Below are 288,358 nucleotides of genomic sequence, written 5' to 3'. Positions count from 1 at the left end.
TTGGGAAAATCACTTATTCTCTCTTCTCCCCTCGTTCCATTTAAACTCTACCCAGCTTCAGTGGTTGCACACATCTTCTACATTCCTCATGCATGTCTAAATTACCTTCTCTCCATTGCTCTCATTTCTTGTACCCTCCCCAGTCTTTTTCTTTTCTCTTTATCTCTTTCGTCTTTTTCTCACTTCATTTCAGTCTTTTACCCACTCTCTCTCTTGAATTTTCTCTCTCTCCTCCCTACATTCCTGTCCTTTTCTCCCTACCCACATCTCCCTTTTCCCCTTCCCCTGTTTTACTCCTCTCTCTTGGACTCCTTCCTTTCAACTCTCTTAGACGCCTTCTCAAAACACTCCCCCCCTCATCCCTTTCTTGGGCTGCATTTTTCCTAGTGTATTTTTAGCTTCAATGCCATCCTGAGGATGTGAACAATATTCCTGAGTCATGGTTTTGCAAGGAAGCAGAGGTAGACGGCTCCCTTTACATCTTAAGATCTCTTATCAACCCTTAGCCAGGCCTGCAGGGGAGAGAATTTTATCTAAAAGTTCTTTTGTATTTACTTTTCTGTTCCCTTTTCCCTCACCCTCCCCACCCCCCTCAACTTCTCTCCATCAGCTGCAGTTCTGGGCCCTTCATTCAGAAAAGCCAGCTGGTCTTGCTACTCCCAGAAAAGTGACTTATGTTTAACATGCTCACATCCACGTCACATCATCACCAGAGTCAACTTCAGGAAAAGGAATAGGACTGAATCCAGCCTGTGACTCCTGTGTGAGTGAAACCACTTGATGAATAGAGCTTTAGGCTGGGAGGAAGCCAGAGGATGGATCTCTAATTCCACTGCCCCTAACTAGCTGCATGACCTTGAAAAAGTCACTCTCTGGGTTTCAATTTACCTATCTGTAAAAGTGAATTCTAAAGACCTTCCAATTCTTAAGTTCATAGGATCAAAGACTAAGACTGGGAAGCAATGTTTTAGGCCATCTAACCCTTCATTTGACAGATGAGGAAATCAAGGACCAGTGAAGTGACTTGCTTAGGGTCATAAAGGTGACAAAGCTGGGATTTGTACCCTCTGCAGTGCTCTGATTTCTAATCAGCACTTCCTCCTTCATGACTGGCACAGCAATCTGAAGATACCTAGCCAGAATTAGTAATTCAGGGGCCTTGGGTGCTTAGGAATCTGTGGGTCATTTAATGATATGCCCAGTAAATAATGGAATACTTTATATTAATAAAAAAAATTATATAATTTACAACAACTCAGTGATATAATGCATATATAATAAAACGTTTTTTGCATACTGGGAAACTGAAGCTCATAAAGGTTGACTAATTTAAACTAGCTTTTTTTGTTCAATTTTGTTTTATTTGTAGTTCCAAATTCTCTCCTGCCCACCTCCCTTTTCCCAGCCTTTGAGAAAGAAAAACAAAACCCTTTACAAATATGTAATCAAGTGAAACTAATTCCCATATTAGCCATGTTCTAAAATGTATACATATGCATACATATGTGTGTGTATATACATGCATGTGCATATGTGTATATATAGGTTTTTGCATATGTGTGTATATATACATATGTATCTATGTGTGTGTGTGTGTGTGTGTATGTAATTTTAATCTACATTCTGAGGCCATCATTTCTAACTAGAGATGGATAGTATGTTCCACCATGAGTTCTCTGGAGCTATAGTTGGTTCTTGTGTTGATCAGAGTTCCAAAGTCTTTTGAAGCTGTTATTTTCATAATTTTTATCAAGTACTTACTATGTTAAAGTGCACTGGACTAGGAATCTCAAGACTTTATTTAAATTTTGTCTTTGTCAATTCCTAGCTATGAGATATTGGTTAGGCAAATCACTTCACCTCTCTGGGGGTTGTTGTATTCCAAATGAAATAATGTATCTAAGATGTTCTGAAAACTTCAGTGCTTTTTTGAATGGCAGGTGATAATATAAATTCTAGCATGACATAAGCAAGAATGCTGGGTCTTGGAAACCAGGGAATCTCCCTTCTTAAAGTCCAGACCCCTGAGTCCCCACACTCCATCTTAGCATCACACTACAGCCAGATGGCACTGAATCAGAAAATTACGGAATCATAGGGTTAAAAATGAGATCAGAAGTGATGCAGTCTAAGTTGTACCTGAGAAAAACATAATTTCTACAACATTCTCAACAACAAATCATCCAGCCTGAAAACCTTTGGTAATGGGGAATCTACAAGTTTCAAAAGTAACCAATTCCATTTTTGTTAGGAAAGATTTTCTTGTATCCAGCCTAAATTTATCCATTTGCCACCTCCCCATTCTGTTGCTTCCCCTCTGGGTCTAAGAAAACCAAATCTAATCTCTCTTCTATATGACAGACCTTCAAATATTTTCAGTCAGTGGAGATATGCCTAAGTCTTCAATTCACATGAAAATCCTTAGTTCCTTCAACCAATACCATGTGGTATGGTCTTTAATACCTGCTTTGATTGGCTTCCTCTGGATGTGCTCCAACTGGTTTATGTCCTTCCTAAGATGTGGCACCCAGAACCAAACATAATGTTCCAAATGTTATCTGATCAGAGCAAAGTTGCTTGACTTTAAGATGCTCTGGAATCTCCCAAAGGAAAATATGAAAAGGAGTATAAATCATGAAGACTATGTTGTGGGTGTAAGGGTAAGGAAGAAAGTCAAGGCCTAAAACAAATGTAGTCTGGTCTGTTCCAATGGACATGACATATATTCCAAAGGCTCCTGAGAGAATGGATGGTGCTGCTGACCTTGGAGCAGTTTCTGGGACCTGAATTATCCCTGTCGGATATTAGTCACTCTATAAAATATCCGAGCCAGATTCTCAGGATGTGGGATACTATAGAAGGTTTCCCATAGGATTCCATAGCCTGAGAACTATTATTGTTCTTAACTCAGCTATAGGTTTATGTTGCACCAAATGTGATTTTACTTTAAAAATGTGATTTCAGTGACTGTCCCAAGTCAGTTTTGGTTATTTGCTCGGTATCTTGGTCCCAGAGAAACTGGAGCCTCTGCATTAATCATAACAACTCCTAGCTATTACAGCCAAGAGGCTAAGAGGCTTGCTGAAGGTCACAAAGCAAAGTGAAGGGTTGTTGGGGTTTTTTTTTTAATCTTTCCCCTGAGCCCCTAGGACAAACTATGAGCTGAAATTCCCTTGGCCTAAGTTATCAATGCTATAAATCCCAACCCAATTACGGCATAGTGGTCATGCCATACAGTTCTCCAATAACTCCTGAAGTTGATATGGATATAGATGTGCTTTTGAGGGAGAGGGAATGAAGAATGGAAGATGTTGAAAAGTCTTTCAAAATAATATATGTTGCTATATCAATGAAGGGGGGAAAGGTCAAAGAGAAAGAAGGAAGAAGAGAAATAATCCTTAGTTCATTCATTCATTCACTCAACACTGAGCACTTGTTCTTTCTATAAAGTTTCATCTAGGGGTCCTAAGTCAGAAGTCAAGAAGAGCTGAAAGAAGTAATATAGACAGTTGAGATAAAGCAAAGGAAAATGTCCAGATGGATTTAGCTAGACTCATCTTGCCAAGTCTTAAACTCACTTTTTGAACTCTAATGAAACCCAAACCCCTGGGTATTGGGGCTGGTTTGTACTGGCATAATGTGATTTCCTGTTTTTGAAGAAAAGAGGTGGGTAGAGGCACAGAGACATGTTCTGGGCATCAGTCAGCTTTGACAAAACAGTTCTCTCTTGACTTCAGCATAAATGAATCAGAAACAGGAGGATAGAATTATTCTCCAAACACATGAAGGACTGAAAAAATGGGGTGGGGCAGAGGCTTTTTTTTTTAAAGCAAGGTGGGGCAATTACTTGGGAAGGGGTTTTGAAGGGTCTCAGAACAGAGACTTGTAGCATAATGGAAATGAAATCTTTTTTATGAGCTCCCAGGATGGCCAGATTTGGTCACCTTTCCTAAATCTAGATGCAGCCAATAACTTTGCATTGAAACTTTGATGTTTATAAGAACAGAGGGGCACCCAGGACCTGCTGATACTTGCATACAGCTCAATGTCTACTTATCACCAATTTAACTGAAGCTATTAAAGGACAAGACCAAACAGGTGTTTGGTTGTTGCTGGTTACCAGGTACTGCAAGGCCAGGGTGTGCTTTGGGCCAGCAAAACACATGAGGGAGGAGACTGCAATTTCCGAAAAAGAGCCCATTGGATCCTGCATTCATGATCCCGGCTAGACGGTAAATTCCTTGAGGGAAGGGACTATGCCTTATACTTTTTTGTATCTCTTACAACACTTAAGAAGGACACTAATGTGTTCAACATATATTTAGTTCCTGAGATTATGTCACCAGTTCAGAAGAGAATAAGCAAAATGCAGAGAAAAAATAGGGTATGCTGGATAACTGGTAGGGACTAGGAAATCTTTGTCAGCTCCACATGACCCAAGTCACTAATTCCCCTATAAGGAATCTTCTAATACTTTTAGTCCGCAGCATAATACCTGCAGTTTACATTCAATCCCATCCCCTGAGACTCCATTTTTCCCTAACAACTCCATGGGAATTACTTCCCTTTCAGCCTAGAATCCTGCTTTTCCTTGTCATCTCCACATCATCATTTCTACACAATTTTTCTACCCTACCCCAAATATTTTCAATAGTTCAGTTTTTTTTTCAATCTCATTTCCCTCTCAAATTCACAGTACCCAGGGATTCGAAACCCTAGATTTAAATTGATGGATAAATCATTCAATATCTGCTCACTCCTAGCACTTGCAGATGGAAGGAGCCTTGGAAATTACAAGATCAGAGATCTAGAAATCCAACAGATTAGGAAATTGAGGCCCAAAGAAATGCATGACTTGCCCAAGGCCTTAAGGTAGTAACAGAGCCAAGTTTTGAATCTATTTGAATTCAGTTTAAATTCAGATTGCCTGAATACCAAAGTAGTTAGGATTTTTTGCTAGTTGCCTTTCTTCATTTTCTCTGGGAAATCAATCAATCAGCAAGGATTTATTAAGCATCTACTTATGTGCCAGACACTGTTAGGCCCCAAAGATTTTACAATTTATAAGGCAAGAGAAAAACCACCATCCCCCCACCCCCCTCTACAGATGGGGAAATTGAGGCCCAGAGGGCCTCATGCCTGTCATGAGTCATGCCTGATTTCACTATTATTATGCACTCTGAGTGTAAAAATAGCCAAGAAGCAAGAATTATTATTTCAACTAGAGAAAAATAGGTATAGTGAGTGGCCTTCTAAAGTCCCATTTTCTAACACATTCTAATCAAATTCTTTATCCCAGGTCAGGTGTCTTCCTTTCCCTCCCCCTCTTCTCTCTCTTTCTCTCTCTCCTTGCCTGCCCCTCCACCCTAGTTGAATTCATTTCCTTGAAAAAACACATATACATTGGTAGAAGGGCTAGGGGAAAACCAGTATCTCTATAAAAGGCTCTTATCCTGCATCCTTATCAGCAACACTTGATATTAGCCCAGGCTTTAGAAGAACCTGATCTTCATAACAACCACCCTAATACTTAGATTACCACCAGCATTCCTATATTATAGATAAGGAAATTGAGGCCCAAGAAGCCAAAAGCCTAGTCCAAGGTTACACAGTGTTAAAGTACACGAGCAAACTAGCATTAGAATTCAGGTTTCTCCCATGTTCATCTTCTGTTCTGCCCAATGAAATAGAGGGTCTTCTTTCCCTAGGCTTACTTGATCCAAATAACACATGTATAACCTATTCATCACCTATATATGTAATCCTTTGTATGAGAGTAATTCCCTGGTAAGGGTAATTCTCCCTCTTTTCAGTTGCCATGTGCCTTAAGTCAGAGACTCCCTTGGAATGTGGAACCTTTTCAAAATCAAGTTTTTAGGACTAACCCAAAGTATATTTTCTAGCCAGAATTTCTGGTTGAAAACCCCCTCCAAAATGGAACAGTAACTGCTGCATAGCAGGATTGCCATTGCATGCAATATTTGTAAAAAAAAAATAATAATAATAACTAAGAAACAAGAATTGGAATTTCAACTGGAATATACATATATATATATATATATATATATATATATATAACACACACATATATATATAAATTATATCTATATGTACATATTCAAAGACATATAGAAAGAGACAGAGAGAGCTATAGATAGATAAAGATGTGTAGAAAACCCTATAAGAAAAGAATAGTCTATAACTAAAGTCTGAGTTTTAGATGCCACCAACTTCCTCGCTGTTCACTTTCAGTTTTGAAGTTTTTATCCCTCTTCTTCTCCCTCTGTCCTATTCTGTACAGTAATCACTGTGCCCCATCTCCTGTCTCCTGCAGTCTAAATCCCAGGGAGAAAAGTGGAGCAATCCCAACAAAGGGGCCACAAAAACCAAAGGGAATATTTATTTTAAGTAGACTGACGTCTTTAGGAAGGGGAAAAACATACCAAGGTCTGAATGAGGAACCATGACATTCACATAGCTCAGCCATTGTGTAGAGAGAAACATTCCTCAAGACTGTGTTTGTCCAAGAAATCAGTCAATTTACGGTTCCCGAGTCAAAACACTCGAGGACTGGAAGCTGGAGTTTCCTGGGCTGAACCCAGTTACTAAATAAAATACAAAGGAAAGAGCAATTAGATGCCATTAATTGTTGCTAATAGCCTAGTGGTTGGCTGCCAAGGCTCTAATCCAACAGATTCAACAGCAGGGATGAAATCATTCTATGCTAAGGCTTGCCAGGGCCCCTCCCCCAGGTCTTTAGCTCCTTCTCCTCTGCCTGGCTCTCCTGGTTTTCTTGGTTGGCTGCTACTCTAAGCTTTCTACCAGACCCACAGAACCTCAGGGCCTTTGGGTGCAAAGGAGATTTGGAAAGCCTAATTGATCAGCTAGACCAACTCTATAACATTGGTTTTCTTCCCAGGAGGTCAAAAGATGCCATGCTCTGGGGCAATGAAAATCATAATGACTAGTTCAAATTATATGCATTTAGGCTAATGGCATTACTTAGCACTGGAGTCATCTTCTCTGTTGCATTGGAAAGCATGGAGAGAGAAAGTCATTACCAAAGCTCTGTCTGAAGTGTGTGTCTGCATAGTATGCCTGGTCCCTAATTCACTCACTCTTTCTCTGAGAGAGACTATTTCATAGATGGGAACACCTTATAATACAGCTAGAGCTGGAAGGGACCTCTCTCATACAGATGAGGAAACTAAGGCCCTGGACAGAGAGGTTAAGTGGCTTCCCAAGGTCACATGGCGGTAAATTGCAGAGCTGGGATTTGAACCTAGGTTCTCTGACACTAGAACCAGCATGGCACCATGTTGCCAAAAGAATGTTAGAGAGACAGTTGATTCCAGTTCTAACATTCTCTGATATTCAATTATGGAAGAAATTACAGAATCTCAAAGTGGGAAGGGACCTCACAAGTTAACTAGTCCAACCCATACCCAACCATGAGTCTTACCAAATACCTAACAAAAGTCACCTAGATTCTGCTTAAAGCCCTCCAGTGGTGAGGAAGTTCCTTCTTTTCTTTCTTTCTTTTTTTTAACACATACCGTTTCCCTTATATCAGGCTGAAATTGGCTGACTTGTAATTTTTAGTCATTGCTCCTGGTTCTGACCTCCAGAATAATAGAAACAACAGAACAAAGCTAACCCTTCTTCTACATGACAATCTTTCAAATATGTAAAGACAGCCATCATCCCCTTCCCATTCCCACTCCCCAAGAAGGACATCACTTCTCTAGGCCAAATATTCCCTATTCGTCAACCACCCTCACATGGCTATATGGATAGTGACTGGGAGAAATGAGAGTTTTGAGTTTAGCTTACAAAAACTCCAGTTGTACCCAAAGTCAATCCAAGTTTCTTTCTAATGAAACAGGTAGGAGGTTCAGTGGATAGAGTGATGGGCCTGGGATTAGGAAGACCCAAGTTCAAATTTGGCCTTAGACACTTACTAGCTTGTCTGACTCTGGGGGAGTTATTTCACCTCTGTTTGCCTCATCTGTAAAATGGGGATAATAATAGCACCTACTTTCCAAGGTTATTAAGAAGTTCAAATAAGACTATAACTGTAAGGCACTTAGCACAGTTTCTGGCACATAGTAAGCACTCAATAAGAGTTGTTATTATTATTATTATTGTTATTATTACAGCATGAGTACTGCCCAAGTAAATAAATCAGCCCATTTTAGACGAATCCCAACGTGTTTGGGTTACCCAGTTACTCTGAAGATGTCTCAGTTGTCTTTCATTTGATAACAACCCAAATGAGACCCTTGACTTTTCAGAGAAGTATAGTTTCTTTGAAGCTGGGATCACTGTTTACTTGAGGTAGGAGAAACAAAGGGATTCTGATTCACCGACACTTAGCTATGGATTTACCAATACAATCTACACATTTTGTTTGTTCAGAGCTACTTAGAGTATTCTTAGAAACAGAAAGTTATCTTCTCAAAGCCTGAACCCTGAGGTTCATTTCAAACGAGCACTCATAACAACAGCAAAATGCAGAGGAAGGTGTGACATTTCTTCTTAAAGGTGAGGAACAAAAACATTTTATAAACAAATAGCAACTGAAAGAAAAGAAGGGAAAAAAATTCAACTGAGGCCTGCAAACCATTACCCATATTTTTGGTTTATTAAAAAAAGAAACAAAAGGAGCTGACGTTTCAATGTGTAAAAGGAAAATGAAAACTCTGAGTTCCATCTTTAGTACCCAGTCTTCTACAGTGCAGCCGAGTGGATACAGAAAAAAACGGACTTTGGAGTCCAGCTCTGCAGCTCCCTAGCAGCATGGCTTGGGCAAGCTACCCTTTCTTTAAACCTCAATGTCCTTCTCTGTAAAATGAGGTACTATTTAGTTCATGGTGGTACCACAGGCTCGTGGGAATAAAAGCACTTTATAAAGTAGTATATAAATGCAAGCTATCATTATTTTGTTACCTCCTGAGACCAGAATTATTTTCTGTTGCAAAATCAATCCTGCTGTGCTAAAAGTAGGTGCTTAATAAATGTTCATTGAGTAAATTGGTTGCTTGATGGTCCTCAATATGAGTAAACACTTAACTGAGTGCCTACATTTCAGAGTAGGAATAGAAGCTAGGATATGACCAATCCACAAGCATTTATTAACTGACTTCTTTGTGTCAAGCACTGTGCTAAGCACAGGTCACTACCCTCAAGGAGCTGACATTCTGTTGGAGAGGGTAACCATGTTCACAGATAAGAAAACACATGATATATACAAAATAAATACAGACTGACAGTGGGGGGGGGCAGACTAGTAATTGGGAGAACTTGTTAAGGAAGAAAGCTGCTAATAAACTTAATCACACTATCATGCTAGAGACTGGAGTATAAATATCTCCTCAAGAATATTTGCCTTAAAAAAAAAAAAGGACTAACTATAAGGCAGCTATGTGGTACAGTGGACAGAGTGCCAGCCCTGAAGTCAGGGGGACCTGAGTTCAAATCCAGCCTCAGACACTTAGTAGCTATATGACCCTGGGCAAGACATTTCATCCTGCTTGACTTTGTTTCCTCATCTGTAAAATGAGCTGGAGAAGGAAACGATAAACCACTCCAGTATCTTTGCCAAGAAAACCCCAAATGAGGACAGGGAGAGTCAGACGCGACTGAAACAGCTTAACAAACTATAGAGAGTGTGGTTAGTTAAAAGAAGTAAACCCTTGATTGTGGGATTTTAGGCATTAGTAAAAAAGATGTTTGGCCACAGAAGAGCTATCTCTTTGCTCTCTAGAAGCAGGAGGTAGAAATTGATTATTCCTCCTTTTAGAAGCTAGTTGCCAAACAGAAAGTTAAGACCTGGATTGCTAAGGCAGCTTGATGTAGTAGAAACAGGGATGAAGTTGGTGGCAGAATTTGTTTTTCAAATCCTGGCTCCACTATTTAATACCTGTGTAACCTTGGGCAGTTCACTTAACCTCTTAGGGGCCTCAGTTTCCTCATCTATTAAATGAGTAACTTGAACTAGCTGTCTTCTAAGTTCTTTCGCAGCTCTAATTTATAATATCATGAAGGATGTAGTTGCTGAGATCACAGTAGTCATCATCAGGCACTCCAAGGAACTGTTGTAAAGCCTTCAGCAGTGGAGTGGGGAGCTAGGAAGAAAGCCTAGGTAGCCACAGAACCAGAGTGCAGCTTCGTGCCAACTGTTGGGTGTTCTCTTGATCCAAGAAGAGCTATGTTGAAGAGTTCATTGGGTTTTTTGTTGTTGCTTTTTGCAGGGTGGGGCAAGGTGACCAAGTACCTTCCACATCCAAAAGATATACAGTTTGGTTTGCATCCTCAGGCATACTGAGACAGAATAGAGCCAATTATTTTCCACTATTCACAGAATAACAGCTAATTGCCTCCACCCCACCCACCCACCTGGTACCTCTGCCCCCACAATGACAAAGCTTCAAAGTACTTGAACAGTTTCAAGTCACTGAATTTAGGGACCCATTTTACATCCACAGCCACAGAAAGGCTGAGTCCTCTGGCACTTAGAGTGGATGGGGATGGCATCATCCAGCACCTGACCAGCAACAGTTTAGGACAGGAAGTGACAAGAAATCCTGCCCGACGTTTGGAAAGGATAAAAGGAAATGGGCACCACCCACCTTGACTGATCTGGACAACTTGGTTTTCAAGTTGAAAGCTTCCAGGGACACTGCCCAGTTTGGGACTTTGGATTTGGCAGGAGAGTGAAGGAAAAATTGGACCCAAATATTTTCCAGGAGTTATATTCTCTCTCTGACGTGTGTGAATCCCATTAGTATATTAACCAGAGTTAAACGTTTGTTTTGTTCTGTCCTGGGGATAGTCAATACTTTGGGCTAAAACTGCCTTCTCTAGAGATATTAAGTCTGTAGATTCAGATATATCTTGTGAGTTGTTTTTAAAACAGCTTTGTGGCTTGCCCTTAAAGTACATTCGGCAAGGTGGGTCTGAGGAGGAGTTGCAATGAGCCTTGAAAGGTTTGACTCTGGCAGAGAAAAGATTGCGTTTTTGGAGAGCTGTTTTGTCACATAGAGCAAGGTTTTCAAAATTTGAATTTCAGGGCTAGAGGTTTCTCTTTTTTACTTCTCAGTACTTTTCTCCTCCTCCTGCCCACTCCCATACACATGCGCACACACACACACACACACACACACACACACACACACACACACGCGCGCGCGCCTACTCACACAAGCGGGCAGATAACTTGCTTGTAATTTTAAATTGTGCCTTATTTGGTTAGTGGAATATTGACGAATATGGCTCAATAATGCCCCCTAAAGGTTATAACTTAACAAAGCAAGGTAAGAGGGCTACAGCCAAAGCCCTCTGCTGAGCTAATCAGTGCTGAAGCTGAAGGGTTGAATCAATAAAGAACAAAAATGGGCCTTGCACTCATCTACCTTTTTTACTTCCTTCATTTGTTTGTTCATTCCCTCCTTCCTTCCTTAACTCCTGTTTTTCCTTCTTTTTTCTCTTTCTTTCTCTCTTCATTTGTCTTTCCCTCCCTCCCTCACTCTGTCCCTCCCTCCTGCCTTCATTTTTTTCCTTTCTGTTTCTTTCTTTGTCTCTCTGTTCCTTCCTCCCTTCTTCACTTCATACTTTCCTGCCTCCATCCTTCCCTTCCTTCTTCTTTCTTTTATTTCTTTTTCTCTGTCTCTCCCTCCCTTCCTCCTTTCTTCCTTTTATTTCTCCCTCCTTCTTGCCTCTTTCCCTCCCTCCCTCCTTCTTTCCTGCATTCCTCTTTCTCTATCTCTATTTCTGTCTTTATCTCTGTGTTCTTCCCTCCTTCCTTCTCTCCTGTTTTTCTTTCTTTTTCTCTTCATTTCTTTCTTCCTCCCTTCCTTCCTCACTCTGTCCTTCTCTCCTTCATTTCTTTTCCTTTCTCTATTTCCCTGTCTCTTAGTCTCTCTGTCCCTTCTTCCCTTCCTCCTTTATTCCCTTTCTCTCTCCCTCCTTCCTCCCTCCTTTCCTTCCTACCTTCTTTGCTTCCTTCCCTCCTTTCTTTCTCCCCTTTCCTCCCTCTCTCCCTCCCTCCTTTCCTTCCTTCCTTCTTTCCTTCCTGTTTCTCTGTTTCTCTTTGTCTCTCTCTGTTCCTCCTTCCTTCCTTCTTTCTTTTCTTAATTTCTTCCTTCCTTCTTTCCTTTCCTTCTTTCTTTTCTTTCACAATCATTAACGCATCCTTGGCAAAGACAAGCTAACCTGCTTCCTCTGGTTTCCATTTATTTTGTTGGTCACTAGGGATTTGCTTCCAGCAACTGCTTCAGGCTGAGACCAGACCCTGAAGCATCAGGGTGTCAAGATATTCCCACTTCTTCTCTTCTTTGTATGTTCTTAGAGAATCTTCTAAGAGCACAAATAACTAACCAAGATGACTTGACGTTTTTTATTGGGGGGGTCCACATCTGTGATTTCATCTGAGAGGTAGAGGTGGGTAACTCCCAGTGAAGAGCCCACCTCTGTTAATGCATCCAGCTTCATCTCTGCAATTTAGGAGAGAATTGCTTTGTTCCTGACAGGGCAAATGAATTGGCCCAGGTCCTACAGCCAATACATACCACAGGCAGGACTTGGACCCAGGTCTTATTGATTCTGAAGCCAGATCTTCCATCACACTACCTCTTGCCATGTCTTTGCTAGACTATATTACTAAGATTCATTTATTTCAAAGCCTTCCAAAAACTCAGAGCTGGAAGGTACCTCAGAAAGAGCACTGAGATCAGTGAACCTAGACTCATATCCTGTTGATTACCTGTGTTATCTTAGCCAAGGCATTTAAAAAAGAATACTTTGTATCTTAACAAGATACTTTGACTAGAGACAAATAATAAAGTATACCTAAAGCCAAAGTATTAAATGACTACTTGACATAACCCAGAAGTTCCTAAATGAGGCACCTAAAATAGCTTGAGTTTCTTTCACTACTGGTATTGTATGGCCTGCATTACCAAAATCCACTTTGATTATAGATATCTTAATCATTGTATCAGAGGTATACTTTTGTGAAACAGATTTGAGGCTATTCTCACTTCTCTGGTTTGTTTACTCCATATAATTTGGGACATTCAGTGTGGGAATGGTCTAGGCATGAAGATGTAATCACTAGTTTCCCCTACAAGCACATAGCTTCACAAGGCTAAAAAACAAGAGTAGATTTAGAATTTAAGAGAAATAAGTAGGGCACATATCAGAGCTTACAGAAAACAACAATACCCATCAGGGAGCAGCTCTCCCCTCAGAGGCTTGTGTAACCTCAGTTATTTATGGTTCTAGGTAGAACTCCAGTAGGGGACACATCAGATCGTTGGTGCTTTTGCTGTTATACAACTCACACTTCCAGCAGTAACCATCAGGTGATATCAAATGTCTTCCCTGTGATGGAGGTTGGGGGAGGGGGTGTTCCCAATCTCTCTGTCTTCTCAACTGCCAGTAGATGGCACTAAACTTCCCCTTTCTCAGGGAATCTAATAAGCTTATAGATCCTTCTTAGAGATTATGTAGGTTAATGTCTTTATGTTACAGAGAAGGAAAGTGAGGCCCAGAGAAAGGAAGTGAAATTATCTGAATCCACTTCCTAAAACATCTAGCGGAGAAAGAAACATAGACACTTGTAGGACAAGGAGAGAAATATTTTTTTTCCCCTCTGTTACATATATTATAGGTGACTACCCACAGAGTAAATGCCCCTGGGAAACATCTATCTGCCATGCTAGAAGGATGGTCTCATACTTCTCACCATAACTTCTCTTTTTACAATGGCCTTATGCCAAAAGTATAATCCCTATTTCCTAACCTGATTCAAGAAAATAGTTGCCTAAGACCCCAAATTAATCAATACTTACACTTCTTCTCCCTTTTTTACATTGTAGGGACTCCAAGACATCTTAGATCCAAGGTAATGAAGGCAACAAAGCTTTCTTTTCCTCTCCTACTCCTATCCCACATCACTACAGGTTTCTCCCCTCAGAATGGAAACTCCTGCCTCATTCCATTGACTTTATTTCCAAAAGACTTGCTGAGAAGACCCTATTGGGAAGTTCTTGACTTACATGATAATACCATAATATAAACAGATTGTGGTAATTCCTGGGACTCACAAAGTTTAGGAGAACATAAGGATGCTCTTGTCTCGTTCCCCGACTAGTTTTTCCTTATACTCTCAAAACAGAGTGTGCTCTCACCCAGAGGATCACTGAGCTGAAAAGTAGAATCTATTGGACTGACGAAGTTATGAACTAGCCAAAATTTTCACCAATCACTCCTATAACTCTTCATCCAACCTCTTTCTAAATATTTGCATCAGTACTGCTTCTTCAGAGCCCAGAATCACATGTAACTACTGAGACTCATTAATCTAGTCAACCAGCAACTGGGCCCCTTTTCGTAACACTAATATCATGCTTCCATGAGCACTTCCTGAGCACCACTACAGACTGGTTCCCATAATCTCCAACCACAGGACTCCTCTTTTTCATTAAGAGAACAGCTTAATCAATAGCAGCCCTTCTTCATCTCCTTATCAGAAGTTAAACAGGTACAATATATCATGAAGGTTCATGGTAGAATCCTCAAAGCTGTACCTGATCAGAAAGTCCAGCTCTCCTGCTCTTTTTATCCCTTGAAGACAGGGGAATGGGTGGTAATGGGGAGTACATTCAAGTGGAGCTTGTGTTTGCAGCCATTGGCAGGAGGAGGGAGCTGCAGTGATATTAATAGTCAGCTCCCACTGCTGCTACTACATTTGATCACGCCCTTTCAGTTCATGCAAGTGCCCCTGAGCCCCTGAACCAGTGGCCCTGTGGATGGCCCTCCAGAGCAAAGGAAGAGGAGGATTGGGGTCAGTGGTGCCAGCATTACTGTTGAGAGTCTAGCTCTGAAGTCATGCTCAGGGTAGAGTAATTCAAACATAGGACCTGTGGTCAGAAAACCTTGGGCTGGAATACCACTACTAACACTATCTCCATAGCTACTTACTATTATTGGTACTACTAGTGTTACCAGCATTTTTATATAGCACTTCAAGGTTTGCAAAGTGCTTTACATATGTTAATTCACTCAATTTTTATCACAACCTTGGGAAGTAGGGGCTATTATTATCCCCATTTTACTGATGAGGAAACTGAAGCTGAGAGATGTAACTGCCTCAGCCCAGAGTCACCCAGCTAGTAAGTGTATAAGGTAGGATTTGAACTTAGGTCTAAGGCAGGATCTGAATTCAGGTGTTCCTGACTCTAAGTCCAGGGCTCTATTGACTGTGACACTTTGCTTCCTGGATTTGTGACACCAAGCAAACCTCCTTGGGCTTCAGTTTTGCAGTCTCCTGTGTAAAACAAATGCGATAATGCATGTACTACCTACCTCACAGAATTACAAAGAATGCACTTTTCAAGCAGTAAATGCCAATGGGAAAGTGAGTTACTGTAGCCAGTACGTTCTGGGCTCTCCCTCCCAGAATGAGGTTGCTAATCTACCCCCTCTGGCTTTCAGAGTACCTTGAAGATTTGGGGGTGGAAATGGAAACTCTTTTCTCTACTGCCATGGACTCGAGCCCCATCAGTTTTGTCCTCCTTCCCTTTAGGTGCCAGTGACTAGTAACCCAGTTCCATTTAATCTCTTAACATAATTAATTTTTACAAAGGGAAATTTACTTCAAAAATATAGCAAGAACATAAAAACATTCCCCCTTGTAATCTAAGATGTATACTTCCCCCTACACTGCCTTGGTCTTTAAAGAGAATAGGCTTAAAAGTTTTCAGTTCCCTTCCTAACACAACATTTTGTCCTACCAAGTTCATGGAACACAACTGCCAGATGACTCCTTATCTCACTTTCAGATGGCCTGGATCCAGAAGGCACCCCCAAAAGTCACTCTTTGTTCCATGGGGTATTGATGCTGACTGGCTACAAAACCCAGCCTGGATTCCAACTTCCAGATTTCCATATCCTTGGAAGCTTGCTCTCCTGACTTTTCCAAATTCAAAAGGTTAAAGCCCTTCATTTAACACAGAAGAATAAACAATAAAGCAAAAGAACTGAGCCCCATTTTTACAGGGCACATGTCAGCCTTGGAGAGAAGACTCAATGCTTCTCCTCTTCAAGAATTCCCTCTCATCAGATGCCATCAACAAAGGAGTCAATGCATCAGAAAGAAATCCACTGAGCAAAAATGGTGAAAGCTAATGGCCCAAAAGCCATAGGTTTCTAGGCCTTTTAAAATTTTTCACAGGCATTCAAAGAACCTCTTTGCTATATGGTTAGCCGATCAGCCAGAACCAGCTACAGAATATCTACATATACTCCATAGTCTCTCCAAGACCTTTTCACTCCATGCTATCACAGCTCTCCAGGAAAAGGCTGCCCAGTGTCCTACTGGTGGAGAGATGCCATCTAAAACACTCTCTATGTGCTCTAGATCTCCATTATACATTGCCTTTTTTATTCTCACTTCTCCACTCCCATACCTTGATTTCCCCTCTGTGTGAAGTCAAATCAAAATGTTTACTTCCTACATCTCCATAAAAGCTATTATGGGAATAAATGATGTTTATTCAAGGCTTTGAGTTTCCAGAAATGCCTATGTGACAGTCTTTCCTTTGAGGTTAGAAGAACAACCAAAATAATTTAAGGTTTAGGAATTTGTTCCAAGGTAAAAAAGTTAAAGAAGGTGGATTTATGTGACACTAGAAAGAGAAAGCTGGGAGGAGACTTAACAGTGTTCAAGTTTATGAAGATTATGTCCTATTATGTAAGAAAAAGACAATTTTGGACAAACTACAGTAAGAAAGGTGATGTGTTAGGAAGAATTTCCTGGGTGTAAATCCTGTAAGAAATAATGACAAGTTATATTTATATTCATGTTTTATATTTATATATTATATAATATGTATTTACTATTATATTTATATATTTTATATTTATATATATTTATAAAACACTTTGTAAGTGGAAAGCATTATATAATTATTACATATCACATACAAAGTGTTTTATATAAATTGTTTAGAAAACTGGATTTGAAGTCAGAAGAATAGAGGTCCACTCTTCTGTTACCTAAAATCAATTGTGACCCCAAGAAAAGGATTTTTCCCTCCCCCCTACTCCACTCCATCCTCCACTCAGCTACCAAGGTGATTTTTTTTTTAGTGAGGCAATTGGGGTTAAGTGACTTGCCCAGAGTCACACAGCTAATAAGTGTTTTGTGTCTGAGGGTGGTTTTGAACTCAGGTTCTCCTGAATTCAGGGCTAGTGCTCTGTCCACTGTGCCACCTAGCTGCCCCCGAGGTGATTTTTCTAAAGTATAGGTCTGACCATGTTACATTCTACTTTCTTCCCCTCCCATATCCCTTTGCCCAATGAGTTCTATTGTTATTCAGTCATTTCTGACTCTTCATGACCCCTTTGGGTTGGTTGGGGGTTTTTTTGGCAAAGATACTGGAGGTGTTTGCCATTTCCTTCAGCAGCTCTTTTACAGATGAGGAACTGAGGCAAATAGGGTTAAGCGACTTCCCCAGGGTAATACATCTAGTAAATGTCTGACACCAGATTTTAACTCAGCAAGATGAGTCTTCCTGATTCTAAATCCAGTGCCACCTAGCTGTCCCAATGAGCTCCAGTGGGTCCCCATCTCCTCTAGGGTGAAATATAAAGTCCTCTGGCATCTAAATCTCTTTATAACCTAACCTTTTTCCTACCCTTCCTTTCCTACCTACCTTTCTCACCCTTTATTCCTTTTCACATGCTCCATGAACCTTCTACACTGGCTCATTTACAGCTTCTCAAACATAACGTTCCATTTCCCACCTCCATGACTTTGCAAGGACTGTCCACTATGCCTGTTTTTCTGTTTCCTCACCTCTGCCTCTCAATTCCTCCCACTCTCCCTATCCTCCTCTTCAGATTACTTTGGTTGGGGTGGGGGTGAGGGTAGGGAAAGTATTAGGCAATGAGAGCCCAGTACTAATGGGCTCTGCAAATCTTCCCCACTCCCCACCCCCACCATGGATGTTGGAGAATTCTGTAATTCTGTAACTGTTTTCAATGCACTATGTGTTGAAAAGATACTTTTGTTTCTCAGCTGAGCAGATGAATACAAAGGGTACCAATTCGCTAAAGCAAGCACCTCTTTCACTCTCTTTCGACTGGATGTCTTGAAGTAAAGAAGCCAGAATTGCTGCAGTCCTCCAGGTAAGGAGAGAGCCCACTGTCTCCACCGAGGTCAACACGAGTCCATGAACACATATTCTGCTGCTGCTTATACCTCTATTATGTCGATACTTTCCTGCCTTAGTGATGATGGGTTAAGCTGGAGAAAGTTAAGCCGCACCCTTGTGAAAGGTTGAAATCACACCCAGCTCTGGCTCAGCAGCCAATCAAAAGTCTATCTCTTTTCCATGTGGTTAGCACCCAGGAAATAGTTACAGAGTGTGTGCATGGTCTGAGTCCCTGTGGAGGGGGAAGGGGGAAGTTGCATCAGACAGCCCTGCTGCATATGCTCAGAAGGACTGGGCTTTGATTGGCCAGCATCCTCCTCCAACTCCCCACCCCTTTCCATGTACTCTGTATGTGTCTTATATGTGCCCATTTACTTATTTATTCTATCCCCTATTAGACTGTATGTTGATTGAGGGAAAAGACTGGGTTTTTCTGCCTTTTGTGTGTGTGTGTGTGTGTGTGTGTGTGTGTGTGTGTATCTCCAGGGTCTAGAACAGTGCCTTGCATATAGTAAGTCCTTAATAAGTGCTAGAAGCAACTAGGTGGCTAAGTGGATAGAGCACTGACTGGGCCCGGAATCAGGAAGACCTGAATTCAACATGACCTCAGACATTTACTAGCTGGGTGACCCTGGGCAAGTCATTTAACCTCTGATTGTTTTAATCCACTGGAGAAGGAAATAACTAATCACTCCAGTATATTTGCCAAGAAAACCCCGTGGACAAGTCCACTGGGTCATGAAGAGTCAGACATGGCTGATTAACTGAACACAGCAACAACAATACATCCTTATTAACTAACTGATGTACTGATTTCACCTTTCTTGGCTTCAGTTTCCTGTAAAATAAGGAAGCTGGACTAAATTATCTCTAAGTTCCCTTTTAGTGCTAACATTTCTGTAATAGTATTATTCCACTTGGAATCTCCTTCCCTAAAGTTTTTGTTTTGTTGAGATTGTTTTAAATAAAAAGGTAGGGGTTGTGTTTCTGGGGTGGCTTGATATAAACCTCCCTAACAAGGAGGCCATGATAAACATTTCGGTGAAAAGTTATTCCGAAGGTTGAAAACTATCAAGGGGTAGTCCAGCTCACCAGCAAATGCTGAATTTGTAAAATGCAAATGTCTTATAAAGTCAGTCTATGGCTTGCGGGAGGGATGGACTTAGCTTGTAACAGTAACCAGTGTCCTGCACCTAGGGAGACCCCTTCTGTCCAAATACTAGAGCTGCACATAGGCACGATCTGAAAAGAGTAAGATAATCAAAGCAGAGAAACCCAAGTCGGGAGAAATTCTTTTCTTTTCTTTTTTTAATTTGCTAGGCAATGGGGTTAAGTGACTTGCCCAGAGTCACACAGCTAGTAAGTGTCAAGGGAGAAATTCTTAATGAGACTGTCAATATGAATTCCAAGTCATCATCAGTTGTTATCACATCATGGCACAGCCCTACGTATCTGATGTACCTCTGGGCCTCAGTCTTTATTGGTTCTGGGGCAGAGAGACAGAGACAGAAGGGGAGAGAGACAGAGGGATAGAGAGAAGAAGAAAGTAGATGAAAGAGAGTCACAGATAAAAGAGAGACAGAGAAATTGGTGGGGGTGGGGGGGAATCTCAAAATAACTTTCAAGCATTGAGGGAAAACAGGGATCTTTCTGAGAATGGGTTGCCCATTGTTGAAATGATAAGCACATAATAGATTACCAGCCTGGAAATAAGGGACTGAGATTCCCTGAAGCTGTAACTCTGGTCCAGAGACTTCCTCCTTTAGCCTCAGTTTTCCCATCTTCAAATTGGGAATAATGACACTTATCTTCTACAAACAATGTGCTAGTTAATAACAATGACAGAGAGGTTGTTTTAGTGGTGGAATAGAACAACAGTACTATCTTAACTGTAATATTCACTTCTAATTTAAAGCTCTTTGATATCATTAGGGATGGATAAGTGATGCCCTTCAGTTAGGCCTGCCACAACAATACTACAGGCTTTTCCCAGTAAAGAAAGAATTGGGAGGGACTAAAATAGCAAAAGTTGTAGAGAAAACACACACATACACACACACTCCCCCCACAAGTTCCCCTCCCACACCACCTCTTTCAAGTGAAGAAGATCGGGAAGGAACACTTCTTATGCCCGGCTTAGATAGACTTTTGTATAGAAAAGGGGAAGCAGGATAGGTGAGAGATGACAAGTGTTTAAATGCCCCAAACTTTGGCCTTTTGGGATTTCTTTTTAAATATCAGGGGGCAAGGGCAGGGAGGAGGGAGAATCAGTGTCTGAGTAGAATTCAGGTAAAACATAAAAGCTGTCATATCATTCTACTTAGTTGGATCTTAGTCAGAATTGAGACTAAAATAGACAAAGTAAGCAGCTATAGAAGACAAAAACAGAATAGAGAGGGCCATAGTCAGGGGCATATGGACCTGGGATCTCATTGAAGTGGCCGCTTCCTCCAATAGTGGAAAGAGCCCTGGAATTGGAGTCTAAGGACAGGGATTGATGTTCTGGCTCTGCTACCTTCTACCCTTGTGACCTTGAGTAAGTCTCTTCCTCTTTCTGGGACTCAGTTTCCTCATGTGCAAAATGAAGGGATTGGATTAGGTGGCCTCTTAGATAGTTTCTGGCTTGGAATCTATAATCCTATGATCCCTTTGCTACAGATGGAAACGCTTCTCAATTGAAATGGTTCTTGTCCATGTTTTCACAAAAATTCCTCAGAATAGTTTCTATTCAACTTTCTGGAGGACCTTTTCTGGAATTCTTAAGCTAAGTGTCACAGTAGATAGCATGCTGGGGCCTGGAGTCAAGAAGACCTGAGTTCAAATCTGAACTCAGAAACTTGCTAGCTGTGTGACCCTAAGCAAGTCACTTAACCTCTGTCTACCTCAGTTTCCTCAACTATAAAATAGAGATAATGTCTACCTCTCAGGGTTATTATGAGGACCAAATGAGATAATAATTGCATTGTGCTTAGCACAGCACCTGGTAGGTGTTTAATTAATGCCTGTTTCCCAAATTGAAGATGGGTTAGAACTTATCCCGTGGACCATGCGTGGAACTGAGCTAAACCTACCCTGGCCACTTCTGGGGACAACGTAAAGGCTTGAGATAATGTAACAATTCCTTGGTCCCTGTGCTGTCGGCAGGATGAAGGGTCTGCCTCAAAGATGACTACTGAGCCAGAAAGAAATTCCCACTTAATAGAATATAAATGTAAAAACAACTTCCACTCTCCCTTTCTTCCATTCCCCTTGATGTGTGTCTTGGAACTCTCTCTGGGACTTCCTACAGAGGGACCAGTGGCACCTATATCAATGGCAACTGCTTGTGTAGGGCGTCAAGCCCACGCCAGGTAGGAGAGCCTGAGACTGGATCTCAAGGCTCTGGCTGCCTCTTCTGCTTTGTTCCTTTCCTTGAGTGCAGTGACTGAGCTGCAATACTGAGATAAACAGTTCTGGCCTTTGATGGATTTGTGAGGTCAGGAGCTCCTGGGGCCCTCTGTCAGAGCTTAATAAAAAGAGAAGTTTTCTGTAACTACCTTCTGTTTTTTGTTCTTTCAAGTTTATTATTTTTTTAATATTATTTTCCTCCTTTTAAAATTTTGTGTTCTAAATTTTCTCCCTTCCTCTCACCCACTGAGAATTCAAGCGGTATATCAAGCAAACACGTGAAATCATGCAAAATATGTTTTTATATTAGCCGTATTTTAAAAAGCAAGAAAAATGAACAAAGTGAGAAAATTATACTTCAATTTACACTCAGAATTCATCAGCTTTTTCTCTGGAAGCTGATAGCATTTTTTTTCATCATGAGTCCTTTGGAATTGTCTTGTGTCATTGTATTGCTCAGAACAGCCAAGCCTTTCACAGTTAATCACCATTACAACATTGCCTTCACTGTGCACAAGGATCTCCTACTTCTTCTCACTTCACTTTGCATTGGTTCATATAGGTCTTGCCATGTTTTTTCTGAAACTATCCCCTCGTCTTTTCTTATAGCATCACATTACTCCATCAAAATCACATGCCGCAATTGTTGTCATTCCCCAATTGATGAGCATCCCCTCATTTTCTAATTCTTTGTCATCACAAAAAGCACTGTCATGAATATTTTTGTACATATAGGTCCTTTTCCTTTTTCTTAGATCTCTTTGGAGTACAGACATAGTGATGGTATTGCTAGATTCAACGGGCATGCACAGTTTTATAGCCCCTTTGGCACAGTTCCAAATTGCCCTGTAGAATGGTTGGACTAGCTCACTACTTGACCAACAGTTCATTAGTGTATCTATTTTTCTCTCATTCCCTCCAGCATATGCTATTTCTGATAGATGTGAGGTGGTACCTCAGAGTTGTTTCAGTTTGCATTTCTCTAATCAATAGTTATTTAGAGCATATTTATATGACTACAGACAGCTTTGATTTCTTCTGAAAACTGTCTGTTAATATCCTTGACTATTTGTCAATTGGGGAATGGCTCTCATTTTTACAAATTTGACTCAGTTCTATACCCAGTATATTGTTGAAAAACCCAGTATTATCAGAAAAACTTGCTGTAAAACTTTTTGTTACTACTACATTATCTAGTTTTTTGTTGTTTTAGTTGTGTTTGTTCAGTTGTGTCCAACTCCCCATGACCCCATTTGGGGTTTTCTTGGCAGATATATTAGAGTGGTTTGCCATTTCCTTCTCCAGCTCATTTTACAGATAAGGAAACTGAGGCAAACAGGGTTAAGTGACTTGCCCAGGGTCACACAGCTAGTACGTGTCTGAGGCTGGATTTGAACTGAGAAAGAGGAGTCTTCCTGAGTCCAGGCCTGATGCTCCATGTGTATGGTATATTTTTTTTAGCAAAATGTAGTTTCCCTGCTTGTCCCTTTTAATTAGATCTATTTTTGCTTTTGCTTTGTCTGAGATCATGATTGCTACCCCTGCCTTTTTTTTAGTTCAGCTGAAGCATGTTAAATTCTACTCTAGCCTTTTATTTTAACTCTGTCTTTCTGTTTCAAGTGTGTCTTCAACATATTGCTAAATTCTTGTTTCTAATCCATTCCACTATCGACTTCCATTTTATGGGTGAACTCATTCCATTCATAATCATAGGCATGATCACTGTGTATTTCCCTCCACCCCATTTTCTTCTGTTTCTTCTCACTTTCTTTTTCTCCTGTCCCTCCTCAAAAGTCTATTTTGCTTCTAAAAAGTATTTCCCTTATTCTGACCTCCCTTTTACCATCTGCCCCTTCCCCTTATCCCTATCTCCTCCAATTCCTCTCTTGGGAAAGATAGATTTCTATATACAACCGAGTGTGTGTGTGTGTGTGTGTGTGTGTGCATTTATATATACACACATCTGTGTATGTACATACGTATGTATGTATGTATGCATGTATCTTCTTCCCTCTTTGAATCAATTCTAATGAGAGTGGGGTACAAGCATCATCGACTATTCTGCCCCATTTTCCCCTTCACTGTAAAAGCTCTTTCCTGCATTCCTCTTTTATGTGAGAACATTTTTCTCATTCTGCCTTTCCCTTCTCCCTTCTCCCTTCTCCCAGTGCATCTCTCTTTCTCACCCCTTTATTTTTTGAAGAAGAGCATTGCAACATAATCAACTCACACACATGCCCTCTGTCTATGGAAACTCCTTTTAACTGCCCAAATAATGATCAAGTTCTTAGGAGTTATATGTGTCATCTTCCCACATAAGAAGGTAAACAGTTTAACTTTATTCAGTCCCTTACGATTACTCTCTCATGTTTGCCTTTTTATGCTTCTCTTGAGTATTGTGTTTGAATGTCAAATTTTCTATTCAGCTCTGGTCTTCTCATCAGTAATGCTTTAAAGCCCTCTGTTTCATTAAATATCCATTTTCCCCTGAAGGATTACACTCAGTTTTTCTGGGTAGCTAATTCCTGGGTGCACTCCTAGCTCCTTTGCTTACAGAATATCATATTCCAAGCTCTCTCCTCTTTTAATGTGGAAGTCACTAAATCTTGTACAATCCTTACCATGGCTCTGGGATATTTGAATTGTTTCTTTCTGGCTGCTTGCAATATTTTCTCCTTGAGCTGGGAGATCTGTAATTTGACTGCAATATTCCTGGGAGATTTTGTTTTGGGATCTTTTTCAGGAAAAATTGGTGGATTCTTTAAATTTCTATTTTACCATTTGGATCTAAGATATTGGAGCAATTTTCCTTTATAAATTCTTGAAATATGATGGCTAGGTTCACTGTGTTTATCACGGCTCACTAATTCTTAAGGTTATCTCTCCTTGATCTATTTTCCAGGCCAAATATCTTTCAGATGAAATGTTTCAGATTTTATTGTACTTTAAAAATTATTTAGAAAAAATTATTTTGACTTTGTTTTATTGTTTCTTGATGTGTTGTGGAGCATTAGCTTCCAATTGCCCAATTCTAATTTTTAATGAATTATTTTCTAGTGAGCTTTTGTACCTCCTTTTCCATTTGGCCAATTACACTTTTTGAGTTGTTTGACAAACAAGAGATAGAAAGCAAAGTTACCTGTAAAATGAGTAATTTCAATTACATTAAATTAAAAAGATTTTGTACAAATAAAATAAATATAGCCAAGGTCAGAAGAAAAGCAAAAAATTGGGGGGAAATGTATAGATAATTTCTCAGATAAAGATCTCATATCTTAAATATATAAAGAACTTTGTCAAATCTATAAGAATACCAGTCATTCCCCAAATGATGGCCAAATGATATGAACATGCAATTTTCAGAAGAATAACTCAATACTATCTATAGTCACATGAAAATGCTTTATATCATTATTGATTAGATATGTGAAAATTAAAATAACTGAGGTACCACATCATACCTATCATATTGGCTAATATGACAGAAAAGTAAAATGATAAATGTTGAAGGGGATGTGAGAAAACAGCTATTGCACTATTGGTGGAGTTGTAAATTGACCCATGATCTAGTTCTAGAGAACAATTTGGAACTATGCTCAAAGAGCTATCAAACTGTGCATGTCCTTTGAACCCAGCAACACCATGTACAAAAATATGTATAATAGCTCTTTTTGTGGCAGCAAAGAATTGGAAATTAAGGGGACCCCCATCAATTGAGGAATGGCTGAAAAAGTTGTAGTATATGAATGCAATGGAATACTATTCTTCTATAAGAAATGATGAGCAAGTAGATCTCAGAAAAACCTGGAAAGACTTAGATGATCTGATACTGAGTGAAGTGAGCAGAACCAGGAGAACATTCTACATGGTTACAGCATTATTGTACAATGAACAACTGTGAATGACTTAGCTATTCTGAGCAATTCAATGATCCAAGACAATTCCGAAAGGCTTGTGGTGAAAAATGCTATCAGCCTCCAGAGGTAGAAATGAAGGAGTCTCAATGTAGATCAAAGCATACTTTTTTTAAACTTTTTTTTTGGGGGGGGGTCTGTTTGGTTTTGCAACATGGATAATAGTGAAATATGTTTTGCATGACTTCACATTTATAATCTATTTCAAAGAGCTTGCCTTTACAAAGAGGGGGAAGAGGAGTAAAGGAAGGAGAGAATTTGGCACTCAATGTCAGCTGTACTCAGTGCCAGCAAAGGGTCCCCTGTAATTTTTTTTCTGACCAGTTGTATAAACCCCTTACCATCTCTGGGCTGAGAGCTCTTGAAGCTGCTGCTGCCACTATGTACATGTGTTCCAGTAGAGGCTTCCACCTCTGTGTCATAGACCTCTCTTGCTAACCTCCTAAGTTTTCTAAGCTGGAAAAATACCTTACTCAGACATTTTGTTGACTCTGCCACTACAAAGTTTGACTTGAGGTGTTATTTTAAAGTTGTTTGGAGGGAATGTTGAAAGAGTTCAGCTAAGTTGCTACTTCTAATCAGCCATTTTGGCTCTTGTAACTACACTCTTATGAGAAAAATTGATCAGAGATAGGAGGATAAGCTCAAGTCATGGCCTGCTTTGCCAGAGGAAGTGGACCATGAGAGAATTATTTGGACAGTGCAGAGCAGAGGTGAAGGTGAAATGTTTATTACATTACTACTACAAAATAGTTCATGATTCGATGTTTTAAGTATTAGCCACCTGGGAAAATATAATAGGAGTTGTGAGTTATTATTTTATGCTCTGTGTCTTTGTCAGTGAGTATTTATAAGTCTCTTGTGTTTTATGTATTTGTTTTGTGCAGAGGAAATAGCTGTCCTATGCTTGAACTACAGCGTGCATAGAGTAACTTTCTACTCCTTCTGGGGGAGACATGAGCCAAACTCAGACTTTCTCAAATGATTATTTCCCTCAGCTCCAGGATGGCAATAAAGAGCCAGACTCAACCAAAAGGAGATTATTCTCTCTCTAGAGGCCATGCTTTTGCAGGGCTGAAATTGACACCAGCCTGAGTCTGGATCTGAGAAAACATCCCCAGCCCCTGGACCAGCATAAGTCTATTGTTACACAGGGATGTCCTTATAAGATGAAAGCCATTCATCCACTGTCTTTTACTTTTATTAGATAGCTGGTTCATCTTCTTTTCTAGATATCCAGGGTTTCCCAAAAGCCTTAGTACCATTTTAAGCAAAATTTTGGACAGTATGTATGTATATACATGCATATATGTGTGTGTGTGTATATATATATATATATATATATATATATATATATATGTGTATGTATATGTATATATATGTATATGTATATATGTATATATATACACACATACATATGTATGTATGTATGTACATACATATATACATATATATGTATGTATGTCTACGTGTGTGTATGTATATATGTATATATATGTATATGTATATATGTGTATATATATATACACACATACATATGTATGTATGTATGTACATGCATATATACATATATATGTATGTATGTCTACGTGTGTGTATGTATATATGTATACACACATACATAAAAACAGGATGTCTATATATCTTTGTGTATATACATGTGTGTATATATGTATATGTATATATGTATATATATACACACATACATATGTATGTATGTATGTATGTACATGCATATATACATATATATGTATGTATGTCTACGTGTGTGTATGTATATATGTATATATGTATATGTATATATGTATATATGTACACACATACATATGTATGTATGTATGTACATGCATATATACATATATATGTATGTATGTCTACGTGTGTATGTATATATGTATACACACACATACATAAAAACAGGATGTCTATATATCTTTGTGTATATACATGTGTGTATATATCATAAACTATATGTAATGCTGTCCCTCCTCCACTCCTCCTCCTAACCTCCTTGGCTGCCTTTCCATCCCAACTAAAATTCCATCTTTTACTGGAAACCTTCTCTAAATCCTCTTAATTCTAGCCCCTTCCCTCCATTAATTAATCCCTATTTATCTTGTACATAGCTGACTTTTTACATATTTGTTTACCTTTTATCTCGCCCATTAGATTGTGAGCTTCTTAAGAACAAGCATTGGATTTCTAAATTGCACACACACCTATATATGCATACATATGTGTGCACACATGTGAGTGTATGTGTGACATGGCATACATTTGTACACATGTGTCCATACTATATGCAACATATATTTGTGTGCACTTTTTAATTATACACACATTTATGTTAATATAGACATGCATGTGTATATATGCATATACATGTATGCATTGTGGTATGAATATACACATGCATGCATATACATAGGGTACCCAAAGGTCTTTATATGTATATATTTATATTTTTATATATGAACATACATTTTATGTATATATATATACACACATATATATACACACACACATACATATATATTATATGTGTCACGTAAAGGAACATTTTTTCAATTCTAAAATTTTCACTCTCTCTGGCATAGAGATAGATAAGTCAAGGTATATAGTTTTAATTAAGATGCCAAGCCTGCACTGGAAAATAACCCACCTTCATGGGTTCACTTCAATGTAAGAAAGCAGGCTTTCTTCAGACTTCCCTTGGTCTATTGAATGCCACCCAATCCAAATGAAGAGTTCATACACGGTTCTGTAAATTACCCTACATTGAACAGAGAAAGAAAAAAAAAAAAGCTGCTGGGTTTGGCCCCATATAGCGAGTAAAAAGGTATTCTCTGGCTTTGAATTTGTTGCTTAGCCTTTACTAATGGAGCAATTTATTTCTAATATTCACCTACACAAGTGTTGATCTCTATCTTCAGGGGCTTATCCTTGTTGGATATCAGATAATTAAGGAGGCAAATGCCATCTTAAAGGTGAACCACCAATTTAGTGCTGACTGCAAGCCACTGTTACTGGCAAAAACGCAAGTAAAAGAAAATGTTTATTCCTCCCTGTCAAATAATGAATAGCATTTCCATCCACAGACTTCTACAAGAATTTGCAAGGGGAGATCCTGAATCAAAGTGTGCTGTATTCACAAATAAACTGCCATATTCTAACTTATTAATAAAGGAGGAGAAAAGGAAGAAAAAAAATATTATTCCCTTTTGTTCTTTCCTATAACAAGATATTCATGGGGAGAGGGAGGAGTTAAATCTGTCAAAATGACTATCTAGTGCTAAATATAGAAAAAAGAAGAAGCTGGAAGAGGAAGAGGCACTTAAATGGTCCCAGCAATGGCAGCATGGTGAAGTACAGATGTGAAAACGGTTGTTTCTCCCCTCCCCCACCCCCAAAGATGAAATCCATTTGGAGTCTACAGACTTCAAGTCAACATCGAATTAGTGCCTACTATGTGCATAGCAACATGATAGACTTTGGCCAAAAGGAAAGGAGAGCCAGAAGGAGATTATTTTCACCTAAAGGAGTGAGGGAAGGCTTGATGAAGGAGGTAGACTCTCAGTTGAGCACTGAAGGAAGGAGGAAGGGACATCAATAGATAGAGATGAAGAAGAGATCTATTCCAGGCTTGGGAGGTGAGGTGAACCAAAGCAGAGTGAGTATGGGAGGCTTGAGCAACTAGTACGTGCTCTGAAAGTATCATGGAAACACATACATCTAAAATTCAATGTTGCCTCTGAACATCTAAAAATCAAAAGCCATCCAGCTTTGAGTATTACATTTAAATCAACAGAAAACAGTTATTAAGTACCTATCACATAGGGCATCTAGGTGGCACATTGAATAGAGGGCTGGGCCTGCAGTCAGGAAAACTCATCTTCCTGAGTTCAAATCTGCCCTGACATTTGCAAGCTGTGTGACCCCGAGCAAGTCACTTAACCCTATTTGCCTCAGTTTTCTCATCCGTAAAATGAGCTGATGAAGGAAATGGGAAACCACTTCAGTATCTTTACCAAGAAAACTTCTAACAAGGTCACGTAGTAGTAGGATACAACTGAATAGACTGAACTACAGCAGCAACAACACCACCTATGTGCCAATTACGAATAGGTGCCTAAGGACCTCTTATGAATCACTGGCTTATGAAGCAAGTTTCCAGAGGGACTTCAGTTAGACCAGGTTTGGAAACTTCATTGCAAATCAAATACACCTTTATCATGCTTTCCTTCCATTCTCTTTAGCAAATAAAGTAATGCACTATCCGATTTCAAAAAGTATATCGCATCCACACCAAGGGGATTATGAGAATTCATTGAATTCCTTCACTACATTTTTGAAAGGGAAGGTGAGGGAAAGCAGAATAAAAGGACCCTTCATTGATATTGAAATTCAATAATTCATTGAATCATAAAGGCACAAATAAAAGAAAAGCTTAAATATATTATGCAGACCATTCTTTCTTATAAAGGAAAAAAAAACAAGTACTTAAGTGCTTTAGCAATCTAGGTAGATGTTCAAACTCTGGAATCTTTTCTAATATCAAGGAACTAATTTAACTGTAATGAAGCACTGAAGAAGATTATTTCAAATCATCAATATATTCTTTTTAGACAAAATTTACTAGTCTAATAAATCATTTATTGGATTGTTGGGCAACAAAGATCAAACTGGATTTTTTATGTTAAATATAAGCAAATTATTTGGCCTTATTATTCAACTCTACCCTTAACATTGCCCACTAAGAACCAGTGAGTCAAACACCCCATTATTTCAGTATTAACTGAACAAGGAAGAGTTTCTGCAAAAGAAAATTTTATGAGTTTCATTCCCACAAAAGCCTGGCAGTGAATTGGCATCACCAAATCTTCATAAATTCCTACTGGCTAGGATTTTTTTAAATGCATGAAACTAAAGACTGCCAATCCAGCCACAATGACAGGTAAGCACAATGGGGAGCATGAGTGAGCAAGTATCCTTTAGAAAAACAAATTCACTAGATTTGTGCCCATGTGACATTTAGTTTAAATTGAGCAGGTGTGAATCTTGCTTATTAGGAAATGGGGCCTTCACATTTTTTCAAATAGTATAAAGAGTGTTCACTTTTTTTTTCAAATTCCACAAACTGCTGGCAAATGTTACTGAACACATTACAGATGTTTCTTAAAGGTCACTCAAAAGTACACTGGTCTTCTAAAGCAAGTACATTTTAAGCGCTGTTCTGTTATTCACAAATAACAGAAGTGTTTAAAGTGTTAAATGATATCGTTGAAACTATGTCAACAAATCCAGAAACAATTAATGTAGCCCCCCAAAAAGTTTTCTCCATTGGATAGATTTTCTAATCTTTGCATATTCTGGTAACCTGGAATTAAATTCTGAACCATATTGATAGCATTAACTAAGCGATGCAATTCAAGAATGTGACAGTCTCAAAAGCCTCAAAAATGTTAGTTTGACTGAAGGGCAGGTTAAAAGCATTCCATTAAAGTATAGCTAATGAATCTCTAAACTATGCTTTTAAAAGTTGAAGGATTAGAAATTCCCACAAATTTTCCATCAAAAAGAAGAATTTAAATACACAGCCAAGCAATTAAGTCTAGTTTTATCTATAAAATATAATTTTAGTATACAGACAAAATTTTTAAATTTTATCAATCAAACATTTATTGAGGACTTACTATGTGCCAAGGACTATACTAGGTGCTGGGGATGGAAATACAAGAATGAAAAAATCCTTGCCTTCAGAGAGCTTCCATTCTACCTGGGAAAATAATATATCCACATATAAGTAAATATAAAATTATGAGGTAGGGAGGTCCCAGGTACTGGGGTTGGAGGAAGGTTAGCAAAGGCTTCATGTAGAAGGTAGCCCTTGACCCTTGTGAGCTCTAAAGGAATCTAGGAATTCTAAGAGGTGGAAGTGAGGAGAGACTACATGTCTATACGAAGACACACAGAGAGGAAATGGTATATCATACCTGAAGAATAGCAGGTAGACAATTGTGGTTGAACTACTAAAATACATTAAAGGGATTAATATGAAATGTTTTTTAAAAGTAGGTTAGGGTCAGATTATGAAGGCCTTTAAATGCAAAAAAAAAAAGTTTATATTTTATCCAAAGATAAATAAAGAGCTACTTGAACTTTTGAACTGAGGAGTGACATGGTCAGACCTAAACTTTGAGAATGTCCCTTTGGAAGCTTTATGGAGGATAGATTGGAGAGGAGACAGATTGAGAAAGGGGCATCAAAAAGGGGAGGTGATGAAGACTTGGGCTAAGATTCTGGCCATGACAGGAAACAAGGGGAGAAATAGGAGAGATGATGGGCATATGAAATCAACAAGATCTGATAATTGATTGAATATGTGGGGTGATGGAAAATGAGGAGTTGAGGATGACTCTGAAGGTTTGAACCTGAGTGACCGGAAGGATGGTTGTCCCCTTGACAGACAGAGGGAAGTTAGGAAAGGGGATGGATTAAGAAAATAAAGATAATGGGTTCCATTATGGACATGACGTGCAAACAAGACATCCAGTCTGAAATGTTTAGTAGGTGATATATGACCAAAGTTCAAGAAAGAGAGTAGGAATGGATACATAGATCTGAGTGGCCCCTGCAGGAAAAGATAATTAAAGTCATGAGACCTGATGAGGTCACCAAACACAAGTGTACAGAATGACAAAAAGAGTGTACAGGACAAAGCCTTATGGTGAACCCTTTGTTAGAGGCAGTCATGGATGATAATCTAGCAAAGAAGATTGAGGAATGCCCAGAAAGGTAAAAGGAAACCCAAGAGGGAGGAGTATCACAAGTATCCAGAAAGGAGAAAGTATGCAGGAGAGATGATAGTTAAAAGTGACAAAAGATTCAGAGAGGTCAAGAAGAATAGGAACTGAGACAAGGTTGCTTACTGGATTTAGCAACAAAGTGACCAATAGTAACTTTAGAGATAGCAGTTTGCATTGAGTAGTGGGGTCAAGAGTTGCAATGCAAATGAGTTAAGAGTGAATGAGAAGAGAGGAAGTCAATGCAATGAGTATACACATTTTTTTAAAATGGCTGTAAAAGTGAAGAGAAACAGAATGGTAGTGTAAGGGAATGATGTCAATGGTACAAGTAGAGGGGGCTGGTCGTGGCAAGATGAAGGGTCACTTCTTTATCAAATACTGGAATAAAGTAAGAAAAAAATCATAACTGCTAAACTGGAAAGGTGATGGTCAGTTAGATCAATCAGCCAATTAACATTAATTAAGCACCTACATTGTACCAGGCATTGTGCTAAGTCCTAAGGATACAAAGTATGGTAAAAGACAGTTCCTGCCCTCAGGAAGCTCACAATCTAATGGGGGAGACAACATGCAAACAAATATATACAAACAAGCTGAATACTCTTAGGTGGTACAGTGGATAAAGTGTTGGAGCTGGAGTCAGGAAGACCTGAGGTTTTTAACCAGGTCTCAGACTCTTAACAGCTTTGTGACCCTGGGCAAGTCACTTAACCTCCGTTGGCCTCAGTTTCCTTAACTATAAAAGAGATAGTAATAACACCTCCTTCCCAGAGTTGTTGTGTGAATTGAATGAGATGATATTTATAAAGCACTTAACACAGTGCCTGATACATAGTAGATGCTATATAACTGGTAGCTACCATCATCATCATCATCATCATTAGGATAGATAAGAAATAATCAACAGAGAGAAGACACTAGAATGAAGACAATTTGGGAAAGGCTTCCTATAGAATGTAGGATTTAGCTGGGATTTAAAGGAATCCAGGAGGAAGAGATAAGGAGAGAGACCATTCCAGACATAGGGAGCAGCCAGTGAAAATTCTTGGAGCAGAGAGATGAAGTGTCTTAGTCGTGAAGCAGCCAGGAGAGCAGAATCAATGAATACTAAAGGGGGCGGGAAGGAGATATAAGTTACAATAAAACTGGAAAGGAGTGGGTAGGGAAAATAAGCGTAGGAAAAGAATCCTCAGTCAAAGAGGAAGGATACTCTGAAAGAAGCAGCTTGATTGAAGATTATTGAGTGCATTATTGATAGTGAATATTGAGTGCAGTCCCTGACCACAAAGGAATTCTATCAACCCTTACATTTAGCCTTAACAGATCTATTCCTGAATAGCATATCCAAAGATGTCTAGAGTTTATTTACCCTAATTTTCAGGATTCAGTTCCCTTTGTCTTCCTCATTATAAAAATGCACAGCCCCTAACAATGGTGGGCCACATAGATCTAGCAGCTTGGAAATAAACTTTCCTCAATGTACTGTCTACATATGTGGCTTTGTTTCCCTACATCAGGCCAAAGCAGGGACATGAGTGGGCAATGAAATGGACTCATTCATCTTATACTTTTATATGAAATTCTGAACTTTACTAACACAAGAAGTACAATTGACAATTCAGTAAAAAACAGAGATGAAATTTTCGTGCTTTAATGAGCATAAAGTAATTGATTATATAATATAATTTGTTGTATCATATTCAGTGGAAATATACATAGATTTGGTCATCGATCTTGTACCATAGACAATATTAATTATTTTCAATTTTTTATGATTTATTCAAGTTCATTTCACATATTTGGTAGTTGATCTTGTATCATAGATAATATTAATTATTTTAAATTTTTTTGTAATTTGCTCAAGTTCATTTCACATAATGCAATAGTAGCTGACAAGGGAGAGAGAGAGAGAGAGAGAGAGAGAGAGAGAGAGAGAGAGAGAGAGAGAGAGAGAGAGAGAGAGAAAAGAAGGAAGGAAGGGAGGAAGGAAGGAAGGAAGGAAGGAAGGAAGGGTGGGAGAGAGGAAAGGAGGGAGGAGGGAGAGAGGAAGGGAAGGGAGGGAGGGAAGAAGTGAGGAGGGAGAGAGGGAGGAAGGAAGTACGGGAGAGAAGGAGGAAGGGAGGGAGGAAGAGATGGGGAGGGAAGGATGGAAGGAAAAGGATAATGTTGTTACTCTTTTGATTTTAACTTTGATATAGTCTTATACCACTTGGCAAAGACTTTTTTAAATTGTTGCTGATAATTTCAAGCGAGAAAATACAATTTCTGTCCTATACATGAAGACTTCACCTTTAAAAATAATTACAAAGTATTATGATCCTTGTTGTATTTCACAACTGAACTGTTTGTCTTTATTTTAAATTCAGCTAATTCCATATCTGAAAGTGTAGAATCAGAATCTTCATAGGGAATCCATCCAAGGAGTTCTTTATGGTCTTTTAATATCTAATAGATACCAGTAAAACAGTGTTTCATAAGTTGCCATGAAGATCACTGGCTCTGGCATCAAAGAACCCAGTTTTAAATCCCATCCCAGACATTTAACCACCCATGTGACCTTAACCTTCCTTGCCTTGTTTCTTCTCTGCAAAATGAGGAAACTGGACTGGATGACCTCTGAGCTTCCTTCTAGCCCTCCAGCTAGAGCTATGATCCTATGAACCTGCACTCCTTAAAGAGGGCGAAAACTCACACCACTTTAGGGTCATTTATAAACATTAATATAATTGTTGATACTCTAAAAGTGAGATCTTTGTCTAAAAATCAAATAAGTTGGTAGACTACATTGACACCCACATTCTTACTCTAAATGAAGCTGAAAGACTTGAAGAATCAATCAACAAAGAAATAATCCCTACTTACAAGAAGCTTACATGCTAATGGAGGTGATTACATCCTTTGATGATGAGGAAGTTGTAATGAAGAGGGACAGCTTGTGGATTCTCTAGGAGAGGTGAACAAAATTTTCATCATATACTTAAAGGCTGAACAAAAATATCATTTTAAGACAAACAGTCATTTCATCTTTCAGTGTTCATGATAAATATGTGCAGGAATACTAACTTGAATATAATTATAATTTATGTACCAAGATTTGTTGGTAGAGGATAAAGGAAAAAACACAACTCTATGAAGAATCTGACAAAATCCTCCAAACCAAGTTAATCCATAGTTTTATACCAGGTGAACATGGGCACAATAATAAAAAAAATGCATTGAAATATGATTCAAGATTAAGAAATGAAAAGGATCAAAGGCTTGTAGACTACCTAGGATTTCCTCAACTGTATATCAGGAATCCTTTCTTCAATAAGAGACTCAGTAGGCAATGGACATGGCAAGCACAGAACTAAATTACAGAATGGGAAACTGACTATAAATCAACATGCAGGAAACAATTGATTGAAGACTAGGCAGTCACTTCCAAGTCTGTCGTCTGTGTATGACAAAACCATAGACTTATTAGAGCAAACATATAAAATGAACATTAATATCAAATAGGAAGAAAAAAATGAGAATGACTCCAAAAAATAATTAATTTCCAGTGTTAGAGACACCTTAGTCCCTGGAATGGTTTCTTCTTTGGAATTCCTCAAGTATTATTCTCTCTCTCTCCTCTCTCTCTCTCTCTCTCTCTCTCTCTCTCTCTCTCTCTCTCTCTCTGTCTATATATGTGTATATGCATATGTATGTATGTATAGATAGATAGATAGATAGATAGATAGATAGATAGATAGATAGATCTTCCCTCCCCCTTGAAGAATGCATAGACATTCTGTAACTGACTGTAGTTTGACAACAACATGGCTAATGACAGCTTCTTGGTTGACTGTATAGCCAGAATATTGTTTTTTGGAGGTGGGGAAAGGGATGGTTAGACAAGCTCTAGCCAGCCAAAGCCTTGGCCATTCTCTTTGGCTAATCTCTCTTAGCTTGACTCCTCTCCTGGCCTTAGACCTTCTCCCTTTTGAGGCTGACATGTGGCCCTGTTCAAATGGACCTCAGTATTTTTGCTTCACTGTATTTTCTTTTCCATTTTAAGTGAAGGAGATTAATTTGGAGGTTTCAACCTTGTTTCAAAAGGACAGAAGTGTGTACCTCTGAAAGCATATTTTTACGTGTAATTGGAATAAAATATAAAACAGAATCCTTGCAGACAGCATATTGACTTAGAAAACTACATATTAACATTATCTAGGTTACATTGTATTTTTATTTTGTTAAATATTTCCCAATTACATTTTAATGGTACACTTAGAAGTATTGCTGGCTTCCAAGGTTTTTAGACACCTCTGCCCAATAGGAGAGGGCAAATAAAGTTGTTGTACAAAGGTTTTCCATTTTATTAGTTTGATGCCACTAAAACAAAATAATAAATAAATAACCATGCTAAACGGGAATGAGAAGGTTAGAGAGCTTCTGCATGTCTTCTGAAGAGTGATCTCCTGTCTGCACTGAAAGGCCTTCCCACCCAACCAAGGCTGCCAGAGGCAGCTCTGGAATCCCACTCTTTCGCAGCCAAGAGTAATAAGAGTTTCTGACTAGAAACATGTTTGCCTTTTCTCCCTCCTCCTCTCTAGATTCCAGTTGCCAGTCCAATTCTTTCCTACTTACTACCCCCTTACTCTGCAGGTAGCTGAACCTTCAAGAGGAGCAGGGGCAAGTAAGCCCTACTGGCACAAACCCAGGAGAAGTGTGTGGCCCAGAACACAGTTCACATAAACCACATGTGAGCCAGTGAAAGACCATCCAGTGGGCAGCTGTTTGTAAATGGAAAAATAATCCATGATTTCTTAGGAAAAAGGGAGCTGCTAAGAATAGACCATACTCAATATAATCTCAGCTTCTTCTGGTGATCCTTCCCCAATTTATGCAGTGAAAAGCTTAAGTGTTTTCTTTTTTAACCCCCTCAGTTTAAAAAAAAGAAGTATCCTAAATGTGGGTAAACGTTGTATCTGAAAGTAAATGAGGCTCTGGCAGATTTGATTACTATAAGGAAAAGAGGAATATGCCACCAAAAATTTTTTTTAAATGAACAAAACTGTGAATCCCAAGTTATTGGATATGGTTTGGATTAATCATATTAATCAAGTGTGGGATCATGAAATTACTAGATAGAGAGCCATCCCTGGACCGTGAAAACCTGGATGCAACTCCTGTCTTTAGCATATACTAGCTTTCTGACCCAAGGCTTTTTATTTAAGCTTTCAGTGATACAGACAATCTTGAAGAACAGAAATCAAAAGAGAAGATGCTGGCCTGCAGTGATAGGGAAATTTTGTCATCTGAAATTTCTCTGTACCAATGAAACCAAAGATCTAGGTCCCATCCCTATTAATCAAGTTACTAGAATAATCACCAGGTCTTTATTCACTTTTTGACATATTAGACACTGTCTTAGTTTTAGAATTAGAGACCCTATTCATTTAAACCAACTATTCAGAAAAACTCTAGGATTGCCCTCAACAGAATCCAGTGGATACCCAGTACCTACACCAATGAGAGCACCAGACCTTTTAGCTTTTTAAAGTTCATCAGGTGTCAACTATTCATTGAGAGGGGGAGGAAGAGGAATAAACTTGATCCTTTCCCACATACACACTCCCCCAAAGACAATCCTCTCTCAGAAGCCCTTCAAGTCAAGTCAAGTTATTGTATTAAGCAAAGAAAGACATAACACCATCCTTGACCTCAAGGAGTTCAAAATCAAATGAGGGAAGCAGCATGTAAGCAGTTGTGTACAAACAAGCTTTACACAGGATAAACTGAAGATAATCTCAGAGGGAAGGCACTAGAAGTGAGGGGGATCACTAAAGGTTTCTTGAAGAAGGGGGGACTTCAGCTGAGACTTGGAGGAAGGCAGGGAAGTTAGGAGGCAGAAACAAGAGTGGAGAGAACTCCAGACATAGGGAACAATCAGTGAATATGCACAGAGCTGAAGATGGAACATCAGTATGGAGGTCAGTGTCACTGGATCTTAGAGTATGTAGAGGAGAGAGAAGTGTAAGAAGACTGGAAGGTAAAAACAGGTCAATTTTTGAAGAGCTTTAAAAGCCAAACAGAATTTTATATCTGATCCTGGAATTAATAAGGAGTCACTGGAGCTTACTGAATGGGTAGGGGGAATAGGGACAAATATTTTGCAATTTATAGTCCTAGAGAGTTGCCTAGGCCCCAAAAGATAAGACATACAGTCAGTATGTATCAGAGGTGATATCTGAACCCCAGTCCAGCAGCAGTAGATAATGCCTGACCATAACCCAACACTAGGCAACCCAGGGGACCCAGAGACCCTATTAAGAGCAGAAAAGAAGCCAAATTAGTGCCCAGAAAGCTTGAACAAGCATCCATTACCAGCTAATTCCTGCAGAAGCTTGAACCAGTCTTAGCCAACAAACTCAGAGACAAGGAGGGTATAACTATACCATCTAGAAGTCTGGAAGAAGATTTAGAGCTAAACACACTTCCCAATCTACTGAGAGTGGGGAGGTGAATACTGAGAATGAAGAAGAGAAGAGAATGAAGAAATACTATAAAATAAGAGAAGTCTGTGGATCAAACAAAGAAGAATAGAGTAACTCTAAAACAAGGCTAAGTAGAAATAGGTGTGGAAGCATGTACCTGTAATCCCTGCTACCTGGAGAAGCTGAGGCTGGTGGATGCCTTAAGCTCAGGTGGTCTGACTTGCATTAGGGCTAAAGCAGATCAGGTGTCTGAACTAAGTCCAGCAACAATATGGCGGGCACCTAGGAGTTAGGGTCTCCCAGGGAGAGGCAAATTGGTCCAGATTGAAAACAGAGTCAGTCAGTAAACATTTATTAAGTGCCTACTAGGTGCCAGGCACTATGCTAAGCACTAAGACAAAGAAAAGTCAGACAGTCCCTTCTCTCATGGAGCTCACTCTCCTATGAGAGACACAACATGCAAACAACCATATATAAACTGGCAGGATAAATTGGAAATAATTAACAGAGAGAAAGCACTAGAATTAAGGGGACTTGGTAAAGGTTTCCTGTAGAAGGCTGGATTTTAGCTGAGACTTGAAGGAAATCAGGGAAGCAGAAGGCAGAGATCAGGAAGAAGAGAATTCCAGGAGCAGGGGACTCTGAGTTAGGAAGTGTGCCTTGTTCAAGGAAGAGCAAAGAGGCTGCTATCACTGGATCACAGATTATTGGGAGGCGGGGTGATATGTAAGAAGACTCCATCAATGTTGATTGATTGATTGAAGACTGGAAAGGGGGGAGATGCTAAGTTATGAAGGATTTAACCACCAAATAAAAGATTTCCTATTTAATCCTGGAAGTGATAAGGAGTCACAGGAGTTTCTTGAGCAGGGGGAATAATATGGACGGACCTGTGCTTTAGGAAGATCACTTTGAGAGCTGAGTGGAAGATAGACTGCAGTAAAGAGAGAATTGTATCAGGGTGACCAGCCAAAAGGCATAAAATGATGAGGGCCTGCACCAGGGTGGTGGCAATGTCAGAAGAGAGAAGGAGGCATATTTAAGAGATGTTATGAAGGTAAAAGCAACAGGCCCTGGCAATAGATTGAATTGGGGTGGGGAGGAAATGGGGTGAGAGTGAGAAGTAGAGGATTAGACTTGCGTTGTAAGCCTTGGTGGCTAGGAGGAGCAGGTCAAAAGCTTCCATGCTAAGTATTGGGATCATGCTTCTATACTTCGAGCCTAGGCAAGATAGGGAACTAATCTTTAAAAATGAAAAAAAAAAGCCCAAGCAGAGCCTCAGAGAAAAGAATAATCTGGACTACAAGAATACTTGGAAGAAGTGAAATAAGAGATAAAAAATAGAATAGATAAAGAGGAGAAAATGGTGAGGAGAATTAATATCTTAGAAAAGAGGGTGGTAAACCTTACCTAAGAAATGAAATCCATGAAAATGAGAATGGAGTAAACAAAAAAGAGTGATCGATGAGACAAGAAATAATAAAACAAAATCAAAAGATTGAGGAAAAAACAAGTAAATATAAGTTATCTATTATCAAAACATGTGACCTAGAAAACTGGCCAAGGAGAGATGGCTAAGAATTATCAGAATACCTGAAAATCATGGAGCCCCCCCAAAAAAGGCATGAACACTATATTTCAATAAATCATAAATAAAAACTACCCAATTAAAAGCAAAGTAGAATATTGAAAATCAAAGAAGAGACTAATAAAATTGAAATTCTTCACCCTCAAATCTATTGAATAAATCCCAAAAGTAACAGTTGTTTAAAAAGAAAACTAATAAAATAGAAATTACATAGACTGATTTTTAAAAAGAGAGACTAGAAAACCAAGTTATTCATGTCAAAGATGAAAAAAATCATGATTTAAGAAGAAATAAAGGAAAATATTAGAAATTATTTTACCTAATTATATGTCAACATAATAAATAACTTAGATAAAATTGGTGAGTACTTACAAAAAATTAGCCAGATTGACAGAAGCAATTTAATATCCAATATCAGAAAAATGAATTAAACAAGCCTTAGGTGCACTCTTGAAAGGGAGAAAGAAACTCCCGCACCTAATGGATTTATAAGTGAATTCTATCAATTATTTAAGAACTACTCATTCAAATATTACATAAAATGTTCTCAAAAATAGAAAAAAGAGACCCTTTTAAACTCTTCTCATGATACAAATATGTTCTTGATACCTAAACCAGAGAAAGACAAAACAGAGAAAGAAAACTACGGACCAATATTACTAATATGCATTGTGGTAAAAAGTATTAAATAAAATGATAAACAACATGTTAAAAAGATTAAACACTATGATTAGGTTAGATTTATGCCAAGAATACAAAGCTAGTTTAATATAATGGAAACATTAAAGTAATAAACCATATTAATAACAAAAAACCAACATGATTATATCAACAAATGTTGAAAAGGCTTTTGGAAAAATCTAACACCTATTTCCATTTAAAAAAAACTCATTAAAAATATAGGAATAAAAGAACTTTTCCTTAATCTGGTAAGTAGTATCTAAAACCAAAATATAACATTATATATCATGGAGAAAGCTTAAAGACCTTTCCAAAAAATCAAAGATAAAGCAACAATGCCCATCATCACTACTATTGTTAAATGCAATTCTAGAAATACTAGCTACAAGAAGAAAAGAAAAAGATATTGAAGAGTTAGATATACACAAAGAAGAAATGAAACTATATTTTTTGTAGATGATATGATGTTCTCTCTGGAAAATCCTGAGGAGAAAACTAAAACATTGACTGAAACAATTAGAAATTCAGCAAAGTTGCAGGTTATAAAATAGTCACAAAAATCATTAGAATTTCTGTAAATTACCAACAATGAAAGAGATAGAAAAATTCCATTCAAAAGAATGACAGAATGTATAAAATGTGTTTGATCCCATATGCCAAGATACAAGAAGTATATGAAAGTAACTACAAAACACTTTACAAAACTATAGGCCTAAATAATTGGAGAAATATCAATTGCTCATAATTAGGCTGTACCAATGTAAGAAAAAAGACAATTCTAATCTGAATTAGTTTATCTATTCAATAATATACCAATCAAACCACCAAATGATTGCTTTAAAGAACTAGAAAAGGCATGATGAAATTCATCTGGAAGAATTTTTTGGAAAGTCAAGAATCTCAAGAAAAATAAGGGAAAAAGTGGGAAATCAGGGGTATCAAATCTCAAACAATACTACAAAGCAGTAATCATCAAAATTATCTGATGCTTTTTAAAAAAATAAAAAGGTTGGCCTGTGGAACATATTAAGAAACATAGTAGACCTTAGATGCTAAAAAAATATGAAAACTAAAAAGCAGACCGGCAGAAAACAGTTTAGAATAACATCTCACACCATATACCGACATAAGGTCCAAATGTACACATGGCTTAGACATAAAGAATGAGATCATAAACCAATTAGAGGAGCAAAGAAGAAATTTCCTTTTGGATCTATGAATAGGGAAAGACTTTGTGACCAAATAAGAGACAGAAAGGATCATAGAAGAAGAAGAAAAAAGATGGATAATTTTGATTGCAAGAAAATTTTTGACAAAAAACAAAAGCATTCCAGCTTAAATAAGAAGGGGAATAGGGAAGTAGAAAAAAATCTTTGCAGCAAGTTTATATGAAAATGGTTTCATATTCAAAATATATAAGAAACTAATTCAAATTTGTAAGAATAACAATGATTTCCAACAGAAAAATTGTCAAAGGGTATAAATGAGTAGTGTCAAAGGAAGAAATCCAAGCTATTAACAATCTTACAGAAAAAAATGCTCAAAATCACTAATAAGTAAAGAAATGCAAATTAAAGCAACTCTGAGATTATACTTCATGCTTACCAGATCAGCAAAGATGCTAAAAAAAAAAATGACAAATGTTGGAGGTGCTGTGAAAACAAGCACACAAATACACTTGATGAAGGTGTGAATTAGTCTAGCAATTCTGGAAAACAAGTTGAAACTATATCCAAAAAACTACAGAACTGTGTATACATTTTGATCTAAACTGTTTAGATCAAAATGTATACACAGTTCTGTAGCATATCTCCAAAGATATAAAAGAAAAAGGAAAAATACCTATCCAGACCAAAATACTTACATCAGATTTTTTTTAATAGCAAAGAACTGAAAATGAAAGAAATAACCATCCATTAGGGAATGGGTGAACAATTTATGGCATATGAATATAATAGAATATTATTAGGGAATAAGAAATGACAAAAGGTATGGTTTCAGAGAAACTTGAGAAGACATATCAACTGATGCAGACAGAATTGAACAGAACCTAAAGAACACTTTGTACAATAACAGTGTTATAAAAAAAAAACAACTATGATTCCAGAGAACTATGAAAAATGCAACCCCACTCAACAGAGAAGTGATGAATTCAAGGTATAGAATAACACATAATTTCAGACACAGCCAATGTGGGGATTTATTTTACTTGACTATACATATCATATAGTCTGTGTAAGCTCTGAAGATATTTATCCCAACTCCCACCTCCAGGAACTGATGAATTGGATCTCCAGAGTTAGTCTACATCTCCCCCTCAGGATTTTATGGATACCATTGAGGGATCAAGGGTCAATAGTCATATCAACAAATGTTTGTGTGTGTGTGTTGTGTGTGTGTGTGTGTGTGAGCGCACACGTGTGTGTGGAGAGAGAGAGGGAGGGGAAGAGAGAGAGAGAGAGAAGAGGTGGAGGGGGAGGAGGGAGAGGGAGAGGGAAAGTGCCTTTTATGTGCAGGTACTGTACTAAGGTCTGGGATACAAATACAAAAAAAAAAAATAACAGTCCCTACCCACAAGGAGCTTACAATCTAATGGGGGATGACAACATATAAAAGGAAGCTAAAAAGGGGTTGAGGGAGGTACCTTACACAGACGCATTGTGAAGAAGTCAAAGTCCCAGAGAAGTGCAGACAAGTGACAAAGAGGTATCAGGAGTTATTCTCTGATGTCATCAGCTTGAACTCCTAGTAGTGAGCTTCTCCCAGATGATCAGTTGAGAATCATTTAGTCAACCATATTTAAGCCACTTTCAGAGAGAAGTATTTGTTTAGGTGATATAATGAGAATAGTTAATACAAAATATCCTTCCAGATGTCAGACATACTTTCCCATAAGTGCTTATTGAGTCCAAGGGAAAGTGGATTCAAATTTAGAAAGTACATGTGGCAAAGACGTACCTCATAACTCCTGGATGCTGGACATTCTTTTTTCCCATTTGTGAGGTACTCAAGAAGTTACCGTTAGGCATGAGGTAAGTTCTTTACTGGACTCCTTATGGAGCTATTAATCTATATTCAACCTATCCTTGTTTCCCACTACTTAACGGTATTTTTGTATGATTTGGGGATGTTACTAAGACATCAATGGGAAGATGGTTAGTATAGCATTTTCCAGACCCTTGGAAGTTCACAAGGTCTTCCCCCAGCCAAAGGAGAAGAGGGAAGAAACTTAGCCAAGGCCTAAGCCAAAGCTTCTCTTTCTGGCTTCTCTGGCCTCTGCAGATAGTTCCTCCTCAAGGCTTTTACTTGAAAGCTACATTTATTTCAACTCCTCAAATGACTGTGGTTCTCTAATTTGACAATATGTAGACATTACATTGGGGTGGGGCCAAGTTTCCGGAGCCTATCTGCACTTGATTTCTATGCAATCTCACAACAGTACACAGGACTTTTCACATTTAGCATAAAGCCTATGATTGGTTGATCATTTGGCATCTTGTCATTTACTTTGAGTGGAGTAGAGTAACTTGATTAAGTAAATATGAATCAACCCAATGCTTACATTTGTTAACAAGGCCTATTTTTCTGTTTTTTATTCCAAGGAGAAGGTGGAAGGGCAAGGAAAGATAGGGGTGGGGAAAGGGGAAAGGAAAACAGAGGGAAAAGCCATGGAGAGACCTTTTACACAATGCATAGAAGTGAATAGAAGGGAGTTCAGAAAGAAGCACAGACAATCAGGACAGCTTTGAAAGGTGTCTATAGAGGTCAAACTTATTATATGCATAAAAAGAAAAGCAAATTGTACATAATAGAGATCTGCAGTATTGTATAGACTCCTCTTTTTCTGTTCTACTATACATGCATGTGGAAATGTTTATTTGGGGCTTGTTAATTTCAGAACAAAAATTTTAAATATAAATAAATAAATAAAACCACAGGCTAGCATTATTCTCAATGGAGAAACAGTAGAAGCTGCTCCCTCTTCTGGTCCTCACCAGTAACCTGCTGGGGAAAGCCTCTTCTTGTCTGCTCTCAAGCTCGTAAAGCAGTGATAAGCTCTTTCTGCTCACAGCCACTCTCAACAGAGTGCTGAGAATGTGTTGTGCTTTTCGGTGACATGCAGTTGCCTTAAAGTGAGGAACTTCCAAGCTTCTCAGATCTGAAAATAGCAGGTGATGCTCTGTCCAATCCAGGAAGAAGGAAGAAGAAAAAGAAGACACATATTACAAAGTCTATCTTTCCCCCTCCATTTCTCCCTCTCAAACCTAGGAGGGCAGTAGAGGACAACCCAGGCACCCCTGAGAAGCTTCCCCTCTTTTTTTTTTAGGCACTTGGGGTTAAGTGATTTACCCAAAGTCACACAGCTAGTAAGTGTCAAGTGTTTGGTCTGAGGCTGGATTTGAACTCAGGTCCTCTTGACCTCAGGGCCGGTGCTCTATCCACTGCATCACCTCGCTGCCCAAAGCTTCCCCTCTTAAAATATAGGTTTTTATGAACCCAGATATCTCTTTATGCAGTAGCAGCACTCATCTTTTTACCTAATCAGCTTCCAGTTGTTACTCCAGTCTTTCTCCAGCAAATCGGTTAATATATGCCTATTTCCCAATCATCAAGTTTCTAGCAGAGCAGCTGAAAAGCCATTTATTTCAGTGGGAAGCCTCTATGTCTTCTATTCCCAGCTTTTTGTGGCTATGCTCAGCCTATTCTCTACCAGGCATCATTTCTTCCTCTCAAAGTTTTCCTCACCTGCTGGGTTACTAATCCCTTCTGATGCCTCAAATCAGTCTCCTGATGGTCAGTGATTCCTCTTTACCTTATGAGGTAAGACCTAAGAAATCAGTTTTTCTGTTAGTTATGAACCCAACAGGTCTTGTAGAGTTTTCTCATAGTCACCAAAGAGTAACTTGACTTCTACTTTTGTCAGTTGTAAGTTTTAAAACTCTACAAAAACAGTCACACTCAGAGGACTTGATGGACTACAATGCCTTGCAGCTAGCTGTTATTACTTCAGTCATTGCTCTGCCTTCAAACAATTCTTTTCAGTGTATTCCTTTGAGGGGTATCCACTTCTCAGGACAATCTGTGTCTGTCTTCAAAATTTTATCTGAGAGAATTGGTTTCTTCACATGATGTTTATTAGATTTCCTTACAAAGATTTCTTTTTCTGTCCCTTTCAGCAATCAAATTGTTCCAATATGAAAGGTTATATATATAATTATATGTATTATTACATATACAATTATATGTATCTAGTTATTTACATGTTGTATCTCCCAATAAAATATAAGTTCCTTAAGGCAAGGACTTGTATTTGCCTCTCTTTGTATTACTAATGCATAGCACAGTGCCTGGTATGCAATAATACATTACTAAAATGTCTGTCATTACTCCTCCTTAGTAAGAGAAAGGAAGGAAGGACTTCCAATGGTTTGAGTAGGGTGAACTTAAGGGAAATTGTGGATAAGAGCCTCTCTAGACAAATAGGCATAGAAGGGTTTCAATCTATATCATTAGACGGGGCATCCCAAATAGTGAGATTACATATCCATTTGAGTTGGATATTTGAGTTAGCTTTTAGTTGTCTTTATCAAACACTCTGATGGTTTTTCAAATGTCCTTTCTATAAACAGACTTCTTATGGCAAAATCTTATTGAGTCTACCTTCTCAACCTTTATCACATCTACCTTCTTCTTTCCACTTGCATATGCTTTACCCTGTCTCAGAGACTCATTAGCTCTTACCTAGACTATTACAATAGTTTTCTAATGGTCTGCATACTTCCAATTTCTCACTTTTCCAATTTATTATCTACCTAATTGCCAAATTGATACTCCTAAACTCAGATCTGACTAGGTCACTCTGCTACTCAAAAATCTTTAGTCACTGACTAATGGATTGCATATTAAGAGCTGGAAGGTATCTTAAAGGTCATCCAGACCAATGCTTTCAATGCTAGCAAGACGCAGGCTTGGTAGGCCCATGTCCTAACAAGTTGGAAAGATTTCCAACATGGGCCATTATTATATCATATGTGGCTTTTCTGATGACTAGCCTATCTGTGTTCACAAATGCTCATCCCTAGATAGTGATGAAAGGAAAACCATTACCAACAATGAAATGACCTCTACTTGCAATGAGTTTACATTCTAATGGGAGAGACAAGAAGCACATGTAAAAACAAATGCAACATGAATATGTTGCAAACAATTGGCAAAATGTGTTTGAAAGAAACATTTGAATACTTGAAGTATCTGTGATTTGAGTGGGGTAGGTAATCTTTCCACCAAGGCAGATCAAAACCCCTTTCTGACTCAGAAAATGGTCTTTGAGAATTGCTGTTGCCTAAAATGTCATCACCCTTAAGTTGTTTGGCTAAGCTTTCTCACTTTAGTCTGGCCCTTAGCAGATATCCAGTTATTGATTGAATGAGCATTTAGTAGACCCCACCTATGTGTTTCAGGAAGGGGTGGTGATGGTGGTAATGGTGGTAGGAAAAAACCTGTACACTGATAAGGAAAAGCAAAATACAGTCAAAGCAAAACTGGGAGGGAGAGCTCTTGATACTGGATATGAGTTTGAGAAAAGTGGATCAAGAGAGGCTTCAAGGAGGAGGTGATCATTCAGCTGAGCCTTGACAGAAGCTAGGGATTTTAGGAGGCAGAGACAAAAAAGGAGTGTACTATAGGCATGTGGGACAACCTGTGCAAAGGCAAGGAGTCAGAAGACAGGAGACATTGTCACATATAGGGATCAGCAAGTAGACAGGTTTGGCCCTTTCCTCTCAGCCTGTCTTTCATCTATTCTGTCTATATCTTATATGTATCTAGTTATGTACATGTTGTGTCTCCCAATAAAATATAAGTTCCTTAAGGCAAGGACTTGTATTTGCCTCTCTTTGTAGTATCAATGCATAGCACAGTGTCTGGTATGCAATAAATATTTAATTAAATGCATATTAATTGACTTACTGACAGAAGGATTGTAATATGTAACAAGCTGGGAAAGACCCATATTCAGAGCCTTTCCAGCTTGGTAGGACCTGCGAGAGCTATTTTATGGGTATAACCTTAAGGAAACTAGAATCTTTTTGCGCCTCAGGAAGGAAGGCTTTGGAATAGGGCTTCAGTCAAAATATTAAACTCCACATCTCCTAAAAACAGCATCTCAGCCCTTGTATGGGAATTTATCTTTACCTGATCTGCTTAGTGATGGAAGTCTACCCCTATCCTAACTCCTAAAAGGATGACATGTCTAGTGTTTCATTGTTTAAAATTTCGCAAGCTACTTTGACAGTCCAGTGTCTAGACTCTAGTGACAGCTGGATAAGTCAAAGAAAAGTACTTTAGCTTTGGAATCCTTATTTCCACCTAGCCAAAGCCCCTAGTCCTGGCCCTTTGCAGAACTCCTACCTCTGCAGCACAAAGCAGGAAATCTCTGACTGCAAGCAGTTTCTCTGAGCTGAAATCTTGCCACACACAGACCCTTTTGCAACTACAGTAGACAGGAGTTACCAGGGACCTGTCACTTTGAGTTTCCTGATGTGTATTGACCAGTGTCACAATCTACATGGTGTCTAAAGGCAGTTTGTTCTGCCAATCATAACAGCATGAGAAGGAAAAAAAAAGGTGGGGGTGCATGAGAACAAAGAGCAACACCTAGTCTATACAGGGTTGGCAAATGAAATTAAGAAAAGCAAACTACTGAGTGAATTGGACCTGTTAAATGCTAGTAACCAGCCAGGAAAGAAAAGACATGTATGCATGTCACCTATGGAAAGACAATTTCCTGGCTACTTACTGTTGTTCAGAAAAAAATCATCTGTGTAAGGTTTTCTTTGCAGATCAAAAAACTCTCTCTCTCTCTCTCTCTCTCTCTCACACACACACACACACACACACACACACACACACACACACACACCCCAAACATTTTTTAAGCACATGTTATGTTCCAAGTGCTGTGCATTTACCACAAAAATACAAAGAAAAGGGAGATAGCATTTAAAATGTTATATGTACAAGATATATACGATATAAATAGAAAGCTATCACACAGCTGTTAATAGTGCAGAGGGAGAAGGGGGAAGAGATGGGAAAACCTGCCTGGAGAAGATGGAATTTGAACTAGGTCTTGAAGGAAACCAAGGAAGCCAGGAGTCAGAGGTGAAGTGTTGCACAATTGAGAAATGGAGTGTCATGTAAGGAATAGCAAGTATGTCAATATAGCAGGATCTTAGAGTGTGTGGAAAGATAGGAAGTGGCCAGGTTGTATAGGGCTTTAAATTTAAAACAGAGGATTTTTTATTTGATCCTGTAGATAACAAGGGCCCATTGGAGTCTATTGGGGGGGGTGACATGGGTATACTTGTGCTTTAGGAAGCTCACTCAGGCAGTGGAGTGGGAAATGGATTGGAATAGGGAGAGGCTTGAGGCAAGGAGATCAATCACAAAGATTTTATAATTCTACAGTCAAGAGGTGATGAAAGCCTGCACCAGGGAGGCAGCTCTGTGAGCAGAGAGAAGAGGGAATATATGAGAGATGTTGTGAAGGTAGAAACAACAAAATTTGGCAATAGATTGGATATGTGGAGTGGATTCAAGAGAGGAGTTGGGGATGACATTGAACTTGCAAGCCTCGGTGACTGGGATGATACTGGTGCACTTGGCAGTAATGATAGTGGTGAAACTAATAGCTACCATTTACACATACTTTAAGGTTTGAAAAGTACTTTACAAATATTTTATCCTCAAAATAACTCTAGGAGGTAGGTGCTGTTTTAATCCCCATTTTAAAGCTTCAGAAACTGAGGCAGGCAGAGGTTAAGTGACCTGCCCAAGGTCACATAGCTACTAAGTGTTTGGGTCAGGATTTGAACTTGGGCAGGATATCCACTGGGCCCTTTAGCTACCCTGGATAGGGAAGTTCAGAAGAGGGGAGGGAGCTTTGTTTTATATATGTTGAGTTTCTGATGGAAGTGGGACATTCAGGTCAAGATACTAAAGAGACAGTTGGTGATGAGAGATTAGAGCTGAGGAGAAACGTTGAAGCTGGATTGATATTGATCTGAGAATCAGCTGCCTAGAGATGGTAAATGAACCCATGGGAAGTGATGAAATCACCAAGCAAAATAGTGCCAAGAGAGAAGGAAAGAGGACCCAGGACAGACCCTGAGAAGACACCACAAATGGTGAGTGGGTGTGACCTGATGGAAGATCCAGCAAAGAAGACTGAGAAGGAACAGAGAAGTCAGAGAACTATCGTGAAGAGTAAGCCATGAAAACTAAGGGTGGTTGGGAGGATGTCAGTGTGTATGTTGAAGACCCATAGAATGAGAAAAAGAAATTGGGGTGGAAAGACTACGAGCCAGGCTCTCAACTCATGGAGAAAGGGAGAAGAACATCCTAGAGGGTGAGTAGATAATGGCTATAAGAATCTTAATTGGATGATAAATGTGGATTAAATGAACCTCAAAGGAAAAGAGGCTACTAGATGATGGTGATAGAGAAAGGATCTGGAAATAGTGATGGGAAGAAAGGAGACATTTGAGAGAGCAAATGGAAGGAGCCAGTGAATCTGGAGTTGGGCATTGAGGAAGAGGTAGAATTGATGGAGAGGAGAGTAAGGGACATCACAGTATATGGGAGTTGGGTAAGTATATCAACAGTTAGGGGTTTAGAATCACTAGAATGAGGAGAGTAGGAGGTGGTGAAAGTATGCTAACCATAGAAGAATGAGTCCAGGTGGAGCATCAGTAGCTGGAGAGGAAGGCAGGTGATTAGACTCTTTAAGGACCTTCTTTGAGGTCCAACCTGATGTCAAGCAGAGATGTGTTCTGTGAGTCTTCGAAGGAGCAGACAACACTATGGCATAGAGAATTCATTCAGGAGCCTAAAACTGGCATTTTGAGGTGAAAGAGTCTCTAGAATACTGCCATAGACCTTGGCATAAATTGGGATATCTGGATAAGCTAAGTCTCTCTCCCTCTCCCTTCCTTTCCTTCCTTCACTCCCTTTCTTCTCTCTGTCTCTGTCTGCCTATCCATGTATCACTGAAAATTTTTATATTTACCTTATAGTCATTTCCAGCTATACACCTCCCAACCCATCCAGTAAATCTTCCTTTGAAGCAAAGGAAAAAAAATGGTTAAGCAAAAATAACCAATGCAATTCCTACTCCTGGCATATCAAACCAGCTCCCATACTCATGATTCTCTGTCTAACAAGGGAATGACATGCATTTACTCACCTGTCCTCCATGATAATACTTATACAATGCTTGGTTTCATTTTACTGTTCTTTTTGTTTATACTGTTGTAGCTATTGTATATATTCTTTTCCTGATTGTGCTTACTTCACTCTGCAACAATTCATACGTAAGAGTGGAGAGTGATAGGGTCAATCAATCAATCAATCACCCCCACTGACTTAAAGTAACTAACAACATACTCTAGCTCTGTTACATTTATCAGGCAAGAACATCCATATTGAATAAATTAATCAATCAAAGACATTAAACTAATATACTCCTAGTCATACTAAGGGGATCTTCTATAAAATATCAAGCTAGTTCAGAACAAATTATTATTTTAGTGTCTGGCAGGTTAGAGCAGCCCCAGTGAACTTCAGAGGGATTTGGACTTCTCATCAGTGTCTTAGCAGTATTCCTGAAATAACTGACTGGTGGAGATGAATGCGTCAGGAATTGAGGGCAAACTAGACACACTGAGGAAAGGCAGTTTCAGAATTCCAGAAATCCAGAAGAAAGCTGCAACATGCTTCCTAATGGGAACTTCATGAGGGTCCCACAAATATGAGAAAAGGATTTCCAGCAGAAGAACTTCCCCTTTGCCACATATGTTCTATAAGCTTGAGCCCACTTTACCTGAGCTCTGTATGTACCAGTAGGAGAAAGTATGTAACTTTTGGAGGGATGTCTGATGCCATTTTTTCTCATCACCTTAGCAAATATCCCTTCCTAAAAACTAATTAAGTCTTGCTAACTAATCAACATCCACTGATAATCATTGCAGGAGAACACACAGTGAAAACTTGTAAGTTGTAGCAGTAAGAAATCACCCACAATACTTCAGGGTCTGCTAGAATCCTAAAGGGAGAAGTGGCAGCTGCCCTCTAGTGACCAGATCTGCTAGTGCAAGTAGGGTTTAGGAGTGTCAGCCCAAAGCATGTACTACACATCCAAGACTTTCCATGTTTCTCTGAATTTATCATGGTGCCCTTTTTGTATGATGCCATGATATTCCATTGTATTCACATAGTGCAATGTATTCACCTATTCTTCAATCAACAGGCACCCATTTTCTTTCTAGGGCTTTCATACCTAGCTTGGCTTTTTAGCTATCTATTTTAGTTGAGGTAAAGTGCAGTAGAATTGGCAATTATAAAATTAGTTTAACTGAATATATTACAAATCTATACAATTCCAGTTCCAAAATGTGTACTTGGGGAAACTGAATAATGCACTATTATCATTCCTTTTGATTTAATTGACAAAATAATTGCTAATCTTTCTCCTTCTGTTTGGTATCTAAAACTTGTCATAGATTGCCCCCTTCATACCTTTGCAGGCTTCTTACTCCCCTCCACACACTCTATCATCCAATTACACTAGTCCACTTGTGTTCCTCCAACACAACACCTCATCTATTGTGTCCAAGCCTTTGCACTGGCTGCTCTTCATGCCTGGAGAGCTCTGCTCCCTCATTTATGAGACCTAGTTTCCTTGTCTTCCTTCAAGACTCAGATCAAATCCTATCTTATGCAAGATGCCTCTCCTGGTTTTGGCCTCTTCACCAGGTGTTAGTGGCTTCCCCTCTCAGATTGCCTTCCAATCTAGGTTGGTAGGTCTATTCATTTACATGTAGAATGTAAGCTTCTTGAGGATGTTTTTTACTTTATAACCACAGCACTTGGCTCAGTGCCTGGAATATAATAAGCCCTTGATAAAAGTTTGTTGACCACTTGACTTACATAGTCTGAATTATAAAAGCATAGAATCACAATATCTGAGACAGGAAACCTCAGCAGCCATCTAGTGTGATTCATATTCAGAAAGAATACCCTCAGGGCAACTAGGTGGTACTGGATAGAGCAATGACCCTGGAGTCTGGAAGACTTGAGTTCAAATCCAACCTCAGACACCTATTAATTGTGTGACCCTGGGCAAGTCACTTAACCCCGATTCCCCCTTCTCCCCCCCCAAAAAGGTACCCTGTATAGCATACCAAATAAGTGGTTTCCAGCTTCTGCTTGGAAACCTCCAAGGAAGGGAACCCCACTATCTCTCCCTTTCCACTTTTGTTCATCAGAATGATACCGTAGGAATCCATCATAATATCTTAGGATCCTTTGAGCTCTCCAAAAGGAAGATGCTCTCTCAAACTCTCTCCAACAAATCAAATTTGGTTTAAGAAATGCTAAATGTACTAGTGGGAAAGCATTTCACAGACTTTTGGGGGAATGTGTGCCAACTGGGCACATATATTTGGGAGGATTCAGTGACTACTGTGTGCAGATCACCATGTTACATGGTGGAGGAGATAGAAAACTTAAATAAGATGTGATTTCTGCTTTCTGCGAGGAAACAGTGAACATATCCCAACTCAATAAGAGTATATATGAGAAAATTAACTTGAGTTCTTCTCAATTTCTCATAGATTGAGGGTTCTTAAACTGGAGCCCATGAGCTTTTTTTTTTTTTAGGCAGTTGGGGTTAAGTGACTTGCCCAGGGTCACACAGCTAGTAAGTGTCAAGTGTTTGGTCTGAGGCCAGATTTGAATTCAGGTCTTTCTGACTTCAGGGCCTGTGCTCTATCCACTGCACCACCTAGCTGCCCCATCCCACAAGCTTATTTAAAACAATTGTTAGTAGTATTTCAACATAATTAGTTTCCTTTGTAGCCCTATTTATTTTATCTATGCATTTAAAAAATATTATTTTGAGTAGGCATCACGGGCACACACACACACACACACACACACACACACACACACACACACACCCTACTTAGAATTTCAAGGACTCTCCATTTCCTGGTTCTATGTAATGCTGGGACTATGCCACTAGCTGGTTAATCAACAATTAGCTTCACCTTTTATAAGTTGGATGGTAGTGTTTCATCAAGTGAGTCCTGAAAGGATTCATGAATAAAAAGAGAATGTGAATGTAATTCCTGGATACACAAGGAGAGTTTGGGAAAGGAAGTCATTTACAATAGCTCACACCAAAAGAACTGAGACTTTTGCCACTGGGTCTATTTTGAAGGGGTTGTCAGACACAGTTTGCATTGTCCCCTTTGAAAGTGACAATGTTACTTAATCTGAATGTAATAATGACTAACATTGTTATAGTGATTTAGACGTGGAGGAGACCCACAAACCCCAAAGTTCCTTGTGTCTTTGCCTTTTTAAAATACATGAGATGGAAACCAAATATACATAACTCATTGCCTTTCCTTGAAATAACCTCTCCTTCTCTTCCAGTGATGTCAGATTTCAAAGAAAAAGGGAGGCCCTTGAGAATGGAAAATTTGAAGATTAACAGAGGAAGAAGGCTAAAGAAAGGAAATGGATAGGAACAGAAAAAGCAGAAGACACATATTCCCTCCCTCTCTATCCTCTATCTGCAAATGACTTCCATTAATTGGTGTTGAAATGATTCTTCAACTTCCTTAGAGAGTTGCAAAAATTATTTAAGAAAATCAGTTTCTTAAAGAAATCCATTGTTGGTATTATCTTGATTCCCTGGGTTCACAGAGGAGTTTTTCTTGCCTCACTCAACTCTTAATTTTGGGGGGCACCATAGTAAGAGGCTGGCTTCTAGTCTTCAAGGGGGGATCAATATTGCTCTCTTAAGAGCCCCAAGAGCAAATGACTGGACAGATTAGGGCAGATTAGACAGATAACAACTCAGAACCTTTTACAAGCACATTTTTCACTCGACACTCAAATTCCCTTCTGTCCCACACAGTCTCACACAGTCCAACGACTGGATAGCATTACTGCAATATTCTCGAGCCAGCTGAGTGCATGGAACTGTGCAAAGCCAGATGTTCTTGTAACCCTGTTTTACTGAGTTATTTATATCCATATAATATTTGACATTTCCTGTGCTGTTAAAGGGTTTTGGGCCCTTGACGCATTTTTAAGAGGACAGCACCAGTGTTTCATTTGTGATCTTTGATGCCTCTGAAGCAGGAACGGACAGTGTAGATCATAGCTACAGTCAACAGATGCCTAAACTGCAAAAACCTGTCTCATTTCAGGGCCTTTCATCTTACGTGATCCTCAAGTGCAGAATAATAATGCCATGGTCATTGTTTAGACCAAGCACATGAATAAATCTAGCCATGTAAACACACACTGGTCCATGAACTTAAAAGAACTCATAGGAATGGTAAGGAAGGATTTCAGGAATATTAAAAACTGAATGTACATCATAACATTTACTAAGTGCATTTGCTTCATGAAATAATGATGATAGCTCACATTACATATCACTTAAAAGTCTGCAAAGCATTTTTCTCACAAATAAGTCAAAGAGGTACTGCAAGTATTATTTTCTTCATTTTACAGATAAGGAAACTGTTAGCAAAGTTAAGTGTCTGCTCATGATTCCACAACTATTAAATACCTGCCTGAGGCAATACTCAAACCTAAATCTCCCAACTCCAAGGTCAAAACTTTATCCATTTCACTGCACTGGATATAAAAGCTCTTTGCAGACCTTAAAGCACTATATAAATGTCATCTATGAAATACATAATCTCTCTGACTTTGATAAATATGGAAAGGGCTAGTCAAATTTTTGCCAGCTGGGCAAAGATTTCTGACTGAGTTAAACTCCTGACAACGGAAACTTTATAGACCTGCTGTTGGCTGCCTGATCTTAAGGTGCAGTGACTCTTCAAATGTGAATGAAATATGGTACTTGAAGGCATTCACTTTTTTTTTTTGCTTTGATTGTTGTGAGGGTTCATTCATAAGAGAATTATTTTTTCAGGTTTTCTGAACTAAGAGGCAGCATGACATAGTGGAAAAGAAACATTACATTTGGGGGCCCTGGATGGGTGATTGAATATTGGCTCTGCTACTCACTAGCAGTGATCAGGGGTGAGTCATTCAACCTCTTAGAGTTGTGATTTCCTCATCTGTTAAATGAAGATGATAACATTTGTGCCACCAACTTCACAAGGTTAATGTGAGGAAAATGCCCTAAAACCCTTGGAGTCTTGCATAAATGTGAATTAATATCATTTATTGAATCAATATCCTGAAAAGTGTTAATAGCTGCAACATGCGTTCAAATTTCAGCATTCATGAAATGTTTTCTTTTCCTGTGGGATCATGAATAAGTGGCTTCATCCCTCTAGAGGTTCACCTTTCTCATCTGTAAAAGTCAAATATGACCCCAAGGCATTGCTCCCCCTCCCACACTATGTGATCCAGCCAAACTGGCCTTGTCTCTGGTCCTCACATACCATACTCCATCTCCCCTCTCCTTGCCTTTCTACTAGCTGTCCCCCATGCTTTAAATGTATTTCCTCCTTATTTCTGCCTTTCTTCCTTTAAGATGCATCCCAAGTACCATCTTGTTTTTATTGTTTGGTCATTTTCAGCTGTGTCCAGCTCTTTGTGACCACTTTTGAGGTTTTTCTTGGCAAATATACTGGAGTGGTTTGCCATTTCCTTCTCCAGCTCATTTTACAGATGAAGAAACTGAGGTAAACAGGGTTATGTGACTTGCCCAGGGTCACAGAGCTAGTACACATCTGAGGTCAGATATGAACTCAGGTCTTCTTGACTCCAGGCTAGACACTACCTAGCAGCCCCAAACTATCTTGTTTTTAACTTATTTACATGAATTCGCATTTATTCACTTTATATTTATGTTGAATATACTTACATACATATACTTGTCTTCCCCCTTGGAATGTAAGCTCCTTCCAAGTAATAATTTTTCATTCTTTGTACTCATAACCCTGGCCTTAGCACGGTTCCTTAAACATATTAGGTGCTTATCAGCTGACTGGTTGATTGATTCCTAAGTTCTCCTCCAGCTTAAATTCCATGACCTTTCATCAGTTGATGAGGTAACTAGGTGGTATGGAGTTCAAATCTTGCCTTAGATATGCTTAACTTCTTTGAGGGTCAGTCTCTTCATCTGTAAAATGGGGATAATCATAGCACCTACCTCCTAGGGTTGCTGTGAGGAAAAAATAAGATAATATTTGTAAATCACTTTGCAACCTAAAAGCAGTATATAAATACTAGCTATTATCATTCACCTTAACACATGGCAAAAGAAAGGCGGCCTGAGATTAAAAAAGACAGTTCTAATATACCCTGTATGTCTTATCAGGAAAATAAAGGACCATTACGAGGAGATAGAAGTTCTTTAAATATGTGTTTGGTAATAATGGAGGGAACTTAAGCAAATCCTTCAATTGAATGTCTCTACCTTGCTAATGGGCAGGGTAGGAGGCTGTACCTCCTTAGACAATGTTGCAAGGCATTTTTGTTCCAATTGGCCAACAATCCTTATTAATAATCCTACACACTTCATTACAAGAAAACAAAATGCCACAGCCTTGAGGATACACATCTAACCATAACCAACCCTGCCCCTGTCCAATTCTCTGTAGCAACAGCCAAATCCCTTGTAAATCCTCTAAGCCATGATAAGTTCCTGGTCTTCAAATACAAGGTCAAGTCCCCTTGGAATAGATGGGTCAAAACCTTCTTCTACAAAGGATAGAATTTTCTCATTTGTAACCCCAGCTAGATTCTTCCCTTAACTTTTCAAGGGCTGCTCCAAAGGAGTAATTGCAGTGTCTTAAAGGCTCCTTGACCATATCAAGAAAGTTCTTGCTACAACCACCACGGTCTGGATAATTAATAATGGTTTCATTTTGGACTTGAGTCCTTCCAAAAGCCTAGTTTTCTATTCAAATATTCCCCAACTTGCCCTTCACATGTTATCCTTTTCACATAAAAAAAAAAAGATTCCCTAGAGTTTATTTTCTTTCTTCCCCAAATTCCCCAAAGTTTCGGTTGGCTTTCTCCCTCACTCAGTGTCCCCTAGGCTAGTTCAGAGTAGGGAGGAGAAGAGTGTAGGGGAAGGGGGAAAATAGGGAGCCTGCAGCTCATAAGGAAAGTTGTCACAACCTTTCAGGGATTCATTTACAGGAAATGAGTTTCCAAGTCCTTAGGGTGGAAACAACGACTGTTGAAACAGTTAGGTAAGGCTGTGAGTGGCTATAGTTTTGGAGATGGAGTCAAGACAATTTGAGTTTAAACCTGTCCTGATACTTATTAGCTGTGTGACCCTGGGCATGTCATTTAACCTCTCAACCTCAGTTTATAAAATAGGGATAAAAACAGCACCTATCTCACAGAGCTGTGAGGTAACAACTCTGATAGACAACATATAAGATAACAAACTTTAAAGCACTATATAAATATTTACTATTATTATTGTTGGGGCAGCTAGGTATTGCAGTGGATAGGATACTGGGCCTGGAGTCAGGAAGACCTGAGTTCAAATCTGGCCTCAGACACTAGCTGTGTGATCCTGGGCAAGTCACTTAACCCTGTTTGCTTCTGTTTCCCCATCCATAAAATGAGCTGGAGATGGAAATACCAAACCACTCCAGTATCTCTGCCAAGAAAATCCTAGATGGGACCACGAGGAGTTGAATACTATTGAAATGACTGAATAATAACAACAATTGTTATTGTTGTTGAGGGAATGGGTAGAATGCTATTCAGAACCATGCCCTCTAGTGTTGAACCATAATAAGCAACTGCTTTTGGGGTGGAAGGTGGTAAGAAGGCATATGAGTTTTTCAATCTTTTCAATATTTTTATTTTTGATGAGACAAGGACTGAAAGAAACTTCCTCCTGAAAATCCAGTTCATGGTGCCTAGATATCCTATTGTTCAGCTGATTTTAGTATGGCACTCATGAGGTGATATTGGATTGTCCTATGTGAAGATTATTTTTACACAAAGAAACTATTTATTTCATATGTACAGACTGCTCTACAACCCAGGCATTTCACAAGGGCAACTGAGGGAATCAACACAAATACCACAGTTCAACCAAGCACTATTACTGGGAAAGTAACTCATACCTAACTGTGGGATTGATAACATCATATCTGCATATTAAATACTCTGAAGTTTTATTCTAAAGGGTCTCTCTTCTTGACCCAAATGAAAGAGGAAGATAATGATATTTATACAAGTTGCTATAGAATCCACTGCAAATTTCAGCTCTTGAACATATATGATACCTCATAAGCACACAGAGGACCAATACCTCAAAAATCATAGAATCTCAGAGTTGGAAAGGCCCTGCTCTTTCCAATTTCAGTCCAAAGGACTAAAGAAGCTCTGTAGTCCAACAAGAAGGCCCTGTACAAAATTCTGATAGGTAGTCATCAAGCCTCCATCTGAAGACCTCTATCATGAAGAATAATCCTCCTCCCAAGAAAGGATCACAAGATCCTAGATTGAAAACTGAACTGCCTTAAAGTGGTTCCAGTCCAATCCGCTCATTTTATGGATAAGGAACCTGAGGCCCAGAGTGGGTGAATGACTTTTCCAAAAACACAAATAATGGAAGACTCAGTATTAGAATCCAGATCCTCTGTCTGCAAATCCATCATTCTTTCCATGACACCATCCCCATTCACACATTTGGACAGCTCTAATTATTAGGAAATTGTTCCTTAAATCAAACCAACATTTGCTTCTACGGAATTTCCATCCAATTCTTCAAAGTTATGGTCCCTGGGAATAGGCCAAAATTTTTTATTTGATGACTTTTTGTGTCATCCTCTTCTACATGACAACCTTTCAAATATTTGATACGTGTTTTTTCCCCCACTCGGAACAATCATCCCCAGCTCCTCATAAGGTATGGCTTTGAGTCCTTTCATCATTCTCATTACACTCAAGTTTGTCTATGTCCTACCCAAAGCATTGTTCCTAAATTTGGTGTTAAGGACTAAATATAATTTCCAAAAAGTGGCTTAACATAGCTGAATATAAAGAGTCACTTAACCTCTCTCAGCTTCAGTTTCCTCAACTGTAAAATAGGCTTAGGGTAGCTAGGTATTATTATAGCTATTATTATTTCTTCCCAAACTTCTCTATTACTATTGAGATCACCACCATCCTTCAAGTCACCCACATTTGCAACCTCAATGTCGTCTTTAATACAACATAGCAGAACCATTATAGATTATAAATTATATTGTAGATGCTATATTTATTACTGCAGCATAAAACAACATTAGCTTCATTGGTTTTCCAGTCACAATGTTGATTTATATGGAGATTGTGGTTGTCTCCAGAATGCTAATGAATCTGTGATCTCATCAACATATCTACTAATGAAGCCGATGACAGCCCATCCACAACTGTCCATCCTTTATGATTCACATCCATATGTTTCTGTAGATCTGTGATAGTGGAGAAGTCTACCATGTGTTCTGGAGGTTTTCTTCTCATTTTTTTGGCATTGCATGGGTATGAATGACATATGCAGGGTGCCCATTGGTTATCTCTTTGTGACATTGCTAACTTGTCCTTTTTTTTCCATTCATACAATTCTCTAATGACATCCTTTCTGCTACTCTTCCTGACCTGACATTGAACGATTCCAACAAACATTTATTAACATATACAATATGCAAGCATTGTGCTAAGCACAAGAATACAATAGCAAAAAAAATGATGAAAACCAGACAGCCCTTCAAAAAGCTTGTGTCCCAGATCCACTAAAAGCCCCAAATATATTTCACAATGGTTGTTTTCTAGTCATGTCTCCTCATCTTTTGATTCTGTAACTGAATTTTTTTCCTTCAATAATTTGACTTAAAGTAATCATCCTTTTTAGGATCCTTCTCCTCTCTTTTTCATCCAAATAGCTAGAAAAGGTCATTTCTATTTGCTTTTTCTCCTCTCTTTTCTCAGTCCTTTGCAATCTGGCTTCCAACTTCATCCCTCAACTGAAACTGTGCTCTCTAAAGTTGTCATTTATCTCTTGATTGCCAGATCTGATGGTCTTTTCTCAGTCCTCTGATTTCCTGACCCCACTGCAGCATTTCACACTGTCAATGACTCTCCTGTGCAATACTCTCTCCTCTTTGGGTTTTCATGACCTTGTTCTCTCTTGGTTTTCTCATTGTCTACCCACTCTTTTCCCAGTCTTCTGCTAGATTATCATCCACATCATAGCCCCTAACTGTGAATACATCCCCAGAGCTCTATCCTGGGCCCTCTTCTTTTATCTCTCCACACTTTCTCACATGGTGATGTCTATAGCTCCCATGGATTTAATTATCATCCCTGTGTTGAGGACTCCCAGATCTGATTCTCCATATCTAGTCTCCCAGTCTTCAGATGTACATTACCAACTCATCATGTGGGCTTTTCAAATTGGGTGTCCAAAGGATCTCATAGTCAGCGTGTCCAAAAATAGAATTCATTATTTCCATCTTTTTTTAGGCAGGTAGGCAGGAGGTACAGTGGATAAGCACTGGACCTGGAATCAGGAAGATCTGCATGCAGATCCTGCCTCAGACACTTACTAGCTGTGTGACTCTGGACAAGTCACTTAATTTCTCTCAGCTTCAGTTTTCTCATCTGTAAAATGGGCTTAGGACAGCTAGGTGGAGCAATGGATAGAGTACTGGGTTTGAAGTCAGAAAGACTCATCTTTATGAGTTCAAATCTGGACTCAGATACTTATTAGCTGTGTGACTCTGGGCAAGCCACTTAGCCCTGTTTGCCTCGGTTTCCTCATCTGTAAAATGAGCTGGAGAAGGAAATGGCAAATCACTCCAGTATCTTTGCCTAAAAAAAAAACACCCAAAAGTGGTCATGAAGAGTTAGATACAACTGAAAAAATGACTGAACAACAACAATAAAATGGGAATAGCAATAACACCTATCTCCTAGGGTTGTTGTAAGGATAAAACGAGATATTTGTAAAGAACTTTGCAAAATTAAAAGTGCTATATAAATGCTGCCTATTATTATTTCTTCCCAAACTTCTCTATTATTGAGATCACCACCATCCTTCAAGTTACCCACATTTGCAACCTCAGTGTCATCCTTAAATCCTCACTCTCTCTTTCCACCTTCCCAATTATCCAGATCTCCTTACTAAACCTCACTTCACATATCCAATCAGTTGTCAAATACTGCCATTTTTACCACCACCGGGTATCTCAAACATACCCCTTTCTGTCCCCTCACACAAACATTAGTCTAGTTCAGGCCTTCATCTTCTCTCTCTTGGACTATTCTAATTGCTCTCTCATTCATTTCTTGGATTCAATTCTCTCTCTTTTTCATTCCATCCTCCACACAGATACCAAAGAGTTTTCTCTAAATCAAAGTTCTGACCATGCTATTTATCTTTTCGATAAACTCTGGTTGGCCTCTATGAACTCTATCAGGCTACTCCTCCAAATTAGCACTTAAAGTTAATTTGAAGCCCCGAAAAATCTGGTCCTAGCCTGCCTTTCCAGCCTGATTACCCATCAATCCTTATACACACTATTGTACATTCAAATCTGGCCTTCTTACTGTTCTTCATACACAGCACTCCATTTCCAATTTCCTTGGAAAGCTCCCAATGCCTAGAATATACTCCTCATCCTTTTCTCTACTTCTTGGAATCCTTCAAAAACAAGTTTGCACATCCACTTTCTACAATGCCCATGAAGACATTTCTGATATCCCACCACCATCACCACATATAATCCATCTTGTGTCTGTCTTGCAGAAACCTATTTGGACACATGATTTCTCTCTCAATAAGATGTAAAGTCCCAGGAACTGCTTAACTTTCATTTTTTTATTCCCAGTGCTTAGCACAGTGACTGTCACATATTGAGTATTTACTAAATGCTTATTGATTGCCTAAGTGACCCATCGTTCTAGTCTGCTGAGATCTCTCTGGGTCCCAGTTTGACTGGCTGTTATGTGAGAAGCATTATGCTTGGAGCTCAGGGTACAGATATAAAATAAAACATTCCTTCCCCTCAAGTAATTTATATTCTCCTGAAGGAAGTATAACATGTCTACCAAAAAATAAGTATTAGAGAAAACATGAGGAAGAACGTACCAACAATTGTGAGAGGTGGGGAGATGAAGATGGGTGTCACCTGCTAATACTTCCAAATTTCATTATCATCTGCAAACTTGATCATTATCATTTCCCTTGCCCCCGCCATCACCACACACAACTTCACAGGCAGAGAATTGGAGACATAGGGAAATTAATAGATTTGCATGATGCCAGTAGCAAGATTCTGCCATTTGTTCTTCTAGACCCATGCTATACTGTTGGCATTTGAATGAGGCCAACATTCCTTTTATCTCTCATCTTTTGCTCTTCTAATATGCTTCCGCTCTTTGCAATATAGGTGCCACCCCCAGTTTAGGTACTCCCTTCACCACTGAAGATTAACAACCTTTCCATGACTAAGTACAATGAAGCAGGGTCCAGAGCCCCTGGAAGGGTCTTAACATGACCCTAAGGACTGTATGATAAACAAATTGGAGGGTGGGAAGATGTATCTAATCGCATCTTCCGTAAATAGCTAGTCACCAAGAAAACCGTCTTATCCTGAAATACTCCCCAACTCTTTCCTTTTCTTCCTCTGCACAAACTCCCAACATTCCCCTTCTAAGCTGGGAGTAGATAGTTCTGGGTAATTACAGACTAACCCCAACCAAGCATCCACAGCAACAGCTACACAAAGACCTTTGGGAAAATCCTCCTTCCTCCTAGCATACCCACCTTTGCCCTGAAGATCACCTTGTGGCTACAACAGCTGACCCTCAGTGAACACTGAGTAAAAACTATGCCTGCACTTTTAAAATTTTGGATGAGATGGAATGAACACAAGATGAACAATCATCAATGCATGCAATAGATCACAGATCCCATTACATTATCTTTTCTTCCATTTCCACCCCACTTCCATACCTCCCAATTACTATCAAAGGCACCACCATTCATCCAGGCACCCAGGTTCATAACCTGTGTCATTCACTCCTCACCCTTGTTCACCCTTGGTAAACCTTGACATTTCTAACTTCAATTCTCTCCCGTTTGTCTCCTTGCCTCTGCTCAGAAAGCCACCATACTAGTTCAGTCCCTCATCACTTATTGTCTGGTCCATTGTATCAGTATCTTAATTGGTGTCCCTGTCTAAAGTCTCTCCCTGCTCCAACACATATCTCACATGGTTACCACAGTGATTTTCCTAAAGCACAAATCTGACCATGTCTCTCTCCTACTCATTAAACTCTAGTGACTCCCTACTGGTTCTAGGATCAAATATTATTTTCTATTTTTCTCTCCCTTTTTCATTTTTCTGTAAGTTTTATACAGTACATAATTCTTAGTATGGTAGTGATGTGTGTAGGATCAAATATCATTTCATGTTTTTCTCACCCATTTTCATTTTTCTGTAGGTTTTTATAATATATATAATTCTTAATATGATAGTGATGTATATACTTTGGTAAAGTATATATACATATAGGCAAATGCTCTAAAACTGAAGTGATAAAGGTGCATGATCAGCAGTGTTTAGAGATCGCTGCCTTAGTAGACAGCTTTCATGAATGGTTTTAAGGAAGGGAAAAGTCATCATCTGGAAGTCATCTTCTGGTAACTAGCCTCCTTGACACACAGTCTGTCACCAAATCTACAATCAAAAGCTTTCCACCTTGGGGCAATGTCCAGAGCTCATGTTTCTCCAGCATTACCTCCAAAACCCAGGTCACATTCACACCATGTTGAGGCATGGGAAGAGGACTTTAGTGAGGGTGTTGCCAGTGTAATATCCAGAAAAGCTTAGAAACAAGCATCCATTTGCCAGATGTTTCTAACATCTGGGGAAGCCAATAAAAACTACCCTCTGCCAGTACTGCCTCCTTTTCAATGCCAAAGTATAGGGCGGGGGGTGGGGGAGGGAAGTGTTACGAAACTTCTGACTTTTGCCTTTTGTTGTGGCTAAGGCCTGACTTTGGGACACCTATATCTATGTACCTCCCAGTTCAATGTTATCTGTCAGGTGGATGGTAAAATTATAAATCAGGCTTGGAAGTAGTAAAATTAATCAATCAGCCACAAAATATTTTTAATTCTTAGCCCTTCTTCTCTACTCCACCCCACTTTCCCCACAGGGTGTATGATAATTGATATAACTCAGTCAACACAAACTTCCCACTCCAGTCAAATGAGTAAAAAAATGGCAGTTATTTGCAAAGAAATAGTTTTGTGTATCCTCTAGGACTAGGGGCAGCTAGGTGGCTCAGTGGATAGAGTGCCAGGCCTGGAGTCAGGAAGACTCATCTTTCTGGGTTCAAATCTGCCCTTAGACTCTCACTAGTGGTGTGACCCAGGGCAAGTCACTTAACTCTGTTCGCCTCAGTTCCCCATCTATAAAATGAGCTAGAGAATGAAATGGCAAACCACCCTAGTACTTTTGCCAAGAAAAGCCCAAATAGGGTCACAAAGAGTCAAACACTACTGAAACAACAGAACAACAACAACAACAAAATCCTCCAAGATCTGAGAGGTGGAAGTCCTAGATCAGACTATGTCTCCAACATTGCTTTCAGCTCTGGGCACTACATTTTAGAAAGATCATTGATAGGTTGCAGAGCATCCAGAAGAGAGAAACCAGGATGGTAAGAGGCTTCAAGTTCATGCCATGTGAAGATCATTTGAATGAACTGGACATGGTAGCTGTCTGTAAATATTTGAAAGGCTGTCATGTGGAAAAGAAATTAGACCTGTTCTGTTTAATCTCAAAGGACAGAACTAGGGTCAATGAGTAGAAAATGCAATAAAACGAATTTTGCCTTTCTATAGGAAAATATTTCCTAACATTTAGAATCATGCCCAAATTTACCTCCTTGAGGGACAGTAGGCGCTAGAGATCTTTAAATGAAGTCTGAATGACTACTTATTTGATAGTATGCTGTATACTATAAAATGTTAGAGTTAGAAGGGCCCTTAACAGCCATCAAGTTCAACCCATTTCCAGAAGGGATCCCCACTGTAACTTACTAAACAAATGGTTATCTAGCCTCTGCTTGAAGCCCAGCACTTCCCAGGCAGTTCATTGGACATCTCCTATGGGAATCTAGTTTCTTAGCCTAAGAGCAGTAGACAGATTGCATACTGTGAGGGCAATCAGACTCTGATAAATATAGCTTAACCTAGTACAAAATTGGTGCCTTGTGAAATTTTTTGTAGCCCTAAAGGTCTGGTTTCACAGATTTGTGAAAAGAGTACACTCTCCACTCACACAGCTCTTGAGTTCTTTATGCCTTAGTCAACAATCTATAAGGGCTTCTGTAGCTGAGGAAAACTCACCATTCAGGACTGGTCATTCTCTTTGTTTTGTCACTTAAAGTATGTAGAATGAACTTGTCAAATGTAGATGGAGCCACGTTCTCTTGAACTGTTCTCCACAATATAGAAGGAGGTGAGACCTCAGTTCTTAGAGATAAAGCAAGCAGAAGACCCCAGAGTAGACTATGGAGGAGGAGCCAGAATGGGCTTGGGCATTTGATGGCTACTCCTACTATGCCCAAGTAGGGTCAAAGCTGTTAGTCAAGCTTCTGGGGATGTACCATTTCAATGACAGCTAGGTAGTCCTTAGACATCCATTCTGTCACCAGGTCCATACTCAATTGCCTTTTTATTGTAAGGCCATAGGATTTAGAACTGCAAAGGATCTTAAGGATCCTCCAGGCTAACTTTCTCAATTTACAGATTAAAAAAAAATCAAAATCCAGCCAAGAATTAAATATCCAAAGTCAGGCAATAAATAGCAGAGCCAAGATTTGAACTCAGGATCTCTGACTATTGGGGCAGCTAGGTGATGCAGTAGATAGAGCACTGGGCCTGGAGTCAGGAAGACATCTTCCTGAGTTCAAATCTGGCCTCAGACACTAACTGTATGACCCTGAGCAAGTCACTTAACTCTATTTGCCTCAATTTTCTTATATGTAAAATAAGCTGGAGAAGGAAACGGCAAACCACTCTAGCATCTTTACAAAGAAAACCCCAAATGGGGTCCCAAAGAGTCAGACACAACTGAAAAACAACTCAACAACAAATCTCTGATTATAAATAGAGTTAGCAATTTTGCCACTATTCCACAGCTTGTATAACCCTGGACAAGAAGTCGGGTTTTCCTCTACATCACAGACTTAAATGAAGAAGTATAAATTAGTCAATGAACAAGCATTTATTAAGCAGCTACTAAGTGACAGGTGCTGTTGCTAAATACAAAGGATCTAATGAAAGATAAAAACACAGTCCCTGATCTCAAAAAGCTCACAGTCTAAAGGGGGAGACAAGATGCAAACAACTATTTATATATGAGTCATATATAGAATGAATTGTGGATAATCTTAGAGGTAAAGCACTAAGATTAAGGAGGACTAGAAAAGGCTTCTTGCAGAAACCAGGACTTTAGCTGAGATTTGAAGGAATCCAGAGAGGGCAAGAGATGTAGATGAGGAGGAAGAGTTCTAACCATGAAAGATAAACAGGGAAAATGCTTGTAGTCAAGAGGAGTGTCTTATTCAAAGAATAACAAAAAGACCAGTCTCACCGAATATCAGAGTTTGTGGAAGAGTAAGGTACAAGAAGACAAGAAAGTAGGGATGGGCAAGGTTATAAAAGGCCTTAAAAGCCAGAGGATTTTATATTTGATCCCAAGGGTATAGGAGAGCCACTGGAGATTATTGAATAGAGGATGACATGGTGTTCCAAAGAAGATCAGTCTGACAATTAAGTAAAAAGATGGATTGGTATGGGGAGAGATTTAAAGTAGAGAGATAAACCAAAAGACTATTTCAATAGTGAAGATGTTAGATAAAGACCTGTACCAGTGTCAGAGAAGAAAAGGAGGTATATACAAGAAATGTAATGAAGGTAGAAATGACAGGACCTGACAATAGGTTAGACATGGAGGATAAGAGTAAGGAGGCAAGGATAACACCTAGATTGTGAACTTGAGTGAATGGGAAGATGGTGGCACCCTTGACGATAATAGGGAAGTTAGGAAGAGTTTGGGTTTAGGGGAAGATGAGTTCAGTTTGGGACTTGTTGAGTTTCAGATGCCTACAGAACATCCAATTCAAGATATCCAATAGTTAGAAATGCAAAACTACAGAAAGCTTAGGGATGGTAAAATAAATCTGAGAATCATCTGCATAGAGATGATAATTGAATCTATAACTGATATGATCGCCACACAAAATAGTATAGCAGGATAAGAAAAGAGGGCACAAGACAGAGCCCTGTAGGACACACACAGTAAGTAGTAGCAACAGATGGAGATCTAGCAAAGGATCCTGAGGAGTGGTCCAACAGGTAGAACAGGAGAACTATGAGAGAGCAATCTCACAAAAACCTAGAGAGAAAAGAGTATCAAGGAGAAAAGTGGCAACGGCTGCAGAAAATTCGAGAATGAAGATTAAGCAAAGGGTATTAGATCTGACAATTCTGCAGGGTTAAGGGAAAAAAAGAGGAAACAAAGTGGACACTATGGTAGACAGCCTTCTCAAGGAATTTAGACATGAAAGAGAAGAGAGACATAAGGTTACTAGGGGAGATAGGGAGTTCAAGTGAAGACTTTTTTAGGATGGAGTAACATGAAAAGTTTTATAGGCAGTAGAAAAGCAGCCAACAGACAGAGATTGAATATTAATTAAATAGTGGGGATAATAGAAGGATGTCATGGGAAGGAATGGGATCACTTATGCATGTAACAGAGTTTGCCTTGGTAAGGAGAATAGCTATGTATTCAATCTCACATGAAAGAAAGTCAGAGTTCTTGAACATGGATGTATAACACTTATAAGTAATGGCAAGATAAAGGGTATGTATGATCACCTCTGCGTGTAGCTGTGTTGAAGAACTGGGAACTTGGGAGTGTTTGAGGGAGTGTCAATATGTATGTTGAAATCCCCTATCATGAAAATTAGGTAAGAGAGAAAGACTGATCCAGATATCGAATTGGTTGAGGAAGGAAGGAGAGTGTCCTGGAGACACTCAGCCTATAGACATCAGTAACTAGAATCTTGATTGGGTGATAAGTATGGATTAAATGACCTGGAAATGCCAATGAGGAACAAGAAATATTCCAACTCCTTCCCTAACCTTAACCAGTGAGTCCAGGGGCATGAGTAAAGTGCAACTCCAGCTCAAAAGAGTGGTCAGGGAAGCTGTATCAAATCTCAATGAGTACAAGAAGACAAAGGGAACAAGAAAGTAAAAGGTTTAACGTGAAAGCTAGTTTGTCACCTACAGAGCAGTTGTTCCAGAGAGCACAGAGGATGAGATGAGTGACTTTAGTAAGGGGTGATAAGCAAGTGTTGTTTGAGAGAGTGGGAACAAGGGAGCATCGAGTGGAGAAAAGAGAATAGGGTTTGAACAATGACAGCTGGGGGTTGAGAATCTTTAAGATGGGGAAAGTATGATGGGATGGAAGTGTGTTGTTCACTGAATGAGCCCAAGTAAGTTATCATCATCTATGTGGGTTTGGCCTCACGGGGAGTTGTCTGTGAGTGTCAGACCGTTATGTGTGGTTGGAAGAGGGAAGAGGGGAAGAAGTGGAGCATACCGAGGTAGGGGCCAGGCAACCATTGTTTTACAAAATTAGACATACGTGAGTTTGCCTTCTAGATCCCTTACACTAAGTAGAAACTAGGTATCTAAGACTTAGACCCTTCTCAGATAGGTCCTTGTGACAAGATCCTATATGTTGACTCTTGCTGTCTTGGAAGTGATCTGAGATTGGAGGGAATTGGCAGTTGGAACCAAATGGTCTTTCTTTATGGAGGAGGTGGGATTTTAGAGGAATTTTGAGGTGAGGCAAGGAAGAGTCAGAGATGTGATGTGAGGGAATGTTCTAAAGAAATGATAGGAATAAAAGATACAGATGAAGGGGTTGGAGAAAAACTATGTCTCAAGTTCTTGGAAATATGAATGAGGTAGCGGTTGAATTCCAGACTTCCCACTAACTGCCTTGTCTTCTTTCCTATAATTTGATTTGTTACAAGTCACAAAAACCAGTTCTGTTGCTCCAGCTTATTATTTACCACATAGCAGAGGAGGGTTTGCCCCTCAGCTTTTTAGGGTCACTGATTCTTCCCAGCAGTATCATAAATCCTTAGGAAGTTCAATTGTTAAATTTAATTTTCATTTCCAGCTTTCAGAACTCTTGATGCTGAGGAGCCTTGAACAAATACTCATATAACCTCAAAACTTCTCTTGACAACACAAATGATAAGAATCATTCCTCAGGGATCTGAATAAATTATGATCAGGAGAGTGGATTTCTGCTAAGTGTGGGGATAGCCCTCAGTCATCTGTTGAAAATTGAATCTGTTTATATTTGGAAGAAAATAGAGGGAATCTACAAGGTTCAGGGACAATGCATCCTTAAGACTCTAGAGTTCCTTACAGGGATAGGGGATAGGGACAGCATCCATGCAGTGTATAGAGCACTAGACATAGAATCAGATTTTTTTCCCCATAGTAGGAGGACATTTATTTTTCTAACAAATAATGCAGTCCTGGTATTTTCACCACGCATCAGCTATGCTGCAGAAAGAGCAATTGTATTACACCTTAATTCTTCTGGGTCACATTCCATGAACTTCTTGCAAACTTCTATGGCATCCTCCAACAAAGTATTTTCATTAGTTTTCCCATGGTTAATTGGAAATGATTTGCATCCATCTAATTCATATAGATGCCCATCTACATGAACTAATGCAATAAAATGCAGGTCTACTTTTTCACCTATGCTCAGTCTGACCTGTGTGGGCACTCAATTCTTGAGTAACTCAAATAGTTTAATATTTTTGTAAGTATCTGGCTCTTTCTTCAGGTTAAGTGATTTGCCTAGGGTTACCCAATTAGTATATGTCAGAGGCATAATTTGAACTCAGGTCCTCCTGATTCTAGGGCTAATGTTCTATCCACTGCTCAAAATTCATTTGCTTATCTGTAAAATGGGGATAATAAAGCATCTATATCCCAGAGTTGTTGCAAGAATCAAATGAGATAATATTTGTAAGGTACTTCATAAATCTTAAAGTGCTATATGAATGCTAGGTATTATTGTAATAATAACCCTCTTGATGTTTTAATTGATATACTATTTCATCAGCATGGTGATTCCATCTTATGGTGCAGATCACATCCTCCAACATCTCCTTGCTCATGTTTCTCCATAAATTCCTCCACACTGGATCTATTCAACTTCCTGGAAGACTTCCTTTTTTTCTCCCAATGTCTCAAGATTACCAGTATACTTCCCCCCCACCCCCACTGCCTCCAGCTATCAATTTGTAGTCTCCCAAGAAGATGGAATGGAAAGAATAATAGTAGATTTATAGTCAGGAGATAAGTTTGAATGCCAATTCTGACATTTAATGTGTGAGGATGGGTGCTCTGGTGACAAAGACACCTACTACTGGGCAATCTTCTCCAGTGATGGGAGATTGAGTTTTGTCATGAAAGATCAGACTAGAGCTCAGAGGCCAAATCTATAGGGTATATCATTATCACATGGGGAGGTTGTCCTAATGCCAGCATTCTCTTAGGTCAGGTTCAATGTTGGGATGAAATGGGGCTCTGGTGAACCATTGAATAGTTAACACTAGGTATCCCTCTCAAACACACCATCTTTGGGGAGCCAGGATTACAATGCAACACACTCATGGAAGACAGAAGGGAAAACTCAGAATCACCGTTGACAAATCACTGAAAGCACCTCATTCTAGGGCCTTCTCTCTGCTGATTATCTCCAATTTATCTTGTCTATCTATGTTGTTTGTATGTAGTTCTTAATGTATTGTTTCCCCTATTAGATTGAGTTCCTTGAGGGCAGGGACTGTCTTTTCTCTTTCTTTATATCCCCAGCATTTGGCAAAGTGCCTGGTACATAGAAGGTACTTAATAAATGTTCACTGATTGACTAAAAGCTTCTCAAAGACTCACTTATTGTTCAATTCAATACAGATTTATAAGCATCTGCTACATTTTAGGCATTGTGCTGAATTCATTGTGCTGAGACACAAAGACAAAAAAGAAAAAAAAAAGAAACTATCTTACCTCAAGGAACTCACATTCTACCCTAGGAAACTATATATACATATACATATACGTATACATATACATATACATATACACATGGATAAGTAAATTTTGTGTGTGGGTCCATCCCTTATAAGCTCTGGGGATCTTCTTTCCTACTCATGCTGACAAAGATTAGTCCTATCTCCCATAGCAAAGTTTCCCTCTAAATGTTATAGGAGTACCTACTGAGTAGTCAGGAATGATTCTCTAATGCTATTGACTCAAGGCCTCATTCTATTATATTCTCTCCAGTATTAATTAACAGTGATTAGCACCTCAGTGTCATTTAAACAGCTGACATCAGTTAGCTTTTACTGTGAAAATATAGCAAGAACAAATGCTACAAAGCATTTTTCCCCAATCAATCAATAAACATGTAATAAGTACCTATTAGGCAGCTAGATGACACAGTGGATATATAGTGTATGACCTAGAGTCAGGAAGACCTGATTTCAAATCCAGCCTCAGACACTTACTAGTTGCATGACTCTGGGCAAGTCACTTTATTCTGCCTCAGTTTCTTCATCTGTAAAATGAGCTGGAGAAGGAAATGGCAAACCATTCTATTATCCTTGCCAAAAAACAAAAAGGTTATGTAGAGTCAGACCATACTGAAAAACTACTAAACAAGAAGTGCCAGGCACTGTGCTAAGCATGAAATATACAAAAGAGGCAATAGATAATCCTGGCCCTAAAGGAGCTTACCATCTACTTACATGTTGAAGACAACATGCAAATGAGTATACACAAAATAAGCCCTATAGAGGACAAATGGGAACTAATTAAAAGAGGGAAAGCACTGGTATTAACAGTGGAGACTTCCTGTAGAAGGTGGAATTTTAGTTGGGACTTAAAGGAAGTCAAGGAGGTCAGTAGGCTGAATGGAAGAGCAAGAGATTTCCAGGCGTAGAGGACAGCCAGAGAAAATGCCCAGGGTAAAGGGATGGAATATCTTTTTCATGGAAGAGCCAAGAGGCCAGTGTCACTGTATCAAAAAGTACTCATTGGGGAGTAAGATGTAAGAAGACTGAAAAGATAGGAGGGGGCTGGATTATGAAGGATTTTCAGTGCCAGAGTATTTTGAATTTGCTCCTGGAGGCAATAGGAAGCCAATAGAGTTTATCAAGTAGGGGATTTGATATGAACAGACATGTGTTTTAGAAGCTGCATGGAGAATGAATTTGGAGTAGGGAGAGACTTGAGGAAAACAGGCCCACCAAAGGATTACTGCAATAAACAAAGAATGGGGTGATGAGAAACTGCACCAAAGTGGTGACAGTGTCAAAGCAGAGAAGGAGAAATATTTAAGAGATGTTGCAAAGGTAAAATTGGTAGACATTGGCAACAACTTTGATTGGGTGGGGAGTGAGAGATATTAAAGAATTCAGGATGATTCCTAGGTTATAAGGCTGAGGGCCTGGGAGGATAGTATTGCCCTCTACAGTAAATGGGAAGAGGCAGAGGGTTTAAGGGGAAGAAAAATGAGTTCTACTTTAGACATACTGAGTTTAAGATTCAAGATGGCTGAAAGACAGTTGGAGATGTGAAATTGGAGCCCAGCAGAGAGACTAGGGCAGGAAAAGTAGATTAGGAATCATCAACATAGAGAAGGTAATTAAGTCCAGGGGATGTGACCACCAAATGAAGTACTGGAGAAGGAGAAGAGAAGAGATTCCTGGACAGAATCCTAAGGGGATACCTACAGTTAAAAGGTAGGATCTGGAGGAAGATCCAGCAAAGGAGAAGGAGCAGGAGGTTACATAGGTAAAAGGAAAATCAGGAGAGTGTCATGTCCCAAAAATCTAGAAAGAAGGGAATATCAAGGAGGAAAGAGTTATCAGCAGTGTCAAAGGCTGCAGAAAGGTCAAGGAGAATGAAGATGGAGAAAAAGCCACTGGATTTTACAACTAAGAAATCATTAGTAACTTTGAAGAGAGCAGTGTCAGTGGAATGATACAGTTGGAAGACAGATTGTAACTAGTTAATAAGAAAGTTAGAGGAGAGAAAATGGAGGCATCTATATTATAGATGGCCTTTTCAAGGAGTTTAGCTACAAAGGGCCGAAGAGATATAGGATAATAGTTATTGAGGATAAAAGAATCAAATGAGAGTTTTATCAGGAAAAGGGAGATATAAGCATGTTTGTAGGTAGTAGGAAATGAGCTAGTAGAGAGGGAGAGATCAAAAATAAATGAAAGAACAGGGTTAACAGAAGGGGCAATCAATTGGAGGAGACTGGATGGAAGGAGATCACTTGAACAAGTAGAGGGGTTAGCCTTGGTAAGGAGGAGATAGTGGTAGAAAGCATCTTCATCATATGAAGCAGGGGTGAAAGAGGAGATAATGGTAAAAAGCAGCTGAGTGATAGGAGATGAGGAAGAGGGAATAAGAGAGGGTGGAGAATGACCTCAATTTTTCCTGTAAAAATGTGGCCAGGTTCTCAGCTAAGAGAATGGGGGAAGGAGAACCATGGGAGGTTTGAGGAGGGCCCAGTCGAGGTTATGTAACATAAATTTGTAATAGACCCTCTCAGAATGGTTGCATGATTTTCTCCACATTTGTTCAGCAAACTGAGTAAGTGAAAAGGCAGTGAATGGTGGAAGTGATCCAAGGCTTAAGGTTTAGCTGGGCATAATTGGTAATATGATAAGGGGGTTGGGATTCAAGAGAGGAAGATAGTGTAGAATTGAATTGGTTCACCAAGGAGTCAAAGAGGAGAATGGCTATTACAGGGAGATGGACTGGGAGAGAATTTCAGGGTGAAGGGATTACAGGTCACAATGCAGAGTAAGAATATGGTTATGTAAAAGAAGGCAGAGAGAGAGAGAGGTGAAAAACCAGTAGATTGTGGTTGGCTAAGGGGATTTCAGAATTCTTGAACATAGAAGTGGTGTATTTATGGGTGATGGCAACATCATGCATATAACTGTCTTTGTGTGTGATTGAGGCAGCGTGGAGGGTTAGCTCATGGATGTGAGCAAGTTGAGGAGCTGAGTGGCAAGGTTATTTGAGGGAGAATCAATATGCTTGTTGAAGTCCTCTAGCATAAAGGCAGGAGCCAAAGAGGAGAGAAAAAATTGTAAGTCAAGTATGGAACTTATGGAGGAAGGAAGGGGAGTGACATGGGGGTCTGTAGACACTAGCTACCATGATCGCAATTGGATGGTAGATATGAATAGCATGAACCCCAAAGAAAGAGAGGTTACTGAGTAATGGAGGAAAGGGAAGAGTCTAGAAGTGAAAATAAGGAGCTAGAAGTACTCCAACTCCCCTGCCTCAACTAATTAGCCAAGGAGAATGAGTGAAGGTGCAGTAAGTACAGGAAGCAGGAAAGGATGGCTGTGTCATCAGGAAAAATTCAGGTTTCAGTAAAAGCTAATAGATGGTTGGAGTGGGAGAGGAAAAGATTTAAGATAAAGAGGAGTTTATTGCCTATGAAACAGGCATTCCAAAGGGCACAGTGGAAGGGGGAGAGGAGTTAGAATGAAACTCTGGAGTGGGAGGGGGATTAATGTCACATTTTCCCAACAATCACCTTATTCCCTCAGAAAAGTGAGCTCACACTTAGAGCATTTGCCCCACCAAATTCATTTCTGGATGCAACATATCCAGTAGAGGAGTTCAAGCCTCAGCTACCACTGGACAAAGTGAAACATGTTGTTCTTCGAAGTCTTGGCTGCTGCTTAATCCATGTTCAGCTTCTGGCAAATCCCAGTGTGGACTCTAGCTCTCAGACTTCTGGCACTCTCTATTCCCACCTTTTGAATCTCACCAGTTAATAGTGATTTACAATGCTCCTTCACCCAGAGGTATGAAAATAATGGACATAAGAGAGACAGAAACAACAGCAGGGACATGCACTCATGTTCAGGATAAAGACTCAAAGCCTCTTTTATCAAGAAGATCTTGCAGTAGACCCTGCCTCTGAATCAGGAAGCAGTGCCTTTCCTTCAAGGGTCATGGGAACCTGAAAGCTTGATGATAGAGGCTCACCAAGTCTTCCACATGGGTTGGAAGCAAGCAGAGCACACTACGAATTCTCTCAGTCCTGAGCTCTATGTTCTAAGTATGGAGCTCTGATTAACAGACTCTGTTACATACACAAATAAATTCAAGTATTTTTGTCTGGGAAGAGAGGACAGCCCTAAATTGAAGGATCAGGAAAAGCCTTATGTAAGAGGTAGCATCTGAACCAAAATTTTAAGGGAGCTGCGGATTGTGAGTCAGAGTTCACTCTTTGCAAAATCACAGAAGCAGATGTATCACTAGCTGGACCAATATGGCTGAAACACTCGAGTACAAGGGAGAATAAAGTGAAACTGGAGTAAGAGATTGGAGCCAATTTGTGAAGGGCTTCAAACACTCAACAGAGGAGTCTGTAATTTATGCTAAAGGTAATAGAAACCACTGAAGTTTCTTGAATAGGTGAAGGGCAAGGAAAGCATAAAGAAGGGGAACAGAGTTGACTTTAGTAATGTCCATTTGGACATCATGTGAAGGATGGGTTGGAGAGGAAGGAATCAGGAGGCCATTGCAATAGTCTAAGCAAGAGGTAGTAAAGATCTTACCTAGAGTCATGGTCATGTGACTAGAGAAAAGTGAATGGAGGCAAGAAAGGCTTTGGAAATAGAATTAAAAAGATTTAGCAAGTGATTGGCTGATTGAATAGGGAGGTATGAAGGTGAATGATGGGTTCAGGATGACTCCAACCTTGTGAAGCTGAGTGTTTGGGAAGGTGGTAGGAACTTCAACTGACACAGGGCACTTAGGAAGAACTGAAAGGGGGCCAGTTCAGGGGGATGATAATTAGTTCTAGTTTAGACACATTGAGTTTGGAATGCATTTGGGACATCAGATGAAGATGTCCAGCAGGCAACTGATGATGTTTGACAAGTTTTCATCAGTGGAATGAGGCCTAAATATGTATGTTTTGGAGTCATCTGCAAGGAAATAATAGTTGAACCCACTGGAGTTTATTAGATCAGGAAGACAGCTTTCACAAGAGTTAGGTTGGCTTGACTAATGTTTGCCATCACTTAATGAAACCCAAAATTAAATTATCTTCCTGCTCATGCCCTACTAAGCATGGATGCTTAGAGTCAGTGGATAGAGTGTGAGCCTCAGAGTCAGGAAGATCTGAGTTCAAATTCTGTCTCATTTACTTTCTAGCTATAGTACTCTGGACAAGTCATTTAACCTCTGTCTGCCTCAGTGTCCTCGTCTATAAAATGGTAATAATAACAGATAATAGTAGAACCTACCTCCCAGGTAAGGTTCACATGAATTAACATATGTAAAGCAATTTACAAATCTTAAAATCTTATATAAATTCTAGCTGTTAGCTAATATGGATCTGGGTAAATTCTCTGATGATCAGGTCCTGAGAATAGCCCCCATTAAACCCTTCTACCCTTTAATTGCTGCTAACCATGGGCAAACTACTTAGCTTCCCTGTGTTGCTGTTTCTTCATCTGTAAACTCAGGCTAAAATATGTACACTGATATCCTCACAGTACAGTTGTTCAAAAAAAAAAGATTAGAAAACTCTAAAGCAAATATAAATCATCATCATCATCCTGGTTACATGACTGCCTTACCTCTTTTTCCCATCATATATGTTCTTAATGGTATCTTTGGTGACATTTCTTGCATTCAACTTATCATTGGTTAACAAGCTACAGTCTATTTTTGTCCACCAGTTGTCTTTCCATTACTCATTGAGTTACTTATGATGTTAATTCTGCCAAGATCACTCTGTTCCCTAATTCAAAGCCCTAACATGTTAATAAGAGACTATTGCTGTTAAATAGCTAGATGTTTACATTATTTTTAAACCATCGAGAGTACTGTATATTTTGCCAAATACAATTCAGTTTAGTCTCTTCCTCCTACTTAATTCTGGACTCAGCTAATTGATGGCCCCTGCCTCAGGAACATCTTCAATTCCTCATAGGGAAATATCTCTTCTATCTTCTCCCCTTCCCCAACCCCCAGAATCTTCTCCAGGGCAAGTCAGGCACTCTTGCCTCCTAACTTGGTTCCCATGTCTCCTCTTGATCCTGCTTGCTGTGAAATGGAATCCCTGAGCCCTCATGAAACACATCACCATATGCCGAGAGGATGAACCCCGAGGGAGTTGTCAATCTAGTATTGTCCCTCACTCAAAAGACCCTTTTTTAACCACTGTACTGTGTCTGGACTCACTTCCCTTATCCTTGTCCCATCCCACTGATTCTATATCCCTGGTTGCCAATGTACAACCCCACCCTGCCATCCTCAGCTCACTGCTCCCTTACCTCAACCCTACCCCTCTTCCAATGTCCCTCTCCAGATCTACTCATTCCTTCCATTGTGCCCTCAAAATGACTGCTCCACAATGAACAAATTTTCTTGCATCTTTTTCACTTCTTCCATCTTCTGGCCCTCACCCTTGTCATTATTCTCAGAAATGGCTTCATTTTCTCTCAAACCCCTCCTCAACTCACTGGTCAAGATAAAGGAGCTGGAATACTCCTTGCTCCCCATTGTCACTTCCAGACTCTCCTACCACCATCACTCAGCAACCTTTACTTGTCTGAGGTTCCCCTCCAAATTTATCACCTGATACAGATCTTGGCAGCTTTTACCTGTTGATCCCTTTTTTCTTTCACCAGTCTTTCTCTTCTCTACATTTTCTTGCCCTTCTACAAGGGAACTTTGACATACATTGAATGTATCCTCTAATACCCATCTTCCCAGTTCCTTGATCTGGCCTACTTTTCCAATCCATGTTAGTTACACATAGAGATGGCCATACCCTTGACCTTGCTATCAGACACAAGTGTTCTACTTCCTTATTCATAAACTTCAAAAATCTTTTATCTGATCACAATCTTTTATCATTCCATCTTTCCCTTTGTGTTATGACTCTGAGCCCTGCTGCTCATTCTCAATGTGACCTCTATTTTCTCTGACACTCTTCTGACAACACCCCTCCTTCTCTGTGCCTTTACAACAGCTGTCCACCATTCCTCAAGTGCTTTGCCCCTTCACCTCTTCCTATTAGTTTCACTGGCTTCCTTCAACACTTAGTTCAACAGAATCACAAGAACACCATATACAATAACAACAATATTGTTTTATGAACAACTTTGAGGGAATAAGTTATTTTGTCTATTGTAAACACCCAAATTAACTATAAAAGACGTAGGAAGAAAGCACTATCAGCATCCAGAGAAAGAATTGATAGACAGAAGTATGTATAGAATAATTTTACATATATATTTATTTATGTCTAGTGGTAGCCATCTCTAGGGCAGGGGAGAGGAGAGAAAAGAAGGGGAAAAAAAGAAATTTACATGATAATTTTGCTGCAGATTTGAAAGGAATGGAAAGTTATGCCTAGTAGATTTGCATTTTCATGTGTAATCATCTTTTTATTGTACTATGTTATAGACATGCTTGTTTTGTTCCATGAAATAAATAAAGTAAAATTAAAATAATTTAAAAAGTCAGCTCAAATCTCATCTTCTCCAGCAGGTCCATCACAGTTCCCCCTACTGCTAGTGCAGCCCCCTCCTATATCACCTTCTACCTACTTTGGATATTTCTCATATTGTACCTAGGTATTTTTCATGTTGTATGGCCCATTATAACATAAGCTCCCTGAGGTCAAGAATCCTTCTTGCCTTTCTTCAGATGCCCAGCAGTTAGCACAATTCTTGGGCCGTTGTGAGTGCTTAATAAATGCTTGTTAGCTGACTGATTGTTCATCTGTAGTTCCCATCCAAAACATTCATCTGACAGGTTGCCCTCCAAGTATATGCAGTGGTCTGGGCTACAAGTATTTTTCATCCAATTTTTTTTTCCTACATAGATGGTTATCTCAGTCCCATATTGATTTAAATTTCACTGAGAAGGCTTTGTAACAGTCTTGGGTTTCTTCCTAGTAATGTTTTGATATTGTTGGAATATGAAGGGAATCCATTAGGTTAGTCTTAACATAGCACATATTCCATGAGATGAGGGATGGTCCTTGGACACTAACCTTCACCAAAGTATATAAGAGACTACAAGGCCATTTGAAGCAACGGTCTTCCTCGAAGATCCATCTATGGGGCAGCTAGGTGGTAGAGTGGATAAAGTACCGGAGATGGAGTCAGAAAGACTTGAGGTCAAATCTTGCCTCAGATACTTACTAGATGTGTGACCTTGGGCAAGTCACTTAACCCTGTTTGCCTCGGTTTCTACATATGTAAAATGAGCTGGAGAAGGAAATGGCAAACCACTTCAGTATCTCTGCCAAGGAAACCCCAAAAGGTTCTTTCTATGAAGAGTCCAACATGACTAAAAACAACTAAACAACAACAAATTCAGAGTTAGTATTTACCACTTCTGTTGCCTCTTTTTAGCACTGTGCCTACATGCCTTGCATTAAAAGGTAAGTTGTGCAAACTAACAATAGAAGAGTAAAGAATAGGAGCTGACTGGCCATATTATTTTTAAAAAATTATCTACTGTCCAATATTCATAGCTTTTGCCTACATTTACCAAAATTTCTTGCCAACTCCCTTCCAGCTATAACCAGTTCCTTTTCCTGCGATTGCTAAGCTAAGAGCTAAACAATTCAACGCAATATAACAATTATACTTTCATTTTGGCCTAGGCACTTTATATGAACTATGAGTAAGCAAAGGTCCAAAGCTCAAAGTACTCAGGAGAAGACAAAATAACCAAAGTAAATTAAAAGCATGAAACAGCTAGATGGCATAGCAGATAGAGCACTGGGCCTGGAAGGAGGAAACCTGACTTCACATTTAGGCTCAGATACTTAGGAACTGTATAACTCTGGGCAAGTCATTTGACCTCTCTCTGCCTCAGTTTCCTCACCTATACAACAAAGGTAAAATAGAACCTACCTCACATGGTTGTTGTGAGGAGAAAAAGCGGTAATATTTATGAAATGCTGCTATTTATATTGTATTGTCTGTCATTTAGAGACCTCCAAATCAGCCTCCAATCTACCTTTCCAAGTTTTTGTCCATTTCTCTCCACTCACTCTGTGTTCCAATCTAGCTGGTCTCATTTCTTTTCCCCCTACACACATTCCACCTCCTGTCTTCATGCTTTTGCCACAGGCTGACCCTCTTCCAGGAATGTACTTGCTCCTCTCTACCGACTCACAGAATTCTAACTTCCTTCAAGTTTAAATCCTCCTTGAGATTTCCTGGTTTTGCCCCTCCCCCTTCCTTCAAGGGACTTTGTATTCACCTTTTATATTTTCGGTACTTATTTGTTGTTGTTGTTCTTTAGTCATTTTCAGTTGTGTCTGACACTTTGTGACCCCATTTGGGGTATTCTTGGCAAAGATGCTGGGGTGGTTTGCCATTTCCTTCTCCAGTGCTTTTCACAGATGAGGAAACTGAGGCAAAGTTAAATGAATTGCCCAGGGTCACACACCTAGTAAGTGTCTGAGGCTGTATTTAAACTCATGAAGATGAGTCTTTCTGATTCTAAGCCCTGTGCTGTATTCATTGTGCCACCTTGCTGCCCTTACTTATTTATTCCCCCTCAATATATCACAAACTCTCTGAGGGCAAGAATTGTTTGTTGTTTTTGTATCATCAGTGTCTGGCAAATAGTAGACACTTAATAAGTGCTTAGTGAATTGAAAAATGAATGAATAATATTATGAGTGCTGTAGCTATAGAAATTCATCTACAAACACCAATTCACAATACAGTAGGACTCAGTATAAACAAAAGAAGCAGAATTTACATTTGATTCTTCCACCAGGTTTTCTTAACCTGGGGTCCATAAATTTGAGTATTTTAAAAATATTTTGATGACTGCATTTCAACATAATTTGGTTTCCTTTGTAATCATATGTATTCTATTTTATGCATTTAAAAATTATTCTGAGAAGGGGTCCATAGGAATCACTAGACTGCCATGACTGTGAGTTCCTTCATTAAATTGTAAATGCTTCAAGAGCAGAAACTGGGTTTTTTTTTCTTTTGTTTGTTTTTGTTTCATTTTTTGTCCTTCTTTGTATTCCTAGCACTTAGCACAGTACCTGAGACATAGGAGGCACTTAATAAATGTGTGTTTACAGACGACCAACAGACAAAAACAAGGTGGACCCTGATCTGGGCCTGCTCCCAGATTTCTTTTAGGCCCTGAGCGATGGGACCCAGTTTTTGGAGCTGTGCTGACATGCTGGGTGTTATTGGTCTCTTCCTGTCCAGCAGGGTAGCCCCTCCCCCTCCACATGTGTTCCTGAAGTTATCCTAGCACACAAGCCTTCTGTTTCTGTTTATTTGTCTTGCATTGTGTCGTTTTATTAACCAAAACTTGAAAAGGAAGCTTTCTTGTGTTGTATTGCCATTTGGCAGAAGACTAGAGGTTACAGTAGCAAGCGGAGCCTAAACATTTTTTAAAACCCTGATGAAAGTTCCTTCCAGAAAGAAAAACTGTATCCAATTCCCCGTCTCCTGTTGAACCTTTAAAGGGCTTCCCACACCTTAACCTTTACATACCAGGACTCTAGCCAACAAAAATGAAAGACGTAAATTTTTGCACCAAAAAAAAAAAGCAGAGGGCACAGACAGGACTGTGTCAACAGGGTATTTTTAGCCAGTAGTGAATTTTTAGAATCAAATTTAAGGCAAAGTTGTCTCCACCTGAACCTAAGGACAGCGTTGTTGAACTTCACTTGGCCTATTGCCGTTTTCACCTCATTTTTAGGATTGAGAACCACCTCCATTTGAAAGATCAGGAAAATTAGGATACTGAAAAGAGAAAGCTACTTACTTAAACCTACCCAGTGATTAAAAAGTATGACGAGATATAAAGCTCAGGGGCTTGGATTCCTAAAATCATCAATCATTCCAGTGGATCTGTGATCTCCCAGACTCGACTGCTCCCTGAAAAGATGCAAAGATTGCAATGCAGACATCACTCCCTATCCTGTGTGACTTTGGTCTGTGCTGTGCCAGAAGTTGACCATAATGGGCTCTATTGGACATGCTGAGGGCCTTCTTTGCTTTGTCTTGATACCAAGAGGATGCCAGTGGAGCTTCTTGTCATGTGACCATTCCTGGTAACCCCTTTTAATTCCCTTTTCTGGGGCTAAAGTCTTGACTTCCCACATTCCTTATCATTGTATCTATGTTAGCAACAGGCCTCTATCAGGCATCGACTCTCAACTCTCCATCATGGAGTAACGTCCCTCATTTTCTGACTCAGAGGTTTATAACCAGATACTAAAGTGAAGAGAGGCTCTTTTGAGGGGGCCAAGATCTCTATTGCTTTATGCTAAACTGATTGATATGCAGATAGAGCCTGTGAGTTCAGTGGGGTTGTGGGTGAGTAACATATTTTGTCTGGGATTCAGTTATCTCTTGCCCCTTGTGACAGGAGGGGGAAGATGAAAGCAACTGCTTAATTTTCCCTCTATTTCCCTTACCAGTCACGGGTGGGTAATTCCCAACGATCAGACTTTGGCAGTTAGAGACAGGAAATGGAATCAGAGGAGAGGGACTCCCGAATCCAACCACCATGTAGAACCCATTTACGTCACGTTCTTCCAACCTCAAAGGCCCACAAGTCCTGTTTGCACCTGGACAAATCTTCCAGGACCTAAATTGTCTGTAAAATGAGGACATTTACTAGATTATTTCTATGGTCCAGTAGTGCTAACTGTATGATCTAATGTGCGTTTGTTTCCCTGTGTTTGCTCTAAACTTGTCTACATGCACGTTGACTGATATTAACCAGCTTAGGTGAGAGGAATAATAATAACTAACATTTATAAAGTACTTACGATGTGCCAGGCCCTGTGATAAATGTATTATTATAATTACAATTATTGTCTCACTTGATCCTCAAAGAAACACTGGGAGGCCCTGAGGCAAACAGAAGTTGAGTGACTTCTCCAGGGACACACAGCTAGTAGGTGTTTGAGGCAAGATTTGAAATCAGGTTTTTCTCAATTCCAGGCTCAAGGCTCTATCTGCTGCACCACATAGCTGAGAGTGAGAACACTATTCTACGGGGTTGTTGAAGGAGATGACATTATATTTGCTGTCACTTTGGGTTTGAAGACATTCTTCCTATGTTTGCTTCTTCCCTTACAATAGTTGAGATGAATATGTATGCTATCTGGCAAACAGTAATACTTCAGTGGTTGCTGTGATTTGGACTTAAATACTGTGAACATTTCTTACTCACATTTGTTCAAAGACTCTTGAGGAGACTGAATTCAATTTTGCGCCTATCATGTAGCAGACACTACTAGGTACTAGTGTTGCAAAGATAAAAACAAAACATCTCCTGCCCAGAAGAAGCTTATAATCTACTGAGATATTCAGAAGAAGAGCAGTCAAGGTCCCATTTTACTAGGATAGGTAGTGTGACATTATGGATAGAGGATCATACTTGGAGTCAGAAGACGCATGTTTGAAGCCTGTCTCTGAAACTTGTTGTCTATGTTACTCTGGATAAGGTACTTATCTCTGGGTCTTAATTTCCTTGTCTGCAAAATGGGCAGAATAATGCCTGTAGTACTTATTTCATCAGGTTGTTGTGAGCTTCAAATGAATTAAAATATAAAGTTTTAACTTCTGTACAGATAAAATTAATGCATGTAGAATAAGAAGGGAAGTAGTAGAATGGAGGGGGAATCCTCTACATCAAATTGTCTCATAAAGATTTGGTATACAAACTATGTAAACAATGTACAGATTTATATGTAAATATATGTATGCATATACATATATAATATGTGTGTGAGAGAGATTAATAATTATGCTCCAATAGATAAGAGGTCAAAGGATATGGACAAACTTCTCAAAAGAAGAACTGCAAAGTATACATAACCACATAAAAGAATGCTCCAAATAACTCATAATACAAAAAATGCAAATCAAAATAACTTTGAGGTTTCACTTCACACTTTGAAAATTGACAAAGGTGACAAAAAATGGCAATAGTCAATGTTGTAAGAGTTGTGGAATAATAGAGACACTAATACATGCTTGGTGGAGCTGTGAAATAATACAACCATTTTGGAAAGCACTTTGGAAATAGGCAAATAAAGTGACTAAAATGTTTATACCCTTCGAACCAGAGATTCCATTACTGGACTTATACCCCAAGGAAGCCATCTATAAGAAGGAAGTCTCCATATATACCAAAATCTTTATAGCAATATCACTTTTTTTGTGATAGTAAAGAATTGGAAACAAAGTAGAAACTCATCATTTGGGAAAGTGCCTGAAACAAATTGTGGTACATAAATGTAGTGATACATAAATGTATTACTGTGCTAAAAGAAATGTTGTGTGTGATGGATACAAAGAATCGTAGAAAGTCTTACATGAATTGATGTGCAGCAGAGAAAACAGAGATAAGAAAAAAACATATATACACAGTAAATATAACAATGGAAATGGAAATGATCATGTGCACAAAAAGTCAAAAGCGAATGTAACAAAATTGAAAGATCAAAGATGACTTGAATAAAGACATATTAGAAGACAATCCCAACCCACCCCTTCATGGAGATGGAAGGTCTCGGGTGTTGCACACTGAGCATGTTTTCAGACCTTTCAATGCATTCTTGTTATACTGACTTTTAGCTTCTTTTTTTTTTTTGCCTTTAATAATAGTATTTGTCATAAGGAATGGTTCTCTGGAAGGGAGAGGGGAAAAATACTGAGGTTAACTATGATGATATAAAAACAGAAGACATCAACAAAAGATTATTTTAAAATACGTAGCTTTATATAAATGGCATCACTAACTACCTATTGGACATTTAAAACTGTATGTTCTGGAGACATCTCAAATTCAATATATCCACAATTGAACGTATTATCTTTCTCACCTAACCCTTCCCTCTACCATTTCCCCCTATTTCTTTTTTTTTTCAGGCAATTGGGGTTAAGTGACTTGCCCAGGGTCACACAGCTAGTAAGTTTCAAGTGTTTGGTCTGAGGCTGAATTTGAACTCTGGTCCTCCTGACTTCAGGGCCAGTGCTCTATCCACTGCTCCACCTAGTTGCCCCCATTTTCCCCTATTTCTGCCAAGTATTTCTATGACTCTGTCTTAGTCATATCATTGTTAGGATATTGCATTCATTTATGGGTGCTGCATTTCAAAAAGCATATGACAAGCTGGAGCAGGTCTACTGAAGGGCCAACACATTTGTGGAAGGATTTGAAATTTTTCATGTAAATGTTGGTTGATAAGACTAAGGGAATTTACTGTAGGGAAAACTTAAGAAGGGGAAGACATGAAAGCTATCTTTAAATATCTGGAGGGTTGTCATGAATAGTACTACCAGCAGCAATTGCTGGCCAAACTGTCACCAGTTGCCAAATGGGCATAGGAGTCCTGGGAATGGACCTGCTTTCCAGCTCAATCCTCACAGGAGCTATGCAGGGAAGCAGATCCCATGGGGAAGAGGCCAATCATCCCCACCAATTGTCAATCACACACAGATTGAGGCAAGCCAACCTAGCTAAAGCAGCCCGTACTCTGAAGAGGAGACAGAACACAGCAAGTGTCAGGAAAGTCAAACCACCACCACCTTGAACACCACCTCCCTCAGACTCTGATGGAGATAACCCAGAACCCTGAATGCAGGAGCCTGGAGAACAACAACACTTCCAGCTAAATGCCGGAAGCCCTCATCCAGGGAAGTAACACTTGTACAGATGCAGACCGGCAATTCCTCCTGCAGGTGCTACAGCCATAGCTACTGAAGACCCAGAAGGAAAAAAAAAGAAGATCTTACCACCAAAGTCCTTGGCACTGTCAAACCATTTACCAGAAACTGATATGGTTGTATTGATTGAAATGATATTAAATAAGAAACACTACTATCTGTTATGCTGCTGCACCCTAAAAGACCATGGGACCTTTCCATCTGACTTGCTGCTCAAACCTTCCATATGTGTTCTCTCCTTGTTTAGAACAAGAGCTCTTTGAGATTGGGAACTATCTAACTTTTCTATTTGTATCACCAGAACTTAGCATAATGCTTTGTTTCTTCCTTATATGAGAATCTGGAATTTCTAAAGCTTTCAAAAATATTTCATTCATTCATTCATTCATAAAGATAGATCTGATAAATTTTCCTTGTGTGAAAAAGGCAGATTAAATATGTTGAATATATAGGAAGACAGATGTTGGCTCACAGAAACAGAATCATATAGAATGTCAGAATTGAAAGAGAGCTCAGAAACAGTCTAGTCCAACCTACGCCTGAACCCAAAATGTAACCTTTGATTCAAAACAAGGTCTGGCCTCACATGTCCCAGGTTCAATACAGGGGGCGTCTCTCTTTGGCTCTCCTCCTACCCACAGTTTCTCCTGCGAACAACAGAATTTGGTTCAACTTCCCTCCCCTATTCCCCACACAAGAGACTTCTCCCTTCTCCAGACTTCTTTACCTCCTCTCCAGCAGTCTGGAAGTTGCTTCTACCCTGAAGTCTGCCCTCCTGAGTGGTGAGTCCCTGTCCCAAACCCCAATTTTTCAGGAGGAGCTCAGGGATGTGCTTAGCACAGTGCCCAGCACATAGTAAGTACTTAACAAATTCTTCATCAATCTCTCTTTTAAAAGGAACGGGATATTCAGCTCTCAGTGAAACACTCAGGTTAATGATACATGAAGTATAAGTTAAGTTTGTTTCTTGAACAGAAAATGCAAAGGGCTCATACCTCAGACTACAATTAGTTAAAACAAATACCTTTCCTTCTAGTGGATTTATGCCTTCCTGAGTGCCCTGGGGTCATAGAGAATTATAAAAGTGCCCTGAGAGTTCATGACATTGCCCTTTCATTGTTCTCCTTCTTGCCTATCCACACCTCAGTTTCCTTTTGCTGCATCAGCATCTGTGTCACATTCTCCTACCTGCAGGTGTTCTTCAAGGCTGTCTTGAGCCCCCTTCTCTCTGTTCTATTTATTCTCTTTCTTGGTGATCTCATCAGCCCCCCATGGATTTAATTATCTCCTTTATACAGAGGACTCACAGACCTATATATCCAGACCTACCCTTTCTCCTGAGTTTCAATCCTGCATCACCAACTACCTATTGGACATTTCAAATTTGACGTCCCAGGAACATATGAAACTCAATACCTCCAAAATTGAACTCATTATCTTTTCACTTCAAACCCTTCCCTATAAACTTCCATATTGTGGTCTAAGGTAGGGGTGGGGAACCTGTGGCCTCAAGGCCATATGCGGCCTTCTAGGTGCTTGGGTGTGGCTTTTCAACTGAGTTCAAGTTTTACAGAACAAATCCTTTTATTAAGGGGATTTGTTCTGTGAAGTTTGGATTCAGTCAAAGGGCCACACTTGAGGCCTAGAGGGCCACAAGTGGCCTTGAGGCCTCAGGTTCCCCACCCCTGGTCTATCTAGGGCATCACCATCCCTCCAAGCTCTCAGGTCTTAACTTGGCATTACCTTCAATTCTTCAGTCTCTCTCATCCCATATATTCAATCACTTGTCAAATCTTAACATTTGTACCTCCACAATATCTTTCAAATCTGACTCCTCTCTATTCACATGGTTGTCACTTCTCTCATCTCCATTCAACTATTGTAATGGCTTCCTAATTGGTCTCCCCCTGCTTCAAATCTCCTTCCAATCTAATCCATCCACAATGCTGCCAAAATGATTTTCCTTAGGCATAAATTTAACCATTCCACTCCCCTACTCAATACACTCCAGCAGTTTCTTATTGCCTCTAGGATCAAATATGAACTCCTGTCTGACTGTTAATGCTTTTCTCAATTTGGCAGCTACCTATCTTTCCAGACTCATTATACCTTATTCCCCTTCCCTCATTCTATAGTCCAGTCAAGCTAGACTTTTCTCAGCTACTCGCATATAGCACTCAATCATTCACCTCCATGGTTTTACAAAGGCTGTTCTTCATGCCTGGAATGTACTCCCTCCTCACCTCAACCTCATAGATTCAATAACTCTTTTAAGATGCAGCTCAAAGAGTACCACTTTTACACAGTAACTTTCCTGTGTCCCCCAATTACTCATATCCTTCTTCAGCCTCACTAATTACCTTATATTGAACTATCTTTCACTCTATATGCATCAATTTGTTCTGTATATCCTTGTATATATACATTTTGTCTCCCCCAATGGACAGGTAAATTCTTCTACTGTAGGGATTAATTCCATGTTTTTGTCGTGTATTCCCAGAGCCTAGTACATAGAAGGTATCAAAATGCTAATCGATTGACTGAGTGAGTGGAGCACGCCCAACTTCATATGAGGAAAGAATCTAGAGTCGTTAAGAAGCAAAACAACTCCCTCATGTAGACACCTGCCTCCTGGAGATGTCTAAAGTCTGCCTAACATAGAATAATCTTGGATAGCATGCTCTGCAAGAGGAAAGTAATTGGGGTTGCTAGAAAATCCCCACATTGTAGCCTCTGCCTCCCAAGGGCTTATAGGGTCACTCTAAATGTATAGCACCAACCTATAATTAACTCAGAACCACCAAGGAGAGAAAGAATTAGGGGTTGATAGTAGTCGATCCACAAATATTTACTAGACTTCTACTATATGTCAGACACTATGTTAGATGTCGGGGTCAAAAGTACAAAGAACGAACTGACGAGCCTATATTAAGCCTATATTCTAATATTCAATAAGCCTATATTCTAAGAAGAGAAAAGACAAATACATATGATATATTGTACATATGTACAACAAATACAAAGTTAATTAACATGTACACATAAATACACAAAGTAGTTAAATGCAAGGTATTAATGAGAGAGAGGATACCAGCAGCAAGAAAGGCGTCAGGCAGATCACATCTAAGCTGCATCTTAAAGGAAAAGAGGGATTCTGTGAGGTGGGGTAAGGAGGGAATGCATTCCAGGCATAGGGGATAGCCAATGCAAATTCGAGGAGATGGGACAGGGAGTGATATGAGTTAGGAAGAGAGAGAAGGCTAGTTGGCCTGGATCACACAGTGTGAGAGGAGGAGTAATACCCAACTAGGCTGGAAAAGTGGGCTGGGCCAGGTTACATTGGGTTTTTAAACTAAATGAGAGTTTACATTTAATTCTAAAGCTAATAAGTCTCTAGAGTTGAGATGGAGGCAGGTATCTAGATGGCTAATTCAAATCCAGCCTCAGGCACTTGCTAGCTGTGTAAACCCTAGGCAAGTCACTTAACCTCTGTTTGCCTTAATCCACTGGAGAAGGAAATGGAAAACTACTCCAGTCTCTCTCTGTTGTTTTTTTTAAATTTACTTATTTTATTTTTTTGTAAGGCAATCTAGGTTAAGTGACTTGCCCAGGATCACATAGCTAGTAAATGTCAAGTGTCTGAGGCTATACTTGAACTCAGGTCCTCCTGACTCTAGGGACAGTGCTCTATCCACTGTGCCACCTAGCTGTCCCCACCACTCCAGTATCTTTGCCAAGAAAATGGATGCTATTGGTGTCACAAAAAGTCGAATATGACTGAACAATGACGAGTCGGGTGAGCAGGTTGGTCACATGGTCACCAGGAGTTCAGATATAAAGAATTGTATAACCATTGTAGATGTCTGAAACAGAATGAGTTGCCTCAAAGGGGAATGAGTTCTTTGTCATTAAAGGTGCCCAAGTAGAGTCTGAGTGTTAAGAGAATACTTGTGTTTTAGGTCAAAGTGGGAGAAGATAAACTCTAAGGCCTCTTCTAATTCTGAGACCCTATGACAAGACTATTACTTTTCAGGGACAGTAATACAGGCTGTTTAATAACCAAAAACTTTTTTAACTCCCAACATGGAAGACAGATACAGTTAGTAATCTATCTATAATTAGATATGTAACATATATAAAGGGAGAGAGGAATAAAAATTTAAGCATCTATTATGTGCTGGGCACTTTACAAATATCATCTCATTTGATCCTAATGACAACACTTCAAGGGAGATGTTATTATGATCTCCATTATATAATTGAGGTAACTGAAGCAGACAGGTTAAATAACTTGACCAGATTGACACAGCTAGTAAGTGTCTGAGGCCAGATTTGAACTCAGGTCTTCCTGACTTCAGACCCAGGACTCTCCACTAGCAGCACCATCTCAAATACTTCTCAGACTTTTACTCTTTAGTGTTTCTAATAAACAGAGCCTGATTTGTTTTTAGTTTGTTTCTGTTTTTTACAATTCAATAAACATTTGTGGAATGCCTACTATATTTATTGACTCTTTCAGTGACTTCATAGAGCTCTGATTTCTCCCTCATGGGTAGTTGGTCACAATTAGTATCAGAATAGGCACCTTCAGAAGGAACACAGAGAAACAAAATGGGTAGTTTGGGCACTGGAAGCTTTTCAAGACTTCAAACATCCCTGAGAAATGGATAAATAAATATTGGTATAATTAGGTACATTTGAGTTAGTGAATTAAATTACCGCAGTTATTCCTATGATACTTCTGAATTTCTTCAAGTTTGAGATGTATACAGTTCAATGTACTGGAAAAGGACTAGCTTGTCAGTCAGCCTACCTGGCTTTGAATTCTCTTTCTGTTACTTACTAGTTCTGTGAGCTTGAGGCATGTCAATGACTCTCTCGAGGACTCGGTTTCTTCCTTTGTAAAATGAGGGGGCTGGACTAAATGACCACTAGTTATCCCTTCTAGGTCTGAATCTTTGAACCTTAAGCATACTTCAATCTTTCCTCTGTGCAAACAAATATTTTGCATTTTGAAAATGTGAATATTTATTAAATGTTATTTTATTAGCTTTAGTAACAACTAGTAGTGACTTATAGGGAAAATATTAAATATTTAATCAGTAAATATTATTGAGGGTTCTTTTTGTTCAGTACCATCCAGCTCTTTATTATTATTATTATTTTGGGCTCTTTCCTTTTTAAAATAGGAGACTTTTGGATTGAAAATGAAATTAAAACCTTGAGTACAAATTAGGCTCTCTTTCTCTCTGCACATATATGTATGTATGTGTGTGTATGTATGTATGTATGTATGTTATATATTTATATTACCTATATAATATATATAACTAAATACTTTTTAACCCACAACATGGAAGATAGATAGATATAGATATACAAACATATAATTATATATGTAATATATAGGGGGAAAGGGGAATAATATAGAGAATAAATAAGAAATAAAAGAGGTAAGGCACTAGAATTAAGAAGGGTTGGGAAAGTCTTCCTATAGAAGGTGTGATTTTAGTTGGGACTTACAGGAAGAGAGAAAGAGAGAGAGAGAGAGAGAGAGAGAGAGAGAGAGAGAGAGAGAGAGAGAGAGAGAGAGAGACCAGCAGTCAGAGGACAGGAGGAAAAACATTCCTAGCAAGAAGAAGGATAGCCAAAGAAAATGCCCAGAGCCAAATGAGGTAGTGTCCTGTCTGTGGAACAGTCAGGAGGCCAGTGTCACTGGATGGAAAAGAACATGTCAAGAAGAAAGGTTTAAGAAGACTGGAAAGGTAGGAGGGGGCTAGGTTACGAAGAACATAATGCCAAACAGAGCTTTTTGTATTTCATCACTGAGGCTATAGAGAGGAGTCATTGGAGTTTGTTGAGTGGAGGATGGGGAGTTGACCTGTGCTTTAGGAAAATCACTTTAGTGGCTTAATAGAGAATGAATTGGAGTAGGGAGAGACTTGAGGCAGGTAGATCCACCATCAGGCTATTGCTATTGTGAGGTGATGAGGGCCTGCACCAAGGTGGTGGCAGTGTCAGAGAAGAGAAGGAGGCATATTTGAGAATTGTTGCAAAGGTGGAATCAACAGGCCTTGGCATCAGCTTGGTTATGGCAGTGTGAGAGACAGTAAGGAATCCAAGATGATTCCCAGGTTGTAAACCTGGGAGACTGGAAAAATGGTGGTGCTGTCTACAATAACAGGGAAGATAGGAGGTGGGGAAGGTTTGAAGGGAGAAAGATATTGAATTCCATTTTTGAAATGTTGAGTTTAAGATGTCTACTGGACATCTAGTTTGAGATGTCTGAAAGGCAGTTGGAAATGTAAGATCAGAGGTCAGTAGAGAGGTTAGAACTGGATAGATCTGACAATCGTTGGCATAGAGATGTTAATTAAACCAATGGGAGATGATGTGAAGTAATTATACAGAGAGGAGATCTGGATGAGGATTCAGAAAAGGAGACTGAGAAGGAGCAGTCAGATGGGTAGAAAGAGAACCAGGACAGAGTGGTATCCCAAGAAAACTTGAGAGAAGAGTATTAAGGAGAAGATGTTAATCAACATTGTCAAAGTTTGCAGAGAAATCAAGAAGAATAAGAATTGAGGAAAAGGCATTTTATTTGGCAATTAAGAGGCCATTAGTAATTTTGGAGAAAGTAATTTCAGTAGAACGATGAGGTTGGAAGTCAGAGTGTAAGAGGTTGAGAAGTGGGTGAGAAGAGAAAAAGTGGAAGCACCTACTATAGTTGGCCTTCTTGAGGAGTTTAACCACTAAAGACAGAAGAGATGTAAGACAATAATTAGTGGGCATGAAAGGATCAAGTGATAGTAATTTTGAGGATGAAGAAAATGTGAGCATGTGTGTAGGAAGTAGTGAAGGAGCCAGACATCCAGACAGAGAAAGAGTGAAGATAAATGATAGAGTGAAGATGGCAGATAAGATAATCTGTTGGAGGAGGTGGAATGGAATAGGATTTCATGACCAGGTAGAAGAATTGGACTTGTTAAGGAGCATGTCATTTCTTTATGTGACACTGGAGGAGGAGATAGTGGTAGAAGCATCTGAGTGATAGGAGATGAAGAAAGGGGATAAGAGAGATCATGCAGAATGGCCTCATTTTTTTTTCTATAAAATATGAGGCAAGGTTCTCAGTTGAGAGGATGGGAGGAAGTGATGGGAAGTCTGAGGAAGTATGAAAAGGTTTGAAGAGTGTGGAGAATGGAACATTGAGTTGATAAGGGAAGTGTAGAAAGATTGCCTAGCAGCAATGAGGACACAGTTGACATTGTGTAACACAAACATGTAGTGGACTCAATCTGAACAGTTGTATGATTTTCTTTATCTTCATTCAGCAACATGTGTATACCAGTGAAGCAGCTGGATAGTGGGAATCATCCAAGGCTTAGGCTTGTCTGGGCAAATTGGTAATATGATAAGGGGGGATATGGATTCAAGACAGCATAGGGTAGAGTTGAAATGGTTCACCAAGCAGTCAAGATGGGGAGAAGAGGAGAGAATGGCTACTACAGGGGGAGAATTGAGGGGTCAAGGAGGTAAAGGTCATGGTGTGGATGAAGAGTAGGGTTCTACATAGCAGAGCAGAGGGAGAGGTGAAAAGCCAATAGATTATGATTGGATAAGGGGATTTCAGAATTCTTGAACATGGAAGTGGTACATTTGTATGTGATAGGAAGATTAAGGGTATGACTGTCTTTGTATGTGAAATGTAAGTTGAGTTGTTGAGTGGTTAGGGTGTTCGAGAAAGAATCAACAAATATGTTGAAACCTCTTGGATAGTTGGGGAGGAAAGACAAATTATGAGCTAAAAAGAATGGGAGTGACCTGGACATCTGTAAACAACAGCAACCAGGATTTTGATTGAGTAATAGATATAAATTGCATGAACCTCAAGGGAGGAGAGATTACTGAATGATGGAGGAAGCAAGGAGTATTCTAATTCAACTTACTTGACCAGTGATCCAAGAAGAATGAGTGAAAAGGCAGTAAGTTCCAGAAAAAGCAGCTAAAGAGACCATGACATCAGGGAGCAGTCAGGTGTCAATGATTGCTAGAAGATAGAAAGAGTGATACAGGAAGATTTAGGAGGGTTGAGGGATGGGGAATGGGATTTGGAATGACCCACAAGAGTTTAGAATCACTGAGATATGTAAGGCAAGACACAAGCAGAGCACAAGATGGAGGGAGTAGCACTTCTACCTCCTTCTGTGTATGTTGGACTTTCATATTGTGCTGTATCATTTCCTACCTAATCTTCAGCCTTTGGAGGGAAAAAGAATAGTGAAGTGGGGCCTCCCATCTGACTATTGCCTTTCATCTTGTGCTATGCTTGTCTCTCACCTTATATACAACCTCCTCTGGGAAGAAGAATGGGTCTCTCCACTCAGTGACAAACATTCTCATACTTGGTCATACCTTACATATCTCAGTGATTCTGAATCCCTGTGGGTCATTCCAAATCCCATTCCCCATCCCTCAAAATCTAGTTCTAATTCCCATCTCTTTCAAATTTCTGACTATTGGACAAAGTCCCAACCACCCACCCCTTCCACTGTGCCCTCTGGAATGCCTGTTCCATAACCAACAAATATTCCTTCCTCTTAAATCTTCCTTTTCCACTCTTTCTATCTTCTAGCAATAGCACTGGTCTCCAACATCAGGGTCCTCCTTTACATTTCCTCTATCTATCCAAAGGTAACCTAGTATAGAGGTGAGAGCTCTCAATCTGTTGACAGGAAGACCTGCATAGGAATCCTTCCTCTGATATTTACTAGCTCTTGGATTATAGGGAAATTACTTCATTACTCTTGAGACCAAATTTCCTCAATTGTGAAATGGGGAAAATTATGTCTGGAATATCTACCTCGCAGATATAGACGTTCTCTACAAGTCACATGAAATAACCCATATAATGCTATTGATATAATTAAAATAATAGTTGCTGGTTTCAACATGCGCATACATAGTACCCCAATATTCCTAGTACAGCTTTCACTCTAATAGCTTAAAACTGCTCTAAGACTTTTGAGCCACCTTATACACAATACATACACAAACACATACACAAAAGTGTATGGGGGGATTGTATACACATCTGTGTGTGTCTGTGTGTATATCACTATTTCACAGGGTTGTTATTATTGGGATTAGAATGCTATGGATATATATGCTCTTACATTAACCTGTTTGAATCAAACTAGACATATAAAAGTATAGTCTAGATCCAGGAAGTCTTCTGGGCTGCAAGTGGGAACCAATAAAGGAATTACTGCCATATAGGAACCCCAGGTTAGGTGAGGAAGGCTGGGTCAGGGCTGAGCAAGGACCACTGTCTCCACCCACAGGTCTGGCTGTAGGCCCTCCCTATTTGTGGTGTCCTTTCTGGCTGCTTTGTTCTCCCAAATGGCTTTGATTAATCTTGTGTTCAGCTGCAGAGGATCAGGCCCACCCTATGAGAGAAGCATGGAGCCAGAGAGAATGGTACCTGGGATCTGGAGGACTCTGTCTCAAGAATCAATGACATTTAAAGATGTGGCTGTGAAATTCACCCAGGAAGAGTGGAGCCTCTTGGACCCTTCTCAGATAGCACTGTACAAGGATGTCATGCTGGAGAATTCAAAGAATATGCTTTTTGGGGGACTTCCAGTTCCCAAAGCATATGCAGTCCCCTTGTTGGACCAAGAGGAAGGAGATGAATTCTGCAACAAAAAGAACTAAGGAACTCCTTTCTAAGCTCTATTTGTGACCTTCTCTATCATGCCCTGCCAGTTCTCCCCATCCCCTTTGCCTTACAGGTCCCTTTTATGTGCTATCCTCTTCCCCTAGAACATAAGCTCCTTGAGGGCAGGGCTTGTCTTGCAGCTTCTGTTTGTGTTACCAACACTCCAAATAGTGTCTAGAAGATGGTAAGACTTAATAAATACTTGTTGATTTGACTTAGCTTGATAACAGTTCAGATTTACACACAAGCTGAATTATGTGATGAGTATTTCTTTTACAAAAAAACTTCATTTTCAGAAAGAATTACCATGGAATTCCTTTAAGTGTCAAGTTCCACCTAAAACATTTAAATGTAGCAATTTATGAATATTCAGTTTTCACAGAACGTTTTAGGAATATAGCAGTTACACTAAGTGAGGTATAGCTCTACATCTATTAATCAATCTATCAATATTTATTAAGTCCTTAATATGTGCCAAGCACCAGGGATACAAAAAGAGGCAAAAGACAATCCTTACCCCCAAGGAACATATGACCTAATGAATGTTTATGAATGTACACAATCTAATGAATGTGTATATAATGTATATAAAGGTGTACTTTTATATACATATATTGAGGGATAGGTGTTAACTATATAAGTCTCCTTTGTTGTATGAAGGGATACTCTTATGACATATTTCTGAAAATATAATCCCAAACATTATCATTCCTCCACTGTTCTACACAAATATGTGCCCAATTTTGAAGGTAGATTCACTTCAACTTTAAAAAAATGATCTTGGTGTATGAAGTTCCTACTTCCTGTCTCTGAAAAGGAACTGAAGAGGACTAACAAGGGGGTGGGGCAAGGGAGAGAGAAGTAGGGCCCTACAGTCCCCGAGGACCCCAGTGTGCCCTCTATTCCTATCCCTTCTAGGGCAGGCAGGAAATACCAGTCTCCTCTCAGGAAAGCCTGTTGTGATGAGATTTCCCGATTTACTTTCTCAATGCAAAGAATTCAGATAAAATACGAGATAAGCACCCAAGATGTTCACTGCTTATCATCACACAGTTGGGCCTGGGGCATCACCATGTCCATCACTGCTATTTATTCCAGAGATGCAGATTCAAAGTCACTCTGGGACTGAATTGAGAGCAAAAGAAACAATTAAAAATATAATTTGATCATCCTACTGGGAAACAAGTCTCTCCCCTAGGGTTGTCGTGAACAGATGGATGATACAGCCTTTGATCCACTAGTTTTGCTATATTCTCTCAAAGAAACCATTCCAAACAACTTGTGGCAATTCTACCATGGTGGGTTTCCATTGCTTAGGAAAAGTTGGCCTCCCCAGCTAGCAGATAAGGATAATGATAAAAACAACTGACATTAATATAGAATGTTATGTGCGCTATATGATTTAACTCTCACAACAGAAATGGAAAGTGGATGCTGTTACCCCAGTTTCATGAATAAATAAACTGAAGTTCAGAGAGATTACCTCGGTTACCCCTCACTAGAATTCTTTAAGCAAAGGCTTGAAGACTCCTCGTTGGTTATATCCCAAGAGGTTATTCTTCTTCCCATGAGGGTTGAACTATGTAGCAGCTGAGGTCCTTTCCAATTCAGAAATTCTGTATTGATTCTATGTGATTTACCCAGGGTCACTTAGCCAATAAGTATTAGAGACAGGATTCCAGCTCAAGTCTTTCTAACTCCAGATTCATGGCTATAGAGAGATAGAAACTTTAATTGCTTCATCTCCCAGTTCATTATAACACTGCTAGGTGGAACAGTAGGTCAAGCGGGGCTTGGAATCAGGAAGACTTAAGTTCAAATCTGGCCTTAAACACTTACTAATTGAATGATCCTGGCCTTATCACTTAGCTTCTCAAAGCCTCAGTTTCCTCATCTGTAAAATGAGGATAATATTGGCATACCTCTCAGAATCATTGTAAGGACAGAAAGACATAAAATTTTTTAAGTGTTTTGTACTTCATTAATATTTTTTATTTATTAATAGCTATTTATAAATGACTTTATTGTTAATAATAACTGGCATTTATATGGCATCTATTATCTGCCAGGGACTGTGCCAAGTGCTTTACCTGTATTATCTCATTGGATCCTCACAACAACTCTAGGAGGTGTTATTATTATTCCCATTTTATAGATGAGGAAACTGAGGTTGAAAGTGATTAAAACACGCCGACGGTGATATAACTAGCAAGCGTCTGAGGCTAGATTTGTACTCAGATCTTCCTAACTACAGACCCGGTGCTCTATCAATTGTAACACTTAGATAACCCAATATAAATATCATATTATTACTATTTCTTTCCTCTTTATCATGTTTTCACCTCTCCTTCAAAATTGGTATGCCCTTCTCCTACTTAGCTTAGGGAATTTTACAATCAAAATCTTTCTTCCCTCTCAAGAATGTGAGATGCTAGGAAAATAAAAAGTGATTTCTCCATAGAGAAAGGCTGAGAATTCTTGAAGTAAAGAAATGGCCAGAGGACATAGAGGGATGGTGCTGGATTTCACAGAATCACAGACTCAAGGAACCCCTGAAGTCATCCAGTTCCACTCCTGCTTAACTATAAATCTCTGATACAACATTATAACAAGGAATCATCCTTGTTATACTTACAGATCACAGACTGATGGGAACCACTGTCTCCCAAGGCAAGCCCCTTCCACTTTGGGCAGCTCTAATTTTGAGGAAATTGTTCCCTATTTTAAACCTGAGTCAATCTCTTTGCAATTTTCACCCATCACTCCTGTTTCTACCCTTGGGGAAAAAGAACACTGAGCAAGTTTATCCCTCTTCCTTAAGACAGCTCTCTGATTATTTGAACATCTATCAAGTTTCGTGTTTTTTTTCCCTTTCAGGCTAAACATCTTTAGTTCCTTTAAGTGGTCCTTGAATGGTGTGCACTTCAGTCAACATAAAGCCTTAAACATGGCCCCTAAAACTGAAAACAATACTCAACATATAGTCTGATCTTTGGAGAGTCAGCAGGACCATCGTTTCCCTTGTTTTTTGGATGCTACCCCTCTATCTTGCCTAAGATCTTGTTAGTCATCTTTTGACAGCATGTTGATCATAATCAGATCCCCCAACTTTTCCCCCATGAGTTGTTGTCTAGTCAGGCTTCCCACAACTACATAAAACCAAAAAAAAAATAATACTTTACATTAATATGTTTGTAAAATTTGATCTTAATAAAATATGATCTCAAGATTATGGAAGTATGATAAGTATTTCCTCAGCATGGAAATGGTTGGACATTCTTTCAGTAAAGAATGGTAGGAGAGGAAGGCAGCTCATTTAATTAGGCCAGAATTGGACTTGAACAATATGAAACCAGGCAAGTACATTTTATCTATACATGTTAATTCATATTTGGGGGGAGTGGTAGGAAGAGGGGGTTCCCCAGTCCCAAAACTGTAACTAACAACTTTAATGCCTAGGGGAAAATTGCACCAAAAACATTCCTAAATCATCTAGCAGTAGGTGATGAACACCGTGGCAGGGCAGAGACAATGTGGAACTGACTTAGGGTGACAAGGAAGGTCAGGGGATACAGGTAAGTAATAACCAGGTCATAGTTCTTTTTTTTTTGTCTAGGTGCTGAATGCAGTCATTCCTAAATTGCTGTAGGCATGCAAGTGCTATTTGTTGTTCAGTCATTTCAGTTATGTGTGATTCTTTGTGACCCCATTTAGGGTTTTCTTGGCAAAGATACTGGAGTAGTTTGCCATTTCCTTCTCCGGCTCATTTTATAGATGGAGAAACTGAGGCAGACAGGGTTAAGTGACTTGCCCAGGGTCACACAGCTCCAAAGTATCTGAGGCTAGATTTGACTCCAGGCCCAGCGTTCTATCCACTGTGCCACCTAGTTGCCCACAAGTGCTATTAGCAGCTCTGCATTTCTGTGCCTTACAGGACAGCTCCAGTTACCCTAACCCATTTATGGCTCAGCAGACCCTTAATGAGATCCATGAAGAATTACCCTAGTAACTTTATATCTGTTAACTCCATCCTGCCCCACCCTTTCCAGTTAATATGAGGATCCCACAGATGTGTGTGCAGAAAGCTATTGCCCAGAGAACCAGGGCACACAATAACAGAAAAACATAATTGTGAAATGTATTTGTGAATAATAAAACACATCTCCCAAACATCATCCCAGGTACATACACTCTTTCTCATATGGCAGGGAAGACAGCGATCTCACATTCAAACGTGTTTTATTCAATTGCCCTTCACAGTTCTGCTCTCTAGTGAATGAAAGAGACAGAGAGAGGCACCAATTTAAATAACTGGAAGATGCTTGAGTCCACGGGTCTGTTTTTTAAAACCACACCAAGAAAATAGAAATATACTCCCCACTTTTGATCTCTTATCTAAAGAACCATATTCCCTAAAAGGAACTTGGTGGCCTGTGGCTCAGTGATGTTTATTGTGTTAGTTAGTAGTTACATGTTTTGTATATAGTTATGAGATGTCCTGGAGTCATAATGTGTGACTGCTAATCCCCTGGAGGGATATAGCAGGAAATCAGATGTTTGTCCTCAGTGTGTCCCAGTGGAGTATCACCATAATAATAATAACAACAATAATAATAACAAGCATGATGATAATGATGGCATGCCAGTTTTGTGAGGCTACACTTATTTATATACTACCTTTCCTTTAGAAGTGAAAAGGGCTATGCAGACGTGATCTCACTTCTCTCCACAAGGTTCATCTTTGGGAGTGAGGGTCGGGAAGTTTTCATAAAGGAAGTTGGTATTATGGCTGGGCTTCTCCCCTAGGATTTCTGTTGAGACAGATAATTCAGCATTTGGTCCTCCACGCTGAACTGCTCTCAACAGAGAGCAGTAATAATCATAATAACAGGCCAAAGTCACCTTTCTTTTTATGTTTTTTCTCTCAATCATTCAGAGCCAAAGTAGTATGTTCATCAACTATTTCAAAGGTACAATAATCAAGGGAAACTGTCCCACTCTATTCAGATCTGGAATCTTGGGAAAGTCATTGGAGAAAAGGCAATCCACCAATATGGTGGGAGTTTAAATTTAAAGAAATTACTCCTTCAACATAAGGAGACAGGTTGCCCTCTTTCTGAGTTCTGAAAAGGCTACTCCCTTTGAATTCAACTTGTCTTCTTTTCTCAGACTAAATCAAGGCTTTTCAGGCACTGAATCAGCCAAGACAGAAAAAGATAATGTAATCTTTACAAACCTCCTGCATCAGAGACAGTAAAATAATACTCCTTTCCCCATGCCCCTTCTACTATCCTTCTCACCTACTTAAAACCTTACTGCTATGTGTTCCCACTCACCTTTTTCCCAGCCCTTGCAAAAAAAGAAAAGAGAACTAAGTCAAAAAAATATGTCTCTGTTCAGTTAAACAGGTCTTACTTTCTCTGGATTCAACTTTAAATTTTTTAGAGCTAATTTAAGTACTGGAAAGAAGTGTGTGTGTGTGTGTGTGTGTGTGTGTGTGTGTGTGTGTGTGTGTGTGTGTGTGTGTAAGAGTGTTGGGGAATTCTTCCATAATTCAAATTCATAATCCAAGATATGATAGTCATCATCTTTATAGATAAGGTTATATAATATTAAATTTTAGAGTAAGAAAGGACCTTAAAAATTATATATTACCATCCTTTCATCTAACTTTGGTGCCTCTCCCAGACACCTTAAAAAAATTTGTTGAATTATATTTTACAGATGAGAAAATTAAAGCCCAGAGAAAGTCAGGGCTTTGAGGTGGGGAGGCTTTATGAGGAGATGGAGAATGCTTTATATGATTTCTAACCTCTCTGCTCTCCAGATTTTTACTTTGCCTCAATAATTTTTCAAAATCTCAGTGATTGGAGCTCCATAAGCTAGCTTCACTGGTGGGACAATGAAGGCATGTAGGGGGTGGGGAGGAACCAAATTATCATCATCATCATCATCATCATCATCATCATTATTTTTATAGCAGCTCATATCTCAGTACCACTTTAAGGGTCATAACAAACTTCCTTCACAATAAACCTGTGCCAGAAATGAATATTATTGTCTCCATTTTACTAATCACCAAGTGTCAGAGCTTGGAGATTTTATAAGATTTGCTCAAAGTCACACAGTATGTAAATGATAGAGCTAGTTTTTCAGATCCACTTTCCACCACACCATCCTACCTGCCCCCAGCATCTCCAGACTCCTCCATCCTGTGCTGGCAGCTTAACTTTCAGCTATCAACCCTCCTCTTCCTGCCCCCTTCCCAGCCTCCTCTGTCACAATATGTGCATTTGTGTATGTGTTTATGGGTGTATACACATCTGTGTACATGTGTCATGGAGACTCAAAGGTCTTATGGGGAGACATCCTGAAATACAAAGTGAGTCCTGGCTTTTCCCTCTTGCAGGACTCTGCCACGGTCACTAGCTCTGTTTCCTGGACTTATCTCCAGCAACAGATTTCCCACCCCTCTTCCCTCCTTGGAATCTCCAGGAGCCCAATCTAGGTTTGCAGCTTGCCAGGGGCTACCAGGAAGCACAAATAACAGGAGATAAGTGGGGTGGCCCCCTATTGCTATCCTCCACAGTTGGTCACTCTTTAAAATCTGAATTGTCATATTCCAGAAGCAGAAAACCTGTTTTTTCCCCTTTCCTTTCCCCCAATATTTAAAGGGGAAAGAATGGGGAGGAATAAAAGCAGAAATTTGCTTAGTTTGGGATTGTACTAATTCAAGAGAAGATCCCTGGAGAAAGAGACAAATCTTTCTATGGAGGACCTATTTGTATGCTGGTCCTCAGGAAATGTGTATTTATCAATAAAGCATCCAATCTCGAATAAAAGTAAGCTCTGAGTTTCACTTAACTTCCTGTGGAAGTACATTAAGGTAGATCAGCATTCCAAAGAACCCTTCATTTACTGCTTAGGAAACTGACACAGAACATGAGAGTGAGACTTTACTTTCTGGGGTTATGACCAAGATTGGAGTCACTGAATTCCCAGGGAATTGTTCTGCCTTTAAGTCATACACATCCCTTCCTATGCAAATAACTTCATGGAATCATAAATTGATCCAGAACCACAATGAACTATTTTGGCATACAGAACAACCTGAGCTAGACACCCCTCAAATTTGGCCATGAGAAGGAACTCTCAATGTCTAACTCATGAGGGAAATGCCCAGTCACCAGAGAGGAGGAGAATAAAGGCGGTAGGAGCCCATTGGAAGAGGAGCCATGTGACAGCTTCCTAGTTTAACTAATTATTCCTGTTAACAAATTTCTGGTGAAGAAATGAAAGTCTTGTCAAAATATAACAAAAACTGTAGTGAAACAGGGGTGAATTCTAGAACTGCACAAATGGTATTGGGTCCTTTTTTGGCCCTGGGTCTAGAGTCAAGAAGACCTGAGTTCAAATCCAGCCTGGGTAACAGTGGGCAAATCACTTACCTTCTGTCTGCCTAAGTTTCCTCGGCTATAAAATGAGGATAGTAAAAGCACTTCTCTCCCAAGGTGTGTGTGTGTGTGTGTGTGTGGGTGTGTGTGTGTGGGTGTGTGTATGTGTGTGGGTGTGGGTGTGTTTGCACATCAATTGAGATAATATGCGTAAATCATTTAGCATATAGTAGGTGCTTAATGAGTATGTGTTTCTTTCCCGGTTTGTCCTTTGGCCTCCATTACTAAGGAGTTATATCGAAGATGATTTTTGAGGGAAGCCAGAAAGGCTTCCCTCAAAAAGGTGTCTAACTTCAGGGATTATATTTGTTATAGTGCAATCTTTAAAATCATTATTTTTTAACTTTTGCACTCTCTAAATTTCAGTACCTAAGGGCAATGTCTGCTAGCCCACCCTAATGACATCCTTAGATTGCTCATCAGATCTATAACTGAAAAGTCACTTAGAGATTATCTAATCCAGCTCCATCACTTGGAAGATGATAGCTCTTCATTATACCACTTTCCTTATTTTCTGTACTTTTTAAGGCAAATAGTACGTTACCCTCTTTTTTTTCCAGTCCATCAGCATTTATCAAGCACCTACCATATGCTAGGCACTGTGGTAAGCAAAGAAGATACAAAGAAAGGCAAAACAAACAAATAAACAAAAAGGCCTCCAAAACAGTCCCTGGTCTCAGGAACTTGAAGTCTAATTTTTTTTTCAAACGAAGAAACTAGTCTTCAGATGTGTAGTAAGTCTCGTAGCAAGGATCTGAAATCCAGCAATCTTGATAATACAGTTATGGAGTCAGTTCAATTACTGACACTTCATTTATTGACAGAAATGGAGTCAGTCAAATTGCAAAAGGAATAAGGAGCAAATTGGTGGTTTAAATATAAGCCTTCTAAATCCAGTGTCCTTCAACTACAGCCACAATCTCATAGAATAGTATAGTTATAAGGGACCTTTCATCCAAAGGTGACCAACTTTTTGGTCTCCAGACCTCTTTGCACTCTTCACAATTATTGTTGGTGGTGGTGGTGGTGGTGGTGGTGGCGATGCTGGTAGTGTTCAGTCATTTAGGTCATGTCAGACTCTTCATGACTCTATTTGGAAATTTTTGGCAAAGATACTGGAGTGGTCTGTCATTTCTTTCTCCACCTCATTTTACAGATGAGAAATAGGGTAGAATGACTTGCCCAGGGTCACACAGCTAGTAAGGGTATCCCAAAAGTCTTAATGTACTTTTAAGCTATTAAAGCTATATAAGATTGGCCAAAGGTATAGGTGATTGGAGTTCCCCTTTGCTTTCTTTTTGCTAATTAAAAGTTTCATGTGATTGAGGAGTAGATTGGAGCACTGATCACCCTTTTCAGCCCCAAATCAAATTCCTACTCTTTCTCCCCAAGTCCAAGCCTCCATTGTTTGCTCTCTGGATATGGACCCTGAAACTTTTGCTCTTCAGCTTCATCTAGACCAAAGAGTAAGATAGAGAATAAAATGCTAATCCCAGTCAGAATGGACCTGGATTCAAATCCTACTTAGACATTCACTAGCTAGTTGACCATGGGCCAGTTATTTGATTTCTAAGAACCTAAGCAGCTAGGTGGCACAGTGGATAGAGTGCCATGCCTGGAGTTAGAAAGACTCATCTTCCTGAATTCAAATCTGGTTTCAGACACTAACTACCTGTGTTACCTGGGATGAGTCACTTAATCCTGTTTGCAGTTGCCTCATCTATAAAATGAGCTGAAGAAGGAAATGGCAAATCACTCCAGTATCTTTGCCAAGAAAACCCCAAATGGGGCTATGAAGAGTCAGACATAACTGAAAAATGACTGAACAACAAAAATGGGAATGATATCTCTAGTATGAATCTCAGCAAGGCTTTTGTGAGGCTTACATTAGATTATAAGTCTTGGGTCAAACCGGGTCCCAGAGAGACTATATCTAGTCCAACCAGCTCATTTTTTTTTTTATTTTTTAAACTCACCCATTTTATAGTAGAAGAAACTACTATTACTACTACTACTACTACTACTGCTGCTGCTGCTGCTGCTGCTACTAATGATAACAACAACAATTCATGTGGGGCTTTAAGGTTTACAAAATGCTTTACAAATATTATCTCATTTTATCCTCAAAACAGATGGGTAATCTGAAGCAGACAGAGGTTAAGTGACTTACCCAGGATCATATACCTAGTATGTGTCTGAGGTCAGATTTGAACCCAGTTATTCCTGACTCCAGGTACAGTGATCTGTCCACTTCAGCCACCGATATTCAAAAGCTCTTAGAGATCAGGTGAGTAGAGCAACAGCAAAGGAGGAGGAGCCCCTAAAAAGATGATCAGGATTCCCTCAGGTTACGAAATATAGAGGGATATATAAATTGAATTGTGGGGAGGTGGAAGCCAAGAAGATTAGAGCTAAAAGTAATCTTAGAGGTTATTTCGTCTAACTAGCTCTTTTAGAGAGGAGGAAATGGAGGGGGGAAAGGAATGACTTGTCCAGGGTCACTTAGTTACTAATTGGTAGATTCAGAACTAGAAATCCAATAAAAATATCATCTATGCAGCTGTAAAGTTTGCAAAGCACTTTCCATATGTAAGGACGCACTATGATAACAATTGGACAGAGCACTGGCTCTGATGTCCTGTGGACAAAACCTGTGTCTGGCACTTACCTCTTGAGCAATCTTGGGAAAATAATTTTCTTTGATAACAAGGTGACAAAGCTTGTTCTCAATTCAACAGACGTTTATTTACGGCTTGCTATGTACAGAGTGTTGTGCTAGCAGCTGGTTGAAATACAATGATTCGATAACACTTGGTTCCACCCCCAACCCCTTTTTTACATGTGTTTTTTGTTTGTTTGTTTATTTTTTTGGGACAAGTGAACCATCCAAATTCTTGCTCCATCTTTATGCGAATCTCAGAATATTTCACACTAAGAAGAAAAATGAGCAACAATTTTGAACAGAGAGAATTTAGTGTCCCAGGGCTGGTCAGTTCCAAGTCCGGAGCCCTGGGGACTCCAATAACCATCTTGGAGAGAAAGGCAACATAGTGCAGCTGGAAGTCAGTCAACCAACAAGGTCTACCTATCTATTCATTCTTCTATTTTTATTTGTTTGTTTATTATGTGCCGGGCACAGTGCTAAACACTGGGTAAACCACAACAAAAATGGAAAAAAAAACCTGCTTTCAGAGAACTTACACTCTATCGGAAGGAATACTAGACATGTCAAGAGACCAGAGTTTCCAAACATAATCTTTGTGACCTTGGGAATGTGACTGAATCTCACTGAGGCTGATTTCTTGTCTGAAAAAAAAAAAAGAGGAGAATAGTATTTGCACTAATGACCTGGCAGGAAAGTGCTTTGCAGACTGGAAAGCTTTATCTGTCCATTTGGACTATTAAATATAACCTATAAGCACAGCAAGGGCAGATTGGTGGTGCAGTGGATAGAGTCCTGGGCCTGAAGTCAGAGAAGACTCATCTTCCAGAGTTAAATTTGGCGTCAGACACTTACTAGTTATGTGACCCTAAACAAGTCACTTCACCTTGTTTGCCTGTTTCCTCATCTGTAAAATGAGCTGGAGAAGGAAATGGCAAACCACTCCTGTATCTTTGCCAAGAAAACCTCAAATGGGGTTGTGAAGAGTCGAACACAAGCTGGAGGAACGCCCCCCCCCCATAAATATCTGTTCAGTGATGGGGAAGAGATGAAGTGTTTGGGAAACTGGGGACGCTTGAATGGAGAGAGGTTTTCTGAACAATTTCAGAACAAACCTGGAGTATCCCAGAAGTCTTTGGGGGAAAGAGCCAGTGTTCTCTCACTGTTGAGGGCAAACAAGTTTGGGGAAATGGGCAATTGAGGCGATTACTTGGCTAACTCAGAAACATTGTTCCTCCCTTCCCCCACTCAACTCCCCCCCACTACAAATTTAAAAAAATATATACCCTCCTTTAAATATCTGGATATTTTAGGAGAAATAGAGGTTTAACTGGAAGCCTCAATTCTCTGCCCTTCTTCACTTAGTGTTGACCTCCTAGCCCATCTCAAAAGATATTTGCAGATATCCAACATTACTAAAACATTAGTAAAACTCTTGAAAATTAGTGTCCTATTAGAAGTGTGAGTTCGGAATGTGTGAGTGAGTGTGTCTGTATATGTGGTTTTGTGTGTGTTTCGTTGCTAAGACGATGTTTTGTCTTTATTTTCGGTCTTTGGGGGACAAAAGTAACTCCCTAATTTTTTTTTAAAAAGATTTTATCTATCGTGGGGCAGAGACCTAGTCCCTAGTCGTAGCTAAACCTCGAGTCTTGTTTTCCTAAGAAATTGTCAGGAATGCACTGGGCGCTCCGAGCCGGCCGTCAGTCAGCGCAGAGTTCATAGAGCTGCAGTCACGGGTCCTGGGTTGGCCTTTCACCTCTCGGCTCTATGCGCTGCTCTTATTAAGCAGCAAAATGTTTCAATATGTTGGACTTTGGGGGAAGGCCCGGGAAAGAAAAATCGGGATATTGTTGCGAAGGAAATAATGAATAACCCTGCTGCCTGTTCTCTTACCCCCCACGTGGGAAGACCTGGATTTTAAAGTCGGCTTCCCCCCTCTACGGGAAGGCTGACTGGTGAGAAACCACTTTCTCCTCTGGGTCGAAGCCTGCCCGGAATCCCTTCCTATTTGAATTTCGTTGGGAAGTAACTTTATGGTCATTATTCTTGGAGAACAAGGAGAGCAAAGCTGGAATTTGGTTCCGGAAGGGGGAAAATCAGGGCAACCCGACGTGAGGGGATAAAGTGTAGAATTTTGAGTCAGTGGACCAGGGTTCAAATGCCGATTCCACCACTTAACTCTGTGACCTTGGCAATTCTTTTAGTAGCTCTGGACCTCAGTCTCTTCGTCTGTAAGGAGAGAAGCGGAAGCTCAGACTCAGATGTCCTTTAGGGTTCCTTCTATCCCTAAATCTAAGAGCCAACGATCACAGCCATTAAGAGGGTGCCCGCAAATTTATCATATTCTCTCCCTCTCTTTCCCGTCTCCCCCCACCCCAACCCCGCCCTCACCCCGTCTGCATCTGCAATTCCTTCGGTCCCAAGAGGGTGTGTTCGAGGCCAAGCAGGGAAAGGCAAGGAGGGTTCTTGGTAATGGGTCCCGGAACTGGGACCCGAGAGGGTGAAAGTAGTAAATGAGAGAGAACATACGTATCTCATCAGAGACGCCGGGGATCTGTTTGTGTGAAGAATGGCTCTGTTACCGTGTGTGCAACTGTGTGAGCGAGCCTACATATGTGCAGGGTGAAATTTGAGACACCATATGAGGTTTTGTCTACACAGTCTAAGTAGAAGGCTGAGTAATTATCTGAATTATTCAAGGCAGGTAACCAACAAATGTTCCCTGAAGCAAACAAGTCGTTAACAAGAGTGTTTTTTAAGACGCCTCTTAGGCCAATCATCCAGGTAATTGCCTCAGCTCTCTGATTTTGACTTTGCCAATTGTAGACACAGACTAAAGAATGTGTCTAGGAATGAGCTTTGGTTGAGTAGGTTCATCCCGGGGGGAGCACAGAGTCCTTTGGATGGAGCATGATTGCCCTTTCAGTAGGAAATGCTGAGCAGTTGGATAGCTACAGGGCTTCACATATATTTTCGAAAACCTGGGGAATTATCATTTTAATACAGATATTTGAAACTTCCTAGGGAAAAATAATCAGTTTAAAATAGGCCTGGAGCTCCACTCAGCGTTTCCTCTTGGCTTCTCTGTGAATACATGTATCCTCACACAGAAGGATGGGTATAATAAGTGTATTTGTAGATGGACAGGTTTGTTGTTTTAAAAGTTCGTTGAGTGTAGATGCAGCCCAGGGGGAGAGGGGCTGGTGACAGATGCTTGAATGTCCTGTTAGAACAATTCATCAGACAGCAGTTGAAATATTGATAAGAAAACGGAAATCAAATTAAAAGAGGGGAAAAGAGAGAGGAAGAGGGAGAGGGAGTGTTTGAGAGTGAGAGGGAAACACACACAAATCGAGTCCATTACTGAAAACCCCCCTGAGGATATGAATGAGCTGAGGCAGGCTGTCTGGATGGGTTGGAAAGAAAGGAAAACTTCAACTTCAGTCCGGCCGAGGATCTAGCAAATTTAATCTCACCGACAAGGTATCAGTGTCTGAAAACATAGAGATTCGGAGGAGGACTGGGGCGTCACTTCCCATCCTGGAGTTTCCACTGTTCCATTCCTGCTGGTTAAGAGGAAAGGGTGTATAAGGTGAGTGGTTTCTTTGTGCCCTGAACAAGGGGGTGGGAATATGAGATGGGGGAGGACAAGTTCTTCCTCTGGACGATTCCCCTGGACTTCTTTGAATGAGCTTGACAAAAGGGAATCAGTTAAAGGCACAGACCTGGTTTTTCAAGAGTTTTCTCTATCTTTGTGTCTGTCTGTCTGTCTCCCCTTGTTTTTGAGTTTCATTCTGAATATTTTCAAGAGCCATAAGGAAAAGAGGGGTAAACCCCAGGGAAGGGTCACTCTGGGGGCATGGAGGGAAGAGACCAGGGAATCTCTGATCCAAAGAAATGTACCTTGTCCCTGAACGTGTGTCTTTCTGTTGTGACTTCAGGAGCCAAGGAAGCTGGAATTTGTTAGTGGGGGGAAAAGCAGTTTATCAGAAACACATTGGCTGCCGGAGAAGCAGGCTGCTGCCACGTTTAAAAAAGGGGGGAGGGAGAGGGGGAGTCGAAGGGTAGACAGAGACAGAAGGACAGAGACAGACACAGAGATGGAAAGACAAGACAGATACAGACAAAAAGAATCAGGGAGGAAGGAGAGAGAGAGAGAGAGAGAGAGAGAGAGAGAGAGAGAGAGAGAGAGAGAGAGAGAGAGAGAGAGCTGTGTAGAAAGAAGACAGGAGCTTTGTCTCCCTGGAAAAGTCTTCATGAAGCATCAAAGCGGCTCTTTGGCATCTAGTGAGTAGTAAGTCTTCATCAACAGATAGGGTTGATGTGGATTCCTTTCCATTATCTACCTTGAGTCTAGATAGCTCCCTTCTTACAGAAATACTAAGAATTCTCAGACTACTAAGCACATTGTATTGGCCATTATGAATATTTTTACAGTTTAATTTCAGAGTGTTCTCAGGTATATATAGAGAAATTAAGGAGGGGACTCTAATACTAGACCCCAGGTGGATCCAAAATATTATTGCCAAGGTTTTGGGTATGGCAGCAATACTTTGTAGGGTAATCAGAGACAGCTAGAATCCTTCAAAAGAGATGTATGGGACTTGGTGAACTAAGTCTTGGAAGGAGTAAATCAAGGGTGGAAAGAACAAAACCAAGAGTCTAGCTCTGAAAAATATCAGCCTTATGCTTCACCTTGAGATATTTGGCACAAATGATTTTTCCCTTTACTTTTTATTTCCATCAGGCCCTCTTCTCGAACTTTACTCCTTTCTCCTTCAATTTTCCCACTTCCCTCCCACCTTTTCTTAACACAGGGGAAGGTGGAGGGGTACCCCACCTACAAGAACCAACTACTTAAGCCATGAAGTAAATGTGTGTATGGGGACAGAGGTTATCTGGCCAGAAAGCAAATGGAAAGGGGACAGTGGAAAAAGGAGAAGCAGAAAGGAATGAGCCTTGTGCTACTCATCCCAGGACGCCCTATTTTTATTCAAAGGAGTCAGTAGAGTTCAAGAATCTGATGCCTTCCACAGAAGGATATAAAAGCTCTCACATCACCATGCCTGGCCTCAGAAAGCTTGGCTCTTTCTTCCTTTTCTCTGTGTCTCTTTGTAGCCTCCAGCCCCTAGCCTCCAGTTTCTACTCTGTCAGCCTCTTCCCCACTAGCAATTGACTGACAGAGCTCTTTTCCTTGCAGGTGGATTCCCAACCCCTCTCAGTCCATCCTTGCCCACAAAAGATGTTTCAAACTGTCCCAGACACATCGTCTTACGTTAAGGTAAGACATGACATCATCTTTAAACAGGTAATGACCACAGACCTCTTCCTGCGACCCTTATCCACTGTTCATCTTTGTCGTCCCTCCCCCCCCCCAATAATCCCTTTGCTTGGGTGAGTGAGAGGAGGGAGAAGGGTAGGGCCCTTTGGTCTGTGCTTTCTGAAGGGTCCGAAGACTGGAGGTGATGGACAGAAAAGCAAAGACGGCCCTCTCCAATTTCAATTTAGCAAACCCCTTTTAAGGGCCTGTCACTGGCAGAGCTTGGTGCTCAGCGACCAGGTAGGGGATGGGAGATGAGAGAGAGAGAGAGAGAGAGAGAGAGAGAGAGAGAGAGAGAGAGAGAGAGAGAGAGAGAGAGAGAGAGATTGTGTGTGTGTGTGTGTGTGTGTGTGTGTGTTGGGGGGGGCGGATCGGGTAAGAAATCCGAGGTTTAGACGCAAATTTTCGTCTTGTATCTAGGAGGTCAGTGCTGTGAATAGTCTATCCCAGGCAGAGATAGGACACTGGAAGGGCGACTGGGCGGCCCAGGCAAGGCTGCGATAGTACTGGGGCTTGGATAGGAGGCTCCAAGCCCTTCCAGTCTTCTAAGCGTGATGATGACTGGGAGAAGGGAACTACCTCTATGGATCTCCATCCGTGCGCGTCTGCATTTGGGGGATTCCTGGAAGTGACAGCTCTTACTGTCTCGAGATGTCCTTTTTCTTCGGTGCAAGATCTATGTGTCTGGTTCATTTTTTTCACTTCGTCTCCCCTAATCTTATCCTCCCTCCCACCTTCCTCCACCCCCTCCCAAGAAAGTATTGCCGCTATATTTGACTTAGTGCAGAAAGGCGGTGGGTATGGGTGTGGGTGTTTTCCCCCACAACAGCTCCCAAGAATGTAAACAAACCAAGGCGGGGACATCTGGGTTACACGTTTAAGGAAAGTCTACAGCCTGCCACCGCCCGGAGTAGGGCGGGGCGAGGCGGGGCGGACTTGGCGGACCAAGGGGAGGAGGGAGGGAGGAAAGGGGAAAAGTGAGAGAAGTAGGGAAGGGTCGTAACCACAGTCACTGGAGCAGCGAATCTCCCTGCTTCCGAAAGGCGACCTTGGGTTAAAGACTGTCCTCTCTTCTTTGCCCTTGTCTCTTTCAAGACTGTCTCCTCCACTCCCTGTTTCGAGAAAGAAAGAACGGACGCCAATCACCTTAAACCTCCACCCTCTTTCACCCTGTTACTCATGTCAGACCCTCTTCCCCCAAAGTACAGGCAGATTTGTGGAAACCAATTATGCATGCAGGTACAGAAAACATGCAAGGGTGTGTGTGTGTGTGTGTGTGTGTGTGTGTGTGTGTGTGTGTGTGTGTACAGGAATACAAAGCACACTGAGGTGAAGAATGCTTACACCCCAAGGAGATCCCCATTAGCAAGTATGAGAATCATAGTGCACCCAACCAGTTGCCACTAATTTGCATGAGAGAACTACTTAGATTAGTTCGCACAGCTAGGTTACTCTTCAGAATCTAAGGGCTTTAACTTAAAAGTAGGGGCTGTGTGGATTTTATGCCAGGAAATTGAAGGGTATATCTGATTTTGTGAAAGTGTCTCTCTTTTGCGCACATTCCCAACCTTCAGGAAATTTTCATTCCCAAATAAATGAAATTGTCTTAGATAAGTTAAGTCAGCATGTTGAAGCTACCCTGAACCAAAGACTAGAAATGTGAATGAGTTAAGTTCAAGGGCCTGTCCCCCACCCCCTACTTTCCAGGAGTGCAGTCCCTGGCATAGACATGCCGCCCCACCTTCCCCCCAAAAAGAGGGACATTTGGCAGTATTAAGCCTGGCCCAAGAATCTTTCTAGGCTAGGTAGGGCAGTACAGGAGCAAACCAGGAGAAGCTGGTGCCGAGGACAGGAGCTGTATAACTGCTGGAGGAGAGTTAAGTGCAAAAAACTTCTTTTAAAGGGGAAAATGGATTTTTCTCCAGCCACAACGTTTGTATTGCTGGACAAAGAGGAGCATTGATGGAGGCAAAGGGTCTGCGTGCAGGCTACAATCTTGGGTTTGTTTCTTGTGCTCCCTCCTCTGACCGTTTGCCAGTGGGGGCACAAACAGTCTCTGGGTTGCCAAGCCCCTGACGTTCCCCTGTCAAGTCTCAGTCCTGGAGGCTGTTGACAAACTTTAGTGAGGCTTAGGTTAGTGGGGGAGCAGAGAGTGGAAAGAGTGGAGCTCTAGCCAAGAAGGTGACAGGACTAGGCACTCTCTCCAACCCCACTTCGCAGCCTGCCAACCCTTGAATCCCAGGAACTGAATGGAGATGACTGGCTGTCCAAGCTTCCCTCCTCAGTCACCTACCACCTGGTGAAGGAGAGGTGTCCATTCTAACACCCCTTCACTACAAACTTTGCTATAGATAAAGATGGGGTGAAGAATAGCTGGGGCAAAGAAATGAGGACAAATTAGAAGGAAAAAAGGAAGATGAAACAAGGAAGAAGGGGGGGGGTAGAACTGTATGTTGACAAATGGCGGGTAAGTGCAAGACAGAGAGACCAGAAGAGAAGAGAATGGATAATTTGAAAGAGACAAGGGCAAAGAAGAGAGGACAGAAACAATTTCAGAAATACCTTCTTCTCTAATCACTGCCTTCTCCATACCTGACTCCCTTTCTCCTCCACTTCTTTAGCCCTTTCTCCATAATAGGTTGTCTCTTAACTTCCCAGTACTTTGTCTCTTGTCCCTCATCCCAGGGCCAAGAAATCCTTTCTCCTTACTCTTCAGAGTAACTCACTCAACAGCCTGGTATTGTCCTTCCAGAGAAGTATCCTGGGAAATGGATGCATGAGGCAGGGGTGAAGGTGGAGGAGGATTTTGGACAAACTCCCTTAGTTATTAGTCTATGCTTTTTAACAGTTAGGCTTGGGTGCCCACTCCCTCAACATCTTCCTACTGGAATTCAAGGGTCCTTCAAGACCTGTGAAGCAGAGAAGGGCACTGGGTTTGGGGAGATAGGTCATTGGTTCTCAGTTCCTTGTGCCCCCTCCCCAAATACCCCAACAACCACTGTGTAGTTCCTCCCTGATGTGCTCTCTATGCACCCCCTTCACCTCCCCACGTAGTGTTTTTAACCAGCTTGGTGTTAAGGAAGAAAGAGCAGGGTTAGTGGGTGGGGGTGGGTAGAAGGCTTTAAATCTTTCTTCAAATCTCCAAGTAGATGAAGTCTGAGGAACAAATTCAAAGCAGGCGCGCCTGGAGAGCCGTCTAACAGAAATATTCCCCAGCATTCAAGCGCATCCAGGGGCGGCTCGAAGCAGCCTTGTTTGGCTAAGGTCAGACGAGACTCGAGTTCTCCAATAAAAATAAATCTCAAATTAATTATGGCCTCGAGCGAGGGGCCAGACACTTGAAGCTGCAGCTCTGCAGTCTGGGTTTTTGGCGTTCTCTCTCCCACCCCCCTCTCTTCCCTACTCTCCAGCCTCCCTCCCCCTTTGCCAGTTAGCCTCCAAGTTGAGTCGTGGTGGAGTAGGGAGGAGGAGGACACAGCAGCCAAGAGAGACACCCAGCTGGGCTTGGCATCTTTAGGGGTTTCAAGTAAAGGATCCACCCTAGTCTACAGGGTCAGCCTCAAAGATGTAGCGGCTCTGAGACTAGCTGCTCCTCCTTTCCCACAGGATGATGGGTACCAAACTGGCTGGTGCTAACTGAGGCCAGGGACAAAGAGTCTGGAAAGCTCTTAACCTGGTCAAAGAGTTGTATGTAAGGGGGAGGGGAGAGGGGACTGACTGACAGACAGAGCCAAGAGACCTTAAGCTACATTTAATGGCTCTCCTCCCAAATTAAGCAAAGAAGGGATCCCTAATCTTTAGGATTTTGGATGTTTGGAGTGAGGATAGAACAGCTCCATCTCTAGCCACCTTCTCCGCCAAGTCCCCCTCCCTCCCCCAAATATCAAAGGAGTGTTCACTACCTGCAACTAGATGCAAAGAGAGGAGCGTACAGTTTCTATAATTCATTCCCACAGGTATTCGCTTAGATGATTACCTGTTCAATTCCACGTACAACATATCATTATAAGAAACCTTTAACTTTTTTCTTCTTTTTTACAGTTAGAAAATAAAGTTGCACTTGGTCCCTTTTACTAGCCAAGTTCTCCTTGGACATAATAAATCAGACTCACTAGAATTTAGGACACTTTTCCTTGATCTGATGGTGACGGTGGTGGTGGGTGCATGAGAGCTAAAAGAATTGAACATCCTTTAGATAAAGTGTATCCTGTGAGGAATTTGTATGAGATTAAGGAATCAAAACATATGGGAGGAGGAGAAAGAAATACAGAGAGAGGAAAAGGGAAGGGAAAGAAATAGAGAGAGAGAGAGAGAGAGAGAGAGAGAGAGAGAGAGAGAGAGAGAGAGAGAGAGAGAGAGAGAGAGGACGACAGGGAGAGACATCCTTCAGGGAAAGGGCTTTTCTTTTTTTCCTTTAACTCCCAGGGCAGTCTTCCACTGTAGCCCGCCTGACCGCAGGCTCTCTATCAATTTGTCTCAATGCAAACATTCGAAATATTCTGTTTGGCTGCTCGTGAAAACAATCTGAGCTGCCAGGATCAAACCATCTTTCCAGATGTCTGGTGGTAACCACATTAAACAGGGCAGAGTTGTTTACTGTTGTGTTTGGTTTGTTTCTTTCGGGATCTGGGGGAAGGGGGGAGGGAATCCAACATTATATACCGAGTTACATAAGTGGAACTGAATTGTACATCAGCTTGTAAGTTTCGACGCCCTAGTAGAAACCACTTATTTCTCCGCAAAGTCACGCAGAGTCTGGGGAGTAAATTTTCTTCTTTTTTGGATTCTTGGGAGACTTGGGGGCGGGTAACTTGGGAGACCTGGCAAAGACAGAAGCGCGAGGTAAATTGGCTATTCAGAAACTAGTACTGTTTATGTGTTACATAGTCTTTCCCCACCCCACCCCCACCTTTAAAATCGCTCAAACTTTGTCTAAAAGGCACGATCACACAGTTGTTTTCGATTCGATGTTCCAATGAAAGAGACGGAGAGAGAAGGATCCTTCGGATTATCTGTTTTAATAGTTAGCATCTTCAATGAAAAACGCAGGTCTCTCTAAAACGCTTTGAGGGAACCTGGGGGGGGGGGATGGAGATACTGTAAGTGATTGAAATGATCATTGGAATAGAGAGAGATCAGTGTTTTGCTGGTGTTCACCTAAGGTAGGGAAGAAGCATCCAAAATCTCGTGCAAAATGTGGGGTGTATTTTGAAGCAGGGGCTATGCTATAGTGAGGCGCGGGGATGGGAGAGCCTACAAATATCATGGAGTTGTTCTTTAAAGCTGGGGCAACTACCACACGTCCTTGCTATCCTAAGGAAGGGGGTCCCTGTCTCCGCTTCTTGTTGAAAATAGAGAAATTTAGACTTGGGGAGTAGGTGAGTCTCTTTGATGGGGTTCCACTTGGAGGTGTTTTTCTTTTGCTCCTCCGAAAGTCTTGTTATTGTTTGAAGGTCGGCGGAGTATGGGCTGAAAAGGAAACAATTTGGGGTTTGAAAGGATGTAATTCATTCTTACTTTTCCTTTAACCTCTTTCTTTTCTGGAAAGCATGTGGAAAAGCAGAAGAGAGAGAGAGGGAGCCTGAGTGGGGCGAAGAGGGAGAGGGCGGTTGGAGAGGAAAGGGTTAAGTCTGATTTCTTTTAATTGAACTCCAGTCCTTGTGGCCCCAGGCAAAGGGGGGGACCTGACCCCGCTAGCAGTAACCAGATGTGGCGGTCTCGGGGGATCCCCGGAGCAGACCCCAGGATTGAGAAGCAGACAGGAGGAGGGGAGGGGGAGCCAGTCGCAGTTCCCCCTTCTGCTGGGCCCCCATCCTTCCACCCCCACCTCGGCTGAGTCTCAATAGTTGGCAAGCTGCACCCACGGCTCCAGGTCTGGTCACGTTCAGTCCCGTGTCTGTATCCGAACCGAAAATTGGAGCTGAATTGATGAGGCTAATTTCAAGAGGGGCGAAGGGGGAGGGGGAAAGGGAAGGAGAACGAGCGAGCTCTACGGCTCAATTGCTCTTGAAGAAATAAAGAATTAATAAGTCACTTCTACGGCTGCCACGGAGACCTTTTGATTTTTTTTCTTTCCAATTCACTTGGATCCCATTCGGATTTTTCCCCCCCCTGTCGGACTCTTAAATAAAAGTGAGAAAGTCCAAAGTGTGGTCAGGAGAGCGCTGGACAAGGTAACCTGTTTCTGTAGCACCCGGGAGAAAGCGAACCCAGGCTGAGTCCACCCGCCAGCCCTCTTTCCCTCCCTTCGCGCTTCTCTCCCGTTTCTCCACAGCCCTAGGGTTCCAGGCGCCTGTCTAAGTGGGAGTTGGGGAGCTCCGGGGCTCGAGACTGTCGGGGTTCCCACTATCTGAGCTTAGGCTGGGGAGAGGGGAGAGGTATCGATCGAGACGGTTGGTGGGTGGAAGTTCTCGGAAGAGAGAAGTCTGTTTTCTTTGCAGTTCTCTGCGACCGTGGCTGGCGGAACGGGCTAGTCTGCGGTCCAATCCACTCAGTCCATTTGCGAGAGACTGGAGGGTTGTTTCGGGACGACAGTTAGTTTCTCCCGGAGGCACCGACGTCTCGGCAACCCTTCGGGAGGGGTTGGAAAGCATGGGTTGGCTTTGCAGCCTGATGTCAAGAATAAATGGCTTTTGGAGTAAGTGCATTGGGGCTGGGTGGGTAGTTACCCTAGCATCACCTCCCTCCCCCCTTCCTCCAAGAAGATCTCCCGGGCTTGGAGCTCCCTTTAGTACCCCTTTTCTGCTAGTCCCCACAGCAGGAGGGCGGCTTCGGGGTAGTGAGAGAACTCGTAGAAGTTCGAGGCGAAAGGAGGGACTTTGGGAGACTGTCCTTTCACGTAAGAACGAGAGTGCTCCACGCTCAGTTTGGGGAAGAAGTAGGGGAGTCTGAGGGGGTGGGGTGGGTCCTGCTTGTGAAGGTATTCAAATATCCCCTCGGTGTTCTGAGCTCCTCCTGGAGGAGTATTTGTCTGGTCTGTGAAAAATTGTGAACATAGGGAACCCTTGGAAATCATCACTTTGAACGATTATTGTTACTAGGATTCTGTCCTATCTACATCGTTCCCGGTATTCATCAGGTTATACAAACCCCAGAGAACTTTCCCGGGTTTTTTCCCCCCCTTCCAAAGTTTTTACTCCGGCTGGAAAAAACATTAATGAAAATATCTGTGGGAAGAGACGGAAAGTGAGTGAGTCAGGAGGGTTGCGTTCAGCCAACAGCCCCAGGGAAAAAAAGGAGCGGGGGGGGGGGAGGGGGGGGGGGAGAGGCAAATACGTTTCACACTTGACTTTTTGGGGAAGAACCACGGGGTAGGTGACTTGGGGGTTAGAAGACTCTGGGACTACAGGAATCAGGCTGAGCACGGAGCTGAGGGTGGGTAGCATTATTGTTCTAGCGTAGCTCTTATCTCCCTGAAGCGAGTATCCTGTGTGTGCCGCGTATGAATGTATCTACAGTATCTACGTGTATATTTATATAGTGTGTGTGATGCAAAAAGCAGGACCGGCGGAGAGGAGGGAGAGAGGGAGGGAGAGGGGGGAGGGGGAAAGGAGAGAGAGAGAGAGAGAGAGAGAGAGAGAGAGAGAGAGAGAGAGAGAGAGAGAGAGAGAGAGAGAGAGAGAGAGAGAGAGAGAGATAGGACTTCCTCTCCGATTCGCAAAGTGAAGTCACTTCCCAAAATTAGTTGAAAAAAAGTTTCATCCGGTTAACTGTCTCTTTTTCGCCCCGCTACAACAACAAACGTGCAAAGCGGGGAAGAGGGCAAGGAGCTCACTGGGGGGACGCGGACAGGGGGCCAGGAGCTGGAGAGGTGCGGGAGCGGAGACAATCCGAAGGGGCTGCGGGGTTAGGCTCTAACCGGGTCAATGTGTGGAATATTGGGGGGCTCGGCTGTAGACTTCGCCAAATGGACGGGACTATTAAGGTAAGAGTCTGAAGAGGGGATCGGGGCTGACGAGAAGCAAAGAAGCTCGGTTGGGGGAACAGAGTGGGGGCGTCAGGCTGGGGCGTGAGGATGCTGGGGTCCGGAAGACGTGGCTGCTTTTCTCCTCTATTCTCCTGCTTTCCCTTCACGTTTCTCCTTTTTCCGTTCTGGTTCGAAAGTTTCGTGCTGGGGGAGGGAAAAGGAACACCTTGCCAGCTCTCTGCGCTCCCTATGATTGGGGTAACTCCTACACAACCCCCAAATCGGAGCCGCGGTCATCCTGTCCTACAACCGGACTTCTTCCTCTCCCCGAGCCCAGCGCCTTCCCCTCTCACTTATTGCCAGCTGGGGGCGATGATAAGTGGGGTGGGGTTGGGGACGACCCTGGAGACATACAGCCAGGTAGCTGGGGAGGAAGCTTGGCTAAAAAAAGCTCCCCCGGGTCACATCTCCACTGAAGCCCCCACCCTGGGCACTCCCCTCCAGCCTCCTGGGATCTGAGAAGCAGAGAGAGAAGCCGAGGCAGCTAGGTTGTATAGTGGGCCCCAGGGAAAGCAAGTGGATTGGTTTCAGCCGGACAGGGGTGTGTGTGTCTGTTTGTCTGTCTGCAGTGGGGCTGTTCCAGATGTTAGCCCCTGTTTACATGTCGGCACTGGGCTGGTTTCCGTTCCTTCTATGTTACTTATACTGGCTCCGGGTCCTCTGAAAGCCCTGAAGCTGCCGGGCTTTACCTGAGACTGGTCGTCTTCTGCCTTCTTTTCCAATTCTTTGCGCCCCCACCCACCCACTTCCCCGTACGTGTGCCGTCTTCATTTTTCATTCCTTGGCGGGGGTGGGGGTGAGGGGCAAGGAGGACGGGATGGGACGCGGGAAGCAGAGAGGAGAGTGGTCTACAGGCGTTGTTCTCTGAAGGAAGGCCCAAGACGGGTTGGTGAGAGAGTAACTGTTCAGGAGGCGGGAGGCCGGCGGGCGGTTCAGAGCTCAGCTGGGAGCAGGGCCCAGCTGCCAGAGGGACTCTAATGAGAGTTGCTGACCTCTCCCAAAGTGTCACCTCTGATCAGCACAATGGCAGGCAGAGCGGTCGATGAGTGTTTGAGTGTATTGATACTCAAATTCTGTTTTTATTCCATCTTCTTTCTTCCCTGGAATTCCTGGAGAAACATAATGAGGGGGGCACACATACCCACACCCTCTCATGTTCCTTCCCCACAGACACAAACGATGACCTTATAGATTGCCTTCAGCAAAGGCGACAATTTTCATGTCTAGCCGAACAGCAGATAAACCAGACCAAGACTGAGCTATAAGGCAGCCCAGCACTAAGCAAAGAAAGTTTATCTGGAAAAGCCATTAGCTGGTGAACTGGGGGCCAGGTTTCTCCTTAATCCCCAAGACCTAAAGGAGAGAAACTCCCTACTTGGTTTGGTGCTTTTAAACACAAGGTTGGAGATAGTGGGTTTGAACAATTTCAAAAGATGCCTATCGCCTGGGTGGGGTCTGATGAATTTTTTTTTCCCCTTTGCCTTCTGCTTCTGAAAGCTGAAATTTGCTGATCTGGGGAAAAGACATTAACTGCAGGAACTTGAAATCTCTAGATTAGATGACTAACTGATTGTAACAAGTGTAAGTAAGAAGGGAGAATATGTGAGAAGGGGATGCTTAAGTAGAAGGTGCATGGGTGGAAAGTGGGAGCAGGAAGACACCTGGATAGATGCTAAAAAGAAAGGAGGGGTGGGGCTAGTTTAAGAAGGCAAGGGTCCTACTTTCTGTTACTGAAGTGGAATAGATATCTTTAAAATCTTCCTGACTTAGAAAAAAAGTTATTCATATCTAACGAACTAGATTTAAAATGCAGTCACTCTCTGTTAAAGTGGACATTTGCTGCTTATACCTATCCAAGAAAGTCACCCCTTAAAGCCGGAAGGGCAGGAACATGGCTTAGGGTCTTAATTCTTACCCCCTAAAGAGAAGTGAAGCAATATTTCTGAACAACTCAGACCTCCAAGCACAGGCCTTTAGCAAAGGGAGGAAGCTGTGGTCTTCGTACCCAGAAATGTGCCAGACTCTTTAGACACACACAGTGACTGGAATGGGCAATCAGCAAAGCAATCTCTCACAAGTAACTAGTAACTGGTCTCCCAGTCCCAGAGAGGAAAATTAAGTCCATTCCTTTTAAGAAGGTAGGGCAAATTCTGTGGATTCCTCTTTCCCATGTTGTGTGCAGGGGTTGGAAGGGACAAATTTGTGTGTTCGATTCCAGTCCCTATATACCTGGCTAAACAAAGCCACTTGAGGAATGGTGGAATCTAAAGAGAATTACTTTTTAGCCACCTAAGCTCAAATCTTCGATGGCCTGTGCTCTGGGCCACCCCCTTTAAGTTTTGGCACAAATTCATACCCTTAAATCATCTGTACACAACAACAGAGATGTTGCATTTGAATTGCCTGTTTATGCTCAACCTTTGAAGGGGAGAAACCTAGACCAGTTTACACATAATGTCCATGATTAGAAACAATATAGTATAGAGGAAAGAGCTCTGGACTACAGAAGAGCTGGCTCTGCCACAAAATAGCTGTGATCTCCCTCTGCTTCTCAGACTATGTAATCTTTCCAGGCCTTAGTTTCTTCATCTGTAAAATGGGGAAAACTTCGTTCTCCAAATGCCTTTGATGGTTATCCTGAAGTTTAATGGAAGGGTAAAGTGCTGGAAATTTGAACACATGAATCATTCACAAACTGAACTGAATTCTAGCATTTTAAAATTTCCCGTGGTGAGCAATGTTATATTATCAGGGAGGCAAAGGACCTGAACTGGAACTCTGAACCTATTTATTGCTTATTTGACCTTAAAAAAAGGTTTCTTCTTTCTGGGCCTCAGTTTCTTCATCTGTATTATGAGAGGGTTGAATTAGATGATATCTAAGGTCCCTTGCAATTCTAATCTGTGGTCAGACTGGACAACAAGCTTTATACCTCCTTTGTTTCTTTGATTCTTAGTGGTGCAGAGTTTAAAAGGAAATTGTTTTCACACTTAAAGGGGGAAGATAGCATCCAACTGGCAAGGCAGATGTAAAGACTCTGTTCTCATCGATTACTTATTTTACTGCTCCTTTCACTGACCCTGCACCACTGTTTCCCATCAGTTCAAGAGTCTCCCTCTCTGTGGCTCCTCTCATCTGTAACCTGCCTTCCTGTGGCTGTCTGCTTCGTTGACTCTCCATTATTTTTCAGATTTCTTCAGAAAACACATTTCCCTCCTTTCCTTCCCCTCCCTTCTTCCATAAACTCCTTGGTGCCCAGTTCTTAACTCTGCTGCAAGGCCAACAAATTGTCCTCCATGAATTTTGAGAGCCATCTAATGGGTTTTTTAAACACACTCTTTCTGCCTACTCTATGGATCTCAGTGACAAGCTTCTGTCCTCTCCAACTGCTTTCTTACCTTTAACTTTCACTATTCCTTGGTGTGCATTGGTGCAAGTTTTCTTAGATAAGGTAGTGAGGTGCAATTGAAGAATGCCTGGAACTAAGTGTGGTTTTTGAAACCAGGTCATTTCTTGCAGCAGTAATCAACATCACATGCCTTTCACCACTGATAATATCACAGTGAGGAGGCGGGGTTGAGTGTTGCTTAATAATATAATTTAACTTATAGTCTATAATAGGAACAGGTAATAGTTCTACAGTACCTAGTTGTCATAATTCAATACTTTTGATCTGCAAAGAAGAAATATAGTGTCTATTATCATTATCTGTGTTTAAATTATATCCTCCTTACAGGACTGGAATTTCCATGTGGCTGGAAGGCACATTAAGATTTTGTATATCCCTCAGTACCTAGCAGAGTTCTGAGCACATAGTGGGTGGTCAATAAATATTCATTAAATGACTGAATCTTTTAGAAAGGTAATTGGAGCTAGAGTCCTTAAAAACATAGGACCTTGTGAGATCTGCACAGAACTGAAAGGTCCCAGGAAGAATTCCAGGCTGATCTGCCTTTCTGGTCCAAATGCCTCTGAGGCTCATTGAAATATTTTGAAAATATTTATGTGACTTGCTATTTCAAGAAGAAGTAGAGGGCAAAGCCACATTGCAGGATCACCAAAAGCCAATCTTTCAAGTCTACTTTAATCTGGACATGCATATGAAGATGGAGTAGAGCTTTTCCAGGCAACTTGTTTCTATGTGTTAGAACTACCATGGAGTACCTTCAAACCCTTAACATTGCAGGTCTAGAGAGATGTTACAGAAGAAAGACAATCAGGCTTTTAAAATAATAGAATCACAGAACTTCAGAGCTGGTAGGAATGATGATGATCTTTTCATCTTTGATTTAACTACATATAAAGAAATTGAAGTCCAGAGAATTTGTGACTTGCCAATGTCACACTGCTCCTTGTTGCTATTATCACAGCAACAAACTGCCTTCATTCACTTTCATTAGGATGACTCTTTTTTTTTGCTAGGCAATGGGGTTAAGTGACTTGCCTAGGGTCACACAGCTAGTAAGTGTTATGTGTCTGAGGCCAGATTTGAACTCAGGTACTCCTGAATTCAGGACCAGTGCTCTATCCACTGCACCACCTAGCTGCCCCCCCATTAGGATCACTTTTAATGGGGTATATTCTGTGAGTATGTGGTTGCAGATATATGCAGTTGTAAGTCCAAATACCTTTGTAAGAATATAACACAAAGGTCTCCCTTGAAAAGAAAACCAAATACTTCTATGCTAGTGAAAAAAATTAAATAATCGTATCTAGAATAATTTCCTATCTGCCCTCAAAAATTCAGATTCAAAACTCCCATCTTATTCAGTTTTGTGTCTGTTATGATTTTTTTAAAAAGCCTCAACCTGTAAGAAGTTTGCTTTCCTATAAACAAAGTCAACTTACAAATTGTGTCCATACAAATAGGCCAATTCCACTGAAAAACCAACAGGCTTGCCTGTAGACTACATATGGATAGGCAGGCTGAAGACTTATTTGACCACTCCACAAAATCTGTGATTGGCTTTCCATACATTGTTCTAATTAAATACAATCCATTCAGAAGCTCTAGCCCATAGCTTCTGCACTCTTCTGCCAGACTGGATATATTAAACACATCTTGAATAATAATGACTCTGAGATTCAAAGTTTCTGATTACCTTTCCATTTGTGAATAATAGATGACTTTGATTGGGTTAGGGAGTCATTTTGAGTCTAAGGAAGCCCATTAACCATAAATGAACTATGTGTCTAAGACCAAAACTGTGCAGATTCTGTAAAGCATATTGAATACCCATGATGCCAGGGAACCAGGAGGGGTTCCTGGAGGTTTGAATATTTGCTACCCCTTATAGGCCACCTCTTCTCCTTTTAATGTGCCAAAAAAGTAGATATCAGCCTACAGATCCCTAGAATGATGCCATTCTAGGGATGTCCCACCCTGTCTGAGGCTTCAGATTGGGTTTTCAGATTGGGATAGCTTGACTAAGGGCCAGGGATCAGGGTCTTAGGATGGATTTCTATTCTAATGGGGGTCCTAGAAATGATTATGGAGTACAAGAAAAATGTAAAGTCACAGGTCTGGGGAGAGAACTTCCAACTAAGGTGCTATGTCCCCAATGCCCCTGTGTTGTTATGGCCCTGCTAGGGTTTATAAGGGAAAAACCCTTCATTCCCTTTCTTTTAAAGAGTATGTAGTTAGCACTGTAGAGGTACAGGGGAAAAAAGAGTTTGGGTTTTGGTTTTGTGAAACACAGCTTTTCTTGGCTTGTACTTAGTGAAAATGTCTAAGTCTTTCCTTGGCCTATTGCTTTGTGATAAACTGGTGTTAATGGAGGCCAGCACTTACATAGACACATAAGTTGAGCATCCTTAAACATTTTAGTTCTCTTTTTAGTTCTCTTAAAACTTGGCCAGGTGTCAGTCCTTCTATAGGAGAGGGTACCCAGTTTCATTTTCGATTGCTTCATATTATCTCTCTTCCTCTGCTTGATCATTAATTGATTCATCAGGGAAACCCATCAATGAGATCATTCTTTATTTAAAAATATTTTTCGTATGCTATCATTATGTCATATTATCAAGCCCCCAGACCCTAGCATCAGTCACATATGTAGTTCAAAGTTTTCCCAGGACTTTTGGTTTATCCATCCAAACACTCTCATCCCCTCCTCTCTGAGGCAAAAGCAGACAGCTATTAAGGGGGAAAGTTAATTGGTCCCCTTAAATATTAGACTTGTAACCCCAGCCCCATTAGCACTACCAAACCTTACTATTCTCAACTCAGTCCCTGAGGAAACTGAGATAGAGAGTAGGTCTCTGACTTATCTGAGGCTACCAACAAGTTGGTAGCAGAGTCAGAATTAGGACCAAAAAATTCTGAGTCAGTGATGGCCAACCACCAGGCTATGCTGCTATCGCCTGCCTTTAAGAACATCTGTCTATTAAACAGCATCTGCTTATGAAATATAGCAGGATGGGGGGAAGCCCTATTTTGTATTATCCCCTACTTGTTCCTTTTGCTCTTCAAAATACAGTACATATATCATGTCTCCTTAGTATTCTACTAGTTTTATGGGATTTCTTTTATAATTTGGTGATTTATTTTATGTATGCTTAGTGTCAACAAAAAGTGAATAAACTCTAGGAATTGAGACAATTTTTTAAAAGGTTATTTTCCCTGAAATACAAATCAGATTTCTAATAATATTTTGAACTGTCTAGCAAAATACCCACATGAGTCTAATAATTCAGCTAGATTCTGCCAAACAAACCTGTAAATAATTGTAGCGTCATAGATTTAAAGCTAGAAGGATCCATAGAATAGTTTTCTAGTATCATCCCTCAGTTTTACAGATGGAGACATTGAGACCCAAAAAGGTTAAATGACTTGGCCTAGGTCACTCAGATAGTGGGTGGCAGATCTGGAAATCAAATACAGGTCCTTGGACTCCAAGTCTTTTTTTTTTTTACTACATACTTCATGCTGTCTCTATCTGACATGAGAGTAGTCTCAGAGGTTGTCTGCAGATACATCCTTCTGATAGTTTGGGGCCTCTTCTATATTGCTTAAGACCAAAACAAAATTCTGAAGCATTCCAAACTTTTCCAAAAGTGGAAGGTGTGGTGAGAGGTAGGCAACATCTCTACTTCAAAATGCCAGAGTATGAAATATCTCCCCAGCCCTCTCAAAGTGAATTAATATTAGGAAAATGAACCGCTTTTATAGTGGCAGGTCCCATTTACCAGTGTTATGTGTCCAATGTAATGAAAGGCCTTATGTCCCATCCAAGCACATATATGCACAGGGCCAGAGTTAAAGGTGTCACGGGAGCCTTAACCTAGAATTTCCAGACATTTGTGGGTTTAAGTTAGACAGAGAACATTCCAGGAACATAGTTATGGGGTCTGAACCTATATGCATATGTATACTATATGTGTATAGGAGTCTGAGTGTGCAATGCTCACTTTTGTATATTCTCTTTCATGTAACACACTGGTTATGCATAAAGAATTACATACACATTTATAAGTAGTCTTTAAATTATATCTGTTGCATCTGTCTAGCCAGCATTCATCTTATGTTTACCTAAATACATACAGGACAGATTACTATTCATTCTTAAGATCCTATGCCTGGCCCAAGGAAATATGGTATAGTAGAAAGGAAGCTGGCCTTAGATCCAGGAAGACCTGTATTCAGGTCCTGCCCCTTATACAAATTGACTGTGTGATCCTAGGTGAGTCACTTAACTTGTCAGGGCTTTAGGCCACACTCCAAGATTTGAATGTTCTGCCCATGCTGACTGAAGCTGGTTGTCATCTGGGAGTTCTTTGTCTCAATGAGATCACAGATCCAGTCCCTCCCCCCATGTCTCTGCCTGAAAATTCACCCCTCTTCTCTCCTTGGCCACAAGTAGGGTTGCTGTAACTAAATCATACAGAACAAATAGAATCATAGATGTTTAGAGCTGAAGGGAACCTTCAAGATCTTCTAGATCAACCTCTCATTTTACAGATGAGGAAACTATGGGCTATGGTATGATAATCCTCCCCCCACCCAAAGCCAACAGCAGATAGTGAGAGTTGGGACTTGAATCCAAGAGTACAGACTTCTGATCTTGTGCTTCTTCCATGAGACCACCCTTCCTTCTAGGAATAAAGTAGAACCATGAATGGTGTCTATCCAGATTCCGAATGACCTCTAGAAAAGGAGGTGGTCTATGTTATGTCTTTGGGCACCAATTCAAGGAGATTTCCTAAAGTGGATCTTTAGGGAGAGTTTGGGTTCTATCCAAAGGCAATGTCTAGGTCAGATCATTCACCATGTGGTGTTTTTTCCAGAAAAATCAGAGTTTTGGCCAAGTGCAACCTACTTATTGAGATTTTTCCTCCATCTCTTTTTACTTCCTTCAACACTAGGGACTGGTGCCTTAGCCTCTCTATTTGAGAAAAAAAAAGACTGTCATGGAGTTTTGGAACCCATTTATAAAGGAAATGCCTTTAAGATGATCCTGGATTGGACTTCAGAAACTTTGTTTTCTGTAGTAACTCCTTTTAACAGTTTATTTGGGTCAATCTGATACCTTCTCCCTACATCTTAGAGCCAACATGAGTATTCATGAGATGACTGTTGATGACTGTTGAAGGGACCTGGCTCTCCAGAGTAAGAACTATATGCATTTCTCAGGCTTGGGTTGTTTTCATTGCTAAGTGACACTGGAGCTGTGCTAATCCTTCTGCATTAATGCAAACTAAGAATAGGGCCTGGCTATGCTTTGGGGTCTTAAGCTATTTTCCAAAGTTTGGTCTCGATTAAAACCCAAAACACATTTGGCCCCAAGCGCCTTTCTCCTTGACTTTTAAAAAATCCTGTTTAATTGAAGGGAAATTGAATTCGTCTGGTTCTGATTCATTTACACTTAGCTCTTAAAAGACAATATTTTGAGGACTTATTTGATGTCCAAGAAGAATTTTGAGCCTCATAATGAGTTTTCTGGGAGGATTTTTTTTTTCTTAAAACAGGAAGTAGTGCTGTGCTGTGGGCAAACACCCTCAAACCCTGAAAGGGCCTGATTCAACCTGAAACTTTATCACCTACCATTTTGAGTGGGCTCTAAAGGTGGCAGAAAGGGCCCTTCTGTACCTGGGGCTGATCCCAAGAGCAACAAAACTACATGAGCTATGACCAAAGAGGTACAATCCACTGGAGCACTGATGCAATTATCTGGATAATTTATGCTTGAAGTCAGATTCAGACTCAGATTCTGAAGAAAAAAAATAGGATTGGTGGGGGCGGACATAAGACTAGCACGATCCTGAGAAAGTGTCCAATGAATTAAGTGAGTTGCTCAAGTCTTCCCATTTCTTTTCTTAAGCAGGGTCAATGTCTAGGTCTCAGGGCTGGGGAACCTACAGCCTTGAGGCCACAGGTGGCCCTCTAGGTCCTCAAATGAGGCCCTTTGACTGAATCCAAGATTGACTGAAATGCCTGGCTCGGTTTTCTTTGCCTAGGAAGTATTGCCTCTTTCATGACAGGAATGGAGGTGGACAAGAGAAAATGGTAGTCATAACCCCTGCATTACCTTGGCATGCTGAAGGGACAGAGAACTTCCCTGAGTCATTCCTAATGTCCGGAAGGTGCCAGGAGTTTCTGTGGTATAAGAGAGCATATAGATGCTTCACATTTTCTTTCCTCTGGCCCTCTATACCTTCCACACTCGGAACCTCCCCTTTCTCCCATTTTTTTAAAAAACAAGATGCACATATAATCTCCTTGTGGGTAGGGATTGTTTCATTACAAATATCAGGCATCTAATAAATGTTTGTAATTTGACTAAGACACATGCCTAACACACACAAAGAGAGAGAGACAGAGAGAAGAAAGAAAGAGAGAGAGGGAGAGAGAGAGAGAGAGAGAGAGAGAGAGAGAGAGAGAGAGAGAGAGAGAGAGTTGGAGATGAGAAAAGCAAAAGAAAGAAGAATGATGAGCAAGACAGGAGAAGGTTAAAAGGAAATCCTCATGAAGGGCATGCTTTCAAGCTCCAGTTTCTTCTGAATGACACTTCTTGTTATTTCAAGGCTGATTGACTTATAACTGCATCCAAACCCACCTCACATCAGTTCCTTTTATCAGCCCAAGTGAGACTTCCTGTGGACTAGCATGGCTTCCTGATGTATTTCCTTTTTCCTTTGGCAGAACAAAGAAAACTATAGCTCCAAAGATCCTTGGGACTGAACATAATGTTAGCATTGAAAAACTTTTTCATTATTTTTTTTTAAATTCTGAACATCCGTAGCTGAGGGTTGCTGCATCTGTGCCCTGAAATTCAGCATGGGGACTGGCACATGAGGTGAGGCTGGTGAGAAGGCAGCATGGCCTAATGGGAAGTGATCACCCCAGCTACTACTTAGAGATGTGACTTTGGGCTAGTCCCTTGATTACTTGGGCCTCTGATTCCATAGCTATAAAATGACCAACTTGTCAGTGTCTAAGTCCATTCTAATATGTTGTGATTCTGCAAGTCCCATTCTTCATCAGCATGAGGTTGTTGGCTTGAATGAACCCATCCTTGGTGGGTGACAGCATCTCTAAGAGGGAATAATGCTTCAGTCTTCCCTTCTGTAGGTAGCTAGGTGGCACAGTGAATAGAGCACTGGGGCTGGAGTCAGGAAGACCTGAGTTCAAATTCAGCCCCTGATGCTTACTGTGTGACTCTGGGCAAGTCACTTAACCTTTGCTTGCCTTAATCCACCAGAGAAGGAAATGGCAGACCACTCCAATATCTTTGCCAAGAAAACCCTACAGACAGTATGGTCCACAGGGTCAGGAAGAGTCACACATGACTGAACAACAAAAATAACCCTTTCCCCATCCCCTTCTTCCCAATGCACATCTAGCTGGGGCTCCTCCTTGATATCCCCAGCTCGTTCCTCATATCCCACAAACACACACACACTCGCCTCATTATCACTAAAAGATCTGTTCTGATGTCAGCCTTCAAAAGAGACCAAAGTTAAGAGAACTCCTCAAATTTATATATTCTGTTGTTCTAAGGAACTCTGAGAGCTTTATTCATCTCTCCATACTTCCTAAAAACCTGAGGAGATAGGAACAAGGGAAATGACATTCCTCACCAACAAAGAAGGAAACTGAGTCATTGTAAGAAATAAGAGTCTTGCTCAAATTAAAAACTGAGATCATAACAAGTAGCAATGAAAATTGAACCCAGATGTTCTGACTTCTGGACAGTAGGTGTTAAAGAGCATGAAGAGTAAAATCATGGCTGGAGTGAATGTGGGGTGCAACTAGGGATTTGTCCTAGGGTGTTAGCATGAAATAGGATGAGGACAGTTCTTCCTTGCAGCCTATTTTCCACGTAGGGGAGGGTGGGAGAGGAAGAGTCCAAGTTTGTGGCTGGGCAAAGGTCAGGGTTCTGCTAGGGAGATCCATGAGTGGCTCTTGGCAGAGAGGCAGCGTAGATCCTAGAAAGCATCAGGTTTGTGTGGTCAGTGGGCTCACTTTCTTCCCAATGAAGGGAGGCCCCTCAAAGGCCTCAATTGACCAGAAAAGAGGTATCCTTTTCTGGCCCTCATTCCACCTGGGGAGAAGGGGCACTCAAGGTGCTGAAAACACATTTTGTGTGGGGAACTGTACCTAAGTGTACTTCAGTCAGACAGTCAACAAGCATTTATTAAGCGTTTACTATGTACCAGGCACTGTAATAGGTTCTGGGGATAAAAGGGCAAAAACAGCCCCTGCCCACAAGAAGTTCATCCTCTTACCTTTTGATATATAGTCGTTAGCAGATTGCCAACAGAAGATTCACAAAGTACATCTAGTCAGATGAAGAAAATGATTTGGATTATTTATACATCACCTAAGAAATGGTTTTCTCTGAAAAAGCCATGCATCTGTTTTGCTAATGAATCACTAAACTACAGGGACTCAGGGATATACAGATATGGAGAAGCTTAAAGGTTATCTTGTCCTATTCTTTCATTTTACAGATGAGGAAACCAAGGTCCAGATGGGTTTCAAAGCTTGCCCGTCACACAGGTAGTGGTAGTGGCAGAACCTAGATTCAGACAGGAGCCAGTAATTAAATGCCACACTCTCCCTTTGTACCATACCACCTCTTCCCCAGGGCTAGGCTGGGTCCAAGGCAATCGTTCAGGTACGAGTATATTAAAAGGTATGTAGGACCTGTGACCAATTCTATACTCTTCAACATCTTTTTTTCTTCCTTTTTTTTTTGCCAGTAAAGTCAAGTTAAGATTATATATATATATATATATATACATATATATATATATATATATTTCAAGAGTAGCCATGAAGGAAAAAAGAAGTCCCTAACACATGAGACCTGAAGAGAATGTGTAGAAGTGGGAGAGGAGTAGTTCTACCCAATTTGTCTTGGTGTTTAATGGGAGGCAGGGTTAGGAGTTGATTTAAGCAGCTCGGTGGAAAGAGCACCCAACTTCAGCTGCCTGATACTTGCTGCTTTTATGACCTTGAGTATATGACTTAACTTTCCTGGGCCTCAGTTTCCTTGACTATAAAATGGGGGACTAGTTGACCACTGAGATCTCATCCAATTCTAAACCCATGATCCCATGGATCTTTTTTTAAGCTTAGTTTTGTTGTTGTTTTTTCCTTGAGGCATCTAGTCCTCCCTTCAAAGCTCAGAATTCTGTACTCTAGACACAGTATGTCATGCTGTTCAAGTCAATAGGGAGGACTTCAAAAGAAAACATAGGACCCATCATTTCTCTCCTATCCAATTCTAATTATAACATAAAGCCCCAGTGACTTCTGACTTCTCTTCTTTATTGAGACTACACTTGGTCAAAGGGCAAAGGTAACCTCTGACCAAATCAGAGTCTTCTTCAGTCTTTTGTGAGAGACTCCTTCTTGGAGCCAAGAGACATTCAACAAAGAATCTGCTATGTAACTTGTACTTAATGGATTTCGTGAAGTCTAGTCCCTTTGGGCTTATGAGATGATGACACGGAAGCCAAAAAAGAACCAATTCTATTCTGGAAATATTCAGAAAGGCATAGTGTCCAGAGCATAGGGGATGATAGTTCTGCTATCATCTGTCTTGGACAAACTACATTTAGAGTAGAATATTCAGTTCTGGGTGTTGCATGTGAGGAATGACATGCAGTAGATCAACTGAAATATTGTGGGAGCTGGAGGGAGAAACAACCAAGGTGGTGAGAGCTTTGTGGAATATGCTATACATAAATTGGTCAAAGAAACTAGAGGATATTTAGCTTGCACAAGAGAAGACTTAGGAAAAAGTGTAATAGCAGTCTTCAAAATTTTGAAGATCTGATATATAGAAAAGTGGTTAGACTTGAGGGAGGTGGGAAGCAGAGGGCTGAGCTAGGAGCAATGCACTTCAGTTGTAGAGAGGCTGACTTAAATTTGATTTTAGGAAAACCTTAATAATCAGATCAGAATTGTCCAAAAGTATAGGGCTACCCTGAATGGAAGTGGGCTTCCTCCTCTCAATTGAGCTTCAGTCAGAAATTAAATGACCACTTGATTCTTGAAGAGATTCTTAGACTAGCATGGATTGTACTTCTGAGGTCTTTTCTAACTTCTTGAACCTGTGATTCAGTAGACAGAATGAGATGTGGTGAGAGAGTTGAATTTAGGCTTCATCAGACATGAACTCTCCTAATGGCGGGGGCCAGTCTGACCCAGACCCTGCTAGGCCCTGGGCACCTCTTCTCTTGATTTTCAAATCCCATGTGTATTTCATGGGAAATTTCATCCGTCTGTTTCTGATTCGTTTACAATTAAAGACTCAGAGCACTGGTTTTGTAAGAGTCGTTTGATATTCCAGATTCTTCTTGGCCCTTATTTTTTTCCTTCTAAGAGTTCACAGTAGTTTAATAGATGTTGTTCGGACATTTGCATGCTTAATTGTTGAGGTAATTAGAAACAGGAGAAAATGTCTTCATGAGTGGTGGAAAACTAGCTATGTGTTTAAGAGGTGGTATGGTGTTGAACTGAACATTGAACTGGGAGCAGGAAAACTGGCTGCAATACCTGACTGGTTCTTTGACTGTGGGAAGGTCATTTCAGTTCTATGAGCTCAGTTTACCTCTCCATAAAATGAAAGGTCTGAACAATGTGACCTCTAAAGTCCATTCTATCTCTGCGATTCTTTGAATAAGAGTATAAGAAGAGATCTAAATTTCCTTTGTGAATGCAGGATCTGATTACAATCAAAGGCGGTCTTTATGTACAGTAGAAATAACATATTCCTTTTAGCAACATTTTTTCATTCAGTTCCTATTCACATACCATTATGAGACCATGGACAATTTACTGCCTTCTGTAAGGCCAATAAGCATTGACATCCTTTCCAATAAATCAACAGACTAGTATAGGCTTCAGAAATGGAAAGATATACTTCTCCTTGACTCTCCTGATTTACCAAAGGGAGAAAGACCTGTATTCACCACAAATGTGGTTTCTGTTGAAAATATTATCTTCTACTGATGTCATCAAAAAACATTGATGCAAAAAGTCTGTCTAGAGGGGCAGCTAGGTAGTGCAGTGGATCAAGTACTGGTCCTGGAGTTAGAAGGACCTGAGTTCAAATCTGACCTCAGACACATAACACTCACCAACTGTGTGACCCTGGGCAAGTCACTTAACCCCAATTGCCTTCACACACACACACACACACACACACACACACACACACACACACACACACACACACGCAAAGCCTGTCTAGAAATGGTCTTACATTAGATGCTAAACAGAGTGAGCCAACAGATGTAATGCATCTCCCTAACCCGAGAATTTCTCATATTCCATTGGTATGGGGCACTATGGGTAGAATGGACCCTGGCCTTCAGCAGCCTGAATTCTGGTTCTGGTTTGGTCCTTGACATGGAAGAAATTATGGTACTTCTTCAAGAAGAATTAAAAATAAGGGTTCATTCCTCTTTTAAAATGAATTGGATAAAGATCTGATGCCTATCTACCTTTCTAGTCCTGTATTATCTTACCCTCCCTTCACATACTCTATCTTTTTGCTGGACTGGCCTACAAGTTGTTCCCCAAGCCCACAATCTCCCACCTCTTTGCATTCCTTCGAGCAGTCCTCCACTCCTGGTTTGTGTTGCCTTCTCATCTCTGCTTTTCACAATCCTTATCTTCTTTCGTGGCTCAGCCCAGATGCTTCATGAAGCCTTCCTTGGAGCCCTGGATTTGTCAATGCTCTTTCCATCCTAAAATTCCTCACTAATTATTCACTTGGACGTGTTCACATTGTTGCAGTGGTAGGGCAATTCGTAGAATGCAAGTTCTGTGAAAGGCTGTGGGGTTATTTTGTTTTTAATTTTGCACTTTCTGTCATCTGACATAGTACTTTGAACATAATAGATGCTTAATACATGTTATTGAATTTAAATGCTGAACCTACGTGCTTTGAGCTCTTGAAAAGGAACACTGACTAATCATGAGGCCTCATGTAACTATTGGATGGCTTGATTCATGTAGAACTGTTATTCTGTCTGTTATCATCACACTGTGCAATTCATGGAATATTTCTGGTTTTGTGCCTTTTGGGATTTCTCTACCTAGTTTAGAGAACCTTTCCCTCTCAGAAGTAGAAGGTGTGTAGTAGTATCTTAGGCACAGTAAGTGACTTGCAAACAAGAAAATGGAAGTGTGGGGTTCCTCTCGTATGCTAGTATTGCTGTATTACAGGTTTTTTTCTCCTTACATAATGAATCATGGTAGGAATTTTTCATTAATGACATGAAGTAGAGGGTTGGGACATAGGGTTAAATCATCAGACCATTCACTGAACAGACATCTAGTGAGTGCCTACTTTCTACAAGCAATATAGAGCTAAAGAAGACATGATCCTTACCTCTTTGCAGTTTACAATTCAGTAGGAGAGATAACATGTTTACACAAATAACTACAAGCCAAAATAGAAGAAGTGTGTTTATGAGAGTCATAAAAAGGAGAAAAAAGTCTTCAGCTGGATGGATTAGGGAAAACTTCATGAAAGAAATTGTATTTGAGCTGGGATTTGAAGGAGATATGATTTCAGCTGGTAGAGATGTGAGAGGAAGATAAAAAGTATTATCCTCTGAATAAAAAGGTTGTCTACATTAGCCAAATTTTCCAGTTAACTACTCCGTTATTCACTTCACTTGTGTAGACACAGCCCATGACAAATGCCCCAGTTGGGATCAGACATCATGTATTCCTCCATCTCTCCTTCCCTCTGTCACATCCTGCCATTGTTCTAGACATGAAACTCCCATCCCAATCAATGGGAGTTTTGCGTAAAAAAACTGATGGCAGGATATGAGTGTGGCTTCAGGAATTCCAGACTTGTGCTCCTGATAAAGAGAGTTGTGTCAAACTGAAAACATCAGAGAAATAAGCGTTCCTTTCTAACCTGTGCTGCCTGGCTCTGATTTTTTTGCTTGCTTGCTTGTTTGTCTTCTCTGCCTTGAAATAGGCAAGAACCTTTATTAGTATAGAAAGATGTGTTTTTGTCTTCTAATACAGCTTTGTAAAGAAAAGTACTGAACTTATAGTTATCTGTGAATCTCCCCACTCACCACTTCGAGTTTAGTATAGCATAGTAATTTGCACTTAATAAATGTTGATTGGATGGTGTTATAAATATGCTAGAACTATGGGCAGGATCTAATAAGATGGAATTTAATAGGGTTGGATGTTAAGTGGTATATTTGGTTAAAAAATCAACTTTAGAAATGCAGGATCTGGGAGATGTGTGTGAAAAGTACTTGGGAGTTTTAGTGAAAACCTGGGAGGTTTAGAGGATTCCAAGCTTAATGAGTCAACAGTGCGACACGGAGGCCAAAAAAAGCTAATGAGATCTTAGGCTGAATTAATAAGAATCATAATATCTAGAATGAAGGCTGTCACAGTCCTGCTGTGTGCTGCTGCCCTGGTTATACCATATTTGGAGGAGAATATTCACCCGAGTGTCAAATTTTAGTAAAGACATTGGCACAGTGGAGTCTATCCAGAGAAGGGCAATTAGAAGGGTTTTGAAATCATGCCACGGGAGGATAAGCTGAAGGAACCAAAGCTGTTAAATGTAGAGAAAAGACTAAGGGAAACATAATAACTGAATTCAGCTCTTTAAAGGATTATCTATCATCTGGAAGAAGAATCAGACGGTGCCAGAAGGCAGAATTCAGGGCAAATGGCAAGAAGAATCAATATAAGGAAAAAGTTATTACCAGTAAACAGCCGACCCAAGAGGAATGCGCTTCTTTGGTTGGGTTCCCCTCACTGGAGGTCTTTAATTAGAGAGTATGGATGACTACTTGCCAGAAATTTTAGAAAGGAAATTCCTGTCCAGGTCCAGAATGGACTATATGACTTTCAAGGCCCCTTACTACTATGAGATTCTATGATTCTAATTTTCCAGTGTCAATTTGTTGGGTAATGTGTTCCCTAGTTTTCGTTCATATTTACCAAGCCACCTCCTTCTCCTCCTTTTCCTTCTATTATGCCAGGAGAACTGACCTTTCAATGAATTTCCCTGCCTTTCACCAAACAACCAAGTGTGGTTTTCTCTACCCAGGAAGGAAGGGAAAGAGATCTGAAATACTCTGGGAAAAGAATGTGGATTTTTCCATAATCCACAAAGTTGTTTGGGTTTCTGGTATCATGTCTAAAGTATGGTAATGGTAGAGGATGCTTGTATTCCACACTGATTTAAGAGACCAAAGGAAGACAGAGGTAGCTTGATTTGAAGCTAGTACTTTGTGGTTGTTTTATTAATTACTCTTGTTAAGTGCTTAAGATGATAATGGTAGTTCCCTCATTTAATTATACCTGGTTCACTTTGTCTCAACTCAGAACATATGCAAAACATTATCTCGGGCTGGGTATCCCCTATGATCATATAAAGCACATAGACAGGATTATGCAACCAGAAGAGAAATGAAGGGAGAATACATTTTCAGACCTCTCAGTTGCATTGGAGGAATTAAATACTAAGATAATAAAAAGCAGTGAAGTAGGTTTAGGCTGCTTGAGGTGTTCCCATAAGTACTGATGCTTTGTGCAGAGGCTTTTATTTGTGTATTTCCTTTGAATGGTTTAAAGTATGTTCTTGAAGGAGGTATTTTTGAAAGTCCAAGGGACTACCCTTTGGTCGGCTCAGACATTGATTGACATTCATCCAGGCCCCCCAACCTAACTCTAGCCAACACTTTCTTTTTCCTCCAGCAAAAGAAAAGATGAACCAACTTTTAATGCCCAGAATTCACAAATGTGATGCATTTTTCACACTGAAACCGAACAAAACCAATATAGATGGACATTCACAGAGTGCATTCACTTCTCACCTCTGTCTCTTAGAATCTCTAATTACCTCTAAGGCTTATTTCAAGGGCCATCTCCAATACAAACTCCTCCCAGTTGCCACTACCCTTCCCATTTGAAATGATTTTGCATTCACTTTGTATGTTTTGTACTTACTTAGCTATATATCTTTTCTTTCCTCCTAGTAAAATGTAAGCTACTTGAGGATAGGGACTGTTTCGTTTTTGTCTTAGTATCCTCAGCACCTAATACATGGCCTAGTAGATAGCAGGAAATTAATATTTTTTTTAATGACTCAGTGAACAAGATCAACAGAAATAGCTATTTAAGGCTATAAAGGACAATTGACTAAATGGGATTGAGTATGGCTGGAGTTTGTTTGTCTGAGTATGTTAGATTTGTGGGAGTTATTTCCCTCTACATGCATTGTGTTTAAGCTAATTTGTCCTGTGTCTTTATCAACTACTTTATGGATCTGGAAATATGTACTAACATTTTTTTCTAATCCTCTTCAGTCATCTCTGAACTTCTCTTTTTTTCATCGGGGTGTAAGAGAGGATAGTAATACATTTCCTTGCCCTGGAGTAATTTTTTTCTTTAACATTTTTACTTAAAGTTTTGAGTTCCAAATTCTATCCCTCCCTCCTGCCCTTCTCCCTTCCCTGAGATGGTAAACAATTAGATATAGGTTATACATGTGTAATTATGTAAAACATTTCCATATTAGTAATTTTGTACAATGAGACGAATAAAAGAAAAAAAAAAAGAAAGGAAAAAAGTGGAAAATAGCACGCTTCAGTCTGTATTCAGTCAATATCAGTGGATAGTATGGTGGAGGTGGATAGTATGCTTCCTCATCAGTCTTTGGGATTGTCTTGGATCATTGTATTGCTGATCAAACAATATTGCTGTTACTGTGTACAATGTTCTCCTGGTTCTTTTCACTTTACTAAGCATCAGTTCATATAAGTCTTTCCAGGTTTTTCTGAAATCATCCTGCTTGTCATTTCTTATAGCACAGTAATATTCCATTAAAATCACATACCACAGGGGGCAGCTAGGTGGTGCAGTAGATAGAGCACTGGCCCTGGATTCAGGAGGACCTGAGTTCAAATCTGGCCTCAGACACATAACACTTACCAGCCGTGTGACTCTGGGCAAGTCACTTAACCCCTTGCCCAACCAAAAAAAAAAAAATCACATACCACAGCTTGTTTAGCCACTTCCCAATTGATAGGCATCCCTTGATTTCTAATTCTTAGCCACCACAAAAAGAGCTGGAATAAATATTTTTGCACAAATAAGTCCTTTTCCCTTTTGGAATATATATCTAGTGGTGATATTGCTGTCTCATAGGGTATGAACAATTTTGTAGCCCTTTGGGCATAATTTCAAATTGTTCTCCAGAATGGTTGGATCAGTTCACAACTCAGCCAGCAGTGCATTAGCATCCTGGTTTTCCCACATCCCCTCCAACATCCAACATTTCCCTTTTTTGTCATATTAGCCATTCTGATAGATGTGAGGTGGTGCCTCAGAGTTGCTTCAACTTGCATTTCTCTGATCAATAGTTATTTAGAGCATTTTTCATATGACTATACATAGCTTTGATTTCTTTGTCTGAAAACTGCCTGTTCATATCCTTTGACCAGTTATCAATTGGGTAATGACTTATATTTTTATAAATTTGACTCAGTCCTCTATATATTTGAGAGAAGAGGTCTTTTTCAGAGATATTTGTTGCCAATTTTTTCCCCTAGTTTTCTGCTTTCCTTATAATTTTGGTTGTATTGGTTTTGTCTGTGTGAAAACTTTAATTTTATACAACCAAAATTAACTGTTTTGTATTTTGTAATGCTCTCTCTATCTTCTTTGGTCCTAAATTCTTCCTTTATCCATAAATCTAACAGATAAACTATTCCTTGCTTTCTTAATTTGCTTGTGGTATCATCCTTTATGTGTAAATCATGTGTTTATTTTGACCTTATCTTGGTATGTGATGTGAGATGTTGGTCTATACCTAATTTCTACCATATTATTTTCCAGTTTTCCCAGCAGTTTTTGTCAAATAATAAGTTTTTATTCAAAAGCTTGGATCTTTGGGTTTATCATATACTAGAGTACTATGGTCATTTACTATAATGTAATTTGTACCTAATCTGTTCCACTGATCCACCACTCTATTTCATAGCCAGTACCAGATTGTTTTGATAATTACTATTTTATAACACAGTTTGAGGTCTGTTATGGCTAGACCACCTTCTTTCGTGGTTTTTTTTTAAATTGATTCCCTTAGTATCCTTGAGCCTTTGTTCTTCCAGATGAATTTTGTGATTATTTTTTCTAGCTCTATAAAATAATTTTTGATAGTTTGATTGGTATTACACTGAAAAAATAGATTAATGTAGGTAGAATTGTTATTTTTACTATGTTGGCTCAGCCTACCCATGAGTAATTAATCTTTTTCCAATTGTTTAGATCTGATTTTATTTGTGTGAAAAGTGTTTTATAGTTGTATTCATATAGTTCCTGGGTTTGTCTTGGCAGGTAGACTCCCAAGTATTTTATGTTGTCAACAGTTACTTTAAATGGAATTTCTCTTTCTATCTCTTGCTGCTGGACTTTGTTGGTAATATATAGAAATGCTGATGATTTATGTGGGTTTATTTTGTATCCTGCAACTTAGCTGAAGTTGTTAATAATTTCAAGTAGTTTTTTAGTTGATTCTCTAGGATTTTCTAAGTTTAACATCATATCATCTGCAAAGATTGATAGTTTTGTTTTCTCATTGCCTATTCTAATTCCTTTAATGTCTTTTTCTTCTCTTATCCTGGAGTCATTTTTAATAATTTTTTCTTGACCTGCTAGAGGCAAAGACGTCCTGGAAACCTCATGAGAGACAATCTTATGGCATGATTTCCAAGATGTGGAATTTGGAAAATGTCATTGAATCTTGGCAAAGTTTGCCCATCTTTAGTCTGGTACATCTGGAGCTCTCTGTCCTAGTTCCTTTGTAGCCCAGAGATAATAGAAGATTGGGGTGGGGGGAGAATCCCCAGATAAATCAGGAAAGAAACACTGATTTAAATATCAGGGACAATTCAGTCCAAAATACATATTTACCTGCATGGCATTCCTCTGATTTGAAAGTGGAAAACTAGGGTGTGGGTAGGTAAGCACGTCTGTAAACAATCAGTCTGTAATTTATGAGTGTTTTAAAAAAACAAGTGAATGGTCAAAGTTAGCTGATGTCTATCTATCCTTTCCTGTATGATTGTACGTAGAGCATACCTAGATTCAATCAAATCCAATCCAACCATCAATTGTTAAGCACCTGCAATGTAAAGGGCATTGTATTGGGTGCTGGGGACACACACAAAATGAAATTAAGTAAATAAAATAATAACAAGTAATGAAATAATACTAATAATAAAAATAAAAACAGTCTGTGCCCTTCAGGGGCTTATGTTACTAGGTCATTGAACCTGTGCTCCTAGACCCCTCATTAATGCAACACTTTAGAAAGTTATTTCCATTTTTTGTGCCTCAGTTTCTCCTTTCAAAGCAAAGGGTGGTTGAACCTTACTCAAAGGATGTTCAGAGATCATGACTAAAATGCATCCTGTACTTCTTGGAGAGAGCCTTTAGCTTTTGCAAAAATCCAGGATTAAAACAACAACAAAAATACCTACTAGGAAAACACTTTTTTTTCTTCTGATTATTCTGAGCAAAGTAGCTTAACAGAGAGTTTATTTTTGCGAGTCTCTATTCCCTACATGTTGCTATAGATGATTTCTCTTTTAAATATAAATGTTTGCAAAGCAATTCAGTGTAGGCATTCACTGGCTGAAATGATGACATCCTAAATATTATTTGCCGTCAGTGAACATGCCCTGGGTTTGTTCAGATCATTTGAGTATTCAGACCTAAGGATCAAAAATCCCTTAATCCACCTCAGCCTACTTGTCATCTGGGATTACAGACATGCACCATCATGCTGGGCAAGTAATAATCTTAGAGGGGGCATTGAGGGGTTAAATGACTTCCTCAAGGTCATTCAGCCTGTAGGTGTTAGAAGTAAGACTTTAACACAGGTAGTCCTTATTTAAAGGGCCATTCTTTTATCCAATCTGTCATGCTATCTCATTTAATAAGTAGGGAAAGGGATAGTTTGTAGTAGACCTTTAATTTCATTGATATTATTGATTTCATTGATACTGGTGATTTCTCAGCCAAGAAAACTCACTCTACCAAAGCAGTTCAGCAATTTGTAGGCAACTTCTAGTCTTAGAGAGTTGCAGCACTCTAACCCAGATCTTCCCGGCTCGGAGGCCAGCTCTCTATCCAATGTGCCATGCTGCCTTTCCAGTTAATTGTTACTGTTGTCATAAAAGTGACCCCAGTGCCCTAGATCATATCTGGCTGGGCTCTTATTTCTCTACAGAGGCCCTTCTTATGCACTGACCTACTGGAGTCATTGTATTAGGGTCACCATTTTGTTCAAATGGACATAGAACAAACTAGCTATGAGTCCATCATTTAATTTATGGCTCTCTGAGATGGCTTATAGCCATCCAAGGATGAATACATTCCACAAAGGAAACCAGGCCAATTCCCAGGAGGCCAGGCGCTGCACACAGTTTCCAGAGACATCAGCAAGGCCATTTTAGTTCTGCCCACCTCCCCCGCATGCTCCCTTCACCAGAAAGGGTGTAAAGTGCAGGTTAGCCCACAGGCCACCTGGCAGATGCCCAGCTGCATGCAGAGGTAGTCCCACCCTGCTTACACCATAGGTTCCATTATAAGCGTCACATTTCGGCAGCTTGTAAATTTTCCCAAAATCATAACTAGGTTTGAAATATCCCAGTCTTGCTCCTTCCACCTTTGATCTGCTCTTAGGCAAGAAAGTGTGTGTCATGTGTAATTTTGTGAAAATATTGGGTTAAATAACTGTTTCCATGACGTGGCTCTAAGCACCTAAGTCCTGGAATCTAATGATTAAGAAGTGCTACCCTCCAGTATGACTGCCTGGCCAAAGCTCTAAGCTAAGGGTCAGAAGTTTAGTTTTTTCTGCAGTCTAACCTTGCCAGAGACTAGCTGTGTGACCTAGAGTGAGTCTCTTGACCTCTCTGTTCTTAAGTAAAATGAAAACTGGAGGGCATAATCAGGGCTGACAGTAGGGAGAATCACTAAAAGGCATTGAACTTCCTTGAAAAGGCAGCTAAGCTAGCAGCTAGTTCTCTGACATGCTGGTTAGGTAGGTTGCCTTTCATGTGCACTAACACCAGGAAGTCAAACACCGGAGATTCTAGAAAGTGTGTTTTTAAACTTTGAAAATCACAGTACATAAAAGCTATTGGCCTTGAGCTCAGGGTAGGGTAGTTCTTTCCCTGCTATGTATTGGGCCATATGGCAATTTGGGGACAGGAGGCCACATGCTCCTGAGTTTTGAAATTAGCTCACTGATGGCTGCTGTCTGAACTTTAGGTCAGAGACTGACTCAGTCTCTCTCTTCTTTAGTTTCCTCAACTGCAGAGCAAGGAGATGCAAGAGATGATAATTTTCACCTCAAAGCCATGTAGTGAATAAAAATGGGAGGAAAGTGCTTTGTGAGACATAAAAGTGCTAGGTATTTCTGCTGAACAGTCCTCCACTGTCTAGTGTCTACTGGAGTTTCTGGTCTCTAGAGATTGGCTAGAGTTTTCCAGATCTACTCTTGACTTGCCGGACTTTTGTGCCTATCCCTTGGCAATGGTAACTTTCTAAAAAGAGGTCGGTGACATCATGTATGTAAAGTAATAATAATACTAATCATAGTAATAGCTCACTTTTATATAGAACTTTAAGGTTCACAAAATGCACTACAAATATTATTTCATTTTATTCACACAACCCTGGGAGGTAAGTGTTTTTATAATCCTCATTTTACAGATGAGGAAACTGAGGCTGAAGTTAAGTAACTTGTCCCAGGTCACCCAACTAGTAAGTGTCTGAGGTGAGATTTGAACTCAAATCTCAAAATCCTCATCTGCAGACAAGAAAATTCAGCCAAATCAGAGGATGCAGGCTGCAGGACCTCTTGGGTTCCTTCCAGCATTCTATGCAATAGCTTATGATTGACATGCCATGCAGGAGACTTGTTACCAGAAAGTCTACTCTTTGTTATTCCTTCAGCCTTCTGAATTTTCTCTGTCCCTCCCCTGCCGTCCTTCTCACTCCTATCCCTTTCCCAGAGTTGTTTGTTGTTTCAGTCCATTTTGAGGGGAAAGATCTATTTTCAAACCTGACAAATACAAAGTGAATAACAATTTTAAAAATGTGCCAGCCACAGTGAAGGATAGGCTTGGGCAGTGAGTCAACACTATTTATTGAGTGCCCACTTTGTGCAAAGTAATGCGAAAAGTATAGCTTACATTTCTTTTGGGTTTAAAAAATGCCATCCTCACAATAGACCTGTGGGTTTGGTGCTGCAAGTAGTATCACCCCAATTTTTCAGAGAAGATAGATGACTTGACCACAGTCACACAGTAAGTAAGTATAAGAACAAGGGCTCACACGTCAGGCCACACTCCAAGTCTGCTGTTCATTAAAGTGAGTCCCAGATGCTGCTGAGAAGGGCTTCTGTGTCACCCACGTTGTTATTGTTGTTTTAAGTAGGTCCTTGTTCATTGTGGCCTCCCCCCACCTCAGCTTGCCACACTCACACTTAAACACCACTCCACAATTAAGTCACACGGCCTATGCAGAAAACAACATTTCTGCCTCCTTGAAAATGGAGACAATGGACTTTACATTTGCTGCTTTCATTTCCCTAGTGGGGCATCTGAGAGGTGACCTGATTGAATTCCACCCATAAAGGTCATGCTTTGAATCCAAGGCAGAGGCAAAAAGGAAAACATTTTGCAACGATGCCCCATGAGTCCTAAGGACTTCAGAGCTTGGGCTCGGTGCATTGCGGTCTGCTGATAAGGATAACATTAGTGACAAGCGGAACATTTCCAGGACAAAGGAAACTCCCTGTTTTATTGTTTAAAGGAAGCCCTAATCCACCCTGGGCAGTAAGGCTTAGGATACATCCACCACATTCTCCTGCCAGTCGACAGTGAAAGGCTGAGTTAAAGCTGGTGGCTGAGCTGGAAGGGCAGCCTGCCAAGCTTTGTGTGAGCCAATCCGTTCCAGATTTACCTGGGGTGCATCGGTGTGGTGGGAGTTGATAAGAGGTCACTGCAGTCAGTGGCATTGCAAAAAGCTGGGAGCCCCACCATTAGAAATGGAAGCATCGGTTGGGAGCCCAAAGACATGATTCATAAAATATGGCTCAATAAGGAACCATGGTAAGAGAAGCTGGGAGTTTAGAGAAGTAGGTCTGGTTGCAAGTTAAATTCTGGGCTCTCTGGCAGAAATATCAGAAGGGACCTAGTTTCCCTTTTCACAGAGGGAGTAGTAGAACATGCTTATTATGCTTCTAGAAAGAGAAGCTTTTTTTTTTTTGCAAGCCCCTATCCCACCCACCCTTTTTCATTTTTTTAAATAATTTTTATTAATTTATTTTAAGTTTTCAAGATTCACTTCCATAAGTTTTTTGACCTTTAAATTTTCTCCCCCTCCCTCTCCACCTCCCTCCCCAAGATGGTGTGCAATCTGATATAGGCTCTACATATACATTCTTATTAAACATATTTTCACGTTAGTCGTGTTGCAAAGAAGAATAAGAACCAATAGGAAGAACCACAAGAAAGAAGAAACAAAATAAAACAGAAGAAAAAAAAAGAGTATGCCTCAATCTGCATTCAAACTCCATAGTTCTTTCTTTGGATGTATCCCACTCATCCTTATCCATACTGTTGGGGCTCCATAAACGTTATTTGTGCCTGTATCTTTTTGGTTTTTGATATTGTTTTCCTTTTCTTTTCTCTGGTTTCCAGAAGTGAGACTAGAAGGAGAGAGACTGTTTTTAGAGATTTTGTTGCCAGAATTCACAGGCAGTGGACTGGTGATGTGCAAATGCACTTCAGGGCATCAAAATCCACCACTCTGAGGACGACACCCAAAGGCTGAGATTTGAGTAGTCTCTTTTGACATACCATCCTCATAATAGTCAGAGGGGATATTCTTCTGGCTGCCTTCATTTCTTGAATCTCTAAGATCCCTTTTCAGCTGTAACTCCAACAGCCAGTGACTTTGGACAAGTGACATTCTTTTCTGTGGGTCTCAGTTTCCTCATCTAGAAAATGAGGCTGTTTCTAAGGTCCCTTCCCACTCCAGCTCTCATGATCCTTTCTCATTTCTCCCTGACCAGAAAGTCTTCTGAGCCCTAGTTAGCATGGGGTCAGCTGTGGTCAATATGTCTACAGCACTGTGCAGTCCTCCCAGTTATTTATTCGTTCATAGATTCACTCAATAAGCATTTATAAAGCACCTACTGTATGTTAAGTCCTGGAGATTCAAAGATAAAATGAAACCGTCCCTCTTCTCAAGGAGACTACATTCCTTTTTGGAAGAGAGAAGAGATGACACAACTAAGGATGTATAAAATACATATAATTTCCAGGCAACTTGAATAGATCAGGATAGGCCTTGTGGAGGAGATTTTGTGGGTGTGCCTATGGGTTTATATTCCAGAGAAAAATGGAGAAGAAGAATCTAAATCAGGCAGGATTATAGGTATAGTGGCTGGTTTTGAGGTCCTATCCCTTTTTTTTTCTGGTGGGGACTCAGAGAAACAATGTGCAGCCTAACTCTGTAAAGATAGTTGTTTTAACTTATAAGCAGCATAGGGTAGCTCTGGAGGCTGGGCAGTGGGTCTTTTGCCTAAAAACCTATGGAGGAATTTGAACTTTGTATTCTTTTCAGAAAGAAGAAAGTAGTTGAACCCCAAGACCCTCTAACTGATTGGCCTGGCATCATGGGAAATTGCCCAGCCTGCCTTGTCCTGACCACTCAAAAGCCTCACTTTGCTCCCAAGTCAGTCAAGAATAATGAGGAAGAATAGCCCCCTACTCTCAATATAGAAGCAATCCAACTCAGGGAACTTGTGGAAGGTCAAATCTTTCAGTGGTATAGCCAAGTAAGTCATTCAATACTTACTCATGAGGAGACATATGCTCCCCCTTCAAGCAGTCTCCATTTGGGAACCCCTCACTATGTGATGCCTAAAATTCACTTTGTACTACTGAGCTGATAATTAGCTTCATTAGGTTTCTTCTGTAAATGAGTTTCATCGTTGTTGTTGTTTTTTAAATACTAAGTATACTTGGTGCCTTGCAAAAATTCCAGGGATTAATGATCCTGATTCTTTGAGAAACGCAGATGTCCCTTTGACACTTAAGGCTGTGTGGGATTCCCTGATGGGATGGGAAAAGGTGACCTTCCCACATCTCTCCTACAATGCTGGGTTGTGTTGCAGCCCATGTATCTGGTCTACTCAAACTGAGAAGGGAGGATAGCTCCTAAAGTTATGGAGATTGTGACTGGGAATGAGACTCTATGGTAACCTTTCAAGACCATTTCAGCCTAGGTTCCAAGGCACCTTCATCTTTCACCATTTTCCCCTTCCATCAGGTTCATGTCTCAATGGGTAGATAAATGCTGCAGGGGGGTGGGAAGGGGTGCAAGAAGAGGAAGTAGGATGCCAGGGAATTATTCATTATAAATCAATCTCCTAGACTCTGAAAACAAGATGAAGGCTGAATCTGATTCCCCCCTCAATGAAATCTCCTATCTTTCATTTATGAACTGGAAGCCACTATTCAGATGACCTATCTAGATGTTTATGGTTCCTGTCATTTGTTTGTTTTTAACTTTGTGAAAATAAGCTTCATTGTTTTTCAGCTTCCAAATTTTCTAACAAAAATTCTCTCCTACTTCCTTCCTCTCTGAGTGGACTCTGGGCCTCCCATGCCAAGTACTATGCCAGACATGAACTGATAGCAACTACTTTCAAAAGCAGTTGGCTACCGTTGATCTGTTTCTGCCCATTTATCATATTGGCCATGCTCTAGGAAGGGTGGAAGAGAGATGGGAGAGGCAATAGGGTGGCCTCAGTGGAAAATCCAGAAGTGCAGATGTGGATCCAAATTGGGCAGAAAAATCTCATGAGATCAGGCTTTCTTGGACTTCCTGCTTTTAGCCCAAGCACTATGTTCAACAGAAGCTAACTTTCAGTGTTTCAAAACTTCCGTTTCTGATCTCAGAACCTGGAAGTAGAGAACTGCTGTAAAAATGAGATAGGGAGAGGGAGATTTTAATTTTTTTTCCGAAATGCTTAAAACTTTTTCTCTAGCTCCTCCACTCGCTGCCAGAAATTGAACCCAGTAATTACTGACCTGTGATAGGAGAGTTTCAACAGAGTGAAGTCAGGCTATGAGTGTTTCCACACAAACTCCTAGCTCAAGCTTTGTCTGCGTTTGCTTTCCCCTTTGTCCTAAGGTGCTTGAGCCCAGGCCTGGGGACAAAGAGTCTCTTCCTCCAGGGTCTGCTTAGCCCCAGGTTCACCAAGACTCAGTTCGTGAGCCTTCTACTGGAAATCTTGCCTGATTCTCTAAGTTATTACTACTTACTCCTTCCCTCTCCAATTATCATGCATACACTTATCTGTTTGCATATTTTATCCCCCAGTAGAATGCATGCTGCTTGAAGGCAGGAATTGTTTTGGTTTTTTATCCTGCTCCACCCCTTCACCTCCACCTTGCAAAGTGCCTTGTACATAGTTGGTATTTAATAAGTGTTTGTTAGGCTTGATTAAATTGGATTGGACAAATCAGTAACTATGTTTTGACCACATACTCCTAATATATGTTAGGTGCAAGGTGGGGGGCAGAGAAGAGGAAGGGAATGGAAGAAAAAAGTCCTTGATCTCAAATAGCTTGTTAAAATCACACAAGACACAAATAAGAGTACAAGAAAACAAACAGGCCAAGAACTATCTTGAGGCCAAACATAATTATTTGCCAAAAGAGTTGTGTAGATGGAGTGTTGTAAGTTCACAGGAGGGTAAGAGTGTGTTTGGACTGGAATGGCCTTGGAGGGCTTCCTGCAAGAGGAAGGACTTGTGTTAGGCATTGATTAATGAGCAAAATTCATTCACTTCTTTAACTCTGGCTGCTATAATCTCTGTTTCAAATCCCTTGAAGGAGAAGAGAAAAGAAAAAAGCATTTCTATAGTAACGACTTTGTGCCAGACTCTGTGCTAAGTGCTTTTTTTGAAAAAACAAATATCATCTCATTTAATCCTGACAGGAACCCTTTGGACTAAATGCTATCGTGATCTGCATTTCACAGTTGAAAAAATTGAGACAGACAGAGGTTAAGTGACTTACCCAGGGTGACACAGCTTATTAGTCATTTGAACCCATGTCTTCCTAACTCCAGCATTTTGAGCTGATCCAGACCTTAAGAATCTTTTTAGAATTCTAGAATCTGGAGCTTATCTAGTCCATCCCTCTACCCACATCCAGAGCACATTCTCAATCTAGCATTTCTAATCAAACCTCCTGGTTTTACAGAAGAGAAAGTAAAGACAGAGAGGTTAAGTGACTTGATCAAGGTCATGCAAGTGTCTGAGCCAGGTCTTCTGGCTCTGAAATTGGACCTTAACCCTTAACCCCTTGACAGCTCAAACTGGCTAGGGGCAGCAGGTTGGGCTGTCTGCCTCAGTTTCCTTATCTGTAAAGTGGGGCTACTAATAGCACCTATCTCCTAGGATTGCAGTGAGGATAAAATGAGATGTTTATAAAGCACTCCGCAAAACTTAAAGCAATGTGTAAATACCAAAAATTATTGTTGGTTGGGGTTGTTAAATCTGATGTGAAGTTCCAAGGGCAGACAATATTATGTGTTCTTCTTCGAGATTGTTTTCATACCCTGGGGATGAACTGTTATTCTCTTTCCTTTTAGTTGATATTTGGCCTTCGAATAACACACAGCATCTCGACCATGCCCTGCTCTTGCAAATGAGACAGTGCTGCATAGCAAGACTAGACTGCAAAAAGAATGGGAGAAGACAGGCACGTGGGTCGGCTTACTTTCCCTTTATTAAAAAAAAATTGTTCTAGGTTTTAAAAATAAACCCACATGAAATGCAGAAAAGCCTGGGTTAAAGAAGTAATAAGCATATCTCCCCTCAAGTCAAAAAGCCAGAGGCATTGGGAAAAGTAGGACGCTCAGCTTTAACTCACCTCCTTGTGCCTCTTAATACAGCCCAGATGGGAAGAAGGGTCTGGAGTGCTCTCTGACAGCAGCTACTGAGACCTGAGACACAAAGGGCACAACTCTGAAGGATTCCCTGCTTCTGGGAGGCTGCATCCTGCACCTCCTTTTTGATATGCTGTCTGACTGTGTAGGAACTTGGAGGAGAGAGGCTGACCTGGGAGCCCTTCCCCTAAATCATCACCACCACTCCTGTTAATATTAGTTAGCCTTTATATAGTGATTAACACACAGTATCTCATTTGATCCTCATAACAACCCTGCCATGTATGCACTATTATTATCCCTATTTTACAGCTGAGGAAACTGAGGCTGAGATCTGTTAAATGACTTGCCCAAAGTCAAAGAGCTAGTATATGTCCAAGATAGAATCTGAACTCAGGTGGCCCTGACTCCAAGTCTAGCATTTTATGTTGCTATGCTATATGCTATAGGCTATGTTGCCTAGTAAAAGGATTGCCTATACTCTTCCTATATCAATTACTCCTCAGTTACTCCTAGGATACTAAGCAGCTGCCTATTCATTCTTTTACTCTTCAGAGTAACAGCCTCAGGCTGGTTTATTGTAAGTTTGTGTTCTTTGAGGGTTCTCTGTGGCTATAAGCTGCTTGGGGAAGAAGGCACTTTCAGAAAAGTTATCATCTACAACTCAGGGGACCTCTTAGAAGAAGCAGCTTGTAGCCATAACCCTTCCTTCCCCTCTTCAGTCCTGTCTTAAGTCTTCATAACCCAAGAACCACCAATACCATCACCAGAGCTAATCCATAGGGTGCACCTAGAGAAGGAAATGCAGCCTCTTTGGAATTGGTTGCTACCTTTAACTTAGTGGGAGACAAGCTTGAGAAAGCTTTTTCTCTGTCCATGGGTTCTGCCTTGCTCCCTCTGTGTCATTCCTGTTTCAATGCCTGTGACAGATAGGAAGGAACTTTGTCAGGGCTTTCTGCTGCTGCTGGTGATGCTGATGAACCAAAGAATCATAGCATTCTAGTCAAAAAAGGATTCAGAGACCAGCTAGGCCAGTCTACTCTGATACAGGCAGCTAGGGGGCACACTGGTAGAGTCCTGGACTGAATACTAGACCCTGGAAGATATGAGTTCAAACTCTACTCCAGACATTTACTAGATGTGAGACCCTAGCTAGGCAAATCCCTTAACCTCTCAATTTCAGTTTCTTCATATGTAAAATAAGGATAATAATAGCGACTGACTCACTGGCTGTTGCAAGAACCAGATGAGAGGACGTATGTGAAGCTCTTTGTAAACCTTGAGTGCTATATAAAGGCTAGCTGTCATATCATAATTATTATTATACATTAGTCCCCTCTATAACATTCTCAATAAGGGGTCATCCATCCTCTACTTTAAATACCTTTTTTGGGGGGACCTCACTACTCTTATTCAATTTTCAGATACCTCTAATCATTAACAAGTTCTTTCTTCTGCTTAATAGAAATTGACTTCCTTCTAAGTTTCACCCATTGGTCTAAGTTCAGCTAAGTTTGCTCAGGTTGGGTCCTTCTTCCACAAGACAACAACCTTTTAAATATTTGAAGATGAATATTATGTGTCTCTTCTCCCCCCTCCCACTCCGCCATTCTTCTGTTCCCCAGATTAAGCACCCCCAGTGTCCCCCACTCATCCTCATATGATATGGTTTGAATTCTCTCCCATCATACTCATTGGCTTCTTCTAGATACAAACAGTTTGATAATATTTTTCTTAAAATGTGCATCCTGAAGGGAACCCAATACTCCAGATGCAATCTGAGCAGTAAAGAACACAGTGGGTCTTTTGTTCTCTTGTTCTAAGAACTATGCTTCAGTCAATGTAGCCCAAGATCACATTAGCCTTTGTGGTCCCCACATCATGTTGTTATCTCACATTGCATTCATAGTTCAGTAAAATCTCAAACCTTTTTTCACATGAAATTCCATGTTTCTCTTGCTTTCTGCCCATGTGAAATCTAAGTGTAGCATTTTACATCAATTCCTTTTGTATTTGAGGATGATGATGATGATGGAGATAAAAAAGATGCCTGTAAGATAACTTTCAGATCTAGAAATCTGATTGTGGACCAAGAGAGAATATCCAAACAGTTGCATACTTTGGGACCATCTGTCACTCCATTCTTTTGGCTGTGGGAATGAACCTGACCTTGTACTCAATTCTTCCTCCATCCTGCTACCATAGCTCATAGATAGGGTACAGACCTTCTAGAGCTGAGAGTTTTAAAAACCCTCTCTGCCGCTGTGAGACCATGGCTTCATGCATGGTCAATTAAAGTCAGGAGTGCAGGCCTGGCCCAAGCTCAAGGCCTTCTGGACCCTTGTGGTCAGGGAGTTCCTAAATGAACTCAAACCTTTGGGGGCTGGGATCTGTTTACTCTTGGCACGAGGGGATTTCCTGTTTCTAAGAAAATGTTCTCTGAGGTCCTCTTGGATGCTCAGTCCTGTTAACCAAACAACACGCTGATGTTCTTAGTGTAAATGAATCAGAAACATACAAGCGTGGAGCTCTCTGGAAGTCCAGGGTGGAGAATGAAGCAGGGAACCAGAACATTTTGGTAATTTTCCAATGCCCAGTGGAAGGAATGTGTAAATTCCAAACCCAGTCAGTTCAGGCTCAGCTATGTTAGTATGCCATGGGGCTAAAAAATGGAGTTTTTCTAAAGATCCCAAACCTTCAAAGAGTCTTTAAATTGTGTATTTCTGGTCCTATAAGCAGAATAATTAGCTGACTCTCACATAGGATCTGATAGCAATAAATACCTTCTGTGGCCCAACATATCTCCCTATCCATCACCCTTCCCCTGCCCCTACACACACACACACACACACACACACACACACACACACACACACACACACACCCCAGAAATTTCTACCTGTAGGATTTCTAAATTGGGCAATTTTGCATCTATTCCTAGGAAGGATAACAAATTAAGCCATTACTGCCCATTCCAGTATTAGTACTAATGTTTATTCATAAAGTAATTGTTCCTGCTTGGGGACAAGTTTTTAGGGCAGGTGAGTGAAGGGGGCAGGAGTGAGTCAGGAAGCACAGGCTTCTGTCCAGGGAGATTAAACCCAGGGGCTCTGAGGGCAGTCTGGGAGCTGAGGATCAGGGGGCCTAAAAGTGGAGACACTAACAGGGGAGGGGGCAGTAAAGACAAACGTGGCCACTAGCTTTTTTGTCTTGGCCCAGCTCAGAAAACATCTATATCTATATCTATATCTATATCTATATCTATATCTATATCTATATCTATATCTATATCTATATCTATCTATATTTACATACATACATATATATATATATATATATATTATATATATATATATATATATATATATATCCATTTTCTTGTGTAGAATCAGTAGATGCCGAATATGCATCTTCTCTGAGTAGCCTCAGAGTATGAATGATTTCTGCTGGAGGCAAGGGGAAGGAGAAAATGTGGAGACCCACAAGTTACTGTCTCCCATAGAAGGGACTTTTCACTTAAAAAAATTTATTTTATTTTGTCAATTAACAAGCATTCATTTTCTCCCTCTCCTACTCACTCACCCCTCCCCCCCAAAAAAGAAAAAAAACTGTAACAAATATTCACAGTCAAGCAAAACAAATTCCTACATTGACTACATCCAAAAATGTATGTCTCATCATTCACACTGAGTCTGTCACCTTTCTGTCATAATGTGGAAAGTGTTCTCCATTACTGGTCAAAGAGATAATATTTGGGGTTTTTTTTAAAAGTGTTTAGCATCATGCCCAACACATAGTAGGTGCTGTATAAATATTTCTCCCCCACTAGTACTCTAAAATCATAGTTGGTCATTGCATTGATAAGAGAAGCTATTTTTCCTACACAAGAAACAATATTTGGTATTTAGGCATCACTTCAAAAACATTTTGGCTAAGGATCTCAATCAGGGGTTCTTAGCCTGGGTTTGTAAAATCTTCATATATATGCGTGTGTGTATCTATCTATCTATCTATCTATCTACCTATCTATCTATCTATCTATCTATCTATCTATCTATCTATCTATGTATATATATATGTATATATGTATGTATGTATAATTAGCTTTTCTTATTATCATACATATTTGATTTTATGCATTTAAAAATATTATTCTGAGAAGGGGTCCAGACTGCCAGATTTTACTAGACTACTGAAGGGGTTCATGACACACAAAAAAGGTTATGCATAAGCTATAGTCTAGTGTGCCAATACTCTTGTGAATTCTAAGTGTGGAGGTGACTGTCAAACTTACAGTCATTGAGTTGTCACTAGTAATATGCATGTATTGTGGACTAATCTGAATTAAATCAAATTCAGGATTTTTGTCCTGAATAGTGGCTTAGCCCCACCACCTTGGAGTTTTCCAAGGTAAACACAGTACTTAGCAGGGAGAGCAGCCACCAAAGTTTCAAGGTTTTAGTTTCATCTGCTGGTATACATAGACATGTGAAGGGCACATCTTATTATATTTAAATGCAAATCTCAATGACAATCATAGCAGAGGAAAAGTGGTAAAAATGGAATAAGAGAGGAAAAGGGATATGTGGGAATTCATGCTTTGTAGATAGGAGAAATTTTGACTCATCAAGCTATACTTTGATTTGTAAAAGGGATCAACCAATCAAATTTTTATTAAGTACCTACTATGTGACAGTCAAAGGATGCTAATGGCAACTCATCTAAGAGATGCAGATAAATTTTGAGGTCATGCCAGAGGACTAGTGACAGCACAGAGACCAGGTGGGAAGTGTATGCAGGGAAATTTGTGTTGGGATATGTCTGAAAGCAGTTGTTTGTGGGAGCAGTGACATCCTTTTTGCTCAATGGCAAATGGGTAAAAAGTCCCCAAACCCAGCCATCATTGTCTGGTACCACTCATTTGGGAATTTATCATAACCAGCTTTACACAGTTGTTTAACCTTTTACATGTGCCTCAGTTTTTTCATTTGTAAAATGGGAGTGGAAGATTGAGGGGGATTGGACTGGGGAAGGTCCCTTTTCCCAGCTTTATCATTCTATTCGCCTTATTTTTGCAATTTGAATTGTAAGTTGCTCTTTGATAACAGGGACCCCTTTGTGTCTCCCATAGTGCTTAGCACAATGCTGGGCATGTTGTAGATGTTTGATAATTGTGTGTTTGTTTGAATGAATGAATGCTACAGAGAAAAGAACTACACCCACCTGCTGTTCAATGGACTTGACTGACATAAGTGGAAGTTGAGGGTGGCAGGTGTTGGGAGGGGCAAAGCTCGGGCAGACCTTCAACAGCCTGGTGTAGTGAAAAGAGCCTTGGACCACCTGGGTTTAGTCTCAGCCTTGCCACTAACTCTGTGTGACCTTGAACAAGTGACTTCCCACCCCCAGGACTCAATCTCTTTATCCGTAAAATGAAGGGGGAAAGAAAAAAAGGATGTTCATTAGATGATTTCTAAGGTCCTTTCTCCAGGGCAGCCAGTTGGCACAGTAGAGAGAGCACTGGGCCTAGAGTCAGGAAATCTTGAGTTCAAACACAACCTCAGATGCTTAGTAGCTGTGTGACCCTGGGCAAGTCACTCCCTCTTGTTTGTCTCAGTTTACTCCTTGATAAAATGAGCTGGAGAAGGAAATGGCAAACCACTCGAGTATCTTTGCTAAGAACACCCCAAAATGGGGTCACAGAGTCAGACACAACTGAGTAAGGACAAGAAAGTCTTTTTAGTTCTTGATGCTAAGATCTATTAATTGGAAGGTAATGAATACAATACATGAAACAAAGAAAAATTAAAAACACTACTACATTCATGATAGCATGGTTCAGGCAATGTGCAGGATGCAGAGGGAATTCAGAGCAAGCGGAAGATCAGCATGAACTGAATGAGACTGTGGGGAGACAATGGACAGGGTAGGTTTGGAGTCAGGCCTTGAAGCAAGTATTATTTTCCTATGGATAAAAATGTCTGACTAAAATGTGGCTACAGGGCTGGCATATGCCATATCTATGTGAGGGTACTGAGCACAGTGAGCAGAAATCAGAGTTAGCATCAGTGTCATGCAGTCTTTTTAGGAAAAGAAAGTGTGGCTATCTTGGAAGACAGATGCTGGAGGTTGGCTGAAGGGAGTTCATCAGTCCTGAGTTTTCCCTTAGTTTCTTTAGGTCCGGTGGTGGTAGCGGCCCAATTTGGAAACCCAACCAGGCTCCCTTATTTCTTTTCATGAGTAATGATTACAGTCGTCTCCAGGCCCAGCCTGGAGAGGGCCAGCTGCCAGCAGCTGTGCTCAGAGCAAGCCTCAGAAGACTGTGGAGCTCAGATAAGAGTTGGTAACAACACAGGTGACACAGAAACTTCACACACAAAAAAACAATGTTGGCAGTTCGTGTGCCTGACAAGCCTCCAGGCTCTGCTTCCTGCACAGGAGAGGGAAAGACCTGCCTGAGTGAAGAAGAGAATGGAGACTAGCCCCACCTCCCTAGGCCACAAGTCTCTGGCTGTTCAGTTGGCTTAGATCAAGAGCTATAATTAACTGCCACCAGTGAAGGCAATCATAACAGGGTGGGGTGGGGTGGGGTGGGGTGGGGTGGCTGAGATGTGATTCTGAGTAGCTTTTCTTGATTCAGTTTATTTCTGAATTGCTTCAGGTGTGAGTTTAGCTAAGTGCTCCCTTCTGGGGTGGGTTCACATCATTCCATTCAGTTGACTTCAACCTTTATTTAGCACCCACTGTGTGCTAGGGTGCTAGACAAAGAATATAATAGTTACTGCTCTCAAAGGGCTTACTTTATATTGGGAGATTAAACAAGGAGATTGCTTAGCAAATGCAAAAGTGATTTCCTGAGGGCAGAAGGAGGCACATCTGTAGGGGTCGTTGTCGTTTGTCCTGAAGGAGGACAGTGGCATCAGGAACTGATGCTATGATTTGCAAGTGAATTGGATTTAAGTGAGGAAGGACTGTGCAAAGTCACCAGCCTCACTTTCTCCTCTGGAGCCATCTGGGTCCAGTGGCCAGATATCGATCAGGAAAACTGGAGATGGCCCCCAGTAGGGGTTGTGGGGGGAGATCAGGAAAGGAAATGTCAGGTCTCTTGTAGGAGATGGTTGGTGCTCATCCAGAGTCTCAAAGGAAGCTAGAAAATCAACAAGGAGGAGACGAAGAGGAAATGCATTACAGACAAAGGAGACCACTTTGCAAAGGCACAGAGATGTGGTATCACATACAGGGAACAGCCAAGAGACCATTTTTTCTGGAACATAGAGTGTGTGAGGGGATTTAATGTGAAATCGGTCTGGCAAGATAGTTTAAAGCCAAATGGTGGAGGGCTTTTGCATATGGAATTGAATGGCTTACATGTAACCTCAGAGGCAAGAGAGGACTGCTGAAGTATCTGCCCCGTGGAGTTACATGGCTAGGCCTGGGCTTTAGGAATATCAGTCTGGTAGATGATTGGAGGATTGATCAAAATGGGTAGAGCATGGAGGCAGGGAGACCAAGTAGGAGGCCATTGTGGTGGTCTAGGTGAGGGGTGATAAGGGCCTGCATGAGTGCAGCATCTATATGAGTGGAGAGAGGGGCAAGATGGAAGCAAGATGGGCACTTGTCCACATCATTTGTTGTTGTTGAATTGCTTCAGTTGTCTCCAACTCTCCATGACCCCATTGGGGGTTTTCTTGGCAAAGATCCTGGAGCAGTTTGCCATTTCCTTCTCCAGCTCATTTTACAGATGAGGAACTAAGGCAAACAGGGTTAAGTGACTTGCCCAGGATCAACCAGCTAGAAAGTGTCTAAGCTCAGATTTCAACTCAGGTCCTCCTGACTCGGTATAATGCCCCACCCCAGAGAGAGAGTCTTCTTATGGTCCCCTTGCACATGTCCATACAGTGCATGTACCCAAGCGTGTGCAGAGTACCCACGCCTGCCAACATGTCCAGAGTTCTCCAGCATATACCTTAGCAGGTAGAACACAGGTATGTACCCAAATTCATCCTCTCACCTTTCACCACACAACAGTATGCACAGACAAACAAGGGCTTTGCCTCTCCAGGCCTCACATCTGTGAAATGACTAATTGGAATAGGTGATTCCTAAGGTCCCTTTTGTCTCTAATTCTATAACTATAAATGTATGCCTAAAATTCCATTGACTAGTAAAACCTGGAAGAGAGAAAATACGAAGAGGGATAGACCATGACGAACTTTTAAAAATATATAAATTGTTTATAGAAAGATATTTTACTGTGCGCTCTCTCTCTCTCTCTCTCTCTCTCTCTCTCTCTCTCTCTCTCTCTCTCCTGTCTCTGTCTGTCTCTTTCTGTGTCTCTTTCTCTTGTCTCTGTCTCTGTCTCTCTTTCTCTGACTGTGTAGCTTTGGGGCTAGTGGTTTCAAAACTAGCAGCTGCAAACTTATGAAGAAAAAGAAAACCACAAAAACCCATCTTGTGAAAAAATGGTGTGTGCCAGCCAGTCGGAGAGCAGCAGGCCAAGAGGGAGGGAGGCTTGTTAACGTGTCAGGAAAGCAGAAACAGGGAGCAGAAGGACCTCAGACCTAATGTTCATGAGGGAAAGGAACTATCATGTGGCCAGTTCAAGGGGGCAGTGGTGGGATAAGGAGGAAAAGCAGGTCCCTGAGGGGGGCAGAGAAGGAGCCCAGCTTGATCGGAGTCAGCTCCCCTGGGACTGTCTGAAAGCATTAGCCAAGGTCCCTGCAACAGTAAAGCTAGCTGAATGCAAAACAGAGTTAATGTTGTAACCAAATTACCAGGCTCTTCTTTATGAGTATAATTCAGGTCTCAGCTTTTAACTTGCTGCTCTCTCTAACACATGTAAGACACCACTGTGTGAGTGAACATGTAGTGAAATGGGTGGAATTTGCAATGGGGCGAATTGAGGCTAGATGTCAGGAAGAACTTGACAATTAGAGCTCTCCCAAAGTGAATGGGCTGCCTCTAGAAGTACTGTGTTCACCCTCCTTAGGGGTCCTCAAGCCAAGGCTAGAAGACCACCCCTTGGATATGTTAGAGTGGAGATTCCTTTGGAGATGAATTCAGGGGTGGGGACCCTGTGGACTTGAGGCCACATGTAGCCTTCTAGGTCCTCTGGTGCAGCCTTTTGACTGAGTCCTAGTTTTACAGAACAAATCCTTTCATCAAGGGGATTTGTTCTGTGAGGTTTGGTTTCAGTCAAAGGGCCGCACTTTGGTTCCCCTCCCCCATGGCTGCTGGGTACTTGTCCAGTACTCTAATTCTTCAGTTCTGATTCTTTGAACTCTCCATAATACATGAACAATCCCATACCTCCTATACTCACCAGCATCTCTGCACCTTCTTGCCGACCATTGCTTAAACAGGTAGATACCTTATCACAACCAGTCTCCCACACATAAAAATAGTGAGGCATTATGGTATAAAGGAAAGACTGATTGGCTTTGAGTCACGTTTGATTCATTAACTTTTGAGCCTTGATTTTTTCATCTTTAAAAAGGGATCATCATATCTACAATGCATGACAACCTCACAGGGTTATTGTGATGATCAAATGAAATTATGTACATGAAATACTATATAAATATCAATTATAATGTTATATTAAATTATATCATATTAAATCTTAAATTTTAACTTTCTTACCCTTCCCTCCCCATAAATCTATTCCTCCTATTATTCTTCCCTATCTCTACATGTGCAACCACACTGATCCTTAGGTAGCCCTTTCCCCAAAGATCTCAGGCAGGAATCCCTGAATAAGGTCAACTCTGACTCCAAGAATGAAAAAAAGCTCTTAAAATTCAGAGAATTTTAGAGTTGAAAGGGAATTTAGAGATGCCTTGTTCATGCCCTTTTCTCTGTCCTTCCATCTTCTGGAAGGTTAAGAGGCATTAGAGGGCTATCCAGAATATGGATTCAGCATCACCATGTAATTTCCTCAAACCAAAAACATTTCCCCATAGAAGTTTTAGCAAGGAACAGAAGGATAGGGTTTAACGCCTGGACCTCATTTTATTTAGGACCATCCGTGAACTGTATCCCACAAGTATGAGGTGGTCTTTTAGGGCCTCTTACATAGGATATTTTGAGATCTACAAGTCAAAATGGGGATGATGATGATGATGATGATGATGATTATGATGTTAGGACTAAAGGGAGGGTTTCTTCAGCAACATCAGCTGGTTTATGATATTTTCCTTGAATGTGTGGGTCACTTCGCAACAGAGTAAGTACTGTACCTGATGGTCAGGCCTCTGAAGCCAGGGCAAAGCAGTAAATGAGTCATTTGTGCACACAGTTCTGACAAAGGCAATCTGGGAGCTTGGCTCATCAAATAACCTTACTTCTATATTTCATTTTGTCTGTGAAAATAAGCAGGCCATTAGTAGTCAAACCACCTGTGTAGGGCAGTCAGTCAGCAATCCGAAGTGTGTATTTCCATTAATGGGCACTCTGTAGAAAGAGAGAAAGAAGATAAAACTCCTAGACTTGGGGAGCTTACAGTCTAATAGAAGCAGGCAGGACATACACCTATGGAAAGCTATGAAACAGGAACATTAAAAACAAGGGCCAATGCATATGGTGAAAATTATATCCCTAGAAGGATTTGAGGGGAAGTGAAGTTAGTAATCAGAATTAGGTAGAGTTAATCAGAAAAGGTTTGAGGGAGGAACTGTTTTGTTTTTGGTGAGGCAATTGGGGTTAAATGACTTGCCCAGGATCATATGGCTAGTTCAGTATCAAGTATCTGAGGTCATATTTGAACTCAGCCCCTCCTGACTCCAGAGCAGGTGCTCTATCCACTGCACCACCTGACTGCCCCTCTGAGTATAGTTGTAAAGGAGGAGGTTATGGTTTGACAGAAGAAGTGGGGAGACCTGCCTTTGGGAAGGTGACTACTAAGTACATGGTGAAAGAAGGAGCTATGTGTTAGGAGGAATTATATTTTCATTTAGAAATGCAACATAGGATAGTGGACAGAGCCTGGACCTGGAGTCAGGAAGACCTTACTGTGTGACTATGGTCACTTTAACCTTTCTGAGCCTCAGGTTCCCCACCTGTAAAATGGGAATAATAATACCTGTAACACCAACTTCAAGAGATCGTCATGTTTGTTAAATAAGATATTGAGTATAAAGTGCTTTGCAAACTTCAAAATGTTATGTAATCTACAATTATTTTTAACCTCGAGAGTTAGATAATGGCTTTAATGGCAAACTGCTTTGAAGTCTTAGAGAGAGAGGAAAGAGATTAAGGAGTTAGGATACCTGGGTTCCAATTCTGGGAAAGTTCCAACTCTGAACCTCCATTTCCCCCTTTTGTGCTGAAAAGGTAAACAAAATGTTTTAGCTTCTTTGGGAGGCAAACAATGGATCCAGACCAAATGCTAGGATGACCTAGGTTAAGAATGGAGTCAATGAAGACATGATCTTGCTAAACTTTAGGAACAAAATAGGGGACGTGACTCAGCAGGTCTGCTACAGCTCAAACAGCAGCTTTTGGCCGTATCTCATGAATTTATTGAGAGGCAGACACATCCAGAACTTTCTCTATTATACTGGGTGAGTGCCACAAGGCAGAACAGGGAGGTTTCTGTGATGTGAGTTGGAGTTTTGTTTTCCCAGTTAAATTCAATTCAATATAACAGACATTTATTAAGCTGGTACAGAATTTTGTTTCACGCTGGGAGAGAGATGCTTAGAGATGTCCTGTTGCCTGCCCTCTTGGAGTTCATAGTAGTGGTAGTATGAGGATAAAATATAAACGCAGTAAGTCAGCAAGAATCACTTACGTCCTTACCATGTACTGGCATTGTGCTAATGTCCGGGCAAATAGAGAATGGCAAAAAACAAACAGACAGACTAACAAAAAACCATAGTCCTTGCCTTCAGGAAGTTTACATCCTAACACAGGAGACAATGTACCGACAACCACCACCTACAAGGTAAATACAGTAGAAATCAAGTGAACCAAGTCAACAAGTGTTTATTAGGTGCTTAGTACGCGTCAGGAATTGTGCTAAGCACTGGAAATACAACCATAAGCAGAAAGTAAGATAGTACCTGACCTCAAGGAGGTTACATTCTAATGGAGGAAGACAGCACATAATTGGGCACTGAAAAGGGAGGGGTCAAGAAGTCTGGAATGAGAATCTGGATTGAATGTTGGAGAGGAATGAAGAAGTAGCCCCCACTTTCTCCTTACAATGGAGATTTAGGGAGGAAGACGCCGATCAGAGAGAGGGACTGCAGAAGTATGAGACCTTCAGTGTTTGAAGTCAAAAGCTTCCAGGGTGAGGAGGTTTGGGGACATTTCCAAGAGTGCCTGCCAGGAAAGTCAGGCGTTTGGGGTGGTGTAGTCTCAGAGAAGGCACTGGGAGGCGGGGTGGGAAGGGAATCTCTGGAAAGGCTTCTTGCCGCGAATCTTCCCCAGATAGTCGCCAAATCATCTATGTGACCCTGCCACAATCTAACAGAGAACAAAGCCTTTGACCAAGGGCTGCACAGTTTCTCTTTGAGGTGACCAGCATACTTGCCTCTGTCACCAGGAAACTATCCTGAAAGAGCTGTTTAATCCCCACCTTGGCAAAGAGTGGGAATGAAAGCAGGGGACAGAGAAAGAATGAGTGTTGATGCAATTCATGCTATCTATCCCAAAGTCCGGTCAGTTATGGGGACCCCTCCTTTCAACTACAACAGGGGTTCTTAACCTGGGGCCCATGACCCTATTTAAGAATTTTTTTATAACTTTATTTCAACATAATTTTTTTAAATTATCCTATGTATTTTATTTTATACATTTAAAAGTATGATTTTAAGAAAGGGGTCCATAGGTTTCACCAGACTATGAAAGGGGTCTATGACAACAAAGAAGGTTAAGAACCTCAAAACTAGAGAATATGCTCAATTACTGCTAATTACCAAACTCAGCGACTCATTATGAATGTATCCTTTAACAGCCGTTTCACCAGTAAATAAGCCTGACTCATCTTTACTGTAGTGATGAATAAATAGACCTTAAAAGGAGAGGTAAAATCCATTTGTGACAGAATTGGAGACAATATTAGTATCCACCCTTCCTAGTACCATGCTCGGTCTACTAACCAATAGGCAACAGTCCCTCCTGCTCTGTTGGGATAAGGCTTAGGAGGAGGTTTTGTCCTAAGCTCTGGGTGAAGAGGCTGGGGACATTGCAATAGGACCACCTGTGGTAGCACCTGCTGTTGGGGAAGCAAAGGGTCCTGGGTGAAAGAACAGAAAATTATTTGAATTACATTTGCCAGGAATGTCTACAAGCTCTGCCTGGTGCTTTCTTTTTCCCTCCCCAGCAACTCATTTACAATTTGGTGTTAATTAGTGCAGCATAAAGCAAACACAGCCAGCCTGACCCGACTTTGTAATACTGTGGGCCTGGTGGGGGAAAAAAGAATGACTAGATGGACAGGAAGAGTGCTTATTATATTTGTAAACAATAAGCAGCTTGTGTTAGATTTCAGGTGTCAAGATTTATCCCACAGGTGGTGGGGAAGAGAAGTTAGACATCTCTTGTTGATGGGTACCGGGGTAGAGAACAGTTTTTCCTCTTCAAGTTGTCAAAGAGCAGTTGAAAGTCTTAATTATAGGCAAACACATATGCATAGCCATTGTACATTAAATGCTGCACTGCATCTTGAGCACAAATAAGTTGTTTGGAACAAAATTAAGTGAATGAGGAAAAGGAGTGATGCAGAATGGAAAACTGGACTTCTCTTTCTGGAATATCAATTGATACACATTTATTAAGCTCCTCCTATATGCCAGGCACTGTGCTAAGTGCTGGGGATAAAAAAAAAAAGGCAAAAGACAGTTCTTGCCTTCATGGAGCTTACAATCTAACAGGATATTTGGAATGGACTTCAGCTAAGCAGGCACCACAAACTGAGACCCACCCTCAGTAATAATGGCTTTTTATGGGACTGACCCCTTTAAGAATTTTGCACCTTAGTGTCCCTACAAGTCTCTGGAAAACAGAAAATGGTTTCTGAAATATACTTTTCATGCATGGGGTCAAGAATAAGTACTAGGGTCGATCAGAGAATGTACGCAAGAATCTGCCTTACCCGTCAGCTAATAGTCTTGCCAAAATGAAGCAAGTTTTAAATACGAATAAAGTTAAAGGACTCTACTGAATGTGTCATTTTCAGTTCCCCAAGAGTTGTAACCACAGATGAAGAGGAATATCAGATGTTTGTTGTTGTTTTAAACTATATTGTTTATCTTTAACACTGGCTCACAACAAAGTGTATTCATTAAGTGCCTAATTCTTCCTGAACCCCACCACGTTAGGTGCTACTCATTGAGAGTGACCCCAGTATTTAAGCATTCAGAATTTGTTTCAAAAAAGCACAATCTGTCTCTTTGTTGGCCAACAGCTGAGTCAGGCTTTACTCCTCCAGCTTATAGAAACTGGAAAAATGGAGCTCCAAGTCAACAAATGTTTACATACTGCAGGACTCGTTTGGCATCTAGATTGAAAATAAATTTTATTGGCAAAATCGTACAATTCCTAAGGTCACAACGGTGGCAAATTAGTTGCTTGTGTGTATGTGTGTGTGTGTGTGTGTGTGTGTGTGTGTGTGTGTGTGTGTGTGTGTGTAGGTAGAGAGCTGGAAGATTTCCCCTTAGATATTTACTCCCACTCAGTGAGAAGTCAAGCTCTTCTTACATTGGGTGCTGATCTCATTCACTTTTGGTGTCCCTGGCTTGTTACTCACTTTCAGACTGGGAAAGAGCCTCAGTCTGTAAATCCAAATCTGTCTCTAGGTAGTGCGCTGTCCCTCTGTGGATCATGGTAATGAAATGAAATAGAAACCTGCCCAGATTTTCTCCTTAGAAGTAACACCTTGGGGATGACCCCCTGGAACACATTCTTGTCTGCAGCTTGGCATAGCCTTATTTCAGCAACTCGGGTTCCTTAACTGTAATAAAGGATCTGACCACCTTGTGTAGTCTGTGCAGACATCTAAATACCCAGCTGTATGTCCGTGGAGACCAAGTGAGTTCTCAATTGAGTTAGCTACCTGGAATATTAAAGGTGAATATCTTTGCTATTGAGCCAGGGAAACTGAATTCTCCAAGTTGCATGTTTATGCTAGTGATCACCAACCTTTTTTTGGAGTAATAGCACTTTATCTTGAATTGATTTAACATCAATTCATCCACCCCCTCCACCAAAGTATCAAGTATCTTATGTAAGAGTGGGAAATCACCCAGCCCTGTCATTCAAGAGCATATGCTTGTATTCATTTTTAAAATTTCAGTTGAATTAAAAATAATTTGGTTTTGAGAAATGTGTGCCCTTTTGAGAGAATTGCAAATACTCCACAAGTATTGCAGAACCAGGGCTGGGAATTACTGGGGTACATTGAACAAGCTTGCCGGATAATTGCTTCATGTTTTGCTACATTCTGTATGTGTAGACATAAGTTGCAGCTCCATTAGCTATAGGACAGGTATTTCAGTCATCTCAGTTGTGACTACATTGCTTTAAGACTCATTTTCATACTTACTCAAGTATGAGGGGTTGGGGAATATATGTGTGAGGAGCAGGTAGTGGGGAGAATGTTGCTGAAGACATCTTTCCCCCACCAAGAATATGCATTGTGGTCATGAATTCAGGTAAAGGGAGAAGATGAACTAACATTGAAATAAAATCTTTTCTGGAGAAAGCTAAGGCTGGTAAAGGCTTTGCATAAGGTGAAAGGTGTAGATGGTGTGAGAGATTTTCCACCTTCTCCACAATGGCCTTTTTTAGGAAGAAAGGTGAACTGGTGAGTTAGGTCCCTTTAAGTCCTATCACAAGATGGCTTTTCCTTCCATTTTGATCCTGATAAACTTTTAAGCAGGCTGGCTAGGCCATTGGCTTTGTGGTGGATACTCCTTGAATCAAGAGTTCTTAACATTTCTGTGTCACCAAATGAGATGATAAAGTGTAAAGTTAATACAGTGCCTGGCATGTAGTAGGTGCTTAATAAATGCTTATTCCCTCATCCCCTTCACCTTTCTCCTTTGGGATTTCTTCAGTAGTCTGATGAAGCTTGTTGACCTCCTTCTCAAAATAATAATTTTAAATACACAAAATAAAATATGTAGGGTTACAAAGGAAATAAATTGTATTGAAATATAGCTACCATTATATATGCATACATATATATTTGTATGTGAGTATACATATATGTTTATATGTGTGTATATACATATATAAATATATGAGATATATATATATATATATATATATATATATATATACTGTAGCAGTAGATAAATAGAATATCTTTTGTTTGTTTGTTTGTTTTTAAGGCAATTGGGGTTAAGTGACTTGCCCAGGGTCACACAGCTAGTAAGTGTCAAGTGTTTAGTCTGAGGTTGGATTTGAACTCAGGTCCTCCTGACTTCAGGGCCGGTGCTCTATCCACTGTGCCACCTAGCTGCCCCTGATAAATAGAATATCTTAAAAGGAAAGATAAAAACTATTTGTAACAGAAATACGGAAAATATTTGTACCTACACTTCTCAGCTTCATGTTCAGTTTAACCAATAGGCAATAAGCAATACTCCTTCCTGCTCTGTCAGAATAAAAGTTAAGAGGGTGTGCGTGTGTGTGTGTGTGTGTATGCATATACATTCATATGCATGTGTATATGTGTGTGTACACACACAAGTTCACAGACTCCAGGTTAAGACACTTTGCTTTAAAATGATGATTGTTGTTGAGTGGGAAATGAATGGGATGAAGGGGAAGAGAAGAAGAGGCAGGGAGGTAAAGTAATGAGCAGAGAGCATTTCTATGCAAACCCAGTCAGTGGAATGGTTTTCCCAGGTGGGCAATATTTGGGATCTCATGGAAATCCTAGATTCATGCTAAGGATTTTTCCATCCATTTTTTCAACCTCTTTGAACTTTTGCTCAGTGTATCTAGAAATTCCTTAGAAGATATGGAGAGGGAAATGTACCATTCTGTTCACCTTTAAAATGAAGAAACCCCTAAAAGGAATTATGTCCTCTTTTCTTCTCCAACGGAGTAAGGGATTAATTGTACAAAATGCTCAGGGCACATACAAGGTTTTGTAAAAGTGAATGCTATGTCCTCTCCCATGAAAAAGTTCATCATAATCTGTGCAAAACACCACCTCTGGATAAACACAATGAGGCTATATATACGCCTGGCCATTTCCTGTTTCTCTCAGCAGCTTGAGAAGAGTTTGAGTTTGGGTGAGGCTGTGACCATAACCCACATGGTGACATGTACATTAACCATGCCCTCTTTCCTTTCCTGCTTATGATCTGGACTGGAATAACAAAGTCTCTATGACAATTCTTGTTTAGAGGAATGAGATCCCCCATAGACCCAGCTATATGCCTGACCCTGGAGGGGAGAATGGCCTTGCTTTGCCTTCCTTTGTGCAGCTTCAGAATTGCAGTTAGATACTGATGCAAATAATAATAATAAAGTGCTTCCAACAGACTGCTTATGTGACTTCTGATGAGAGGATGACAGGTCAAGAATGAAAGTTTGGTCAGTAAACAAGTCTATTTTTGTTAAAAAGGCATCTGTTGAGCTAATTTCTTCTCAGTGAAATTTTATAAGAAATCATTTGGATAAAGGCAAAACTCCTAGTGGTGAGCTTGTGACAAAGACATTTTAAAAATCCATGATACTAGCAATTACAAACTAGGTTATGAATTTCGGTTATCACTTAAAATCTCTTTGCTTTGGCAGACAGTGGTTCACAGTGGTTCAGTGTAAGGAGCTCTGGACCTGAAGGAAAATATTTAGATTTGAATCTTAACTTTGCTATTTACTACCTGTATGACCTTGGGCAAGTCATTCAATCTGCCTTATTTTCCCTTAGGGGTTGGATTGAGTATTCTCAAACTTCCTTTCTAGTTTTATATCCTCAAATGAAATCAGTGGTATAATGGAGTCTGAAAATTTTAAAGGCCTAGAAAATGTCAATTTTTAACATTGGCAGCTAGAAGGTGCAGTGGATAGAATGTCAAACCTAGAGTCAGGAAGACCTGAGTTCAAATCCTACCTCAGACATTGCTAGCTGTGTGACCCTGGCCAAGTCACTTAACCACTGTCTGTCTGCCTCAGCTTCTTCATCTGTATAATGGGGATAATAATAGCACCTACTTCCTAGCTGGGGGATAAAACGAGATAATGTTTGTAAAGCTCTTTTGTAAATCTGGAAGTGCTAGTTGTTATATTTTTTTTTCACTTTCAGGTCCCTTTAAAGTAGGCCGATTAGCAGATGTTAATTCTCAGTTTTAAAGATATCGATATTGAGGCTCAGAAAAGCAAAATGACTTGTCTAATGAAGCAATTGTCTGAAGCAATTGGTGGTAGAAGCCAGTTAATTTTTCTAATGCCATCTCCTAAACCCTTCATGTCCCATGTGTATCCTTGAATTAAAAATTCACTCTTTTGAACTGAGTTTATGTGGCCAGGGTAAGAAGGAACTATATTCATTTCTTCAAAGAAAGAGCCAAAGCATGTTGTTATATTGAGATGAACTATGTTATAAAAATAATGAAAATTTTGCCTTGTATCCATTACTTTTACCCATGGAGATGCGGTCTCTCTTCTTACAATATCTCGAGGAGGCAGAAGGCAAGGAATGGGAGCATCTGAAGCGGAAGGTCCCAAAGCAACATAGCAGTAGTTCTCAATAGCATTAGGATCTAAAGTGCCAGCCCCACATTCAGCCACACAAACACCGGCCACTGTCACTGCCCATTAAGATTATTGGCAGTATTAGTGAAACTCTCTTGATTTCTTGTTGTTTCTTTCAGCCTGGTTCATTCTGAGTGAATCCAACCCAAGTGTTGGGACTAGGGAAGTTGTAAAATCATATGTAAATTGGAGCAGAGGTTGCAAACCTGTCCATGCACACATTAATCTTAAATCCATCCGTCAGAGGCAGTGTCACAAAGATTATATTTGTTGTTCTGACGGAGTTGTCAGGGGCATCACCCCTGCTGGTTAGAGATGCTATCCCCTGAAAACTACAGAAACTACAGATGAACGAACTTACAAAAATCTTTTTCTTATTTTCTCATCTGTCTTTGTGTCTGTTGGCAGGCTCCCTCCCTTTCAAATCAAAGGTACCCAGAAAACACACACACACACACACACACACACACACACACACACACACATACATGCATCTAGCCACATTCACATGCTAACGAGTTTTCTGATAGTTTTCTCCTAGAATGAAAGAGGCAAACTGGCTCTTTTCAAAGAGGAAAGAGTCAACTCACACATACTCCTATCTCAGTTACAATCAGCGGTAGGGAGAAGAGAGTGACAGAGAGCACATGATGGGGGTTTGCTGGGTATGGAACAAGTCTTGTTAGAATAGCTGTTACCTTTTGAAACAGAGAGCCATGACAAAGCTCTGAGCAACAGTTTCAGGCCATAAATAGAAGTAACTTTCAAGGCACACGCTGTACAATTCTTAAAGATGTATTAAAGAATTAACTCATTTCATAAAAAAAAAAAGTTAAAATAGAACATAAAATGGAAGGGAAAGAAGAGGATAGCAACCCATGATAAATTATCCTACTAGGATTCTTGTTCATGTTTGTGTTGTGTATGTGGTGATAAAGACGCAAAAAGAGTCACATTCATACATAGATTTGCAGAGAAAAAGGAAAAACAGGTAAACATGGCTTTGTAGAAATTAGAAGTACATGTGTAGCTATACAGTATTTATCCTCTAGCAAAATAAAGTATTGGAAATAATTAAAATGAAATGTTCACCCAGTTGTTCATCCTGCTCTACTTTCTAAATGTTTTTGCTTTGTTTGCCCGTGTACCTTAACTAATGGTCAGTTGCACTTGATGGTCAGTTTCATTTCCTGGTTCTAAGATAGTAGCATGAGGCGGTTGCTTGGACTTACTGCATTAACGGAGGAAGCATACAATTTTAAAATGTCAGAGCCAGCAGACTGAATCTCAGTGCCTGCAGCCTGTGAAATAAGTGTTCTCTGAACGTCTCTTGGGTGAACTACAATGTAAAGTCTCAGAGGAATGGGGTACGGTGAAGAATATAGTATAGTCCTTGTCTCTGAGGAGCTTATAGTCTAGCTGAGGAGTAAGAGGTACACATATAATTGACTGCAGTGTACCAATAAATGTGAAACTTCTGAAGGCCACTGGAGAAGGAGTGGGTCAGGGGTTACACTGGTAGGATAATAAATCGGTTGAGTTGATCTGGAAAAACTTCCTGGAGGAGGAAGCCTTGAGCTATATTAAAGGTGTAAAAAGAAGGAAGGGTATGGGGAAGCACCCTCTACTGGCATTGAGAAGATCTAGTTCTTTAAAGAAAATCATGAAAGACTTGTATATGAGAATTAAGGACCCAGTACTTCCAGCTCCTCAAATGTTCTGTGACCTTGGGCCAATTACTGCTTTATACTAGGTCTTTATTCCATGTAGCATGAAACTGGAGACAGTAATGGTTCCAATTTGGCTCCCAGGGCCTAAGGGAGAGTACATTGTATGTAAAGTCATTATGACCTCTTGGGAAAAGATAGTAGTGATTCAAGGAGCTAAGACATTATTTGGTTTTATTTTACACACATAGGTAACTGAGAGCATCTGACAAAGAGAACTTAGGAAACATTCCTTGTGGAGTGTACTGCTAAACTTCATGAGGATGGCAGGTGAGCATTGAGGAATGCTAGTACTGGAAGGGACCTTAGCATTTACCTTACCTACCCTCTGATTTTGAGGAAGAGGTGACTGGGTCCCAGAGATGTGGGCTGACTTTCTCACGCTCCCACAAATAAGGACTGGCAGAACCAGAATTAAGCTTGGGCCTTTGGACTTCTTTGTCCATGTGATTTTTTTTCAATCCATTCCATTGCTTGATGGTCAATGGATTATTAAATATTGAATAAATTGGTTGAGCTCCTTGATGATCTAGACAGATTTTTAAAAATAGTCATATCTCATCTGTATGACCACCCACAGAGCAGAGCAGAAATTTAGTCAGCTCCATTCTCCAAGTAACTTATGGAGCCCCAGAGAATTGCTAAAACTACTTGGTGCTTTATTTCCTCTCTTTGTAAAGTGATCTTGCACACCCACAAGACTCTTTGGAAACAGCTAATACTTTTTTAAAAAGAGAAATACATTTTCTAATGTTTCACTCTGATGTCCCATGTGCTATTATACATGGGGATTTTAAGTGGTTCTAATCTAATTCCAATGGATTTTAGGAGAGAGTATAGTAGGACTGGTCAAGTGACAACTGAGGCAAGGGGTTGGGTTTGGAAAATGGACTGCACCTGAAGCGTCAGTGAGTAAAATCCTTAATCTGGCATCCAAAGAGCAAATATGGGTTCCTCTGGCTGCTTCAACTAGTATATCAATCTGATGTAGCATTTCAGACCTTCCTGTTCAGGCCCTTTATCTAACCCTGATGAACAGGAAATGCAAGATGTGTGAATTGAACACACATACATGAACATACACACACAGGTGCAGTGCTCTTTACTTTCTGCTCTGATGAGCTGTAAAAAGTCTTCTGAGCCATATAAGTGAAGCTCAAGAGCCTGACATTTCACAGTGAGTCACATATATTAGGTGGTAAGAGTTAAAAAGAAGACCTGATAGTAACTCCGAACCCCAAATCAACTCAAATAGCTCACAGTAGAGAAGTATGTAATTTGGAGCCTTGGATAGTGGTGCCACCATCCTGGCCACTGAAGTTCTTCTTGCCCTCTTCCATTAATGGGGTAACACGAGTGGCCGGCTATCCCGGAAAACTCTGCCTGGTGGTCTGGTATCCTGAGACTGGTTTGTGGCAATCAACCCAATTTGGTTGAGGGTGTGAAGATCTGGGGAGATCTGCTGAGGAATTCCATTCAATGAAATTCATGCCAGATGTGCCCATATGGGGCAGCATAGAGAGGCCAGGATTTGGGTATTAACAGAAGTGGGTCTCTGTGGGAATACAATTATAGGTTGAATCCCATTTTAATGAGCTTGACAGGAGATCAAAAATTACTATATTATCTCCAAATCTCTTACAAATGGAAGTCTCCTGCTATAGTGTTCAGGAATGATATGTTGTTCTATTGCTTTGCTTATATATTCATTGTACTTTGTATTTACGAACAATAACAGGTTGTGAAGAAAGAAGGTTTTATGGGTCTGGCAGAAGAAAAATAATTGTATTGCTATTCTTAGACTTACGCTTTCTGCTGTAACCATATTTAAATACTAAACATTTAAAATAAAATTTGTCATGTTTTTCAAAATATGTTGGTAATTGGGAGAGGAACAGGTTCCTTTGTAATTTAAGTCTGAAATGAGACATCTATTATAATCAATAGCCTCCTCAGGATACCAAGAAAAGTACTCTGTATTGAACAAAAAAAAATCTTACCCTCTATTTCAAATCATCAGCATTCTATTTGGGAAAATGTGCCAAGTTTTATTTAAAACTTTTAAGGTTGTATGACTACTCAAATACACTTAAGATACATAGATGCCTAAAGGAAATCTACATTCAATAGATTTATTGCTAATGGACAGGAAATCATGAAATTGTCTGATATACTGAATTTATTTGTCAAATAGAATGTGTTGTAAACATATCAGCAAACCAACAAGAGTGTGAGTTGTCAAGTGGGATGTGGAAATAGCCTCGCAACAAGTGGTAATAGAAGAGCAGTGAATTAGAATTCTGAAGACTTGGGTTCTAATCTAACTAAGGAAGTCACTTCTCTGGATGTCAGTTTCCTCATCTATAAAATGGGTGGCCACAGAAGATAGTGGAAAGAGTGTTAGACTTGGAGCTGCCTCTGATACCTGTTTGACCTTAGGCAAATCACCTCTCTGGGACTCAGTTTCCTCTAAGATTCCTCCTAGTTCCAGATCCCACAGTAGTAATAACTGTCATATCTTTCACAGGGCTGTTGTGAAAATTAAATGACAGAGTTGGTATGAAAGCAATTTAAATGGATAAAGTACTCAACAAATGGAAGATATTATTCACTTTTACTTACTGTGTGACCTTAGGCAAATAATCTCTCTGGGCATCAGTTTCCAGACATCTTCGTTATGTGTGGCTTGAATCATTTTTCCATAATCTTACTTATAAAGTTACATGTTTTCTGAGAGATTTGGGGCTCCCATTCAGTGCAGAAAGAAGCCCTCTACTGGATATTTGTCAGACCGGAGGCTTGAAGAGTAGAACCAGAGTTCCTTTTTAATACACATAACAATTCTGTTATGGGAACTGGGTTCAGATTCTGTTCTGTGATTTTGGGCAAGTCATTCTACATCCATAGGCTTCAATTTCCTAATCTCTAAAAAAATAAGGTGGTCAGATTAGTTGGCCTGTGAGGGCCTTACCAGCTCTAAATTTATGATTCCGTGATTTTTGTTCAAGTAAAATTTCCTTTGACCTGTGTGCATATTTTTTCTTAAGTCAAAGATTCTTGAATAAAGCATATGCTTTTTACCAATGGTCTATGGAAAAGGAATGGGGCTGGGGCTAGAGCAAGAGAAATCTGAAGCCACTAGTTACCAGAATTTCTTTCTGTTGTTACTCAAATGGTATGAATGTTAAGAGGCCTTTCACTGCCCCCTAAACAATCTAGATATAACATGTCCAGATGGAACATTCAGACTGGGTTCTGGACTATTCTAGGCTCTAGGCATTTTCTAGTTGTGTTTTGAAAGGGCATTAAAATGATGATGATGATAATGATGATGATGATGATAAATTTGAAAAACATGAATATTTCCTTACACAAAGAATAGAAAATGAAAATTATACATGACAGCAAGAATCTCTCTTACATAGTGCTTGTTGTTTGGAAGTATACATTAAATTTAACATGGTAGTTCCAATAAAGTCCTGTTTGGTTTTGTTGCCTTCTGAACTTCCTTTTGCTTTCTTCATTATATTTAAAAATACTTCATTGATGTTCTATTTTTTTGTTATCGCTATCATTCTCCCCACTCTCCATGACCCCACCCCCGAAATAAAAGCTATTCTTTATAACAAATAAGTATGGTCAAACAAAATAAATCCACACATTGATCATGTTTGAAAATATGTCTCATTCTGCACTTGAGAATGGGCTCATGGAATCACAGATCTGGAGTTGGAAGGGACCTCAGAGGTCATCTAGTCTAAGCATATGTACTTCAGTAACTTGTCCAAGATCACCCAAGTAGTAAACACTACTTACTAGTCCAATACTTCTCTGCCAAGATGTGGGGAAGCATCAGTCTTCTGGAGTTGTTATTGGTCCTCACATCGATCATGGTTCTTAAGTCTTACAAAGTTATTTTGCTTTATGATGTCTCATAGACATTGCATAAATTTCTCTTCTGGTTTTGCACACTTCATTCTGCATCAGTTCATATTGCATTCAAGTTTTTTCTGAATCTATTCCTTTTATTATTTCCAAAGTTGCTATGTTTCTAAGGATCTTCCTGAGATCTTGGTAATGAAAAAGTTGCTCTCCTTGAAGGAAGGGAGGAGTATACAGGTTGTCTTCACTTGTAGAGGACCACCATCTTCACAATCCTGAAGTCACTGTGCTATAGAGGTGGATTTTCAATGTGTGTACAACAGCAGAGAATGACAGAGACTGAGAAAGCCTTGGGCACGGACACCAGCACAGAAATGGACACAGACAGAGACACAGACCAAGACAGAGGAAAACATGGCTTCTTCTTTCCTTCTAGGATCAACTTCAAACTCCTCGGCTTGACTTTTTAGAGCCCTTCACAATCTGGTTCTGATGCTTATTGATCATGACTCTTCTTTATGCGCTGCACATTTCCGTCCTCAACATTCCCTCTTCCCCTCTCCTTCCCTTGGCCCAGGCTCACTGCACTCCTTCTTCACCTTCATCTCAGAATCCCCAGCTGGCCTGAAAGCACATCTCTCCTGCAGCAATCCTGTATTGATCCCCACAGCTGCTGGTGCCTTCCACCCCACCCCCACAAAGTGAGGATTTTGTTTTGTGGGGATACTTTGTATATATATTTTGTATTTAATTTTCTGTGCTTATTTTGTTTTTTTCACAATGGAATATAAGCCAATTGAGGGCAAGGGCTGTTTTCTTTTTGACTTTATATCCCGATTACCTAATACAATGCCTGGCACAGTAGGATCTTAATAAATATTGTTGAATGAATGAAAGAATGAGAAAACAGGAAACAGGAGTAAAGAAGAGAGGTCAGGAGAGGAGAGAGGAGGGGAGGAGATGGGAGGGAAAGGGAAGGGGAAGAGTGGAGAGGAGAGGGAAGGAGAAGGAAGAGGAAGATAGGGGAAGACTGGGGAGGAGAGGAGAGGAAGAGAGAAGAAGGGAGGAGAGGGGAGAGGAGAAGGGAAAAGAAAAGGAAAAAAAAAACTGAATACTACTTGACTTTGCATTTTCCCTTCTGTTTTCTGATTGGTGTCTCTAAGGCTTGTGAGTGTTAGGGAGCCTCAGAAGATCTAGTCTGGATAAGACCAAAGCTTATCAGCACTCTTATCGCTAGCAATCTCACACTTAAGGCTTGGTAGGGGGGAGGGAGATCTCTCTGTCTTGCTAGGGCTCCCACCATGTTTGGGTGGCAGGTGTAAGCAGGAACCTCTAGCTCAGTCCTTTGGAACTTCATTCCATGGTTCCATCCCAAAGTAAAAGGAACAAACACACAGTTTAAAGGGGCAGGGAGCAAGGGGTGCAAACTGAACACGTCTCAACTCACTGGAAGGCTGAGGAAGGAGGTGAAGTTAGAGAAGAAAAACCTTGCTCTGCCCACTAATTGAGCTCTGGCCTTCTGAGGGCATCTTGCTTCTCCCTCCATAGGGGCTCCAGGCCTGCTTGCCCTTCCCTGCCTTTCGGGGCTGCGCTGCCCTTCCTCGGCTTGAGATGATGGTGTGGGTCTGCTGTGGTTGGCAGAAAGCGAGGGGGACAGTGGGGCGGGGGAATGGAGCAGGAGTAGGGGGAGGGAGGCAGCATTTTATTGGGCTGTTGAAGTTGATTTATTAGGGGGGAAAATCCTTCGTTTACTTGCCACACAGGTTATTCTCAAAGTGAAAACTCTATTTCACTTTGAAAAAAAAATGGTAAAAGTGCCTCCAGTTATGAATGGAGGCCTTTGTTACCTTTCAGATCGACAAGACAGACTGTTTAGTTCATGTCTGTGCATTAGCAAAGGAGTCCGGGGGCCTGGGAGACAGATGTGGGCCTTAATTGCATGGAAATATTAGAAGATCGTTAGGCTATTTTGACAAGATTTTCCTCTTGCTGCAAGAGCGAAGGGCCAGGTCTGAGGAGTTCCAGGGGGTAGTCATGCCCCCCCAATGTGTGTGTGTGTGTGTGTGTGTGTGTGTGTGTGTGTGTGTGTGTGTGTGAGAGAGAGAGAGAGAGAGAGAGAGAGACAAAGAGAGAGAGAGATCCTACTGTGCCAGAGACAGACAGAGACAGAGAGAGACAGAGACAGAAGCAAAGACAGAAAAAAGAGACAGAGAGAGAGAGAGGAGAGATAGAAGAGGTAGCAGGGCTTGTTCTCACTTATCCAGAAATCACAAGAGAAAATAGATTCCTCATGGTTCCTTTGTGTGAACCTCACCTTTTCAGTGAGGAACCTCCCTAAACACCCTCTGACCTATGATGAGTTTAAGAAGTATGCTGGCCTGTGTTAGAGAGAGAGAAACCTATCAGATTGACTCACAGTCGCATGACGTACTGAGGAGATAGTCTATCAGTGTCCCCAACCAGGCCTGAGAAGAATAAATAAGCTAACTCTGTATATGGTGGCTTTGGAGACAACACCAGCTTATCTGTTCTTTTATTCTATTCTTCCCAACCCCTCAATTTGTATAGAGTCAAGTCAGTAATGATCCAGAGAAAAGGGGCAGTGCTCTGGGTTATATAAGGTTTTCTAAATTTGAAGGAACAACATTCTCACACTTTTTAGCTACATCATGGAATGAGTCCCTCCAAATATATTCAATTTCACAATTACCTGCATATAGATTATCTCTAATGAGAAGATGACAAATTTTAAAGCTCAGGCTTGTTTGGCTTTGCCACTCAGCATACTTTTATCTTAGCTCCACCTACCATCAGTGGTGTGTACTCAGGGAATACAAATATTTTAATGTTAGTCTAAGCTAGGGCTTCTTAACCTGACGTCTGCGAATAGATTTGAGGGAGTCTATGAACTTGATAGGAAAAATATTTCATCTTTATATTCACTAACTTGTAAGTTAAATTTTGCATCTCTTTCAATTATGAATGTAGGAAACAAAACATTATTCTGAGAAGGGGTCTATAGGCTTCACCAGACTGCCCAAAGAGGTCCATGGTACAAAAAAGGTTAAGAATCCCTCAATCCAAAGAAGTATTAAAAAGGTAAATCTTCTGAAGGTGGGGAGGACCTCCATAAAAATATAATCCAGTTCATGACTCCAAATAAATGATTTATCTGCTGTTTTGAATGGAATGTATCTGTGCTCTACTCATTTAGGAGATAAAATCCAGAGCTAACTGTCCTGGAACCCAAGAATTGAGTTGTGTTCCTCAGTTCTCTGTAACCAAGGAGGAAGTGACACAAAATGAATTTAACCTCTCTGAAAAGCAGAGAACTTTTCCACCTTTCTGCTTCATCTGCCCAGACTCTAGCAGGAGGCCAGTGATTGAGTGATTAGAGGACTAGAGAGTGGTTGTGCCTTCCTGACTCAGAGTCCTCATGTTGGGGAGGCCATGAGAGGTAACTAAGGCTATAGCTGAGCCATTGCAAAGAAAGAACTGTAGCTTGGGAGTGGAGATTGTGCAGCAGCGAAGATCCTGTTTTCATGTAAATGTTGTTAACCAGAAGAAAAAAAAAAAGGGAAGAAGACCCAGCCATTCAGCAGAGTGATCCTGCTGAGGACATAGGCTTCCGTTGGTTCATGTTGCTTCTCTATGATTTAACATTTAGCCATGCAAGTGACACTTGGGTAGAGTACACAGATGGCTTCTTTATAGTTTAAAATAGAGTAAAGCATCACCAGCTGAGACTTCAAATCTGTGGCATTTTGGCCTGGTCAAGGCAGAAATATACTATTACTGTCTCTAGAAAGAGTTGGCTGAGCTAGTTAATGACATAGGCATTACTGGTCTTTAAAGACCTTTGTCTCTTATTTATTGGCAGGTGGGCATCATGAATGAGTTTTATCTATTCATTAAAGCAGGCCCAGCAAAACTGCTACTTCAAGGAGAACTTGGTAGCTATAAGTTAAAATTTCTGTAGATAGTTTAAAGTTCCAAACTTCAGAATTTCCTGGTAATGAAATTGCTCATTAATTCAGGTGGACATTCTGAGCTATTAGTCTGACTCAGGGAGGCTTCATTGTTTAGCCATATTTTTTTCTTTCAGACTTCTGGGGAGCTACTTGTCAGTATAGTGTGCTTTGCAAAGAAATGCACTCAAAACAAGGTTCTCTGGTGTTCCAAAAGAGAGATTATACCTCTCTGTGTGCCCAGCTTATTACCTGCAAGTAAGTTAGCTTCAGGATCTAAGAATTCTTCTTCTTCTTCTTCTTCTTCTTCTTCTTCTTCTTCTTCTTCTTCTTCTCCTCCTCCTCCTCCTCCTCCTCCTCCTCCTCCTTCTCCTCCTCCTCCTCCTTCTCCTCCTTCTCCTCCTTCTCTTCCTCCTCCTCCTTCTCCTCCTCCTCCTCCTTCTCCTTCTCCTCCTCCTTCTCCTTCTCCTTCTCCTCCTTCTTCTCCTTCTCCTTCTTCTTCTACATTTTAGATGGTCTGTGAATAATGTATCTAATTAAATTTCTGGCTATATGGCATCAGGGAAGTCCCTTATGGTATTGAAGGTCAAAGATATATTAACATTCCTGGTACGTCAACCCTCCTTCTAAGATCACTAAGATGATTGCATTCTACTTCTATGAATTGTTCCTGCCCTTTGATATAGTTATTAGTGTTTTCTTCATGTTTGTCCTGTGTCTTTGCTCTATAGCCAATAGAAGTAGCTCTAATAGGATGGGGTGGTGGGAAAGCTATTACTCCAAAATATAGTGAAATTTAATGCGTTTGTAAAATATGCATCTTGTTCTCTACATTTGTAGACACTATGGTTTTCAAAGCATTTTTGAATAATTATCTAATTGAATTTTTTACAGCAAGCCTATGAGATAACTCTGCCCAAGGCAGATACCATCATTCCCACTTTAGTGAAGTAGTCATTCAGACATAGAGGGGTTAAATGACTTCACCAGAATTAAAATGCTTAAGAAAAGTACTTCTTTTACTTGACTTGTTGACTTGTTGAGAAAATTTCTGCCCCACCCTCTTCAGAAAAGCAAAATGCAAAATGCATGTTATTTAAATAATAAGGATGTGCCTAAAAGGTACGCCCAGTGAACTATCTACTGAATATGGGCCTCTTAGACTTATTATAGGACAAATTGAGTGAAGCCATTCTTCTCTCAGGGAATCTTGGCTGCCTTTACTTCATAGATGTTCATGACTTCAGGCTTATTCCTGAAACTTCTGGTTAATAGCATGATATCCATGGTGAAGGAGACCTCTACCTCACCCTTCACCTAACACACACACCATAGGTTGACATCCTTATCCCTGCCCCACACACTCAGGTTCTACCTACATAGAGATTACTGAACTATCCAGATAGGCCATCTATAATGATTAAATTCAGTGAACATGTCCTGAGAAATAGCCTGTTTCCTGGACAACTAGAATAATTCTGAATTACTAGCTGAAGGCTAATTTTCACTCAGTTTGTCAGAGAGACAGATTCTTAGGGTCCTACTGCAGAGCAGACTTCAACTATATCATGGTCGATATATAACAGTAAACAATGAGATCAAGACTCTGTTTGTTGACTCCACTTTAATACAATTGAGTATATTGATTATATTTATAGCCTAGATCTTAGAGATATTACCATACATTCTTCTGGTCATGGAGAACAGTGTGATTTAAAACATCAATGTTTATTTGCATACTTGTGCTAACAGGTCAAAATAACTACCCAATACCAATAAAGAGCATTAAGAGTAGACCAAACCCTATTTCTTTTTTTCCTTCCCAGTATGTGAAAATGTATTCAAAATAATCCCATTTTTTTTAAAAAAAAATGTAACTTATGAAGAGGTGAGATATTTCTTTTTTTGAGATTCAAGAACTGAATTTAAGAAATTTTTTAAAAAATCCATATCCATCTTGATAGTATGGCAATTTTAAAATGTCTGAACCATAATACAAGGACTCAACTATTGGTAATAACCTTTTTAAAGATAGTTCTTTTAAAAATGGCTATTATCCAAATCATTTCCTCTAAAGTAAAAATTCCAAGCTCTACTATCAGCATACTGATTGTTCTCAGAACTTGGACCAAAGCTGACATCACTTTACCTCTTAATTTTTAGGCTATTCCAACATTAACTAGTTTTCTTGTGCATACAGTTTAAAGATGAATTTTTAGTTAGCCCTATTTCTTCCCTTGGAGTATTGCTGACATTTATGTAGTACTTTAAGAATTACAGAGTATTGTACACGCATTAACTCCTTTCAGCCTCAAAAAAAACTTGTGAGGTAGGCACCTTGAATATTTCTATCCCCATTTACAGGTGAAGAAACTGAAGCTCAGGGAACTTAAGTAAAGTTTTTCCCAAATAGTCACACAGCTAGTATCATAGGTGGAATTCAAACCCTGGTCTCTCTTGACTTAAAGCTGGATGATTTATTGAAGGAGTTGTTGAAGGAGGCACATTTTTTCTTTTTTTTTTTTTGCTGCTAGAGAGTTTTTATCTGGGCACTCACAATTATGCAAATCTCTATCCACACAAGGCTATTATGAGTTCAGGGTATGCTTTTTTTGTTCTTACCCAGAATCCTTTAAGATGATATGTGATGAGTGCCTATGGAGCTGAGGTTAAACCAGAAACCTTTCTTGGTTTGGGTTGGAAGAAGCAAGAAGACCACAAGGTTCCTTTGTTGACATTTGACTCCCACAATCTTCTCTGGGGGTGAATAGAATTGGCTTTGGAAATCCAGGTTCCCTTATCAGTTACCAAACCCATTGTGAATGCAATGGATTTCAACCTTGGAGAGAAGAGAGGCTGAAGAAGGAGAATGTAATCCGTTTTTACTTTGAGGATGGAACCTGAAGTAGATGTATAAAATATAAGGAATTGGAAAATGGAGGCTTGCAAAATTTCTTAGTAAACTGTTGGGCATGTCTTCAGACTCATCTCTCCATAGGCAAGTCAGTCCCTCATTTACCAACAATTCTTGGTGTAGCTGAGATCAAGCCTCCCTACCAGTGTATGAACCCATGACCTTGAGTTTTAAAGGCAAACATGCTTCCTATTGAGTTAGCCTCATACCTGCAGGAGCCTCCAAGATGAAAAACTAAATGCCCTTTGTAAAGTAACCAGATCAGTCCAAAGCCCCTGGGAACTTTCAGTGGTTTCAGCTGGGTTTTCCTGTTCAAATATCTTGCCTGAGATTGACAAAGAAAATATCTCCACGTAATCCTGCTGAGATGTTTTCATTGGAAGTCCAAGGCAGGACTTGTTCACAAAGTATCTGCTTTTTCTATAGGCTTATGCAGAGAGACAGGGCCTGCCACAGTGCCAGACGACTTGGGTTTGGCACTGAAGTCAAACAGGGACACTGGCCAACCCAGTGGGGCGGCCTCTTTGAGTGTCTCTGCCAACTGGGAGACCAGTTGGGGACCGGAGATGGAGTCCAAGCTTCAGGGAGATGATGGTGGGGGCCTCCTCAAAGAAAGATCAATGCCTGGCTTTCTTCTTCTCAGACCAGGATGCTTTGGCTCCTTTCTACCTCCCTTGTGGAAGGTATATCAAGAAGTAATGGGATCATAGGGAAAAATGGCTTAAATTAGAGAAATTCAGAAACTCTGGAGCTTAATCACAGACTATACAGTTTTAAAGCTGGAAAGGATGTCAACAAAAAGGGCTCGTCAGAGGACATTTGGTGAAACCACTTTGCAATGGCTTAGAATCCAGGATGTCAGCGTCTACAGGGACCTCAGAAATCACCTAGTCCAACACCATGAGTTTGAAGATAAGGAGGTCAGAGGAGTTGGTGACTTCCCCAGGGTCACATAGCTAGTTAGTGGCAGAGACAAGCTTAGAACTCTGTTTTCCTAACTTCTATTACAACGTTCTCTGCATCTGGATTTTGGATGGGCGAATACACTGGGTTGTAATTATCCTTCTCGGATTTCTGGTACAGCTACTATGTCCATATCACTGTGGTTGGTGTTATGGAGGAAACAAAGTACCTAATACACAATTCCTGCCTCCAAAGAAATTTTAATCTTGAAGGGGGAGACAAGACATCATCATCATCACCATCATCATCATCATCATCAAAAAAACTTACATTTATATAGTGCTTAAAAGTTTACAAAGTGCTTTCCTCACAAAAACCTTTGAAGTAAGTAATGTATTATCATCCCAATTTTACATGTGGAGACACTGAAGCTCAAAGTGGTTGAATGACCAGTCAAGTTTCACACAGCCAGTAATATTGGAGCCAAGATTCAAACCAAAAACCTTTAGCTTCAAGACTAGTGTTACTTTTGGGTGCAATCAGGTAACTCAATGGATATAATGCTAGGAGACCTGAGTTCCAATCCTACCTCAGATACTTACTAGCTGTGTGACCCTGGGCAAGTCTTCTCATCTGTAAAAGGAGAATAATACAAATGCCCATTTCCCAGAGTTGCCGTGAGGATAAAATGAGATAATATGTATAAAGTCCCTTGTAAACTTTAAAGTGCTGCATAAAATGCTAGTGGTCATCATCATCATCATTACTATGACATACTGCTTTTCAGAACAATTAAATTACATGAGATGTCAAAGAGCTGTATTATTAATTTAACATGGATGTGATTCAACAAACATTTATTAAGGAATTACTATGTTAAAGACATTGTGCTATACACTACATTAAATGATGAAGACATGGTACACATATTAAGTGTGAAAAATATTTAAGGGAGAGAGAAACCACTTAAAGGCTACAGTGTCCAGCCTTATTTAATGGCGAATGTGAGACAAAGAGTTGGTCCTCAAAGTATGTCTATGGGCAGAAAGCATGAGGATGTGTTTTCCAGATCTGAGAATAGCATGGACAAAAATCCTAGGGGTTCATTTCTGTTCTCTTAATCTGAAAGTTGAGGTTTCATGGTGATCATTGCAGAATTCTAGGGATTGCTTGGAAATTTATGTTGAAAATTTACCTACAGAAATGGAAGTATTGCTCATTTGCACAGGTGAGGGGAAAGTTGACATGTATGGTGACCAAAAGAAGAAAATGATTGAAGAGAAATTAATCAAATAATGGATAGAGAGGGAGGAAGGCAGAAGAAAGGAAAGGAAATAAGGGAAAGGAGGAGACTGAAGAATGGAAGGAGGGATACAGAACAGGAAATTGAGGAGAGGAGAAGAAAAGAAATAAAATTACTTAAACTGAGACAGACAACTAGGACTTAAGAAAGACTCTTGATGTACTCATGTATTTAAATACCTGCTATTTCTATATTTCCATCCCTGGAATAGTTCCAACTCGTGAAAAAAAAAAGTCTTGTATAACCTCTGATTATAAAAGTTATCCACCTAACATAGAAGGATTCATTCAGATAGGGTAGTTGAAAATACAATTTCTTCAAGACCACTATATCTAGGGTCAAGATGGGCCCATAATTTGTCTTGGAGAAATCATTGAACCCAGCCCTTAGGCCTGACTCGTGGAATGAGTTATCCATTAGAGATGGGGCAATGAATGGAACTTTGTTTTCCCCTCATCCCAGATCCCAGTGTTAAAAATAACCTGTTGTCTCACTGCTTCTACCCCTACTTATCTATTGAGTTTAAATGTCATTCAATATGGCTGTCCATGGACATGCCTGTGGCACAGCGGAATCTCCTATCCTGTGGGCAGGTGGAATCCACTTGCTCTCAGGCTGGCTTGGTTTCTGGAAGGCTATTCTATTGAAAGGGTGCTCCCTGGCTCACTGCTGGAATGATTGGATTGAAGGAGCCGCCCTGTGTATGTTTCCTCATGGGCTTCCTGTGATTATGAGGGCACGAGTTGCCATGGAAACTGTGTCAGAGGAGGAAATTGCCGGATAAGATCATTGCCTCTGAGAATAGGACCCAGAGTGGATGGGGATGGGAGAGCGGGGAGAATGGTCAGTGGTTTGGCTGTTCAAATTCAACCATGTAATGATCATTGGCCAGAGTAATGAGGATGGGAGGGTCAGGGAATGAGTGGAGAGCTCAGAAAGAATTTAACAAAGCTTAATCCAAAAATCTCAGAGGGATATTGATGGTACTGGAAGTTTCACTTTAGTGAAGCAGGCTCAGGTGACCAGGTTTTAGATTTAAGACAGGTTGGCCCATGAACAAACAAGCAATCAAAGCTCTAGCAGAAGTCTCTGCCTTTCATCATAACAGACCTGAGTAGATGAAACATTTCTAAGTTAGGTACCTCCTTCACCATCCTACTTCTACTTCCAAACTCCCTAGGTTGCCCTGAAAACCCACCTTTGCAGTTCAAGCCTTAATAATCTAAACACTCACCAGTCCTCACATAGCACCAATATGATGAGTATACTTACTTGGCAATCAATCACTTGACATGACAGAAGTATTAGCCAATCAGTTAATTATGAAAGAAAGAAACTGTATATCAGTATCTATAATCTATGTCTATCTAATCTATTTATATCTATGTGTAATCTATCTGTGTGTGTCTCTCTTTAAATCTATACTCTATGTCTGTACCTATATCTACTTCTATATCTAATCTATGCCTGTCTATATCTATATTTATATCTAATTGATAGCTATACATCTATGTCAACATCTGTCTATTTCTGTATCTAAACTATCTGTATGTCTATATCTATAGCCACACATATAGATGTGTATACACACATAGATGTGTACATCTACATATACAGGTCATTCTAAATGTTTTAGTGCAGTTTAAACTATTAAAACTGAAAACTGCATAGAAGACTTCTTGGAGACCCTGTGTAAATATGTATGTACACACACATATATCAATATATGTCTATCTATATGTATAATGTATGATATAATATATACATTTTTTGAGGAATTTAGGAAATGAAGACTGTCCTTTCAGTTTTGTTCTATTTACCTAAATTCTTCTCTTGCTGTTTCAAGGTTGTGAAGTCAGTGGCACGCACTTTATCAATTCCTTCTAACTTCCCAAGGGAGGTGAGAGGTTAGGCCAGGAACCAGGAGCCTGCGGCCTTGAGGACACATATGGCCCACTAGGTCCTCAAGTGTGGCCCTTTGACTGAATTCACAAAACCAATTCCCTTAATAAAAGGATAAGCAAAGCCACGATAGAACCTGAAGTTGGAGCCAGGAAACCTGGGCTGGGAGCCTGTTCCAACACTTGTTTAGGTGTGACATAGGGCAAGTCATTTCATCTCTTCGAGCCTCAGTTTCCTCATTTGTGAAATGAGATTCATAATATTTTCACTCCAAACCTAACAGGATTAGTTATAAACCTTACAGGACTCAATAAATTTGAGACGCTATTATAATTATGGCCTCCATTTTATGGAAAAGGAAACTGAAGCCACTAATCAATAAGCATTTATTTAACACTTTTTTGTGTACCAGGCAGTAGGCTAGGAGCTGGGATACAAAGAAGTAAAGCCACCCCTTCTTTCAAGGAGTTTATATGTACATGTAATATGTATATGTATATGTGTATATGCATGCATGTGTGTAGCTGCATACATGCATGCATGTATATTATATACTCATATATGAATACATACATACAATTATATATGAATATGTTTGTGAATTGAATATATTCTAATATATTATAATTAATAATATACATTGAAGTAACAAACAATGTATTATACACCATAATGTATAATATATAAATAAATATCACCATATTATTTATATGTTAATAGAACATATCATTAATATGATATTTAAATGATATATTCATATATGAATCTATTTTATATATTGTGTATGTGTGTGTGTGTGTGTGTGTGTGTGTGTGTGTGTATAGCATCTATAGATAGATAGACACAGCAATTTTGGTGGAAGACACCAGCAGCTTGATCCCCAAAGGTTTTGTACAGAAGATAACACTTGAATTGAACCTTGAAGGGCGCTACGGATTCTAAGAAGTAGAGTAGGAGGTGAGGACCGAATGCATGAGAGACAGCTGACACTGATATTTGAAATTCATTGTCCTCTCTTTTCTCCAGTGACACCTGGAGAAAATGTATGTGATAGAGCTTTGCCATTCTTCTTCCTCTTCCTTGTCCTCTTCTTCCTCCTCCTCCTGACACCTGGGTGGTACTGTGGATAAAGTGCCAGGCCTGGCGACAGGAAGATTTGAGTTCAAATTTGGCCTCAGACACTTACTAGCTCGGTGACCCTGGGCAAACTCCCTGACCACCATTTGCCTCAATTTCCCTCATTTGTAAATTGGAGACAATATTAGCAGGGTTGTTCTGAGGATCAAATGAGATAATAATTGTAAAGTGCTTGGCTAAATACCTGGCACATAGTAAGCACTATGTTAATGTTAGCTATTATATTTTTACCTCCACATTCCCTGGGAAAGAGGAGCTTGTAGAATGGTCTCAGCACTGTAAGAAAAGAGAAAGTGAAACACACTGTAAAGTTTCCCCCTCTGGGGGTTCAGGCTAACCTTTCAGCTCTTGCCTGTTAGTTTCCATATTCAGCTTCTCTTTATTTTTATTTTTTGTAAGTAAAGTCACTCTGTAGGAGGAGAATTCAACTTTGATCTTTAGAGATGCCCTTTAAATGTGGTTATGGTCAGAAAAGTGACTGTGAAAACTCAAAGTCAACAACCAAGGTAAATACCCACGGGAGACCTGGAGCAAAGCCTAATAGGAGACCTGTGATTAACAAAAGGGTTATAGCTCTGGATTCTGTTACAATGCATGTCTCTTTCCAGTTTTTATGGTGGTCTGAGACCCTCTTCTCTCAACTCATTCATGCTCTTTCCCTTAATTTATTAAACCCCATTAAATAAAGTACTTTCATCTGCAAGGAATTCTGATTGCATCTTCCAGGAACTCAGCCATCTGCCTCTCACAGGGTTATCCAATGCAGAAGCCCTCTCTGTGAGTTAAGGTTTAAGTGACCTGGGAAGAAAATGTTGAATTAATTGTGTTTAGAAATCAGTCAGGGGCTCTGGGCTCAATGATCGGCTTAGTTATATAGCCCCAGGTCAGCACCAAGAGGAAACAAAATTTTAAAAAATGATTATTCTCACCCACTGATCAAAATCTAACCAGCCTTTGTTTTAAAGCCTAGAAATAAATTGTACAATTTTCTCTAACTCATTTCCATTAATGTACTCTACCGCAGTCATATAGTGGGTGGAGGGGTGACCATGTGTTTTTGAAGACTATGCCAAGTTCTGATAGGTCTTTCCAGGCTGGAAAAAGGCTTTTGAGTAGAAATCTAGTGATGGATCATATATCTGTCATCCAAGGGCCAGGTTGTCCTGAAGGTGCTCTATAGCTAAATTATAGATAGGTTTCAGTCCGTGGCAATGGAGGGTGTACCCACCAGATCCTTGTTGTACTGATGAAGTATTTCTGAATCACAGAATCTCAGGGTTAGAAAGGATCTCATAGGTCATCTAATCCAGGGCTTCTTAAACTTTTTCCACTCACAACCCCTTTTCGCATTTTGGCAGACTTGACATTGCCTGGCCTGAGGGCCTACACAATGCAAAATGCACATGCTTTGTGTTCAGAACTGAGGCTGCAATGACGCCTGATGCAACATGAGCAAGTGCATTTAGGGATAGGGCTACTACATGTTTGATTTTAATTAATTTTTGGTCATTGTGCAGTCAGAAACTTTTCACTCTTGCCAAATTTTTCCCAGTTTAAGAAGCACTGGTCTAATCCAACCCCTATGTGAACAAATATCACCCCTACAATATCTTGAATAAGAAAGAATCCAGACTTTGCTTTAAGGCTTCTAGTTGAGATGTGTTACTGCCTCCTGAGTTGGTCTGTTCCACTTTTGGACCAGCATAATTGTCTGGATGTTTTTTTCCTTTCCTCAGACTTGAATTTATGTCTCTTTAGCTTCTACCCATTGTTCTTATCTCCATCCTCTGGGCCCAGGCAAAACAAATCAAATCCCTCTTTCAAGTGACAAACCTACAGTTACTTGAAGATGAGATGGCCATCACCTATACCTAAGTGTTTACTAAATATATCCAATTCTTTCATCCTGAATTTTAGGAATAGAGGTAATAAAAAGATATTTTGGGGTTCTGTCATCTCTAAATGTGATCCTTTGGAAATGAGCTTACTCATAGATGAGATTAAGTGGGAGATTGCAGTTCTGGTATAGATGAAGACCTCTGTTTCATCCTTTCTGTTTATATTGTCATCATCAAGGCTAAGGCCCTTGTTATTTCTTTCCTCAACTATTGCCGTAGCATCCAAACTAGTCTCCCTGTTTCTCACCCTTTCCTGCTCCAGTCTACCCTAAATGCTGTGGGTGTACCCAATTAATCTTTCTTATATATGCACCTACATATTTGCTTACACTACCCAAAAACCTTCAATGGTTCCCTATTGCTGGGGAACAATTCTAAAAGTACTTAGTGGGGCATGCAAGACCTTCCACCTAATTTTCTAGCCTCATCTCACACTACCCTCCCTTCTTGTACCTTGATCTACAACTGAACTAATCTATTTACTTTCCCTCAAATCCTATTCCACCATCTCCCCAAAACAGAAATACCGTCCTCCCCATCTGTGGCTATTGAAATCCTACCAACTTCTTAAAACTCCAGCTCAAATATTACCTTTTGCTTTTTCCTCCTGGACAAATATGACATTTGTCCCACCTATCTTCCACTTGTGCCTCTTTTATGATCTTTGTTTCTGAGGATGAAAATACCTCTCCTCCTTACCTCATAGAGGTAGCATGAGGTTAAGACAAGTTAACATATGTCAAAAGGCTTTGACAACTTATTTGTTGTTTAATCATTTTTCAGTCATGTCGGACTCTTCATAAACCCATTTGGGTTTTCTTGGCAGAGATATTGGAGTTGTTTGCCATTTCCTTCTCCAGCTCATTTTACAGATAAGGAACTAAGGTAAACAGGATTAAGTGACTTGCCCAGGGTCACACAGCTAGTAAGTGTGTGATGGCAAATTTGAACTCATGAAAATGAGTCTTCCTGATTCCAAGCTCCATGCTCTATCTACTGCAGGACCTAGCTGACTTTTGATAGCTTTTAGCATGATGTAAATTTAAGGTCATAGTTGAACAAATCACTTAGCCTTTATGGCTTCATTTTCCTCATCTGTAAATAAACAAATTGAATGAACTAATGAGCTCTAGTAACCTCTTTATATTTATTTATATGCATGCCATAGCACAGTGCCTGGCACACAATAGATGCTTAATCAATGCTAATTGACTGACATCCTTTATACTAGACTACAAACTCCTTCAGATCAGGGTGTGCTCTTATCTCCCTCAGCACCTAGCACAGTGTTTTCTTGGCCCATAGCAGTGGCTCAAGGAGCCAGTGAAATTGAACCACAAAGCCCTTATAACTCAATAGTTCCACAAGACAGGACCTAGCTCAGTGACTTGCACATGGCAGGTGCTAAATATATATATATATATATATGTATATATATATATATATATACATATATATATATACATACATATATGTGTATATATATGTATATACATATATATACATATATACATATATATGTATATATATCTGCTCATTGACTGATATTTTCTACCTTCTTTCTTGCTTACCTCGCTAAATAGGTAAGAAAAAAGAAAAGATAAATAGGTATATCTTGTGTATTTCCCATCCTCTCACTTCTCCCACCTGCCCTCTGCCGGAGATATTAATGAGCAGGTAAATGGACATATAGCTACCTGCAGAAGAGGGGAAACTAAGCAGCATCTGTAATTCCTACAATAGATCATTCCTTCTGGATAATTGAGGGCTCAATGAAGCGTTGGGTCTATTGTCTCAGCTCTATTCTATACTCCTTAGCCCTCTCCTGTCATGAAAACAAAAACAACAGCAAAAATCTCCCAACAAACAAAAAGCCCACATCTCTAGGCTTATCTTTGGCTAAAGAATTTGCTTGTTTCCCGAGACCTAGGCTTAAGGGCAGGCAGTTCCTCCCTAAAGACTTGCATACATATGACAGCACTTCTCAGGAGCTTCATGTCATCACTTAAGGAATGTGATAAAAGCCAAAACCAGTGTGCTCCCTGGGGCAATCTTGTTAAAGTATGAACCAGATCTTTAGATTCAAGACCCAAGGTCTTATCAAGCCAGGCTCCAGCATCAGGAAGGAACAGTGAATAGGTTTCATTGGCTCTTGGTCTGGTGACCTCGGCCACCTTGACCTCCAGCAAAGCCTGTCAAGCACCAATTTTCTTTTCTCATAAAACTTCAAGGCTGGTGAGAATGATGGAGCAGTGTAGATGAATGGACCTTTCCTATGGGAAATGCAATATCGCTCCTTTTCTGAGATATTCCCTATGCAGGAATTCAAAACTCTGCCCTCATTGAGAGGGTATATGTGCTCTAAAAGGGTAGATTTTGGACATACTTCCTTTTCTCCTTACCCATCCCCCCATGATTATGGTTGCCTTTCCAATTCTTTAACTAAGTGGAAGATTCAATCACTTTTCATGAGAATACGTAGATATTCTTGTGGATTGCCCACAAGACTACTTTCCCTGCCATAATCCAGCAAATTAAAAAACATATCATTGGAAGGGAATTTAGAAGTCATACAATCTATGTGGAATAAGTATGTTGTAATGGAAAGAGTGCTTGACTTGGAGTCTGGAAGCTGTGGGTTCCAATCCCATCTATGATATCAGCTGTGAGACCGTGGACAAATCACTTAACTTTTCTAAGCCTCAGACAGCTCACTATATGCTCTAGATGGTGCCATCAAAATAACAGCCTAACTTTCCACCTCTCCCCATAGGAATCCCCTCTGCAACATTCCAAGAAAAAGTCATCTAGTTTGTGTTTCAATAGTCATAGTGACATGGAGCTTGCTAGCTAGCAAAGCAGTCCATTCCACTTTGGAGCAGAACCAGTTGTTATACATAGAATTTTAGTCAGTATTTGTCTCTCTGTAACTTGTAGTCATTGGCTAATCTAATCCCTCTCCCAAACAGATGACAACCCTCCAGATACTTGAAGATTCAGTTGCAATGTTAAGCAAACATTTATAAAGTGTATACTATGTGCAAGGAACTGTACTACTTGGGAAATGGAGAGGAGTCAGTAATGGAGCACTCCATAACCCACTATGGCATTCCATCTTGTTACTTACTTATGGTACATGGCTGGTCTACCCCACCCTCTAGTCAGACACGTCTTTGATGCAGTTCTTTAAGTAAGTAGCTCTTGGTAAGCTGCACTAATTTATATCCACCACACATCTGCTCGTTGTCCTTTGAGTTACATGTAATTTTGAATCTTCTGAGATAGAGGTATCCCATGATTCACTATATGATGTGTAATGTGGCAGCTAACATTTACATAATACTTTAAGGTTTTATAAAGAGCTTTGCAGATATTTTCTCTTCTGATACCCTGTGCAGTAGGTACTATAACTGCTGCAACTACTGTACTATACCTCGCTAGCTTTTATATAACACTAAAGTTTGCAAAACATTTTACAAATACTATCTCATTTTGTCTTTACAAACAGCTCTGGAAAGTAGGTGCTATTCTTTTTTTTTAAGGCAATTGGGGTTACGTGACTTGCCCACACAGCTAGTAAGTGTTAAGTGTTTGGTCTGAGGTCACATTTGAACTCAGGTCCTCCTGACTTCAAGTAGGTGCTATTATTACTCTCATTTTACAGATGAGGAAACTAAGGCAGTCAGAGGTTAAGTAACTTGCCCAGGGCTATAGAACTAGTAAGTATCTGAAGTAGGATTTGAATTCTTGTCTTCCTGACTCTTAGTTCTGTACTCTAGCTGGTAAAACTGAAACTGAGAGAGGTTGAGTGATTTCCCCAAGGTCACACCATTAATAAGTGTCTGAGGCAGAATTCAAACTCAGGTCTTCCTAACTCTAAGTCTGACTCTTTATATACTATACCACCTAGCTGCCTAGGATAACAGTGATGCTAAAGAGATGGTCTTTTGTGGCAGCAAACAATTTGGGATCAGAGAAGGTTTGCATAATTTCTCAAAGGTGAGCCTCCACAGCATGGTATGGCACAAAGAGTGCTAGATTTGGACTCAGAGGATCTGGATTTAAATTCTTGCTCTGTCACTTACTAGCTATGTGACCTTGGTCAAGTCACTTAACCCTGTTTACCTCAGTTCCTCATCTGTAAAAGAAGTTAGAGAAGGAAATGGCAAACCTCTCCAGTATCTCTGCCAAGAAAACAACAAATGGGGTCACAAAGAGTTAGATATGACTGAACAACAAAAAGCACCTATGTAAATATTATTATTATATTCATTAAGATTTCCAGTGTGAATTGTTAGATCAACTTCTATGCATTACTGTGGATTTAACTGAGGAAGTTTTGTAGTATTTTAGATATAATGCAACTTGCATAGTATCGTCTGATATCAAGAGAACTTTACCATCCCCAGAAAATCCTTTTATTTAAACCCTTGCACAACTCTGGTGGACTCTCTTGGTGAATTATCTCTCTGTTTTAAAATCAATTGATGTTAGTATTTGTGAATCATTGAAAATAAATTAACTCCATAGTCATACCTGTCATGAGGTCTTGTTTAGTGTTGGTTTTGTAGAAGGTACCTCATTTGAGAAGTTTCAGGACTGAATTTTGTCCTCCTAAATCAAATGCTTTACAAAAAAATCAATAAACCATATGGACAGCAGATCTTAAGTTTTCTGTACTTCTTAGTCAAATGTGGACTGATAGAAAATGGTCTATAAAAGTCTGTTCTATTCTTATGTTTATATCAAAGAGACATACTTGATATCTGCATATACCATTCTCATAAAGATTCTATAGAGGCAATATGGATCAATAGCCAATACCATCTCAGTTAACCTTTTTCTTTGAGAGGAAGCGAACAATCTATGATCTTTCCCATTATTTGTAAAGTCTTCCATCTTTAAGATATTTTGAAAATTAATCCCTGAGGACAGGTTGGTTTGGAGCAACTATATGTCATTGAGTACCAAGGAATTTATTGATTTAGTTTGGAGGACCTTGTCGAAGTCCTTCATTAAATGGTCTTTCCTTAATCCTTTGCTATAGATATCAGCACATAAGCTGCAATTATCTTTGTGGTATTTTCTCAGTTTGTGCTCATCATAAGCCCTGCAAGGGGAATTCACAACATAAGTCATGAAATCATGCTTTTTTTTTGCTTTTTGTCATATAATGAAATCAACTTAATTCCTTTATTCACCTCTCTAAGAAGGGTCTGAAATCTGTCCTCTTTATTGGCAACATTTTCGTGCCTATTATGTTATTTATATTGAAAATGGCAAGATGGAAATGATTCAGTTCCACCAGTAGTGTATCAACCTTTTAATCACAGGACAAAGATTAAGAATGCTAACAGGTAAATTAGTTTTTTGTAGGTGGTTTGCCACAATCATTGTAGAGGTGGAAAAGGGTTCATAGGAGGTAGGTATATTTTGCATTTTTTGATCCATTTCATTGATTATTATGATCACTGAAATTAATCTCACTCGAGTCAACATTTTGGTGTTGAGCCTATATATACTTTTGTGGACTTTGGCAACAGGCATGATTTGTTTCCAAGACAATTTTGGTAAAAGCTTTTCATTTTGGTAGAGCCTATCAGAGCTTTGACCTCTCTCCCCTCCTCCCCCCCCCATCACCCCCATTATAGTCTCCAAGAGCCCAGGATTACCTCCATGCCACCTTGAAGTATTGGGACAGGGCTATTGTAGGAAAAGTTGTCATGCATAGTTCCCCCTAACATGACAGGTAGAGCTGATTACAGTATTCCAGATGTGTTCTGAATATTACAGAGTACAGCAGAACTGTGAATTCCTTTGCTCCTGATGCTGTACTTCTATTAATGCAGCCTAATGTCACATAACTTATTTTTGGTAATCATGCCATGCATATAGGAATTGCACTCCTCTAGTCTTTTTTATAAGATTTGCATTCTAGCCATGTCCATCATGTACTTGTACAATTGAGTTTTTTTAACCTGCGGACAGGATGTTACATTTATCTCTCTTAAATTTATTCTTGTTAGTTTCAGCCCATTCATCCAGTCTATACAAAGATAAGCTTTCTGTCTTCTCTTCTCCATCTGTTGCATGTACAGCCAATTAATATTAATGTTAACAGAAAAGGGGGAGAGTAATTGGGACCCTGTTTAAAAATACCCTAAACTAGTAATGAGGATGCATTTAAAAATCAAAAAATTTGTTTAGTGCTTGTGGACATTTATTCATTCAATAGCCATGCAGTGAACAGCTTTTGTGTTCACAGCACCTGAATAAGTGTCATCCCTTAGGCACTTTTGAATTCTCTACCATTTGGTTTCCTCTTTGCTGATCTGCTACCATGTTGGAACAGTGTTAGTATAACAAAGAGGAATATAGAAGGGTAGAATTAGCATTAGAGTTCATCTTCTGAACTCCAATCTGGTGATCTTTCCATCCTCCTTTATAAATGTGTGGAGTTCTTAACAGAAATAGGGACATTTGGAAGAAAAGTGAGTTATTTTGTTAAGAGATAATGGGTTCTGTTTTGGATTTGCTGTTTAGATTCCTAAAGGACACCTAACTGGAAATGTCCAAGGGGTATTTGGTGATGTAGCTCAAGAGAGAATTAAGGATTAGATAGAGATAGGTGGACAGAGATAGATAGATGGATGATAGATAGATTGATAGATAGATAGATAGATAGATAGATAGATAGATAGATAGATAGATAGATTACAATAATTCAGGCATGAGTGGGAATTGAGAGGAAGGGACAGTTTACAAGAGACTTGCTGTGTTTCAGTCAAATTCTAAGTATATTCTTGCCACAGTAGTTTGACCACTGAAAATAGCACATAAATTAGGGTCTCTTTGTCTCTGTCCAAAATCAGTGAATTTTCATATGTAGTCTTTCTTTCTCTTTCTTATATGATATACAATAATATCATGTATGATATGAAGTGTATAAACTGAATGTTCCTTTCCCATAGATGACAACCAGCTTTTAATATCTTGAATTGAAGGAGTTGTTATGCAAGTTCATCTTTATAATGGTCAAAAAAAACCCCATTTATAATGATGTGCAACACTATAAAACCAGAATTACATCGAACCAATTCTTTTTGTCTGGGAGCCTACAATCTGTCAAACATACTGAGAAGGAATAATAAGCCTAGGGCATATAACAAAGGCATTGCATCACACTCATGTTAGAATAAAGTTTAATTTGTAGGGAAGTGGCCATAGTACTTTTCATCCAGGATCAAGGGAACTACAGCTCTCCACAGAACAAACCTTAAGGGCATCGGGTGGAAAACAAGAGTAGGACATTTTGGATCCAGAAACTAGAGACATTCACTCAGTTGGGGACAGTGAACCTTCTGGGTGTTGTGGTGATAACTTTGGAAGTTCAACCTTAAACCCTTCACCCTTTGCCTTATCTATAACATCCAAGCCTTTTTGGTCCAGAAGCAGACTTCCTGGTGTGATTTCCTGTACTTCCTGCCTTGGTCCCAGCCGGAAACAACACAAGAACAGCCTTCCTGTTGGAAACAAGGATGCCGTGCTGGCATTAAGTACAGCACTGTGAGTGAGGTCAGCAGAGAGAGAGTGGAACAGAATTTGTAATCTGTTTTTTTGGGGGAGGAAGATATTCAAAGAAAGGGGATGAGTGAAATGAGGGTCATAGAACAAATTCAGAACTAAGAGGTCCTTTGATGTTCTTTATCTGTAGCCATACATACTGTCCTTTTTTAGTTTGTTACATAATGGGGGGAAACTACCATCAGTCGGTGAATGGACAGAGAATGATTATTAATGGTGGCCTAAGAAAATATACATTTTATGAATAAAAATTAATAGATGATAATAATGCCCAGTATTTATATAGCATTTAAGGTTTAAGAAGTACTTTATGTATATTATTTTATTCAATTTTCATAACAATCCAGTGAAGCAGGTACTACAGGTATCATCTTTCCCATTTTATGGATGAGGAAACTGAGACTCAGAGAGGCTTCAGTGATTTGGCCAGTGCTACACAGATAGTAAGTGTTAGAAGATGGATGAGGGCTTCTTTTCCTTATTTTGAAGGGAGTCTAAACTCACCTCTGGGGGATTACAAGGGCAAAGGGGTAATAAACACATACAAATCCCATTATCTTTTCTTTTTAAAAATAGCTTTATTGATGCTTTGTTTTTCCACTACAAACATTTACAGATTATCCCCTGCCCCACTCCATGAGAGATTTCTTGTTAACAAAGTAAAACAATTAAGCAAAACTAACAATATGGTGACCTTATTTGAACATGCAAGCAACATTCCACATCTGTAGCACCCCCACCATGTTTCTTTAAAAAAAAAAATCTATTTCTCTTCCTCCCACTTCCATCCCATTAAAAAAAAAAAAAGAAAAAAATTTCTTGTAACAAATAAATTCTCTAAATGGCTATATACAAAACCAGCTATGTATATCATTCTGCACCCTAAGTCCATCACCTCTTTGTCAGTAGCATATTTCATCATCAGTCCTCTGGAATCACGGATTGGATGGTCCCGGTATTGATAGTGTTTCATACTATTCAAGTTGTTTGGTTTCAAATTTGGTTGTCCTTACAGTATTGTTTTTATATAAATTATACTCTTGATTCTGCTCATTTCATTCTTCTTTGCCTTATGAAATGTCCTCAAAATTGTTCACTTTTTAGAATACTATCTTCTAATCTGTGGCATTTCTTTTTGTCATATAACCTGTTGCCTCTGATGGACATCACCCTAATGAATACTGGGAGAATCTCATATAGTAGCAGTGATAGTGATGGTTGTGATACTTGTCAAAACATAGAAAAGATAACCCTATAGATTTCTGTGGCAAAATCAGAAGTCAGCATTTATATCATAGCATATGTAAATAATTATCTCACAACAACCTGTGAGGTAGATAGTATTTGAATTATCTCTATTTTATACACAAAGAAATGAACTCCCTAGAAAGTCAACTGAGTTACCCCTGGTCACAGAGCTAGTAATAGAACGATTTGTTCTATACAACTTGGAATCAGTCAAAAGGCGGCAACCAAGGACCTAGAAGGCTGCATGGGGCCTCAAGGCACAGGTTCCCCACCCCTGACTAACGCCCTTGTTTTATATGTGGAGACCTGAGACTGAGACACTAATTGATTTGTTTGAAGTAACACAGATAGTTTGTGGCAGGCCCTGGATTCAGATCCAGGTCCTCTGACTCCAAATCTAGCACCTTTTCCACTGTACCAAACTATTTCTCTAAAATTCAGAGGCCCACAGAGGTTAAATGACTTGTCCAAGGTGACATAGGGAGTAAGGAGCAAAACTGAAAATTGAATTGAGGTCTTCTGACTCCAAGTCAAACATTCTTCCTGCAATGCCTGCTCCGATTCCAGGGACCATTTCATTTCTTGTGTCACCAACACCCAGATAAAGCCATCTCTCTGCTGCCTCTCTCCCACATCTCTCCTTTGCTCCTGTGGTAGCCTCCATCCCTACCCTCCATCCCAAACTGACCGGAAAGCTACAGCATAAAAATGATGCTCTCTAGATAAATTAACAAATGTCTGGACCACAGGGAGGATGGTACCCTTCCCCACCCTCACTCCCCTCTTTGTCCATAGCCACCGAAAAAAGAACCCAACGTGTTTGCATAAGGATTAATGTGGCCTAGGACCTGTGATTCAACCTGCACTTCCCCCAGAGGGGACTTTCGGGTGAAGAGAGCCCCAGGGCATCTGCCGAGTGGCTGCCAGCTCAAACAGAGAATGCAAAAGCCACCTCATCGCTGATTGACTAGTGACACTGACAAACTTTCTCTCTCCCCTCTCATGGTCTTCCAGGAGGCTCTGTCGGTGGTGAGCGACGACCAATCCCTCTTTGACTCCACATTTGGAGCAGCTCATCTCCCCAAGAACGACATGACCGCCTCTGGCAACCCTGACTATGGCCAGCCCCACAAAATCAACCCCCTCCCGCCTCAGCAGGAGTGGATCAACCAGCCCGTGAGGGTCAATGTTAAGAGGGAATATGACCACATGAATGGATCCAGGTAGGACAGCGTGGACTGCAGCTGCTGATGGTCCCAGCTGATGGGCTGGGAGAGAGAATTCAGGGAGTGCAGGGTCTCAGAACCTGATGGTGGAGGGAGGGGGGAGAAGAGAGGGAGGGACCAAAAGTAGGAATGTGTGTTCGCCAGATGTTCTTCTGCCGAGGCATAAGGCCTCATTATTCACTTATGGTTTCTGTGGCAGGCAGGGCTCCAGTGCTAGGCAATTGGAAGTCTGGGTCAGTCCACAAAAGGCTGCTAAGATGAGGGGGCCAGCCCAGGGCACTGTGGGACTAGAGTCTGATGGTGCACTTGAAGGGGGTTCCTGCCATGTCTGGCTGGGCATGGGAGAGCTGCCAGCCTTCAAAAGCTCTGCCTTATGTAAGAGTCTGCTCTTAGGACCATTAAATCAACAACTATTTATTAAGCATCTGCTACATGCCAAGCCCTGTGCTAGGCCCTGGGGATACAAAGATGGTGAATGAAATAATCCCTACTTGCAAGGAGCTGATATTCACTGAGCAAACAGTCACCAAACACTTATGTGAAGTCAAGTCAACATGAATTTAAGTGCCTGTTATATTCCAGGCATTTACTTATATGCAGGCCACTGTGCTAGGTAGGCTCTGTGGTGAAAGAGAGAGAGAGAGAGAGAGAGAGAGAGAGAGAGAGAGAGAGAAGAGAGAGGAGAGAGAGAGAGAGAGAAGAGAGGGAGGGAGGAAGGAAAGAGGGAAAGGAAGAAGGAAGGAAGGAAAGAAGGAAGGAAGGAAGGAAGGAAGGAAGGAAGGAAGGAAGGAAGGAAGGAAGGAAGGCAGGAAGGAAGGCAGGAAGGAGGGAAGGAAAGAGGGAGGGAATAAGACATGTTCAGAGCCCTCAACAAATGTCCACTCTAATACCAGGTATAAAGCAGAGACATTAGATAGCCATAATACTACACAGATGGGTTATAATAATGGCACAAATAAAATTATATAGGAGTTGAGCAAAAAGACTTCATGAAGGAGGTGATATTTGTAGATGGCCTTTAAGGTTTTATAGGATTTTGACTAGGGAAGTAGGCAGGTCGCTTAAGATAGAAGGTATGGCATGAGTAAAGTATAGGAGAAGGAAACTTCAAGGTGTATTGAAAGAATGAGATGTAGTCTATTTTGGACTGGAACATAATTACATGTACGGGAATAGTGGGAGATAAGAGCTAGATTAGGTAGACTGGAAGCAAATCCTGAGAGGCTTGTACAGATTGAATGACAGACTAAGGAGTCTGAGCTTTATTTAATAAGCAATGGGGAGTCTCAGGGAGGGGAGAAAGGGTGAGAATTTGGAACTAAAAATTTAAGAAAAAAAACAAATATTAAAAATTGGTTTTACATGTAATTAGGAAAAATAAAATGCTTATTATTAAAAAAGCAATGGGGAGCCACTGAAGGCTTTAGAGAACAGTAGTAACATAATCAGAGCAGTGCTTTAAAAAAATTAGTGCAGGGTAGATTGGAGAAAGAGAGCTTAGGATCAGGGAGACTTAGTTGTTAGGAGATTATATGAATAGTCCAGACAAGAAGTAAGGAAGACTGGAACTAAGGTATTAGCAGTCAAAGAGAAAAGGAGAAGAGAGGACCCTCAGGCAGACAAATAAGACATGGTAACTGATGAGATGTAGAGAGAGAAGAAGAGAAGGAAGAGTCAAAGATGACTAAAAGGCGTTCAGGTGGCCATTGTGACATTATTCACGGAAAGTGAGGAAAGGAGGATGAGTTGGCTTGGGAGGGAAGGAGATGAGTTTGGTTTCAGATGTGTTGAGTTGAAGATACCAGCAAAGAACCCAGGTGGAAATATCTAGCCTAATATTTCTGAAAAGATAAGGCTTTTGGTCATGGCAGGCCAAGGCTGGAGTTATAAACTTGAGACACACCTGTATAGAGATGCAAGAAAGTTGAAGGGGGGAATGTAACAACAAAGGAAGAGAGTGATAGTGTAGATAGCCAAGCCAGAGCCACCACCTCCTTCTCAAGACCTGCATGTGGGAACCCCTAACTTTACCACATTTCAATCCCACTAACCAAAATCAGACAGTGCCTGGGATCTCAGCCACCTTCTCAGGCTTTGGGGCATTACAGCAGCTCAGAGCCTCAGAACTCAGGCTCCGTCTGTCTCTCTGTCTGTCTCTGCCTCTAGTTCTGTTTCTCTCTGTCTCTGTCTCTGGCTGTCTATTTCTCTTTCTTTCTGTCTCTCTGTCTCTGGTCTCTCTCTATCTCTGCCTCTCTCGTCCTGATAATAACCAATATTTGCATCATACATTAAAGTTTACAAAATTTCATCTTCATGGAAGCCTCATAATAACACTGTGAAGTAGGTTCTGCAGATAATATTATTATCCTCACTTTACACGTGGGAAAACTGATGCTCAGAGACAGTGAGTGTTTAGACCAGGGAGTTTTAATCCTTTTAATAAAAGGATTTGTTCTGTAAAATTTGGATTCAGTCAAAAGGCTGCACTTCAGGATCTAGAAGGCCTCAAGGCTGCAGGTTGACCACCCCTGGTTTACACTAGGGTCACATAACTACTACACGTTGGAGGATTTGAACCTGAGTTTTCCTAACTCCAGGTTTGACTCTCCACCAAACTGGCTCTTTTTAAATTCCCCCGCTTTTTTCTCCCTTCCCCCTCCCCCATCCTACAGCTGGCTACCATTAGACACAAATAGGTGTGAAATCATTCTAAGCGTACTTCTCTTTATCTAAGCGTACTATCTGTTTCTCTGATTCTTAAGGTGGCATCTGCCTATCCATATCGTTCTATACCCTAAGCTCATGACTAAGATTCAGGAACATTGTGACGAGGGCAACCCAGCCCTCTACAATGATAGTCCAGTCACTGGTGTACGATGTCCTTTGGTTTGGTTTGGTTTTTGAAGCTGGGGCTCCCTATCGCACCTAGGCTGGGAATGCAGTAGCCAACTCATGGGTCTCTTTCTGCTACTGATCAGCACTGAAGCTTTAACCTAGTCTGTTTCCAACTTGGGCCACTTTGGCTTTCCTTAGCCTGGTGGTACCCCCTGATCCTGGGGGCTCACATGCTATCCTTTGTATCCCCAGAGATGGAAATTTTATCATTAATATTATTATTATTATTAGCTGATTTTTTTTGTACTACCAAAAAAATCTGTGCTCAGAGATGATGATTACAACAGTCTCTCATATTTTTCTAAAACATTTACATTCGTTATTACATTTTAGTCTCACAGTGACCCTGTGACTTGGGGAGGGTAAGATGTTCTCCTGTTCAAAGTAACATGGATGGTGACCAAGGGAGCTAGGACAAGGACCGAGTTTGCAGACTACCCAATGGGGAAAGGGGAAGGGAAGGGAATAAGCATTTATTAAGCACCTACTATGTGCCAAGAGCTATGCTAAATACTTTACAAATATTATCACATCCAATCCCCGCAACAATCCTGTGAGGTACATTCTATTATTATCCCCATTTTACAGATAAGGAAACTGAGACAAACAGCGGTTAAGTGACTTGCCCAGGGTCACATAACTAGTATGTGTCTGAGACTGGATGTGGACTCAGGTCTTCTTGACTCTAGGCCTGGTGATCTATCCCCTGAGCCACCAGCTGCCTCAATCAGACAGACACTGAACTACAGAATCTGTTTTTATGCAGGTTCAGATTGACTCACAATGGGATTTGTGAGGAAATGTTTTCTTCTTATTCTCCCTAAGGAGTGTCAGGCACTTAGATCTTCTAGTCACAGGCAGAGAGGGGCCCCATAAGAATCACCTTTCAAACCTTAGTTCTGCAACCCAACTAGCTCCCTGGTAAATGTTGTAGTCAACCTAGGAAGCTGCAGACGTAACAAGGATTGGGCTGCCCTCTAAGGATGGGCCAGTGAGCCTGGCATTGGTTGGACAGTAAGTCACAAGCAGCATCAGAATGACTGATGTAGTCATACAGATCTGACCCTTTTGGGAGAAATGGAAGAAACATACTAGACCCTACCGGCCACAAAGTAGGCCAGCTGTTACTGATGCCGAATGAATCTTCTTCACTTATGTACATCTTGTAGTGCCAAGATTTAGAGTCCGAAGGCCTGGGTTCAAAGCCTAGCCGAGCCATTTACTAACTGTCTAATGAATGATACTGAGAAAGTCAGTTGGTCTCTCTAGACTTCTCAATGTTTCGGGTCTGTAAAATGAAGGTATGAGACTAGGTGACTTCTGAGGTTTGTGCTAGCTTGAAATCTTTAGAAAAATGCTCATGCTTAAGTTGGGACTATTCAGTAGAGGGTGAAGATCAGGTACTGTAATTGGTACAGAAAGGAAAAAATAAAACATGATTACATGGATGTCAAGCTAGTAACTTTTTTTTTAACTTAAAGTCTGACTTTACCTTTAGTTTTGTTTTTGTTGCTGCTGCTGCTACTGCTGCAGCTGTTGTTTTGTGAGGCAGGGAAGGCTTGGGTTTTGACTGGACCTGTGATTTAATAAGTATCGAGAACTCCCAATAAAGAAACTCCCTCTTTCAATGCATATCAGCTCTTGCTCTGAAAATTACCATCTTAGGGAGAGTCATTGGCTGGGACACGGAGAGAGACTTGTCCATGATCACGTAGCCAGTACATGTCGGAAGCTAGGTCTTCCTCATTAGCTATGATAGCATACTGCTTTTCATAGCCTATTATTATGGAATAATTATGTTAACTTGTGTTTTCTTCTTTGCCAAAGTGTATGTCCTTTTATGCTTTTTGGAGTGCCTTCATTTCAAATACAACAGTTCTGCAAAGTGGGAAGAACTGGTGATGCTACCCATTTTATGGATGGAGCTAATTAGAGGCAGAACTAGGGAAATAGCTGAGGCAGCATGGGGCAGTAGGAAGAGCACTAACCTGGGAGTCACAAGTTCAGAGTCTGCATCCTGGCTCTGCTATTTGCTACCTATGGGACCTTGAGCAAGTCACTTAATATTTATGGGTCTCAGTTTCCTTTTCTTTGAAATGAGGCATTTGGAAAGATGGCCTCTAGATCCATAATTATTCAGCTACTGCTCTGCTATGTCATGAGGATCGGAGGGCCCAGTGTTTCTTTGCGGCTCTGGGTCCAGACGTGGGAAAGTCCACAAACAGAGAGAAACATGGCAGATTCACTGCTTCTATGGAAGATGGAAAAAAGCATTAGATTAAAATCCTGTCATTCTGTGAAGAGGCAGGAGCCAGTGACTAGCTGGGATACCATTTAACTCTTGGAGCCTTAGCTTTGTTCAGTTTATCTACAGATGACTGTGTTAAGGTCATATATCTGGCCTATTGTATGCAGTTGACAGTGCCACATTTTGAGGGGAATTTTGACAAGCTGGAGCACATGTAGAAAAAGGTAGAATAGGGCAAGGGGATTTTAAAATCATGTCATCCCAAGATTAGTTAGAGGAACTAGAGTTGGTGAGGCTGGAGAAGAGAAGATGCAGTAGGGACATGAGGGCTGCTGTCAAATACTGGAAAGATTACACACTAGAAAAAGGACACGTTCTGCTTGACTTCAGAAGAACAGGGGTTAGAAGTAACATGCACTTAGGTGGCAAATTCAAATCTAGCCTCAGATACATATAATTATGTGACCCTAAGCAAGTCACTTCATAGCTGTCTGCCTCAGTTTCCTGAACTGTAAAATGGGGATTATAACAGCCCCTACATCTTAGGGTTGTTGTGAAGATCAAATGAGATAATAATTGTAGAATGCTTAGCACAGTGACTGGCACATAGTAGGTGCTATATAAACATTAGTTATTAACAGGGAGATCAATTTTTTTGGCTAAATATAAGAAAAAAATAGTTATCTCTTCCACATTCTGACTTTCCCCATTGCAGTTTCAATATATTTCAGGTCATCAGAAAAAACTAAATGGGAATTTTTTGGGAGTTTTGCAGAAGCCACAGATGACACATGAAGGCTAGCAGACAACATGGGAAAAGTTTAGAAACTCAGAAATGCATAAAATATATGTATAGTATTATATAATATCAACATATTCTATGTTTTGATGCCATAATAATTCAGACTTATTCTCTGGTATGAAGGAAGGACCAAAACATTTTAGCAGATTTTCCCAATCAAGGTGGGGTGACGATGGCGGAGGTAGGGGAGGCATGACCCTAACCCCCATCATGTAGAAGGGATAACTGTATAATAAAGTGGAACTGGATTCCTTGGTCTCAAAATGAAAAGGAATCAGGTAATGAGTTCCCTGTGACTGGAGGTCTTCAAAGGAGGTCAGATGACCACTGTGAGTTAGACAGACTTCATGATTTATGTAGGAATTGGACTAGATGGTCCCTGAGTTTCCTTCCAGCTGTAACAGTTTGAGATTCTATGTCTTGATGGTGTGCCTTGACCACTATGCCCTTTCTGCTTTTAAAAAAACAGAGTAAAGAGGGTGTGTGTGTGTGTGTGTGTGTGTGTGTGTGGTGGGGTTGGGGGGTGTTTTGTGAGCATGAGCCTTCCTTTGGCTATGACATAGCCATGACTCATTTGGGCAGCGGCTAAGGGTCAGGTGGAGAAGCGTGCTCTTTGAGAGGTTCAGCAGCGGTAAGGGCTGCCCTTGTTTTGGGAGGTTTTGTTGTCTCTTTCCTGAGATTTTCCCACTGTGGTTGAGCTTGTCAGGGTTGGTTGTCCCTGAAACAGCATCGCCCATAGGTTCTGTATTAAATGCAGATTCCAGTGGCTTGATCCAAGACGTGGTCTGCAAATAGCTCTCAGCTGCATCCTGTCTCAACCACGGGAATTGGAGAAAACATCCCGTATAAGAAAGAATACCAATTTATAGAGAGGAAATGCATGAACTGCTTGCCTCATGTGCACGGTGTAGTACTTGGGTCCTGAATTGTAGGAGTACTGTATGGCCTGCATGAACAGTATATCTAGGTAAAAGGGGCATATGCTCTTCACATTTCTTTCATGTACAGAATGTTACTGCCACATTTGTTCCCCTTGTCTGGCTAGTGAACAATATTCCAAGTTTCTGCTTTCTGAGATGCGTAAGTCTGATCACTGATAACCTTGTGTGTGAAGTTGTGTTTATGAGTTCAGATGAAGTGATAGAATTTGTTCATTAAATCCTAATTTGTCCATTAAATCCATGGTTTCTAAGGGCTGGTGACGTCATCAGTGTGAGCACCCCTTCCAGGGGTATGGATCACAGTTCCTTTAGACTTCTTATCCTTACTTAGCCTTTGGGATTCTTGCCCGTATCTTTCCATCGATCCTCCCAATATGTTGGAGGCCATTCACTAATTCTGTTAATACACATAGGTGCCAGTGCTGCACACAGTCTGTCCATTTGTTACCCTTCCCTCTTAACAATATGATCACTGTCCCTCCTGTTCTGGTCATACATGACTTTATCTCATGAGCAAGGCATTGTTTGTGGTATACTGTAACTCTCTTATACCTGAGTGCATCTTTCTGATATCCTTTGGGTCGCCTGAAAATTTGAGTGAGATGACATGCATTCAAATATTGCGCCTGTCACTTACTACCTCTGTGACCTTGAGAAGTCATTTAACCTCTCTAGGCCTCAGTTTCCTGATCTGTAAAATAAAGGGGTTTGACTGGCAAGCTTCCAGTTCTAAATCCATATGATCTTGTCATTTAGAACCCTATGGTCTCATCCACAAGGAACAGCCACATAGCATTACCATGAGAATATTGCTGTTTTTTTAAAAAGACAATTTTAGAGGATTCTTGAAATGGCTGAATAATTTCCCACATGCAATACATTCTAGTCTCTTCCTTCTAGTTAATTGTCCATTTATAGCTCCTGTCATATATGGGTATACATGTCTGTTGCATATAGAAATACATAAACACACATATTATGAACTGGTCCTGCATTTTCATTATTGTAGGAAACTTCCAGGTGAGGAAACTCCCTCTACCAGTGCAGGTTGCCATTTTCTCTGTAACTTATAGTCTTAGAGAGTTGCCCAGGGCCCAGAGAGGCTATTTAGAGAATTATGCCAGAGTCACATAGCTAGCATGTGTTGGAGGCAGGGTCTGAACCTAGGTTTTCCTGGCCTTCAGGAAGCTCTCCAGACATAATGTGTGTATGCACACATACATACATGCATATATTATAGGTTTATGTACATGCACATATATCTACATATATGGTATATGTGTATATATTTATGTATACATACATATACACATACACACACACACACACACACACACACACACACACACACATATATATATATATATATATATATATATGTGTATATGCATAACTATTTCAAACCCCCAATGAGGAAGGTTACTCTTAATGCAGTTTAGGATCTAGTCTGCAACTAACCAGTCTTAAGAAGTCAATATAATATAGCAATACCGTTTGTGTGTGTGTATATGTGTGTGTGTTTATAAAAATGTATTCTGATGGATTGACTCAATGGGCTGCTCATTCAATCAGCAAGCTTCACCTGAGCAATCTGAATTTTATCTTCTTTTTTTTTCCTCCCAATGTGTTTAATATGTTTCAGGTGACTCTGGATTTGAGTGAGGAGGCTTTTTAACATCGTAGGCCTTGACACCATTAGTGTTACGTTATCTGTGAGCATGCGTATTAAAAGGAGTTCGTGGCGCACCCCTCTCTTGTTTGTACTCCAGCTAAGGAATTCTCCATTTCATCGACAAACACCTAAATTAGTAAACGTTTCCATGTTTTATGCCTCCCTTGATATCGATACTCAGCAGATTGTTATTCAAAGTTATTTCTGTGATTGCATTTGTCATAGAATTTTTTTATGATTTTAACATATGTGTGGCAGAGGTATTGTCTCAGGAGGGTCATTAAGGATGCATTATGTTCTATGAGTCAAAGGTGTTTTTGTTTTTCTTTTTAGTCAAAAAACAATAGACAACAGGATGTTCTATTCTTTGCACCTCTCAGTCAGTTTTATGACTTTGAAGATGTGGTCTCTTGTAGAACATCTTATACAAAAGCCTTCCTGTTTTCTTCTCATGTATTCATAGAATCATAGGGATTGAAGACTGGAAAGGAGCTTAGGCATATTCTTTTGCAAAAGAATAAACTGTGGTTGAAAGATTTTCATTAAGGATTATTTCTATATGTGCACAGACCAATCTCGTAAGAATTTTTATAGAGATGACATGTCATAGATGTAAAGCTGGGAGAGATTTTAGAGTCCAGGCTCCTCATTTTACAGATAAAGTAACTAAGGCTAGATGAGGTTAAATGACTTGCCCAAGGTCACCCAGTAGATATACAAGGTAGGATTTGAACTCAGGTTTTCTTGACATCAAACTCAGCACTCTATCAATAACATCACCAAGGTCCTACTGATGGCTTCTTGGCTACCTTTGTTTGTTTGTTTGATCCTTTTAATTCTTTTGGAATCTTTCCCTCTTTGAGATAGCTTGAAAATTGTTTTGTAAGGATCTTCCAAGGACAGTTGGGTGACACAGTGGATAGAGCACTAGGCAAGGATTCAGGAAGAACTAACTTCAAATTCAGCTTCAGGCCCGTACTAGCTGTGTGACCCTGGGCAAGTCCTTTATCCTCCTTCTGCTTTAGTTTCCTCAACTATAAAAGAGGGATAATAACAGCACTACCTCCCAGGGTTATTGTGAGAATCAAATGAGATGATATTTGCAAAGTGCTTAGCACAGTGCCTGGCACATACTACGTACTTTTAAAATGGTTATTTCTTCCCTGTCTTTAAAATTCTGTCACTTCCAACTTGGATGCATTTGGTCTAGTGCTTTTTTCAAGTTCCTTTTCTTAACTGGCCCTGCCTTTGTCTCATAGACTTGATCAGTATTGTATTAAAGTTATGAAACACAACAAATGAGGTGGTTCCATTATCATAAGCAATAAAAATGGATCACTGTAGAAACTGGTAAATGTGTTCCATTTCATTTCCTTTTGCTGTTTTCCTTCTAATTAAAAATATTGATCATAAATGTTTTACTGAGCATCAGTATAACTAAGCTTTATAATTATTTACATTTAAAGGAACCAATTTTAGTGTTTAAAATGTTGTCTTCTTGTTGGATTGTTTCTGTCATGTTCAGCTCTTTGTGACCCCATTTGGTGTTTTCTTAGCAAAGATACTGGAGTGGTTTGCCATTTTCTTCTCCAGCTCAATTTACAGATGAGGAAACTGAGGCACACAGGGTTAAGTGACTTGCCCACGGTGACACTGCTAGTAGGTGTATGAGGCTGGATTTGAACTCAGGAAGATAAGATTTCCTGGCTCCAGGCCCAGCTCTCTATCCACTGTACCACCTAGTTTAAGATGACATAACATTTTTAGTCGCTTTCTCTAAGTTTTCATTGAGAGAGTTTGTTCATTTCATTCACTTTTCCTCTTTTATATCATTAGCATATATACTCTGTGTTTCAGTGTTTGATTTTGCTATTTGTTTTTTGCTTTGCACTATTTCATAATGGTCTTGCCATAATTCTTTACATTCTTCATACTTGAACTTAATTACATTATGATATTCTCCTCTTCCAGTTTCATCTCTTGGAATGACCTGCTTTATCTGATCTCATGCCAAGGTCTTAGAAGTCCTCTTTACATTTAGCAAAGCTAATCTTTGAATAGAAGATAGCCAGTTTATTACCGGGCCCATACTTGAATTCTTCCTGGCTTGGTGGAACCTATCAGAGCTTGTGTAATACCAGCCTAACCTTTGAAGATATATTACGTTTTGTTCTAATGAGGAAATAGGAGTTTTTTGAAGGTTGCACATACTATGTCTCAGTGTGTTTATTTCTATATCCACACCTACAGCTATTTCTATTCTATCTACACATAGAGTTATATTCTGTATTGATCCTAAATTCTGTGCTGTTCCTCCAGAGTTTATATTTTGGGCATCTTCCATGTCATTGGTGTTAAACTATAAGTCATTGGTGTCAAACTCAGAAATAGGAGGAGATAGTTGGAAAACCACAAATTAACATTATCTAGGTTGCATTGTATTTTTATTTTGTTAAACACTTTCCAATTACATTTTAATCCAGTTGGGTCATTTGATATTTGCCATAAATCACACTGTAACTAACTTTCCATAATGCAGCTAAAATATATTTATTGAGTCAATCAATTAATCCATAACCATTTATTAAATGCTTACTCTATGCTAGGCAGTGTTCTAGTTGCTGGGGATAAAAAAGACAAAAATATAACAGTCTCTGCCTGTACTATGGCAATAAATCTGCTGGTTGGCTTTTCTGTCTCAAGTCTCTCCCTATGCCAATTTTCCTAAAGCTCAGATCTGACCATATTATCCTTGACTCAGTAAACTCTAATAGCTCCCTATCATCTTCAGGATTAAATATGAAATCCTCTATTAGTCATATAAAGATCTTCACAAACTATCCCATTCCTACCTTTCCAGTTTTCCTTTTTTAATTTAATTTTCTTCAATAAGCAAAAGCAATATTCTCTTCCTCTTACCTCTCCCTCATTGAAAAAAGGAGAAAAACATAACCTTTCCGACAAATGTATATAGTCAAACAAAACAAATTCCCTCGTTGGGCACATCCAAAAAATACGTCTTCATGTGTTCCCTGAGGTCATTCCATCTCTGTCTGACGGTGGGTAGCATGCTTTCATCATTCCTGTGGACTCACGTTTGGTCCCTGAGCAGTTCTTAAATCTTTCAAAGTCGTTTCTCTTTACAGTGTTGTTATTGTGCACGTTGTTCCTTTCGAGTCTTCCTACACTTTTTGTTGCTCAGTAGTTTAGTCATGCCTGACTCTTCATGAAGCCATGGACCATAGCATTCCATGCCCTTCTATTCTCCGCTATCTCTCAAAGTCTGTCCAAGTTCATATTTGTTGCTTCCATGACACTATCTATCCATCTCATCTTTCACCGTCCCCTTTTCCTGTTGCCTTCAAACTTTACCTATATCAGGGTCTTTTCCAATGAGTCCCATCTTCTCATCATGTGGCCACACTTTAGCTTTAGTATTTGACCTTCCAGTGAATAGTTTGAATTAATTTCTTTAAGAACTGACTGATTTGATCTCCTTCTTGTCCAAAGGACTCTCAAAAGTCTTCTCCAGCATCACAATTTGAAAATGTAGATTCTTGAGCATTCAGCTTTCTTATACTTCCCCTACTCTTTTTCTTGTACAGTAGGAGCCTGATACATTGGCCTAGTTGTTACCTTTCATACATGACACATCACCTCCCAATGCCAGCCTTTTGTACCGGCTGCCCCTTATGTCTAGAATGCATTGCCTCTTGCCTCTTGGCTTCTTCAGCTTCTTGAAAGATTCAGCTCAGATTCTACCTTCTACATAAGTCTTTGCCTGGTCTCCCAACCCCAACCTCCATTGCTAGCGCCTTCCCTCTGAAATTATCTGGCATTTACACTGTATGCATCTTTTATATATATTTGCTTTTGTGTCCTCAGTGTTTAGCTTAGTGCCTAGTACATAGTAAATGCTAAATAAATGCCTTTTGACTGACTGCCCCCAAGAAGATTTAATTTTAAGCTATAATAAGCATAGTCATAAACTTGTGTGTCCAGATAGGGCTCGCTGTTCAGTTGTGTCTCACTCTTAATGAACCCATGTGGGGTTTTCTGGGCAAAGATACTAGAGTGATTTTTCCATTTCCTTTTCCAGGGGATTAAGGCAAACAGAAGTTAAATGACTTGCCCAGGGTCACACAGCTAGTGAGTGTCTGAGGCCATATTTGAACTCAGGTCTTTCTGACTCCAGGCCCAGAATTCTATCCACTGAGCCACCTAGCTGCCTCTACCTCTAGTGGAGCTACCCTGGTTTTAGCGATCACCAAGCAGATTTAGTAAGGTGTAAAAGAGGGTTTCTCTCTCACCATACAGACATGTGGTATTCTTAGTGCTCAGAGCTCCTGATGAGAGTTGCCTGGGGTACTGAGAAGTTCTGTGACTAGTCTAGGGTTACAAAGCTAGGATGTATCAGAGGCAGAACACGAATCTAGGTTTTCCTGACTCTAGGTCCAGCACTCTCTCCACCACACTGTGCCACCTTTCAAAAAGTGAGCTATTCAAATAGCAGGACTGGGGCTACAACTTTGCTTTTTGTCCTCTTCGTCTTCCCCAGCCCTTCAAACACTCTTGACCTATTTTAAATTACCTGCCATTTTGGAAATAAAAAGGGCACCCATTCTTTAAGACCTCCTCTCCAAGTACATTAAAAAAAGAGCTAGGTGGAACATATATTTTAGAGTTTCAAGGGTATCTTAATAATCATCCTTTCCATTTTCCTCATTTTACAAATGAGGAAACTGGGGCCCTAAGAGTCGAAGTAGCTTTCTTAAATCACAGCGGCAGTCAGTAGCAGCTCTGGGATTTGAATTCAGATTCGTTGATCTTGGATCCAGTGTTCATCCATATCACAGGCCAAAAAAAAAAAAGTCCCTAGTCAGAACCAGTCCAGATGATTTCTTTGACCCAATGCCCTGCCTTATATTTTTATCTCCTCCCCTGCAATGGAGACAATTAAGGTGTGCCCTCTTAGGCCCCTTTGCCCAGCTCCATTATGGCAGCCCAGGGCCCTTCAATCACCTATCTTATTGCCACCAGCTGCCTGATGGCCTGACACCCTCTGAGCTGCAAGCACAGGTCTCAATACCGATTAGCTGGCAGTGCCGGCCGGCTGAAGAACAAAACCCGCTTTCCCTCCCCTACTCCCTCCCTCTTGTTTTCATCGGGCCCTCTTCATAGGCTCCAGCTGCCTTGTTAAAGAGTAGCTTTTATGTTGTGCTTCACCTGTACCAGAAGCAATAGTTGTTCAGTGTGATGGGAGAGGGAGAGAGGCTTGTGTAATCTCAGGGGGCTCACAATGCCTCGGGATCTCTGAGAGTGGAGGGAGCCCTAGCAGCCGGGCAGGTAAATGTATGGCTTTTTTTTTTCCTCTTTCTGACCAGTCTGAGTCTTCTGAAACTAGATGGCCAAATTGTCTCTAGAAGGTGGAGGTTGGCCCGCAAGAAGGGTTGTCTGTGATTTGGGGTTGGGACTTACCTTGAAAGAGCTCAGCTTCATTGAGGTTCTTAACTCCTGCGCTGGGGATGCAGGTGCCCCACCCAACTAGGCAGCCACAAGAATTACCTTGAAAGGCAGTGGGGGCAGATGTGTATTTAGGAGTGGGGGAGTAGGTAGGGAATATAGCAAACAGATAAAAATAGAAGAACTAACTTGTCACATGTATGTGAGGAGTGTCATACTATTATTCCTTATTACAAAGAAAATGGGCACCTAACACAAGTATCCAGTGCTTGCCAACAATTTTTTAAAAAGCTCCACTTTTCCTAGTCCCTACTTCACCCTTCCACTTCTGCTAGTGATTTAGTTCCTCTAATTCTCCTTATATTTCTAGGGTATTTTTTTTTCCTTTTCCATGGAAGACATCTCTATCTCCTATTAGAGGCAAGCTTCCTTTTCTCTAAAATCTTTAATGCCCCTTTTAGCAGAGCACACATTTCTCAGGCAACACCTGTAATTTGACCCTATCCATTTTTTTCGAAGTCCCTAGTAACAGCAACAACCCGTGCAGTCGAAACTTAGCATGTGCTGCTGGTAACTACATGAAGCGTCTTCCATTAGCATCAACATTTTGGGCAGCTCTATACATTTCTATTAGGATGGGAGACCACTTTCTTCCTTTTGGTTCTCATGAGACTAGGTTTTAACCCAGAAGTCCCCAGAGGAATAGGTCAAAGGTGAAAACAGCTACCTGTCTTTCTTCACCACCACCACAAAAAGGGAGAAAGTCTCAAGTGTGGAGACCTGCTGGGAGAGTTCTTAATCCCCTTCATAGCTTCCTCCTACCCTATGATTTCTAGAGATTTCCCTTCTTCTGTTTAGACCCCTCTCCCTTTGCGTAGAGGCAGGGCCTGTTCAATTTCAGTCTTTTCCACTCTGCAGTTTTCCCCTAACCAAGGAAAAAGTCACTGACTGAAACTTGTAGCCCTCTGCTTTTCTTGTTTTCCCTATAAAGTCTAATAAGAAAGTGCCCCCAATGTTAGGGGAGGGAAGAACATATTGGGCAGGGTCTAACCCAAAGGCAGTGTCTTTCTAGGGTATGTCATCTCAAGTCAAGCCTTCGGAAGCAAAAGTCAATTCACCAAACTCTGCTTAAATAAATAAATAAATGAAATGAAATGAAATGAAATAACACCAACAAAAAAACCCACCCTGATGTGCTACTGCTTCTCTTAACTGCCGTGGGGACATTAAACCTTCAGCAATTTGGGACTCTGAAGGCTGGCTTTTGGGTCTCTGCCTGGAAAAACAGTAGGCGAATAGTAAAACCTTAAATTCTAACATGTGTAAGTTATACATCTTATTTTCATTTTCAGGCCATGTTTCCCCCTGTAAGACATCAGGAAAAAATTACCGTCTGACTTCTAATATCTCAGTGGAGCATTTATCTCCCAGCTATGATAAGTGATCTTCAATATTTTTTTCCCTTCAGATTAAGAAACAAATTCATTTAATTTTCTTTATTGAATGTGCTCAGACTTCCTCTACCCTGCCTGTGTCTTTGGGGTACACTGTGCTATAATTCTTTCCCTCTGGGTTAGTGGCTTTTCTCCAGGTTACCACATTTCCCCTCCCTTTTTTCTTTTCTTTTCCTTTCTTTTTTCTTTTTTCCTTTTTTTTTCTTTTTTTGCGGCATTGCTACCACATTGGTTGAGTGGCCATGGGGGACCCTGGGCTACATAACATTTTTCAGACAGTCTTGAGATTTCATCTGCCTTTCATCTGCCTGCCTTTAAAAAAAAAATGATGGTAAGCTATGCTTTAGTCATGGGCAAGAACAAGGCAGACAAATATGCCAGAGCTGGAAACTGTCTATCTGAACCTTATCTGAACTTCTTGAGTCTGAAACCTTGGTTGGGAGCCCTTGAAAAAACATCTGTCTTGCAAGGTTCCTTATTGGCTATAACCTTAGCAGCAGCAGCCTGTTCTTGGCCTTTGGGCAGCATCCTTTGGTTCTCCTAACGCCCAGGGGGCTTTCCTTCTCACAGTGAGCCTGGGCAGCATGAGAGGAAAACCCAGGAGTGAACTGAGAACCCGGTGAAATACATAGGAGTGCTCAGTTGTCCTATGTGGACTGTAGCTCCAGGGATCAGGGCTGATGGGGCCAAGGCAAGTGCTTTAGGTTCATGCATCTGCTGTTTGCTTTTGTGGTAAAACGGACAAGTCACTCTGACTATATCTGGGCATGGATGTCGCAAGACGTTAAGTCCTAATTGGGGCTTGTGTAATGAGTGACTCTGTTGTGTAACCTGCATTGCAAGTCCCTTAAGCATGTCCGCATTGTTTCCTTTGTGAATATTGCCATTGAGGGCACCAAAGGCATAGGGGCTGTAACTTGTATCTTACGGGAGACGGGGAATCAAGACTCCTGAGTTCTGTTTCTGCCTCAGTTGACAACCAGCTGTTTTGAAACTGATCTGTCACAGAGACTAAGTCACAAGACTTTCTAATCCCAGCTCTGACACTTGCTAGGGGTATGGTCCTGGGCAAACCACCTAAACTTAGTTTCCTCTGCTGAATAATGGGGAGAAGAATCCCTGCAGCAAAAGGTACTTTGTGAATTGTAAAGGGTAACATTACAGTGTGAGTGATCGCTATCGTCGTCACCCTGGATCCTCAAAGCCTTGGTCGTTGGCTCCCAAGCTCTGGCAAGTCCTTCCTTATTGGAAAGGCTTAGAGCCTGGGCCTCACAACTGACTGTATGCTTTGTCATCCAAGGTCCAGCCTGCCTGAGTCCATAGAGGCTCACTCACTCCCAGCTCGCTGCAGAAGGATCAATTGTTTGCTCACAGCCACCCCAGAAGGCCATCCACCAAGTCTCAGTGGGACACCAATTTCTATCAGTTGAGAGGGAACCCACACAGATTAAATTGTAAATTCTTGAAATAATTTAACTATTTTAGTATCATTATTACCATTTTCCTGTCTAAGTAACAGAGTTCACATTAGGGTTGAATGAGAAAATTATATGAGTATACTGTAAACTGTAATACACTATACACATCTAGAGAATTACTATTATATCTATCATTATTATTATTATTATTGCTGATAATGAAAACATTGTGCCCAATGGATTAGTAAAGAGCTCTGAATCTCTATGAACTTGGCGGATGGCCGCCTTCACGTCTGGGTACCCACTTAGGTAGAGCAGACTACAGTGATGACAATACCTTACAGTATTTTTGTTTCCCTCCATTTTTAGGGAGTCTCCAGTAGACTGCAGCGTTAACAAATGCAGCAAACTAGTTGGTGGAAACGAGTCCAATCCAATGAATTACAACACCTACATGGATGAGAAGAACGGCCCCCCTCCTAACATGACCACCAATGAAAGAAGGGTCATCGTCCCTGCAGGTATTTGGAAACTGGGATCTTCTTTTAGTTATGGGCTTTAGTTTTGTATTCTCCTAGGTCAGCAGGTGTGGGGTCAGAAAAATGCCAGAGAGCATCGTATCATTTATATGGAGTTGGGAAGACATGAGCTCACATCCTTCCTCAGTCACTTGCTTCCCTTGTGACCCTGGGCAAATTACATACTTCTCTCAGCCTCAGTGTCCTCCTCTGCAAAATGGGAATAATTAATAGCACCTACCTTCTGGGGTTGTCATGAAGATCAAATGAGATAGGTAAAGTACTTTGCAAAATTTAAAGCATCATAAAATGCTAGCTATTATTAATATTATATCATAGCCACCACTGTCTAGGGTACTGTGAAAAAGATGGGAAAGGGGGAACAATATCAACCAGTTACCAAGCTCCTCTTCTGTCCTACTCTCTTCCAAGACTATGATGACACCACAACAAATATCAGCAGTTATTATTAATTGGTCCACAAGGAGGGCTGCAGCCAGGCTGTCTGACTCCGAATGGCAGTAAATTCCAATACTTCTGCCTTGGTAGAAGGGTGGCTAAAGCAATCTGTTCTGTCCATCAGACTCATAATTTTTGGCATTTGTGAGTTCCACCTTTCCAAAATCAAAGCCAACTACTATTTTTATTTTAAAATAGAAACAACTATATTTAGCCAATGGAATATTTTAACATGTGTGTAATGAGTTAAGTCATGATTACAAAATAAACACATTTTCCTTGGTTTGGGGTTTTTATTGCTATGTTAGTCATATTATTTTGATGCTAATTATAATTAACTTTACTTTGATTCTAATTATTAGCATCAAAACCAATTGACAGACATTTATTAAGGACCTAATATTTGCCAACCCCTATGTTAGGTGCTGAGGATACAGTGACAAAACTGAAAGGCCCTGCCCTCAAGGAGCTTATATTCTGTTGAGGGGTACAACATGTGCCCATTCAAAGAAGCACAAAATGTACAGAAGGTAGTTATGGAGGGGGCATTTGCTGCTGGGGAAAGCAAGCATTTTGAAGGAAGCTGGGGCTTCTAAGAGACAGAGATGAATAGGGACTATGTTTGTGTCTGGCATGGGAGACAGCCCATTGGGAAGATGGAAAATGGGATCTCCTGCAGAGGGAACAAGAAGCAAGTGAGTTGATGGGAATGTTGAATGTGTGAAAGGGAATGATGTGTCCTAAGTCTGGTAAGGTAGGTTAGGGTCAGATTGTGAAGCAATTTAAAAGCCTAATGTAAGAGTTCATATTTAATCCTTGAGATGATAGGGAGCCACTCACAGTGTTTTTTGGAGAGGTTTTTTTGAGCAAAGGAATGCCATGGTCACACCTGTGTTTTAAGAATATTACTTTGTGGGGCAGCTGGGTGGCACAGTGGATAGAGCACTGGCCCTGGATTCAGGAGGACCTGAGCTCAAATCCGGCCTCAGACACATAACACTTACTAGCTGTGTGACCCTGGGCAAGCCACTTAATAACCCCATTGCCTAGCCAAAAAAAAACAAACAAAAGAAAAACAAAAACAAGAATGTTACTTTGACAGCCATGTGGAGGGTTGGGGAAGGGACTTTGAGGCAAGGAGACCAATTAAAAATGTTGTTTGACAGTCAAACCTGTTGACTGGGCATTCTGCTATTCTGTCATCCTGGATCCAAGTTTACTCGGCTAGTCAGAAAAGAATCTTAAACTTCATCATGGGGGATTTTAGCTCGATGGAAAGAATTCCATCTGAACTTATTCATTTGTAACCGTGGATGATGTGAAATATTAGAGTGGGATGCTGAGGAAAGTTGAAATATATCTTACCAAAGAAGCCTTTCATTAGAGAAGCACTTATCCAATTTGAGAGTTTAAATGCAGTTATGCCTAAAGGCAGGGGAAAGGGTTAGATGCCCCTTTACAAGAGCCATGAAAATGAAGGAAAGCCCATGCAAATGCTATATAAAAAACCCCTAAAAGAAATCCACTATCAGGTCTGAAGAACTTAGCTTGGCTGAAAGAAATTTAAGTGTATTCTACCTCTTTCCTATTTCCTCTGGGTTTAAAATTCATAGGAACTTATATTTAAGCTCTTTGAACAAAGGGCTTTAGGCAGGTATAGATGGAGCCAAGTCAGATAGGGTAGGGGAAAAGGGAAAGGCCTTGGAGAAACATGGGTGGGGCCCATGTAAGTTTTATGGGTCTGACAGAATCTTATAAACTATTTGCAAGGAATGTTAAAGTTCCTTTGCCTTTCATGATCCTGTTACTAGCCTTGGTTGCCTGTCTCTCTGCCTCTCTTGGAATTCATTAGAATGTTTATATCCTGTTCTCTTGTATATGCCTATAGGCCAAGTAAAGTCACCCTTCCCTCAAACACAGTGTTGGCACTAAGGTAGGTTTAAATTGAAAAGCCAAGTCACCATGTCCCACCCAAAATCAAACACTGGCCTCCTCAGACCTTTGTTCTATGTAGTAACTGACCCTATCCCCATTCCCATCCTTCCCTCACATTTTTGAAAACTAGCAGCTTGCGTTATCTCACCACAAGACATGGTATCGCAGAAACAAAGTCAGAAGAGAACTTAGTGGTGAACTAGTGCACCTCATACCACTGAAAACATCTCCGCAACAGCATATCTGGCCAGTGGTTATCTAGCTTCTCTTTGAAGACCTGAGGGAGCTAGGTGGTGCAGTGGATAGGGTGCCAGACCTGAAGTCGGAAAGACCTGTGCTCAAATCCAGCCTCAGATACTTTCTAGCTGTGTGACCCTGGGCAAGTCACTTAACCCTGTTTGCCTCAGTTTCCTCATCTGTAATATGAACTGGAGATAGAAATGGCAAACCACTCCAGTATCTCTGCCAAGAAAACCCCAAATGGGGTCACAAAGGAGTCAGACGTGACTGAACAACAGGAGAACTCACTACTTCCCAAGGCAATCCATCCTACATATGTATAACTTTAATTCTTGGGAAGTTTTTCTTGACTTCAAGCCTAAATTTGCCTCTTTGAAATTTCCACCCATAGCTCCCCGTTCCAGCCTCTGGAGACCAAGCAAAATAGTCTAATCCCTCTGCCACATGGTAGATATTCAAATACTTGTACAGGGCTACTGTGTTCCCCCTTAAGCCTTCTCTTCTCTAGTCTGGGCCTTCCCAGTTCTTTCAAATGATGGCATGAACAAAAGGCCTTTTCCCCTCCCAGTTACCCTCCTCTGGATACTCTGTAGTTTAGAACAAAACCATGGTGCCCAGAAATTAACACAATACCCCAGATGTGGTCTGATCAGAGCAGAGTACAGCAGGATTATCACCTCTTCTCTTTGGAAGCTGTGCACTGCTTAACACAGTCCAATATTACATCGATTTTTTTTGGCTGCCACATTATACTATTAACTCCTATGGAGCCCATAATCCAAATAAGCCTTCAGACAAACCACCATCTAAACAGGGCTCTCTCATCTTGTATTTGTGAAGTTAATTTTTTGAAGCCACATATAAGACTTTACAGCTACTTCAAATGAATTTCATTATATTAAATTAAGCCCAATGTTGTAGCCTGTCAAGATTTTTAAAATTATTCCTTCATCCTGTGTATTAGCTACCTCCCCTACCAGGTTTGTCAGAGAAATATTCAGAACCAACAGTAGTTACTATCTCATTCCAGGTGGTAATAATACTAATATCTAACAGTTACAGAGTGCTTTAAGTCTTGCAGAACACTTTACATTGGTTATCTCATTTTGATTACAAGGCTCTGAGGAATTCTGACAAGAGGCCTGTTGACTCAAAGCAGGGTCCCAGAGCATAATCTGGTATTTCCCTGGTCACCTACCCTTCTTTCATGTTTTGTGAGTTCAGAGGAAAGTAGAAAAAGAATAAATGTAGGTCATAGATCTAGAGATAGAAGGGACCTCAGGTACCATCTAGCCCAATCTCCTCAGATTACAGATGAGGAAACTGAGGCACAAAGAGGTTAAGTGATTTGTCCAAGGTACGATTTTCATGAAGGTCCTCTGACTCCATAGCCAGCACTCTTTCCACTGTTCTATGCTGAACAGAATTGTCTGTCTCCAAAAGTTCTGTCCAATTACTTGTCCCTTTAAGTAAAAAAGAAAAAGAAGAAGTAACTTTGCCCTTTCATTTGGTGAGTCTACTTCAGTGAAACAGGAATTTTAACATGGAATTCACTGGCTCTTCTGGGCACTGGCCAAACCTTTAAGCATCATTCAGATATCACTTCGGTGTAGTTCAGGTCACCTTCCTGGGCACCAGGGAGAGAGCCTCTTATCTGAGCAAGTCCACAAATCAAGGTAATAAAGTATCTGGAAACAATGGCTTGGATTTATGGTCCCATTTTAAGACAGATATAAATGAAGGTCCTAATTAATCATCAGCTTTAAGCTTAGATTGGAAGAAACCAAATCTAAATCATCCAGAAAATGAATTTGGAAGAGTTTAATATAATCCAGAGTGGAAGATTTATAAGTCATTGTACTGCAGAGGGGAAAAAATAATATTATGACAGGGCCCAAAAGCAGGTGGGGAAAGAATAATAAAATAATTAGAACTATAATGTGTAAGATGGAGTGTGGGGGGCTGTGTGGTGTGGTTACACAAGGTGGGGGATTAAGAAGAGCAAAGATCAGATGAATATCTGGTTTAATCTTCTCTGAAATTGAGCATCAGAGGAATATTTTCTTCAGAGTTTTTAAACAGTTGTTAGGTTGTTTCCACTTTCCCTGGGGTCATTATTCTTCATTAATTCTGGAAATAAAATGGAAAAAAATACTCAGGTAAGCAACGGGGTGAGGGGGAAGAGAGACAGAGACAGAGGAAGACAGAAGGGGAGAGAGAAAGGAAGAGAGGGGTAGGTGGAAAGATGGAGAGATAGCAAAGGGAGAGAGAAAGGGATGGAAAGAGAGAGGAAGGGAGGAGAGAGAGGGAAAGAGAGAGAAGGAAGTAAGGAGGAAGGAAGAGAAAGGAGAGAGGGGAAAGGGTGAGAGAGAGGGAGGAGGAGAGGAAAGAGAGAGTATGCATGCAGTGTGGCTTTTGGAGGAGTTATGTTTTTTGGCAAAAGAACAGGGTAACTGGAGAGGTCAGGTAAATTGGTGGGGGCAGGAAAAGGAAACTTGAGACATTTGCTGAATGGGGCAGTCCTTGTGGAGCCGAGGGGAGTTGTGCCCCACAGGAGGCCGGAAGATGGTTGTGTGCTCTTGGGGAGAGGTGGTGCTAGAAGGTGGGATGATGCCAAGGAACAGAAAAGCAAAAAGAAGAAAGAGAACAAATCATGTTGCATTCTGCTCTTTGCCTCTAGAGTAGCAATAGTGACACTATAGGAAACAAGAATTCTTACCCTCAGTTTTGGGCACCAGGAACAGACCGTGGGATGCTTATAACTGGTTTGCAGTCCAACCTCTCAGACCTTGACTTGCTAAGAATAGATTGTAAAGATCTCAGCGTGGCAAAAATCCTTAGCCTTTGGTTTGTACATGGTCATGCTATTCAATCAATCAGTAAGTATTTATGAGGTACTTACTATGTGCCTGACCTACAGTGCTTAGAGCCTTAAAGGGAAACCCACTCTCATCCCAGAGATTTTTCTGCATCCAAAAAAGCAGCCCAATGCTTATAGAACTTTAGCTAACCCATGAGTTTCAGCTGTATGTTTGGGATGATCTGGTGGAAATGAAACTACAACCTAGGCTTATCTCAAAGGTCTCAGCCTTTGGATGTGAAGGTGGAATTGCCACCTAAGAGTCTGATTTTCTTCATTCATCCAAGATCTCTGAGGTCTTCTGTGACCACCTCTAATATTTCTGAGTTATTTTGCTCACGTCCTGTTGGCAATAGGAGCAGAGGGGGGAGAAGGATGATGTCTATGAGCTGGTATTTATTTTCATTTTCATGCTATCACATCCTAGGCCCAGCCTACCAACAGCTCTCCTAAAAGTTAAAAGAGTCTCCTGTCAGGTTTTAAAAGGAAGTGTCTAAGAAGCTCCCCAAAGTACTAAGTGGTTCAGGCAGCTCCAGATGTGGTCCCCAGATGGGTGCTATTGGAAAGCCCATCTGGGAACAAAAACTTTCCTCACTGGAGAAAGTCTTCATAGAAATAGCACAAGATGAGTGGATGGAGGGGCAGCTCTTTTAGCTAAGCAGACGCGGTTTTCTAACTCTATTTTCTTCTCCATCTAGATCCGACCCTGTGGACCCAAGAACACGTGCGTCAGTGGCTGGAGTGGGCAATAAAGGAGTATGGCTTAATGGATATCGACACAACCTTGTTCCAGAACATGGATGGCAAAGAACTGTGTAAAATGAACAAGGAGGACTTTCTCCGAATCACCTCCCTGTACAACACAGATGTGCTGTTGTCACACCTTACTTACCTCAGGGAAAGTAAGTGTTTCACCCTCTCTTGGGGCTGTTGGTGTGTGTGCTAGCCTTCAGGAGGTCAGACAAGGAGCTATCCTAGGAAAGCAACAATAGATTCTAAGTGTTAAGCCTTCTCTTATAGCTGTGCTTTTCAGAATAGATGTTTTGTGAATGGTCTAGTTCCCTAGGTAGATTTAAGGAAAGGAAATTCATCTTCTTGGTATCAGTTTGTTTTGGACGTTGTTATTGAGGAAACATTATTTTTTCCCTGAAAAATTGCCAAGGCCACACTGGCTTCTTAAGACACTGCTGAGGGCCAGACATAGTCCCATGTGTGAAGAAAATAGTGTCAAGTGTCTTCTTTACAGAAAGGCTTGAACTAAGCAAACAAGTGAAAGGAATGGGATGGGAGTGAGGAGGAGACCTTTAGAAGGGCTGCAGGCTATGGGGCTCTGTTATTTTCATTCTTCTAGGTGGATACCCTGACTGGTGTTTTCCTGAGCAGCTATTGAAAAGACACACAGGAAACCTTCCAGATGCATAGATTTAAGATTTGCAGTTTTGAATAGTTTCTAGGTACCCTGACAAGACATTAACTGTCTCCTTTTCTAGCCTACCCCCAACTTCTCACTGACTATGACTCCTTTTGCTGCTGGCTGTAGACTGTTCTGAGCTATCTGCATACTCTCTTAAAAAAAAATCAACAAGTGTTAAAGGCATATTAGCCTTTGAGAGAATCCAATGGAGGCAGGCACCGTGACATAATCAAAAGAATTGAAAGAGAACTGAAAAGGGGAGAGCTTTGGAGGGAATTGCCCAGTGGGTAGCTTTTAGCACCTGGCATCTGGAAAATGTACTTAGGAACTTTTCTATTTGTATGATTCCTTAGAAACTGTCTTTTTGAATTCTGTACCACAAAATAAAATCCATTTTAGACTCAGAAAGTTCCTCCAAGAAGGCATTTTGCTTTTTTTCAGCTAATAAACCAAACCAGTATTCTCTACACTAAACCCAAACCAGGTGGAAAAAAACTCAAAATAACTATTTTTATTTGGCCCCTTTGTCTTTGTCCTTACATGGGACCTTTAAATGCTCTTCAATATCTCCTAGGCCTATGACTTGCCGTTTCTCTGTCTCATGTAATTATACCAACAAAAAATAAGAATAACAGCTTTGTAGTCTCTAAAAACAAAACAAAAAGTGTCCATCTAAGTCTCTAGGAATAACCTGAGATTGCAGGCTAAGCTATCTGCACACCTTGAGTCACAAAGAAACAAGTGTGCATGATGTAATAATATATTACATTAGATATAGATATATTGGTACCATTTACTTACCTCAAGTTTGTGTTTGGCTGCTAATATAAAGTGCTTTCTCTCTCTCCTTCTCTCTCTGTCTCTGTCTCTCTCTGTCTCTGTCTGTCTCTGTGTCTCTGTCTCCATTTCTGTCTGTCTGTCTGTCTGTCTGTCTGTCTGTCTGTCTCTCTCTCTCACACACACACACACACACACACATAAATAAATTTCACCTTCACATAATAGAGGAATATTTTGCCCTATCTGTTTCGCCCTCAACCTCATTCTTCCCTTGTTTGGAGTACTTAGCATATTTTAATGTCTGTGTTTCCTTACTCATAAGTACTTAGAGAATAAACAGTTATGGTCTCTGATAAATTGAAAAACACAGGTATATAGCCCATAGGAACCTTCATAAGCTGTTAGAGATCATTTTATAGGTGAGGAAACTGAAGCCTAGAGTTTAGGGGCAAAGCTTGGGACTTGAATCCAGGTATTATGACTTATAGTCCAGGACTCTTTGCACTAAGATTCTCCCATAAGACTAAGTGAATGACAGCTATGATATCAAGAAAGAGAGACAATGCCGTTTCCTCATGAGCTGTCACCTGTCATGTGTGTTGACTATGTGACTCAGTTATAATAAGAACTAGTATTTAGATAACACTTCAATGTTTGCAAAGTACTTTACCTTACAGTTAATTCCCATCTGGTCCTCACTACAACACTAAGTGGTATTCTTATCCCCACACTACAGATGAACAACCTGTGGCAGAAGTTAAGTGATTTGCCTGGGATCACACAGCTAGTAAATATCTGAGGCCAAATTTGAACTCTTGTCTTCCTGACTCCAGGTCCAGCGCTCTACCCACTGCACCAAGTAGCTACCTGTTGCTTAGCTATAACATTAGAGAGTCTAAAGGGCCTAGGCTAAAGGTATTCAGAGACACAGCACTAAAAGTGAATATAATTACAGAATGTCAGATACAGAAGGAATTTTAGATGAGAACTCATCCCAGTCTAACCCCAATCCAACATTCCTAACGAGTGACTGGAAAGGCTCTGCTTGAAGGCCTCCGCTGAAAGAAAACCCAAGGTAGCCTGTTCCACTTTTGTACAGCTTGAGTTGTTAGGAAGTGGCTTAGCACAGTGCCTGGCACACAATAATCACCTGATAAATGCTGGTTGAATGACTCCCATTGAGCCTAAATCTGATTCTGCAACTTCCCCATTATCCTTAGTTCTGCCTTCTGGGACCAAGCAAAGCAAGTCTAACTGGTCTTCCAGATAACAGCCCCTCGAATACTTGAAGAGAGCTTTTCTGGTCCCCGAAATCTTCTCCAGTGCCTTCAACCAATCCTGACAATGTACGTTCTCCCATTCTGGCCACCTTCTTCTTCTCAGCAAGTTCTGATTGGACAATGTCCGTCCATTTGGTGTGTAGTGCTGAACATAGTCAGCCAGATGGGGTCTGACCAGGAGGGAGGAAATAGCTGCAGAACGGTCATCTTCCTCACTCTAGATACTATCTCTCAAGGTAACCTAATTTGAGAAAGAGTAAGAGTCATCCTCACCAACTATGTCTTTCATCTGATTTTCCAGCGGCATCTTATGTAGCACCAAGCACATCTTTCAGCTATATCTCAGCTCTAGGTGGAAATAAACGTGAACCACTGTTAAAAGATACTCTATGGTGATATATATAAAATATTATGTATATATATGTACATACACACATACATATGCACATACACACATATGCACATGCATCTATACATACATATACACACACACACCTCAGGCAGTTATTCTAGCTGCCCCAGTCGCACGTTACTCCATCCCTATAGTCAATATATAATGCATGAGTCCCATGGTGAGAAATAACCCTGTAAGGTGAAAATGCCTTACTCACTAAACGTGTACTGACACCATTTGAAAAGTTCACTGGTTCCATTTGGCTCCTTGAGCTGTCATTCTTCTTGCTGTCATTCCACCAAAAAAAAAAATCAAGAGGTCGCACCCAGTGACTTATGGGTTCAAACCATGACCACTAAGGGAGGAGTCAGCCCTTGTTATAAAGACCCCAAGAGGAGAGGACAGGGACGTAAAGGCATAAAACCCTTTGAGAGCCTAGTCCTGCATTGAGCCACACCCTTAAAGGAAATCAGATTCACTTATTTTTTAAAAATTTTTTTCTGATGAGTTTGTTCTGGTCCCTGGCGCTAGGAATATCAGTCTCACTCTTCAGCTTCTAACCTCTTGACTCTTTTGGTGTTGTTTTTGCTGGGTAGCAAGTTAATATGCCTAAATGTCAGTCCTCATGGAGGAGAGGTAGAAGAATAGGAGAAAATTCTTTCCAGGCAGCTGTGCTCTTCTCTGCTGTCCCAGTTGTTGGGAATTCCCCATTGCCGAAACACCTTTAAATACTGTATTGTTTTCCCAGGCTTATTTCCAGTGGATGTTTGTGTTAATGGAGGGAGGTCAATACTTGGAGAAAGGGTATTTTTGAGGGGGGTTATTTCTTGTGCTTTGTCATTTGGGAGTGAGTAAAAGGGAAGGAGGGGGTCAAATATTTCCACCTTGACATGATATGGGAGAAAAATATCTGAAATCTTTCACTATACCAATGGAGGGGTTTCTGAGAGGGGGCCAAGGAGAACTAACAGTGAGAATGAGTGAGGGAGTAAAGCTCGAGTAGAGAACTCTGCTTTTGTACAAGGTCTTCCAGTTCAGATGCTGCCCAGAAGTGTCTATCTTCTGGTCTTCAGTATAAAACAGGTATCTTTTAGGGTAAGACTTTTCTCCTTGCATTAAGACCAGGCTGTTCTGAGAAGGTGTTTTTCTGTGGCCTATGGCAGACCCTATCCATCCATCCATCCATCCCTCCCTCCATCCATCCAATATTGTTCAGTTTTCCAGAGTGTGGGATCACAGAAACATAGATTTAGAAAGTAGAGGGGACTTCGGACAGGTCATCTAGTCCATTTTGCAGATAGGAAAACCGAGGCCAAGAGAAATGAAATGACTTGCCCAAGATCACACAGATATTAACTTAGTTCCTTTGACTCTGAATCTAGTACTTTTCCACTCTCCCACACTACAATAGGAATGGAGTAATGTGACTGGAGCAGCTAGAATCAGTCTAACGGCTGGCTTCTTGGGATTTATTCTGTCTGCCCTGGAAGATCTCCCTACTCTTCCTGATATTCAATTTGTAGCAAAATGAGTTGACAGATACAAACACTTCTGTCTATCCACCTATCTATCCACCCATACAAACATACGTATGTGCAGTACATACATAGTCATCATGACCTCTCAAAGTGAAATAGATCCTTCATCATTTATAACCACTTTAAAGTCTCCTTGAGAAATTCAAACTTCCCAGAACAATTACAGATTGGCCTCAATCCGCGTCAGTTTTTGAAGGTAAACAGGGACTCCCAGACAAGTAGTATCAGTTGTTAGGTATGTGTGTAGTGCCCCCTTGTGGACAACATATGGAAATCTTAGTATTCCCATTGTACAGCTGAAGAAACTGAGTCCCTAGAAAGGTTAATTAATTTTTCATTGTCACACAAAGGGGGAGTAGCAGAACAATACTTAGAATTCAGGTCTCCCAATTCTGTTTGTGGTACCTGTTTGCACACTACCTCACATTGATGATTTAGGGACTATTATGATAGAAAATTGAATTTAGGGAAATAAGCTACTTGTGTTCCCACTACCTCTAAAATGTCCTTATACTTCTATCCAGTTCTCAAGAACAAGCCACTTTTCCCACAGTATATTCTGTTTTTTATTCACACCAAGATACAACTTCTTTTTGAAAGCTGTTCACTTGGCCTCGTAGAATGAGAAAGATTAAACCATAGCTAGCCCTATCTTTCTTCTCCACTGCTTTTCAAAGTCTGGAGATAATTGGTTGAGGTACTTTCTCATACTCACCCCATTTGGCAAAGGCCATATTGATAGGAGGCAGGCTTCAGGGAAATGAGGTTTAGATGTTTGCAAGCCAAAGTTGGGATGGACTTCAAAAGAAAATCAACTGTCACTTACTAGAAGTTCATCCTTTAGACCGCTGGGGGGAGTTTTGTGATGACTGGGAGAAGAGAAGCATCTGGTTGGGTAGGAACAACAGTGGGAGGAAGAAAAGAGAGAAAAGAATCCATTTACTCTCATTATACAAGGGCTATGTGAGTGTCTAAGCCTGACTTTTCACAAACACCAAGTAATTATATTTCCAAATGGTGGCAACACAAGAGAAATAAATACCTTGTGTAGCAAGAAGGCATTAAAAAATATATCTCCCTCCATTTCCATTTTTAATTTAAACTTTAATGAAAAACATGTTTCCCATTCTGTGGCATTCCCACCTGCAATCTCAGACTGCCGGGCAAAGGTGATAGCTCTGGGCAATTAAGTTGGTGATGCTTTATCCTTTCCAGCAACATTACACCAAGGTTTGAACTATTAAAAGAGTTCAAGATGAGGGCCGAGGGGAGGAGGGGCCCAGATTTGCCTCATACTCAGTGGGTTAGTCAAACTGGTTGAAGTATATAAGCCTTATCCCTGAAATCCTTGCTGGCGAAAAGCCCAGTTGGAGTCATCTAAAAGTAAAGGAGGGGTGGTGGAAGTCAAACTTGATAAGTAGATTGGAAGTGCTAATCTATTTTATGTAGGGGGCGTAGAACTGTGTCGAAATGCCAGGAGACAAAATTTGGAGAGCCAAGTATTTCTTTTGCTTCTCAATGCAATGGAGGTTTAAGGAACAATTCAGGTAGAATAGAATGTAAGTAGCCAGAGGGGAGCCTCTGTTTCATTTTGCTTAACACAGTTTCTTGTGAATTTCTTCTTTTTTGGGTGGGATCTGTCATTTCATTGTTAGTAGGAATTACTAGTAAGTAATTATTAATTAGGAATTACTAACAAGAGAAGCTACATCTACCAATGTAGATGAGTCCCTTCTTTGCAATTTGTAGTGCTTGAGAGTTGCTTAGGGGAGCCAAAAAGGTTAAATTATTTGCCTAGGGTCACACAAGCAATATGTGTCAGAGGCAGGACTGAACCCAGGCCCTTCTGACTCTAAGGCTAACTCTCCATTTACCAGGTAAAGCTGCCTCCAGATGCCTGACAGATAGGAGGTGTTTAATAAAGGTTTATTCATTCAATCATCACTTCAAAGATTAGCCATAGCAGTCTCTCCTCTCTCCCAGTCTCCAAACACCATCCAATCTTAGCCAGACTCAATGAAGACGTCAGAGACTCATGCTATTGCAGGGTCTATTCTAACCAGCAATGAAATTTGGCCTCAGTGAAACCTGTGGACGTACTTAAATGACGATTGCCTCTGGGGTTATTTCTTGTGACCTACCCAGGCATACCCCAAACAGTGTTGGTTCAATCAATGTTGTTTTACAAAAATGTCTCTTGAGATATTATGAAAGTACTAGGCCATGAAGTCTCAAACCTTATTCTAACATTGGAGGGAAGGAGGAAAGAGAATGGGACAAATTGTTGTATCCTTCCACCTTTTTCCTGTTCCCCGATCTTCCAGGAGTCTCTGGCTTTTCTTGTGGACTCCCCAACAAGGAGACTCTTACTTCACTTTGTAGCTCTGTTCCTATGGAACTGACTGCCTCCAAACATGGCAAATGAAAACTCTGTTTCCATGGAATCAGTGACTGATGTTAGGTTGGCTTTGCCTGTAGTTCTACCAACAAACTGGTTTATCTTCCTTCCTGTCACATGGAAGACCTGGAAAAATCCATCTCAGTGTTATCTTATACAATGATGAACATGTATTAAGTGTCTACTCTATATAAAGCATGGTACTCAAAACTGGAGGAAGAATCTCATACTCAAAGCCCTTCCAATTTGTTAGGGGCTATTAAGAAAAGCTTGTTTCCGACTGGCATAGCCTTTTGGAACTCAGGGTCATCTTCACACCATGATAAGGCATGAGAACAGGGCTTTAGTAGAGGATTGCCATTAAGTAAGACTCGCTCACTTAAATGAGATCTTAATATAGTAGGGTAGCACAACATAGCCACAAATAATTGCAAGGCAAAATTGTAATATCCTTGAAGGCAGAGACCATGTGGGGGGGGGGTGCTTTCTTTGTTTCCCTAGTGCCAAGGTCTACGTGAGTTGATGCAAACTTAGGTGACTTCAATACAAGTAGAATGCTCAGAATGATGGAAATTACAATCTTGGTGTTGTTTTCTGTCTTGGAGTATTATGATCAGTTCTGGGAGCTACATTTTAAATATCTCCAGATAAATACCAACATGCTGGTGAATAGACTCAAAACCATACCACACAAGGAAGGGTTGAAATGTTTAGCTGAAGAAGAGAAGACACGGTAGATATAATAACAGTCTTCTGTTACAGATGTTGTCAAGTGAAGGGGGAAGAAAGGGATAAGCATTTATAAAGCACCTATTAGGTGCCAGGCATTAACCTACACACTTTATAAATATTATCTCATTTGATCCTCATAACAATGCTGGGAGGTAGGTACTGTTATTATCCCCATTCTTCAGTTGAGGAAAACTGAAGCAAGCTGAAGTTAAGTGACTTGCCCAGGGTCTCACAGCTAGTAAGTGTTGGGTGGAATTTGAATTCAGGTCTTCCTGACTCTAGGCCTAGTGTTCTCTCTACTGCATCTACTAGTAATTCAAGCAGGCAAGAATTGTACAGGATGAGAAGAGTAATAAAGGGGCTACAGTCTACATTAGAGAAAGGAGTACCACCAGTGACATCACTGAGGTAGCAAAAGAATGCATATGGAAATGTAATCAGACTTATTCTGCCTGATCTCAGAGAGAAAAAGTAGGACCAAGTTATAGAGAGTCACTTTTTGAGTCACTAGAAGGAGGGAGCTAGAACTGTCCAAACTAGAATTGATTTCCTCAGGGGGCAGCAAATTTTCCATCACTGGAAGTGTTCAAAGAAAGGCTGAATGACTATTTCTCAGAGATACTGTAGTGGACTTGTGATTCAAATAGGGATGGGTCTAAATGAGCTCTCGGATTCTGTGATTGAAATTGTTTTTATTGGTGGGGTCTTTGGTAGCCTAGGGATTCAGTAATACATCAATGCTGAGCCAAATTCCATGAGAAATTTCCCAGCATAATGAGCCTCAAATAATACCCATGGAATGCATGTACAGGCACAGATTTGGAAAATACCATCAGGGTGGGCTCCAGTGGGAATCCTACAACTTCTTAGCAAGGTCATCTAAGAAAAGACAGTATTGTGCCTCCCTGGCCCCCATGAACTTGTTAGACAAGGATTAGGAGGAGGCAACACTAGTTTTTCAGGAAGAAGGCTAAAACACTCTTACCTCCCCCACTAGCCTTTACAGGAAAGGCAATCTTTCTAAGAGTGAAACTTGAACCAAAAATAGTCTTTAGGGCAAAATCCTTTTCTTAGGTAACCATGAAATATGTATTTCATGCAAGCTTTAGGGAGGTCAAAAAACTCTTTCTCTCAGTGCTTTCTGAGAGCTTCCTGTGGAATTCACATATGCCCAAAGAAAAATTTTCACTAAGGGGGAAATCTAATAAATATGGTTTATCTAAGCTTTGTGCTCTTTGCTAAATCTACGCTAATGATGAAGGCAGTTTTTTCCTCAGAGACCGTCATTTTTCTTTATTTACTTCAGCAGTGAAGTTTTGAAAGTTCTAGGGAAAAAGAAGCAGGGAGAAAAAGACTTAGACCAAAAGGAGGCAAGAATTCTTGGTTCTATTCTTGATTCTTTTTATTTGCTTCTGTAAGGAACCTCCAGGTCCATTTCTGTACCATTCTTCCAGCTAGTAAGGTTCTTTCTTATTACAGTGGTGCTTCTTGATAATGCTGATGCTGGCACAGGGAGGAAGAAGGTCTAACATACAAAGATAGGCTGACTAACCCATTGGCCTTTTATTGGCTGCTGTTATCATTATTTACTCCCATTACTGCAATCATTCTGCAATCTCATCCAGGCTGGTAGTCCCTTCCTGTCCATCTTACGAGACCCTTGTCCCTGTCTTCCTCTAATTCCACCGCAGAGGGTCTACCCTACGTGCTGGAGGCCTTCTTTTCATTCTCTTGATGTTCCATAGATGACATTAGTCATCCCACACTTTTGTGGTGATCTTTCCATTCATACCTTTCTTTGAGGGCAACTACCTCATCTGCACAGTTCCTACATGGTAAATGGCTACAGCATGCTCACTACCACCATGCCTCTCCAGTGCCCTTTGGGTGATCCTCTGTTAATATAGCTCTTTATTATTATTCAGGGGACAGCATTCTGTCTTTGTATCGGTGTAAGAATGCCATATTATGATAGACTTCTGCTATACTGTAATTGTGTTCATTTTATTGAGAAAGGAAACAATTGAGTATACCTCATAGACAGTCTTCCCCTTCCCTAAACTGAAAAAATAGCTTTGACTTATACAAGTCTTCTTTTCACCTTTCTGTTCCTCATTCACAGTGGATAGAGTGTTGAACTTGGAGTCAGAAACATCCAAGTTCAAATCTAACCTCAGATACTTATTAGCTGTGTGACCATGGGCAAGTGTCTTTTAACCTTTGCCCCAGTTTCCTCATTTGTAAAACAGGGATAATAATAGCACCTACTTAACAGGTTTTTTGAAGGCAATTAGGTAATATTTTAAAAGCACTTTGCAAACTTTAAAGTGTTATATATAAATGCTAACTATTATTAAGTAGCATTCATTTAAGGAGGGGGCTACATACTGAGCAGTTAGTTAAATCTCTTTAATCTCCTCTCATATTCTAAAACTGTTTTAATTCTTGATTCTTTTCTCTAAATACACAATCATCAGCCTGTGGCTAGCAGATGTAGAATTGCTGTTTTCTTACCTGTTCACAACCTGAGACAAAAAAGAAAAGTTTTGCCAACATCCTATTCTATGTACTAAAGTTCTAATTCCTAAGTGTATATCTTCCAACCATCATAAGCCAAGAAAAGATTGCTCAGAAATGCCTTCTTGGTCTTAAAAAAACACATTATGTTCTTCGTAGAGCAGTGATTCCCAGCCCTGGTCTTACAACATTTCCACATTCTCCAAGGATATCCCCAAATTCTCCAGAACTGATCAAAATAAAATTATTTCAGATTCACTTTAATGGACAAAATAAATGTATGTCATGCTTTAAAACGTCAAGAATCTGTGATCTTGTTGGAGAAAGAGAGGAGAAGCTACAAATTTTAAGCAAGCATTATGGTAATGCCACTACCAGTCATAAGTACACCAGTGGGAAAGAAAAGTTACTGCTTACTACAATTTGACATTCTCTCTTGAAGAAGTCAATGAGGTAATGAGAAAGCCACCATATATGAGTTTACCCCTCATCCTCCATTCTAGTCTCCTCAGCACCTAGCCATCATGCCCCTGGAATGGCCACATATTAAAAGGGCCTGGTATTTTGTGAATTTAGTCTTTCTTCTAAGGACCTCAGAATTATGATCATTGCTATAAACACCTTCTCACGGTGTAGAGACTTTAGCCCCACTCTCAATAAACGTGGGAGCCAAATAACATCCATGAACATTCCAATACCAAGCCTGAATAACTGCTCTAACTGTAATTCATAAAAGGCAGCATGAATACAGCTCCACATTAATGATTACAAAATAGTTACTTAATTAACTTTGTCTCAGTATAGTCTATCTGAATAGTCTATCATTTATAATTTTGTTTCTCCATCTCTACAGGTAGCTCACTGCTAGCATATAATACTCCCTCCCATACAGACCAGTCCTCAAGACTGACTGCCAAGGAAGGTAAGTTAGCTTTTTTTTTCTTTTTTGTGTGCAACACAGAATTTGGTGAAGTGTCACAAAGAGTGTGGAGCTACCAGTTTGTAATCTAGTCTTTGACCGTATTTTCTTCATCTATAGAGCAATTCCCTACTTGTGTCAGTAGCTGTGAAAATGCAATGTGGGAGGCTTTGAATTACTTTAGTGGCAATGTGCTAAAAAGTTATAACATGGATATATCATTCAATGCAAGATTTCTTTTCTCTATGGAATTAAAACATTTTTATAACAAGTTGAAGTCATGTTAAGCTAATTTTTAAAAGTTCTTCCTCCTCTCTACCAAAAACAAGAATATAAAGTGATTTTTTTGCCCCTTGGGAAAATGGAAAATATCAAGGCTGCCTTTCTATGTCTTTATCTCTGATCCTTTCCTTTCTGTCTCCTTCCCAGGCTGTCTTTCTTGAACAGATAACAAAATAGAATTGAGTATATGTTTTATTATTTGTTATATTTAGGATGGTATAGTAAATAAATATTCCATTTTCTGGGCTATACACTGGCCATGAATAGGTGATAGAATCTACCATGGCCTTAGGTGAAGTGAGTTCTGTGACTCAGATTGAAGCTTCTCTATTATCTTTGGGGATAAGGAAAAGCTATGGCCAGAAAATTCCCATGACTTTCAAGGCCCAAAACTTAATAGAATGAGTCAGAGCTCAATACCTGGATGTAGCTTGCTAAAATAATAGACCTGAGGCAGATATCATATCTAAAATGGATACAGGGTCCATACCAGCATGAATGGAGTGAGAAAAAAAGATGACATCCAGGGTGAGACTGTAGATCTTTGATACCAAGATAAATGTCAGGATTATAAATTAAACATAGAGTTTCCTCATTTGGTACAGTTGGATTTCTTTAGAGGTGGGCATATTCATTTTAGGACAATTATATGATGCTGACCCTACCCTCCAGTTCTCTAAATTTGTGACAGCTGGAATGCTCCCATCACCATTGCTCATGCCATTTTCCATAGTGAACTACTGTCTCCAAATGGTGGAAGCAAAGTGCTAGAAGAGACTTTACTAAAAGGATTCCATATCATGCAGAGCAGAGGGTCTTGACCTGGCTTTAATGGACTTAGGGTTCCATAGATAGATTAAGGTTACTTGTGCACTTGAATGGGAAAAAATTAAATCTTTCACCTTACTAAACTCAATTTACTTTTGTGATTCTGTGTATTTCATTTTATGTACTTAAAAATGCCATTCTGAAAAGGGGTCCACAGGTGTCATCAGACTGCCAAAGGGATCCATGACACAAAAACACTTAAGAGCTCCTGACTTAAGAAGCCAGTCTGGGGGTCAGAAGTGCTACAGCTCCGAATGGGCTCAGGCTTGTGAGAAAAGCTAAGGCCAATAAGAAGTGGTAGTATTTTTTTTTTGGTTTGTTTTTAGCTAATAGTGGGGGAAGGAGGATGAATGGAATAGACAAGTAGAGAAGATAATAATAATTATTGGCAGAAAGAAGGCAGAGATGTTCAATTATTAAAGATCAGTAAACATGTAGCAAAGGGATCACTAAGAACTGGCTTCATCAAGAACAAGTCATGACAAACTAACTTCATTTCCTTTTTCACAGGTTATTAAATTAATAGATCAGAAGAATGTTGTCTTCATAACTTACCTAGATTATTATAAAGTATTTAATAAAGTATCTCATTATAGTCTTATAGAAAACAGGCAGAGAGATGGGATAGATGATAGTATAATTAAATTCATTGAGACTTGGTCAAATGACCAAATTCAAAGAATATTTATTAATGGTACAATGTCAACTTAGAAATTGTTCTCCATTGTTATGCCCTTGGGTTCAATGCTTGGCCCTATGCTGCTTAATATCTTTATCAGTGACTTGGATAAAGGCACAGGTGGTATTTCAAATTTGCAGAATACATAGGGCTGGGAGGGATGGCTAACAAACTGGTTGACAGTCAGAATCCAAAAAATGTTGAACACTAGAAGGTTGGATCCAGTGTAAAAAGATAAGAAAAGGGAGGAGGAGGAGAAATAGAAGGAAGAGAATGAGATAGAAGAGGAATAGGAGAAAGAGAAGAAAAAGAAGAAGAAGAAGCATTTATATTGTATTTTGAAATTTGCAAAGCACTTTGCACTCATAATCTCATTTGAGCCTCTCAACAACCTTTTGAGATAGGAGCTATGATTATCCCCATTTTACAGATGAAGATAATGAGTCCGAGAGAAATTAAGCAACTTGCCCAGAGTTATACAGCCAAGAAGTATTTTGATAGGCTTTGAACTCGGGTCTTCCTGACTCCAATTCCAGGGCTCTATCCACTATGCCATTTAACTGCAAGTTGAAATTTAATAGGAATAAATGAGTTCATTTGCTTTTTTTTTTTAATTAACCTTATAAGTCAAAGACTGGAAAGGCATCAAGGATTCCCACATGTGAAGGCCAGAAAAAAGATCTGGGATTTTAGTGAACTATAAGCACAATTTTAGTCAATAGTGTGATTTTGGCAGTCAAAAAAAAAGTTACTGTAGTCTTGCCCTACAGTGAAAGAGGCACAGTATTCAGAATGAGGGTGATGATAATCTTGCCATTTGTAGTCTGCCCTGGTCAGACCATGACTGGAATACTGCGTTCATTTATGTATACCACAACGTGGGAGGGATGTTGATGGACTGAAGCGTATCCAGAGGAGGACAGTTAGAATAACGAAGAGCTTCATGCTATATGAAGATCATCTAGCCTGGAGAAGACTCAAGGAAGATGTGCTAACCATGGACAAATATGTGAAATGTTGTTGTGCAGAAGAAGGATTAGACTTGTCCTATTTTGACCCAGGGGGCACGGCTAGGAGCAATGTTTGGAAACTACAAATAAATATATTTAGAACTGATAAAAGGGGAAGGAAAGGGAAAAAAGGGGGGTAAAGACATTTGCAGGATAACTTTATTACATATTTAAAAGGAATAGCAAGTTGTACATAATAGATTTGCAGTTTCATGCACAATCATCTTTTTTATTATACTACATTAAGGAAATGCTTGTTTTATTCCATAAATTAAAAATAAAAAAATAAAAATTGAAAAGAAAAGCAATTAGAGCTATCTAAAGCAGAATGGGCTGCCTCAAAAATTGGTAAGTTAAGGCTAGACAGTCACTCTTCAGATATATTGTAGTCGGAATAGCATAGTCCAGGTATGCATTGGTTTACATGGCCCCTAAGGGACCTCCCAATTCTGACATTCTGTGAAACCAAATGACCTGGATTCTTCTAGTCCCATTTCTGCCACTGTGCAGTGATGGAACATTGCACAAGTTACTCAGCATCTACTTCAATTTTCTCACTTGTAAAATTAGGCTATGATCGCTCCCCTTCTAGCCCTGAAATACTAAGATTCTATTTCCAACCACCTCATTTTAGAAATAATGAAACTGGGGCCCAGAGATGTCAAATTACTTGCCCAAAGACATGAACCTATTGTGTAGATTTATAATCCCTGTCCTTCAATTATTTTTAAATGAATTTTTTTGAAAAAGCAATATAAAATATTATATTAAGTTGCTCTGATTTAGGCAAGACTTGTCTTCACTTTTAAAAAAAATTGAATGAAGCCTGTAATTAATGTCATTTTCAAGCCTACCTATACTTTTTCCCTTTTAAATAATTTTCATTTTAAGAGGCAACCAATTTGGGGACCAATGTAAGTATGTGGAACCCACACAATACAAAAAGTTTACCCATTGTACCTTTCAGAGGCACACTTTTTTCTCCAAATCTAACACTGAATTTTTCACATATCAAAGGTGGAGGCTGCATTAAATCACATTTGGCTGTTTGACCTGAATTTCCATTGAGCACTACATCAAAGGGTCTGAGTTTACAGGTACCTCTGACAGCAGCAAGCCTAAAATTGAGTAATTTCCTTAGAAGAGCCAGTAGGGGGCGTTTCTATAATTTTTTTCTGCAATTATGTAAAACATTTCCATATTAGTTATTTCGTACAAGAAAACTCAAATAAAAGAAAAAAAAGAAATAATGTGAAAAATAGCATGCTTTAGTCTTTTTCAATCAATATCAGTTCTTTCTCTGGAGGAGGATAGTATGCTTCATCATTAATCCTTTGGGATTGTCTTGGATCATTGTATTGCTGAGAATAGCTAAGTCATTCACGATTCTTCATCAAACAATATTGCTGTTACTGTGTACAACATTCTCTTGATTCCATTCACGTCACTATGCATCAGTTCATGTAAATCTTTCCAGATTTTTCTGGAATCATCCTGTTTGTCATTTCTTACAGCATAATACCATTCCATTACAATTATATACCACAGTTTGTTTAGCCATTCCCCAACTGATAGCCATCCCTTTTTTTCCAATTCTCAGCCACCAGAAAAAAAAAAGCTGCTATAAATATTTTTGTAGAAATAGGTCCTTTTCTCTCTTTTTTGGATGTCTTTGGGATATAGACTTAGCAGTGGTATTGCTGGATCAAAGGTATACATAGTTAGCCCTTTGGACATAGTTTCAAATTACTCTCCAGAATGGTTGGATCAGTTCAGAATTCCACCAACAGCGCATTAGTGTCTCAGTCTTCCCACATCCCCTCCAACATCCAGCATTTTCCATTTTTGTCATATTAGCCACTCTGATAAGTGGGAGGTGGTACCTCAGAGTTGTTTTAATTTGCATTTCTCTGATCAGTAGTGATTAAAGGCATTTTTTCACGCGTCACTGGGTTTTTAATTATACTACAGAGTCAAAAAGTCACCTTATCTGGGATAGAATATGTCAGTGACCACATCCTTTAGTACACTTTCAGGAATCCTAGCTCCCAATCTACTCCTCCATCTGCTGGATCATATTTTCTTCCCCACCTCAAGTGTAATATTCATGCTGTTGGGATTTATACTAACAGCTCACATTCACTGGGTAGCAACCCCCTCTCATGAGATGAATGGCCTGCAGGACCATCCAGTATCCAAGCAAATGAGCCTATTCTGCACTCATTCAGGTTGTACCAGGGCATTTATCTCTCAACATCAGCTCTGCCCTCTGGAGAGATGATTAATTCTGTGCTTTGCAGGTGCATCTTTTGTCCCCAGTAAAACCCTCCACTTGAGCCCTTTGCTCCCCCATCCCTTCCTCCTCCTGAGGTGGTCTCAGTCTGCTTGAACAAGGCATCAGGAAGGGAAACAAAGTACATTAGCAAGACAAAGCTAACCCAGTTCCTCTCTCAGCTCTAATAGCTACCTTAAAAAATGAAAGAAAACCTGAATGTAACCTTGGCTTTGGCGTGCTTGAAAAATACATGAACACACACACACACACACACACACACGCACGCCCACAAACAAACACAAGGAGCTCGCCTGAGCTCATGAAGGGCTTTTCTATCTTCCTTCCCGTCTATGTGTGTACCCATCGTCTGCCCTGCCTTTCTTCTTCTCTCAAAGGGCAGGTGCTGGCATCGAGCACAAAGCAAAGGAGTTGAGAGATGGTGTTTATTAATGATTTTTCACTGTGTGGATCAAATTGGAATGCCTTTTTATTATTTAAAAGGGCCCAATCTTCCCTTCAGCAGTCTCTGCACAGGCTGACTACTATCTGAAGGGTCAAAGTGCCTAGGAAGCAAGGCTGGATCCATAAGAATGAGTTTACAAAGGGGTCTGAACCTACTTAAGTTAAATATTCTATAGGCACGGATTAGATCCCAGTAGGTTGGTTATGATCCCTGTTACAGCAAGTAGTCTGGGCTAAGACACAAGATGAATTAGGGTGGGAAGGTATTGTAACCAAAGTAAAATTATAACCAGATGCCAGAGACTAAATGGCTTCCATGATAACTCCAAGCTTGTGCCTGTTGACTGGCTTCTTCCGAAAACACCTAGACGTAGAGTTTGAGCATAGAAAACATTTTTCTCCCACCGTAGTTGTCTATTCCTGCCCCCTTTCCACCCACTTTCTCCATTTAATGCTGCAGCTGTCCTTTCCTGAGACAATTTGTTTCTCTACATTGCCCAACATACAGGTATAGATTGCATCATAATAAACATAGTCAATGCTATTCCCAACAGCCAGCCTCTTTAGCTAATGTGGGTGTTTCACTGCAACAGAGGACATAGAACACTGGACTTAGAGGCAGGAGAACCTCTGAATGAATTTCACCTCAAACACTTACTTAGCTATATGGCCCCAGGCAAGTTGCTTCACCTGAGACTCAGTTTCCTCATTTGTAAAACTGGAATAAAAACAATAGCACCCGTTTTACAAGGTTGTTATGAAGATAAAGTAACAATGTAAGGTAAAATATTTTATAAAGCTTAAAACCATGTAAATGGCTTTAAGCTATCATTATTATGATTCTTATCAGATTGGTCAGTGGCAACCCATACAGGCCAACATGGTCTTCCTTGGGATCCTTTATGAATACCATGTAAAGCTATGATTTGAGCCTGTCTATATCATTCAGGTAAACTAGAAAGGAGGAAATAAGACCTAAACAAACTCACAAATAACTCAGAGATAACAAACTTCTACCACAAAGGCAATTAAGCCAGGATCTTCCTGGTCCAAAATGGAACTGTGAGACCAATTAATATATTGAAGAAAATGTTGGATTGAGGGGTAGGAGGGAGAACTTGAAGTCTCCTGATGCATTCCTTTCATCTGTCAGGTTATCTCATATCTTCATTATGTCTGTTCTGCGCAGACATGGCCACTGGGCACTCACCAGACACTAGACTTTGAACAGAACACAGTTTCTTTCCAGTCGAAACCTCTCTGCCCTTAGTGTTTCATTCAGAATCTGTTTAAATATTTCCAAGTGTCCAAAAGACCCAAGATACTAAACTCTGGTTTATTAGCTCCTAAAACTCATAAAGCCCCCTTCTGCCCATTCAGCACTTAGCCTCATTGCTATGGCGTGGAAAGCCTTTCCTGGGTTGACTGCTGGAAGCGCTTCTCTGCCAAACATTTGGACACGTCTTTAGAAAGAGGAATCTATAGCAATTTCCTATATTTGATTGAACAAATTGTTGGCATATATCTGTAAATATTTAAAGAAAAAAACACTCCCATTACTGTCTCCATTATCATAAGATTTAATTCAACTAACATTTATTAAGCACCTACTATGTGTCAGCCACAATGCTAAGCACTAGGGATGTAAAGAAAAATATGGAACAGACTTTGTCTCCAAGGAGTTTACCTTGTATTGGGGAGGATACAACAGGTACATGTGTAAGTAAAATATAAATAATGTACAAAGTCACGCCAAGTAGAGAGAGAGAGAGAAAATGTGCTAATAATGGGAATTTGGGGAGGTAGGAGGTTGGGATGGGGTGGGGAGAGAGATTGGGAAAGACTGGCTGTAAAAGGTAGCATTTACACTGTGCTTTGCAGGAAGCTAGGGATTCTGTTTGGTGGAGATGAGGACAGATTACATTCCAGGCAGAAGATACCATGTGCATAAAGATGTGGAGACAGAAGAGAAAAAGCTGTGTACAGGGAAACAGCAGTTCTGAAGGAGATGCTAGTGGCAGAATTATTCTGTTCAAGATCGCTAAAGGCTAGGTGCCTTCTCAGTTCAAAGATTCAGAGTGTCACAGTATTTCCTATCACCATCATCATCACATCATTGCCATCATCACCATCATCATTATCATCATTATCATCATCATCATCACCATCACCATCATTATCACCATCGTCATCATCATTATCATCATCACCATCACTCACAGCTACTGAGCACCATTAATCTGTGTTAAAATATTGGGTTTTTTATCTTTGCTGTGAGATGAGGAAAGTGAGTTTGTTAAACCTCCAAGAAGCTGAAAGGTAAAATGAGTTGCAATCAATTAGTTGTGACCTTGGGCCACTTAATCTCTTAGTCCTCAGTTAGCTCATCTGTAAGACGAGGGGTCTGAATTAGATGGCTGTTAAGTTCCTTTGTACAACTAGATCAAAGGTCCCATAATTCTGAATCTTCACTGAACACACACCTGGTGGGTGCTCAGCACTGTGCTGGAAAGCATAGCAGATACCCCTCCCCCATTATTATATAAATCTCTGTCCTGAATGAGTGAATTGAGGTTTCTTTTTATGAGACATACCCACGAAACAGAGAATAATACAAGATAGTATAGAATCCAGTGCCAAAATGGATGGCACAGGTGATAGCTCGATATAATGAAGCAAATATTTAATAATATATAATAATATCTGATAATATAATTTGATAATATATAATAATACGTGATTTGTAATAATATATAGTAAGTGAATTGATTGATATTTTTGTTTAGTTGTTTTTTAGTCGTGACCCCATTTGGGGTTTTCTCAGCAAAGCTGCTAGAGTGGTTTACTATCTCCTCCTCAATCTCATTTTACAGATCAGGCAACTGAGGCAAACAGGGTGAAGGGACTTGCCCAGGGTCACACAGCTACTAAGTGTCTGAGGCTAGATTTGAACTCAAGTCTTCCTGACTCTAGGACTAGCTGTCTATCCACTGCACTACCTAACTGCCTCTAATAAGTCTTTGTGTGCAAAGTTAACCCACTCATGATATAACATCTTGGAGGGTGTTTTGCAGGAGAGTTGTGTGCATCTGTGTGTGCGTGTGTGTGTGTGTGTAAAGTGGGAGAGAAGTTGAAACTATATAGGTCTGTGTATGGAAATAAGGCACTATATGTCTCCTTGTATAGAGTACTGTATGAGGAGTAAGGCCCTGAACATGTGTGCCCAAAGGAAAAGGCCTGTAGTGCTGTGAGGTAATGACTTTTAGGGAATAAATAACACCTCTTGTATAGCAGGTTATCTGGCCCCATGTACTCCATCCATGTCAGCTAACATGCCTTTGAAACATGAAAGTATTTTAGTCCTCTCATGAAGAAGTTTGCTGTTCTGTGTTTTTCCTTTACAACAAAATGCTTTGGATACTTTTTTAGCTGTCCTGGAACAAAAGCAGGAATGATTGTGTGTGTGTGTGTGTGTGTGTGTGTGTGTGTGTGTGTGTGTGTGCGTGTGCGCACACGCACGCGCGCTCGTGTGTTTGCACGTGTGCTTGAGCATACATGCGTGCGCTCTTGATATTACTATTATCCTGCAATCCAAGGGCAGAATTTACCATTCCAGAATAGACAGTAGCTCACCCTCTCAGGTTTTTTTTCAATTGTTTTCCTTTGAAATTCCAGAGTTAATGTTTTGTCTGCTTTCTATCTGACCCTCTTCGGAGGCAGCCGCATGTTTTTTCACTGAAAAAAAAAAGACAGAAAAAAAAGAAAAAGAAAAAAACCCTGGAAACAAAGAATAGTTGTCTCTAAGCTGCAGCAGGCAGGAAATCCCAGTCCCAAGGGAACTTAGCCAGCCAGTGCTGTCCCAGAGTTAGACTCCAGTTCTCTGAATTCAATTTGACAGCTTGTCTGGGACACTTTCTAAGTAACCATTATCCTTCCTTTCTCCAAGCAAAAGAACTGTTATTTTTTTTCCGTGGGTGTGCTATGTGCAATGTTATTACGCACATGTGGGTTACACAGAGACTGGGACACACTTTCTCTAAACTGTTGGAACCAGTTGGCTGTTTTCCAAAACGAGTGTAAATTTGTTCCAGGGTAAGGAGGCAAATGACTCTAAATGCTGTTTGCCATAATGGTAGCAGGTATGTATATCCAGAGGAGATGCTTGGGGTGGTGTGTGTGTGTGTGTGGGTACATATCTGGGAGGGGTACATGTATGTGTATGCTTCCTCTTTCCAGTTCTAGCTAATGGATGAATCTCCTTATTTGGTAGAGATCCTGTAGCTAGGAAACATGTACCATAGAATAAAGGCTGAAAAACATTCAACATGTGTACTTTTTATACCTTTGGGGCCTATCTGGTTGAAACACAAACAAATAAAAGTCTTTGACTGTTCATTCACTTTTCTTTTTTAAAAGAATCATCCCTATCAATTTCACCAGGAAAGGGAATTCAGATCTGCACCAGAGATATTCCAGTAATGGAATCACTGGGATGTTGTGGTAGGCCAACAGTCTCAACTAGAGACTGTGGCCATAGTACAAGCCAGACAGCTGCTCCTTTCTGGGATTAGGAGCTAGTCTGAGGCTAGATCTCTGGGCTTCTCAATGATTTTGCACATAACTGAGCCTATCCTAGCATGAGAGATTTAGTTTTATCTGAAATGCCATGGGGGAGAGTCTATTTGGCTTATCTCCAAAGCTCCTTCAAAGAGTCTCATTTCTGAAGCCTTCTGGTACTAAGCACTTATAGACTGGGAATGGAAGCAAAGATGGATTGATCTCTTCAAAGCAGAATGCTAAGAACCTGCAGTGGTGGTCAGTCTTGGCATTCTTCACTCTGTCTCAATGTAGCGCAGTCGAAAAAGTATAGGTTTAAGTCTACTACTAGAGCTTTGGATACCTAGGAAAAACTATCTTCTGGTTTCAGCTATAACTCTGAATCCCTGAAGAACCAAGTTTTTTAATGTGGAACATGAGAGGGGTGGGGATGTAAAGTGTGGCTAGCCACATTGACCACCACTTACTTTACCAAGAAGCACAGTGAACCCAATTCTGGTTGAGATCTGAGACTGGGTCCCCCAGTCTGGGAGTACAGTGACCATTCACAGGCCCCATCTCACTGCTAATCAGAATGGAAACTGACCTGCTCTATTTCTGACTTGGACAGGTTTGCCTCTCTTTAGGTAGCTTTAAGCCCACCTCTCACTCATCGCCCCCCCACTCTCAGGGCTTACCAGATCACTGCCATACTTAGTGTGGGTACTCTGGACAGCTATGGTACTACTGTAGCTCAGAACTCCAAAGCTCATGTAATCCACCAGGCTCAGGCTTCCCCTAGTAGCAGGGCTTATCGGTATGAGCTACTAACCAGCTTTACATCCTTATAGTTTAAAGTCACGTAAGTGCAAGATGGCCTATGGCAGAGGTGCTTAAAAATATGGGGAGTTATCTCTAAATTTTAGAACAGTTTTGTTCCACAAAATCCATTGTTACTGAATATAATTCTTCAAAATAGTGTGGCCAACAATACTGGGGCACAGGGTACAGGCTTCATTTTGACTCTCCCTCTCAGCTAGTAACTCCCAGGATCTTTAGCTAAAAATATTATGTTATTTGGGGTAGAATTAATCTCAAGAAAAAAACACAGGTGACTTCTCAAAAAATCAAGAAGTATTCATTCAATGAATGAGTCAAGGGACAAACAAACAAATGGATTTTCAGAGAATTTTCTACCTCAAAAGAAACATGTGAATTCATCAAGACAACATCTATGAATTGAGAATATAATAGCCAATACCCCACCCAAAATATAGACACAAATTTCTGCAAAGAGTATAGAAACGAATTGTAAATCAGAACCTCTCCTAAAACCCACTGGATAGAATTAATTAACACAAGGGCATGCAAAGTCTAACAGCTTTGAGCTCCAAAAGTGAACTTGTAAGGAAAGGAAGGAAGAAGCGGGGAAGAAGAGAAGGCAGCAGTGACAAAGGAGAGAAGGAAAGAGACAGAGCAGAGATAGAGACAGAGGTAGAGAGCCTCCAAGGCTGCTGGGCATGGATGAATTTGATCTGCTTTTGATAGAATCTAGCAGGGGAAAATAGATAGTAAGAAAATAAAGAGCTGCTATTTATAAGAAATAGAGGAAGAAAACTGAATACTATAGCCACCTCTCTTGAAGCTCTCAGAAGACTACAGAGATGTGGTCTCCTGGTCAGACACTGGGGAGAATAGAGAACAGGCTCAGATACTAGTCCACTTTTTAGCAGGTAGAAAAGCAGAAAGTGCTGCCAAAGTATACCTGATAAGGCTTCTCACTGTTTCTAATCTAGTTAGACCACATGTAAAACAGTCCAATAGAAATTAACTTCCCCTTGCTAGTGACTGCAACACAGCCTGTTCTTGGCTTGCCCGATAGATAGATAGTAGATAGATAGATAGATAGATAGATAGATAGATAGATAGATAGATAGATACGTAGATAGAAGCAGAGGTAGAAAGGAAAGATAAGCAAACAGATAGAGAAGCAGATAGGGAGATACGGGCATACCTCAGAGATATTGCAGGTTTGGTTCCAAACCATCACACTAAAGCAAATATTGCAATAAAGTGAGTCACATTATTTTTTTTTGTTTCCTAATGCATATAAAAGTTATGTTTATACTTTACTGTAGTCTATTAAGTGTATAATAGCATCATGTACATACCTTAATTAAAAATACTTTATTGCTAAAAGATGTTAATGTCTCAGTCTTAAGTGAGTCATAATCTTTTTGCTGGTGGAAGATTTTGCATCAATATTGATGACTGTTAACTGATCAAGGTGGTGGCTGCTGAAGGTTGGGGTGGCTGTGGCAGTTTCTTAAAATAAGACAACAATGAAGTTTACCAAATCATTGACTCTTCCTTTCACTTGAACACTTAGAGGCCGTTGTAGGGTTATTAATTGGCCTAATTTTAATATTGTTGTATCTCAGGGAATAGGGAGGGCCTAGGACAGGAAGGGAGATGGGGAACTGTGAATTGGTGGAGCAGTCAGAACATACAACATTTGTTGATTAAGTTGGCCAACTTATATGAGTGCAGTTCATGGCACTCCAAAACAATTAGAATAGTAACATCAAAGATCACTGACCACAGATCACCATAATATACAATAACAATGAAAAAGTTTGAAGTACTGCAAGAATGTGACACAGACACAATGTGAGCAAATGCTGTTGGAAAAATGCAGTATCTGAGGAGCACAATAAAGCAAAATTCAGGAAAATGATGTATACGCGTAGATAGTAGATAGATAGATAGATAGATAGATAGATAGATAGATAGATAGATAGATAGATAGATAAGACAGACAGACAGATAGATACATAAATGGAGCATTTTTAAGTACTTACTACCTGCTAGGCACTGTGGTACATGCCAAATATAAAAACAAGACAATCCCTGCTCTCAAAGAGTTTCCGTTCTAATAAGGGAAGACAAAACATAAAAAGAGGAGCTAGAAGGGAGATTTAGGGAAGAAGGATACCTGTACACAGAGACCAAGCAGTCATGTGGAAGTGGAGCAGGCCAGAGGGTGAGCCAGAGGTAAAATTGCACTTTTCTCCATTAATGCAAGATCTGGCAGGGACTTGACCTAATGATTGGTATCAGCTTTATTTAGAATTATTTAGAATTACCCATTGATAGAGGTTAGAGAAAATTAAAAGACGTTCCTACATTGACTAAGTAAGAATAGCTGTCTCTTCAGCCCACGTGGTTTGCCAGCAAAGCAGCCCTTTTTCTCAGTACCATCATTCAAATAGAAAATGATGCTTATAGAGGTTCATCTAGCATCCTGTTCTGCATCTATGCAATGCACTTACCATAAAATGTCATCAGGTATACCTATAGATGCTGTACTAGACAGTAAACTTTGTTTCTCTCCCAGGTTTATTACAATCCTCTACATACAGTATGCACTTCATAAATATTTGTTAAATTTATTAATCAATGCATCAATCAATTAGTGGCCATCAAGGATACAAGGAGGCCTAGCATCTGATTATGTAACACTACTCAAAAATAGCCATATTGGCTTTTAATAGAAAACAAATGAATTACTCTGAACTCTATAGGCACCTTCCAAATTCAATGAGCATTTATTAAGGCTTGTGCTAGGTGCTGGGGGAGTCACGTTCGTAGCCCCTAAATAATTATTATTAGTTTTTAATGCAAACTCATTTGAGATGCACTTAATACATTTGATTTGGGGGGGGGGGGAATCTCTCCTCCCTACTCTTTACTCATCATGTCCACAAGTATTGTCAAAAACTGAATTTTTCCAGAGCTGAATTTCCTCCTTCCTTTCCCTTTCCAGCTCTGGGTGATTACAAAACAAGGGTCTAGAAGGGACAGATTTTAATCTGATGGCTGTACGCCCCTCATGCTTGTGTGATTTTCAGCCTCAGGAATGCCTTTATGCAGTTGCTAGAAGGTAATATTCTCCTGCTATGCCCATGGGTAAGCACAGGGCATACAAATTGTTGGCAGAATTGGGCAATAGGGGAAGTTTGTCTTCTACTCCCTCTGATAGCAACTTTCTGGTGCTTGTCAGCAGTCCTGACACCCACGCCTCTTTGACCCTTCTTGAACCTAGTATAGCTTTCTCCTGGCTACCCAGGGCACTCCACTGCAGTATTCTACAAAGTGTCCCTGTTCCAAAGCTGGCCCTCCCTCCTGCCCCTCACCCCAGTACAAATCCCTTTCCCCCAAGATAGTTGACTGACTGCTAACAGGAAAGCAACCTCAAAATTCACCCTAAGGTGAATGATGGATACATAGAGCTTAATTTACCAAAAATATTTGCATTTCAGAAGAGGCATTTATTATTCAAAAGAGTAGATCTCAAAGTACAGGATTTGGGCCAGCCTGCTTGCTCTGTAGGTCTTTTATGTCTAATCAGGTAGCCAACCATCTAGGTAAGACCTAGAGAAAGAGGGTTTTTTTTGCTAATTAATTAATTTCTAACATTCATGTAAAAATTTTTTGAGTTCCATTTCTCTCTCCTGCTCTTCTCCTACCCATTGAGAAAGCAAGTGATATAATATCAACTAAATGTGTGAAGTCATCCATATTAGCCATGTTGGAAAAAAAAAAAGATAAGCAAGAAACATAAAGAAAGTTTAAAAAGTATGCTTCAATATGCACTCAATATTCATCAGTTCTCTCTCTAGAGATAGATAGCATTTTTCATTGTGAGTTGTTTGGAATTATCTTGGATCATTGTCTTGATCAGAGTAGCTAAATCTTTCACAGTTGATCCTTCTTACAATGTAGCTGTTACTGTGTACAATATTCACCTGGTTCTGCTCACTTCACTTTGCATTGGTTCATATAAGTCTTCCTAGGTTTTTTCTGAAGCCATCCTTAGAGCAGAAGTTCTTAACCTTTCTTGTATCAGACCTTTTCTAAAGTCTGGCCAAGCCTATGAACCCATTTGAATAATGATTTATAGATGTATAAAATACAACACATAGGGTTACCAAGGAAACCAAAGGTTAGTTAAAATAAAGATGGTATTTTCCCCACCTCTGAAATCAGGACCCTTGACATAGACAAAATTGTGAGTAGGTGATATTTTCTTCAGCTCTTTGACATGTCTCCATTTAGCTTTCATTTTCACTCCCCATCTTTTATTTCCCCTTATAGTCCTCACTCCCTTACCTTCATGCTCCCTCCTAGTTGTTCAGAATATGCTTTTTTTTTTAAATCACTCTACCAGGCCTGTCCTTTTGCATAAAAACAGTATATTCTGGGTGCATCTTAATGCCTTCTTATCTGTAAGATATGATCAGGTCCAAGCCTGTGCTAGAGTCAATTCTAACACTCTCCCTAGCTGATTTAAAATTTTTTCGCTGAAAGCATTTACATCTCAGAAATCAGAAAACAAAATCAAAGCTTGATTTATTGTTTTGTTGATTGTCCAGACTTAAGAAAGTGATGTAGAAAATGTTAATGATGCAGATCAAATTTAAAAGTGTGTGGTGCTTTCAGAAAACTGGTTGTTAAACATTTACCAACACATCACTGCCTATAACTCAAAAAAAAAGTCCTTCTCAGGTGTTAACAAACAATAAAGATTAATGTGTTGTCTCTCAGCAAAGTATTTTGTATTTTAATAGGACACAAGGTCTAAAAATGAATAATAGAGAATTCCAGGACTCAAGGGAAGGTCTATTAATAACAAAGCTAACTGGCAGATGTACCAGAGAAGGTCGTCTGAAAGAAATCCTTCAAATCAAATGGTTAGCAGACGTCTAGCCTACCTATGACCAAACCAGAGTAAGTGAGGGGAACCTAGTTCAGTCTTTCCCCAGTTTGCCCTAAAATCTAGTTTAAAAGCATATTGAATGTTTAAGGAAGGAATTCTTAATCTTTGTGTGTGTGTGTGTGTGTGTGTGTGTGTGTGTGTGTGTGACGGATCCCTTTTCAGAATAATGTTTTAAATGCATAAAATAAAATACATTGGATTGAAAAGTTACCAGAATGTCTTTTCAAACAAGTTCATGGTCCCCATATTAAACTCCTCTGCATTAGGATTTGGCCTTTTAAAGTCACCTCTAGTTCCTTTATCTCTGGGGCTATTTTAAGTATGTCATCCTTACCAAGTTTCATTTTGACACTACATTTCACCAAACTCCTGAAAGCAAAGCCAAGACTCAGAACAGACTTGGTGCCAATTGCTACAGCTTCATCTTGATGGCTGCATGATCTTAGTATGATCTTGTGGTTTGTGTATACCTTAAACTGGAAGTAGTTCCAGGAGAGCTGGCTGCTTCAAGGGGAAGGGTCCTCATATACCTTCTCACCTACCACCCAGGCCCTTCAAAGATTTGCCAAGCTCAGACGGGCCGTCAAAAACTCAGGCAGGATGAAGAGGGTAAGAGTTGGTCATAATGTCATGGGAAAGGCTTTGACTGAAGTGTTACTTATCTCATAGCGGCAACCCCAATACTTAATCATGGCATGTCATTTTAGCAAAGAATTCTTCTACAGGCTCTTCTTTTTCAGGTTTGATTACCTGCATGCATTAAGCATCCACTTACCTTGAATAAAAATTTTTTATGGTAAATCCTTTCAGGGAAGGCCTGCGTACTAGAGAAGGGAGCATTGCTATAGGCAGAAATATAGACCAGGAAATAACTTCCTTTCTTATAGAAGGGGATCTCTAAGTACATATGCTTTTGGATACATACAACTTATCATGGCTTTTTTGAGGGGTGAATGACTACCTTTATAATTATCATTACAGGTTGTAGACAGGGGTGGAAGAGACCTCAGAGCTTGTCTAGTCCAATACCTTCATTTTACAAATAAGGGAAATGAGGTCCAGAGAGGCTAAATGAATTGCCCAAGATCACAAAGGTAGTAAGTTACAGAGCCAGGGTTTGGACCTAGGTCTTCTGATTCCTTATTAAACATTATTTTCCCTGTGCCGTGCTTTCTTAGAAAATTCATATGGCTTAATATGTAGAGCATTGGTCTTGAAATCAGAAAAAAACTGATTCTAAAACCTGCTTTGACACTGGCTAATAGTGGGGCAATTTTGAGCAAGTCACATTACTAATCAATACATCAGGCAACTGTCTAAGACAATAGATTGCAAATGAATTGCTGCATCAGTAGAAGGAAAGAGTTTCTACCCTGCAAACTCCTCACATCAATTAAATCATAACTCATTCTCCCCCTATCCCTGCCAGAAAAAATAAATTGCTTACCTCACAGAAGTGTCCTGAGACCCAAATAATATTATGTATTTAAAGTACTTTGCAAACTTAAAGGTGCTATATGTGTCAATGATAGAAAAAGAAGGAAGTGGAAGAAGAGGAAGAGAAAGGGGAGAAGGAGGAGGAGAAGAAGGAGAAGAAGGAGAAGAAGGAGGAGGAGGAGGAAGAGGAGGATAGGGGAAGGAAGGAAGGAAGGAACGAAGGAAGGAAGGAAGTAGGAAGGAAGGAAAGAAGGAAAGGTGGGTAACAATTTCAGAGTTGCCCCCATTCTCCAGCAAAATGGGGCTCTTTAATGTCCTGCACACAAGCTCTACTCATTCCAGCTAGGTGTCATTGTTTATGCTGTTCTCATAAACAAATGTGTTTTCTGGTTAAAGGGCTCATTTAAATGGATTTCCCACCTGTTCTTCACCTGCCCAATTTGGAACCATCCTTTGAAGCCCGTCTTAAGTCCCACATCCTCCATGAAGTCTATGCTTGACTAATTCAGTTCACCAATTTCTCCCTTCTCTGAACGCCTGCATCATCCACCTTTGGTATCTATACCAGATATGTCCTTGATCTGGAAGGCACCTCAGGTCTGAAGTGATGTTCAAGGTCACATTGCTGGTTTGTGGCACATAAAAGATTAGGACTATTTATTGCAGCCTACTTCAGTACTTTTTCACTCCCCACTCCTGTCTCTAGTGTATATACTATCTTGAATCAGTTTTTAGTCACACTGTGGTGGGCACGTAAGAGAATGTCAATAAATACCGAAAACTGACTCTTTGATGAAAGAAAATCCATTCTCCTTTTCCATTGAAGACAGGGGAAAAAAGCTTCAGTTAAGGGAGGAAAAATTTTTTCATTATAATAATGATGATAATAACTAGCATTTACATAGCGTGTTAAAGTTTTCTAAGTGCTGTTATAAATATTATCTTGTATCCTCACAACAATCCTGGGAGGCATTGTCATCACCATTTTACAAATGAGGAAACTGAAGTTGATGGAGGTTAAGAGACAAATAGTTTTATACCCTGGCATGGATTGTTAGATGGCATAATGGATAGAGAGGCAGGCCTGGAGTCAGGATGAGCTGAGTTCAAATCCAGCCTCAGATACTTACTAGCTATGTGACCCTGGGCAAGTCACTTAACCCTGTGTGCCTCAGTCTTCTTTTCTGTAAAATGACCTGGAGAAGGAAATGGTGAACCACTGCAGTATCTTTGCCAAGAAAACCCCAAGTGAGGTCATAAAGAGTCAGATACAACTGAAAGAAAAAACAATAACAAATGGATTAAAGAGATCTTGGAAGTCCCTTTCATAAAAATCTTTAGGGATCCTTAAGAATAAGACAAATAAAAGCGGCATCATGGAATAGTAGGTAAAGAACTAGTCTCAGAATCAGGAAAACATGGATGGATTCAGATCCTGCCCCTGATACTTGCTAGCTGTGTGATTCTGGTTAAGTTATTTCATTTCTCAATGCTATGGGCAAAGCTCTAAGACTCTTAGAGGCAAAGCAGTTGCTGAGATCCACATTAGTAGAGACAGTCTTGTCACTGGAAATTCCCTACGCCAATGGAATAGCAAGTCCTGTTAAAAAAAAATAGGAAAAATACTATCATGCCTGAAAGATGTTATTGTGCCTGTTAGAAAAAGAGGGGACTAGCCAAAGGTTCAAAATATTTTGGTGTTGAAAAATGTCAACTGAATTTCATCCAGTTACTGCCCAATGTCATTGTGATAGAGCAATTCATGGAAAGAAAATTGAAAGTTTGAAGAAAAATGGTCATCATAGCATGAATCACGTTTTCAACGTACCCAAATTCTCTTTTAGCCACGTGTACTTTTTCTTCAACTCTGGCTTTTAGGCTTGTGCTAATTTGTATGGCTGGTTGCATGATTCCTTCCGAATTAAAAAGAAGTCCTTGATGGTTGACGCTATAGATGGGAGGTGCCCCATCCATCTCACCTAGGAGGAAGTGGTGGTTTTGCATCTCTTAGTGACCAAGAATCTGACCTCTTTATGGATTCAGAAGCCTGGGACTTGCACACTCAGTGCTCACCCACAAGGCCACAAAAGGTGGAGTGTTCCCTCAAGTTGATCTCATTTAACCACTTTCCCCACACTGACCCCAGAAGGGTGCTCTTTTGTGCCAACCACTCCACAAGCAGGTTGAAAAGCTAATCATGGAAAGTGTTGGGACTTAATGTCTCCTGGTTTGGATATGTGTCAGAAGTCAGGCCTAGACCACAGAGCAGCCCTAATCCTCCTTGCTTATAGACATGAAAAAGCTGATGAAACCTGCCTTAGGTCCAGCCCAGCCATGCCCAGAACGTTGAAGTAAAGCCATCCAATTTCCTAGCTATAGGAAGCAGAGTATACTGGATATCATGACTGACTTGGTATCAGGAAGACTTGAGTTCAAAGGCCATCTCTGACACTAATTAGGTATGTGATCAATTGCAATTCACCAAGTCTTACTTTACCCTTCTGAAAAATGGGGATAATTGCCTTATGTCACAGGGCTATATGAAAACTAAGATGAGATATGTATGTGAAGTGCTTTGCAGACTTCAAAGTCTATAAATGTCAGTTATCATAATCACTTTTACCTTCATCAGTGGAAAACTGTGCACACCCAATTATGAAGCAGTGAAAAGAGGGCTGCCTTCCCAGAAGGTCTTGGAGATCTCAGTGATTTAGTATGGTCCTCACGAGAAGATTAAAGTAGCTCTGTTCAGCTGTGCTACAAGAATATCACATATGGGATCGGGGTAAACAAGACTGCCGTCACCAGATGTGGAGTGGAATATCGAGATCAATTGAATCTCTTTCCTCAGAGTGTTGAGATCCAAGTAGACCAAATTTAGAAGAGAAATAAAGAGTGCATGATGCTTGGGGGATCCAGAACTGAAGTGTCCAACATCACCACAAAGGACATAGATTTTTTTAATATTTTTTTTAACTTTGTAATCGCCACATGCCCAAATTTCAACCCCAAAGAGAATATAACACAGATTAATTGTAGCAATCACTCAGATGGCTAATGAAGCAGACACTTGGCCTCTATCTCTACTCAGCACTTTATCTTTCATATGCTGAGCAAAGAGGAGGGAACACAAGTAATCCTATAACAATCTCCCATGATGCTCCCTTGAATTTTCCACCCTTGGCATTGAGCTGTCAGCAAGAGGATAAGTAGCCAAGTGTGAGGCTCCGAGCAAGGAGCCCAAAAGTTTGAAAATATAGAATGTCCCTATTTCCCCCCAAATCATTTTCAGTGATTTGCTTTTTTCTCTCCTTTCCCTTCCTTTCCCTCCTTTCCTCTCCCATATTCTTTTCTCTTCCCTTCCCTTTTCTTTCCTTCCCTTCTCTTCCTGTCTTTTATTTTCTTTCTTTCCTTACTCCCTCCTTCAATTCCTCCTTTCTTCCTTCTTTCTCTCCTCTTTCGTTCTGCTTTTCTCTCTTCTGTCCTTCCTTTCTCTCTCCCTCTCTCCAAAAGAAGGAACATTTCCTAACAATTACAGCTATCCAGACCTAAAAATGGTCTACTTCTGGCTATTGCAAGTTCATGCTCACTAGATGTCTTTACACGAAGACTATCTAACCACTTTCTGAGGGTGTTGTTGATGGCATTCTTGTTCAGACACAGGGTGCGAGAGAGGGAGGGCCTTTTAGGTGCCTTGTTTTGTGAAGGTCCCAAGACCTTCTGGTTCTTTGCACAGACTTAGACAATGAAGCTTTGACACCTGTTAAACAAATGTAATCCATGAAGATTACTAACCGGACAATTTGGGCCAAAACAAAACCATTGATTTTGCAGCCCAGCCAAATTAACCATTTGATACCTCCACCTCTGCTTTTCACCCAACTATATAGACCCAGCCAATCTATGAGAGAAACTGAATGTCGGCATTTAGCAGGCAACACCAAGGTCCAAGTGACTGTGTGTTCGATGCTGGGCCTGGGTAATATACCATTTGGCTTTCTAAACACTTTTTTTTTTTACTTAAAATTAGCCTTATGGGGCATTTTTCTCATAGGTTGTTCTCTTCTCCCCTCCCCCCTTCTTCTTCTTTGCACGTATAATATCTTAAACAGTACTTCCATTATGCTCTGCTCAACACGATGGCTGATGCTGACACTGAGGGACTGGTTGGAGGCCAGGATAGGATCCCAGGCTGAAGGAAAGCTGATCCAGGATGTTTTTTTTCTACCCACTCCAAAGTTTAGGGAAAGCCTTGACTGGATATTTCCCTCCCACGGAGCTCTCCATGGGAGCCAAGTCCTGGCTTTTACCCTTTGGGACATAGGACACACTGAAGCTTTGACATAGAATCAAAGCTGTACCGCCCCCTCCCCAATGGGCAAATCACCTCCAGGCCTCCTGCTTTGGGGAGCCCGTGGAGCGGTGACTCAGGCAGGCAGCCTGTGGGGGTGGAAATGATTCCACCAGCCAGAGCTTAAAACAAACAACCCTGAAACTCATATAGAGAAATACAATCAATTCATAATCCTAGCCTCCAATACCACTATTCCCACCAGTAGGCAAAGGGGTAGGACTGTGCCTCTTTCCACCCACAAGCCCGAGGCCACCCTTTTAGTTGGTAGCATCAGAAGGAACATTAGGCAGCTAGGCGGGTCACAGTGGATAATGCTAAAGTCAGGATAGAGAGCTGGAGTCAGGAACTTGTTTTTCAGCAGTATTTGACTCTCTATGACCCTGTGGACCCTTGTGTCCATGGGGTTTTCTTGGTAAAGACACTGATTTCCCTCCTCCAGCTTATTGTACGGATGAGGCAAACAGGGTTAAATGACTTGCCCAGGGTCACACAGCTAGTAAGTGTCTGAGGCTGGATTTGAACTCAGGTCTTCCTGGTGCAGTGCTTTATCCACTGAATTACCTAGCTTCTTCATCAGGAAACAGAGATTAGTGACTTGCCTGAAGTCACACAACTAGGAAGGGTCTGATGCTAATTTCATTTTAGGTCTTCCTGACTCCAAGCCCACTGATCTATCCACTGAGCCATCTAGCCATCCCAGAGTCAGGAAAACCTGTGTTCAAATATAACCTTAGACACATACTAGCTATGTGACTCTAGGCAAGTCATTTAACCTCTGTCTCAGTTTCCTTGACAGCAAAACGGTGATAACAATAGCATAGAACTCCCAGGATTGTTGTGAGAATAAAATGAGATGATATTTGTAAAGCACTGAGTGAACCTTAAGGCACTATATAGTCATTGTTTTTTCTGGTGTTGTTAGAAATCATCTAAGTCAAATCCCTCTTCTTCTAGTTGAGAAGACTGAGGCCCAGGAATATGGTGTGATTTGTCCAGAGTCATACAGGGAGTAATTGGTCGGGTCAAGATACAGCCCCAGGTCCTCTCCCTCCAAATCCAGCATCCTTTCTTTCTACTGTGCCAGGTTGCCTCCCTCTATTTCAAGGCTGCCCTTGATGTCCATTTGACTCTTAATCCCTTGGACACAAATAATAAAGGTGAGAGAGAGAGAGAGAGAGAGTTATATACTTACAATGTGCTGGGTACTGTGCTACTTACTGGGAATAAAAATTAAAATGAATAAGATAGTCCCCTGCCTCAAGGAGCTTACAAATGAAGGAAGACAATACATAAAAGGGAGCTGGAGAGAATAGAACTTAGCTGAAAGAAAAGAAGAATGAAGGGAAGAGAGAGGCTCTCATCTTCTGGTGTCATTGACCTTGTCTCCTAAGCAAGGTTGAACCCAGATATTTACTAATAAATTAGAGCCTTATAGACAGATAATTATGGTATTCAGAATGAAAAGTCTCCCCTCACATTTCTTATCCAAGTTCTAGGATCTACAGGAAACCTTCAGCACTAAAGACATAAAATGATTTCCACTAGGATCTTTGTGGGAGCATAATATACAAAAGAAGTTTCGTTATAACTTGGAGCTCATAAGAAAAATAAAATAACCCACCTCAAATTTCCCTCCCCTTGGGATTTGGTCCTGGAATCTAACCAGCCCTTTCATGTCAGAATAAATCACTTTAAGCCAAATATAATGAAGGTGTTATTCTTCGGTCATCTTCAGTCGTGTCTTTTTTTTGTGGTCCCATTTAGGGTTTTCGTGGCAAAGTTACTGGAGTGGTTTGCCATTTCTTTCTCTAGCTTTTTTTTGCAGATGAGGAAACTAATGCAAACAGGGTGAAATGACTTACCCATGGTGACACAGCAAGGGCCTGAGGCCAGATTTGAACTCAGGAAGTTTAGTCTTCTTGACTCTAGTACCAATATTCTTATCTACTGTGCCACCTTGCTGCCCCATAATGGAGGTACTGTTGGCCTATTGGATGTGTAACACAAAAGAATCCATGAGTAAGCCGGTGACTATCCTATGAGTGATCCTTCTTGGTTTCACCTGAAGTCAGAGATGTTTTGGGGAAAACCAATGTTGATTCTTCTGTGCCACACAACTGATAATGGAGGGACTGTTGGCTTATCAGATGTGTGGCACAAAACTGCATTGATTTTTTCCCTACATTCACCAGAAAACAGTTCTGACCTCAGCCAAAACCAACAGAGGGGTCACTAGTAGGATAGTCACAGGCTCCTTCATAGCCACTAGATCATCTCCTTCTAGGGACTTCCTATATAGAAGAGAAAATATTGAATACTACCTCTGGATTCCTGGAGGTCAGGAAGTTGCCAGCTTTCATTAACATAGGACTGAAATTTTTTTTGGATACAAGGTTGGATTTTCTGTTAACTAATCTATCTACTGCAGCCAGGTAGCATACTGGAAAGAGAACCTGGGTTTAAATATTGAAATTATTACTTGTTACAGTTTTGACCTTGGGAAAACTTCTCCTAATTTAAAAAACTCAACATCTTTTAGCCTCAGATTCCTCCACACTAATACAGTGGATCTCTGGTCCCTTTCTCCTTCTAGTTTCATGTTGATGAGGTATCTTAGTTACATTGCCCTAGCACAGACTCAGGATCCCAGCTACTTCACCCACTGGATCTATTGGTTTAGGTTTGGCCTTTAAATGGGAAGCTCACATAGGCTCAGAAAGAGAGCTGGAGACAGACAGGGGAGGTCAGGCACTGTGGAGAGGCTATGCTTAGAGATGGACTTCATTTCCTGGAGAAGCCATGTCGATACCCAGGCTTCTCTTCAGGGAGCTACATGGGTCATCAGGAGAGGAGAAACTGACCCCAGAAGAAGACACAGGCCAATGTGATGTGGAAGGAAAGAAACATTTGTCAGACAGAGATCCAAAGGGGAAGTCACAATGTGGCAGAATAATCTGGATGGATTCCTCCACGGGTATCATGAGCTAGTTGTAAAATATTTACCAGCACACAACCTTAACCTTATAGGCCCCCAGGGAGGCAGAGGATCATAAGAACAGAATATTGCTTGACTCTCTAGAAACCCCAAGCTCTTTATCTTTGTAGAGTGGATGCATTTGTGTATGTCTGTGTAGCCCACCCACGGAAGTACGTCCCAAGGGTTATATGGAAGGCAGGGGCACATTGGAGAGGAAACTAGAGTTATTTTGATGATTTATAGTCTCCTTTGTGTTTGTTGTTGTGGTCATCATTGTTGTAACAAATAAGATTTATCCCATATTAGAAATTTTGTTCAATTGAGAGCTTACATTGGAGCTCAGGGCCCTTAGACTGACAAGCCAGATTCCAGGATTACCAGGGGAAATATTGGATGGGGGCATGAGCCATTAAGATCATTTGGAGGGGCTTGCATGAGTGAACCCAGTCTGTTGGAGTCTAAAATTTTAGTTACGGGTCACAGGTTACATATAAAATAAAGGCATCAGACTAGATATCTCTAAGGAACCCTCTAGCTCTAAACTCTGCATTAGTCTATGATATAGACATAGAAGTTTTCAGATCATTAACTGTACCTTCTGGACCCAAATAGCCAGATAGTTATACAGTATGCCTCCAGGTTGCCATTATAAGCACCCTTTTGAAAAATATTCTTAAAGAGTCCTCTAAAGATATCACAATGTGAACTCATGTCTCAGAAAGGAAACAACATAACTGAGTCTCCTTTAACATACACACAGGCAGTCTTTGGATGAGGCAGAGAAGTTAGTCCCTCCATCTGCTGGCTGATGGGCCATGAATATCCCAGGAACTCTTGAAGCTGCTGGGCGTCAGACTTTAGGAGGGATATTGTTTTTGCAGAAATGTGAGTCCTTGGACTGACTCCCTGGTACTGGGTTTTCCATTTTGTCTTAGACGTGTTTCTATTTGTGTGTCTGGAGGCTGGAGCTGACCACACTGCTCAGTTTCATCTTGCATGATTTGTAGTGAAAAAGAAAAAAAAATGGACCCCAGCCGATGTTGCTTAAAAAAAAAATGTTGGAAACCTCCATAACTGACATCTTAAGTCTCAGCTTCCCTGTAGAGACAAAGTTTCAGTATGTGCACAGACGTGTATGTGAATGACCATCCCTTGTATTTGAAGAAGACACTGCTGACAGTGTTTGTACCCATGGAGACCATTACAAGACTTGCTGTTTTTTCCACACTGTGCACACCTTATTTGGGGAACTTGCTTTGGTTAGGAGCATTTAAGGTAGTGGCTGTATGTGTTTTCTTTGATGGAGGATAAGGGAATAGTAAGATTTTTTATACATCTGGCAGGTGGGTGAGGTGATGGGCCCAGGTGGAGCAAATGCAGATTTGGTGGGCTGTTGGAAAATGTTTGTGTTCTGAACTCTTCTCATGCCTATCTGCAAAGCTACACCAGATTGTTGACCTCCAGGGCAAGCTGCCAGACCTCAGTTCTTCGGTCTTGGCTTGTGAGCCAATTGTATTGAGGCTTTTTTCTTTGGAATCACAATTTTAGCCACTGGATTTAATTTAATTTTTGCATTTGGTACATGTATCCCAATAGCCCTGAGGTCCATGGCATGCTTTTGATAAATTGAATAAATAAATGCATAGAGAAATATTCTTTGTGTCCAGAGATGTGGGTACTGGCAGGAGGCTTTCCCATGGACATGCATATGAATGAAGAGGCCACTGGGAGATCTGTGGTCTCTGTCCCACTGACTACACACTTCAATCTGCTACATGTTGGCTAAAAACACTACCCTTCAGCATGTGCCGTTGCAGTTTATTGCTCTGTTAAACCCCCAGTTAGTGTACCAGTCACATTGATTGCTGAATGGTTTCTGTATCATTGCCACTTCCTTGTTACCTTCCCTCTCATTGTTAGACCAGATGGCACTCTAAGAGGTGCCATTCTTCCTGTCTATAGGACAGGACTTAACCTAAATCATCTTATAAATCTGGACATCTCTCCTAAACCCTCACGTCTTTTAATGGAAAGCTTTGGAGGATCAATATTTTCCTGTCTCTGAAAATGCCCCAGACTTCATCCTGATAATGACATCCATCCATTCATTGACCATTCAGAATTCTGAAGGACTAAATTCACATAAGACTCCTCTTGGCTTCAGTAGGACCTATTATGGGTCTCCAGTCCTTCTCACAACTTAGTAACAGTATGTCAATTGGTGCCTTGACAATTCACCTCTGAAAACTAAAGGATATTAAGAAAGACTTGGCTCAGAACTAGAAACAGATTAGGAGGAGAACAGATGGAAATACTCCCTGGCCACCTTTTTGAAGCCATTTTTCTTATCTACTAGGTGAAAGAATAGTCTTTAGAGATGTGTAATGGGTAAGTATTGCAATATGGTGGAAAAGGTGTGGGACCTAGAATCAGGAGAGAATCCTGGCTTGTTATGTGACTATAAGCAAACTATTTTGGCTCTCTGAGATTCAGTTTCACCATCTATAAAATGGCGATAGTAATACTTGCATGACCTATCTTTGCTGTGCTGTTCAGTCATTTCAGTTGTGTCCAGCTCTTTGTGACCCCATTTGGTGTTTTTGTGGCAAAGACACTGGAGCAGTTTGCCATTTCCTTCTCCAGCTCATTTTACAGATGAGGAACTAATACAAACAGGGTTAAGTGACTTGCCCAGGGTCACACAGCTAATAAGTGTCTGAGGCCAAAATTGAACTCAGGAAGATGAGTCTTCCTGATTCCAAGGCCAGGGTTCTATCCACTGCACCACCTAGATGCCCATGACCTGTATCACGGAACTGTTATTGTCTTTATGGTGTCTTGGTTATCTTTCTGTCCATTGAGATGGCTTTACCCTGGCCCATGGGCACAAACTTTTCCCAACATCAGATTGGAGAAACAGAAGAGAAATCTTAGTGCAGCCCATTTCCCCCATCTTCTGGGATGAGTAGTCTCCTCTGCTAATTCAAAGTACTCACCCTCTGAGCATCACAAGAATTGGGACCTTCTGATGATTCATGGAACTACAAAGGATTTCTCTTCATGTTTCCAAAGGCCCTCAACTTTTTTTGTAAAAAGCAAGTTCTAAGCACTCCACAGTGCCAGCTTCAGCCACCTTCATAGCCGTTAGAACAAATTGTTCTTATCCACCCATTCCACCAGGGGAAGTCTTCACGTGCCTGGGGCAGACATCCCTTTAACACACTGACAGGTTTGAGGCCTGTTGGTTACCCTAAACTGAGTAAACCAGGTGCTTAATAAATGGTTGCTGAATCAAAATGAATTGAATTGAGCTAACAACCTATAAGCCCATCCTACCTGCGATACCTTAAACAGCCTTGTCATAATTTTAAACACTTGATTTCAAGTCCTATCTCTGAAACATTAGAAAGTCACTTAACTTCTCAATGCCTCAGGCAGCTCTCTAAGACTTAAGTTGCCAAATAATTGAAGGTCAGTATTGGTAGAAGGAGCTTTTTTTTTCTTCCTGGGAATTTGAATCATGAACCTAGGTATTACTAGGTTACCCCAGGGTCCTCATTTTCACTGTGGGTTCCTCAGCCAAAGATCTCACCCGTGCCTATTTCTTGCTCCTCCCCACCCCTCACCCCCAATAGGTTTCAGGTGAGCCCTCTTGGATTCTCTGCCATTGTATTGTGGAATCAGGACTTAATTTTCAGATACCGCTATCTAGTCATTGCCCTTTTATCATTCTTTCCCCAAAAGCTGTTCCTCACAAAGCAACCAGTGGTGTTACACTTGATTTTACAGATGAACTAACTGAGGCAAAGAGAAATTATTTCATTTGTGTAATTTATGTAAAAGTTCATGTCCCAGTTCCACTTCTTACCATCCCTGTCACCTTGGCCATGTGCCTCTAGGCCTCAGTTTTTTCATGTGTAAAATAAGTAGGTTAGGCTAAATAATCTCTAAGACGCTTCTCAGACCTAACGTTCTATGATTCTCAGTCATTAGAAGAGCTAGAATTATTGCTCATCATCAATCATTACCATCAACAAGCATTCATGAAGCACCTACTATCAGCACGGTATTGAGTTTAAATAAGTTGAGGTTTCTGGCCCTCAGGGAGCTTACAGTCCAGCTAATTCCTAACCTCTAGATTCCATGTGTTTGCTGCTTCTGCCAAACCTCTCTGCAATCTCATTCTGGGTCTCCAGACACCATTCCATGGATCTGACACACCCCAAGGATCAAAGTGATATCTGAGATTCATGGTCTCCCAACCTTCCAGAACAGGGTCCCCAAAGCCCCTGTGAAATGCTCTGTAAACCAACTCCTCTCTTCTTATGCCTTTCAGAACAACTCTCCAGTAGCCTAAATATGTCTAGAGCTGCTACAGCCTTCCCCTCTAAGGTTACTACTCACCTATTCTGTATGCACCTTGTATACAGATATCCATTTATATGTTGCCCTCTCCATTAGAATATAAGCATTCTTGAGGGCAGGAACTGTTTTTTTCTTTCATAGATAGTTCAGTGGCTAAAGTGCTGGGCCTGGAGTTGGGAGGATCTGAGTTCAAGTAGCCTGTGTGACCCTAGGTGAGTCACTTAACCCTGTTGGCCTCAGTTTCCTCATCTGTAAAGTGAGCTGGAGAAGGAAATGGCAAACCACTCCAGTAACTTTGGCAAGAAAACCCCAAATGGGGTAATGTAGAGACAGAAATGACTCATTTTTTAAAAAATCCCCAGTGCGTGGCATATAATAAGCACTTAACTAAATGCATGTTGGTTGATGATTAATTTCTTGATTCACATCTCGTCCTTCACAACCTCTTCTGCTCCTCTGTGGCCCAGCCATGCCCGACATCCATGTAGATAACTTGTGTGTTCTAAATCTACTTGTCTGGATGAAACAGCACGAAAGCAATTTTAAACACCATTTCCAGGACCATGGTTAGATGGGAAAAAAAAGAGACTGAGGTAAAAAGAGATAAGTAAGACAGTAGAGGTTACAGCCTCAATCTTAGTTTTTACATAGTGAACTCCAAAGAAAAAAAAAAGCCAGACCTACATAAATAAATAAATAAAAGAAATGGCTCTTGAATTTAGCTTTTTCCATTCCCATTGTCCCCATCTGCCCTGAAGTTGTCTCATCTCTCTTCCCCGTATTCTTGTAGTGTGTGTTGTTTGTACCACTCATTTGGCACTTATCCTATAGTGTCCTCTGTCATGCGCGTATCTTTCATTTTTGTGTTTATTTTCTCCCCAATGAAATCTTAAAACATTTAAGAGCAGGAGCCATTATGACTTCTATTTCTTTGTATTCCCCCACATGCCTTGACCATAAAATCATAAAATCACAGATTTGAGCTAGAAGACACCTCAGAGGTCATTTAGTCCAAAACTCTCTTGTTCAGATGAGGAAATTGAGGTCCAGAGAGTTAGAGTCAGGAGGTGCTTATAAGTGCTTAATAAATATATTAAATTGATAGCTCTAACCATTTCCCAGTTTTTTCTTCTCTCATATACTTCTCCCCCACTCCAAGAGAAAAGATCCGACCCTTAGAAAAACTCACCTTTTCTTTTGTTCACAGCAGCATTGCACAAGCATTTCAGACCTAGGCAAGAAATCCCAGAAAATGTCTCATCAGAGCTTTCATTTCCAGCCTATAAACAAGTTTTTAGGTTTTGTTTTGTTTTTGTTTTTCATGTTTTTTTAAGGCAAGAAGAAGAATCTATTTGCAGGAGGAATTGTGGTTTTCATGGGGGAAAAAGTCAAATAAAAATAAAAACAGACGAGTGAAATGAGCCGAGCTTTGCCTCCCTCCTCTTTTCCCTTCCCCACCCACTCTACCCACCCCCTCCCTCCTCACTTTCTGTTTTCTTTTTCATGCCAACAGCTAAAAGACTATAATTTTAAAACTGAACTGGCTTTTCCAAAGCCATAAGGAATGTACATCTGCACGTGGATTTTTCCATAAGATAATTGTCCTTGTCTTTTGGCTCTTCTAGGCCAGAAACAATGAGAACAAGCAATCGGATGATCCTACCCATCTCCCTGACTCTTATTTTAATTTGTCTGAGGGGCTTGGAATGGGGTAATTGGAAATGTTTTTTGTTTTATTCTGTCAGGCTAGTGTTTGATGAGGTTTGTGCTCCATTTGTTCTGATGGTTTTTATGGTTTCTTTTGTTCAGAGAAAGACTTTGAAAGTCAGAGTTCTGTGTTCATGAAATCTTTTGCTATTTCTGTTAAATGTCTCAATGGAGCTCAGTCCTCTATGTCCCCTCTGTTACTTTTCTGTAATTCCAGTGCTTGGCAAACCTTGGCCAGTGGAACAAAAGGGGAACCCCTGACTTTTCATCTCTTTCATTCAACCAGACCATTCCTGAGTAAGATTTGGAAGCCAAGGGGATATCTTTCAAGGGACAGGATGAGATTTCAAATGTGTGACTTCAGTGTTATTTGCCCTAGGATACTTTAGATGAGAGTGGGAAAAACTGAAATACTGTTTTCCAATTCTTTTGAATCCCTCCTGGATCACTGCCTTGTCATAGCCAAGGGGCTTACATGTCTCAATGAAACCATGAGCTAGGCTGTGCAAGATTACCCAAGACAGATAGGTCATAGTGGAGACTTCTGACAAAAAGTGATCCACTGGAGAAGAAATGGCAAACCACTCCAGTATCTTGGCTGAGAAAACCCTATGGACAGTATTATGATCCACAGGTCATGAAGAGTAGGACATGACTAAACCACGGAATAACAACAATTCTTTGGAGTCTATGATATATCCAAGAACTTGCCATGGTGCCCTGGGGAGTGGTGCTCCTCCCATACCCCTCTATTGAGCCATTCACTATTGAGCCATCATCTGTCCATCCATACTTCTAGCCTCTTTCCACTCTTCACTAGTAACAATATCCTTTATCCTCTTTGGGGGTGAGGAGAGGGGGAGAAGTGGCAAAGGGGATCTGGACTGTTCTAATACTCCATGACATGTTCACAATATACCAAAGAAGCCTGACTCACTGGCTGGCAAACAATGGTTCTTCAGAAGAGTAGAGGTCTTGAAGCCTCACTGTCTCTCCTCTTCAAGGGTTTTGTTCTCAGTCATTTCTGGTTTTTTTCCCCCACTGCTGGGTTTTTTTCCCTGTATGATCAATAGGAATAATCTTTCTTTATTTATATATGTACAGTTTCACTTCTGGGCAAGTCCATAAGCACCTGGAGAGCTTGGACTTCTGAATACCCCAACATCCTACTGAACATGGTCTTAGTTAATAAATGCTTGATGAATTGAATTGGATAGACAAAGCTTTTATTAAACACTTCCTGTATGTCTGGCACTGGGCTTAGCCCAGGAATACAAATACAAGCAGATAGTCTTTACCCTCAAGGAACTTACATTCTACATGAGGAGATAACACAGAAAGGTCAAGTGGAAAATGGAAGCGTTGGGGAAACTCACCAAATAAGAGAAAGCACAGGGGCTACTTATGGGTAGAGGTATTTATTAGCCTGCTGGTGAGGAAGTGGGAGAATACAAAGAATGTTGAGCCAGGATTCGTGTAAATTTCTCCAGTTCACTCATGAGATAATCTTTATATCAGCGCTCTGAAAAAGCATGAAGGTTTTTTCCCTATTTTTGAAGTGATTTCTTTTGTTTTCTTTGCCTCAGAAGTCATATCCTGTTATATCATACCTTCCCTTGTAACAAAGGAAAACAGTTAAGCAAAACCAACACATGAAGCAAACATATATGACCTTCCTCAGCCATATTATTCTGTCTACCAAGAGGAGGGATATGTGTTTTGTTCTTTGAATGGAGCCAAAATGGTTCATTGCAATTGATGTGAGTTTCTCTACTCCTTTTAGTGCTCTTGTCAAGCCAAGTCAAGAAGTATTATTAAGAATCTACTATGTGCTAGACTTTTTTTCATTTACATTAATGTAGGTATTGTATGTATGGTTCTTTTGCTTCTATTTTCTTCCTTCTGTATCTCTTTATACAAGTCTTCCCATGTTTCTCTGAATTCCTCGTGCTCTGTGTTTCTTATGGTACAATAATATTACATTATATTAATGTATAGCAGTTTGTTCAGCTATTCCCCTATCAATAGGCAGCTACTTTCCTGTTTTTAACATCACAAAGAATGCTATTAGAATTTGTTATATTTAGCACTTTTGTTTCTGTCCTTTACTTCTTTGGGTTATGTTCCCCATAGCAGGCTTTTTAGAAAAGAAAGTCAAATAATTTCTCATGATTTTTCTCAAAAAATTCCAAATTTTTAAATAATAATTAGAATAATTCATTGCTCAAACAATAGAGTATTAGTGTTTGCCTTCGCATAATCTATCCATATTGACCATTTCCATTTTTTCTCATCTTAGCCAATTAGATAGATAAGATTGCATTCATTTACTTTTCTTCTTCTCCTCCTCCCCCTCCTCCTCCTCCTGTTCCTCGTCCTCCTCCTTCTTCTTCTTTCTCCTTCTCCTCTTCCTCCTTCTTTCTCCTCCTCCTTCTTCCTCTTATTGTTATTATTTATAGATTTTCCATATGGTTGTTGACTTACATTTTTTTAACTAAAAGTATTAGTTCAAATCTTTTAACTACTTATTTATTAGAGAATGGCTCTTGATCTTAAATATTTGTATAAATTTCCTCTTTATCTTGGATCACATTTTTATCAGAAATATTTGAAACAAAGATTTTCCCCTAGTTGATAGTTCTTACCATTCTAGCTGGATTGACATTGTTCATGCAACAATTTTTGTTGTTTGGGAAAAAAACGTAATTTTAAGGTACCTCTACTTGCTATTTTTTTTAAATTAGATCCTTCTTATGAATCAGTCAGGAGAGCAGGATGGGGCAATAATATGAATTCAAGTCTCACCAAAAGTAAGTAACTATCTTCTTATTCATTAGGAAAAAATAGATTTTTCTGGGATTGGGAAAAGGCATAATGGAATTTAAGGTAGGAAATGAAACAAAGTTAAATGAGTTGAAATTTTGTTCTATTGTAAAAGCAAAATTAATTACAGATATAAAGATTGTTATTAATATCCAACCTCAAAAGATAATGGGATTTTTATTTTGTCATTTCATGGTTACATATGGGTTTAAGAAAAGGACTGAAGTGAAGCAGGGAATACACATGCTAGAGAGAAGCTGAAGGAAATCTACATCATTGATCTGTCCGCCAAGGAGATGTTAACTTGTGGAAAAGTCTGGACCTTATCTTTCTGGGGCAAGAGAAAAGTGCAGCAGGCAAACCCTTGAGCAAAAATATTCTACTTCACTGGTCACTAGGCTATTGCGGGCATCATGGTTTTTTCCCATACAGTGGTATGTGGATAAGGATAGCAGCTGTATATAGAAAAGTGGTTCCCCTAAATGAATTACTCCAGATTAAATAGGTTCCAAAGCCAGATGACTGACTGAGTATGATTCTAACTGAGTATACTTCTATACTCCTGGCTGCTAGAATAATTACCTATGGAAAAGAGTAGGGATAAATACTAAACTTGTGATTTCATTGGTATAGGGAATTTCCAGATGAGAAAATTCACTCTACCAATGCAAGTTGGTACCTTCTCTGCAGCTTATAGAATTATGACTCTTATAGGGTTACCTGGGACTCTGAGAAATGAAGTGACTTGCTGAGGATCGTACATCCAGTATGTGTGGCAGGAATTAAATCCAGGTTTTCCTGACCTTGAGGTCAGCTGTCTACAAAACTACAGTGTCAAACTCAAATAGAAACAGGGGCTATATAAGTATCCCTCCTGGCAGAATATTAACTCAGAAAACTATATATTAACTATCTATGTTCTATTGTATTTTTATTTATTTTGTCAAATATATCCCAAATACATTTTAATCTGATTCATGAAATGTTGTGGTGGCATGTTTGACACCTCTACCCTATGTTATACTGCTTCTCACTTTTGAGAAAACACATATATTCTTTAGTGTTGCCATACTCCTAGAAGGTAGCCAACAAGATCTCCCTCTTTGCTCTCATGAACCTGCTTTAATAAAGCTGTTTTTCTTTCTTCCTTATTACAGGTCCTCCCATTGGAGGAGCACAAAACATAAATAAGAATACTGAACAGCAACGGCCCCAACCAGGTAACCAGCTGTGATTCCTAAGTATCAGCTCATTGCTGCGTGTTTGTCATTACTTCAGCACAGTCAGCTGTTATGGAATCAGTCTATATTCTGCACATATAGCTGTGTGACTCTGGTCAAATCACTTACCTTTTGTTTGCCTCAGTTTCCTCATCTTAAAGTGAGCTGGAGAAGAAAATGGCACTCTTTGAAAAAAACTGCTGGGAAAACTGGAAAAGAGCATGGCAGAAACTAGGCATAGACCCAAATCTCACACCATATACCAAAATAAAGTCAAAATGGGTTCAGGACTTAGATATAAAGGCTGATACCATAAGTAAACTGGGAGAACAAGGAATAGTTTACCTATCAGATCTATGGAGAACAGAAGAATTCATGACCAAACAGGAGATAGAGAACATTATGAAAAGCAAAATGGATAATTTTGATTACATGAAATTGAAAAGTTTTTGCACAAACAAAGGAAATGCAATGAAGATTAGAAGGAAGGTAGAAAATTGGGAAAGAATTTTTACAACCAGTCTTTCTGATAAAGGCCTCATTTCTAAAATATATAGAGAATTAAGACAAATTTATAAGAACACAAGACATTCCCCAACTGATAAATGGTCAAAGGATATGAACAGACAGTTCTCAGATGAAGAAATTAAAGCCATCTATAGTCATATGAAAAAATGCTCTAAATCATTATTGATTAGAGAAATGCAAATCAAAACAACTCTGAGGTACCACATCACACCTATCAGATTGGCCAACATGACAAAACAGGAAAATGATAAATGTTGGAGAGGATGTGGGAAAATTGGAACGCTAATACATTGTTGGTGGAGTTGTGAAATGATCCAACCATTTTGGAGAACAATTTGGAACTATGCCCAAAGGGCTACAAAAATGTGCATACCCTTTGATCCAGCAATAGCACTTCTAGGACTATATCCCAAAGAGGTCAAACAAATGGGAAAAGGACCCACATGTACAAAAATATTCATAGCAGCTCTTTTTGTGGTGGCAAAGAATTGGAAATTGAGAGGATGCCCATCAATTGGGGAATGGCTAAGCAAGTTGTGGTATATGAATGTAATGGAATACTATTGTGCTATCAGAAATGATGAACAGGCTGACTTCAGAAAAACCTGGAAAGACTTATGTGGTCTGATGCTGAGTGAAGTGAGCAGAACCAAGAGGACTTTGTACACAATAGCAGCCACATTATGCAATGACTAAGAATGTTAAATTGAACCCTTCTCAGCATTACGAGGATCTAAGACATCTCCAGAGGCCTCGGGATGGAAATAACTATGGAAGTTGAATTGCTCTCACTTATTTTTACCTTCTGTTGAGTTTTGTGTCATCTTTCTGATGGTTCCTCCTGTTGGTTTTAATTTTTACTTACAACTTCACTAATGTGAAAATATGTTTAATGGGTATGTAAATGTAAAGCCTACGTCAGCTTGTGCGCCTTCTTGGGGGGGGAGAAAAAGGGAGAAAAATTTTCAACTCAAAAGCATATGAAAAAAAAATTTTAAATATAAAAATTTTAAAAATTTAAAAAAGAAGAAAATGGCACATATACAAATATGTATGTGTGTATATGTGTAAAATACACACCTGTGTGCATGTGTGTATACATACATATGCCCACCCCTTTCCACAGAACAGTCTTCCAAGTATTTGAATATAGCTGTTGTATTCCACACCTCTCACCACTACCATCTCAAGCTTTTTTTTTTCCCAGCACAAACAACTTACTTGTTTTTGTGAGAGGAAATCATGAATGTCTAAATACAGAACAAGAGAAAATGAATCTAAATTTCAATAGGAAGAGTTTGATTGTGAGAATTGTGAGACACTAGGAAAAGCCACTGAGGCAATTTAGAGGATTTCCTAATTAAGAAAAAGAACGAATGCCAGAAATGGTCTTGTTCTACTACTGCATAAAAGTAGAGAGGAAGAAATAAAGTGACCTGTAGAAATCTTTTCTAACCGCAGGGTCTTATAACTAACAATTCATTTTTTAAAAACTACAACCATTCTATAAACCCACAAGATTTCCAATCTTTTGGGGATCTTTCACAGCTGAGTAATAATGTATATGTTAAATAGATAAAAATCTCAAAAAGGAGGGATTGATAAAGCTAAGATCCAAACAATGGAGAATGTTGACATCAGTCAGCTAATGTTCTATCTTCAAATCTGCCAGATGTTAGAGTAGGAAGGGACATTAGAATTTAAACCCCTAATTTTATAGATTAGGAAACTGAATTCCGGACAGATTAAGCTAGCTAGTGGCAAAGCTAGAATTAGAACCTCAATTTCTTGACTCCTAGGATTTCTCCAAAATATCAGACAAATAAAGAGAAATTTATGACATTGTTATTGCTAAATTAGAATCATTAACGACCAACTATTATTAAGAGTTCTCTAAACCCAGTTAATTAGCTAACTTTCTATCAATTCATATTATTATTATTATTATTATTATTATTATTATTATTATTATTATTATTATTATTATTATTATTATTATTACAAGATGAAATGTTAGCCAGACTTTTCTATCAAAAGTTAGCATTAACCAAAGCTGGGAGTTACAAAATGAAGCCTGAGGTAATGGTATCCTTAGCGGTATCTATGTTATTGCTGTTATTGCTGATGCATAAATCGTAACTGATCATTGTCCAGAAATCTGAGGTCTGCAGAGGAAAGCAGAAAAACTTCTTTGTTGTGAGAGTACAATATAACTAAACCTACAGAGACTTAAGGTTATGCTCATGAACTAAAAAGAAAAAAAGCTGAATCAAATATTCTTTGGTGTTCTTTGCTTAGATCCCTATCAGATCCTGGGTCCCACCAGCAGTCGCCTAGCAAACCCAGGTAAGTTACGTTACTCGTGGCCTGAGTCTCTTCTTTCCAACATGATCTAAAGCTGAGAAGAAACACTGGGCTCCTTGTCCTGAGTCCAAATACATCCAACTGCCCTAGACAGTAACACATTGACCTGAGATTGTTCTTATCATGGGTGAGAGTTGGGAAACAGGGGGGAAAGGGGCAAAAGAAGGAAAGGGAGGCAGGTTCAAAGGGCTAAGGGGAGAGGGAAGAGTGGGGAACTTGGAGGAACCAAAGCATTTTCGTCAGTTAGTAACATGTTTTAGGTGAAGCTGCTTAGGCAGAAACAAACAACATAGCTAAGCGCATCTGCCACTGAATTTCAGAATAGTGACATGTAGTCAAAATGAGAGTTCCATTGGGAAAAAAGGAAAAGAAATCAAACAGCACTCACTTCTCAGTTATCTCCACTCATGTGGACAGGTAATCTTTACTTGGTCTTAGAATGTGTTGTAGGAGCACCTGGCTTTAGGCAAGAGACATTTGCCTGAAAAGTTCTTTCTGAATTAATCTCTTCCCAATTTGATTCATTTTAAATGAACCAGGGAAATTTGTCATTTAAAGCAACCCTTGGATTTCCTTTCAAAACATGAAGATTTTTTTTTAGTGATGAAAAATTTTATGCATTCGCATTGCTTAGTATCAACTTTCCTTAAATGGGTCATAAATGAATGTTGTAGATAGATAGATAGATAGATAGATAGATAGATAGATAGATAGATAGATAGATAGATAGATGGATGGATAGATAGATAGATATAGATACAGTGATTGGTTTGGGAGGGGTTACAAGAAAGGCTTGCCTTTATAAAATATTTTTACTTAAGAAAATATTAAATATAAAAATATTAAATTTAGTTTCTATTCTTTAAATAACATTTGAGATTGGAAGAAAGAGTTTTGGAGTCACTAGGTACCAGGGCTGGAATGGGGACCCAGTTTGGGATTAATGATGTACTGTAGGTTATCTACAAAATGGGTGATCTGTACACAGATAATAGGAAATTAACACTTTTGCTACATTACCCTTTCCTAAAGTTTGAATGGCAAAAACAAAGGTTGGAGATTCTCCTTTCCTTCCTTCTCCCTCTGCTTCCTGCTACCACATCTCCCCAATCCCCCCATTTCCCCTCCCCTCCCACCCTTCACCCTGCCTCAGTTTCTGCTGCCTAGGTCAATTACAGAGATAGAATGCTTAGGCACGCTTAGAGTGTGGGCCTTGAAGGCCAGGGCCTATGGGCACAAGACATGGATGGTGTCCAAAGAAGTTCTCTCCCCTCAGATCTTGGTCGTTTGTACCATCTGAAGCATTGTAAAGCTTCTAAGGGAGAAATCTGACTGCTTGGAACAAGGAAAGTTACGTACTCCTAAATCTCTCGGATTTCCATTTCTGATCTCAGGGTTTTCATTTATCTGCTGCTTTGGTTTTCTGATCTTTCTGCTTTCTCTGCCCTGGCTATCTATGCCTATGGTAGCTTCTGGGTTGGGAAACAGCTAATAAGACCAGCCCACCCCAACCTGAAAGCTATTGATCCTTGGCTAACATACCGACACTTTCCAAATGTGCACTTGTGGTTTGTGATACTTCCTGAGAGCCATGTGTCTTTGACATAAATATTAATAATTATTAATACTGTCACAATGAACTGAATTCCCATACTGAGCTACAAGAACATCTGGTATTTCTGCTTATTGAGCCCATTGAGATATTTAGAACAAATTCCACTGAAATCAGACCATACTGTTTTCTTTCTCTTTCCTAAGTCCCACATCCTGATGAACTTCTTACTGTAGCAGGCAAAACAGCAGCAGCTTTTTCTAGTGCTATTCCTTTTGTTTCTGCCATGGACCTTAACAACCTGTTCATCTGTAACCTTGCGTGGGCCTTAGTTTCAAGGTTCTGTATTAGGAATTCTTCCCCCAACTTGTAAACTTGCCTTCCTGCCACCCCCATTCCTTAGCTAGCTCCCCATATGGGGAGATGGCACATAAGCATTCATTTCTAGGTGTGGGAAGAATAGGTAGACAGTAGTGAGTTCAGGTAATTACACGTTTCAAGAAATGTTGAAGAGGGTATTTGGAAAGTTCATAGGTTCTACTCTGTGGTTTCTATGTAGGTGAATCCACGCTTTTCCCTGGAACTAGCTACTCTGTCATCCTGACAGGAGTCATATACCAGGAGTGGTTTTTATAATTTTAAAAAAAAACCATTTGCATGAACAAAGTCAATCCATCCAGAATAAGCAAAGGAACTTTCAATAGGGAAAAATAACTGTTATAATAGAAAGCTTTGGCATAAATAAAATCAATCTAGCTAGAATAAGAAAAGGAGCTATCCCTGGAGGGGGGAAAACTCTTTGTCTTATCCATGAGAGACCGTGTTTCATCTTCTTTGGGACAATGTAAAATAATGATGTTTTTGACCACCCAGTTCAAGTTTAAGGCTAGAATTTATCTTTTCTTTCTTATCTACAGTACCCAACGTAAACCAAGTAGTTGTTACAGAGAAGAGTATCAAAGAACACCAAGATGGATAAGCAGTAGAGAGATAGATGTCTTTGCCTTGGGTATTGTCTTAGTTCCAGTAAAAGGCTCCTAGACTCCCATAGATTACCATACTTAAATCATTCTGGTGATCTGATCATTCACACAATCATCTACAATATTTGGTTTTGTCTCGAATTTAATTTATTTTGCTGACCCAGGATACTTGGGGGTAAGATAATCAAAAATAAAGACTTCCCAAACCAAACTGGGACGTCTAATTAACTGAGATCAGCAGGAATTAAGTGCTAGGAAATAATGTTGTGTTATTATTCATATTAATTTTTTTTCTGCTTTTGATTTACTGGCCCCTGCGTGGTATGACTGATTTTTAAATTTTGATTTGTTTATACTTTAAGATGTCCAGAAGGCTTGAGACGTGTGGTACTAAGATAAATAAACATATATATGTATATACATATATACATACACATACACACACATGTATGTATGCGTGTGTATATATGTATGTATATATAAAAATGTGTATGTATATATGCATATATGTATATATACACATATGTGTATGTATATATACATGCATATATGTATATATACATATGTGTATGTATATATACATACATGTATGTATGTATATTTATATGTATGTGTGTGTATATATATATATATATATAAAATCATTAATAAGATAATTTGGGATTCCTCTCCCCCAAGTTACTTCATATTTTAAAAAATTTGCATTTACTCATTAGTAAGCTTGTTGCATCCTCCCCTGCAGAATGTTTCATTTTTGTCTTTGTAGCTGCAGCAATTAGCATAGCACCTGGTTTGTAGTAGTCTCTTAACTGATACTTGAATTGAATTGAATTCTTTGCTGGACAGAAAACCATAACAATCAAATATAAACAAACAACTAAGTAGTTATTAGAGGAAGCAGAAAATACTCAAAGAATAAGTCATGCTTCATAAGACTGGGGTTCTGACTTTTACAGAAAAAGATATCATTTCCATCTCTGTTTTCTTCCCTTCCTATAGGGAGCGGGCAAATCCAGCTGTGGCAATTCCTCCTTGAGCTGCTCTCGGATAGCTCCAACGCTAGTTGCATTACTTGGGAGGGAACCAACGGGGAATTCAAAATGACGGACCCCGATGAGGTGGCCAGGCGCTGGGGGGAGCGGAAGAGCAAACCCAACATGAATTATGACAAGCTGAGCCGGGCCCTCCGATACTACTATGATAAAAACATTATGACCAAAGTGCATGGCAAAAGGTATGCCTACAAATTTGACTTCCACGGCATTGCCCAAGCTCTTCAGCCCCACCCAACTGAATCGCCCATGTACAAGTACCCTTCTGATATCTCCTATATGCCTTCCTATCACGCTCATCAACAGAAGGTGAACTTTGTCCCTCCTCACCCATCCTCCATGCCTGTCTCCTCCTCCAGCTTCTTTGGAGCAGCATCGCAATACTGGACCTCCCCAACTGGTGGCATTTACCCCAACCCTAATGTCCCCCGCCATCCCAACACCCATGTCCCCTCACACTTAGGTAGTTACTACTAGGAATTATATCCTCAATGGCCTTTTAGCTGCACACACATGCATTCCTCATACTTCCTGGAATACTTTGGACTTTGAAGGCTATCTGTGGCCTTGAAGACAAAAACCAAACTGGATATTCTTTCTCATTGGATTGAACCTTTTTAGCTGTTCTTAAAAAAAATGTTGGTAACTTTTGCTTCCTCTACCTTAAATAGAGAGACGGATATTTCTATTGGCCAGTATTCCAGTTTGGATTCTCAGTCTCCTATCATCTTTAAGGAGTTGAACATTCAGATTACTGGAACGGTTCTAACATATATTTTATGAAAGAAACAATTAAAATCTCTTTTTTATTTTATGACCCAAAGCTGTTTATCAAAGACACAGGTCTCATCAAGGACCTCATGAAGACCATTATGAACAGGGATCACGGGCTCACTGCTCACTAGACCAGTCATGCACTGGTTTGGGACTTTAGGGGAAGGGGGGATGGAAGCATCCAAGTCTATGCTAGAAGAATCTGATGAAGTGAACCTGACAGCATTGCTGATTTGACAAGTGGATGGCAACTGGAACACTGGTTGAAAAGCTAGTGAAGTTTTCACCCAACTGGAATCTTTCTTTTTTTAAGCATGTATGCGTGTGTGTGAGTGAGTGTGTCATGTTGAAGAAGCCAAGGGCATTGCAAAATCCCATCTCACTGTGCAATGCACATTAGGCAAAGCATTTTCTCTGGGAGTAGCCGAGATCTGAATCGGGAGAATTTTAATGCAAGCACAGACATTCCTGAAACTTATAAAGGTAAATGACTAATTAATTTTTTTTTAAAAAATGGATGACAGTAGGTCCCAGAACTTGAAAGAGTTGTAGGGATTTCGAAACATAAACAGATTCGCAAGCGCTGTGCGTTTGTCAGAGCGTCATTCCAGGGTCAACAAATCAGAAGGCAACTTACTGTATAAATTATGCAGAGTTATTTTCCTATATCTCACAGTATTAAAAAAAAAGTTAATAAAAATTAAAAATAAGAAGGAAACGAGTTGACCTCGGTCACAAATGCAGTTTTTACTATCAAATTGGTTGTCGTGTTTTTTTTTAATGTAATTTGTACATCTTTTGTCAATCTGTACATTTGGGCTGTTGCTTTGTACTTTTTAGCTAGCTTAAAAAGAAAAAAAAAGGAGGGCGATGTATCTTAACTACGACTGGAAGGAAATAAGACATTTGAGTGTCTCTTCAAAGCAATGCACTGGTGCCATTATTTAACTAAAGAAGACAAGGAAGTAAAACTAATCTGTTTAGATCATTAGTGCTTCGGTGACATTAATATTAAATAACAGTATTGCAATAATCACAACTATGAAAAGAAGCAAACAAACTTTCCCTCGTGGATATGAGGCTTTTCCTGTACTATATATGCAATGTATTTTTTGGATATTAAAATATATATAATTTTGCAGGTAATCTTTGTCCTTTTTTAACTGTATTAGTGTTACGCTGACAACTGTCATATGAAGATTATGTTGTAAAATAATGTGACTAAATAAATTGTGCCTTCTCTCAAAACAGAAGTTTCCTCTTTCTTCTCTGCTTCCCTGGAATGCTCAAAAGGCTGTCTTGGGGGCCATTTTGTATGGCCTTCTTTCACACTCAGGAATGTTTAGAATGAGCCTAGAGCAGAATGGCATAGAGGTATAAATATCCCTTTGATGCCTGTCCCTTTTCAGGCCTAGAAAACCCAACAACACTACCTCCCCAAGTCAGAGAATAAATGCCTGGTCTTCAGGTCACTCTTCACTATGAAGGCCAATCAGAGCTCTTGAGAACTAAGATGCTGAGCAGTGATGGCTCCTTTCCTCATCAGGCCACACTTTGTTTCACCTATACCTGGCCCAGCTTCCATGGCTCACACAACCCTGACTTTTCCAACCAGTCTTAGTGTACGAGAATAACATAGTATGGGTAAAGTACATGCTTGGAGACTCCTCTAGTCATGTGATGAGTTATCTATGATCTCTTGCCCAGATCCCATTGGGATCAATGGGGCACAGCAGATGTCTGGCCAGGGTAGAAGGAGTGAGGGGGCCATCTATGGCCATGGTGTCAAGCAAGAATGATGATAATCACAATTATAAATTCACAAAGATAGATCTAGAAAAGACATTAGAGGCCATGTAGCCCAAACCCCCTCCTCATTAAACAAATGAGAAAACTGAGGCCCCAAGAGATGAAGTGATTTGCTCAGGGTCCTACAACTAGTAAATGTCAGAAACCAGCTTTGAACTGAGGTCTTCCTGCCTCCAAGTCCAGTACTCTCTCCACAAAGCCACACTGTCTTTTTAATTCTTCAGGTATCTGTGGTTTCTTCAATGCAGGTGTTGCTTCCTCCAGTGCAGATTGTATACCTACACTGATTGGGTATATGGTCTTCAAGAAGTGCTGTGGCCAAAAAATTCATCACTCTCACAAACAACCTGGTAGAATCTCTTCAAATGTATCTAAACTGAGGACATATCATTAGAGATCTTAGAATGGATATCAGTGGATCTCAGAATGGAATGGATTTTAGAAGTCAGCTAATCCAATCCCCTCATTTTATAAATGAGGAAACTGATAACCAAGGCCCATAAAAGGTTAAGTGAGTTTCCCAAGGTCAGGGTGGGAATTTGAACCAAGGTCATCTAACTAGAGATCCAGTACTCTTCCCACTATACTGCAGAGGTCCTTGGGCTACAAACACAGGATGATGGAAGACCTGGAGGAGACCTCAGAGGCCATCTAATCCAACCCCCTAATTTTCCAGATAAAGAAACTGAAGCTGAAATTAAGAGACTTGCCCAAGGAGCTCCCTAAGTGGCAGAGACGGAATTTTAACTCTTATCTTCTAAACTCCAGAGCAGGTACTTTTCCCACCGTACCATAGTGGTCATCAGGACTATGACTGAAGGCTTCTCAGTTTGGTACAGACTTATCAGACCTTGTATTCTTGGGGGCATTGGAGGGCACAGGGTCACCTTCATGCTATGATTTATCAAAGTAAGACTTTTAGGTAGCGATACTAATAATAGCTGACATTTATGGAGCACTTTAGAGTTTGTACAGTTTTTTGTAAAACCCAATAGATACATATAGAGGGTGAAACTTGGTCTCTTTGGCAATAAGTTGGGATACACCAATATACCTAGATAGCATAGACTGATGACTTGGCTACCCTCAAAACTCTTCATGAGACAATATTCTCTAGTTTCCTTGGGGTATCCACCCAGGATTTAATAGTCCTTATGGCCCTTTAAAAGGTTTCCTTATGTCCACAAAGAAACTTGCTTAAATGAAGTAGACAGTATTTCTTAAAAGTGCTTAGGTTTTCTCCCAACACATCTCTTAACTTAGTTAACTTAGGTAACTTAGTTCTGTTTCCTTCTAAGCTCTGTTTCCCTACTTTAAGACCCAGGAAAATCTGAGCATGAGGTGTGGAGGCATGAAATGCCTCCATCCATGACAGCTTCCTTGCAGGAAGTATGGGTCTAAACTCATGACCACCGAGATGGTCTTCCCTGATTCCATGACTTCCCTGAGTCACACAACCTCCTTTATGCTAAGTCGGACCAAATGACTTTTGAATCAGGCAGAATGGGCTCACTATACCCCCCCCATTAATTTTTGAGAATCATGTATGTGTTCATGATGGCATCATTGCTTTAGAGCTAAAAGGATTCTCCTGAGCCATCTCATCCAATCCCCTCATTTTACAGATGAAAAAACTGAAGCTTGAGGAGTTTAAGTGACTTACCCAAGGTCATACAGATAATAAGAGTCAGAGGTGGGATTTGAACCTATGCCCTTCCTCTAATTCAAGATCCATAGCTATTTCTAATGAACCAGTCTGTGAAAATTCAAGAGAGGAGATAATCAAAAGAGGTCAAGTGTGGTCAGGGGACTGAGGACCAGTTATCTGACATACTAATACCATATGATACCATTGTTGTTGTCATTCAGTAGTGTCTAACTCTTCATGGGTCCAAGGACCAATGGGGTGGTAGGACCTGGACCCTGAATTTTCCCATACATTTCAGTAGCCCACGTCACTGGTGCCTCCATGGAAGTCATCTGGCCCACCCCAGCCCACCCTGATTACCTAATTAGCTTACTTGATACTTCTTAATCTAGATCTTTTCCTGTCTGCACCACCTGGGCCCCCAAGGCTATTTACCACTCCTTAATCCCATCCAAATCTTCTCACATTCTTTTTCTGTATAAAAGTATCATTCTCACCCCCATTAAGCACAGATTCCTTAGGAATCTCCCTTGTTCCTATTGCCTTAACAATAAACCTTGCTACCTTGACTAAAAGAAGGCTTGAGAGCTTGAATTCTTTCCAGGCAGACTTGCTGTGGAACCTTATATTTCAGAGTTCCCAGGACCCCAAACTGCAATAAGTCCATACTGTCCATTCCAAGATACTGGAATGATATGCCATTTTATTCTATGGTGGACTAAGACAAATAAGAGATTAAAAGGGTCATATAGTTAGTAAGTGTCAGTGGCCAGATTTGAACTCAGGCCTTCCTGACTCTAGGCCCAGCACTCTATCCACTGAACTGCCTAGCTACCTCTTATGATATCATACTGATATAACTATATTGTTTTTCAATGTCATGTTCAGGTCAAGCATTTTCTCTTCAGCTTTGAAATCCCCAAAGTCTTTTCAAGGGTGAAGGAGAAGTATATTTTTTTTACATATTGTCATTAGAAAATAGTTTCATAAGGCTGTGTGGATGCCTAAGAGGATTTAACCTTCTAAAAAGTGTACCCTTAAATGCCACAGTCCCCCGCTAGGTTGAATTTGTATTCTTGCCCATTATTTAGCACTTTGGTCCAAGACCTTCCAATGGACCATTTACTCAAAGGTTAACTGTGTGTTTTAGAGATTTGGGTGATTTATTAAGATAATAATAATAGCTCATACTTTCCATAATACTTGGTATGTTTATCTAAATTTTATCCTCTCAGTACTCCCCAGTGAGGTTGACTAGGCAGGTATTTAAATTTTCATTAGACAACTGAGGAAACTGAGGTCAAGAAAAGTTAAGTGACTCGCCTAAGGTCTTATAGCTGATTAGTGACAGACTCACACTAAGAACTGAGCTCTTCCACCCCAATATCCTTTCCCTTAAACCACTGAAGCCTCTATGATAGAGCTCTGTAGAGATTTTATAATCACCCTGAGAGTTCAAGCCAAGCAGAGGGTGGGATGATCATCCAGTGCCTTGGTGACAGTGTAGACAGCCCTTCCCAATTGTTCAAGACAAATGAGATCTGTTCTCAGGATCAGAAGGCTGGAAGTCTCCCTCATGGAAATAACTTAGTCATTTTGCAGGTCAATAGTAAAAAATTGTAGAAAGTAAAGAAGTAGACACTTATTAAGCACCTACTATGTGCCAGAGATCATTCTAAGCACTTTGCTAATATTTTTTTCCCTTTGGTTTTCACAACAACCCTGGAAGGTAGGTGCTATTCTTATCTCCATTTTATAGTTAAGGAAATCGGGGTCAGACACATAGCTAGTAAGTGTCTAAGGCTGGATTTGAACTCAGGTCTTCCTGACTCCAGACCCAGAGCACTATCCACTGTACCACTTGGCTGCCTCAAGAGCCAGGGGCATTATGGCTAAGTGGAAAACATGCTGGGTTCAGAATCAGAAGCCTCTGTACAACCATAGACAAGTCACTCTGTCACTCTGGGCCTCAGCTTTCTTATGGACAAAAGGAGGGCACTGAACTAGGTAATTTCTCATAATAACTGACATTTAAATAGGACATGATGGTTTCCAAAGAACTTTAGATACACTATTTCAGGTTAAGTCAAGTCAAATCAACAAGCATGAAGTGCCTACCATGTTCCAGGCAGTCTGCTAAGCCCTGGAGTTACAGAGAAAGGTGAAAGAATAGTGCCTGCCCTCAAGTCTAATGGGGGAGACACCATGCAAACAACTGTGTGAAATAAGATATAGACAGGATAGATTGGAAATAACCAATAGCAGGAAGGCATTAAGAGGAGCTAGGAAAGGTGTCCTCTACAACAGGGGTGGGGAGCCTGCCACTTTGAGGCCACATGTAGCCTTCTAGGTCCTCAAGTGCAGCCCTTTGACTGAATTCAAACTTCAAAGAACAAATCCTTTTATTAAGAGAACTTGTTCTGTAAAATTTGGACTCAGCCAATAGGCCACACTTAAAGACCTAGAAGGCCACATGTGGCCTCAAGACCACCGGTTCTCCATCCCTGCTCTAGAAGGTAGGACTTTAGTTGGAACTTGAAGGAAGCCAGGAGGTAGAGATGACAAAGAAGAGCATTCTAGGCATGGGACATAGCCAGTGCAATGGAGATGGGTGTGCATTGGGACATAGGGTTGTTGATGTATGCTGGGATGGTTCATAATTTGCTCTTGACCACCAATCTGGGAAACAAGAACACTTCAGACTAAAGTATATATAACATATATAATACATATAATTATATAATATTACTTAAGGACCCCCTTTCTACTCAAGTTTTTCAGCTTTTTTTTAATATGTTGTCTTCCCCAATTAGAATCTAAGTTCCTTGAGGCAGGACTGGTTTTTTTTTTGCTTATATTTGTATTCCCAGTGCCTAGCATAGTTCCTGGCACTTGTGAGTGCTTAATAAATGCTTATTGATTAACGTCTCTCCCTTGTGTGGCTCTTCTAATGTTTATTATCAGAGAGTCAGTGATCAGTGTTACTTCTGTTGTTTCATCTAGGAAATAATGGATAATTTCGTTGTAAAAAAACTTATGGTGGAATTCTGTTCTACTTAATGCAATGCTCTTGGGAGTAATAAACAATCAGCACAATGGGTATCATGTTCTGATATCTTTTAGTTGATGTGAGATGGTAAACATGTGATCCATTGTTGAATATCATTTGTAAAAAATCTGCTTTTTCCCTACTAATACCCTCATCAAGGATGCCCTCAATTTGTGTATAGATGACCCTCAATGAGATTTTGTGTAAATAGGAGTATAGACATGTAAGTTAGTAATTTTAAGGGTTTTTTTTTAGTTGTCTTTTTAAAAAATCAGTAAGGTCTGAGATTTTTTACATGCCTTTAGGTAACTTGTAAATCAACACTCTCACAAATGTATCCCTTCTAGCATGAATCTCTTCTATTATATACCCTTGATGGAATCCAGCTGCTTTCCTCATCCTTCTCTAAAGATGAACATCACACAGAGGGCAAAGGAAAGGTGCATGGGTGAGAGAACGCTGCACAGTACAACCAATGAGGAAATCCAAAGAAGGATAAGAGTAAAGGATGTCATCAAAGAATGATATGACAGAAAGAGAAAATGGTCTGGTCATATACTAAGAGCAAGGAATAACAAAAGGGCAGCTAGAGTGCTCCACTAGGTGGTCCTCTCAATGTTAGGAGAAAGTAAGGAAGGCTTCAAGACCCCTTATGAAGAACTTTTGAGAGGACATGGATGAGAGTAATACAAGATGGGCGATGGGGTGGGGAGGGGATCACAGATCCATTTGAGTATTTGGGTAAATATGTACATATATTTAAGGAATCTCAGAGTTGGAAAGGAACCCAGAATCTACCTAGTCCAATCTATTTCTAAACTGGAATTCCCTCTATAGTAACCCTAACAAGTGGTCATCCAGCCTTCTCTTGCAGAAACCAGTAAAGAACTTACTACTTCCCAAGATAACTCCTTCCACTTTTGAACAGTTCTAAGTATTAGGAAGTCTGTTTTGTTCTTTACATTTAAATATGCCCTGTAACTTGCATCCATTGTTCCTAGTTCTGTTCTTTGCAAACAAGTTCAGTCCCTCTTCTGTATGCAGTCATTTGAAGAAGATGGCTACCACGTCTCCCCTAAGTTGTCTCCGTGCTAATCTCAAGTCCATCCATCAATCCAAATTTGGCATGGTCTCAAATTCCTTCAACAACCTGGTAACCCTTCTTTTAATATGTTTCCTTAAATGTGACATCCAGAATTGAACACAATACCCTAATTGTTCTCTTACTAGGACAGAATAAAGGGTTATTCTCATATTCCTTGTCCCGGATATTAGGCGTTTCTGAATGCAGCTAAGATCATATATGTTTTGAGGGCTACTGCATCATACTATTGGATTGTATCGAGTTTGCATTCCACTAAAAGCCCGAGGTAATTTTCCTACAAGCTATTAGACTTGTGAAGTTATCTTTGACCCAGAGTATAGGACTTTACACTCAATTAAACTTCACCTTATTAGATTTGGCTCATTTTCAAGATCTTTTGGGCTCTTGACTTCGGCATCCAACATTGTAGTTAGCTTTCCCAGCGTTCTGTCAACTGGAAATTTGACAAATGTGATCTTGGTGCTTTTATACAAGTCATTGATAAAAATGTTGAACATTTCAAGGCCAAGGACAGATTCCTGGAACATTCCCCAGAGACCTCCCTCTAAGTTAACATCAATCTACTAATGACTAGCATTTGTGTAAGATCATTAAGTCATTTCTGAATCATTCTAACTCTACTACAATCTAGCCCACATCTCTCCATCTTATCCCCAAGGATAGCTTAAGACTGTCAAATATTTAGTAGCACTATTTTTATAAAATGAGATGAGGTCAGTCTGACATGATCTGTTCTTAATATTGACTTTTACTGATCACCACTTTCTTTTTTAAATGCTCACAAACCATTCTCTTAACAGGATATTCTAAAATTTTCTCCATGAATCGAAGTTCATTGGTTTGTGAATTCTTCCCTATTCCTTCCTTTAAATCAGAGCAACACCTGCTTTTCTTCAGTCCTGTGGAAACTGCTGTTCCCCCCTACAATTTTTTCCAAGATTACTGATAGTTACTCAGGAATCACATCTGCCCATCCTTGAACATAGCTCATTCAGGACTTGAATTGAATTCGCTGAAGTAACCAGGTGCTCCATTATTATCCACTCACTTATCATTGGATTAAACTCCCTGTAGTAAAATTGTTCAGTCTTTCCAAATGTGAAGGCAACTTTCCTTTACAGAGAAAACAGAAGCAAAATCTAACTTTTATCTCCTTCGTTACTGCCTACTAAAGTCTGATTTGCTAGGTATCCCTTCTCTAATCTTCCTCTTCTCTTTCAAAGCTTATTTTTCAAGTTATTTTTATTTTTCTTAGCATTTATCAATAGCTTCATGTCATCTGTGTTTTGTTTCCCTGACAGTGTTTTTACAGTCTGGGTAATTCTTTTGTCTGCTTCCTATGTTATAGGTTCTTGTTTCCATCTGATAAACCCATCTTTTAAAAATCTAAGTTGGTTGACTAGTTCCCAATGTATCCACATCAGTTTCTTTAGAACTTGGTGTCTTCTTAGTCATTGAAGGTGGGTTTTTTTTTGTTGACATCTTCAGAATTTTGATTTTGAGGGCTTCCCATCAATTTAATAAGTCAATTCAACAAACCTGCTACAATCGAGGAATGAATGAAGCAACAAACAAAAAAAGCACATATTAAGCTCTTACTATGTACAAAGCACTGTGTTAACCAGTGAGGAGATAAATAAAAAGCAATACTATCACTACTCTCAAAGAGCTCACATTCTTCTACATATAATATGTAAATAAAAGTATAATACCAGACAACTGGAAGAAGGAGAAAGACTTGCAACAGGGAATATCAGGAGAGCTTTCATGAAGGAGGTGGCATTTTTGGTTGAGTCACTGAGTACTTCTGCAAAATGTTCCCCTACGATGTCTCCAATTGCTTTGTTGAATAGGAAGCTAGAAACCACAGATTCTCTACTTGAGATGTAAAAGAAGAGCTAGTCTTTGCATTTACAGAAATACAGATACAGCTATCTGAGCAACCTGCAAGGTGTCTAGTACTGTTCCTAGTTGGAAATGCTACCACCTGCGGATGGTTTTCTGACCTCCTTTTTGACTGAAAGAAAGAATTTTATTTATTTTTATTATTTTTTGCAAGGGTTAAATGACTTTCCCAGGGGCCTCACAGCTACTAAGTGTCAAGTGTCTGAGGCCAGATTTGAACCCTGGTCCTCCTAACTCCAAGTTCAGTGCTCTATCCACTGTGCCACTTAGCTGCCCCTGAAAGAAGCACTTTTAAGTTCAGCTTGAGAATCTTTGCTTTGGCATAATCTGTTTCCACATCTCCTAAGAGGCTCTAATAATGAGAGTATAGACCTGGATCCTACCTATACATTGAATCTTTGGTTTGAACCAACCACAGTACTCAAAGAAGAAATTCAGAATAGTTTCTTGGAAAATGGGACTTGGGGTCAGCAGTAGATGAATCAACCCACTGCAGTAACAGTTCATACAGGGGGATGGCTTACCACTTACTGACCCAGGCCTTCATCTTTAAAGCATCCATTCTGATCTTTTTCTCTTTTTTGTCCCTGTGTTGACTTGTCCTGTGCGCTCACGAGCCACAGGATCTGAGCCATCATTTTCCAGAACTGTTTGAGATCTACTTTTCTCAAATCTAAGATTCCTATGAGACTGTGCCCAGATTTTCTGTCCTCTATCCTGAATTCCAGAATGCTATGATCGCTTTTCCTCAAAGCTCCTAACATGAGTATTTCAACAACCAGTCCATCCTTACTGCTCAGAATCAAGTCCAGAATAATAGACCTATGTGTTGCTTCCCTGACATTTTGAAGAATGAAATTACCATTAGGGCAAGTCAAGAACTAGCCAGCTATTCCGCTCTTTGGCAGAAAAAGCACTCCAGGGAGTATCTGGCCAGTTGAAGTCTCTGTGCTGGGTTTGATTCACAAGGTCATCTTTTTTTTCTATTTCTGGCTTGGTGGTCTATTGGATATCTCCTACAACATTATTTCTGTTTCTCCTTCCATTACTCATTAGCCAAATATGTTCCACCATGTTTTCCTCTTTCAATTTCTGTATTCTTCAATACAAGCATATCCTCTTTATGTCATGCAATTCTGCCCCCATTTATCTTTTATATTGCTTTTGGCTATGGTATATACTTAGCAATATTCCAGTAATGAGTCACATATCTCCAAGTATCAGTGGTTGAATTTGCCTCCTGGAATTAAAATTAATTGTTCACTTCAGTCATTCTTCCTGCTTTGTACTCCTGTGTATAGACATTTGAGGATGGGGTTTTATTCTCAGATCCTTTCTGGGATATTATATCCTGTGAATTAACTGGGCCACTCTCTGCTACTTATTTTCCTCTTTTGTAGCCTCTACTTTCTATGGTATCTGGCTTGGCATGTATTTTGAGGTATTCGTTAATATTTTTTCTTCTCCTGGTCTCCCTTTTTACTTTAGAAACCTCTTAACAAAATCTGTAAAACTCCAAACAAATGTATTTTTACAAGCTCTCAGAATGGCAGCTCTATCCCTGAACAAATGTCTGTTCTATATTGATTCCAAAATCCAAATCCCAGCCTCATGCAGTATGTTCTTAACTAGCTATTCACTTCCCAAACCTGTCATTCTCCTCTGAAGCCTCTACCTTGACTTGCCAATGATATTTAAACACCAGTTTTCTGGACACTGTCAAGGGGTTCCCCATCTCTTCCCAGATGTGCAGCATAAGTCTTTAGCTAATGCCAGGTCAACCAGTAGCTAGCTGCCTTAGTAGCCCTCATCAAACAGTTACAAACCACCATTATTTCTCTCTTCTTCTTTTTAAACTGTTATCGGATGTTCTGTCTTCTGTTGACCCATATCATCATTCCCTGGAACAGAAATGTTTTCCACTTAAGAGGTTTCACCCTACCATCTACAAGAAGAGTGTTATTAGTGAGCTCCATATGTTCAATGATCCTCTGCTCCTTCTGCCTTACATTCCTCCAAACTTCAATTTCTTGACACTGGTTAGAATTCTCCTCTGACTCTTCAGATCATTTTTCTTCTCTATTTTTACCCTGAAGCTTTTTTTTCTCATTCTTATCTCACCCAGCTATATTCTAAGCTCCCCTGAAGTCCATGAACTGAAAATTTTCTGTCTTTGTTACTCTGTCAGGATTACAAATAGAATGGGCTAAATAAATGTTTTTCGAATGAATAAGTGAGCTTCCTTTCCTGTTTTGTTCAATAATTCTTTGCAAGGATTTCTTCTTACCTTAAAGTAATTCTGGGAAAGTCAGGGTCTCTGCTAAAACTATAGAAAGATAAGTAGTGATGATGGGTGAGTCCTGTTGTGCTGTCCTAAGGTGGTCATCTGTTGAACTTATATGAACAAAAGTGAGACAATGCTGTCTTCTTAGAATAGATATGCAATCATGGATCCTTCCAGGAAACGACACATCTGCCAATCAGTACTCACTTCTGTTGAAAGTGCATTGCTAAGGACACTTCTAGGCAAGAAACTGAAGATCCATTAGGATACAGGTACAATTTTTGCCACTGCTGCCATTTAAAGGTAGGCAAATTAGAGAAATTAACATCTAGTTTAAAAATGCTGTATGACAATAGGATTTTCATTTCTAGACCTTTTCTTGTCCATATCCTTAAGAAATGTTAACTCTTTCATCTCTGGAACTCCTACTCTGGGGTCTTGATCATACTATTGATGAGACCTCCAGGGCCCCACTATTTTAGACTGGCCCCTGCCAGGTCTCACCTTATTCCATATCCATTCTCTTGCTATTTTCTTTGCTATTGTAGGCAATTCCCAAACCCTTACATAATCAAACTAATACTTCCATTAATCTTGTAAAGGATATGCCAGTCCACCCCTTTATGGCTCTCTACTCACTATCTAACTTTCCAAACCAAAATATTGATCTACCTTTGG

General features: G+C 40.2%; 1 protein-coding gene across 7 annotated transcripts; it reads left to right on the top strand.

Annotated features, from left to right (window-relative positions):
- Positions 1–110,213: 110,213 nt before the first annotated feature.
- FLI1 (Fli-1 proto-oncogene, ETS transcription factor) lies at positions 110,214–277,133 on the top strand. Of its 7 annotated transcripts, none has more exons than XM_020963779.2 (10): positions 110,214–110,426; positions 112,035–112,115; positions 198,805–199,013; positions 216,279–216,430; positions 222,620–222,823; positions 233,828–233,896; positions 267,329–267,394; positions 268,565–268,627; positions 271,454–271,501; positions 275,054–277,133. In XM_020963779.2, exons 2-10 carry the CDS (start codon positions 112,077–112,079, stop codon positions 275,581–275,583), a joined length of 1,380 nt encoding a protein of 459 aa, XP_020819438.1. In that variant the 5' UTR covers positions 110,214–110,426; positions 112,035–112,076; the 3' UTR covers positions 275,584–277,133. The 7 variants fall into 7 exon arrangements, with proteins under 7 accessions (XP_020819438.1, XP_020819437.1, XP_020819441.1 ...); XM_020963778.2 differs by having other exon boundaries at positions 112,035–112,142; XM_020963782.2 differs by lacking the exons at positions 110,214–110,426; positions 112,035–112,115 and adding an exon at positions 118,305–118,327.
- Positions 277,134–288,358: the final 11,225 nt, after the last annotated feature.

Source organism: Phascolarctos cinereus, unplaced genomic scaffold (genome assembly GCF_003287225.1).
Source record: "Phascolarctos cinereus isolate Bilbo 61053 unplaced genomic scaffold, phaCin_HiC Scaffold_726;HRSCAF=1367, whole genome shotgun sequence".
Classification (NCBI taxonomy): Eukaryota; Metazoa; Chordata; class Mammalia; order Diprotodontia; family Phascolarctidae; genus Phascolarctos; species Phascolarctos cinereus.
The sequence above is the reverse complement of the archived record's forward strand: the minus strand, read 5'-3'. Positions and strand labels throughout refer to the sequence as shown.

What these genes read in the sequence shown, in the direction of transcription:
- FLI1 (XM_020963778.2), top strand. Translation starts at nt 112,077, where the DNA reads ATGTTTCAAACTGTCCCAGACACATCGTCTTACGTTAAGGTAAGACAT. An exon ending in AAGGGTCATCGTCCCTGCAG is followed by an intron (nt 216,431 to 222,619) that starts GTATTTGGAAAC and finishes TTCTCCATCTAG; the next exon opens with ATCCGACCCTGTGGACCCAA. An exon ending in CCTTACTTACCTCAGGGAAA is followed by an intron (nt 222,824 to 233,827) that starts GTAAGTGTTTCA and finishes CCATCTCTACAG; the next exon opens with GTAGCTCACTGCTAGCATAT.